The sequence below is a fragment of the Manis javanica genome, chromosome 10 (genome assembly GCF_040802235.1).
Source record: "Manis javanica isolate MJ-LG chromosome 10, MJ_LKY, whole genome shotgun sequence".
Taxonomy (NCBI): Eukaryota; Metazoa; Chordata; class Mammalia; order Pholidota; family Manidae; genus Manis; species Manis javanica.
In genome coordinates, this window is record NC_133165.1 from 33,650,105 (window position 1) to 33,936,486 (window position 286,382).

At 49.3% G+C, this 286,382-nt stretch overlaps 2 protein-coding genes across 7 annotated transcripts; one reads left to right on the forward strand and one right to left on the reverse strand.

Annotated features, from left to right (window-relative positions):
- The first annotated feature begins 315 nt into the window (after nt 1-315).
- COL26A1 (collagen type XXVI alpha 1 chain) lies at nt 316-178,145 on the forward strand. 3 transcript variants are annotated; one of them, XM_036998536.2, is made up of 13 exons: nt 319-1,112; nt 42,772-42,894; nt 67,314-67,417; nt 158,325-158,386; nt 163,853-164,006; nt 166,195-166,293; nt 166,964-167,116; nt 168,246-168,329; nt 170,005-170,057; nt 173,012-173,047; nt 174,396-174,443; nt 176,039-176,123; nt 176,815-178,145. In XM_036998536.2, exons 1-13 carry the CDS (start codon nt 955-957, stop codon nt 176,973-176,975), a joined length of 1,320 nt encoding a protein of 439 aa, XP_036854431.2. In that variant the 5' UTR covers nt 319-954; the 3' UTR covers nt 176,976-178,145. The 3 variants fall into 3 exon arrangements, with proteins under 3 accessions (XP_036854433.2, XP_036854431.2, XP_036854432.2); XM_036998537.2 differs by having other exon boundaries at nt 67,320-67,417; XM_036998538.2 differs by lacking the exon at nt 166,195-166,293 and having other exon boundaries at nt 316-1,112.
- A 41,917-nt stretch (nt 178,146-220,062) lies between these two features.
- On the reverse strand, nt 220,063-236,762 carry MYL10 (myosin light chain 10). Of its 4 annotated transcripts, XM_036998730.2 has the most exons (8): nt 236,610-236,761; nt 235,802-235,888; nt 227,690-227,782; nt 227,124-227,199; nt 226,120-226,224; nt 223,037-223,115; nt 220,637-220,685; nt 220,063-220,310 (listed from the first exon to the last, which is right to left on the reverse strand). In XM_036998730.2, exons 3-8 carry the CDS (start codon nt 227,723-227,725, stop codon nt 220,212-220,214), a joined length of 444 nt encoding a protein of 147 aa, XP_036854625.1. In that variant the 5' UTR covers nt 227,726-227,782; nt 235,802-235,888; nt 236,610-236,761; the 3' UTR covers nt 220,063-220,211. The 4 variants fall into 4 exon arrangements, with proteins under 4 accessions (XP_036854625.1, XP_017527747.2, XP_036854626.1 ...); XM_017672258.3 differs by lacking the exon at nt 235,802-235,888 and having other exon boundaries at nt 236,610-236,762; XM_036998731.2 differs by lacking the exons at nt 235,802-235,888; nt 236,610-236,761 and adding an exon at nt 231,269-231,319.
- Between the last annotated feature and the right edge of the window lie 49,620 nt (nt 236,763-286,382).

Here is a 286,382-nt window from a genome sequence, read left to right on the forward strand (position 1 = left end):
CCAGAGCCAGCCTCAGGACCTCTGCCAGCCCCACTGATGCTTTTGGGAGAATTAGAAAAACACTCCCAACCTGGAGAGTGCAGCCCAGGCGGGGTTTCAGGTCCCACCTGGCCCCTGTGAGGGGTACAGCTCTGGGGAGATCTTGCAGCCCAGGAAAGGCCAATTGGGGCCAGACGGGCAGTGGGCCACATGTGATCTGGGACTCAGCTTTTCCATCCCTAAAAAGTGGGGTTGTATTCCATTTTCCTCCAGCTCCTGTCCAGATCAGATGCTTCATAGATCTGTGATTCTAGAGACAACTAACCCCAAATCCAGTGCTTCTCTCATTCCAGCTACTACTTACCTTGGAGAGACAGCTGGCAAGGTAAGGACTGGATGTGAACAGGAGAAGATTCTGGGGAAGACTGGGTGTGCAACGGTTTGATGCAAAGGGCCCTGGACAGGGAGCTTCACTTTTTTGGGTGCCATTTTCCACTCCTGACGGCGGGGATGGTACCACCGATAGAGAGGGCCCTATTGGGATTAAACAGCTTTGCCCAGGTGAAAATGCAAGGCTCAGAGTGGGTGTTGCATGAGCGTTTGAGGATCCCCAGAGGTTTTGGCTGGGAAGGTTCTAATGGGGGTGTGTGCGGGGACTCAGGCGCAAGGTTTGGCTTTGGGGACACACGGGTCTCGGGACCCCCAGCTCTGAGGCTATTGCCGTCTCCTTGGCCCTGGACCGCTGAGGGTTAATGAAAGAGCCTCACGCCCCCTTTGACGGCGCAGAGCCCACCTCGCTGAATTTGAAAAGGCGGCCTTGGAGAGGCGTGTGCGCCCCCAGGCACTTCCCGCTCGGACCCCGGCTGTGCTAGCTAGCTGGCTCGCTCGCTCTGCTCCCGGCGGGGCGGCGAGTTCGGTCCGGCCGCCTGTGCGCTCCCGCCCGGGACCCCGGATCCCCGCGGGCGGCCGCGCAAGATGAAGCTGGCTCTGCTCCTGCCCTGGGCGTGCTGCTGCCTCTGCGGGTCGGCGCTGGCCACCGGCTTCCTCTACCCCTTCCCGGCCGCAGCGCTGCCGCAGCACGGCTACCCCGAGCCCGGCGCCGGCTCCCCCGGCAGCGGCTACGGAAGCCGCCGGTGAGTACGAAGGGCAGCGGGGCCCGGGGGCGCTGGGAGCTGAGGGCTGCTATCGGGGCGGCGGGGCCTGGAGGCTGGAGGCACGGGGCACAGGGCTGGGGCGCCGGGCGCTCGGGGGCTGGGGGAGAGGGGTCGGAACTGCGGTGGTCTCTGGCTGCGCCCGCCCTCCCTCTTCCTTTCTGTGCTATCCCACCCTCGCCCCTTCGGCTCCCGGCTCCCGGCTCCCAGTGGGGTGGCTGAAACCTGCGGCGGGGGCTCGCGGAGGGGAGCGCCTGGCTCTCTGGGGCTCGGCGGCTCAGTCCCTGGACGTTTACAGGCTTACGTGGCTCCGCCGAGCTCACCTGCGCGGCGGCGGCCTTGTGTTGGGGCGCAGGTTCCCGGGTTGCCGGGCGGTGTGTCCGGGTGCCCCGGCCTCTCCTGCCGGCTGACCAGGGACACCGGAGGGACGATTCCGTCCTGACTTTGGGTTTTGGGCCGCGGGGGAGCCGTGGCTTCCCAGACACCTGGGGACGTGGACCCAGCTCCGAAGGGATGGATCCGCAGTGGCGTCCTGGAAGGAGCGGGACCTCAGGTGCCCGCGGTGCAGGGACGCACAGGTCGCCTCCCTCTCCTCCGGCAGGTGGCGCGCTGGCCGCCCCGGGGAAGGTAAGAGCCGCATCTCCTCACCCCGAGGTTGAATTCCCCAGAAAACGCGGAGCACGCAAGTGAAAGTTGCCAAACGCCTTATTTGCGCAACTTGCTCGAGCGTAGCTTTTCCCTATTTAATAATAACCAAACGCACAGCTCTAAGAACCCTCTAGAACACACAACCTGCACTTGTAACTTGCATCTCTTTTGATCCTAAAGCCACTCCAGGGTTAGTTAGCTCTTAGGACATTGTGTTTCCTCTAACCCAGGACACAGACTCAGAGAGAGGTCCCCAAGTTTGGTGGTCCCTCAGGGACTGACCTTTCTCCAGATCTTTCTGCAGCACCACTCTGCTTAAGACACAGGTACCAGTGCATCTCCTGGATATTTCGCAGTCCTCCCAGGGCTACCGAGGTGAATTCTGGCAGTGTCTTATAGCCAGGACTCAAGGTTGTCTTGTGTTGGGCAGAACATACATTTAATGGCTGGAGCAGGCCAGACCCAGAAAAGCAAAACAGTGCTTCTAGAAAACTTTGCATGCAATTTTGTTGCCCTCATTTTGTCTGGAAATACTTAGCCCAGGCTTCTCTAAGTACTATTCACTGGACACCCATAGTAGTGTGGCCTCTGCACACTTCCATGTGAGAATAGTCTAAAAAATAAGCTTTTCAAGTTGCAGACTGATCTGTATAGCATGATCTCATTTATGAAAAAGAAAATTCTGATCTATATCTAGGTATTTAAATGTCCAGAAAAAAGTCTGTAGGCAGCCATTCTCCATAGTTACCTATGTGGAGACAACTGGCAGAGGGGCAGAGGACTTTCCATTTTCTTCCACTGTCTGCCTGTGCTTTGTTTTTACAAGGAGCGTATAGTCATGTACTATTTGTGTAATTAAAAAGTGTGGGAAGGAAAACAAAGAGCCTCCCGCAGCCTGGAATATGCTTGCAGAGGTGAAGTCCGTGATGGGAGTGAGTGAACAGGGACAGAGGTCCTGGCATTTGGTGGGCTGGGACTCGGGGACCTTTGCAGAAACTTGGAAGGGATCGTTTTAGCATAAATAAAAAGAGGCCCACACAATTGTGGTAATCTTCCACAACTCTTTCCACCAGAATGGGAGCAGGGAGAAGGTATAATTAAGTTCAGGGAGGATCTGGATGAATTTGTGGAAAATGGATTCCCAAAAAGGATACTAGGAGGTATTAAGGAGGCTGGGAGCACGTTCCAGATGCTGGTAACTGATGCTCCGGACAGTAACTGAGCCCATCCTTGCACAGCCCTGAGTGGGCATTGCAGGCTGGAGCTGGCCTGGCGTCTCACATTCCTATGTCTTGTGAGCTATCAGTCACAGGTGGCTCATGTCCTTGAAATTCAAGAGCCCCAGAAGCAGAGGGCTTGGGGACAGCATTTGGCACAGTGCCCCTTCACAGTTTTGACCTCTGCTTTGGTTCCATGTGTGTATTTCGAGTGGCTTGATCTCAGCTGATAGGCAAAGAGACAGAGCTGTTCCTTGACAAATAGTCTTCCTTTATTTCATGGTATTGCTTCTGTTGGTGTCTGATATTTGAATACAGTTTGTGTTCTGTGTGTGTGTGTGTGTGTGTGTGTGTGTGTGTGTGTGTGTGTGCGCGTGTGTGTGCACCAATTCTCCTGGGCTGGGTGTCTGGGTCTGATGTGTGATGGGGGCATCTTGATCAGGGATGCTGTGCTCTGGTCACCTCCATCAGAATCCCAGGGTGAACCCCTCTGTTTAAGCTATTTTGGCAAAAAAAACCCAAAAAAAACCCCCAGTTCCTTAGAGGGCTGTGTCCAGTACAATCTTGCAGCCTTGCCTATAGACCACTAATGGTTTTTGCCAGCCACAGAGCTGTTCAGGTGCCAAATAAAAGCTGGAGGGAAATGCAGCATTGATTGACCTGAAGGGCTGCCCTAAGGATGGAGCCCCCAGCTCACCACCCGAGTCCTTCCATTCACCCGTAGGAAGGGTAATGCATTTGTGAAACTCTTTGTAGTATGCAAATCTCAGGGACTTCTTTCCCTCCTATTCCATCCTCCCTCCTCCCACAGATGTTTATTAGGGGTCACTCTTATGTGTCTTTCTCACCTCTCTATAAAACCCTAAAAGGGCTGAAACAGCAGCACATGTCAGGGCTGAGGAGCGAGAACCAGAAAAGGGGTCCTGCCCCCCAACTGTTTGGTGCATCTCTCAACCAGAGGAGGGAGAAGCTTTAATTTGGATAAAAGATAAAGCTTTTGTATTAACTCTTGGAGCAGCAGTATTTTGACTAAGATGTGGGACCTGCCTGGATTTCAGCAGAGAAGGGAAAGAGTATTTCAAGAGAGTGGGTTTGTGGGGCAGGGGACATCTCTCTCAAGTTGAACATTTTGAGTTGGGGCATATTTAAAAATATTGTGTTTAAAAACTTTTCCATCGACATTGTCTAGCTTGCACACAAGTAGAGTAAGAGTGTGCAGTCTGTGCCCTCTCTGGGCTTTGCCCACTGTTACTTTTTGTCACATTATTTCCCCCGCCCCTGCCCCCACCACACACACATTCTCTTTGTGTGTGTGCTGAGCATTCTACAGCTAATCCCGTATGCATGTTCGTTTCCCTTGTAATATTCCTTATCACCATGCCCTATTGCATCTAACAAACTTACAATCATTCCTTACCTTTATTATTCGTATTAAATATTTATTGGATCTAAAATCCAATCCACATTCAGATGTCTCCAACTGCCCAAAAAGTGTTTCTTTATTGTTAGTTGGTTCAAATCTGTATCAAAATAAAGTCCACTTATTGGTGGTTGTGTCTCTTTAGTCTCTTGTGTTTAAAGAGTCCTCTCCCCTTTACTAGGATACTATTTTCTTCAAGACATTGACTTGTTAAAGAAGGCTAGTTGTCCTGTATGCCTATGTTCTAGATGTGGCTGATCGCTCCCAAGTGGTGTAATTAATTTGATTCTCTACCCCCTGTCTCTCTTCTGCGTTGGAGCTTAGAAGTAAAGGTTTGATTTGATTTAGGGTCCCTTTTTGGGAGGCGGGCAGGAATGGTTTGCAGTTGGCCCCGTTTATCTTATCATATCAGGAGGTGCTATGTTTGTGTCCCCCCTAGATCCATATGTTGAAGCCTTGTCCCCAGTGTGATGGTATTTGGAGCTGGGGCCTTTGGAAGGTAATTAGGCTTAGATGAGGTCATGAGGTTGGGGTCCTCATGATGGGATTACTGTTCTTAGAAGAAGAGGAAGAGACCAGAGTGCTCACTCGCCCACCCCCCTCTGCCTGCCTCTTTGCCTAGTGAAGACGCAGTGAGAAGGCAGCTGTCTGTCTGCAAACCGGAAGGAGGGCTCTCCCCAGACACTGAATCTGCCTGCACCTCAATCTTGGGCTTCCCATCCTCCAGAACCAGGAGAAATAAATGTCTGCTGTTTGAGCCACCCAGACTATGGTATTTTGTTATGACAGCCCCAGCTAACTAATATAGGAGGATGTGATGTTTTTTCTGGTGAGCTGGCTGTTAAACATTCATCAGAACATCACTGCCTACAGGATTCCTCCTATTCCCACCCCCTCTCTCTCTTCCTTGAAATTTATTTGTTGAGGAAACTAGGCCTGATAGAGTTTTCCTTATTCAGGATTTTGTTATAATATCCTCATGGTGCCTGTTAACATGTTCCTCTGTCCTTGGTTTTTCCAGAAAATTGGAAATTGGATACAGGGACTTGACTGGGTTTTGGTTCCTCCCCTCCCCCTGCCTTATTATTATATTAATAGTAGTATTTTGGCAAAATTACCTCTTTCATTGGGTAGAATTCTTCCATCAAAAATCTTACCACGAATCACACAATGTCTGGTGGTCTCTCTTTCTCTTTAGACATTAGCAGGTGTTGGTTCTTGCTTACATTACTGCTTCATTAAGGTTGCAAAATGGTCTTATTTTAATTCTGACATTTCTTTTTCATTTAATTACTGGAATAGTTGTATAAATAATTTCCCCTTATCTACTATTTGTAGATAGTCATAGTTTAAATTAGCTTTTGGTTTACCTTTCCATTACTCCTTTTTTGCAAGTGGAAGCAATTGTGTGTGTGTGTGTGTGTGTGTGTATCTTCTTCCTCCCTTTCTCCTTGAACTATTCTGACCTTGATTTCTATGACTTCACAATATGTTGTGGAGATTGCTCTACATCAGGGAATACTTACCTTCTGAATCCATTGTTTTTTAAAAAAATTATGATACAATACACATAGCATTAAATTTACCATCTTACTCATCTGTAAGTGTACAGTCGAGTGGGATTGAGTAGGGTCACAGTGTTGTGCAGCCGCCAGCACCATCCATCTCCAGGACTTTTCATCTCTCCTGAATTCATGTTTACAGCTCTATAGTTAGTTTTGTGCAGTGAATGACTATAGTTGACTTAGCCATTCTTCTACTGATAGACATCATGTTGTTCTAACCTTCTGTATCACAGACAATGCCCTGCCCTTATCCCTCCCTACCCTCCCATTCTCCCCAGTCTCTTTCCCTTTGGTAAATGTTAGTCCATTCTTGGGTTCTGTGATTCTGCTGCTGTTTTGTTCCTTCAGTTTTTCTTTTGTTCTTATACTCCACAGATGAGTGAAATCATTCGGTATTTGTTTTTCTCCGCTTGGCTTATTTCACTGAGCAATGCCATATTATATGTTATTGTGCTTTGTCCATTTCATAGTTCTGCAAGTGAATCTTTAGGATACATCTTTTTGAAGTGGGTCTTCTGTGTTAAAAGGTAAATGCATGCATAATCCTGCCAGATAGTGTCAAATTTCCTGCTATAGGAATTCACCATTTTGCACCATAAAATGTGCCAGAAAAATCAACAGTTTTTTCTTGGTGTGTGTGCTTTTTGAAGAGCCATTTTAATGATGCCAAGTCAAAATGGCCTTACGGGCAGACTTCCTTGGTCTGGGGGGAGGGTACAGATGGAGGCCCACACACCATGTGTCTAAATATTTAAAAGCTATGAATGAAGCTTACAAACTGTTAAGTAAAATATAATCCGTCATCAACCTTCACAAACATAGCCTCCTAATGACCTGGGGGAAGGAGGCTCGCAGTTAGAATGTTTGGCCTCTGAGTTGTGCAGGAGCTCAGAGGTTCAGGGAGAGACACTCTTTGTTTCCCTTCTTGTCCCACCTGACACCTGGGCTGGGGGAGCCACATGCATGCTTCCTGGACACTGCAGGCCAGCTCAGCACCCCCATCCCCCATTCTAACTATTGCCGCTTGCCTATACCTCACACCCAAGTTTGCCCATCTATTTGGGGAGGGAATTCCAGGACCCTAGTTACTATACATGGTCTACAAGGGGGGTTGTGGGATCTGGTGATCACATTCTTGTGACCTCATTGGCCCCACAGTCTCCTTGCCCTGTGGGAAGGGGTGTGGTGGAGACCAGATTGGTGTGGGAGGCCAGATTGGGGCCTTCCAAAGCACAGAACCCAGGGTGGGGGCCCATCTTGCTCAGGTTGAAGGTAATTCTGTGGACATGTCACCTCTGGGGAGATGTGGAGTGAGTTTTGGGGATGAAGCAAGGACACATGTACCCCAAATCTTGGAAAGTTGTATGACCTTTCTCCAAAAGTTCCCATTAAAAGGCCATAGCTCAAATGTTCCCTTCTAGTACCTTCCCTGCTGAAACTGCTCTTCACCCCCCATTAGAGTGTGAGGATGACAAAGAGGATGAGGCAAAGGGGATGTCACCCACCTTTTTGGGACCCAGCCCAGGGCTCAAAATAGAGAAGGGCTCGCTGTCTGTGTTGAGTGAATAAAATTGCATCCCCCGAGGACCCCCCCGCTGTGAGCCTAGAGCAGATGTGCTGACATGGGTCCTACCAAGGGGCGTTCTGGCTTGGGTCCCACTGGCATGGACACGCGGTTGCTCTGCACGCACAGACCCCTTGCAGAAATGATGATGAGCATCAGGAGGGAGGCTTCAGGGCTGCTCAGGGGGACTTGTTTCTGCTCTTTTAGAAACATGCTTGTATTCTGGCCCGGTGTTCAGGTCTTACCCATTTTCAGCCTATTCTAGGAAGTGACGGGATGGAGCTCAGAATTGGTGGCTGCTTTCTGTTTTACATTTAGACAGTCTCTGGCGAGTCAGCTTTGGAAAGGGTCTGATTGCTGCTATGAGGACACTGCGGGATCTGGATTCTTTCCCGCCTCTTTCTCCACATGGCAGTATGTGATGTGGTCAGCAAGGGACTCAGCAAGGGACAGATCACCACCCCAGATCCTAGTGTATCTGGGGGTAGAGATTGCAGCACTCTTGATGGTTGCCTGCCGACTGTGCAATGGGAGGCCCTTGGGAAGGGGAGATGCCCGGCTTGACTTCCCTTTCCCAGCCGGGGCACCGTGCTTCATCCAGTGGCTGGTGGGAAAGGCTGCACACATGCCCGATTGCACATGTGTGTGCGCTTGCACATCTTGGAGTTGCAGGGAGGGGCCTGAGGGTGCTGTGAGGGTCTATACTTGCCCCATGAATATCCCCATGTCCGAGGGGGTGCACCTGGAATAGTAAACAAATGACGGGTCTTGAGAGAGACCTCAGGAGAAAGGGAAAAAGCTTTGTAGTTTAGTACATTTAACGGCACGTTTTTCCCAGCTTTTTGAATGGGGGCCCTGCTTTTTCGCTTTGTACCGTGCACCACAAATCATGTAGCTGGTTTCGTAGCCCGTCTTGCTCCTATGCTTGAGGTGCAGCAAACTGAACAGCAGGGCTCTGACCGTCTCCTTGGGATGAAGTGGGGAGAATAAAGAATTGGATACCCAGACCCATGCAGCACTCAGGAAGTCTAGGGCCTGGAGAGCTGGGTTTTAATGGCCTCCCCAGGTGTTTTTCTGCGCAGTCAGGTTTAGGAAGCACTGTACACAGGACAGTTTTTTGAGATTCTTTCATCATGACCCACAATAAGAAATACCTTTTATATGGTGATTGAGTACACTGGTGGACACACACACATGCATGCACACACACACACATCTGAAACAAGTTTCACAAAATACTGCTTACTGTTACCATATGGGATACTCTCTTTTTTTATTGTGCTCTATCTAGTTCATAAAAAGGGCTTGTCAAGACTTAGAAAATTGATTTCACAGCTCCTCTGGGTTAAGACCAGCAGTGGGAGACCCCAATATGCCCTGGGGGAGAGCAGGGGCCTCTTCACCTCCCTTGGTGCCCTGTTCCTGCCCTGTCCCTGCAGACTCTTTGACTTTGAAGTCTCTTTCTTGCTTCAGCTGAGTTAAGGTGCTTGGCATGTCCCCTTCTTGCTCCTAGTGCCTCCCCTATACCTTGATTTCATTCTCTTATGGGGCAGCTACAAAGGCCCTTCCTCCAGGAGGTTTTCGCGATGGCCTCTGGTCTCCTCCACCTCTGTGGGCAGCTCTCAGCACCTCCTGTATCTGTGATTGGTTTTATTTTCCTGCACTGAGAACTCACTTTCCATTTTCCTTCCCTGCAGAGGCAACTGTTTCTCTTACTTGTTCACTCTCTAACCTGGCAATGACTTGTCTCAGGGAGTTTGGGCATCTTTGTGCCTCAGTTTTTGCCTACGTAAAATGGGAATGATCACAGTATATACTTTATAAGTTTGTTCTTTGCTTACATGAGTTAATCAAGTGCTTAGAACACTTAAAACCCTATTCCGGCTTTTGACCAGGTAGGGTGCTGATGTAACTTGGAGAGGTGGTGAGGATGGGGTTTTTCACAAACATACCAAACCACAGAATCCTTTCCTGGGGAGCCTTTTGTTAGAGTGGTGTTCCAGACCTCCTGATTGGGAAACACTGACCTGGTGAATCCAGGCTACATGCTGAGGGCTTCCCAGAGGGGTCATGCTTGGGGTGAGTCTTGCAGGATGAGCAAGTGTCCCCAGCAGGGACCGGGAGGACATTTTGGTGGACGGAATAGCCGTGTAAGGTGCCTGACCTGGATGATTGATACGTCTGAAGTTCAGAATGGCTGCAGGCAGGCGACGGGCAGCCAGGCCTTTGGAGCCTGAGTGTGAAGCCCCTTTTCTGCCACCCTAAGGAGCTTGGGATTTGTGTCTAGGCCTGGTCATAGTGGGGCCTCTGTTAGCTTTGCTGGTGGGCATGGTGCTTAGAGTCTGGGGAGCTGGCAGAGTGGATAGCACCTGGCCCTGGGTGGCCAAGGCTAGGCAGGGACAGGATGCACGCTGGAGCTCCTGGCCCTCCCTGGTGCTCAGGGGACACCTCTGGCTGCTTTCTCCCCAGAACATCACAAAGACTCTGCCGTGTTTCCTCAGCTTTGACAAGGTAGCAAAGCATGGTGTTAAGCAGCTTGAATTTTTATAAAATACTGGTATTTTTCCTCCAGGGGTGTTTGTAGCTGAATTTTAGCATGTAGCCTTCAGCTTGCACAAATCAGGTATTCGGGGACTGCTTGTTGAGTGGATGAATGAACAAAAGTCTTGACCTCTGTCCTCTGGGAAACTGAAGCTGTGGCTGATGCCACGCAGGTCTGTGGGTTTATGGAGTGAGGACCTTTCTGCACTTTGTCTCCATGGGGCCAGCTCTGGAAGCCACAATTAGAGGAGCCACAGAGGCCATCTTTGAAGTAGGAATGGGTGGAAAAGAGGGACTTCTCCTGAAAAATCACATAGAATGGCCTCGATGTAGACATCAGGGGAGGCCTTGTCCTCAGGCCCCAGGGTGTTCTGAATCTCCTTCAGCTTGCTCTCCTCCTGTACCACCATTCTTCCAGCCCAAGCTTGTCTGTTGTTTTAAAATCCATTCCCAGAGAAACAATTCCTATGGCAATAAGAGCACGACTCCAGGCTTCTCTTGGCTTGAACCAGTCTGACACTTCATTGCTGCTCAAAGAATGTGTGAGCTGGACCCCGACCAACTTTGCCTCGGGCAGGGGAATAGGGTAACAATAACTAACTGTGGGAGGATTTTCAGGAATCCTGCATCCGATCCTGTGGAAGTAGATACATGGCACCCTGTCCTGTCTGAGAAGTAGGGGGTCCCCAGCCTTTCTTGCCTGGTCTTCCTCTTCTTGCCTCCCAGAAACCAGGGTCTAGATGTTTCTTTGGTGGCTTGAACAAGACCACCTGGAGAGGAGCTGGACCCAGTCCACGCTGATTCTGTGACACTCAAGGCGAGAGATGGGGCTCCCACCTCTTGCGCCTCTGTGTGACCCCCTCCCGGCTGTCTCCACAGGGATCAACAGAAAGGTCAGAGCCGACTGCTGACCCTTGCCAGCTACCGCTGCCCACGGCCATGTTTCCCATTTCCGGAGCTTGTTCTGTCGGGTGTTAATGGGAGTTACCAGAAACAGCTTAGGAAGTGCTTGTGGGCCAAGCTTGGAGTTTCCTGAATACAGAGGGAGGGTGTGAAGAGCAGGCTCTGGAGCCAGGCTGCCCGGTCTAACTCCCTGCTCTAGGTGGCCCTGACTGAGTCACCTGACCTCTTTGTGCCCAGTCTTCCCACCTGTAAAAATGGAGCCGATCATAGTATTTACTTCATCAGGTTGTGCTGGGGCTTTAAAAAGGTAGTATTGTTAAAGAGCTGAAAATGATATCTTGTAAACACTCTCTGCAGCCTCGTTAAACCATAAAGGCTTTCCTAGCCCGGGTAGTGTGCTGATGGGCCCTGCGAAGCTTGGGAAATGGAGAGTTTCACAGACTTCTGAGGCCATTGAATCCTTTTCTGGGGAGCATTTTGTTTGGATGGCGTTCCAAACAGCAAGCTGGCCTAGAGGGTCAAAGTTAAACGCCTGAGTGGTTGACAACGCCCTTTGCCTTTCAGGAGCTGGTCCTGAGCTGTGTCGCCATGATCATTTCCAACCTCACCTTGTGGTTGCCCCCCTGTTACTGTAGAGCAGCTAGAGAAATACAGGGGTGAGGGTCCTGTCATTTTTTTCTAAATCCCTTAGGACTCTGCTCAGGTTTTCAAGGCTGTGCTGAACCTCAGTTACCAGGGGAATGAGCACAGAGGGTTGCCCCTTGGATGCAATTGGGGAGCAGGTTGGAGGGCTTGGGGGCTCTCAGATGCCCATGGGGAAGGCAGAGACTGAGGAGAAATGATGGGCTTTGCACCCCCAGGGAATGTGGCCCTGTGTGGCCCCACTCCTCAGGGTAAGGCCTTCTTCTGGCTGGTCTCACGCAGCAGGCCTGTCAAGACTCGCTGGGGGACCCAGAGTCAAGCCAGCACTTCCCCTCTCTTGACTCGGGGCCTCACAAGTAACATGAAACTAATAGGATTGGGCTGAGATCAAATGAGGAAATGTGTTTGCTAAACATGCAGACTAATTTTTACTCAGTGCCTTCCTGGTCACTGGACGAGGGCCCGCCTTGGAGTGCCGCTGCCCCACCTCCACCACTCTGAACAAGAATTGGGGATGCGGACATTTGTGGGAGACCAGACACTTGCTCTGTGTGTATATGTGTGTGTGTGTGTAAGATTTTGAACCCGGACTGGCTGCAGTTTGTTAGCCCAAACATTTTATGGCTCTATTTCCAAATATCTGGTCCCGACCCCCTCCTTGTTATGGAAGGGCAGGGACTGTGTGGCATTTTCGGAGATGCCCCCCCAGTTCCTAGCCCTCAGGAAGCTTGACTGAGAGCCTTTGCTGCTTGGAGCCTTAGTGAAAGGCTCTGTGACCCTCTTCCCGGCCCTTTTGCCCCTGGAGGCGCCAGGGCCTCTTGCACATCCACACACCCAAGTCTCCCTTGGGAAGATGGCAGTTTCCTTCTGCTTTGGCTCTGGCTGTCTGCAGGCCCTGGCCAGTTGCCTCTGGCATCTGACATTTTTGTCATTCCTGCTCCCCTGGAAGGGCCTATCTAGGGAATCAGCACTTTCCTCTTCCTGCGTCTCTGTGATTGATTTGGCCACAAGGCTGATTCTCAAGTTCTGAGAGGTCTTAGCCTGCCCAGTACCCACCATTTCTGGGGTGATGGGACCCTTGACCTCTGTAGGGTTTGCCAGGCTCTTTCTTTTACCCCATAGCTGATGATGACAATTAGGTCAGGCTTCGAAACGCTTCATGCAAGAGCTCTGATTACGCATTCTTTCCTGGAGAAGCAGCTGAGTAGATGACAGAGACCATTAGGGACCCACAAGGAGCTCCAGCTCCACCTGCATAGCTTGCGTCTGTCACTCTGGGTACTTTACTCAGCACTGGCTGCCTTTAACCTCAAGCTTCTTCCTGCCTCAGGACCTTTGTGCTGCCTTGATCAGTCTTTGCTTTCTCTTGGCCTAGCTAACTCCTGCTCAATGCTCAGAGATCAGCTTAAAGCGTCACATCTTTAGGGAACCTTTGGCTGTCCCTGAAGGGAAGTTCAGGCCCCTTTGTTAAATGCCTTCAAAGCTTGTTCTTGAAGCTCATGATAACTGTAAATCAGTCCTATAATTTATTGATTGATAGTTTATGGTTGTCTACACTGAGACTGTTAAGTTCTCCGAGGGCAGGGATCCCATCTGTCTTGTTCGGGGCTATATCTCTAGGTTCTTGCAGAGGGCCTGGATCATCGAAAGTATCCAGGAAAGGACTAACTGCTTTGCAAGCTGTATTAGTTTCCTATTGCTGCTGTAACAAGTAAACATAAACCTCATGTCTTAAAACAACACAAATTTATTCTCTTACAGTTTTCTAGCTCAGAGGTCTGAAATGGGTCTCGTTGGGTTGAAAGATATTTGCAGGACTGGTCTTTCTAGAGTCTCCAGGGGACAATCCATGTCCTTGCTTTTTCCAGCTTCTAGAGGTTGCTGGCATTCCTTGACTTAGAGCTCCTTCCTCCATCTTTACAGGGCATCCTCCAAACTTCTTTTCCAACATCTTCTCCCTCTCTGACTCTGATCCTCCTGCCCCCGTCTTATAAAGACCCTGTGATTAGGTAGGGCCCACCTGGATAATCCAGGATCATCTCCCCACTTCAAGATCCTTAATTCAATCACACCTGCAGAGTCCCTCTTACCATGTAAGATAACATATTCACAGGTTCCAGGGATTAGGATGAGGACATTTTTGGGGACTATTAGCCGGCCACACCAACAGAAATGAGAAGGAAAGATACACCAGGCTTTCGGGGCCTTGGGATATTGGATTGATTCTAGATTCGAAACAGTATTAGGATGGAAAGCGGCTTTGAGCAGAAAAGCCTGCTAAAACTCAGGTTCATGAAGAGTCATGATGAAAGGTTGGCCTTCCCACCCAAGTTTTTAATGTAGGCTGTGAGGTAGGGATTTCAGTTTAGTTTTTTCCCAAACCTCCCCTCATACTTCTCTTGAATAATCCATCTTTCCCCCCACAAATTTGCAATGCTACATTTATCATATACTAAATTTTTCTGTGTACTGAACTCTTTTTCTGAACTCAGCCCAATCTGGTGCCAAAACCACACTATTTTAATTACTACATCTTTATTGTATATTTTGTTAGTTGATAGAGCAATTTTTCCTTCACTGTTTGTCTTTATCAAAATATTCTTAGCTGTTCTTATACATTTTTGGGGAGAGGTGGATTTTAGAATCATCTTTTTTTCTGGTTCTATAAAACATGCTGTTGAGATTTTGATCTAGGCTGTGTTGACTTAGTGGATTAATAGAATTCAATGTTTATAATATTGTGTGTTTTTAGGAACAAGGTATAATGCTCCATGTATCCAGCTCTTGTTAAATTTAGCCTTAAGCATTTTATAGTTTTTATTGCCATCTTGAATGAGTTCTTTTTGTTCCCTGGCATTTGTAAATGTTTATGCCTGGCAAATAGGGCAACTGTTGATTTGGGGCATGTTGACTTTATAGCCAGCTACCTTTATGCTTTTCAGAAAATATTTTTATGGTGTTTCAGGTGGTTCTCTGGGGTTTTTGTAGTAGAGAATCCTGTAGACTTCCAATGTGGCGTGCGTGTGTGCGTGTGAGTGCGTGCGCGGGTGAGTGTGTTTGTGTGTTAGCATTGTGTAATGCTTCATCTTTCTTGTGATGGATGGCAGAGATAGAGGGCTCTGGGGAGAGAGGAAAGGGGCCTGGAAAGCAGTTAGTGGTTTGGTCCCACCTGGATTTATCCTTTCTGCCCCTTCTCCCCCCTCCTCCTTGTTCACTCTGAAGACAGGCAGACCATGAATGGGTCCAGGACATGGTTAAAAGGTAATGCTATCTTTACCTTGCTTTTTGGTTTATGATTGGATACTTTTTGGAGTCAGAGGACCCAGAATTCACCCAACTTCCCCTTCTTCCCTTCCCTCATTTATTAAATAAAGAGCCTCATAAAGGACTGTGGTTTCAGGACTCCTTGTAGGGCCAGTCATTCTGATTTGAGGCTAAATTGTTCCCTCCCACCCACCATCAGCGACAACTTATTCTTTCTGAGAACAGCTCTGGGCCTAGACCATGAGCTGTCAGCTCCAGTCTGGTCTCTGTCTTTCTCCCCAGCAGAGGCCAGAATCTGTTTGAGCAGGGGTCTGAATCCTGAGCTGAGCTTGGGGAGCTTGTGAGTTTCCTTTCTCCGCCTGCCCAGCTTGTCCTATGCTGGGAAATGCAGTTAAAATGAGAGCCAAGGTCCCTCTTGATTAGCAGAGCTGAGAACACGAATCTATGTCCACCCACACAGGTGTTGCAGGTAGACGGTATTCCTCCAAAACCTCAGGTGGCCCAAAGCATCTGAGGCTGAGAGAACAGATGGGCATGATGCTCTTTTCTACACTGACACTAGCTGTATTTTAGTGCAGGTCTAAGCTGTCCTTATATGGGCTGGAGCTGGCTGTGTGGGCTGCTTGGTGTCTCCTGGGGGAATCACTGCAACAGTAGGACTGAGTTCCAGAGCTGTGTTCCAGAGAATACAGAGGGCCAATGTCGTGAGAGCCTGGGACCTTGGGACACCCTGGCAGGGATGCTTTAGAGAGTCCAGGATTGTCTGCTTGGTTATCCCTCTATCTCTGGCAACTGGCAGTATAGAGCCAAAAATAGGTGATAGAGCCGAGTAGGTTCATGCTGGGAGGGTACTTGCCCACTGTAGGTATGTGGGCAGGTCGGTTTATAAAAGGCTCAGCCAAGCTGGTCTGCAGTGGGTGGATCCAAAAGCACAGATAATACTCAGAAATGTGGAGTCAGGCAAACTTACGTCAGAAACTTGGCTCCTCCTCTGGCTGGGGGTAAGTTACTGTTAACTTGCATCAGTTTACACGTCTGTGAGATGGAACTAATTGTAGCCAGTTCCTGTGGGGTTAGTGAACCAGCTGTTTGGATCAGGACTGTGTGGTGCACTTGGAATCCAGTGTGAACGGTGACCCCTGGAGTTAGTCGTGCTATAATCTGGCCTGGAGGGCACCTAGCTGAGGGGCCACCTGGAGCAGTTTTCTTCTGGTCCTGTCCTGGCTTGCATTCTTCCTGTTTCACAAGCTTGTACTGTAGCTGGGGTAGAAGCCCCTTGGGGTTGGAAGCCCCATTCGAGATGGCTTTGTCTGCCATGGGCCGGTAACCCAGGGCTGAGCATAGAGTGTGGGCTAAAACAATCCCTTATTGATTCAACAGCAACAGGACCATTTGGGACACCGCTGTGTTTACTTTTCAGGCTGAGAAGTCCAAGTCGCTCTGGAGCTCATGAGCCTCGAGCTGCCTTCTAACCTGGAATGAACCAGAGAGTGGACAGGGAGCCTAGTGGACCCCATGCAGTGTGAGAGTACAGACAATTGCATGCGTAAGAGGTCTGGCAGGAAAGCCCAGCTTTTTGCCTGGCTGTTGGCAGGGAGGGGGTAGTGCTGGAAGTCATCTGGCCTGGGGCAGCTGCACGTGGGGACAGCTGTCTCAGCTTCGGACATAGGATCTACCCGAGATTAATCACAGAGCCTGGCCATGCCTGTGGGGAGCGGAGAGGGGCTTGAGTTACTGCACACCAGGAAATTCACCTGCCCTGCTGACAGTGGGTGGGTAGCCTGAAGGATGGATGGGCTCTGGGGGCCGGGGGGCTTCTGGGCAAGACAGCTCACTGCTGGCTGAGCCAAATCCGCCCCCACGGGATGCAAGCTGACCCCCCCAAGGGCCGCTTTCTTTCCGCTGGACCTGAAACCGGCAGGAGCTGATCTCCAAGAATTATGTGAAGAGTTGGGAATGGAAACCAAATGTTGGTGTCAGGTAGAGAAAGCTGAGGGAAACCCTCAGCCCAGCAGGCCTGGGAGTGGTGGGGGCTCAGGATCTGGGGGCCAGCACAGATGTCTAGGTGAAAGGAGCCTGACACATTTTCTCAAAAAACAAGTTTATTTTTTTCCTGGATTATATTTGTTATGGATCATTTAGAAAATGGGGAAAAGTGGAAAGAAATTTGCAATTCCATCTTTTAAGTTTTAAAATTTTAGTTCTTTTTATTGTGGTAAAGTACACATAACATAACATTTACCATCTTAACCACTTTTAAGTGTACGTTGTGTGGAATTAAATACATTCACATTGTTATGCAGCCAGCACCACCATCCATCTCTAGACCCTTTTCATCTTGCAAAATAGAAACTCTAAACCCATTAGACACACTAGCTCAGTTTCCTCCTGCTCCAGCCCCTGATACCCACCATTCCACTTTTTGTCTCTGAATATGACTACACTAAGTACCTCATGTAAGTGCAATCATACAGTATTTGTTCTTTTGTGACTGGCTTGTTTCACTCAGCACAGTGTCTGCAAGGTTCGTTCATGTTGCAGCATGTGTCAGAATTTCCTCCATTTTTAAGGCTGAATAATATTCTATGGTATGTATGTACCACATTTTGTGTATCCATTCATCTGTCAGTGGACACTTGGGTTTCTTTCACCTTCTGGCTGTTGTGAATAATGCTTCCAAGAATATGGGTATGCAAATATTTCTTTGAGTCCCTGCTTTCAATTCTTTCATATAGGGTATATGCCTTAGAAGTGGAATTGTTAGATAGGATGGTAATTCTGGGTTTAGTGTTTTTGACCTGTTTTTCATAGTGGCTGCACCATTTAACATTCCCACCAACAGTATAAAAGTGTTCCAATTTCTCCATAGCTTCACCAACACTCTTTATTTTATAATATTTTAAATAGCAGTCATCTGAATATGTGTGAAGTGGTATCTCACTGTGATTTTGATTTGCATTTCTCCAGTGATTAATGTTGAGCATGTTTTTTTCATGTATTTATTGGCTGTTTGTATATCAATCTCTGGCGAAATGTCTAATTGAGTCCTTTGCCCATTTTTAAAATCAGGTCATATTTTTTTGTTCTTGTTAAGTTGTAAGTGTTCTTTATATATTCTGGATATTAACCCCTCATCTGATGTATGCTTTTCTCCTATTGTGTGGGTTGCCTTTCCCTGTTGATTGTGTCCTTTGTTGTACAGAAGTTCTAAATTTTGATGCAGTCCAGTTTCTCTATATTTTCTTTGTGTGCCTGTGCTTTTGGTGTCAGACCCAAGAAGTCATGGCCGCATCCAATGTCATGAAGCTTTTGTCCTATGTTTTCTTCTATGTTTTGCCCTAAGATATTTATTGTTTTAGGACTTACATTTAGGTCTTTGATCTGTTTTGAATTAATTTTTGTGTATGGTGTAAGGTAAGTGTTCAACTTCATTGTTTTGCATGTGGACATCCAGTTTTCCCAGCACCATGTGTTGAAAAGACTATCCTTTCTCTATAATTCCGTATCTTAGATGCATATTTCCTTTTGGTCTTTGTTCTGTGCTTGCTTGCTTATTTAGTTATCTGATTTGTTTATTATTTGGCAGAGTTAAAATCACAAGAATATATTAAGGAGGAAGGTCAGTACATTTAGTTATGGGTCCTGCCTTTTCTGTGAACACATTTGCCCAGAAGCCTCAATGAAGCTGTCTTCATTCATTCCATAGATATTCCAGGTGCCCATGATTTACCAGGGACTCTGCCAGTTGCGGTGGGTGCAGGAATGATTCAGAAAGAGTCACTGCCTTCAAAGTCTGATAGAGGAGAATAAATGAGAAATTATCACAGGAGGTCTGGACAAAAGGATATGAAGAAACAGAGGCAGGAGCAATGGGGTCTCCAGGAGAGCCAGGAGGCTTCCCCAAGGGGTTGACATTTGAGGTGGCTCTCTCAAGGAAGAAGAGGCAGGCAAAGAGAAGGCTGAGAACAGGGGGTGAGTGACAGCCCAGCAAAGGGATGGGAGGGGGCCTTTGCATGGTCTGGCCCAGGTTCTGGGAACAAGAGGTGGGAAGCAAGGATGGAGGTGAGTGTGGGCTCACCTGACCTGTTGTGGGGAGGAACTGTGGATCATCCTGGGAGCCTAGAGGAGCCTTTGGAGGCTGGAAGGAGCAGAGTGACATGGGCCACAAGATGCAATGCCCCTCAAACCCTTGCAGCCGCATAAAGTCAGGAGGCTTGTGTTGTGTCACCAGCCTGCAGAGAGATGAGAACAGCCTGACAAATGGCAAAATGGCAAATCATAAAAGCTTCCTGAGACTATCTCACTAAGCACAGCTGACTGCCACCCTCTCTCAGGGTCTGTGGAGGCTGAGGCATAATTTAGCACATGGGTAGATCTTGCCTGAGGATTTGCTGAGGGTGGTATTGTCTGGTGACCAAGAGTCTGGCTCATAGTTTAAGTCCTGTCTCTAGTAACTTGCCAGCTGTATGGCCTAGAGAAACCATTTCTTCTCCAAGCCTTCATTTCCTCATCTCTAAAGTGGGGCCAACCATCATTTCTACCTCAGAATTAGGGGTGAAGGTTAAACAAGAAAAACCTTTAAAGCACCTAGCTTTATCCACACAGGGTGATAAACTTAAATTTTTAATTTCGGTGGGAGTTAACACATTTAAAGAGCCAAATAATTCTGTAAGGCTTAAAATGAAAGATAACATTCCTCTAGCATCCACACACCCTTTTCTGCTCTCCAGAGAGAACCATTCTAATTCTTTTAACTTTTCATGTTTTTTTTTTTGTATTTGCCCCTATGTCTCTAAAAAACATAATTATATTGCTACATCTTGATTTTTTTTTGTTTTAGGCATTAGGTATTAACTTTCTGTGATGAAAGATGAGAGTGAAGTGTCTTCCACACACCACTTCCCCTTCACACACATTTCCTGTGCCCTCATTTTCCCCAGACACTTTATTTATATTGCAGTTCTGGTTAGCTCAATACTTAGGACTTACCTTCTATGCCTAGTGATAGCTGGGCCATACAGAGTACTATGTCTTTCCTTTTCTTGCCCACATTTTTGACCCTCCTTGTTTTTGTTCACTTAATTTTCTGAGGGGTTATTAAATTTTCCCCAAATTCTTCTTCCCCCCACCAGCTGCAAAGATTTCCTCCTGATAATGCACTAGATATTTTGTTACTGCCATCTTCTTGGAGCAGTTACTTCCTGAACCTCTGGACCTCTGATCTGCTGAGATCTAGACAGGGAGAGGTGGAAATCTACAATCTCGGAATTGCTCTTCATCAACATCCTGGGGATTTCCTTTGCTCTAACCCTCGATCCCATGTGGGACCCCCCTCTTTCCTGCATTTCATATCCACTCTATTTGGTTTACCCCTGCGTTGTGATGGAACACATCCTACAGTAGCTTTTTGAGAAAAGGTGGAGTGTGCTTGAAGCTTGGGGTTAAGAATTTTACCCAGAACCAAGGCATTTGTTTATTTCCCCTGCCTGCCTCTGGTCTGGGACTCTATATCAGGGTCTCCCACCTGACTTCCCATGCTCCTCAGGCTAGACCGCCAGGGATCCATAAGCCCTGAAATGCAAGCTTACCCATATGAATTCCCACTTTCTATTAGTTTCTGGCCTCTTAGAAATTCCTTGTCTTTCTGTCCAACTTAGGCATGCCTTCAATAATATTTTTGATTTGGTATTTTTTACTAGTGTCATTAGTTGTGCTGAGCCGGAAAGGGTTTTGTGAGCAAAGACAAGGGCCTTGGCTCTTGAGTGGCTGACGAGCGACCACCTGGGAAGATGAAAACCAGAGCCTTTCTCCAAAGACCCCACAGTAGGGACAACTGAGGTTGTGTGTAGGGATTTCAGACTCCTGTGCTCTAGGTGGGCCTGCTGCATGCTAGTTATGGTGGTGGTGGGGTAGACTGAGGCAAATACTGCATGGTCCAGGTGCTCATGCAGGTTAGACACCCATAGGGAGCAAAGACCCAAAGTGTCTGATGCTATAAACCTCAGCCAGTCACAGGTGCAAACAACTGGGGACAAAAGCAAGGGACAAATAAGTGAATGCATGAGTGAGTTCCTGACCCAGTCCCTTCCAGAAACGGAGGCACCCACCTCGCCCCTTCTCCAGAGCAGGCCTATAATTTCAAAGGGTCCTGAAGTGAGGTCTGTGTCTCTGCTTTGTTCCCACCAGACCAGCTTTCTGGAAGCCACTTTAAAGAAGCCACCAGCTTTAGGGGTCTTGGTGTCTCCCTTTGAAGTGGGAGTGGGTAGAGAAGGGGATGTTTTCCAGAAAATGCCCTGAGACAGCCTCAGTGTAAATATCTAGTGAGGTCTCAGGGACTGGAACCACTTCTCTGAAGACAGGAAGCTGAGGGCCCTCTGCAGGGCTGTGCTGCCCACTGGGCTATGTGGGGAGGGGTCCTTGCCCACAGGCCTCCCACAGACCCTCAGAGTTCTGTGCCCATCTGTCCTCCCTGTGTGGTTTCAGGGCTCCCCCAGGCAAGCATTCCCCCTCCTTAGGCCTCCTCTTTGGCCTGTGCCCTTTGCCCTGCCTCTCTGGCCTGACCTGCTAACGAAAGCCTTCTGTGTGGAGGTCAGCAGTGCCTGCTACGGTAACAGAAGGCTCACGGGGGACAGGGCAGCAGAAGGAAAGGGGGAAAGGGGAGGACCTCAATCCTCAGACCCAGAGCAGATGGTGAAGAAAAACAACAGCTTGTTTGCCTCTCTGGGGGTTCCAGTACAAAGTGGGTCTCAGGAGTTTGCTTGCACACAAGTGCATGTGAGGGTGTGGGTCACTCCCTTTTTGCTGGAAGTGCTGAGGCCTGGTGGGGATTCTGGCTGCTGTTTACCTTCCTGAGGGCCTGACTCTGTCTGGGCTGTGAGTTCATCCTGGGCAGGGGCCCTGCGTCTCCTGGGTGTGTGTCTGTGCAGGTTCTGTGGAGTGACAGCTGGAGGGGGAGGTTTTGGGAGGAAAAGAGAGCCTCCACCTTCGTCATCAATCCTTGAGTAGTCTTCTCCATGCCTCTCTGGGGGAGGAAGTGATCTTTGCATTTGGGCCCAGTTTTAGAGGACTTTCAAATTATTTAGGCTTCTGTTTGGAACTAAACATTAACCTTATAATTTTAGGCTGATCTGCTGGCCTGCCTTTGTTCCTCATTTTAAAGGCAGGTCTATTTCTTCCTTCCCCCACATTCTACATGGGGAAATGAACTGAGAGGCAAAGAGGGACTTGTCCCAGGCCACACAGTGAGGAAGCTGCTGAGCCAGGGCTGGAATCTGGGTGTTCTGGCCTCACTTCCCATGTCACCTGTGCCATGCAGCTTCGGGTCTGGGTCTGGAAGGATGAAGTGGTAGTGTAAAATATAGCATAGTAAAGAGAACATGAGGCATAGATGTTTATTACTCACATTTGCCGAGAGTAGAGGGCATCCCAGGACAGGGCCACATGGGGAAGGACCAGGGCTGGTCAGGTGGCAGAGCAGGGGTTGGAATAGGAGTGATTTTTTTCGGGAAGGATCAGGTAGGGGAAGATAAGCAGGTTTATGATTGGCTTGGCTAGTTTGAATAATTTCAATGGCCTGGGGTGCAGGGGCTGTCCCTAGATGCCTGGTACCTGGCTCTGGGTGATAAGTGCAGGGGGATAGTGGTTCCGAGTGTGAGAGCCCCATAAAGGAAGAGGTTGGTATGGGCGGCGATTTGGGGTGTGGACTCTGGCTGTATTGGTAGCATTTGAAAAGCACACCCTGGGGGCCTGAGGGGGCAGCTAGGAGGGAGTAGGTGGCGGATCTTTGGGTCATCCAAAACAAGGTGTGCCAGCAATGTGTTTGCCCGGCAGGTGTTAAAGCATCAAATTTACAGAAGCTAGAAACACGGCTATGTGGAGGGTCCTGGGTATCAGACAAGCAGGGGGCACGTGTTACCGCTATACACCATTTTAATCCAGCAATGAATCACTTAACAGTTTATTTGTTCAATATCTGTTAGACTGTTGAACTCTAAGCTTCCTGAGCATGGACATGAGGTCTAGCTTGCTCACTAGAGTGCCTTGAATGTCCCAGACACCTAATTACAATGGCAAACGCTTAATCTATGCTTATGTGCCAGGTGGCATTCTAAATGTGTTGGGTACAATGACGTATACATTCCTCACAGTGACCCCACGGGTCAGTGCCGTTATTGTCCCCATTTTCTAGGTTGGGAGGTGGAGGCACAGGGAGGTTAAACAGCTTGCCCCCAGTCACACAGCTAATAAAGGTAGAGCCAGGATTTGAGCCCAGGCTGTCCTGGTCCATGCCCTTAACCACTATTCTGCCACCTTTCAGTGCTTGAGGATGGGATGAACTATGAAGGAAATGCAGAAGAGGGTGACATGGTGGGACTGTGGAGGAGGGCCACATGCACGTGTCCACAGCTGTGGGTGGGCTATGGGTATTCTAGGAGCACACATGTGGGTAGGGAGGGGTGGGCCTGAGAGGTGGGGGATGTAAGTAGCTGGGGAAGGAGGTCCTTCTAGGCAGAGGAGGGTGAAGGTGCTGTGGGGCTCACAGCAGAGTTGGGGTGTGGGAGGTGGGTGTAGAGCAAGAGGGGTCCTTCAGGCTGTTGGAAACAGCAGGGCCCAAGTGTCCCCAAATCAGGCTTATGGAGACATCTGTGAACCCCAAAAGTGTTGGTGAAGTTTGTGATGCAGTCCCCACTTGTCTGACCTCTGGCTTCTTCCATGGCCACTTTCTGGAGGTGTGGCCTGGGGCCAGCCACTTGTGGGAGGCAGAATAATGGCCCCCAAAGATGTCCACAGTCTTACCCCCAAAGCCTGTGAATGTGCTATCTTACAGGATGAAAGGGACTTTATAAATGTGATTAAATAAAAACTTTGAGATGGGAGATAATCCTGTATTAGCTGCTGTGCATGACTTAGTCACAAGGATCCTTACAAGAGGGAGACAGGAAGGTCAGAGTGAACAAAGGTGATGACAGAGCAAGAAGTCGGCAGGATGGGAGGAAGAGCCCTCAAGCGGAGGGATGCAGTGGCCTCTGGAAGGTGGAAGGACAAGGAGCAAATTCTCCTCTTGAGCGTCCCAAGGGAACCAGCCCTGCCAACCCCTTGACTCTACCTCTGGGAGACTGATTTTGGACTTATGACCTCTAGACCTGTAAGATAGCAAATATGTGTCATTTTATGTCATGAAGTTGGAGGTGATTTGTTACGGCAGCCATAGCAAGTCATTACACACATCCCTGCTCTGAACCATAATCTTTTATGGTCACAACACCCGAGTCTTAACTCCTGAGCCTCTGAGAATCAGAAGGCAGGAGACTTGCTGGTCTTCTGGGCTGTTGCCAGAACCTTCTGTCACCATAAAGCAGGTTTCTGTCCATTGAAGGATGAGTAGATAAAGAAAAAGTGGTATGTACACACAGTGAAGTATTATTCAGTCTTAAAAAAGAAGGAAATCTTGCCATTTGTGACAACATGGATGAACCTACAGGACACTTATTAGCTAAGTGAAATGAGCCAGACACAGAAGGACAAAAGCTTCCTGATCCCGCTCATAGGAAGGCTCTAAAATAGTCAAACTTGGAGAAACAGAAGGTGGAGTGATGTTTGCCACGGGCTGGGGAGCAGGGAACAGAGAGGGACGAGTCAAAAGGTGCAGAGTTTCAGCTCATTAACTGCACTCTAGCTAGTACTGCACTGTGTACCTGAACATTGGCAAAGAGGGTAGATTCTATGTTAAGTGTTCTAATCACAAAATGGTCATAATAAATTAGAGGGCAGGGGAAACTTTCAGAGGTGCTGGATATGTTTTGGCATAGATTACGGTGATAGTTTCAGGAGTATAGACTTCTCTTAGAGTTCACCAAGTTGTATCCATTAACTATGTACAACTTTTTGTATGTCAACTTCACCTCAATAAAGTGGTTTAGAAAAAAAAAATCAGGTTTCCAGGCTCATGGTCATTGGTTCCATATGTCCTGTGGTGAGGTCTCTCCTGGAGGGGGGAAAACCTTATCCTGAGGAATTTTAACCAAAAAGTCAGCAATCCCACCAAAGAGCTGATTAAAAGGAACCTTCCTAGTGAGAAAACTGCAAGTTGTTAGTTTTCATCTTTTTTTTAACGTGTGACCATTGGGGTGGCCTGGTTCAGAGCATTCTTTCTGCAGCTTGCAATGGATTGAATTTTGTTTTGATCCCATGGGGAAACCCACAGACAGAAGTGAATGAGCAGGCCCTGTCCTGGCTGGGGAGCTCCTGCGACCGAGAGATGTGGAGGCCACCGCCCCCTACTTGCTCTGTGGGAATCGCCTGTCTGCAGGGGTTCCTGGGAGGAAAGCCCTTTAATCAGTGGGGCTGGAAGGAAACCGGCTGTGCAGAAACAAACCGAGAACTTGAAAAGGCGTCTCTCAGCCGGATGCTAGGGGAGACCTGCAGTTCCTCTCTGGTGATTTTGGGCCTTTCTTGTGGCTGACCCTGAGGTGTCCGGAGCAGCTCAATGAGGGGAAAGGTGAGGGGAAGGCTGGGCTGCCTGACCAGAGGGATGTTTGCCTTCAATCATGGCTGTGAACAAAGGGGGCTGAGGAATGGCATCTGACTGGGGTAGCTGGGGGTTCCTCAGGCTGGGACTCAACCCCGGGGTCCTGTACGCAGGCGCTGCTGGGGAAAACCTTTCGTAACTTTGCCATGTTCACATCCTGCCCTCAGGCCAAGGCTGGAACCCCGTGGCGACTCTAGCCCTACAAAACTGCTTCTCTGGCAAGTCCAGAGCTTTTAGGCCCCTGCAAATGCCCTTTCTCCTCATGATCATTCCTCAGCCCCGATTCTGAGTCAGGCTGATGCGAGATGCTGGGGGCACACATTGCTGAGCACGATCTGGTCCTTTCCGTCCCTGCCCTATGAGGGTGGGCCTGGAGGAAGCAGGATTTTGTGTGCCTAGGGAGGGGCCCGTGACCCTGGACTGATGGTGACAGGCGCGAGACAGGGAGGTGGTGGCCAGGTGGGTGCTAAGCCGCAGCGTGGACCAGGGGATCTAGAGGAGGTGCCTGGACACTGGTGCTGTTTGCTGAGAGAAGGGACTGGGAAGGGAAGCTGTCCTGATGTGCGGGCACTGAGTTTGCAGTTGAGCCTGGGGACCGTACTGTGCTGGCGTATTCTGGGGAGGAAATCCGGGGGCCTTGCAGGTAGAAGTCTGGAGTGAGCAAGCTCCCTCAGGCAGGCATAAAGTGGGAGGAGGATGGAACTGTGAGTTGGGGGGCCCAACGTCTAGATGAGGCTTCAGAGAGGGCGGAGGAAAAGTGGGAGTTGGTGGAGCTTAGAGAATCCAAGGCACCGGGAGACCTAGAGGCGGGGTTGAGACATGCCACTTCACCAGCAGGCGGGGAAGAGAGGACAGAGGAGAGAACCTGCGCTGGCCAGCGGAGGTGTGGCTGGGGAAGGGGAGGGGCAGGAGGCCAGCAGGCTGAGGGCGAGTCTGGGCAGAGGGGACTGAGCCTGCAGTGTGGGCTCCTCCTCTGAGAACCGAGGCCATGGAGGAGGAAGAGAGAGAAGGGCTGTAATTCTGGGCGTGGGGACCAGGATTTGATGCCCTGGAGTGCATGGATTCCTGGAGAAAGATCCCGTGGGAAACAGACATGAAAGCAGGGGAGATGTAGGGGTTGGGAGGCGGGGGACTCCTGACCAGGCCTCCTGATCCCAGGTGAGCTGGGAGGTAGAGAGAGAACCTGCTTCCCGGAGGAGGAGGAAGAAGGGGGGTACTCAGCCTGGGGAAGCTCAGAGGGGGCTGGGAAGGAGTCAGGGAATGCTCACTGGTGGGCTTAGCATGCCTGAGGGATTGGGAAGTAGTGTGGCCTGCAGGTGGGGGGAAGGAGGCGGAGCGGCAGGGAAGCTGCATCGCTGCTGGAGGTCCAGGGGGACTGAGCTACCACCAGCACGGGGGAGGGGGATGGGGGGCCCTGCAGGCGGGGCCACAGCTCTCAGGGGCTCCAGGTCGGGGGTTGGGGGTGGGATGGGGGGCGGTGCTCCTTCAGCTGCCTAGACCTGGGGTGTTGCTGGGAGGCCAGGGGTGGGAGGGAGCCTTTGGGGGGGTCACAGTCCCCTGCAGTGGGTAGAATTGACCTTCCCATCTCTTCTGGCAGAACCGGACACCCCCTCAGGGCTCTCCCCAAACCCCAGGTCCTTGCCTGTTATTGTCATCTGTCTCTAGGTTCTGCGGTTCTTTGTGGCGTCCGTGTCCCCTCCCCAGATTGCAGGGCTGTCTGTCAGTGCCCTCATCAGAGTCTGGTGCCTGGAGAGGGCCTAGTAAATGTTAGTTGACCAGATGGCTTAGAATCACCCTATCCTGTTTTTATATTTAAACTTTCTTTTAAAAGCATAACTCAAATACAGTAAAGTACGATCCATAAGATTGTACAGTAAAATAGAATCATAAGCATACTGCTCCAAGTGTCTACATATGTGTGCATGCATGTGACCAGGTCATGTGTACCAGATGCAGATAGACAACATTTCCAGCACCCAAAGGCCCTGTGTGCCCCAGCCCAGGTGGCACCCCAGAGGTGACCACGCTCTGATGCCATCATTGTAGAGTAGCTCTGCCTGCTTTGAGCTTGAAATCAGGACTATACTGTCTAGGCTCTGATTCGTCAGCAACACTATGTCTGGGAGACTCACTCTTGTTGTTGCAGGTGTCAAGTTTGTTCTTTTCTTTGCTGCATAATACTCCACTGTGTTAGATACTTATTAATTCCCCTCCTGATGGACATTTAGGTTGTTTCCTGCTTTATCCATTCTCTAGGCTATTGGTGAATATGAGCTGGGAGTTTCGGCTGGAGCCTGTCATTTGCAAATGAGACTGAGGCCTGGTAAAGTATGTTAGAATTTGAATGTAAGAATCCTAAGGTTGTTTCTTCCAATGACTCCCTGGAAACCATGACCAGGGAGTCACAGGCAGAGCCTGCACAAAACCCCTAGTGGTTTCCTGACTCACACCCTGGTGGTTTTTCCCCAACGAGGGCAGAAATATAGACTCCAGAGCTTCCTCAGGAACCACTTCCAACTGGCTCTTGTTACCGGGTTCAGGGAGGCCAAATCCATTTGTCCGCCAATGCTCCACAGCTCACGGCCCAGTGAAAGTCAGAGTAACAGAGGCCTGAGTGATCCCCAGGGTGTCCAAGTTCTGCCACCTGTCCCCAACAGCAGTGGTTAACAGCGGTGGCAGCTGCCTTTCTCCATGGTTTCCTGTGAGCCAGGCCCTGTGTGAATGCTTCTGAGCATGACTTACTCTTTAATTTCTGCTTCCTTTTCAGTGCCTTGGGAAATAGCTTCCCAACACCCTCCCTGATTTCTGTCACACCCTTACCCCCCAAAGTGGGACTCCGCAAGGAGGGCTGTGCATGTGGCTGACCCGTGATCCTTCATCACTGGATCATAACTGGGGAGGCAGTTTGATTAGATCAGTTGTCTGACTGGGGCAGATGTAGGAGACGGGGCTGATTCAGCCCTGGGGGAGGGGTGTAGCTCCAGGGTTCCAGCGTGCTCCTGGGGTATGGGCAGGGCTCTGTAACGCTTCTGGTGGGTCAGAATCTTCTAGACTAGAGATTACAATGTGTGTATAGCTCTAAAAGAGTACAATGGACATTCAGATGCATTATCCACCCATCGCCTCTTATAATCCTGGGAGGTGGAGAAAACTAGCTGCCATTTCCTAAGAGCTTACCAAGGGCTGCCTGTTCTAGGACTCCACAGTATCTAATCATTCAACCCTCAAAACAACGCTTTGCAGTATAGTTTTATCTTGATTTTTGCACATGGGGAATTTTGTACAAGGTTTTAAATCACCTGTCCCAAATGCTTCAGGTTATATTTGTTTTATAGGTGAGGAGAGTGGAGGGAGAGGGATGTAGATTCCTGATCCATGTTCTGGGGCTGTTGAAGGTGCCAGCCTGCAAAATGACAGCCAGCAAAAGGGCAGCCCTCCTGGTGAGCTGGCCAGTCCAGCCATGGTTCTTTCTCAAGCACTTCTGTGCATTGTGTTTTGTAGCTTCTGTTCCCTTGTATATTATGTATAGCCTTTAAATGTGGGTAAGGCAAAAATTTATATAAGGAATCTTATTGCAAATAGGCTTTCATTCTAATTTCAAAGATGCTTTCCCATGGGAAATAACCTGATGATAAAGTATGTTCGAATTTGAATGTAAGAATCCTAAGGTTGTTTCTTCCAATACACAGTTTATGTCCATTTAATTCCTCCACTGAACTCATTCATTTACAAGCATGCTGCTTATCACCCACTTGGTGCCAGACACTGCCACAGAAATATAAGTTGAATGCATTTCTATTCTCAGGGACCAGAGAGAGAAACAGATGGTGGTGTGAGCCCACCAGTGCTGTGGAGGGTTACGGTGGTTTTGAGTGGGTAGCGGGTCAAGTTTGTTCAAAGGGATCAGCAAAGATTTGAGAGAGGAGGGGACTGATCAGGAGGGAGGAGCCACCCCCCCCACCCCAAGAAGCTGCTGTGGCCTGGGGGCCCAGATAGGGGAGTGGCACAGCTCAACTTGGGAAGGGGGTGGCAGGGACCCATGTTCCAGGGAGAGCTCAGAAAGGGGCCACCTATGGCCAGACAGGGCTCAGGGAGACGCTGGGTGTGGCAGGTGGGCTTTGCCCCTGCCAGACGTCAGTCCCCACCATCTCTGCACCTTTCTTCATTCATTTATTCATTCAGAACAAATTCACTGTTTGTACCCTGTGCTAAGTGTGGGTGGAGGGTCAGGGAGAGGGGAACTCAGGGTGTCTGCTCTCTGGCAGCCGGCAGTTAGATGGGACAGGTGGACAGCTGCACATGTGCACACGACATGCACCACCCCACACACAGGTGGCTCTGTTTTGCTGGAAATTCTCACTGAGCCCCTGGCTTGGGGATGATTTTGCAGCCTTAGGTGTTTGCAGAACTACCCACCTGAAAAGGCGTGCTAGGCTTTTCCTGGCATCTCCAGCCCTGGGGGCAGAAGAAGCCTGGCTCTGGCCAGCTAGACAGCACGAGGAGGCCATGAGCTCAGCCAGTCTGCTTTCCCAACCGCTCTGATGGGCAGGCGAGGGGCGGCATTGCTTTGACCCTTCCGAGGTGAATGTGTGAACGGCCTCTAACCCTCCACTTCCTCCCAGCCCAGCAAATGCTGCTGTCGAGGAGGCGGCTGGGGTTCAGAGTAGGATGGGCCCAGTGCAGAGTCACACAGTGATACCTGCTCTGGACCCCCAACCCAGAGCCCTGGAGGCTCTTGTGAGGAAGACCTCTGAGGCCCACTGGCTTATCTCAGGTGGAAAGTGCAGCATCCAGGGTAGCCCGAGGTTCTGGCTACCTGCTGGGGGATTTAATGAGCTGCAAACTATTGGTGCTGCTAGCAAGTCACCTCTGAGAGAAAATACAGATTTGAAGAGAAGTGGTGACCCCAACATAAAGGCGAACCTCATGAACAGGAGGCTTTAATTCGAATGCCGTCTTCATTCCCTCCCTGAATCAGAGTTGCCTCAAGTTCTCCTGGGACCTGCCCTTTGCAGGGGAATCGAGGAATTTCTTAGAGACTCTAAGACAGCGGTGGGTTGCAAGGGAGCCTCGGGCCACCCAGCTGGGCCAGTGTTTAAACCCAGAATCCCATCCTTTTGGAAATGGATGCGGGTCCAGAAAGCATTCTGCTCACAAGAGACCCCTTGCTTTTAATTGTGTGGGATCCTCCAGCGGGTATCAAATGCCGAATTCCACAGTCTGTCCCAGCAGTCACATTCCTCAGATTCTTATCAGTTTTCTTTTTTTTTTCTCAAGTGAACACTGGGAACCAGTCTTCCAGCTGATTGCAGGAGGATGGGAGAAAATTGAAAACAGGAGTCCTGGCTTTCACCCCAACTCTGCCACCAGCTTGCCGTGCCACCCTGGGTCCTTCCCTCATTGGGGCCACATTTTCTCACATGTAAAAAGGGGGTTTGGACAAGATGAGCTTTGCGAGACCCCTTGCAGTGCAAGCTTCCATAACTCTCCATCCAAGTGCAGAGCCAGATGCTTTCCAGAAAATAACACCTAAACAAAATTCTGTCTGCGTCACAGAGTGGGAGACTGTTCCAGCACACTAATGGTAATGGGGAGCTTAGGAGTGGTGGCCTGGCCCCGTGTCCTCTCATTCCTGGGGAAGTGTTTCTCTTCCTGAAAATGCTGCAGCAGAGACCTGAGACTGGCATTCTGAGTCCCAAGGGACCGGGCTCCTGGGATACTGCACCTCCTGTCCTGCAGTTCCCTGGCAGGTCCTTTGGCTGTACCTAATTGCAACAATAACCATGACTAACTACCACTGACATTCCTTTACAAGTGACAAAGTGCTTCAGGTATTTTGTGGATTTCAGGCAGCATGTTATTATTCCCATTTTAAAGATGAGGCAACTGAGGTTCAGGCACTGTGAGGCCCGTTCAGCTAGGCAGAGCAGAACTGGGCCTGGAGGCTGGCTCTCCTGACCCACCCACATCCTGGGCACTTAGCACCACCCCAGTGCGTGAGGGCACGCTGTTGCCATGCAGCTAGTTTGGGGCCTTGCATGGTGCAGGGGCTCTGTGAACATTCGCAGAGATGCTGTGTGATGCTCATGCCATCCAGGGCTGGCACCTTGGCTGGCTGTCAGTGGTGGGAGTCATGAGGCATGTGCTATACTGCAGTTTATGGAAGTGAAATTAGGAGCCTAAAACCTCAAGTCAAGGGACTGGTCGAGCCAGTTCAGTCTGACCCTCACTGACCCAGGCACAGGCTATGAGACTGTCCCTGAAGATAATCTAGTGGAGAAAAACATGCAGATACCATATGGGCAAAGAGCACAGTGTCCTTTTGTTCTAGAAGAGGAGAGATTGTGCTAGCTAAGGATCATGATTACATTTCCATTATGAAGTGCCATCGTTTATAGTTTACTAAGAGCATCTACTATCTGCCTAGACATTTGCAGCCCACAGTTACATTCATGAAGGTGTTATTGCTTTTGAGGCTTCTGGCAGCCCTGGGATGGTGGGCTTCCATTTAGCAGATGAGGAAACTGAGGCTCTGAAGTTGAGACTTGCCCAAAGCCAGGCAAGTGGTCAGTGGTGCAAGAAGGACACAAACTAGGCCTCCTGGCTTCACATTCTTATGCCTTGATAATACTGTTTGACAGAGGTTGTTTTGATGAGGATGCTTTCAGATGTGAGTTGTAAAAACCTTACTGACATGGGCTTAAACAACAAGTTCATTTAAGGTTTATCACATATTAAGAGAGGGGTGGCCCCGGGGTTGACTTACTTGGCAGCATCAAATGCTCAAGGACCCTTTTTGCTCTGCCTTTCCAGGGTGTCTTCCCTCATGGCTCTGAGATGGCTGCCACAGCTCCTGACATCACATACTCACACAACAATTTACAGAAATATGGGTGATCTTTCTTCTCATCCCACACTCTTCCACTGAGGATAATATTTTCCAGAAGCCCCCTGGGCTGACTTTCTCTTACTTGTCTTTAACCAGTGCTGAGTGAACATGCCTGCACCTTAACCAATGAGATTATGGTTTTGCCCACCTTTCTTGAACTTTACTGACACCCAAAGCCTGAAGAAAGCCAGGGGGCCTATTAGCAAGGGAGGAGGAGGAGATGACTCTTGGGGACACATATGTCACATATGAGAGGTTAGTTATGTATCTGCCTCCCTGGCAGTCTCCCATAGTGCTTGCTGTAGGGGGTCCTAGGCTCTTTGTTTTGCACCGTGGGACTCCCCCACCAGCTGCCTAGACCAGGGGTGAGCATCTGACCCAAAGCAACTAGTTCTGCTGGAGCCTGGTGTGCACGGAGTAGCTGGGCCAGTCAGATCTTTCTCCATTTCAGGAATTAGAACTGGTAGAGAATGGGGCCATTCTCATCAGTGCAATTCAAAGTGTGGTCTGTGAGGAAATAGCATGTTAACCAGCATGTTAACCAACTCCATCACTAAGCACATATTTTTCTTTTGGGGGGAAGTTATTTAGTCTGTCTGGCTTCTTCTGTAACATAGGCATGGTAACAGCGTTTACACTGTAGGTTTTTATAAGGATTACAGGAGGGAATTAAGCCAGGGCTTTGCCACGGTGCCTGGAGCATTGTAAGTGCTCCATACACATTCGTTACTCTAATTCCTGCTTTAGTCTCTGACTTCCATCAAGTGGACAGAGGCACTTTCCTCTCCTTACTCAGCATCGCCAGGGAGCCTGTTTCAATTTATATTCCTGGGCCATCCCCATGGAATCAGAGTCAGCAGGTGGTTTTGAGAAAGAGTCCATTTGAGAAGGACCAGCGAGGACACAACTGCTGGGTCCTGTCTTGACCTTTGACACACAGAAAGCTCCGGTTTCTGCAGATGTCACTCGCTGGCCAAATGTATCATGGGCCACGGTGGAGCACAGCCTCCTTTTGTTCTAGAAGAGAAGAGATTGAGCTAGTGAGCTCTTCCTCCTGAAGACCACTGGTGGGTTCTGAACAAATGCTCAGAGCCTCACTAGGTACAAGTGGTGGTGCCAGTTCTGGCAGTGGGTTCTGTGTAGCCAGAGCGTTTCTCAGCACATGGCCTCCCTAAATGTGTGTGAGAATGCCGATCCCATGGAAGGCCTTTGGCACCATCCTTTGGCAACTTGTTGACCTGGCACTCCTCTTAATGGGTAGCTGTGGATCGCTATTGAAACGCTTAGAACTACACTGTTTGTTCTGCAAATCATGTACTCCCTTAGCTGTCCCCCAGTGAATGGGAAATTCAATCCATAGATGGCTGATGTTCCACGAGGGATTCTTTCCAGCCTCCCAGGTGGGAGAGGCTACATGAACTCCCCACCACCGTGGAAGGTGCTAGAAAATGAAAGCAGACAATAATGAAGCAGGAGGGAGCTGAGAGGCTGCCTGTGGCCCAGCTGTGTTTCCTGGGTACTGCATCGGCTCTCCATCTCCTGGGGACCCGAGTCCAAATCCACACATCTCGTTTGCCCATCAGGCCTCAGTATTGACCCCAGACTCTGCGTCATCTCCCTCCTGTTTTTACAGAAGGATTGGGTCAGTTGCTGTGGGGCTTTCAGATCACTATCTTTTACTTCTGAAAGTCAGTGACTTTGAATTAACTTAAATTCCTCCCTGGTATTGTTTCGAAGTGGACAGTTCCTATAAAAACTGTTGTGAGATCACACAGTCAAATCTGTCGGCTTCTGCAAACACTCCTACTGGTTTTTATGCCCAAAAATCTCATCAGGACTTAGTGTAACATACCCTCAGTTATCCTTCCATAAACAGAACCGTAACTCTGGACAGTGGTTTACTTGGATGAGAGATGGAGAAAAACATCAGTTACAGAGACACTTTCCCGGCAGAGATTGTTTGACAGTCCACAGGTTGGCCCAATTTGCACTCAGTTTGCCCAAATGGGGTGCAGAAAATGGAGAGACTGTCTCAGAGGGACTGCTCTGAGGGCTCCAGCTGTGAGACCCTCTATGCATCGCTCAGCCTCTGGCCTCTGTCCCATTGCTGCCATTAGTGGGTCCTCTTCGAACCCCAATGAGTGGGTTTCCCTCTCGTTAAAACACCTTCCATCTTTTCACTCCTTCATCAGTGGGGTGAGTCCCCAAGCTTCCCATGGGCCGATCCACCCCCTCCTAGGTTGGGGCTCCCACCATAATCATGGGGGCAGCTCACTGTGCCTGTGGCTGGCTCTCCTGGGCACAGGCACTTCTTTAGCCTGCGTGAAGTCTGTCTCCCAGGAAGCTTCATGCTCTGTCCTGACTCCAGGCCCTCTGGGGCCACATGAGCAAGCCCTGTCTGGCTCTCCTGCACTATCTCAGGGTGGAGAGCTGGATTCCCAGAGCTGCCTCCTCCCTCAGCTTATTTCTGCTCACTATGTGTGAAGAACCCACTGCCCACAGCCCTCACCTGCTGGCGAGGGCAGATGTGAATCTGAGGGACATGGCACGGGCCCTCCCTTTCATCTGGCCAAATCTTGGGCTTGTGAACTGTCCTCTTCCATGGATGTTCACTGTGCTGGAGGCCAGCACCCCCTCCTCCTGTGTGACAGCAGCTGCAGCCATCTCTGCTCAGTGCATGAGATGTTGGCTTCTTTTCTTGTTGGGGCTCACAGCAGACACCAGGGTGAGTCCCCAGGAAGCAGATTCTGAGACAGGGTCCACATGGAAGATGTGTCTGGGGCAGCTCCCAGGACTGATGCCTGTGGGAGGGAGGGGAGAGAAACAGGGTTAGAAGTAGAAATTAAGCTGTGGTGCAGCCCTGAGGACAGCTACCTTCAACTCTCCTGGGGACTCTGCAGCCACTGAGGCCCTTCGGAGCTGCCCTGTGGTCGCTTTGGTTGGGCCTTTCAACTCATTCATGCACCAGGCACTAGACAGGGGCTGCCCCAGGAAGAGCCGGAGCTTTGCGGAGGCGGCTCTGGGCAGCTGGGGCAGTACCTGGAGGGGCTGCCACTGACCCATGCCTGCTGACAGTGCTTCTGGCAGCTGGAGCAAAAGGCCCTTCATTGAATGGGATTCAGGGGGCACAGCCCAGAGTCCACCGTGGAGGGAGCAGGGATGCCCTTGACCTTATTCTGCTATTAAGACAGTTTGAGATTGCCTTTGCTGTTTGGAGACCGCAGCACACACCGCTGACTTACACTGAACTTATTGTTGGCGAGAAGCTCTTCGCCCCATCTGCTCATCCGCTGGGTTTTGGGGCTGCAGTGCCGGACTCAGCATTCGTCTGGTCATGTTTCATCTTGTTAGATTTGGCTCCTTGCTCTGTGCTGGGGAGACTTAGCTTGGATCCCGACTCTCTGCTGGGCCCCAGGCCCCCATGTCTGCCAGCTCCTGGTCTTCCACGGTTTCTGGCAGCAGCCCCCGGTCTGCATCATGCTCTGCTGCACAGCGTCCCCCTGGCAGCATGGCTCCAGTGGCAAGGCCGCCGTTCGCCAAGACCCAGGTAGTCTGGGGTGAGCTTCAAGTCAGCCTGGCCATGTAGCCAAGTGGCTGAGAGCTGGGCTTGAATCGTGGGTGCCCGCTCACTGGTCGCGTGTCCTTGGATGTGTTGTGTGCTCTCCCTGTGCCTCAGTTTCCTCATCTGCTCACGCCGCCATTTTGGCTCTGCCCCCAGTTTCCTCATCTGTAAGAGTGGAGCACTAGCACTCCTTTCTGCCTAGAGTTGTGTGAGGGTGGATGGTGAGGAGGGAGTGGGATGACTGGCTGGGGCCCAGCCCATAAGCCCTGCTGTGGCCTGGACTGCCCACAGTGTTGGTTCCACACGCGGGGTGGGGGCTGGCCCTCCTGCTTGCTGATGTGCATGTGAGAGAGATGGTCCCTTGAGGCACTCAGCTAGCGAGGGCCTGTGGGGGATTTTGTATTTGCTCCCCGACTGCCCGCTGTTCTCTCTGGCAAGCTGGATACAGCGTGAGGTTTGGAGTTAGAAGACTGAACTCCGAGACCTACACGAACCACTCATTCACCCTGTGACCTTGAGTCTCCTCTGGAGTCTCAGTTCCCTGCTCCGTAAAATTCCTACCTGAGGATTGGGGAGAAGATTAAATGAGGTCCGGGATGGGGGTTAGTTTCGTAGGGCTGCCCTAACAGGCCCACACCTGGGCAGCGTCACTGCAGAAATTCATTTCCCCACAGCTCTGGAGGCTGCAAGTCTAAGGTCAGGGCGCCAGCAGGGCTGGTTCCACCTGAGGCCTCTCAGAGGGCCACCACCTCCTCCCCATGTCTGCACAGTGTCTTTCCTCTGTATGTGTCACATCCAAATCTCCTCTTTGTATAAGGACACCGGTTACACTGGATTAGAATGCACACTAATGGCCTCATTTTAACTTACCTCCTTGAAGACATGATCTGCAAATACCATCACATTTGGAGGCACTTGGGGTTAAGTCTTCAACATGTGAGTTGAGGGGTGGGGTGGGGTGGGACAAACGTCAGCCCATAACAATGTGATACTGCTTTGCCAGCCACAACACAGGTCTTGGGGTGCTGGGCCCGACTGCCTGCAGGACAGGGACTCTGTGTGGTCAGGAGCCGCTGGGCTGACTGTGCCCAGGGGTATTCTTCCTCTCCCTGGTTGGGGCTGGGTGCTCCTTCTCTGCCTGCATTCTCTGCTTCATGGGTGTGGCCCCAGGGTCATCGGATTGCCTGTCCATTTGGCCATTGCCTTTGGGCCACAAACCCGTTCCCACAGAGCTTCTTGCTCTTGGCTGGCAGGCAGACCCCCTGGAACTGTCCTCTCTGAGGGTTGGGCAGGTATGGCCAGATAATTAGAATAATGAAGAGCAGGTGGAGAGGGGCCTGAAACTGGACCCCCACCTCCCCAACCTTGAGGTGGGTGGCTGCAGCTATGGGAGCAGACCCTGCTGGCGCCCAGGGCCTGGTGCACAGCAGAATCCGAGAAGCGGTTTTTGCTGAGTGAGTGCGTGCAGAAGGCAGAAGGTGCCTCTGGGACTGAGGGGGGGCTTGGGGTCTGATCAGCACACCTTCACAGGCCTGCTCTGAACCCTCTGCGTTGGGAGCCTGTGGTCTTTTAGGGTGATAAAGGCTAAGATAGAGGCATGCGTGGGAGGCTCCTGGAGCATGAGGCAGGCCAAGGGGGTCAGGGAGGGTTTCCGGGAGGGGACGGAGCCTGGTAAGGTAGAGTTGGCTGAATGAAAGAAGATGGGATGGCATGCCTGGGAGGACAACGTGGCGGTGTAAATAGCAAGATGAAGTATGGTGAGTGAGAGCACCAGGGAGGTGGGTGGAGGCTGTAGGGAATGGGGAGCTAAGAAAGGGTTTCCAGAGGGGAGCCAACGGCCGGATTTGTGGTTTAGGGAGTGCCCTCTGGTGGCGTGTAGAGGAAACTGCAGCAATATAGGTGGAGGCTGTTCAGGCGAGAGGAGCAAGCCCTAGTCAGGCAGGGCAGGCGTGGACTTGCCCCATGTGGGATTTAATTGGTCGTGGGGAATGAGGGAGGGAGAATGTGGAGTTTGGGGTTGTTTGCCCCTGGGTGATCTGAGTACAGGGACCGGAAGCATTATGGTGGTGGCTATCAAGATGGACGGAGTTGGGGCTGGCTGGGATGGGCTCAGTACTGGGCAGACTGCAATAGTGTCTTGAGGTGTCCCGTGGCTGTGATGATGTGTGACACTGTCCAGGCAAGTGGAGCACATATGTTGAGGTTCGAGAGGGTGAAATGAGGTGACTCAACATGGGGAGCAGAGCGCAGGACAGGGAAATGGGCTAGGCTGGGTGGTCCTCCTGGAGGGGGAGGCACCATCAGGGGCTTGCTTCTGGCTCAGAGCTTAGGTCCTGGGGATGGAGGGGGAGTTTGAGATCAGGTCCAAAGGCAAAGCTCAAATAGGAGAACAGGGGCTTGGGGTGGGGGTCAAGCGGGGAGGGGCTGCTGCTGTGACATCTCCCTGAGTGGCAGACAGCATTGGAGATGAGTTGGTTTGTTATGTTCAGAGGTGTGCATGGGCAGGGGTGTCCTGAAGGCCCCCATTCCATCATCACATGATTTCCTGAAGCTACTTAGCACTTACTGTCCCCAAAGGACCCTAAGTGAAGCATTTCACAGCCTGGCCAAGTCACTGGAGCCTGACGCTGAGCGGCCCTCTGGCCTGGTGGAGCAGGACCAGTGGGTCACTGGTCCCCATCAGCAAGTGGGCTTCTTCTCAGGAGGAAGGAGACCTGGAGGGGAGCAGGTCCATCCCCGAGGCTGGGAGTGAGTTTCCCATTCAGGACTTCCTATGAGAGCCAGGGAAGGTGAGGGAAGTGAGTTCAAAGGTAATGTCAGTCGCTCCCAGCTGCTGATGGCTGCTGAGGGTGCCCTCAATTCTCAGGCAGTTCAAGGGCAGCCCTGCGACTCTCCGATACTGTGCTCCTGGGCCAGTCCTTCTAGGAGGGTCGTAATAGGGCTGTAAATCTCCTGCCAAGCTGGTTTCTGCATGGCCCATGAGCCTGTTCACATAGACTATGCATCCACCGAGGTCAGGGGTTGGGGGTGGGGGGGCCATGGTGTCATGCTACCCACCAAACAGAAGACACAGACTTAATGCTCAAGACATGGGGGTCCTAAGAGGGACCTCATGTGGGAGCAAAGCGCCTGGCACTGATTCCCCAGAACCACGGGTCCCTGGAGATGAGTGGGGTTTTGAATTCTATCTGAAAAGGCCTGGAGCTCTCTTTCCTTGTCTCTGCCTGCCTTCTTCATTGTATTTGGCCAGGTTTTGGTTTTGGGAAGCCATTTCCAGCCCATTAAAAGATCAGATGTCTGGAGGAGGCATTTGAAAGTGTTTTCCAATTCACAGCTCATTTGCCTATAGAGAGTTCTGAGCTAGTGTGATTCAGAGATGGCTGGACAGTCTGTCTGTCCCAGACCACCAGCGGCAGATGGCCGAGCGGAGCATTGTCCTCAGACTGGACAGTGGTCCATCCCAAGGAGAATCACACCGAATGCCGGAAACAGCACTGACGCTCCCTGGTATAAATGAAGGGAGGGCCCAGGCCAGTGACAGCTTGTACAGAAACTTCCATACAAAACTGGCAAAGGTGGGAGTAAGGTTTGTATTGGGTGGGTGGGACCTTGCTGGTCATTGTCAGGAAGGCTGGATTCCCTTCCTAGCTCAGCCTCCCGTTTGAGTTATGGGCAATGAGGTTTGACCTCCCAGGACTTCTCCCATCTGCAAAATAGGAATGAGAATCCTTAGACATTGTGGGGTTTAAGTAGCCAGCTAATCAATAATGACTCCTTGGATTAGGGAGCACTGCATGATTTATATGCCAATAACCTGGATCTGCTCATGTAGTCCTCAAAATAACCTTGAGAGGCAGACATATTTATTTAATTGGGGTTCAGAAAGGGGACATCACTTTGCCCAAGTCACACAGCCGGTTGGTGGCAGAACCAGGTTTTGAACTCGGTCTTCTGGTGCCTCTGGGTAGAGGAATCAGCTTTTGACTACTTTTTCATTTTCTTCTATGATATTTTTGCCTGTGCCAATATTGGTAATACATATTTTCCTAGAAAATCACCAAGATTTTGAAAGATTTTGATGCAAGATCATATATAATATTTACTTTTAATTTTCAGCCTCTATCTGGACATTTTTTCTGGTTCTTAATGTCTGTATGTCTTTTCTTTGAGTCTCATTAAGAATTGTTTAAGCTTTGTCTACTTGGTTGTTTTTTTTAAACACCTGTGTTTGGTATTGTTGATTCACTTTGTAACCTGTCTTCTTAATTTCTGCTTGCATCTGTAATTCCTTTCTTCTCCTTTCTACTTCCTGTGTCTGCTAGGTACTGTTTTCTGTTGCTGACATCTTGCGTTTCCAGTGTTTTGTTGAGTTAATCGAATTTTTTTTGTTTTACTTTTTTTCTTGTGTGGTTTGTTAGTTTTGTTTTCTCTCCTACCCTTGCTAGTATTTATCTTCAAATTGAAAATTATACTTGATTGTGTATTGCTACTACTCCTAAAGTTGTACACCTTCTCTCTCCTTTCCTTAAACAAGAGAAGTACCTCAACAACTATTATGAGTTTCTTCTGTCTCTCTTATCTATCTTCCATCTTGAGATCGCCTTGGATTCTAGGTTTGGGCTGTTATTAAATCTTATGACTGTTTCTTTGCTCATTAACTGCTTCTGATATTGAATATATTTCTCCTATGTCTTTTATTTTATTTTGCTGCAATACATCCTCTAGTCATTCTTTCAGAAAAGGTGACTGGTAAACTTTCTGAGTTCTTGTGCATCTGAAAATACCTTTAACCTTTGAAGGAGAGTTTGCCTGTGTATATAGAATTCTGGATTCTAAATATGTCCCCTTAGAACTTTGTGCCACTATGTTCTTGAATCTGATGCTGCTGATAAGAAATCTCATTTCAGGTTATTATAGGTAATCTGTTTTCCTTTTCTTTCTACATCATTTAGCATTTGATCCCATGTTGGGATCATGTTCTGAAATTTCACCATAATATGTCTGTTTTTGTTCATCTTGCTTAGTACTCAGTGGGCCCTTTTGAATGAAGAACTCATATCTTCAGCTCTGAAGTTATCTTTATTATTTCTTCAAGTATATACTTTGCTCCCTGTGATCTCCCCTCCCAGAGCGTTATGTTGGGATATGGTCTGTCTTCCAGGTGCCTTGCCTTTTCTCCCATATTTCCACCCCTTTTTTCCATTGTAGGGCATCCTTGGAAAGTTTATGTTCAGATTTCCAGCTCATCAGCTCACTGTTCCGCCGTGTCCATTCTGTTTGTCAGCCCATCTTTTGAGTTTACTTTCACAGTCATATGTTTCATTCCCAAGATATTGAAGTGTTTCATTTCATAATATTTTTTTATGAATGAAAGTTTCTTATCTACGTCAGGATGTTAATTATGCTTTAAAAAATTGCCTCCCTCTATTTGCTTTATTAGTTGTTTTTTTCCTGAGTTGTGATACATCATCCATTGGGTTGGTATCTTTCTTTCGTAGTGTTGGCTTTTTTTCTAAAAAAAAAAAAAAATCGAAATTATTGGTGTTTGGAGTTTGCCGCTAGCTTGTCTCTGTTTCTCTGTTTACTGCTGTCTTTTCTCTTCAAGTGTTGATGGTGTAAGTGAAGGATAGAGAAGGAGTGTGCAAGAATTTAGTGGTCTGACTTTGAGAGGGTCCCAGTTTCTGTAGGAGGTCATCAGCTTGCAAGGCACCTACTCTCACCACACCTGCCTCGAGGCAGGTGAATCCCATGCCTTAGTCTTGATATCCACTGGGATGTGGTCCAGGACTTACCTGTCTGGTTCCTTCTACTGTGCTCCCCTGGCAGTCACCTCTGGGCCCCTCCCCTCTCCCATTAGCCACCCCCTCTGCTTCTGAGTTGCTCCTGCTCCCACCCACGTTAGCCCCAGTCCTCTTCCCTTTGTGTTTGGGGCTGTGCTTCCCTCCTTCAATTTAATCCCATCTACTTTCAGTCTTTCATGGATTCCTCAAAATTTCCGGCCCACTGCTTCTTGTTTTCTGATGCTGTTAGGGACTTGTAAATTTTTATTTATTTATGTTTTCCGCTCCATTCAGCTATGGTTGACAAATTTGAAAAGCATATATTTAGAGTGTTCCATGTAAAAGGTATACAATGTGATGATTTAATATACGTATACATTGTGAAAGGATTAGCATAGATTGTTAACACATTCGTCATTTCACATAGTTACTTTTTTGTGTGTGTGTGGTGAGAATGCTTACGATCTACTCTTAGCAAATTTCCAATATACAATATAGTATTATTACCTATAGTCACCGTGTACAGATCTAATCCGTGCATCAGCTCTTCAGAACTTACTCATCTTGTAACTGGAAGTAATGCCCTCTGACTATCATTTCCCCATCTCTCCCGACCCCCAGTCCCTGGCAGCCACTGTTCTATCCTCTGGTTCTAGGAGTCCAACGCTTTTAGATTCCACGTATGAATGAGATCATACAGTATATGTCTTTCTGTGTCAGGCTTATTCACTTAGATGATGTCCTGCTCTGTCCCCATAGCTGCCTGTGTGCATCATGTGGCTGCACCCACGGCCCTGCGATCCTGTGGGTTGCGGTCGTTTCCTCGTTTGTCTCCCCACTGGGGTGGGATTTCCCAGTGGGCAGGGATTCAGGCTTTTTCACTGATTCCACATGGAGTGTTTGATGACTGAAATGAAGGCAGGGATTGGTGGTGTGGGTGTGGGGACTTCCCCGTCCCTTTAGGCCGGGACAGAGGGTCTCAGTGGGCACCTCACCTGAGAGGACGAGTTACCCCCAGCCTCGTAGAGCGGCTCCTTCTCAGGCAGTGTGGCCTTTTTGACTTGAAGTCAGCGCCTCAGGAACAGGCAGGGCTGATGTGACTGTTGCTCTCCCCACAGGCACTGGTGCCGTCACACGGTGACACGGACGGTGTCCTGCCAGGTGCAGAATGGCTCCGAGACAGTGGTCCAGCGTGTGTACCAGAGCTGCCGGTGGCCCGGGCCCTGTGCCAACCTCGTGAGGTAAAGGCCGCGGGGCTGGCCAGCTCGGCCTTCCTGTCTGTTCCCTGGGATGAATCCACCCCAGCACAGCTGGGGAGGGGGCGGATGCTTGGAAACAGGAGTTGAGCACCCATTTCTGGAGCATCTTTTGCGTCCAGGCCATGGGGGGTTTGTGTGTGCAGAGATGAAAGGGACATGCTCCCCACCCTGAAGAACATCACAATGCGGGGGGTGTTCGGTGAGCAGAAGAGCACGTGCCCACACGTGGGCAGGGGCTGAGGGTGTGGGGAATGGCCAGGTGGGGCCCCTCTCAAGCCCCTTCCCGTCACTGCCCCACCTCTCTCAAGCCCCACCCCTCAGCCTTACCTCTCTCACCAACCACAACCCTCAGCATTCACAGGGAGAGATCTGCCTGTGCAGCCTCCCCATTCAGGGTCCCTGTAACCCTGCCTCGCCCACTCCAGGCCCTGTTCCTGGCCCAGGACAGGCTTCCTTTATCCCCTCTCCCCAACGTCTGTCCAACCTGGTTTCTGCTTCAAGGACCCTTCCCTTTTCGGCTTGGATCCACTAACCTCAAATTCTAAAACCCTTCTTCTCTTTGTGAGGATAGCACTTTATGTCCTCCTCTGACAGTTTACTTGGGGTCTGTATTAGTCAGGGTTCTCCAGAGAAACAGAACAATAGAATGTGTATGTATATGTGAGATGGGTAGATTTTAAGGAACTGGCTCATGTGATTATGGGGGCTGGCATTTAAAATCTGTAGGGTTGGCTGACTGGCTGGAGACTGGAGACCCAGGGAAGAACCGGTGTCGCAGCCTGAGTCAAAAGGCACTAAGCTGGCAGAGGTCCCTCTTCCTTGGGGAAGAAGGCCTTCACCTGATTGGATAAGGCCCACCCACATTCTGGAGGGTAATCTGCTTTACTCAGAGCCTACTGCTTTAAATGTTAATATCATCTGAAAAAACCTTCATAGCAACACCCGAGTGCATGATTGATCAGCTACCTGGGTAATGTGGCCTACCCAAGTTGACACAAAAATTAACCATCAAGGGTCATCTCAGGTTGGGTATGTTTTTATCATCAAAGATGGAGAGTGAGCCTGAGTGTCAGGGCCTGTGCCGGCGTGGTGCTGCCTGCTGCAGGGCTCAGCATGCGGATGTCATCCATGCCCAGGATCAGTCTGTGGCGTGATGGCTGGATCCAGCGAGGGTGGCAGAGATTCTGGTCCTGAGCCACAGGCCACCGGGCCAATCAGGGGGAGAGGTGGCTCATTTGTTGCTAGATTTGCCTTCTACCTGCTACTCTTGTTGCTGATTTTGTTAGAATGAAGAGAGTAATATATACTACCTGTAAAAAAAAAAAAAGAAAATCCAAAGATTAACAGAACTGAATAGGTAAAAATGAGTTCTCAGTCCTCTTCCATAATCGCATTATAATATAACAGTGTGTCATTCCTTTTTTTCTCCACTTGTATATGTAAATATGTTTTCTTTAACAAAGACCAGATGATATTCTTTGGTTCTACAGCTCGCTTTCTTCACAGAAAAATATGTTGCAGTCATTTCCCCCAGAGCCACCTCATTTTTAACATCTGTGAGAAAGGACCCATTTATTGCCCATGTCCTCAACTGTTGCATATTTATGTTGTTTCCTAGTTTTCTCTACTGTAGACTATGCTTCAGTACATCATTCCATATGCTCATATAGGCATCATTATATATATATTTTTAACTCTTTTACAGGTGTTTTTTCAAACTTTTCATTTTGGACTCATTTTAGATTTACAAAAATTGGCACAAAAAAATAGCAAACAGAATTTCTGTATGCCTTTACCTTTTATCCAACATCCCCATATTAGTCTGCTTGGACTGACAAACTGCCATAGACTGGAGGCTTAGACAACAAAAGTTTATTTCTCACAGTTCTAGAGGCTGAAAGTCCAAGATCAAGGCGCTGGCAGATTCAGTGTCTGGTGAGGACCTGTTTCCTGGCTCGTAGATGGGTAACTTCTCAGGGTGTCCTCACATGGCAGAAGGGGTGAGGGAGCTCTCTGGGGTCTCTTTTACGAGGGTGCTAATCCCATTCACGAGTGTTCCCCTCTCGAGCCCTAATCTCCTCCCAAAGCCCCTACCTCCTAATGCCATCACATTGGGGATTAGGTTTCAACATAGACATTTATACACCTTATTCAGATTTTGCCAACTGTCCTGCTAATATCCTTTTTATGTTTTTTTTTACCGAACCCTCCAGTTTGTATTTGAGTTGGCATGTCTCCTTAGTCTCTTCTGGTCTGTGACAGTTTCTCACGTCTTATTTTGTCCCTCATGACCTTGGCCCATTTGAAAGCACTGGCCAGTTATTGTAGATGTTCCTCAGTTTGGGTTTGTCTGATGTTTCCTCCTGATCTGATTGAGGTGATGCATTTTTGGAGAGACTGTCAAAGTGAGGCAGCGCTTCCTCTGGGCCTTGTAGTAAGAGGTACATCAAATCAGTCCATCTCATTACTGGTGATGTTAACTTTGATCACTTGCTTAGGGTGGTGTCTGCCAGGCTTCTCCACTCTTGTGTAAATATTTTTCCCTTTGTCAGTTCTAAGTATTTTGTTGGGGGGCTGTTTTGAGTCTATACACATACCCTGTTTCTTATCCACTAATTTTAGCATCTGTGGATAATCCTTGCTTGCAATAATTATTGCTGCGGTGGTCACCAAATGGTAGTTTTCTTTTTTCTGATCTGTTTTAATAGTTGAGGTTCTTAACTTGGGGTCCACATCATATACCAGTGGTTTTAGATAGCTCATTCTGCAAAGGGAGTGGCTAAGAAAATGGCATATGCTTTTTAAATTTTAGGAGGAAGGACTGCTTTTAAATGTTGTGTTGGGGGAATGGCCAGTGGATTCTAAATGGGGACAAAGTTACCGCCCCTCACTTCCTTTAGAACAGAGGGCACAGCAACCCCTGTCCGTCTCACTCCCCTATGCTCCCAGCTGAATTCCAAGCCCTCCTCCAATCTCCTCATCAGCAGAGAGCTTCAGATGACCAGGTTGCCGCCTCTTGATCATGGGAGCATCTTCTGCGAAGAAGTGTCTTTGGGGTCCGGTGCGCTAAGTGAGTGACCCTGACAGGCAGGCTTTGGCTCTCTGCTCAGTGTGGGGAATGGCTGCCCCACTCTTCAAACAGGGAAGCTGGCTGGCTGGCCCTTCAGAAGGCAGGCCACTGGGAAGGGAGGCAACACTTTGGTCTCATAATTTGGACTTCCACCCCACCTGCCTTGCTTTTCGCATAGGGGAAACCAAGCTTGGAAATAACCTTTGTCAAGACATGGAATCCGACTCCAGCAAATTAACAGTGTCTTTAGATTTGAGGCGTAAATATAAAGGGTTGTGTCTTTCTGTTTTTTTCTACAGATTTTAGCCAAATTGGACTTGTGCCACAATCCCATGTGTTGGGTGTACCCCATAGTCAGCTCCCTGGGTGGAAGAACGTGCACATGCACACACATGCACACACACATAGTGCACGCACGTCATTGTATTGTACTTGGGTTTAGAAAATGAACTGTCAGGATTCTCTTCCCTGAAAATCCTGGAAGGAAGAGCTGGCTTTCTTAATGTCAAAAATACAGGTTGAGGCTGTTATACTTCTAAATATAATAAGGCGCCTTAAAAAAAAGCTAAACAAACTAATTACTGAATTACTGGCCTCAACTGAAAAAATTGCAAGTGATCATTACTTTTCACAGCTGTTCTTTGTGTTATGACTTAAGCAATTATCTGGACACTGTTTCGGAAGCATCAGGGTCTTGTCCTCAGTGTGGGTGTTTACAGGACTTTCAGAGAGTCCTCTTCCTCTCCTTGGCGTTAGGAGCTGAGAACAGAATGTTCAATCAGAGCAGACGTGCGTTGGTCACGAGCCCTCCTCTTGCCTGCAAAATTTAGCTGCAGGAACTTTGTTAAATAGAATTTAATTCCCAGTCTTTAGAGGTGTTCCTTATTTCCATATCATTATCATTCCTACTTTACTATTGTTATTTGTTAAGAACCAGGGGTTAACACACTTCCTTTCTTGCCAGGAGCTTCTATCTGAATTAGGATTGGGGCGCACCGCCTCTGTCTGTGGCCCCAGGGCTGCAGCTGGTCAGCGAGAGGACGGATGGCAGGTTGCAGCACCACTGCCAGCTCCCTGGCGACCTGCGTACCATGCACATTCTTGTCTCAGGTCCCGGTTTTGCTGGTTCACCTGTAAGAGGTGTTGTATTTATAGCAGCCACCTTCTTGGTCTCCCCATGTCCCCCTTGTTCTCCTCCAGTTTCTGCTCTCGGATCATGGCAGTGCCTTGCTCCAAACCTGCCGCCTCACTTAAGAGTCAAGTCTGCACCCCTCTCCACGGCTGACCAAAGGCTCATGTGACACAGTCCCTGTTCCCTTCCTGACCCCATAGACTTCCACCAGCTGCCTTATTCCTTGGGCTCCAGCTGCACAGGCCTTGCTGGCCTGGAGGCTCCCTCCTCCTTGGGCTCCACATTTGCTCATCCTGCCACCCTGGAGCAGCTGAACTGGCTGGATGTCCTCATGATAGAGTTCTCCGCTCCAGCCCCTCACCCTGCTTTTCCTTATTTTGTTCTTAGCACTTGTCACTGTGTGAAATATGGTGTTCATTCTGTGGTCGGCCTGTTCATTGTCTGCCCTGTCCATGAGGCTGGGGGCTGTAGGAAGTCAAGAGGGTGAAATGAGATCAGAGATGTCAGAACACTGAATTCTTGCACAGCGGGTACAGGATGGTGACCTGTGAGCACAGATAGATCATCAAGTCCTCGTCGTGGTAAACTGATGCCCAAACTTGCCCTGAGGAGATCTAGACTCAGAGGGGCAGTGGGACTTGCCAGGGTCACAAGGATGGTCGCAGGGATTGGGTTGGATTTGACTCTGGCCCCTTACACAGGCCTCATTGACATGCTCCTGTGGTTTCAAAGCCCAGCTCCCTTCCTTCCCCAAATAAGTGTGTGATGATTTCACCAGTCTGCAGTTTCTGCAGAGCCCAGGGGGTACAAGATGTAAGAACCCAGACCATCTGTGACTCAGGGAACTGATGGCCCAGTGCTACGGTGGGGGGCGTTAGTCAGACCACCCCAGAAACAGGACCATCTGTCATTGTTGCTGTGCAGGAGCAAGGTGCCTGGAGCATGGGGGCCTGAGCATGTCTGCAGTGCTGCCCTCCCACTGCCTTCTCCCAGTTGGGGTGTCTGAGTCTGGCCTGGATCTCAGTCCATCCCTCTCCCCCATACTCCACTAACTCACTGTGACCCCCAGTGGGGCAGTGGCCTGGCATAATAAACGTTGGTGGGCCAGCCCTGTCACCTGGATGCAGCTGTCCACAGTCATCCCCTTCTTGGAGTCATGGGATATTGGAATCTTCTCTTAGGGCACACAGGCTGTGCCATGTTCCTGCCAGTCAACGTAAGCAGTGGCCTTGTCACACTGCTGCCTCCTAGAGACGAGCTCAGCTTTGCTTAGAAATAGGCCACATGACATTGGGGTGCTAGGAAAACCCTGCTACCAGATATGTCCCCCAGGGTGCCCGAATGTCTTATTTGTTTGACCCCGTGCCACTCATTCATTTATTCATGTCTCCTGAGGCTGGTTGCATGACAAGCCCTGAAGAGAGGCCTCCCACACCACTGGGGCAAGTGAAGGATGGTTTCCAAACAGTGGCCGGGGTCTAGGGAAAGCCAGGCCATTGTGGGAGGGTCACCCCATCCTGCTTCATGAAGTCACTGGGGGGATTCAGTGCCTGGGCTGAGGCGTGTCTAGGCCTGTGTCGGGCTTGTGATAGACCCTTGGTACATTGGCCACAACTCTGAGACGAGGTATAATCAAGCGAGCCGACAGTGGCTGGTGAGACCACAGGGGCTAGTTTGCTACTCACCCCTCTCAGTGCCAAGTCTGGGCTCAGACCACACAGGGAGAAGGGATTTCTGCATTTCTGTGGTGAGATTTGGGGATCAGCAAGCCCACTGGTGGGGCCTCTCTTTGCAGAGGGCTATGAAGCCAGTACATCATCTCATTATATCCTGATGATATTCCTGTGACAGAAATGTGCAGGTGGGGAAAGGGAGGGGGTGGGCATAAAAACGTGAGTGTAACAGGATTTGAGCACATTGAAGCCTATTCAGAATGCACTTGGGGACTGGAGTGTACCCTAAATCCCTCCCTGTGCTCCCCTCCACCCACGGCCCTCATGGAGACCTCTTTCGTTGTGTTTGTTCATTCACTCAGCCTTTTCACAAATGTTTATGGAGGACCTATTAAATGTCGGGGGGAATATGATGGAGAATAAGATCAAATCCTCATTCTCACGGGGTTTATATTCACTTAAATATGACAATTAAAAAAAATCCCCTCCTACTAAGTGCAGGAAATAAAATGGGGTGATGTGACTGGGCTTGAATGAGGGCTACTTTAGATGAGGTGGGAGAGAGACTCTTTGAGGAGATGACTTTGATGCTGAGCAATGAGTGATGAGCAAGAGTGTCTATGTGAAGACTGGGGAAAGATAGTGGGTGCAAAGGCCCTGAAGCAGGGAGGTCCTGGAGGAAGGAATAAAGGGGAGGTCAGCGTCAGGGAGCAGAGCAGGTGGGGAGGAGAATATAGGCAGAGACTCATCTCTCTGGGCTTACATTTGGATTTTATTGTTAAGGGTACTGGGAAACCAATGAGAGATTTAAGTAGAGATGAGAAATGATTTGATTTAGGGTTTCTTTTAAATTAAGCTTTTTATTTTGAATTGTAAATCCATATGAAGTTGTTAGAAATAGCACAGAGAGGTCCCATGTACACGTGTTTTTTTTTTTCAACCCATATGCTCTTCATTCTGTTCCTCCCAATGGTGACATCTTGCAAAACCATAGCACAATGTCACAAGCAGGGAATTGAGATACTGACATTGATGCCATGATGATACAGAATATCCAATTTTCTAATTGGATTGTTTGTTTTTTTACCTCTGAGTTTTAAGATTTCTTTATATATTCTCAATACAAGAGAATATTGTATTGAGGGGGGGGACCCCACATGTTGCCTTTTAAAAGCTACACCCACTTTCCTCCTGCCCCCAGCCCTCCTCAAGCCCTGGTAACCGCTGGTCTGCTCTCTATTTAAAAAATTTTGTCATTTTAGTAATGGAATCACACAGTATGCAATCTTCTGGGGATGGATCTTTTCAATCATCACAATCCTCTGGAGAATCATCTGGGCTGTGGGATGTCACCATAGTTTATTCCTTTTTATGGCTGAGTAGTATTCCATGGCATGGATATACCGCAGTTAGTTTAACCATTCATCTATTGAAAGACATCTGGGTTGTTTCCAGTTGGGGGCTACTATGAGTAAAATTGCTCTAAATGTTGTGTACATTCAGTTATTTTGTGTGAATATAAGCTTACTTTTCTCTGGGCAAATGCCCAAGGGTGCAATTGTTGGATCACATGGTAGTTGCATGTTTAGTTTTTAAAGAAACTGCCAAACTGTTTTCGAAGTGGCTGGACCATTTTACATGCCCATGTCTGAGTGATCCAGTTTCTCTGTGTCCTTGTCAGCATTTGGTGTTGTCACTTTATTTTATGTTAACCATTCTGTGTAGTCTGTTTCATTGTGGTTTCAGTTTGCATCTCCCTAATGGCTCATAAAACTGAACATCTTTTCATGTGCTCATTTGCTGGCCATATCTCCTCTTTGGTGAAATGTCTCTTCATGTCTTTTGCTCATTTTCTAATTGGATTGTTTGTTTTTTTACCTCTGAGTTTTAAGATTTCTTTATATATTCTCAATACGAGTCTATTGTCAGATATGTGGCTTGCAAATATTCCCTTCCACTCTGTGGCTTGTCTTTTCATCCTCTTAGCAGCCTTGCAGAGCAAATGTTTTCTTTTTTAATGAAGTAAATTTCAATGGCATTCAGTTTATCAGTTTTTCCTTTTGTGGATCATGCTTTTGGGGTCAAGTCTAAGAACTTGGATCCTGAAAATTTTCTCCTACATTTTTTTGAAAATTCCATGATTCATTTTGAGTTGATTTTTGCACAAAGGGTGATGTATAGGATGAGGCTTGGTTTTTTTTCTCTGTGAATGTCCTGTTGCTTTTGCATATATGTCAAAAAACATTTGGGAGTATTTCTATTGGTGCATTTCTAAATTCTCTATTCTGTTTCAGTGATACATGGGCCCACAGTTCTGCCAATATCACACCATCTTGATTGCAGTAACTATAATAAGTCTTCATATCAGGTAGACTGATTTTTTTTCTTACTTTATTCTTTTTTGAAATTGTAGCTGCTATAGTTCCTTTATCCTTTTTCATGAACTTTAGAATAATCTTCCCTGTATCTACCAAAATTCTCGATGAAATTTTTGCAGGAATTGCATTAAACCTGTATGTCCACTTGGCAAGAATTGGTATCTTTACTATGTTGCATCTTCCAATCCAGGAATATGGTATGTCTCTCCATTTACTTAGAATTTTGATTCTTTCATCCTCTTCCAGTGATTTCTTTGATTTCTTATAGTTTTCAATGTATGTGTCCTATTCATTTTTTTGAGGGACTGTAAATAGTATTTTTTTTTAAATTGGTAACATTGAATCTTTAATTTCCATGTCCACATTTTCATTGCTACTATAGAGAAGTATCATTAATTTCTTTTTTTGGTCTATCTTATATCTTCTGACCTGGTAGAACTCATGTATTAGTTCTGGGCATTTTTCTGGGGATTCCTTAGGTGTTTTCAGAGAGGATTAAGGCAGTCTTGCCTCCTCATTTCTGATCTGTAAGTCTGCTGTTTCCTTTCCTTGCCTTCTCACTGGCTAGAACTTCCACCACTCACTGAATAAGAGCAGAGAGGGTGGAAAGAAAGCTTTGTTTCCAATAGTAGGGGGAAAGCATTTCACCATTAAGTATAATGTTAACTGTAAGGGTTTTGTAGATGGTCTTTATCAAGTTGAGGAAGCTCTATTACTATTTTTCTGAGGGTTTTTATCATGGATGCTGATTTTTGTCAAGTATATGTATTTTTGCATTGGTTGGTGTGATCATATGATTTTTCTTCTTAATATGGTAAGTACATTGATTTTGAAATATAGAACCAACATTGCATCCCTATGGTATATATATTTTGAAGATAACTTGCTGAATTCTATTTGCTAATATTATGTTAAGGATTTTTTTTTTTGAGAGGGCATCTCTCATATTTATTGATCAAATGGTTGTTAACAGTTAACAACAATAAAATTCTGTACAGGGAACTCAATGCACAGTCATTAATCCACCCCAAGTCTAATTCTCATCAGTCTTGGATCTTCTGAAGCGCAACAAACAAGTTCTTACATGGTGAACAAATTCTTACATAGTGAATAAGTTCTTACATGGTGAACAGTACAAGTCAGTCGCCACAGAAACTTTCGGTTTTGATCACGCATTATGAACTATAAACAATCAGGTCAAATATGAATATTCGTTTGATTTTTATACTTGATTTATATGTGAATCCCACATTTCTCCCTTATTATTATTATTATTATCATTATTTTTAATAAAATGCTGAAATGGTAGGTAGATGCATGATAAAGGTAGAAAACATAGTTTAGTGCTGTAAGAAAGCAAATGTAGATGATCAGGTGTGTGCCTATAAGCTAAGTATTAATCCAAGCTAGACAAGGGCAACAAAACATCCACAGATGCAGAAGATTTCTCTCAGAACAGGGGGGGTGAGGTTCTAAGCCTCACCTCTGTTGATCCCCAATTTCTCACCTGATGGCCCCCCTGCGACTGTGCCTGTCTTAGGTTGTTCCTCCCTTGAGGAATCTTACCCGTCTCTGGCTAACCAGTCATCTTCCGGGGCCATACAGGGAAATGTAAAGTTGGTAAGTGAGAGAGAAGCAATGTTGTTTGAAGAGGTTAGCTTTTTACTTCTTTGCAGATTTATGCCCTGTGGGTTTTATGCCCAGCATTTGTCTTGAGGTATCTTTACCACTTGGAGGAATTATGATACTCGGTAAATTTGATATGAGGCACGAATTCTATTTAAGGGTTGTAATTAGGAAGGAAGAAAAAAAGCTATAGAAGTAGCAGATGGAAGAAAATATGGGAAGATTGGTTATTTCTTTGACATATGTTCTTGTAGAGTAACTTAAGCATGTATAGTATGTTAAGGATTTTTGTGTCTATATTAATGATGGATATTGGTCTGTAGCTTTCTGTTTTGTACTGTCTTTGACTTATGTCAAGGTCTCATAAAATGCATTAGGATGTGCTCCCTTCTTTTCTGTTTTTTGGAAAAGACTATGTAAAATTGGTATTTATTCTTCTTAAATGTTTGGTAGAATTCTCCAGTGAAAACATCTGTGTCTGGAGATTTCTCTTGGGGGAGTTCTTTTTTTTTTTTTTTTTTTTATTAAGGTATCATTGATATACACTCTTATGAAGATTTCACAAGAAAAACAATTTGGTTATTACATTCACCCTTATTATTGACTCCCTCCCCCATACCCCATTGCAGTCACTGTCTTGGGGGGAGTTCTTAAGCTACAAATTCAGTTTCCTTAACAGTTAAGCGCTATTCAAATGGTCTATTTCAAAATGAGTGAGTTGGGGTAATTTGTGTTTCTGATGAATTGGTCCTTTTCCTCTAAGTTGTTAAATTTATATGCATAGTGATATTCCCTGTGACATTCCTGGGACTGATAATTTCTGGTATTGCGTTGTCTCTCCTTTTCCCTTTGCCAGTTTTGATCTTTTTCATTGATCTTTCCAAAGAACCAGCTTTTGGTTTCATTGATTTTTCTCTATTGTTTTTCTGTTTTCAGTTATATCAATTCTGCTCTGACCTCTACTCTATCCTCCTCCTGCTTGATTTGGATTTATTTTTCTTTCCTTTTTGGAGGTCCCTGAGATGGGCTGATTTAGGTTTTGTAAAGATTGCTGCTGCCATGGGGAGAATGCACACAGGCATGAAGTGATGGTGGCACACGTCAGGACAGTAGCGCAGAAGTGGAGAGGAGTGGGTAGATTCAGCAAGTGTTCTGGAAGCTGAGGCGACAGGAGAATCTGATCACTTAAGGGCAGGGAGCAACAGGGATAACCTTGAATTTTTGCTTTGAGTGACTGGTTGGCTGGACATGCCATTCATTGCTCTGGGGACACTGGCAGCAGCTCAGACTGAGGAGGTGGAAACCAGCAGCTTGCTTTGGCCAAATGAAGTTTGGGATGCCTGTGGGGCATTCGGTGTTCAAGGGAGGGGTGCAAGTAGGAGGCTGAGTAAAAATCTCTGGAGTACCAGGAAGACTCCAGGACTGGGACCACGTATTCACGGATTCTAAGATGCCATTGGTAGGAAAAGTATATTCTCTTTTGATTCCTAAGAATGCTGCTAATTAAGCTATAGCAGCCCATCAACTGTAATATGAATCCCAATGTCAGAGATGTTCAGGTGTATCGATACATGCATGTTGGAATTGAGGAAATGTGGTATGACTGAGAATCATGAGTGTGTAGGTTGCATTTAAACTGTAGGGCTGGAGGTTACTTTGGGGATAAATAGATGGAGATGGGGGTGCTGATGGTGGAAGTGTGAGTGCTCAACCTTGGAGGTGGACTAAGGAGAAGGGGCCAGTAAAGACATGAGAAGGAGCATCCTGGGCAGGAGGGACATCAGGAGTACCCAGTGTTCTGGGAGGTGAGTTTCGAGAGGGAGGGCATGAGTCTCCCAAAGGCTTCTGGGAATCTTGGTAGGATGAGGGCTGGAGAGTGGCCACTGGATTTGGCAACATGGGGGCCACTGGGGACCCTGGCAAGTGTGGTGATGGGGAGAGGCAGGGATGGAGGCCATGAAGGCATGGGTGGGGGAGAAAAAGGAGAGATGAGAAGTTTTGCTGTGAAGGAAGCATGAAATGGGGCTCAGAAGCCATGGGCAGCACGGGGTCAGGGAAGTGTTCTGTTTGTTTTTAGGAAGGATATACAGTAGCATGTTTTTAAACTGCAAACTGCCAGGAATCATCCTGGGGAGAGGGCAGGAGGGCAGGGGGAGGGACAGGTCTCGCCAGGGAGCAACAGGAGAGAAGGCCAAGGGTGTGGGCACCCATGTGACACTGGGACTGTCTGATTTGGGGCTGACTCTTTCCACCAACCCACGATCGCCTCAAAGGAAGGACCCCGATACCCTCATCCCCTTATTCCCAGGACTCACTGCAAGCTCTGGTACATGAAGGCACTGTGCTCAACGATGTTCGCCAAAGGCACACATCTACCATCTTGTTAAATAAAAATTAATTGTACTACAGCTGTGTCCCATGTGGACTTTCCATCCTGCGGTATTTTTATATCGGATTTCCGTAGTGTGTGTGTATGTGTGTGGTGTGTTGGGGTACATGTGTTTCTCTAATGTTCAGAGTCACGAGGCCCAAAGGACCAGGGGCCCAGGCAGCTGGCAGCCGGTGTGGAGAGAGTGCAAGGGGGTCCCGCTGGGCCTGGCCTGCCTCAGGGACTGCTTGCCTCAGGTTTCTCCAAGCATGTGTTTGGTCTGTTCAGTTGTTTATTGGGAACTGACCAGGCACCTAAGTGCCAGGAGCTGGTATGCAGACAGAACATGGCCCCCCACCAAAGAGGTTGTGCCGGAGGAACTAGGGGGACTTGTCAATCAAAGACTCACAGCAATGGTGTTCCGATATGAGACCTAGTCCTGGGGTTTCCCTGAGGGAACAGCATTTGAGCAGAGATCTGGGGGAGAAAGGATTTCACTGGGGGAAGGATGTGGGGGGAAGAGGGCCCACCCCTCCCTGCTGACTTCTCCAGCCAGCAACTTGGTGAGGGGGCTGGATGTGGAGACATTCCCGTGAGGAGCCCTCAGAGCCAGCTCAGGACCCCAAGGAAGGCAGAGAGGACGGGCTGTGCTTCCCCTCTCTGTGCCTCCGTTTCCCTGACTGGGAACTGAGGATAACCCCCCTGTCTTGCTCTGGGGTGGACAGCACGCCCCCAGCTGTGTCTTGTTCACTGCAGCGGAAGTCAGGCCTTACTGACACTGCTCTCCTGAGCACCTCGGACTGCTGCTGGAGGGGGCGGGCTGGGCTGCAGGGCCTGACAGATTTGGAAGGACGAGACCCAGGGACTCGGGGGTTAAGTTTTCCTCTGCCTGGCTTCCCTGCCCTCTGGTGTCTCCCTGGCCCCTCAGAGCTCTTTGATGGCATTAGAGCCAACCTTTTACAGATGTGCTGAGCAGAGGGCTTTGCTGGAGCTCTGGGAGCTTCCTCTGCCTCCTTCACTCCCCTCCACCAGATGGCCCCCTGCCGGCCAGCCGCCCACCTCTGCTTGGGTTGTCTGCTGCCTGCAAGGCTGCATGAAGTCTATGACTTGGTACTTTCTTAAAACGTGGCCTTTCTTTCCTGCCCCTCCTCCTCAGCCAACCTGTGTGGGTGCGAAGCTCACCAGGGCTGTCCCCTGCAGTAGTGGGGTTTTGTCTGGGCTGCGTCTACCTCCTCCACCAAGTGGACTGTGGTCCTGGGCTTGAGCAGGAAGGGAGGCCTGGATGGCAGACACAAGCTGCTGGGCCTGTTGTCCCTTCTGTCTGGCACTTAGCAATAAGTAGCTTGGAATCTGGTGGGCGGGAAGAGGCTGGAGACCACACTTCCTGCCTTGGTACTAAGATGGGATGGCCTCTTCCCCGCCCACTGGCCCGTGGCTATTAATCAAGAGATTAATAATCTACTGCCTCCCGTTCTGAAACATCCCTATTTCCTGTCGAGTCTCCAGCCTGTCTCGGTACTGCCCAGTCTGGTCCTCTTTGCGGTGGTCCCTAGTGGGGAATTGGGGCCAGGGCAGGAGCCAGGGCCTGCAAGCATAAGTGCCAGTGAGGGGGGGCACCGTTCTCCCAGATGAGGTCTGTGGGCTGGCCAAGGCACTCCGAGCCAGGGATGCCCGGACAATGGCCCTGTCCTGGCAGCTACCAAGGGACCTCATGATGCTTTGGTACATCACCTTTGGAGGCCAAGGAGCCATGGCTCCCATTTACACACATCTGATGATGGGCATCGCCCTTCTCCTGGGATCTCCTGCTTCAAATGCCCTCTCATGTGACCTCCTGTGTCCAGGGCCACCTCTGGGGAAAGTCAGGATTCATCCACACCCTTTCTAGGACAGTCACTGAGCAGCTGTAGGACCTTGCTGGGCCCTTTGGAGGACCTCATGACCTCAACCCACTGTTGGGGGCAGCTTCTGTGCAATGCTGTGCAATGACAATGCTCTAGCCCCAGCAGTCAAACCTCTGCCACTTCATAACCTGGAGTCTGACCCCATGCTCTTCCTTGGCCTCAACTTCCCCTTCTGTAAAGTGAGGCTATTCGTCCCTGCCCTGCCCCCCTTTCTGATCCAGCAGCCACCTGGCTCCTTTCCCCATTTCCCAGCTCTCCTCGCCCATCTGGCTGCCACACTGGCCACAGGTGGGGTCTTACTTAAGAGCAGATGTGATCAGAATGCTCCTCTTTGCCAGAGTCCTGGGGGGGCTCCATGGAGGGGAGGGGTGGTCTCCCAGTGGATATACAAGGCTGTCTGTTGAAGGGACACATCAAATCTTTATCTACAAAATAAGAGCAAAATAAAGCTATGCTGATTAATATATGCAAAGACAGTAAATAATACATATATATCTGCACATAGAAATTCATATGCATACTTTGCAGGCCCAGGAATATCTGGCTGAGCAGAGGCATGCTCTAGAAGGCCTGGAAGGCACTGGCCACGGCAGGCTCTATGGACCCAGCCCAGGCCTCTTGCCTGCTTTCAAGACTTTCTATGGGTGTTCCCAGACCAAGACCCTAAGCTTCTCCAGCAAGCCACTGTGTCCTTAGTTAGCATGGCAGTGCCAGGCTGGGACTCCACTGACAGACTGTTCATTGATTGTTTTGTTCATTCCACCAACCTTTACTAAGTGCGAATGAGATTCCCCAGACTGAGCTGAGCCAGCGGTTTATTGGAGAATCAGACACCAGACAAATGATTGCACAGGTGGGTGTATAATTAAAGGGGTGATGAGTGTTTGGAAGAGAAGTCAGGATTCTATGGCAGTGTAAATTGAGGGGACCCAGCCTGGTTGGGTATGCAGGTCAAGGAGGGCCTCTCTGAGGAGGTGGCACCTTGGGCGAGCCCTGGTGGCTGTGTTAGAGTTAGTGGGCATCTTGGGACAGAGGCAGCAACTGATGATAAGCCCTGATCCTGGCAGTAGCTCTGTGGGTTCATAAGCTCAAAGGCCAATGAAGCTGAATTCTGAGTTGGCATAGACAGGGGTGAACAGGGAAGCAGCCCATATGGACAGTGGCCGGATCATAGAAGTCTATGTGGCCGTGCTGAGGAGCGAAGAGAGGCTGGGAAGGGTTTGTGGAGAAATCTGTGCTTTGTAAACATCAATGGAGCTTCTGTGTGGGGCCTGCAATACAGGGGGCTGGTGGGTGGAAGCTGGGGCACTGTTTGTGGCCATCACCACCGTCCCAGAGGGCAGTGATGGAGGCTGGACCAGGGTGTGTTGGGGAGAGAACAGTGGGCAGGAAGAAACTACCTGGTGGAGGTGGAACTCCCTGGACTTGGTGATGTGAGGGACGGGAGAGAGGGAAGGCCAAGGTTTCTGTGGATGTTTGAGTGAAAAGCACCCCCCAGGAGACTATGTGTCTTTGGATTTGCCAAGTGACAGTGAAGGAAGCCACAGGATTTGTCTGTCAGAGGGAGCAGATATGGAGAGCTTAGAAGCCTCTGGAAGTGGGCTGTCTTGGAGAAAAACAAACAAACCAGGGCTGGTGAGTTGGGAGACACTAGCTAGGGGCCTCCAAATCACCTTTGGAGAATTTCAGGGTAGGAAGGGACCTTTGAGGTTGTTGCATCTCAGCCCAGACTTTATGGAGGACTCAGAATGGTGGGGAGTTGCTCAATGGCTCACAGATGGGCACGTTGAAATCAACTAGAAACAAAGCAGCTGGAAAGCCCCATGTTTGTCTTGCCCAGCTGCATGTTGGCTCCCCTAGCAAGTTGGCCGGGGCTGTCCTTGCAGGGGGTCACCCAGCACACACTCCCCAGCGTCCCACTCCGTGTGTCCCAATCTTGGCTGGGCCACTGGAACCAGAGAGGCCTCATCTGACCTCGTGGATGCATCCAGGGTAGGAGGTGGATGGTAGCTGATGAAAGGACAGGGCCCTGGTGGAGGGGTATGCGGTTGAGGGTGCGGAAGAGGTCATGGCTGGCTTCTCTGCCTCCTGATGGTAGAGGCCGAATCGGGGCTCTGCTGCCCACCAACCATGCAGCTCAGTGTCCTCATCTGTGAAATGGGACAGTAATACCCACATTATGAGTGGGCTCTGCACCCAGGTGTTAAGCAGATGCAACTCCTTTACATTCCCCTTCTTGTTCTGAGCTGATTTGCCATCTGTAAAAATGGGCACATGTAGCATTTGCCCTGGACAAGCGTGGGGTCTCCCAGCTTCGGCCCTTACCCAGAGTCCATGGCCATGGATTCCTGTTGGCCAGAGGGCTCCCAGAGAACCACCGTGCCACAGGGGTTGGATCCCTGGTCTCTCAGTGGATCCAGTGTTGCCCACCTACTGCATGCCAGGCATAAGAGGGTCCGTGTCCTCCTGGAGCGCATGGTGTGGCAGAGACACAGGCATCAATTAATGGGCACAGGTGGGAATATAGCTTGTGACCTGGAGGAAGTGCTGTGAAGGCAGGGCACTGGGAGCCAGCTGGGAATCTTGGTCTGCTCAGAGACCTCTTGTGGGCTTCCTGGAGGAGAGGGCCTTTGAGGTGACAGTGGAGATGATTGGGCCTTACCTGAATAATGGAAAGAGAGAGCTGAGAGAGAGAGAGTTGCTCTTAACACGGCCTGTGGGTCACGGGGTGGGTTTGCTCTCCAACCCATGTGGACACTGTGGCATCGCAGAATCAGGAGGAAGTCGGGATGGCGGGGCATCTCTGCCTTGGGGAGAATTCAGGCTTCAGAGGCCAATCTTGTTTCTCTCCCTCCAGTATCTGGGAGTAACTAAAGTCTTGGTGGGGAGACGGTCCCAGGTCCATGTGATTCCCACACAGGTCCTCATCCTTGGCCCTCCATGTTGCTGCCAAGGAGCCAGGCTGATACCACCGTGTGGACGGGGCCGAGAGGTCCCAGAATCTTCCATCTGCTAGCCATTTGCAGGCATGACCCAGGAAAGCTGTTGGTGTAGTTCCAGTCCAGACCCAAAGGCCTGAGAATGGTGGGGCCAATCATGTAAGTCCCAGTCCAAGTCCAAAGGCCCAAGAACCAGGAGCTCTGATGTCTGAGGGCAAGAGAAGATGGAAGTCACTGCTCCAGAAGAGCAAATTCACCCTTCCCCCTTCTTCTTATGTTATTTAGGCCCTCAGTGGACTGGATGCGGCCCACCTGAGTTGGTGAGGGTGGTCTTTACTCAGGTCACCAATTCAAATGCTAATCTCTTCTGGAAGCACCCTCACAAACATACCCAGAAATAATGTTTTACCAGCTACCTGGAAAGCTACCTTAGCCCAGGGAAGTTGACACATGAAATTGACCATCCCATTAGCTAACATTTTGTTAGCACTTGCATCTCCCGCCTGGAAATTGTGTAAAGCACTTAATGTAATCTGGACTAGTCTTCTTGGGCTACTTTAACAAAATGCCCTAGACTGGATAACAGACATTTATTTCTCATAGTTTTGAGTCTGGGAAGTCCAAGATCCACATACTGGCAGATTCAGTTCCTGGTGAAGGCCCTCTCTGCGGCTTACAGAGGGCTGCCTCTGTGTGCTCACAAGGAGGAGGGAGAAAGAGCCCAGGTCTTTCTCCATCTCATAAGGACATTAACCTCATACCAGAGGCCCCACCCTCATGACCTCATCTAAACCTGATACTCCACAAAGGCCCCGCCTCATGTTAAGGTCTCAGCATATGAATTCTGGGGGGACACAGGCATTCAGTCCATTAACAGCATCATCTAACATTTTAATTTAGCATTTATATTTTATTCCCTTGTGATTCAAATGGCACAAAACTCAAAATCCAAAAAGTATAAAAGCATATACAGTGAAAATTAAACACCACCCCCCTACCCCCACAAACATGAGGCAATCCCTGTTGTTAGTTCCTTTTTTTTTTTTTTAATGGGATAAAGAATTCTAACTTATGTCCCTTTTGAAGATAGATGCAAAAATTCAAAACAAAAATACTGGAAAATAGAGTCTAGTGAGATATAAAAAGGATAATACATTCTGACCAAGTGGGATATATCCCAGGAATGCTAGGTTGGTTTGATATTTGAACATCAATTAATGTGACTCATCAAATAGCAGAATAAAGGAGAAAAACTGTATGACCATCTTAATAGATGTAGAAAAAGCATATGATATAATTCAGCACCTGTTCATGATAAACTAACCAGACAAACACTCAGCAAACTAGGTATAGAATAGAAATTCTTCAATCTGATATAGAGCTTTTACAATAAAACCTACAACTAACATCATACTTAATTGATGAAATGGTACACATTCCCCTCATTAGGGGAACTAAAAGGATGTCTTTTTATCATCACTTCTGTTCAACACAAGGAGAAGAAACAAAAGACATGCAGATCAAACATCCATGTATAGTAAAATAAAAACAAAATAAAAAGCATTAAATACTGTTATGGACTGAATGTTTGTATCTGCCCCCCTCCCTCAATTCATATATTTAAATCCTACCCCTTGTGTGACTGTATTTGGAGATTGAGCCTCTAAGGAAGTAATTTTAAGGTTAAATTAGGTCATAAGGGTGGGGCCTGGGTCCAATAGGATTAGTGTCTGTATAAAAAGAGACACCAGAGAGTTCTGTCACACACACACACACACACACACACACACACACACACACACACACACACACACACATGCACTGAGGAAGTCCCATGTCAGGACACAGTGAGAAAGTGTCTGAGAAGAGAATCCTCACCAGAAATTGAATTGGCTGGAACCTTGATGTCAAACTTCCCAGCATCCAGAACTGGAAGAAATACGTATCTGTTTAAGCCAACCAGTCTGTGGTATTTTGTTATGGCAGTCTGAGCTGACTAATACAACTACTTAGGAGTAAATTTAGTAAAAGATGTTGCACACTGCTGAGAAAAATTATAGAAGTCCTAAATAAATGGAATGTTATGCCATACTCATAGATAGGAAGACTTAATGTTACTAAGATATCAGTTCTTTACAAATTGATCTACAGATTCTATGTAATCTTTATTAAAAAATCATAGCAAGATTTTTTTTTCTCCAGAAATTGATGAGCCAATTTAAAAAATCTATGGGAATAAAAAGGATCTACATATCAAAGATGGTCTTGGAGGAAAATAAAATTGGAGGGCTTACATTACCAGAATTTGAGACTTATGGTAAAGATACATTAATTAAGACAGTGTGGCTTTGGTGCAAGGAACAGGTCAATGGAACAGAACAGAAATTCTATTCCTACATAAATACTCTATGAAAATGAAAGCACATGTTCACAAAAGCTTGTAGGAGAATGTTCATAGCATCTTTATTCATCAGAATTTAAGACTGAAATTGACCCAGATGTCTATCAACAGGAGAATGGACAAATCATGGTATATATATATATATATATATATATATATATATATATATATATATGCAATGGAATACTATTTAGCAGTAAAAAGGAGCAGAATACACTAAACAACATGGATGAACCTCACATACATAATGGAAAGAAGACACACACACACACACATGCATGCTGTGAGATTCCATTTAGATGAAATTCTAGACATTCAAAACTAATCTGGTGAGAGGTCAGAAGAGCTGTTACATCTGGGGACTGGGTAATTGACTTGGATGGGGCACAGGGATGAGTGATAGAAAAGTTGCTATATGCACAGGTAGAAGTTCACTGAGCAAAACCCTAGATTTCTCTATTTTGCCACATGTAAGTTGTATTTTAATAAAAAAAGAAAAAATTCCATTGTGTTTTGAGGAGTGAATTCAGCACTTCCCTCCATAGCACCTCCTACCATGTGTATATTCATGTGTCTGATTGCACAATCAGGGCAAGTTCTGGTAGAGTGGAGCCCTTACCTGCCTTCTTCATGCATGTATTCCCAGTGCCTGGCATGCAGCAGGGTCTTGTTGTGTATCTGCTGAGAGCATGAATGTGCATTGGGTTCAAAGGGTGCTGAGGAGGGAGCCCATCAACTCTGGCCAGGGGTGGGGGTGCTTCCCAGGGGAGGAGGGGCCATTTGCGTCACACTCTGAAGGCTCTTGGGGATTTTTCTCAGGCAGAGTAAAGGAGGAAGAGCAGGTAGGCAGGGGAGCCTGCATATGCAAAGGACCAGGGGCAGGAAGAGCAGCTTGTACTGGTAGGAGCCTCAGCTGCTGATGGTAGAAGGACAGGGAGGGTGGAAAGGTAGGCAGAGCTTGTTCACTGAGCTGAAGAACTTGGTCTTTATGTGAGCCATAGAAAGTTTTGAGGGAGAGTAGTGACAAAAATGAAATTGCGTTTTAGCAAGGTCACTGGGTTTGCAGACTGGACCCTGGCAGGAGGGCTGGGAGTTCATGGACGTAGGAGGGTGAAGCTTCTTCAGTTTTTGTCCAGCCTAGGGACAGGCCACCAACACAGAAGCCTGCGTTGGATGGTGACGTGAGACTGGAGGGGCCTGCCATGCTGGTGAGCAGCGCCACCTGCTGGTGTGTTCTGCTCCTAGACTTGGCAGGCCATCTGGTTCCTTCTGGTCCAGAGACAGACCCTCCCTCGGCCCTGAGAATGGGGGGCAGAGAGAGACCTTTGGGAGACCAGCTGGTTCGGAGGCCTGAAATAATAACCTTGTACAGATACAGGGAGTGGAATATTCCCCTGTACTGAACAAACACGATTAGTAATTACTAGGTTTTGCCATTCTACCTGGGTTTGGACCCTAGTTCCACCACCTTGTAGCAGTGTGACCTTGAGAAAATTACTTCTCTGTGCCTCAGTTTCCTCATCTATGAACTAGGAATAGTATTAGCATCCACTTGTTAGGGTTGTCATGAGTTAGCAAATGTAGTACACTCAGAACAGCACCTGGTCGGTGCTGACTACTCAAAGCTCTTATTATATCTTGTTATTTCTATCATTACCATCATTCAAAGCATGGACTGAAGAATGCCTGGTGCCTTTGGAGGGCTCATGGGCTGGAGGCCGAGGGGCAGCCTGTGGCCCACGGGGTCTGAAGGTGGCTGTGGGAGCTGGAGGACCATCTCCTGACTATAGCGGGGATCGCCCACTGCTGTGAACCTGGAGGAACGAGGTCAGATGTGTGTTTTGGAAACCCACCACCTGTGCACCCTTTTTTACTCTTGGAGCTTTACACATGCACCCTCCCAGAGAGCTCCATGTCCCGCATCTGGTCTCCATGGTGTCTTCACTATGCAGACCAGAAAGCGGGAATGGGAAGTTAAGTAACGTGCAAGTCTATGTGGTGAATTAGGGTCAGAGCCCGAAGCCTGGGGCTTGGGTCCCCACAGCCCAGGGCTCCATCTACCCCATGGTGTCAGGGTTATGGGCGACCATTCATGACATCTGCTGCTTGGCGGGACGTGAGCCCAAGCGGCTTGACCCTTTCCCTGCCCTGTACACCGGCTCTGGGTGGATTCCATAGCCTTTCTGGTGTCTTTCAGCTGGAGCAACAATCCTTATTCCAGGAATTAATTTAAAAACTGGCATTTTTGATCTAAATTAAAGCTCCTCCCATCTCCCAGCTGGGCCTGCTTCAGGCTGAGGGATCTGCAGCAGGAGGGTGTGTGTGTATAAAGAGTGCTTGTGGGCACCGAGTGTGTGAATATGAGGGAGTGTGTGAGTGTGTGACAGCATTTGAGCATGTGTGTGCACGGGACTGTGCATGTGTGTGTGTGAGAAAGTGGGGAGTGTGTATTTATTGTGCAGACAGCCCATTTGTACCTCCTGGACCCAGGCTCATCACCCCACCTATGTTCCTTCAGGTCACTTGTTATAGGGATCGATAATGTGACACTGCATCTCTGCCACCTCCACCTCCAGTGGCCTTTGCCACCTGCCTCCCGGGGGTCCAGGAGTCCAAAGTCCCAGCACCTCTCCTGGCAGACTGTTGGCTTCTCACTCCAGGGTTCCTGCTCCTGGCTGTACACAGCCCACCTCCCTCAGCTCTCTGGTGGGGGTGGAGAGGGGGAGCCGGTTTGCTGGCATGTTTACAAAACATGAGAGGATTCCTTTGAAAAAGAGAAATGAGTGTAACAGGATTTTTTTTTTCAGATTTAGTGCAGTATTTCTGAAATTCAAGACATGGCTCGTGTGTTTTCTTGTCAACAGTGCATCTCAGAATGTCATGCCTGCTGCTACCAATTAATTCATAGTTCTTCCATTCACCAATTACGGTGCTCGGTGTCAGCAGATTCAGATTTTGTGAGGTTATGTCTTTTGCTTTCAAGTGGAAATCGTGCAAATTTGATCAAGCAATGAAGTTATAATGATGCATGTAAATTGAATAATAAAGCCAAATTTATCCCCCTAGTCAAATGTGGTCATATAATTTGTGTGTTTATTGGTGTATAATTGACATATAGCATTATATTAGTTTCAGGTGTATAACGCAGTGATTCAGTATTTGTACATGTTGCAAAATGATCACAAGTCTAGTTAACATCTGCCACCACACACCGTAACAAAACCTTTTTTCTTGTGACGAGAACTTTAAAGATCTACTCTTTCAGCAACTTCCAAACATGCAATACAGTATTGTTAACTGTAGCCACCATGCCATACCTGACATTTATTTTATAAATGAAGTTCATTCCTTTTGACTTCCTTCATTTTTTGCTGCCTCCCAAACCCCACCTCTGTCAACCACCAATCTGTTCTCTGTATCAATGAGCTTGACTTGCCCTTTGCTGTATGTTTAGGGTTCTACATATAAGTGAGATCCTATGGCATTTGTCTTTCTCTGTCTGACTTAGTTCACTTCGTATAATGCCCTCAAGGTCCATTCATGGTGTTCCAAATGGCAAGATTTCATTACTTTTTTATGGCTGAATACGATTCCATTGTGTGTATACCCTACATTTTCTTCATCCATTCATCCACTGATGAACACTTAGGTTGTTTCCATATCTTGGCAATTGTAAACAGTGCTGCAGTAAACATGGGGGTGCAGATATGTTTATGAGTTAGTGTTTTTGTTTTCTTTGGATAAATCCCCAAAAGTGGAATTGCTGGACCATATGGCAGTTCCATTTTTAATTTTATGATGAACCTCTGTGCTGTTTTCCATAGAGGCTAAGACAATGTACATTCCCACCAACAGTGCAGAAGAGTTCCCTTTTCTCTGCATCCTTGCTAGCACTTGATGACGGCCATCCTAACAGGTGTCAAGTGGTAGCTCATTGTGGTTTGGTTGTATATTTTATACTCACTATTTTTGGAGTTTCACAAAATGGTGCCAAACCTCTTTGTAAGAAAAATTTCAAAACCTTAGATGTGTGCAATTCTACCATGGAATTCACAGCAGCTTGCAGGAGCTCCTTGTTGCTGCAGGGGTCCCATGATGGGTTGCAAGTTTTCACTGATGTATCTCTTCTACTAGATAGTGATTTCCTTGAGGGTGGGGATGCAGTCTTATTAATCTGTGACCACAGTATGGCATGTGCTTGGTGCTCAATAAGTATTCACTGGATGAATCAACCAAATGAAATAATAATTAGAAGATAGGTTAGAGTTCAGGTATTGTGAGTAGTTGGAAGTTGTATAAGTCCTAATCACATTTTTCTTTCCCTTATTCATTCTCTTGGTCAATATCTTAGCTCGGGTTGCCATAACAAAATATCGTAGACTGGGTGGCTTCAACATGGAAATGTACTTTCTCAGATGGCCACCTTCCCACTGTGTCCTCACAGGGCCTTTCCTCAGGACGTGCATGCGCTCACGGAATCTCCCTCTTCCTCCCTTCCTCTTATAAGGCCACCAGTCCTATTGGATTGGGGCTCCACCCTTATGACCTCATTTAACCTTCACTAGCTCCTGAAGACCCTATGGCCAATACAGTCACATTTTAGGGGTTCCCTACAATTTGATCCCAGAATTCAATCAACATGAATTCTGGGGACACACTTCAATCCATAGCAATCATTTCCCCACCATAGTTGGCTTCATGTGGAGACGTGGGAAGGCAGAGCTGGAAAGGACTTGATAATGCATCTGATGCAGAGAGAGAAGGAGCCACACAGCTGGGCACAGAGCTGGGATGGCAGGCTTTACTGCCCAGGCAGCTCCCAGAGGGCCTGGGCTGGGCGCTCTCTGCAGGAGCGGGGCCTGGGGCAGCCGACAGGTGCTCATACTGTCCTGACGCTGCCCTTGTGTTAGTTACAGGACTCTGATCAGGCCCACATACAGAGTGTCCTACCGCACGGTGACGGCGCTGGAGTGGAGATGCTGCCCTGGCTTTACTGGGAGCAACTGTGAGGAGGGTGAGTCCACTGGGACGTGGGGCTGGCGGGTGGGGCCTTGGCTGCACTGGGCTGCAGCCTCTGGGTACCTCTCTCTCCCCTGCCCTCCTCCTGTGAGCAGGTGTCCCTTCCTCCACATTCCCTCCTTCCTTTTCCCCCAAGCACCTTTGAACCGAATGCCCGGGACTGGCCAAATTGGGGTGAGGCTGCCACCCTGTGGGCAAGCACTGAGGTGGGGTCCCTGTGTGCATTGGTTAGGTGGGGGATGGAGGAGAACCTGGAGCCTGGCCTGGGGAGGGGGTTCAGCTTACAGTCTATTTCCTCAGCTCTGGCATCAACTCACCCAGGCACTGGGGCCAGCAGAGCTGGGTATCTGGGCTCTGAGCACATGCAGACGAGGGCCCACAGGCTTGGAGCCAGGTGTGCTGTAGAATGAGGCAGACAGACCTGGTGGGTGGCAGCAGACAGGCCTCGCCACCTGTGAGGGCTTGGACCTGCATTTCCTGTCTGTAAGGGAGGCAGGGGTTTCAGGGAATGATTCATTTACCCTTAATAACTGACTGAGCCCTTTCCAGTGATCAATAAAATGAGCAATGTTGGCCTCTGTCCAGTGAAGCACGGGGTGGGGTCCCTTTGGGTTGACCATCGAGGCCTCATTTCTGGAAGGCTTCCTTCAGCATCGGGCCCTCCTCTCAGCTCCCAGAGCCTCTGAGCTCCCCTGTACCCCATCATTAGCTCAGCCAACCATAATCCTGTGTTTCCACGACTGCCCCCACCACCCTGTGGGACTCTTTCCTCAAGGTATAACTGAGCCCCACCTCAATAGGGCCTCTTCTTCTCCTGTAAACCACTGTGGTGCTTAAGTTCCACCCCTTAGCAATCATTGTCTTGAATTCTATCGTGATAGATCAGTGTTAAATAACTATTCTTAAACTTCATATAAATGGAACCCTATAGTATATACTGACTTGTGTATGATTTCTCTTATTTAACCTAATGTTTTTGAGATTTATTCATGTTGTTACATGTGTATCAGTAGTGTTGTTGTCACTGAATATCATTCCGTTGTATAAATAACCACAATTTTATTCATCCATTCTCCTGTGGGTAGATATTTGGGTTGTGTCTAGTTTTTAGCTTTATGAATAAAGCTTCTGTGAACATTGATGTGTATGTCTTTCTGTAGACATGCTGTTATTTCTCTTGAGTAAATCCCTAGGAGTGGAATAACTAGGTTGACCATGAATTTATAAGGAAGAGTCAAATGTTTCCCAGAGTGGTTTTACCCTGTTACACTACCACCAGCAAAGTATGTTCAAGTTGCTCCACATCCTTGCCAATATTTGGTGTTATCAGTCGTTTTAATTTTAGCCATTCTAGTGGGTGTGAAATGCTTTCTTGTGACCTTAGTTTGTCCTACCTTGTTGATTAATAATGTTGAACATCTTTTTTGTTCACCTGATGTGCTTATCAGCTATTCCTATAACTTTTTTTGTAAAGTGTCTGTTCAAAACTTTTGCCCACTTTTAATTGGGTTGTTTAATTTTATAAGAAACAGCCAAACTGTTTTCTAAAGATAACATTTTATGTTCAAATTGCTCCACATTCTTGCCAGCATGTGGTGCTAGTCTTTAATTTGAGCTGTTCTAGTGGGAATAAAGTGAAATGTAATTGTAAATTCTTCTTGTTTAACACTATTTTGACCACTCTAAATTCTTTTGCATTTCCATGAAAATTTTACAATCAACTGATCAATGTCTACAAAAAAAGTCTGCTTGGGATTGGGATTAGGATTAGGATTGTAGTGAATTTGTAGAACAATTTGGGGGAGAATGGATATCTTAATAATGAGTCTTCCAATTCATGAACATGGTATAGCTCACCATTTACTTAGGTCTTTAATTTTTCTTAGCACTGTTTTGCAGTTTTCAGAGTAGGGGCTTACTTGTCTTTTATTAAATTTATTTCTAAGTATTTTGTGTTTTTGGTGTTTTTTTAAAAAATGGAATTGCTTTTTAAATTTCATTTTATTATTATTTTGCTGCTAGCATATAGAAATACATTTGATTTTTAAATATTGGCTTTGAATCTGAAAATCATACTAAATAAAAACATTTTACTTCTTCCTTTCAAATACTTATGCCTTTTATTTCTTTTTCTTGCCTATTGGACTGGCTAGAACTATTGGCAAAAATGTTTAATAGAAATGGTGAGATATACTTACCTTGTTTCTGATCATAGTGGGGAGGTCTCCATATTTCACTATTAAGTGTGTTGTTGGCAGTATATGTATACCATTTCTCAGATGAGGACAGTCATTTTTATTCTTATTTTGAGGTTTTCATCAAGAACAGGTGCTGAATCTTGACAAAGGCTTTTTCTACATTTATGTTGAGGTGATCGTTTTCTTATCTTTTATTTTGTTAATATTGCAGATTACGCTGACTTGGAATACTAAATCAAACTTTTGTTCTTGGGAATAGCCTTATTATTACTGGGAGAAACCTTAGTTGGACGTATTATTCTTTTTTATATTTCCATATTTGATATTTATCTGTAATTTTTTTCCTTATAATGTCTGTCAGTTTTTGATTATGTAGGTAATACTATTCTCATATAAAGAATTGAGAAATTTTCCCTCTTCCTTTATTTTATGAATGTATATATATTTTTCTTTTTGGTAAAGCTGGTATTACTTGTCCTTTAAATGTTTAATAGAATTTGCAGTGAAACCACCTGGACCTGTAGTTTTCTTTGTGAGGAAGTTTTTGATAATAAATTCATTTTCTTTAACAGATATAGTGCTATATATGTTTCCTATTTCTCAAGTAAATAATTAAGATAATAATTTAATAATGCATTTAACAAATCAACTTTGTAGAGGTGTAATTTACATACAACTTTTTACATACAAATAATTCATGCACACCAGAAATGTACAGTTCATTAAGTTTTGACCCCATGAATAATTTTCTGCATTATTCTCTTTTCTCTGGTATTCTGTCCACCAAATTGGCTTAGCCTCTCTGAACTCTGATTTCTCTCTCTTCAGTTCAGAGAGATTGCCACGTCCTACCCAGTCCTCCCTCCAGGTGCTCAGTCCAGAAGTTGCCTCCAGGAATTAGCTTGTTTGTTTTTCTTCTCTCAGGAAACACTGTTTTGAATTGCCTCCTGCCCAATGTCTGTAAACAGTTGTTTAATAAATTTTGTCCAGTTTTCTGTTGTTTCTGGTGGGAGGGTAAGTTCAGTATGAGTTAGTCTATCATGACTAGAAGCAGAAGTTGCACATTTTCCCTTATTGCATTTTATTTATTTATTTTTATTTTTTATTTTTTTATTTTGGTATCATTAATCTACAGTTACATGAGGAACATTATGTTTACTAGACTCCCCCCATGACCATGTTCCCCCCATATACCCCATTGCAGTCACTGTCCATCAGTGTAGTAAGATGCTGTTGAATCACTACCTGTCCTCTCCGTGCTGTACAGCCCTCCCCGTGCCCCACTCCACATTATGCATGCTAATTGTAATGCCCCTTTTCTCTGCCCCCCACCCTTATCCCTCCCTTCCCACCCAGCCTCCCCAGTTCCCTTCCCTTTGGTAACTGTTACTCCATTCTTGGGTTCTGTGATTCTGCTGCTGTTTTGTTCCTTCAGTTTTTTCTTCTTATACTCCACAGATGAGTGAAATGATTTGATACTTGTCTTTCTCTGCCTGGCTTATTTCATTGAGCATAATACCCTCTAGCTCCATCCATGTTGTTGCAAATGGTAGGATTTGTTTTCTTCATATGGCTGAGTAATATTCCATTGTGTATATGTACCACATCTTCTTTATCCATTCATCTACTGATGGACACTTAGGTTGCTTCCATTTCTTGGCTATTGTACACAGTGCTGCGATAAACATAGGGGTGCATATGTCTTTTTCAAACTGGGCTGCTGTATTCTTTGGGTAAATTCCTCGGAGTGGAATTACTGGGTCAAATGGTATTTCTATTTTGAGTTTTTTGAGGAATCTCCATACTGCTTTGCACAATGGTTGAACCAATTTACATTCCCACCAGCAGTGTAGGAGCGTTCCCCTTTCTCCACATCCTCGCCAACATTTGTTGTTGTTTGTCTTTTGGATGGTGGCAATCCTTACTGGTGTGAGGTGATATCTCACTGTGGTTTTAATTTGCATTTCTCTGATGACTAGCGATGTGGAGCATCTTTTCATGTGTCTGTTGGCCATCTGAATTTCTTCTTTGGAGAACTGTCTATTTAGCTACTCTGTCCATTTTTTAATTGGATTATTTGCTTTTTGTTTGTTGAGGTGTGTGAGCTCTTTATATATTTTGGATGTCAACCCTTTATCAGATCTGTCATTTATGAATATATTCTCCCATACTGTAGGATGCCTTTTTGTTCTGTTGTTGGTGTCCTTTGCTGTACAGAAGCTTTTCAGGTTGATATAGTCCCACTTGTTCATATCTGCTTTTGTTTCCCTTGCCCAGGGAGATATGTTCATGAAGAAGTCACTCATGTTTATGCCCAAGAGATTTTTGCCTATGTTTTTTTTTAAGAGTTTTATGGTTTCATGAGTTACATTCAGGTCTTTGATTCATTTAGAATTTACTTTTGTGTATGGGGTTAGACTAGGATCCAGTTTCATTCTCTTACATGTAGCTGTCCAGTTTTGCCAACACCAGCTGTTGAAGAGGCTGTCGTTTCCCCATTGTATGTCCATGGCTCCTTTATCATATATTAATTGACCGTATATGTTTGGGTTAATGTCTGGAGTCTCTATTCTGTTCCATTGATCTCTGGGTCTGTTCTTGTGCCAGTACCAAATTGTCTTGATTACTGTGGCTTTGAATTAGATCTTGAAGTTGGGAAGCAAGATGCCCCCTGCTTTATTCTTCTTTCTCAGGATTGCTTTGGCTATTTGGGGTCTGTTGTGGTTCCATATGAATTTTAAAACTTTGTTCCAATTCGTTGAGGAATGTTGTTGGTATTTTGATAGGCATTGCATTGAATCTGTAGATTGCTTTAGGTAGGATGGCCATTTTGACAATATTAATTCTTCCTAGCCAAGAGCATGGAATGAGTTTCCATTTGTTAGTGTCCTCTTTAATTTCTCTTAAGAGTGTCTTGTAGTTTCCAGGGTATAGGTCTTTCACTTCCTTGGTTAGGTTTATTCCTAGGTATTTTATTTTTTTTGATGCAATTGTGAATAGAATTGTTTTCCTGATTTCTCTTTCTGTTACTTCATTATTAGTGTATAGGAAGGCAACAGATTTCTGTGCATTAATTTTGTATCCTGCAACTTTGCTGAATTCAGATATTAGTTGGAATGGAGTCTATAGCGTTTTTTATACACAATATCATGTCATCTGCAAATAGTGACAGTTTGACTTCTTCTTTACCAATCTGAATGCCTTGTATTTCTTTGTTTTGCCTGATTTCTGTGGCTAGGACCTCCAGTACTATGTTGAATAACAGTGGGGAGAGTGGGTGAAGGGCCTCCACCCATAAGATGGTGAACTCACCCCTCGCCCCCCCAATCCCAGCACCTAGCCAATAGCCACCAGCCATGTAGAAGTGACACCTCAATCAGCTCATGCTCCTTCCTATATAACCCAGCACCTTTCCCTAATAAAGCGGAATCCTCCAGTGAATTGCTGCTGTGTGTCGCTCCTTTCCTTTCATTGGTGCCAAAACCCGGGAGATGGGACACCCCAACTGGTCCCCGTCTTCCCCCCAACACCAGCAGCAGCTTGCCCTCGTCCTCTTTTTCCGGCGCTGGCTCCTCACACTCACCACTCCTCTCTGGCCTTTGGGTAAGTTTTCCCCCGGAGCGGGCTGCTCTTCCCCGAGCTATCACAGCGCCATTGACCATGATCGTCCAGCAAGGCCCTGATGCTCGGGGACGAGGAGAGAACTCTCCCCACCTTAAGCCTTCACAACTTTGGCGGACCCTCAGGCCCCTCCTCCAATAGCCATATAAGAGGTGACTTCTTTGTTCTCCCCGCCTCAGGCCTTCATGGCTGCGGCGGACCCTCAGGCCCCTCCTCCAACAGCCATAAACAAGGTGACTCCTTTGCGGATGAGAACAATCCCTTTTTCCCCCCTCCTCCTTCTGTTCCGTCTGCCGTAATCTGTTCTGTCTGCCTAAAATTCCTAGTGCTAGGTACCTCGTGACTCCGGCACTCTGCCTTCTTAGAGAAGTCTGGGTGATGACCCACACTTCCTAAGAAATTCCGACTCGTATACGAGTTTCCTCAGACCACCAAGGATCATCGGGGACGCCCTTTGTCTCCTTGCGGTCTGCTTCCAGTCCGAGGATCTCCGTTCGTCTTCCCCTGTTTGTCTCCTTCTCTGTCCTTTAGCCATGGGAGCCTCCTCATCCTTCCCTAAAAATTCACCTCTTGAATGCCTGCTCAAGTATCTAGCCACCCTCTCCCTGATGCCTGATATAAAATCAAAATTTCTCTGTAAATACTGCTCCCAAGATTGGCTGACATACCCCTTAGACAATAACAACCAATGGCCCGCAGGGGGAACTCTTGATCCTAACATCACTCGCAATCTCTTTAACTACTGACAGCGCCTGAAAAAATAGAAGGAGATTCCCTATATCGAAGCTTTCTGCCTCCTCCTCCCACCTCCTTCGCCACCGCCGCCTCCTCCTCCCCCCAAGTTCTCCTAGCCTGCAAGCCTCCCGCCCACTCCCTTCCCCCTCCTCTCCTACAACAGCCCCTCCCCCTTCCTCCACCACCACCACCGCCGCCGTCGCCACCACCTCCAACCCCGCAGAAGCCTCCCGTTCACTCCCTTCCCCTTCTTCTCCTACAACAGCCCTTCTCCCTTCCTCCCCCACCATCTCCTCCCCCATCTCACCTCCTCCACCTTTGTCCCCCTCACCTGCCCCTCCCCCATGTATTGAGCCTGAGCTTTTCAGCCCCCCTTTAACTAGGTCCTGGGAGCCTCCTCCTTCTTTGCCCTCATCACCTGTTTCTCCCCCACAGACTGAGCCAGAACCCTTCAGTCCCCCTCAGACTCGGTCCCGAGAGCCTCCCAAAATTATCGCCCCCCTCCTGGACGTAGCTTAGATAGACTCACTCAAGCCCTATTAAAGTATACCAGCCTAGGCCCAGAAACGCCTGACCGAAGACATGTCCTTATGACATACTTCCTAGCTCAAAACTACCCCGACATTAAAGCTAAACTCAAAAAGTTAGAACAGGGCCCCACTACCCCACAGACTGAGATCCTAACAGTGGCCTTTAAAGTCTTCCATAACTGGGAGGAGGAGAAAGAATGCCGTAAACAAAAGGCTGATCAGGCCAATTTCCAAATGTTGGCCCAGCTGATAAAACCACAACCTGGGCGCCCTTCTACAAACAAGACCCCCCAGGAGCTTGTTTCAAGTGCGGACAAGGGCATGCCTCTCCCCCAGATCTCCTACCACCCCATGCCCCAGATGCCACAAAAAGGGCCACTGGGGGTCTGATTGCCCAACCACCCAAAGGGGAGGCTGGACGAACAACCCCCATCCTAAGCCCGCCATAGTGGGGCTGGCAGAAGAAGATTGACAGGGCCTGGGGGCTTCTCGCCTGACCATTTCCATCACCAAACAGGAGCCCAGGGTTACTTTAATAGTAGATGGTCGCCCCATCTCCTTCCTCCTAGATACAGGAGCCACCTTCTCAGTCTTGAGAGAATACTGGGACCCTACCACGCCTGCCATTACTCCTATAGTCTGGGTAGGAGGTAAACAGATTTTCCCATTAAACCCCCCCCCTTTTATGCACAATCCAAGATAATCCCATACCTTTCTCCCACTCCTTCCTGGTTATGCCCCAGTGTCCCATCCCTTTACTAGGATGGGACATCCTTTTTCTCCTCCATGTTTTCATAACTATATCCACTCCCACAGCCCCCAGTACTCCCTTTCTGATGGCCCTCATAGCCGATGACGCCCCTCTACCCAATGAAAGCTCCGGTTCCGCCCTCATACACCCTGTAAATCCCAAAGTTTGGGATATTACAAGCCCCTCCATGGCTCTATGTCCTCCTGCCTCTATCAAATTACATGACCCCTCTCAGTATATCTGTCAGGCCCAATACCCCCTAACCACTTCAGCCCTCATAGGCCTCCAACCCATCATTCAAGATCTCTTAAACAAAAATTACCTCAGACCCACTCACTCCCCGTTTAATACCCCCCATATTAGCTGTTAAAAAAAACAAACAATGGATCTTTCCACCTTGTCCAAGACCTTCGCCTCATCAACATGGCCGTTGTCCCTATCCATCCCTTAGTTCCAAATCCATACACCCTTTTATCGCAGATCCCTGCCTCGGCCTCCCACTTCTCAGTCCTAGATCTCAAGGATGCATTTTTTCTATCCCTCTGGGCCCCTCCTCCCAAGATTTTTTCGCCTTCACCTGGACGGACCCATACACAAGACATTCTGAACAACTCACTTGGACAGTTTTGCCACAAAGCTTCCGAGATAGTCCCCATATTTTTGAACAAGTCCTAGCTTAGGACCTCAAACAGTTTCATCATGATCACTCCGAGTCCACCTTATTACAATACGTGGATGATCTTCTACTCTGCAGTCCCTCGTGAGAACAGTCTCAACTTGACACTGCCTCCCTACTTAACCTTCTAGCTTCCAGAGGTTACTGGGTATCCCCCGTCAAAGCTCAAATCTCTTCCCCTTCTGTCACTTACCTCAGATTCCTTCTATCTCAACAAAGAAAGTCCATTACCTTAGACAGAAAACGGCTCCTCTCTGACCTGCCCGTTCCCAAAACCAAGACAGAAATCCTTTCCTTTCTAGGCCTGGCTGGGTATTTTAGAGCGTGGATCCCTAACTTCTCCCTGTTGGCAAGACCCCTATACGACCTCAGCAAGGGTTCCCCTGAAGAACCATTATCCTCCTCACCCCGACACTCCTTCATTAAGCTCCGTCAAGCCCTTGTGGAAGCCCCAGATCTACATCTTCCTGATTTGTCGAAGCCCTTCTCATTATACATTCATGAGAGGTCCAGTCAAGCTCTAAGAGTCCTAGGCCAATATTACGGCCCATCCTTTGCCCCAGTAGCTTATCTCTCCAAGCAATTAGACCCCACAGTTCGGGGATGGGCCCCCTGCCTACGGGCATTAGCCACTGGACAGCTCTTGCAGAAGGAAGCTCATAAACTGACATTCAGGGCGCCCCTTACCATTCTGTCCCCACATCACCTAAAAGATCTCTTAACCTACAAAAGTTTACAGACTCTCCCTCCTTCCAGACTCCTGACCTTACTGTCCTCTTTCCTCCAAAATCCAGACATTTCTTTCCTCCCCTGCCTGCCCCTGAATCCGGCCACTCTTCTTCCTCTGCTCTACTCTCCTCATACTCCCTCGCATGATTGCCTGGAAGCCCTTCACAACTTCCTTCCGTGCCACTCCACGATCTCCGAAGGAGCCCTCTCACACTCCGACCTCATCTGGTTTACTGATGGGTCCTTCTTTAAATATGAGGGCACCCACTATGCAGGATACGCAGTAGTCTCCCTCGAAGACGTCATTGAGGCACGAGCCCTACCCCCTGGTACAACCAATCAACAGGCCGAACTCATTGCAGCCACCAGAGCTTGCACTCTGGCCCGGGACACGTCTCTCACACTGTACACTGACTCCAAATACGTATTCCACATTCTTTTGTCTCACGCGGCAGTATGGAAAGAACAGGCCTCCTCACCACAAAAGGAAATTCCATAACTAATTCAGCCTTAATTACTAAACTTCTAGAGGCTTCACAACTCCCACACTGACTAGGCATAGTCCACTGCAAATCACATCAAAAGGATGACTCCCCCATTGCAAGAGGGAACAACAAAGCCGACAGAGTAGCCCGGTCAGTTGCCCTATCAGAAGACACACCAGACAACAATCCTTCTGCCCTTGCGGTTTTAGGCTTATCACAAGACACCCTCTGTTCCCAGGACAAAGAGTCTCTCTTCCGCTTCTTAGACGATCTGTTCCATCCCAGCCCCCAATCCTTGATCCATTTTTTACAATCCTTTTTTTCTCTCTCCTGAAGACAAAACCCTACTTAACCAAATCACCCCTTGAAACTCCACATCTCCCGTTCACCCCCTTTGCCATCCATACCTGAATCATGACTTTTTCTTTCTTTACTGCTCTCTCGCTTTTTTTCCTCATTCCTATTGTCTTCCCCGCCACCCCAGCCTCTTTTGTATAGCGATTCAAAGTCAGACAGACTTACACACAGCATCAAACAAAAGTTACTGCCCTCATTGCCACATCAGACTGCCCTCTGAAAGGCTGCTCTGAGCCTTTATACCCCCACTTTCCTCCCTCCACCAAAGTGTTCACTAGCAGCTACCTTTATTCTCCCTACCTCTGCTTCCTCTATGACCAAAGACAAGCCTATTGCAGGTGATGGCCAGACACCTGTGGGGGATGTCCCTACTGGTCTTGCGCCATTCACTACATGGGTGACTTTCGGTACCCACAGTATTACTCCTCCAACCATTTCAGAAAATATCCCAACGGCTCATTCTCCTTATCAATCCCAGACCCCTTGGACTCTCGATGGGCTGCCGGAGTCACAGCCTCAGTCTACTATGGGTGGTCCTCGACCCCCCACAGTACCCTTCATATCTCTCGAAAGTATGTTCCCTCTCATTCCCAGATCTCTCAAGTTGCATCAGATATCAGACATTCTGAAAAAGTCATTATCCAAACTCTTGATGGCGCCTCTTCATCTTCTTATCCCCACCCCTCTTCCCATTTCTCCTACTCTTGGTTACAGCTCATTCAAGACACCACCATCTTTCTCAACCACACCCTCAACACTGCCAATTGTTTCTTGTGTGCATCCCTACAGCGCCCACTGCTGGCCGCCGTGCCCCTTAATATTTCTAACTACTCCTTCCATGCAGAAGGACAACCCCTCTGACCCCTGGCAGACATACCCCTATGGGAACCAGAATACACAGATAATCTCACCATCCACCACTGTGTAAACCCAATTCCACCCCCCTCCAGCACACTTCACTGCCTCTCTATCTACACCCCTACCTCCGGCTCTAAGACTTTTATGCAACCGGGACACTTCTTTTAGTGTAATGGCAGTCTTTTCAACTCACTGCCTCCCAACTCCAGCACACCCTGCATTCTCATCACCCTAATCCCACAGCTTACACTTTACAGCATGGCAGAATTCCTTGAGCTTCAACCTCCCTTGCCCTTGCACACAAGAAGAGCTGCTTTCCTTCCCATTATGGTCGGTATTTCCCTAGCCACCTCAGCCATTGGGGCAAGATTTTCAAGGGGAGCCTTGGGTCACTCTCTATGGGCAATTAGAGATCTCAATGCCAAACTTGAGAGAGCCCTGACATCCACTGCCAATTCCCTGGCCTCTCTCCAAAGACACGTCACTTCGCTAGCCAAGGTCACCCTTCAAAACTGGCAGGCCTTAGATCTGCTTACAGCCGAAAAGGGTGGCACCTGCGTCTTCCTCCGGGAAGAGTGCTGCTATTACATCAATGAATCCAGCATTGTAGAAATTGACATTACCAAACTCACCGACCTTGCCTCCAGCCTCCACTCTGCTTCCAATTGCAACCCATTCTCTTCAATACTAACAAACCCCCTCCTTACCTGGCTCTGGCCCATTGCAGGCCCCATAATAATCATTCTTCTCGCCTGTCTCTTCTTACCCTGTATAATAAAGTTCATCAAATCCCAAGTCGAAAAAAATCTCTAATCAAACTTTCAACCAGCTTTTACTCAGGAACTACCAGCTTTTAGCCACAGAAGATCCCTCACCCTCACGTAACCTCCTCACCACACGCTGAGATGAGATGGACCCCTCTCTCCGCTGGAAACTGTTCCTAGAAACAATGGCCGCAGACGCCTGGCTTCTGGCACCCATATCCTCTTGGCACCATTAGAATCAACAAGTCCTCGACCTATGGTTACAGGGAACCTTCATTAATTTCCAACCTGAAGAAGTCCACATCTACTTGTCCTTACTGCGGGGAGTCCTATCAACCCTTTCCTTCCAATCCTCAAGCCCTCACTCCCTTCTCTGCCCCCGTTCAGCAGGAAGCAGTCAGAGAGAAAGCAATGTCCACAACCCCATAGAGGAGAAAGGGGGGAATGAAGGGCCCCCACCCATAAGATGGCGAACTCACCCCTCGCCCCCCCAATCCCAGCACCTAGCCAATAGCCACCAGCCCCGTAGAAGTGACACCTCAATCAGCTCATGCCCCTTCCTATATAACCCAGCACCTTTCCCTAATAAAGCAGAATTCTCCAGTGAATTGCTGCTGTGTGTCACTCCTTTCCTTTCAGTGGGCATCCCTGTCTTGTTCCCCATCTTAGAGGAAAAGCTTTCAGCTTCTTGCTGTTAAGTATGATGATGGCTGTGGGTTTATCATATATGGCCTTTATTATATTGAGGTACTTTCCCTGTATACCCATTTTGTTGAGAGTTTTTATCATGAATGGATGTTGAATTTTGTTGAATGCTTTTTCAGCATCTGTGTAAATGATCATGTGGTTTCTGTCCTTTTTATTGATGTGGTGGATGATGTTGATGGATTTTCGAATGTTGTACCATCCTTGCATCCCTGGGATGAATCCCATTTGATCATGGTGTATGATCTTCTTGATGTATTTTTGAATTCGGTTTGCTAATATATTGTTGAGTATTTTTGCATCTGTGTTCAATCGGGGATCTAGTCAATTTCTTTGCTGGTAATTGGTCTGTTTAGATTTTCTGTTTCTTCCTTGGTCAGTCTTGGAAGATTGTATTTTTCTTGGAAGTGTCCATTTCTTCTAGGTTTTCCAGCTTGTTATCATATAAATTTTCATAGTATTCTCTAATAATTTTTTGTATTTCTGTGGGGTCAGTCGTGATTTTTCCTTTCTCATTTCTGATTCTGTTGATGTGTATAGATTCTCTTTTTCTCTTAATAAGTCTGGCTAGGGGCTTATCTATTTTGTTTATTTTTTCAAAGAACCAGCTCTTGGTTTCATTGATTTTTTCTATTGTTTTATTCTTCTCAATTTTGTTTATTTATTCTCTGATTTTTATTATGTCTCTCCTTCTGCTGACTTTGGGCCTCATTTGTTGTTCTTTTTCCAGTTTCAATAATTGTGACTTTAGACTATTCATTTAGGATTGTTCTTCCTTCTTTAAATGGGCCTGGATTGCTATATACTTTCCTCTTAGAACTGCCTTTACTGCATCCCACAGAAGTTAGGGCTTTGCGCTGTCATTGTCATTTGTCTCCATATATTGCTTGATCTCTGTTTTAATTTGGTCATTGATCCACTGATTATTTAAGAGCATGTTGTTAAGCCTCCATGTTTTTGTGAGTCTTTTTGTTTTCTTTGTACAGTTTATTTCTAGTTTTATAGCTTTGTGATCCGAGACCTTGGTTGGTAGAATTTCAGTCTTTTGGAATTTACTGAGGCTCTTTTTGTGGCCTAGTATGTGGTCTATTCTGGAAAATGTTCCATGTGCACTTGAGAAGAATGTGTATTCTGCTGCTTTTGGGTGTAGAGTTCTGTAGATGTCTGTTAAGTCCATGTGTTCAGTGCCTCTGTGTCCTTACTTATTTTCTGTCTGGTGGATCTGTCCTTTGGAGTGAGTGGTGTGTTGAAGTCTCCTAGAATGAATGCATTGCATTCTATTTCCTCCTTTAATTCTGTTAGTATTTGTTTCACATATGTTGGTGCTCCTGTATTGGGTGCATATATATTATAAGGGTTATATCCTCTTGTTGGACTGTCCCCTTTATCATTATATAATGTCCTTCTTTATCTCTTGTTACTTTCTTTGTTTTGAAGTCTATTTTGTCTGATACTAGTACTGCAACACCTGCTTTTTCCTCCCTGTTGTTTTCATGAAATATCTTTTTCCATCCCTTGACTTTTATTCTGTGTATGTCTTTGGGTTTGAGGTGCATCTCTTGTAAGCAGCATATAAACAGGTCTTGCTTTTTTATCCATTCTATTACTCTGTGTCTTTTGACTGGTGCATTCAGTCCATTTACATTTAGAGTGATTATTGAAAGATATGTACTTATTGCCATTGCAGGCTTTAGATTCATGGTTACCAAAGGTTCAAGGTTAGCTTCTTTACTATCTAACTGTGTAACTTATCTTGTGCATTAAGCTATCATAAATACAGTCTGATGATTCTTTATTTCTCTCCCTTCTTATTCCTCCTCCTCCATTCTTTATATGTTAGGTGTTTTATTCTTGCTCTTTTGTGTTTCCTTTGAATGCTTTTGTGAGTTGTTGATTTTTTTTTTGCCTTTAGTTATTACTTGGTTGATCTGCTTTCTTTGCTGTGATTTTATTTTCTCTGGTGACATCTATTTAGCCTTAGGAGTGCTCCCGTCTAGAATAGTACCTCTAAAATACCCTGTATCTTACCCACTTCGTGAGATGCTTAGTCCTCACAGATGTAGATGTAGCCTGGCTTTTGTACTGTATCCAGTGGTCTCTCTTTTAGGAATAGTTGTATTTGTTGTATTTTCAAAAATATATATGGTTTTGGAAGGAGATTTCCACTGCCCTTCTCCTGCCGCCATCTTGGCTCCTCCCCCCTGATTGGTTTTTTAATTATACTTTTCAGTGTTGTTTCTTAGTCATCTTAAAAACATTACAGTTCCATTTATCATCCTCCATCCTTTGTGCTCTTGCTGTCATGTTTAAAATCTAAATATGCTATTAATTTCACAAGTATATATTATAATTTTTGCATTTAACTGATTATCTTTTTAAAAAATGAAAGGTGAAAAAATAGTCTTCTATTTATCCCCTAGTTATCATTTCTAGTAACGTTATTTCTCCATGGAGCACTGAGCCTCCAGCTAGTGTCCTTTCTCCTTAGACCCAAAAGTTCTTTCAGCATTTCTTGTGGAGCAGATCTGTTTGCAGTGAGTTCTCTTAACCTAAAAAAGAATTTTTAGTATGTACTTTACCTTAATTACATTAATTAATTTTTGCTGTAAAATATGCATAATGAAATTTACCATTTAACCATTTTAAAGTGTATAATTCCATGGTATTAAGTACATTTACAACATACTTACAACCATCACTGCTGTCTAGTTCCAGAACTTTTTTATCACCTCAAAGAGAAACCCTGTAACCATTAAGCAGTCATTCCTCCCTTCTCTTAGCCCTTGGCAGCCACAGATATGCTTTCTGTTTCTATTGATTAGCCTATTCTGGATATTTCATATAAAAATAGAATCATACAATATATGGCCCTTTGTGTCTGACATCTTTTATTTAGCATAATACTTCGAAGCTTTATCCAAGTTTTGGGATAGATCTGAATAATGAATAATATTCCATTATGTGGATATACCTTTTGTTCATTCATTCATCAGATGGTAGACATTTGGTTTGCTTCCACCTTTCAGCTATTGTGAATAGTGCTCCTGAGAATATTCACATACAAATTTTTGTTTGAACACCCGTTTTTGATTCTTTTTGATGTGTTCTTAGGATTGGGATTTCTGAGTCACATGGTGATTTTGTTTAACTTGCTGAGGAGCTGCAAAGGTGTTTTCATAGTGGCTGTGCCACTTTCCATTTCCACCAGCAATGTGCAAGGGTTCCAATTTCTCCACATCATCTCCAGTGTTCTAATACTCCAACTTTTGAATAATATTTTCATTGAGTTCATAATTTTGGATTGATGATTTGTTCTTTCTGTACTTTAAACAGATTGGCTGTTCCATTGTCCCTTGGCATCCATTGTTTCAGGGTGAGAAGTCTGCTATTTAATATTGTTATTTCCCCTCTAGAATGCATCTTTCTTCTCCTCTGGTTGTTTTCAAGATTTTTCTTTATCCTTTTGATAGTCATCCAGTTTGACTATGATGTTACCAGGTGGGATTTATTAAAAATCCTGCTTGGGTTTCTTTGGCATCTTGGACCTGTAAATCAAAAAAAAATTTTTTTTGTTTTTACTAAGTTAGAAAAAAATGTGTCCACTATTTTTTCAAATATTTTTTTCTTCCTTATTCTTTCTTCTTCTCTTAAGATTCTGTTTACACACATTAGTTTGCTTGATACTGTCACTGAGGTTCTGCTTTTCTCCTCTGTTCTTCAACTGGATAATTTCTACTCATCTGTCCTTAAGTTCATTGACTCTTCATTTGCAATCAGAAGATCTACAAACAGAATATCTACAATCTTTTATTATGCCCATCTAGTGAAATTTTCATTTCAGATATACTTTTTCATTCTAGAATTTCCATTTGTGTGTATGTGTGTTGGTTTATATTTCCCTGATAAGATTTCTCCATCTATTCATTTAAGACTATATTTTATATCCTAGAACTTATATATAATAGCTACTTTTAAGTCCTTGTCGTCTATTTTCAAAACCTGGGTCATCTTAGGGTTTGTTTGTATTGAAACTATTCTCTTAACTTGTATCACAATTTCTTTCTTTTACCCTCCCTCCCTTCCTCCTTTCTTCCTATTCTTTCTTTCTTTGCCAATAACTTTTGCTTGTATACTGGATGCTTTGAATTATATGTTGTAGAGATTCTGGTTTCCTTGAAGAGTACAAATTTTTTGTTCTAGCTAGCAGTTAAATTACTGTAAATCTGCAAAGGCTTTGGTTTTATACTTTATTGGGTGGGTAAGTAAGTCCCTAAGATTTGGGATATAATTTTTCCTCCAGAGGCTTGGCCTTTCTGTGGTTTCAAGGCAGGCCTAGATGTTAACTACGCTCCCTCATTTGGAGAGAGTCAGTCTCTAAATCATCTTCCTTCGTTTGGACAGCAGCTAATGTCTCTGTTCAGCTTTTATAGCCTTCCCAGTGTTTTTTTCTGCTGAGCTCCTTGGACTCAGCCCTACACATGCACAGTTCAGTGGTCAGCCAAGGATTTCAGAGGAGTTTGTACATAGAGTTTGGGGATGTGTGCTCTATGCAGCTTCTTCCTTATTAGACTTTCCCCCTCAGTTTCCAGGTCTTTGGCAGCCTTAAGCCTAAACAGCTGTAATGTTTTACTTGACTTTTGATCAGTTCTGCCTGAACAAAGGTGTACCCTCAGGGACAAGGCCATGTAAAATGGCACTCACTCAGTCCTATTCCCTTTTTGCAAGGTTGAATTCCCTCCAGCTTATACTGGCCTTTTGTTGCTCTCTGGTGCCTTCAAATTGTTGTTAAAAGAATTTATCTAGAGTTTATAATTTTTATCTAAAGTACATTTAGTCTGCTACAAGTCTGTTCCATCATTACTGGAACTGGAACTTTGTGAACATCTTTTTAGCTAAATCTTTGTTGTCAAATTTTAATTAACCTTAGGATAAATTTCTCTGCAGAGTTATTGGGTCAAGAGGCATACACCACATCAAGGCTTTTGAATCATATTGAAAGGTAGCTGATTGCACTGCTGTGGACAGATTGAGAAATTCTGGAGGGTAGAGGGTGCTGTCATCAGCTCTTTACAGTGTCTGGCACTTAGTTGGGCTTCTGTCAAGGCTGTTGGCTGACTCTGCACCTGGAACATGATTTTTGCCAGTGCTGATCAAAGGAGTCATTATTAAGCATGGGACACAGCACTATTACATCACCAGTAGAGTTCATTTTAAAAGTAGTTCCTTAAGCTGCATTCCTTCAGTAGATGTCCTTCCTGTTAGTTCAGTCAGCTGCTGGCAGAGGTGACATTATCAACATTGTATCAACATGTAGTTTCTTACCTTTGAAATGGTATTTACACTTTAGAAAAGGCTTACAGTCACATTATTCTATATTTCCACAGTATAGAAGCTGCTATGGACTGAATGTTTGTGTCCCCCTACCAATTCATATGCCGAAACCTACTCCCCAGTGTGATGGTGTTAGGACGAGGGGCCTTTGGGAGGTGATTTGGTCATAAGGGTGGGGCCCCCCTGAACGGGATTATAATGCTCTTAGAAAAGGCCCCAGAGAGCTTTCTTTCTCCTTCTGCCCTGTGAGGACACAGTGAAAAGACGGCTGTCTGTGAACCAGGAATTGGGCCCTTACCACACACTGGATCGCTGGTGCCTTGATCATGGATGTCCTAGCCTTTAGAACTGTGAGAAACAAATGCCTGTTGTTTATGGGCCCCCGCATTGTATGGGTATTTTGTTATAGCAGTGTGAATGGACTGAGACAGATCAGAAACTGAGCTCAGAGATGAGAAGAGACTTGGCCAAGGTCATCCAGTGGAGAAATGGCTCATGCAAAACTGGAATCTGAGGGGTTTTTTTGCTCCTGATTCAGTGCTTTTTACTCTAAGTCACCTGGGACCTTTGAAGCCTGAGGAAATTCCACCCAAAGTTGTCCCTGTACAAGGGACAGGTTAGCTGGACTCTAGGCTGGCTTCTTCCTGTAATACCTGAAGTGGCCTGATACCTAGTGTTTCAGAGGCCAGATAGCAGGTTGCCTTGGTGCTGTGGAGATTTGCCACAGAGTTGTTGGACTCAACCATCAGGAAATGATACTTTTAACTCAAGTAGGGGACTTTTTTTTTTCTTCTTTTTTTTTTTGTTCCTGTTAGAGTACTGGCCAGGACAGGAAATGAATCCCCTCAGCCCCCATATGGGCAAAGGCAGGCCTGGGGTGAGATGTCTTAGCTAGTGCATCCAAGCACTGAGTTGATTGATTTGAGTCCAAGATGATGCTGACATTTCACCCTTGGCTCAAGCTCTGTGTATGAGTGTGTTTGTGTTTTGAATGGCTGAGGGTTCAAAGCCAGAAGGAAGTTCTCTTGAGAGAAGGCTGCAGCCTCCTGGCCAATCTGTAGAGCTCAGCATTTTAGGGAAATGATTCCCAGTGAATTTGTTGATGTTTCTGAGATTTGCCTCCTATGGCTGTCATTAAAGGGAGGGACAAGCCAGTGGGACAATCTATTCAAATTAGCTAAGGGAGCTTCTAGGAACTTTGCTAGACTGTTGAAAAGGGCTCCTCATGAGCTCCCAGATGGGCCTGTGTGTGTGTGTGTGTGTGTGTGTGTGTGTGTGTGTGTGTGTGTGTGTAGGGGCTAGAGGGCAGGACTGAACAAATAACCCTAATGCTGTGGGACCCACAGCAGGTATGGATTTGGTGTGTGTGTGGGTCTTTCTCCAGCTCAAGGCCTGGCCTTCTGGATCAACTGGGCTCACTTTTTCAGGACTCTGCTCCACTGGGCACACCCTCTGCCCCCCAGATTTCATCTTTCTCCCCACTGGTTCCTCTGCACATGAGCACATCAAGCACCTCTCATCTTTAAGAAGATCTTATTGAACCTGCATCACCCCATCTTAGCTTCCTTTCTTGGTCAAGCTTTTTGGAAGAACTGCTGGCCTCCCTGATGCAGCTTCCCTGCTTCCACGGTCTCCCTGAACCTGCAGGGTCAGGTCTCTGCCTCACTTACCACTCAGGGAGTCTTCTCACCTCTGTGCAACTCATGTCCTTGTCATATTTATTTCTACTTCCCCAGCCACTGGCAAAGTGCTGGAATGTTTCACGAGTGGATGATGGAAAGGTGTTTTTCTTGTGTGTGAGAGGTAAGCGCCGGCAAGTGCATGCACAACTATCCTCATTGTATAGATGGGTCCCTGAGGCTAAGAGAAATGGTGATATTATTTATGTGAGCTCCTGCTGGAGCCAGTGGGGGAAGTGGAGGCCAAGTGAACAGAAGAGGAAGGTGGCATTGCTGCAGCTGGCTCTCTGGCTAGCCAGGCTGTAGAGGACATTTCACAGCGTGTCACCACTTGGGCACTTCTAACACTGCCTCTTTGCTGGCATCTTTGGTAAACCTCGGGCCCTGCTGGGGAGGACAAGCTGAGGGCCTATTCCATTCAGCATCTGCTCTCGCTCTCAGCTTCAACAGGCAGCGTGGCCTCACTGATGAGATTCTGCGTGTTTTGGTACTCCATCCCAGCCTGGAGGGGCTCCAGCTGTTGGGATGCATTTTGTTGTCAGACAAGCATCTTTCGGCACCTCCCGTCATGCTGTGTGGGGCTGTAAATATTCCCAGATGTCACCTTCCTTTTCTTTTTCTGGAAAGTGCTTGCACAGGGGCTGGCCCAGGTTATGGGCACATTGCTCAGCTGCTGGGCTGTCTGCACATGCAGAGGGCTCTCAGCACTCCCCATGGCAGCTTCTGCTTTGCCCGTGGGCATTTTATAGGGGTGGCAGGAGCCAGAGTGATGCCTTGGGAAGTGGTTGCTAAGCTCGTGAATTTTCTGAGACGCTTCTGGACCAGGGTTAGACCAGCTCGGGGTGAAGCTGGGCACTTCCCTGTTGGACAGAGGGGCAGAGGCTGCAGGTGTAAGACAAGGTTTCTTGGCACTCACTCCAGTGTGCTGAGCACAGGGAGGAAGGTGGGGCCTTTGCTGAGGTCTGGGAAGGGCTGGGCAGCGTCCAGGGAGGTCATTCTCTCTTGTTTTCATCAACCACCTCTCTGAGAGGTGAAGTATAGACTAGTGCGGGGAGCTGGACTGCGTTAGCCCCTGCACAGTGCAAACACTCAGCGGGTGAGACATGGGAGAGCTGTGGATGGGGGGGCGGGGCAGGCTGAGGGCAATTAGGCTCTAGGGAGAACATATGTGTCCTCCCAAGCAACCTGTTCAGTGCCAGTGGGCATTTCTCTAGAACACTCAGGAGTGGAGCAGAAGACTTCCCAGAGCATGGCCTGCATGTTGGGGGGGAGAAGTGTGTGTGTCGGGAGGTTGTACCAGGAAAATAGGAGAAAACAGCAGACAGAAGCAATTATTCAGCAAATCAGAAGTTGGTTTTCTTCCTCCTCCTTCTCCTCATGATCCTCTCTGGGGTCAAGGCCACACACTGCAGCTCAAGGTCACGCACTTTGGCTTCGGGTGGCTTGCCAAGGCCAAGGTGCTGAAGGAAGCCTGGGTGGGTTGGAACACTCAACCTGTCGCACTACCACAGGCAAGAGTTTCCAGAACCTTCTGAGTGGACCCAGGCAGTGGGCACATCACACCCAGGCTGTGGCCGGGAGAGAAAGGTTTGGCCAGTGTCATCAGCCCGAAGCTCATCCATGCTGCACTTTCCCAGGCCAGGCAGAGCAAGTGGTCGGTAAAGGCTGTCAGTCTCCAGCCCCATGGGGAAGTTTGACCTGATTGACCTTTATGAGGTGACAGCACAGTTTGTATTCACATGCCCTCATTGACAGACTGTCTCTCAATCCTCTTGTCTTAGCTGGGGCTGTTGTAGCTACCTGGGATCCCCTCTATGCCCCGTGTGGACATAGATGGTCTTTGGTGCTCCCAGTGATGCCAAGGGAGCCAGGGCCTGGGCTGACCCCTGTAGCCAGGAGCCTCAGGCCACCCATGGTGTCCAGGCCCTGAGCCAGGGGCCAGGCCCCCTGGGTCTCCAGGGAGCCCCAGGTCTCAACAATCCCTCTGGTGAGATTCTGGGTTTCAACAGCTACCTAAAATCCTGCCTCAGACTTGGCCTCAAATTCACCCTTCACATGACTATCTGGGGGGCTCCCTAAGGGGTGGATCTGGCCAAGCCTCTGCCCTGCTGAAAACACTCCATCACTCCTCTTCCTCCACAGGAAACAGCAGATTCCTTAGGCCTGTGCCTCTCTCTGGCCCTAGCTTCACGTTCCCAGCCCTCACAATTCAAGCTCTAGCAAAATTGAGCAATTTTTTTTTTTGAGAGGGCATCTCTCATATTTATTGATCAAATGGTTGTTAACAACAGTAAAATTCTGTATAGGGGACTCAATGCACAATCATTAATCAACCCCAAGCCTAACTCTCAACAGTCTCCAATCTTCTGAAGCATAACAAACAAGTTTTAACATGGTGAACAAGTTCTTACATGGTGAATAAGTTCTTACATGGTGAACAGTGCCAGGGCAGTCATATCGCAGAAACTTTCGGTTTTGATCACACATCATGAACTATAAACAATCAAGTCAGATATGATAATTCATTTGATTTTTATACTTCATTTATATGTGAATCCCACATTTCTTCCTTGTTTTATTTTTTTTTAATAAAATGCTGAAATGGTAGGTGGATGCAAGATAAAGATAGAAAGCATAATTTAGTGCTGTAAGAGGGCAAGTGTAGATGATCAGGTCTGTGCCTATAGACTAAGTATTAATCCAAGCTAGACAAGGGCAACAAAACATCCACGGATGCAGAAGATTTCTCTCAAAACAGGAAGGGTGAGGTTCTAAAATTGAGCAACTTTTAATAGTCTAAACTTATCAGACTGCTTCCTGCCTCTGTGCCTTTGCACTGGCTGTTCTCTGGCTGGCAGTGTCCTTCCGCATGGTGCCTCACTGTGCAGCTCCTTGTCATCCTTTAAACCCTTACGTGGGCATCCCTTCCTCCTGTTAGCCCTTGCCATGCTGTCACCCCTGAGAGAGGCATTGATCACCATCTGTGCTGCCCTGGTACCCCAAGCACACTCAGGGCAGGTAGCACATTAGATGGTGAGTTGTGGGACTCCTTGTAAGACACCCCCCACTCACCTAACTGACTAGTCAGCTCCAGACGGCACGAGTCTGACTACTTGGTGGCCTTGTGCTGGCAGAGGCTCAACACATAGGAGGTGTTCAATGAATGTTCATTAAATTACAGAAGTTTGGCCTCTGGGATGCCCATGCTCCAAAGACCTGGCCCAGGGATTTTGGGCTCTGGGGATTCTGTGTCCTCACAGTTGTGCAGGAGTCCATCTGAATTAGGGTGAGCTCTTGCCCTGTGTCCTCATCTGTAAAATGGGGGCAGGTTAGACTCAGCTCAGTCTAAGGAGCCTCCAGCCTGGGCCTCCTCCACATGGTGGGATTCTGGGCCAGGACTGTCGTGAGGGCCGGAGAAGCTGGATGTTCCAGCTCTAGCAGAGAGTAAATTCCTCCTTCCTCCACCTTTTTTTCAAGCCCTTCTGGGATTGGAGGATGTCCACCTCCACTGGGGAGGGCCAACTTCTTTGCTCATTCTACTGGTTGAAATGCTAATTTCTTCTGGAAACACCCTCGAGGGCACACCCAGAAATTATGTTTTCCATCCCTGAGCCCAGCCAAGATGACAGATAAAATTAACCATCACAGCCTCTGAGGAGAGGCCCTCTGCAGCTTGAGACGTCCAAGTCAGTTCCTGGGGTCAAAGACATGTGAACTGAGGAAGTGAGGGGGCCAGGGAGCTGTCGTGGGGTGGGTTCCCCAGGGTGCAGACTGGGAGGGAGATGTGCGCAGGAAGTTTACTGGGGGCGCTCGGAGGACCAGCACCTTTGTGGGAAGGGAAGTGGGGTAAGATGGAGAATGTGAGAAGCTGGGCTGCAGAGCAGCCTCAGTGAAGGCATCAGCCCACCCGATGGGAGTGCTGAGCTGGGACAGCCCCACTGCCCTGAGTTGGGGGCCAAGATTTGGGCCTTCATACCTTCAAGTTCGTCTGTGATTGGACGTGGCCGCCCAGAAAGGGCCATGACCTTGGGTGAGGTAGTTCCTGTGGGGCCTGACCAAGGTGAGCTGCCCACCCACAGCCTCCCCAGCAGCCAGGGGGTGAACCCTCTATCCTGAAGGGGGATCTGGATGGGGCAGCACCCACAACGAGGGCCTTGGCTGCTGCCCGAGGTCCATCCAAATGTTTCAGTCCCAAGTAGGAGATGTTGAAGCTGTACCTTTAGTCTAGAAGTTGTGGCCCAGCACCTCTGGTTTTCTTTTGGCATCAGGTGACCCTTGGCAAGTTGCTCAAACCTTGAGCTTTAGCTATCACACCTATAAAACAGGTCGAAGCCTGCTGCTGCACAAGGGCTCAGACAGACTGGGCGCACCCTCTCTGCTCAGTAAATGGTGGCTATGTCATCAAATGTGCCAAGGGGGAGAAATGGGACATAAGCCTGGAGATTTCAGCTCATTCTTGCAATCCAAAGCAAGATGGCAAAATGTGAGATAGGGCCTCCTGGAGATAGTGTGAGAGTTGTGGGTCTCCACCCTTCCTCATGTCCCCACCCTGTAAGTTATGAGAGAGGACCCACTGGGAGACACCATATACCTGTGGCCTCCTGCAGCCCTGCCCACTGGCCCGCGTCTGTCTGCCTTCCACTTGCAGGGAGGCCTGGCTGGTAGCTGTTGGGATAGAGGGGCAGGGCTGGATGGCCTGGAGCCTGCACCCGGTTTGGGAGGGCAGAGGGGCCTTGAGGGCCCCTGTGGACCAGAGGTGACTGCAGCAGAGTGAGCCAGAGTGGGACGCTCCTAGCTAGATCCTCTGCAGGCCCTCTGCCCTTATGGTGGGAGCTTAGCTGGGACCGCTTGCACATCGGGGAGGGTTTCTACCTGCAGAGAGCCAGGGCCTGCAGTGCTCCTGCACAGAGATACCTGGGTCCTTGCATCCCAGGTGGGCAGGCTCTTGCTTTCAGAGAGGCAGCTTCTTATTATATCTCATCTGAATCCCACCCCGGGCCACATGTCTGTGTGTAAATTCTGTTGCTTGTCTGCAGCCCTACCCCCACCCCCATCATACCATTTCTTTGCCTCTCTCTTGCTGAACAGACTCAGTTTCCCCAATCCTTTCCAGACCTGACAGGCCACTGTGGCCTTTGTTCTTGCTGCTCTGCCTGCTTCTCCCACCCTGGGGAGAGTGGTGTGTGAACCACACGGGGACTGGTGGCTGGGACTGGTGGCTGGAACTTCAGTTTGGGCCTGATTTACCTTCGGACCTCTGTTTCAACATTTTTCTTCTAATGCCCGTGACTGACCAACAACAGCTTGAGGTCCCTGGGAGCCCAGAATGTTCTCTCTGCATCATTTTAACAGAGTTGCAACCTCTGGGCTGGGGTAGGGAGAGGGGAGATACCCAGCTTTGCTGCTTGGCCAGTATGCTGGCCTCTTAGACCCTGTGCAGAATATTGGGAAGCAGGGCGCTGATATAAGGCATCAGGCCCCTGCCCATGCAACCGGAAACCCACCGACAGAGTGTGGTGGTTTCACAAACAGAAGAAGCAGAATGGAGAACAGAGCCTCACCTCCCCAGCGGCCCACACAAGCCCCATGGAGTGTGAGAATGAGCCAGGCCAGCTGGCATAGGGCAAGGGTGGCCTGCAGCTCCATGGGGACGGTGGCTTTCCCCCCAGCCTGGAGGAAAGAGAGGACTGCCAACCCTCCCCCTTCCTACTGCTGGGCCTTGTCCATGGCGGCTCAGTTGTCCAGCCAGAGAGCTCCCAGAAAGGGGGTCTGGGCTTGGCTGGTGTATCCTTTACGCTCAGCATGGTGGAACAATCCCTACAGAGGGATTTTGTATCCCCCATCCACTTGGGCTTTAACCCAGACCAAGGATTGAAATCCTAGTTCCACAACTTGGTCTGTGAAAACTCACTCTCTTTCTCTGAACTGCAGTTTCCTTATCTGTAAAGTGGGCACAATGATACCTGTTTTGCAGAATTGTAAATTCTATTGTATATCAAATGAAGTGGATACAAAGTACCTGATCTGGCACAGTCTATGGTACACAGTAGGCCCCTTAATAAATGGTTCTTGTCACTTGTATTCTCCCAATGAGCCCAGTGCAAGGCACAATACATGTTGACTAATATTGGTGTTTTCTTCAAAATTTGGAGGCTTAAGACCAAAATGAACCCTAAAACCTTTGTTATATCCTAGTGTGTGTGTTTGTTGTATGTTTAGGTGAGAGACAGACAGACAAAGAGATATTCTGTCTCTGCCTTTTAAAAATTTTAACATGACCAGGGTCTGAGTACAGCATGGGGTTTAGGCACACAGAATCCCTGGACACCAAGGGCCATGGAAATGAGGTTCACTGGGTTGCCAATGACCCTGAGTAGCCCCCGTGGGTAGAGGGCATCGGAGTCTCCGGCCTCACTGCCAGTGCTGGGAGCTCCGGGCTGAGGTCTTTAGTAGCAGAGATTTGCAGCTGGGCTCTGGGGTCCAACCCAAGTCCTCTTCCAGAGAGCCAATCAGCAACAGGAAGGCTGTGAATGGCACCTGGGAGGTGGCGGGTGGTATGGACAGAACTTGGGGTGTGAGGCTAACGGCCATGGCTATTCCCGGCCACGTGGTCTTTGTAAGTGCCTGCCTGTTGGCTTCTCCTCCTGAAGTGGGGTCCCAGCAGTCGTCCCGCTGGGGAGGGGCGCCTTTGAGGTTTGCCAGCCCGAGGCTCTGCGCTCCCCTCAGAGGGGCTTGCGGCTGCCTGGGAGCAGGGCCTTGTACCGACTCTGCTGAGCTCTGGTTATTGTAAACTTCCCCAGAACGGGGCATACCTTACCGTGATGTCATGTCTAGACATCCAGGTCAGGTATAAATTACGGAGACAAAGTAGCATGTTCAGTGGTTAAACTGTAAAACTTTAATGAGAGATTTCTGTGACTTGAACATGTGTGGGGAAGACCATTCTGGGAGGGAGGAGGAGAGGCACTCCCTCCCCTTCACTACCTCTCCCTCTGTCTGTAGGCTGCGCTGCGCATTTGAGGCAAGTCCCTCAGGACTCAGCAGAGACTGGTCTCAGATACTGGCTGCCTCCAGGGCAGAAAGTGCCCAGTGCTGGTAGCTGAGTTCTGCCCTGCTGAGCTGGGTGGTCCCTCAGCAGGGCATAGCTTTGCAGGGCCTCAGTTTCCTTATCTGTAAAATGGGGGCAGGAGATAGAATCTTCCAGTACAAATGTTTCCACCTCCTGAGCCTCTCTGACCCAGCAGGGCAAGTCTGTAGACATGCACATTGAGCAGAAGGAATGCCTCTTTGAGTTTAAGACCTGCCTCCCAGGGCTCTGGTGTTAAGAAATGTGGCAAGACACAGGAGCAGCCTCCCAGGCTGTGATTGCCATGCCGAGGTGAGCATGTTTGTGCTGGAAATTCTGGAAGCTTCTCTGAAAAGGGCTGAAAGCCATGCTGGTAGCACTTTTGGGAATATCTTTGTGGGAAAGGAGATGGACACTGCTGTGTTGTTATTTTCTGACAGTAAATACATTGTTTCAATACCAATTCTCCAATTCTGTGACACCAACTGAGTGTCTACCAACTTAGGTCAGCTCTGACACTGCTTGGAGTCAACGTAACCCCCACAAGTTACAGGCTGCCCCCGAGACTGCCCCCAACTAAAGATGCCAGCTGGATAGGACTTCCAGGCTGTGGGGACTTCTGCGACCCCGGTGACTACAAATTCATGGTTTCCCACAACACCCCTGACAAGGTTGATAATTCACTGGAATGACCCAGAACTCAGGAAAGTGCTATTTTTACGATTGCAGTTTTATTACAAAGGATACAACTCAGGAGCAGCTAAATGAAGCAGATGTCCAGGGTGAGGTATGAGGCAGGGGCATGGAGCTTCCACACTCTCTCCAGACACCCCCACTCTCTAACACCTCCAAGTGGCTCACCTACCTGAAGCTGGGGCTTCCAGTGTTTAGGGTTTTTTTTTTTTTTTTTTTTTTTTTATGACTTATTTGGATTTATTGTATATAATATATATCCATATACAGAGATTTATGAAGATTTATTATGAGGAATTGGTTCATGCAATTACAGAGGCTGAGAAGTCCTATGACATGCAGTCTATAAACTGGAGACCCAGTAAAACTGACAGCGTAATTCTGCTCAATTCTGAAGGCCCGGAAAATGAGCAAGACAGGAAAAAAGGGGCAAATTATTCCCTTCTCTGCCTTTTGTTCTATTCATGTTCTCAACCAATAGGATAAGGCCCACCCACATTGGGGAGGGCAATCTACCTCACTGAGTCCACTGATTCAGATGCTAACTCATCCACAGCATCCTCACAGACACACCCAGAAATAATGTTTTATCAGGGCACCCTATAGCCAGTCAAGTTGATACATAAAATTAAACAAACCAAATAAAACTTTTTTGAGAAGGTCTGCACTGCATTTCAATTTATGTAGGTTCTAGCAAGAGAATATTCTGGAGTGAGCCTTTGACCTTTAGTAAGAACATTTATCTTTAGAAATGGAATTTCTCTGCTTTAGCTATTCAATGAGCGTTGACAAAAGCAGTTGTGGTAAGTACCTTCTTAGGCAAGATCACCCTATCTGGGTTCTTCTTCATCCACAGACTGCCCTGCAGTGATGAGTTACTAGAATTGTACAATGCAGAGTAATTTGGGTGTTGGATCTTAGCTGAGGTTCTGGGCTTTCTCTTTAGACTGTGACTGCCCAAGAACCATCACTGGCTTTGCATCCTCATGGCCAAGGGTGCTGTTTCCCTTACAACAGGAAAGGTGGTTGAAGGAGCTGCCTTAATCAATTTGTGAAAACTTGAATGTGAAAAATATCTGGACTTTTACTGATTGGTCAAAATTATGAGAAAATGCACCCACATTCTCGCAGAGTTTTTTTTTTTTCTTTTTTCATTTTTTTTTTTTTTTTTTTTTTTTTTTTTTTAGAGGGCATCTCTCATATTTATTGATCAAATGGTTGTTAACAACAATAAAATTCAGTATAGGGGGGTCAATGCTCAATGTACAATCATTAATCCATCTCAAGCCTAATTCTCGTCAGTCTCCAATCTTCTGAAGCATAACGAACAAGTTCTTACATGGTGAACGAATTCTTACAGAGTGAATAAATTCTTACATGGTGAACAGTACAAGGGCAGTCATCACAGAAACTTTCGGTTTTGATCATGCAATATGACCTATAAACCATCAGGTCAAATATGAATATTCATTTGATTTTTGTACTTGATTTATATGTTGATCCCACATTTCTCCTATTATTATTATTATTTTTATTTTTAATAAAATGCTGAAGTGGTAGGTAGATGCAAGATAAAGGTAGAAAACATAGTTTAGTGCTGTAAGAAGGCAAATGTAGATGATCAGATGATCAGGTGTGTGCCTATGGACTAAGTATTAATCCAGGCTAGACAAGGGCAGCAAGACATCCACGGATGCAGAAGATTTCTCTCAAAGCAGAGGGGGTGAGGTTCTGAGCCTCACCTCTGTTGATCCCCAAATTCTCACCTGATGGCCCCCCTGCGACTGTGCCTGTCTTAGGTTGTTCCTCCCTTGAGGAATCTTACCCGTCTCTGGCTAACCAGTCATCTTCCGGGGCCATACAGGGAAATGTAAAGTTGGTAAGTGAGAGAGAAGCCATATTGTTTGCAAAGGTTAGCTTTTTACTTCTTTGCAGATTTATGCCCTGTGGCTTCTATGCCCAGCACTTGTCTCGAGGTATCTTTACCACCTGGAGGAATTATGATACTCGGTAAATTCGATATGAGGCACGAATTCTATTTAAAGTTTGTAATTAGGAAGGAAGAAGAAAAGCTATAGATGTAGCATATGAAGGAAACTTGGGAGGATTGATTATTTCTTTGACATATCTTCTTGTATAGTACCTTAAGTATGTATAGGTTTTAAACTACTAACTAATTTGCACACACATATTGACATAATAGGAATACGGTGACATAAACAAAGCAAATCTATAATTACCAGCCATCTCCAGTGAAGCCAAGAAAACCATTTAGGCACCCTAGGCATTTGTGAAAATTTATCTATGATATGATGGATATTTTCCAACTGTACTTGAACCATCAGACAAATTAAAGCAGCCCATTTCTGGGATCTGTTCACATCCCATATGTTCTTTTAACCATAGATAGTCTATAGTCATGAGATTTTGGGGTGCTACAACTTGCACCCCTCCCAACTCCTGGTTGAGTTCCAACAGTACAGATCCAGTCAAATTCGTTGTCTCACTGTATGCACATGCCAGCCTAGACATCTCCCTCCTCCTTCTTATGGCAAGTCCAGGAGATGGTGGGCTGGATGCAGCCACAACCGCAGCATCGTCCGGATCCCTGTGGAGGCTTTTTGATGATCATCCCCCGGCACGAGTCCTCCAGAGAGTGCTGATGCCGGAAGCTCCTCCTCATATCGTATCTTAGTTCATTTTCTGGGTATCCAAGCTAGGCCTTGATCTTCTGCGTAGAAACAAACAGACCCTTTGCCCACACTTTGACATGCCCTCTATACCACTGTGCAGAACTCATTGGAGGTCAGCACACAGTAACTGCTTTTTTTTTTTTTTTTTTTTTTTTAATTAAGAGAAAGGAATATTATCAGAAAAGAGTACCTCCATAGCTGATCATCTGACACCCTTTAAGTGATCAACATTAAGGATATTTAAAGCATGCGTTGATCTTTGATTTACCAATAGTTTTATCCTGTTAAGGAGTAATCCCCCTTTTCTTTCTTTCTTTCTTTTTTTTTTTTTTAAATTTTTAATCTACACTTACCTGAAGAATACTATGTTTACTATGCTCTCCCCTATATCAGGTCCCCCCTAACAACCACATTACGGTTACTGTCCATCAGCTTAGCAAAATGTTGTAGAGTCACTACTTGTCCTCTCTGTGTTGTGCAGCCCACCCTCCCCTTTCTCCCTCCCCCCCATGCATGCTAATCTTAATAACCCCCTTCTTCTTCCCCCCCCTTATCCCTCCCTGCCCTCCCATCCTCCCCAGTTCCTTTCCCTTTGGTACCTGTTAGTCCATTTTTGGGTTCTGTAATTCTGCTGCTGTTTTGTTCCTTCAGTTTTTCCTTTGTTCCTATACTCCTCAGATGAGTGAAATCATTTGGTATTTCTCTTTCTCCGCTTGGCTTATTTCACTGAGCATAATACTCTCCAGCTCCATCCATGTTGCTGCAAATGGTTGGATTTTTCCACTTCTTATGGCTGAGTAGTATTCCATTGTGTATATGTACCACATCTTCTTTATCCATTCATCTACAGATGGACATTTAGGTTGCTTCCAATTCTTGGCTATTGTAAATAGTGCTGCGATAAACATAGGAGTGCATCTGTCTTTCTCAAACTTGATTGCTGCGTTCTTAGGGTAAATTCCTAGGAGTGGAATTCCTGGGTCAAATGGTAGGTCTGTTTTGAGCATTTTGATGCACCTCCATACTGCTTTCCACAATGGTTGAACTAATTTACATTCCCACCAGCAGTGTAGGAGGGTTCCCCTTTCTCCACAGCCTCGCCAACATTTGTTGTTGTTTGTCTTTTGGATGGCAGCTATCCTTACTGGTGTGAGGTGATACCTCATTGTAGTTTTAATTTGCATTTCTCTGATAATTAGCGATGTGGAGCATCTTTTCATGTGTCTCTTGGCCATCTGTATTTCTTTTTTGGAGAACTGTCTGTTCAGTTCCTCTGCCCATTTTTTAATTGGGTTATTTGTTTTTTGTTTGTTGAGGCGTGTGAGCTCTTTATATATTCTGGACGTCAAGCCTTTATCAGATCTGTCATTTTGAAATATATTCTCCCATACTGTAGGGTTCCTTTTTGTTCTATTGATGGTGTCTTTCGCTGTACAGAAGCTTTTCAGCTTAATGTAGTCCCACTTGCTCATTTTTGCTGTTGTTTTCCTTGCCCGGGGAGATATGTTCAAGAAGAGATCACTCATGTTTATGTCTAAGAGGTTTTTGCCTATGTTTTTTTCCAAGAGTTTAATGGTTTCGTGACTTACATTCAGGTCTTTGATCCATTTTGAGTTTACCTTTGTATATGGGGTTAGACAATGGTCCAGTTTCATTCTCCTACATGTAGCTGTCCAGTTTTGCCAGCACCATCTGTTGAAGAGACTGTCATTTTGCCATTGTATGTCCATGGCTCCTTTATCAAATATTAATTGACCATATATGTTTGGGTTAATTTCTGGGGTCTCTAATCTGTTCCACTGGTCTGTGGCTCTGTTCTTGTGCCAGTACCAAATTGTCTTGATTACTATGGCTTTGTAGTAGAGCTTGAAGTTGGGGAGTGAGATCCCCCCTACTTTATTCTTCTTTTTCAGGATTGCTTTGGCTATTCGGGGTCTTTGGTGTTTCCATATGAATTTTTGAATTATTTGTTCCAATTCATTGAAGAATGTTGCTGGTAATTTGAGAGGGATTGCATCAAATTTGTATATTGCTTTCGGCAGGATGGCCATTTTGACGATATTAATTCTTCCTAGCCATGAGCATGGGATGAGTTTCCATTTATTAGTGTCCCCTTTAATTTCTCTTAAGAGTGACTTGTAGTTTTCAGAGTATAAGTCTTTCACTTCCTTGGTTAGGTTTATTCCTAGGTATTTTATTCTTTTTGATGCAATGGTGAATGGAATTGTTTTCCTGATTTCTCTTTCTATTGATTCGTTGTTAGTGTATAGGAAAGCTACAGATTTCTGTGTGTTGATTTTGTATCCTGCAACTTTGCTGTATTCCGATATCAGTTCTAGTAGTTTTGGAGTGGAGTCTTTAGGGTTTTTTATGTACAGTATCATATCATCTGCAAATAGTGACAGTTTAACTTCTTCTTTACCAATCTGGATTCCTTGTATTTCTTTGTTTTGTCTGATTGCCGTGGCTAGGACCTCCAGTACTATGTTAAATAACAGTGGGGAGAGTGGGCATCCCTGTCTGGTTCCCGATCTCAGTGGAAATGCTTTCAGCTTCTCGCTGTTCAGTATAATGCTGGCTGTGGGTTTATCATATATGGCCTTTATTATGTTGAGGTACTTGCCCTCTATTCCCATTTTGCTGAGAGTTTTTATCATGAATGGATGTTGAATTTTGTCAAATGCTTTTTCAGCATCTATGGAGATGATCATGTGGTTTTTGTCTTTCTTTTTGTTGATGTGGTGGATGATGTTGATGGATTTTCGAATGTTGTACCATCCTTGCATCCCTGGGATGAACCCCACTTGGTCATGGTGTATGATCCTTTTGATATACTGTTGAATTCTGTTTGCTAATATTTTATTGAGTATTTTTGCATCTACGTTCATCAGGGATATTGGTCTGTAATTTTCTTTTTTGGTGGGGTCTTTGCCTGGTTTTGGTATTAGGGTGATGTTGGCCTCATAGAATGAGTTTGGGAGTATTCCCTCTTCTTCTATTTTGTGGAACACTTTAAGGAGAATGGGTATTATGTCTTCTCTGTGTGTCTGATAAAATTCCGAGGTAAATCCGTCCGGCCCCGGGGTTTTGTTCTTGGGTAGTTTTTTGATTACTGTTTCAATTTCTTTGCTTGTAATTGGTTTGTTTAACTTTTGTGTTTCTTCCTTGGTCAGTCTTGGGAGGTTGTATTTTTCTAGGAAGTCGTCCATTTCTTCTAGGTTTTCCAGCTTGTTGGCATATAGGTTTTCATAGTAGTCTTTAATAATTCTTTGTATTTCTGTGGAGTCTGTCGTGATTTTTCCATTCTCATTTCTGATTATGTTGATTTGTGTTGACTCTCTTTTTCTCTTAATAAGTTGGGCTAGAGGCTTATCTATTTTGTTTATTTTCTCAAAGAACCAGCTCTTGGTTTCGTTGATTTTTGCTATTGTTTTATTCTTCTCAATTTTGTTTATTTCTTCTCTGATCTTTATTATGTCCCTCCTTCTGCTGACTTTAGGCCTCATTTGTTCTTCTTTTTCCAGTTTTAATAATTGTGATGTTAGACTATTCATTTGGGATTGTTCTTCCTTCTTCAAGTGTGCCTGGATTGCTATATACTTTCCTCTTAAGACTGCTTTCGCTGCATCCCACAGAAGTTGGGGCTTAGTGTTGTTGTTGTCATTTGTTTCTATATATTCCTTGATCTCTATTTTGATTTGTTCATTGATCCATTGATTATTTAGTAGCATGTTGTTAAGCCTCCATGTGTTTGTGAGCCTTTTTGTTTTCTTTGTAGAATTTATTTCTACTTTCATACCTTTGTGGTCTGAAAAATTGGTTGGTAGAATTTCAATATTTTGGAATTTACTGAGGCTCTTTTTGTGAGCTAGTATGTGGTCTATTCTGGAGAATGTTCCATGTGCACTTGAGAAGAATGTATATCCTGTTGCTTTTGGATGTAAAGTTCTATAGATGTCTATTAGGTCCATCTGTTCTAGTGTGTTGTTCAGTGCCTGTGTGTCTTTACTTATTTTCTGCCCGGTGGATCTATCCTTTGGGGTGAGTGGTGTGTTGAAGTCTCCTACAATGAATGCATTGCAGTCTATTTCCCTCTTTAGTTCTGTTAGTATTTGCTTCACATATGCTGGTGCTCCTGTATTGGGTGCATATATATTTAGAATGGTTATATCCTCTTGTTGGACTAAGCCCTTTATCATTATGTAGTGGCCTTCTTTATCTCTTGTTACTTTCTTTGTTTTGAAGTCTATTTTGTCTGATATTAGTACTGCAACCCCTGCTTTCTTCTCACTGTTGTTTGCCTGAAATATGTTTTTCCATCCCTTGACTTTTAGTCTATGCTTATCTTTGGGTTTAAGGTGAGTTTCTTGTAAGCAGCATATAGATGGGTCTTGCTTTTTTATCCATTCTATTACTCTATGTCTTTTGATTGGTGCATTAAGTCCATTTACATTTAGGGTGACTATTGAAAGATATGTACTTATTGCCATTGCAGGCTTTAGATTCGTGGTTACCAAAGGTTCAAGGTTAGCTTCTTTAGTATCTTACTGCCTAACTTAGCTCGCTTATTGAGCTGTTATATACACTGTCTGGAGAGTCTTTTCTTCTCTCCCTTCTTATTCCTCCTCCTCCCTTCTTCATATGTTGTGTGTTTTGTTCTGTGCTCTTTTTAGGGGTGCTCCCATCTAGAGCAGTCCCTGTAGGATGCCCTGTAGAGGTGGTTTGTGGGAAGCAAATTCCCTCAGCTTTTGCTTGTCTGGGAATTGTTTGATCCCACCATCATATTTAAATGATAGTCGTGCTGGATACAGTATCCTTGGTTCAAGGCCCTTCTGTTTCATTGCATTAAGTATATCATGCCATTCTCTTCTGGCCTGTAGGGTTTCTGTTGAGAAGTCTGATGTTAGCCTGATTGGTTTTCCTTTATAGGTGACCTTTTTCTCTCTAGCTGCCTTTAAAACTCTTTCCTTGTCCTTGATCCTTGCCATTTTAATTATTATGTGTCTTGGTGTTGTCCTCCTTGGATCCTTTCTGTTGGGGGTTCTGTATAATTCCATGGTCTGTTCGATTATTTCCTCCCCCAGTTTGGGGAAGTTTTCAGCAATTATTTCTTCAAAGACACTTTCTATCCCTTTTCCTCTTTCTTCCTCTTCTGGTATCCCTATAATACGAATGTTTTTCCTTTTGTATTGGTCACATATTTCTCTTAGTGTTGTTTCATTCCTGGAGATCCTTTTATCTCTCTCTATGTCAGCTTCTATACGTTCCTGTTCTCTGGCTTCTATTCCTTCAATGGCCTCTTGCATCTTATCCATTCTGCTTATAAATCCTTCCAGGGATTGTTTCACTTCTGTGATCTCTTTCCTGACATCTGTGATCTCCTTCCGGACTTCATCCCACTGCTCTTGCATTTTTCTCTGCATCTCATCCCACTGCTCTTGCATTTTTCTCTGCATCTCATCCCATTGCTCTTGCATTTTTTTCTGCATCTCTGTCAGCATGTTCATGATTTTTATTTTGAATTCTTTTTCAGGAGGACTAGTTAGGTCTGTCTCCTTCTCAGGTGTTGTCTCTGTGATCTTTGTCTGCCTGTAGTTTTGCCTTTTCATGGTGATAGAGATAGTCTGCAGAGCTGGTACAAGTGACCGCTGGAAGAGCTTCCCTTCTTGTTGGTTTGTAGCCTTTTCCTGGGATAATAGCGACCTCTAGTGGCTTGTGCTGGGCATCTGTGCGCAGACAGGGCTTCTGCTTCCTGCCCAGTTGCTTTGGGGTTTATCTCCACTGTTGCTGTGGGCTTGGCCTGGCTGGGGCTGTTCCTCCAAAATGGTGGAGCCCCGTTAGAGGGGGAGCAGCCAGGAGACTATTTATCTCCGTAAGGGGCCTCTGTGCTCCCTGCTGCCCAGGGGGTTAGAGTGCCCAGAGATCCCCAGATTCCCTGCTTCTGGTCTAAGTGACCTGTCCTGCCCCTTTAAGATTTCCAAAAAGCACTCTCCAAACCAAAACAACAACAGCAACAATGAGAGAGGGAACAGAAAGGAAAAAAAAAAGAAAAAACACGCGATTTTTTTTTTTTTCCTCAGGTGCCGGTCCCAGGCACCCGCGCACTGGTCCTGCTGCCCTGTCTCCCTAGCACCAGGGTCCCTGTCCTTTCAAGGCTTCCAAAAAGCACCCACCCACCGGTCCCGCAGGGAAGGAACGCTCAATATTCTTGGTCCTCAGGCACTGGTCCCACGCACCCGCTCACCAGTCCCGCCGCCCTGCCTCCCTAGCACCGGGGTCCCTGTCCCTTCAAGGCTTCCAAAAAGCACTTGGCAAAAAGAGAGAAAAAAAAGGGGAAAAACGCGCGATTTCTTCCGTCCTCAGGTGCTGGTCTCAGGCACCCACCCACCGGTCCCACAGGGAAAAATGCGGGATATTCTTTGTCCTCAGGTGCCCGTCCCAGGCACCCGCTCACCAGTCCCGCCGCCCTGCCTCCCTAGCACCGGGGTCCCTGTCCCTTTTAGGCTTCCAAAAAGCACTCGCAGAAAAGAGAAAAAAAAAAGGGGAAAAACGCGCGATTTCCTCTGTCCTCAAGTGCCGGTCTCAGGCACCCGCCCACCGGTCCCGCAGGGAAAAATGGGGGATATTCTTTGTCCTCAGGCGCCGGTCCCAGCCACCCGCTCACCAGTCCCGCCACCGTGCCTCCCTAGCACTGGGGTCCCTGTCCCTTCAAGGCTTCCAAAAAGCGCTTGCCAAAAAGAGAAAAAAAAAAAAGGGGAAAAACGCGCGACCTCCTCCGTCCTCAGGCACCGGTCTCAGGCACCCGCCCCCAGGTCTCGCAGGGAGAAACGCGGGATATTCTTTGTCCTCCGGCGCCGTTCCCAGGCACCTCCTCACCAGTCCCGCCACCCTGCCTCCCCAGCAACGGGGGCCCGTCCCTCTAAGGCTTCCAAAAAGCGCTCGCCAAAAAAAAAAACTGCTCCGGTTTCTCTCCACCCGCCGGGAGCCGGGGGGAGGGGCGCTCGGGTCCCGCCGGGCTGGGGCTTGTATCTTACCCCCTTCACAAGGCGCTGGGTTCTTGCAGGTGTGGATGTGGTCTGGATGTTGTCCTGTGTCCTGTGGTCTCTATTTTAGGAAGATTTTTCTTTGTTATATTTTCATAGCTCTATGTGTTTTTGGGAGGAGATTTCCACTGCTCTACTCACGCCGCCATCTTGGCTCCCGATCCCTGTTTAGGGTTTTTATATGGGGTTCCACTCCATAGGCATGATGGATGGAATCATTGGCCATTATGACAGAACTCCATCTCCAGCCCCTCTTCCTCCCCATGCCCATCCCCAGGAGGTCAGATGGGGAGGGTGGCTGAAATTTCCAGCCCTCTAATCCTCTGGCAACCAGCCCCCAACTTACAGCTATCTAGGGGCCCCACCTGGCATCATTTCAGTAGCATGAACTCAAGTATGGTGGAAAGGGGCTCACTCTGAATTAAAAAAAAAATGCTCCTATCATTCAGGGAATCCCAAGGGTTTTAGGAGCCCAGGAACTGGGGACAGACATCAAGTACATAATTTTCATTGCATCACAGAAGGGAAGGTCTTCTGAACTGGGCTTGGATGCTACTGAATTTGGTGAAGATGCCCATCTTAGGGCCCTAGTTTGAGGCAGGGGAGGCCCTGGTGAATCTCAATGACATCCCATGGTGCCAGTAGGGCCATAACACAGGGCCCCACTCCAGACATCCTAGAGCACAAGGGCTGTGTTCTAGTTGTCCACATGGCTGAGGGATGGCAGAGCACTGGAGCAGGGTGGCTGGGGGCTTTTGACGCTCATGCCTCTACTGTGGTGGGATAGTAAACCACGTGTGCCGAGGACATGGAACTGTGCAATCTGGTCTGTGCGGACTGGGGCTGTGCTCATCACGCCATAGGAAAATGACCTCCAGGAGACCATGGAGCAGCTGGGATGAGGACAGCCCTTCCCTTGGCCAACTGTTCCACCATCAAATTGCCTTTATGAAGTGCCCACATGCTCTAAGGAGCCCATAAATGCTGGAATCTATGGTACAAACCCTCACTCCTTCCAGCTAAAGTGTTGCAGGGCCCCACGGGACCCTCAGGCTCTGTGGAGGTAGTACATTTGGCCCTGGGTCCCCTGTTCCCTCAAGAACTGCCTCAATGTTCTTTATAGACAAGCATTGCCTGGAGTTCCCCTCAGGAGGGGCTGTTTCCGTAGCATGGAGGTGGAATGTTCCAGAACCCCTGTGCCTTTCTCTTTGGTGAACAGTTATTTATTGCCTGGGCCTCTGGTTCAATGCTTCTCGCACCAGATTGGGGTTTTCTTCTCCTTTTTCTCTCAGTTGCCTACATGTTTATTTTCCCAACTAGTTGGTAAGCTTCCAGATCTTTCTCTGCTGCTTCCTGATCTGCGAGGGCTCCCCACCCCAGAGGAGAAAGAAAACTGGGGTTCAGAGCTTCTAAACCTACAGTCAAGTCTGGCCCTGCCACTTCCTAGCTCTGAAGTTCTGGACAAGCCAATCATTTCCCTGAGCCTCACTTGCCCCATCAGTGAAATGGGAACATTAACACCTGCTCTGCTCTGTGTGAGGAGGCTTCTGGAAAGTGTCTAGCGAAGTGCCTAGTCCCCAGTGAGCACTCAAGGCCTTCAGTGATTGGATGAGTGCCACATAGGTGGTAAGTGATCAGGAAGCAGGCGCCAGCTGGTTGGTTCGGCAACAGAATGGGTCTTCAGAGGCCTCATTCAGAGATCAAGGGCTAGGGATTGCAGGGCCATGAAGTCACAGGCTGGCCTCATGGAGCAGGGATGTGTCTGTGAGTGATATGCGTGTATGTTGCGTTCATTGTCAGATCCGTGCTGTGTTAATGACGTGTGTGTGTGCTTTGTGTGTATAGGATGTATGTGGTGCATATTGTCCATTTTTGGATTATGTTGCTGAGTGTGTGCATGCCTGTATGTGTGTATACTGGCTGTGTGTGCTGAGTGTGTGTCCTGTGAGGGGGGTGTGTGTTAGTGTGTAGGTTGTAGGCTATTGTGGTCTGTGTGGTACATCTGTGCAATGCATGTAGGCAGCACGAATTCTGTGCGTTTGTGCAGATGTGCTTGTGGGCACATTAGTGTGCAGTGTGTGAGGTTTACATATGTGTGTGGTGTGTGCCAATGTGCTATGAGTGTATAGGAAGCCCTCAGTGACATTCTCTTGGACTGCTGAGAAAATGTGTCTAATCTTGTACTTGGAGGGTGTACATCTGGCCACTTGCCTTCTGGAAGCTGAGTGGGGGAGGAGTGGTGGGTGGGGAGTGTTTTGACATTCAGTGTGTAAACTTGCACTTAACCCTGTTTTTCAGTATGGTTCTCTCACTCTCAGTCTTTCCGGGTATCCTGCAATCATGAGATCCTCTGCTTTTTTTGCTCCAGAGAATAAGTTTCCAATTTTCTGCCTGACTGAGCAGAAGGACCCCGAGACTCTGCTGATAGACTATGGACCTGTCCTGTTTTGGGCCCCTTTTCTAAGTACCTGATATGCTGCTATTTGCGGGAGGGGTCTGCAGTGTAATGAGCTTTTTTTAAAGCTCACCTCTCTGCTGACTTAAGACTCAACAATCTTGGGTCAGCAAAGTCAGCTACCATTTGACCACAGTTTTCACATTTCTGTTGCTGTTGACTCCTCTCCTGTATTCTTTATCCTTTTCAGATCATATCTTTTAAAAACCAGCTCTTTCTGTCATTTTCAGGAGAGTGTGGGGGTGATTGTGTATCTGCCATCTGTGCCATCTGTGAACTGAGGGAAATGCCATGTCCCTTTGTGGAGGTCATAACACAAGGCGATTTGGCCCAGCAACCCTTAGTACCTCTTATCCTTATGGCCAACTTAGTCTTAGTTTTCAAAATTTACATAAGAAATATTTCAAACTGAACAAAAAGCATATAAAACACTCCACAAGGCACTTATGTGCCCACCACTGAATTAAACCTTTTACATTATGTCATATTTGTTTCAAGACAGTTTTTTTCTTTCTAACTTTTTATTTTAAAATACTTTAGAAAGATGGATTTTAAAGACATAAAATGTTACAGGCATGGCTAAAGTCAGGTTCAGTTAAAGCCCACCCTCCACGCCTTTTCTCTTTTCCCTTCCCATATACAACACGAATCTCAAGTTGGTGTGTGTCATTCTTGGGCAAATTTCTGTATCATCTATACACACACACACACACACATATATAAATAATATATATGACTTTTAAAATTTGTATACATTTTCTGCTGAATTCATACTTTTGCAGTTTGCCCTTTCACTTTAGATATTTGTGACATCTACTTATTGACTTTTTTAACCTTTACTCATCTATTTTAATTGCACTACAGTGTTTCCTTCATGAATATACTACAGTTTATTTATCATTCTCCTACTGAGGGACATATTGTCCATTTTTTCCCACAGTTATAAGCAGGACTACAGAGAATGCCCTTGGGTCCTTCTGCATCTGAGCAAAACCTTGCCCAGACTGAAAATGTTGATCTTTAATCTTCTGGATATTATCAAATTGCTCTCCAAACCCACTCTTCCAATTTCTGCTCCACCAGCAATGTACCAAGCTTCCCCATTGCTTCATATCCTGGTCAGTATTTGGTATTACCAGACATGATTTTTGGTACTCTGATGGATGAGAGATTGTGTATCATTTTAAAGATTTGCTTTCCCCTAATACATCTGAGTTTCAGCTTCTTTTAGTTTGTGTTTGCCACCAAATTATTGCATTTGGTCATTACTCTGAAATGATAGTTTACTTGGGTATACAATTATAGGTTGACAGCTATTTTCTCTCTGCATTTTGGAGATAGTATCTTCTGGCCTCTGTTGTTGCCATTGAGAGGTGTGCTGAAGATGTTTTTGGAGATAATTCAATACTTTTCTTCGGTTGATTGTAAGATTTTTGTTTCTCTTCAGTATTCTGTGCTTTCACTTTGAGTTGTCTAGATATGGATTGGTTTAGTTATCTGTCTGGGACTCTCTGTGATCTTTGAACCCTGGAATCTAGGAAGATCCATGTATTTTTAAGTCAATTTCAGAAAACCCCAAGCCCTTCTTCAGATTTCTGCCTTTTTACCATTTTCCCTATTCTTTGCTTCTGGAACTCTCTTTAGTTGCATGGAATCCCCATTCTAGCTTCCATGTCTCTTAAACCCTCTTTCTATTCCTTTATGTTTCATTTTTGCATTTTGGGCAATTTCCTCACATGGGCTGATAACTTAGTGTCCAGTATGCCTTTTTACCTGTCCACTTAATTTTATTTTTAATTATTATATTTTCAATTTCTATGTATATTTAGTTCTTTTTCATTTCTGTCTTATTTTTGACTCTTTCTTTTAGCCCTTTAATGTTTTAAAACATTACTTTATATAGATTTCATATTTCCTTTTATAATGGGACTCTATTTTCTCATGTCGGTGGGGTTTAATCTTCCTGCTTGTCTTACTTGCTCTCTCACTTGTGGTAACTTGTTTCCTTGTTTGTTTTGCAATTTTTTATGGTGAGCTCATCTTTGTCACAGCTTGTCTTCCTGTGCAAATCCCTCAAAGCTTGGATTGTGGAACCATTTGCCCACAAAGTTTTATAAGGCACACCAGAGTATCACTGGGCAAAAATAGATTTTTATGTTAATTTCTTGGTTTGAGGGTTTCTGGACAAATTCTTGTGGGTTTCTAAGATTAATTCAAACCCCCAGATCCACACAAGGCACAGTTCTAAGGTTTGGATCAGGGGAGGTTTGCTATTTAAACCCAGGCAAAAAGGAGAAGCTTCATTATTCCTTCCCTGTGCTGTCAGGGCGATAGTCTTCTGGCAAACTTTTCATGGAGGTGGCCACCATTCTTCATTTCGTGGACTCTCAGAGCACAAGGGTATGAAAGCCCACACTGAAACGTCCACATTGCTGGGGCGATAACTCATGTGAAGTCAGTTATAGAGCTCTCATAGAGTAGCCACTCTCTTTTCAGTTCCCTCTTTATTCTTGTAAGCACATCCTTTCTCTCTTGAGAACTCAGCTATGCATTGAAAATAATGTTTGTTATATTTTGTGCAGCATTCTTACGTGTTTGTAGCAAGAGGTTGTTCTGATTTCCTTATATGCTATGGTATCTTATTAGAACCAGAGGTTTCTACTTAATCTACTTGAGCCTCAATTTATGTATTTATAAAGTAGGAGTAATGTTGCCTTCTAACAAAGAGTTATCAGGATTAGTTAAGGATTTACGTGAACAATCTAGCCACATAGTAAGCTACATAGACTCAAAAAATAATAACAGTAATGATTACTACGACATTGACATCAGATACGTTTTCTCTTTTTATTGATATTTTGTGTGGCCTGGCTGGATGCCTTTGAAAATAAAATAGCTCATTTCCTCCAGTGCAAGTTGTGACCTTTAATTGTGCCACATTTATCCTGAGAAGGTAGTGGGGAAAATGCAATGAAGCTAGAGGTTAGTATTCACATGTTATGCTCGTTACGTTAATATATATTACCATATCATATTGTAATATCTCATACTATCCCTATAATAATACCATGATTTAGGATGTTGTCAGGATGGAAAAGGTTACTCTTTGGTAACAAACAGCTCCCAGATTTCACAGAGTATAAAGAAATGTAGTTTTCTCAAATGACTTCTAAATGTCCAGCACCGTGCTAGGCACATGTCCCACATTCGCTCTCTATTCTCAGCTGTCATCCAAGGTAGCTTTGCATATGAAGAAACCTAGCTTAGGGAGGTTAAAAAATGCAAGCAAGATGCCACAACCATGGCTGCATCCAGCCCACCATCTCCTGGACTTGCCATAAGAATGAGGAGGGAGATGTCTAGGCTGGCATGTGCATACAGTGAGACAACGAATTTGACCGGATCTGTACTGTTGGAACTCAACCAGGAGTTGGGAGGGGTGCAAGTTGTAGCACTCCAAAATCTCATGACTATAGACTATCTATGGTTAAAAGAACATATGGGGTGTGAACAGATCCCAGAAATGGGCTGCTTTAATTTGTCTGATGGTTCAAGTACAGTTGGACAATATCCATCATATCATAGATAAATTTTCACAAATGCCTAGGGTGCCTAAATGGTTTTCTTGGCTTCACTGGAGATGGATGGTAATTATAGATTTGCTTTGTTTATGTCACCGTATTCCTATTATGTTAATATATGTGTGCAAATTAGTTAGTAGTTTAAAACCTATACATACTTAAGGTACTATACAAGAAGATATGTCAAAGAAATAATCAATCCTCCCAAGTTTCCTTCGTATGCTACATCTATAGCTTTTCTTCTTCCTTCCTAATTACAACCCTTAAATAGAATTCGTGCCTCATATCGAATTTACCGAGTATCATAATTCCTCCAGGTGGTAAAGATACCTCGAGACAAGTGCTGGGCATAGAAGCCACAGGGCATAAATCTGCAAAGAAGTAAAAAGCTAACCTTTGCAAACAATATGGCTTCTCTCTCACTTACCAACTTTACATTTCCCTGTATGGCCCCGGAAGATGACTGGTTAGCCAGAGACGGGTAAGATTCCTCAAGGGAGGAACAACCTAAGACAGGCACAGTCGCAGGGGGGCCATCAGGTGAGAATTTGGGGATCAACAGAGGTGAGGCTCAGAACCTCACCCCCCCTGCTTTGAGAGAAATCTGCATCCGTGGATGTCTTGATGCCCTTGTCTAGCCTGGATTAATACTTAGTCCATAGGCACACACCTGATCATCTGATCATCTACATTTGCCTTCTTACAGCACTAAACTATGTTTTCTACCTTTATCTTGCATCTACCTACCACTTCAGCATTTTATTAAAAATAAAAATAATAATAATAATAGGAGAAATGTGGGATCAACATATAAATCAAGTACAAAAATCAAACGAATATTCATATTTGACCTGATTGTTTATAGGTCATATTGCATGATCAAAACCGAAAGTTTCTGTGATGACTGCCCTTGTACTGTTCACCATGTAAGAATTTATTCACTATGTAAAAATTCGTTCACCATGTAAGAACTTGTTCGTTATGCTTCAGAAGATTGGAGACTGACGAGAATTAGGCTTGAGATGGATTAATGATTGTACATTGAGCGTTGACCCCCCTATACTGAATTTTATTGTTGTTAACAACCATTTGATCAATAAATATGAGAGATGCACTCTCAAAAAAAAAAAAAAAAAAAAAAAAGATGCCACAACCAGTTAGTGACAGAGCCAGCATTTGGATTCTACCATCTGATTCCATATCATATATTTCTACCAGGGGATAAAGAGAGCCAGAGACATGCGGAGGGGTGAGAGGTGTCCAGGAGTCAACTCTGGACATGTTGGTGCCAGAAGGCAATGCTGTTTCTCCACGTGAGCCCCAGGAGCAGGGGTGCCCGATCAGTTTTTCAGCTCACCTGTGTGAGGTGTTCATCCATCAGCTTTGGGGCTAGCCATGACATGCCAGCCACATGTATCGTTGGACATACATTCTAAAGTCAGGCATAAATGCTGGGTGATAAGTGTGACTTTGGCTTTTGTGCTGCAGGGACCACCAAGTCTCCCCTGGGAAAGATGCTTGGGAGCTAATGCCCCACAAAGGACACAGTCCTTGTGGTCACTTCCTTCTATGTGCTCTGTAGCTTGTCCTGGCCTCTGTCCCCTGACCTGTAGGTACCATAGTCTGCATGGCTGCTTTGGCCAAAATGCTGGAGTCCTCGTCTGATTCATCTGTGACCCCAGTGTCCAGGCCTGGCCTGGCCTGAAGAGGCCTCAGGAAAAGCCGACTGTTCTGGCATCCCTGAGAGCAGGTTGCTATAAACCTGTAGGTATGTAGGCTGAAGGTGGACAGAGGAGGCCTGGGGTGGGTCCAGTCCTGGCTGCTACATATGCCTGATTTGGGAAAGGCTACATCTTCTCCCTTTTAGCCTCTGACTCCCATCCCAGGTGGTGGTGCAGAGGGAAAAGTGATCTCAGTAGGTTGGAGATTCTCTGGGATTCTGGGCTCCACCTTCACTCTCTGGGCGTGACTGAACCTTAGGAAAGGGATGGTTGGGAGTCATCAACCCTGCAGAGGAAACAGCTGCATTCTTGGTGCCATCTCCCCTCCGAGGCTGTCTGTGTCCTACTCCACGAGGACTCCTCAAGCTGGGTCTTGGAGTTCACAGGCCAGGCTCAGCAGAGACCTGGAGGAGGGAGGGCGCTGGGGCTCAGACTCCAAGCTGTGGCTCCTCAATAGGCGACTTTGCCGGGGAGGGCTGGAGACAGCCCCCACCAGCCAGCCACTGCCTCTGCCACTGGCAGCTGCGGGAACAGGACCTGGGCTGCATTTATAGAATTCCTGTCTGCAAAGGCCATGCAGTTGTTTTAGATTAGCATACAAATCGACATTAGTGTAGCGCATCTGTTCTTAATCCACATCCCTGTGGGAGAAGGATGCCAACACGTCGTTTATTAGGCACGTCGATCCCATAACGTCCTTTCTTGCCGCCTTTGTCTTCTGTCAGAGTCCATAATGGGTTCCAGGATGTCTTTTATTTTGCTATAGACCACGTTTCCTCCTGCCTAACAGATCAGAACGTAATCGATTCCAGGATGTAATTTATGCTATTTTGGAATCAGACTCTGTACTATTAATTCTGAAGCCTTTGGGCAATCTCCAGGGAGGCCAGAACCCTACGTTTGCCCCCTGGTCATCAGACAGGCACTGGGAACCCAAGCCCAGTCCTGGGGCCAGAGGAGGGGAGGGGAGCCAGGTCAACAGCTCCCTATTAAGTAAATTCCAGGCAGGCATGGGAGAGGTGGCTGGAGGATGGTGGGAGACAAAGGATGCTTGGAGGAGGATGTGGAGCTGGGAGGAGAGGAACAGATGTTTGAAAAACCTCTGGGACTGGGGGCCAATAATGGGCCAAGGCTGGTGAGGCCTTAGAGGTAAGAATCTGGACCCTGAGCATCTGCGGAGTTGATACTCCAAGGAGATGACTCCCCGAGGAGGCCACAGCCATATGAGCGAGAGCACTCCCCCTGGATCCACCAGGCACGGACCAGAGGCTAAGCTAGGTAACCCGAGTCAGTCCCTGTCGCTGTGGCTGGCATACACTGCTCAGAGCTATCACTGAGCCTGAGGTACAGATGAAGTGTTGTGGATGTGTGCAAGCCTTCAGGTTTTGTTCCTGAGAGTGGCATGGTGTCTGATGCACTGTCCAACATGCCCCAGAAGGGTGGGTCCCTGCACCTGTTGTTGAGCAGGGCTGCAGCTAGGCCATACACAGGGTGCCTTTGAGAGAGTTAGAGAAGGGTGCCCAGGCTTCTGGGAGCATGGGTCCCTGGGGGTTTTTGACCAGATCCTGAGAGCTGGGGAGACACAAGTGTCTCTTCTGTGCCTTGTGCCTTGGCCATAGACCTGGCACACACATGTCAGGCTCTGAGCCCATGGGTGCACTGCCCAGGCAGATCTTAGGGGTCTTCCTGCCCCCAGGGCAGATGATATTGGGGAGGCTTAGGAGGAGGTGTGAGCTTCTGGGTGGCTTCTACCCAGCCTGGGTCCCATCTGGCTATGACCATTTACTGCTGTCCTGCCAGGAGCTCCCTCCTTCTCTGGTGAGACCAGACAGCTTGAGCTATGTCCTGAGCTCCCTCACTCCTGTTGGCTCTGAGAGCTCCCCAGCCATGCCTGTCTCCTGTCTGCTGTCAGGCCTTGGGAGCCAGGGGCTGATATGGTCCCTGGGGGAGGATCTTCTCTGTGTTCCCTGAGCCTTCACCCCTCCCTCCAAGGAGATGTCATATTTACATTCACACCTGAGGCCTTCAGCTGCTTCAGCCACTCGTCTGTGGGTTTTTGGTGGGCTTTCAGCCCACATGCCAACCCTTTGCATGGCCACCCTCCATGTGAGGGATGCCCAACACTCTGAAGCTGGGTTTGGAGGGGTTCTGAGCAGAAAGGACCACCTCCTGGGGCAGTCAGAGCACTTTACAGCACTGGCCTTTGAGATCCACATTGCCACTGCTGGGATTATTGTAGTATCTTTTACACTACAGCCTTTTAAATCATGGTAAAATACACATAAGATAAACTTTACCACTCTAGCCAATTTTAAGGACACAGCGCAGTGGTATTAACTGTATTCACATTATTGTGCAGCCAGCACCACCATCATCCATGTCCAGGGCTTTTTTGTCATTCCAATTAAATGACAGATTTTTAAAGGGGAAAAAGTTTACTGTGTGTCCAGTCCAGCACACCCTTCTGGGTTATTTCCATCTTTTGTTTGTCTTTGAACTATTTTACAACTCTGTAAAATTGTACAAAACTAGGAATAATGCAAATGACTCTTGTCCCTATTAATGTAAATTAATTGAGTCCAGCAGGATGCAGCTGGTTATTGCCCTAGGGATGGGTCCGCTTTGCATTTATTTGTAAATCTATTGCAGTGTTCCTTATTCGCCTACATCATCTTGTGGTTCTGTGAGTTTCCCTTTGAACTGCTTGTAGCATCTTATTGGTTAATGAAAGCAATTAATGCGTTAAATAAAACCTTTGACACATGTTCCTGTTATGTTTGTAGGAAAGTATGGTTTTTGCTTTTGTTAGAATCAGTCCTTCAACAACGGGATTTCAGTGTGCGAGTTGGGGGAGCTGTGGTTTACCTCCTAACATTCCTCAGCCAGAGGCATTCCCACATGGGTTGGAATATGTGTATGCTCAGCAGAGCTGGGGATGTCTGCATCTCACCCTCACTTCTCGCAGGATTCATGAGATGCTCATATCTGACAGGTGAGGAAGTCGCAGGAGACCCCTCGGGGAGCGTGGGCCCCAGGCCAGGGCTGGGTCTGGGCCTTTCCCCAGCTGTAGGAAGGGCAAGCCTCGGGTCCTCTCAGCTCTTAGAGACCAGCTGGCTGAAGGAGGTGCCAGATACATTCCATAGCTGGAGCTGAACCAGCAGGCTCTGAGCACTTCTGTGTGCCAGTGCCCACACTGAGCTCGTCACATTCACTGTCCTTGATCTTGGGACTTCCCTGTGAGGCGTGGGGATGGCACTGCCTCCCATTTAGAGATGAACCTACCAAGCCTCAGGAAAGTCAAGTGGCCAGCCCAAGGTCACAGTGGGGCCAGGTGGCAGCAGCTAAGTGTCCCAGGCCTCTTGCCTTGTCCTCCCACTAACTTAGGGAGGTGGGTCAAGAGGCAGAGGGACCCAAGTGGTCCCAGTAGAACAAACACCATTCTAGGGCTCCTGGAACTGCTCAGACAATGGGCTTTTGTTTGGTTCAGAAGAAAAGGAGTAGTTAAAGAAAAAACCAAAACAATAAAAAGCATTTGCAGGGGAAATGTAAATACTGCCTGCTGGGTGGCTGTTCATTTGGTTGGAAGAACCATCTGTCACTGGGGGGTGGCAGCTCGGCTTCCTTCCGCAGCTGTCTCTGAGCAGGCAGGTCACGCTGGGCCCTAGGCTGCACTGAGCCAGGAGGCGGGGCTGGGCCCTTCCTCGGGTCTGGGGACTGCGAGCTCCCCTACGTCTGACTCCTAGCATTCCTAGCTTCCCCCACTGTCTCTCTGCCTGGCCCTCTTGCCAGCTCTCCAGGGCCGTTGTAAAAACAGCACACTTTTATGGAGGCCTTGTGGTAAAGCAGATTCAGCGTCTCCAGGTATATGGACTTAAGCCCTTTGAGCCCCATTTTCTTCATGAGGGACAGTCATGCTTTTCCCTGCTGGGTATGCCAGCCATGTGCACCAACTTCCTGTTTGCTCTCAAGCTGATTTTGTATGTCACCGCTCACCTCCGTGATGCCACATTGGTAGTTTGAAATCAGCCACCTTGGGGTATTTACTCCATGGAAATCAGCCAGCACTACTGCCGAAGGACTGTCTCTGCAGAGAGCCAGTTGTTAACCACTTAACCAGCGTACCACTGGTGGTAGGTGTTTGGGGCCAGGAGCTTGGGATGCTTATCCCTTCTGGGGTGTGAGCACTTTGGTGGATAGGATGCAAGACCGCTGGCTTTGGGTGGGATGACAAGAGCAGGGTCCTTGCCTGGAGGCTGAGACATTTGGCGCCTGAGGGTGGCCCCCATGTCAGCAGAGAGGTTGAATGTAAGAGGGGAAGAACTGAACTTGGTGGCAGTGACATTTCCTACTCTTTCCTCATGCCCAGATGGTGGGATCTTTGTTTTTTTCTTAAGGGAAAAAGTAATAGATAGAAGCAGTGGTAAAAAATAATATGGATAATGATAATGATGATCTGTCACCATAACTTGGGCAGCCGCCAGGTACCAGGTGTGGCCGGACCATGGCGGCCACTGTCGCATTTAATCCTGAGACAAGGCAGGCGTTGCCATCCCCCTTTCGTGGGGGAGAAGAATGAGACATGGAGCGGAGTGACCACTTTGCTCGGAGGCACTCAGTGGGTAGATGTCAAGGAGGCTGGGTTTGGACAGAGTCTTTCTGAGCGGAAGCACATTCTTTCTCTTCCTTGCTGCACTAGGGAGTGAGTCCTCAGGACAGACAGGGCTGCAACCTCGCCCTCACCTAGGCTGCCCAGTACTGCTGCCTCCCCTTCCCTCCTGGGACACCAACTGGCTACTCTTCTCCCTTCTTATTGCCAAGCTTAGGCTGTAGTGCCCCCATCCCACCCTTCCCTGTTTGTTCAGCAGGCTCTGCTTGTCTGCAAAAGTCCAGCTCTGAAGCCACCTCCTCGGGGAAGCCCACCTGACTCCCTGGGGGTCCAGGGGTGGTGGCTTTGCTGGTCAGAGTCCTCCACACTATGTGAAAACTGCTAGTTCTTCTCTTTTGGTGCCATGAACCCCTTTGGCTGTTTGCTGAAGCCTGTAGGTCCTTTCTGAGAACACCGCTTTAACATGCACACAATAACCTATGAGGATTACAAATTACTGCAAAATACAGCAACAAAAAAATCTTTTGAAACATACAAATTATATATAGAATAATGCATGTGCTTTTTTACTATGACACAAATAGCAAGGTCTAACAGTGATCCTCATGACCCCCAGAATTTCAAAGTAGAGATGAGTGTCAATGATATTTCTAGACGGTGGCGACAGTTATAAGGTGGACTCCGTGAACTCTCTGGGGAACAAAGATTTAGGTACTACTGTTTCTGCATTGTTGATGATGTGACTATGTTCATACTGGAAAGACATGCCAAATCTCAGAGGTTGGTGAAAATAAGGATGTAATTCTATTTCCCATCACAGTTTACAAAGTCCTGATTTCTATCCTGGGACCCTGGCTAAGACCCTGGGCTGCAGAGCTAGGGTTCCTTGTAGGCCAGGATTGGGTTTAGCCTATACTTCTGGTACTTCAAGTCATGCCTGGTTTGGACCATGCAGCCAAACTGAATGGAGCAAACAGCAGGTTTGTTGAATGAAGAAGTGAGTGAGTGAGTGTAGTGAAGGAAGGCATCAGAGGTGGGGGAGGCCAGGCCTCACTTCTCCAGGGCTTTGTCCCCCTAGCTGCTCTGGTTTAACAGCCGGAAGGTGACTTGGCTGGGCACTGTGATGAGAGCGCTCAGTGCCCAGAGTGCTGCAGGCTGAAAGCGAGACCCTCTCTCTGCATGGGTGCTTGTCACCTACTGCCCCTAATGGGCTTTGATTCATCTCATCTCTCAGGGAGGAGCTGTACTTAACACACCCAGGCTTCCCTGCTGCTTCCAAATTTCCCTCCTGGCAAACGCAGACTGAAGAAGCTGCTCTGGTTTTAGAAATTAATTGACCTCATACTCATCTGGTTCAGAGAAAAAAGATAGCCAGTGTTGTCTTAAAGAGGCATTACACTCTCCTCTGTCAGGCTATCAGGGAGCCGCCCTGGAAGAGGGGCCATCAGCCCCAGCTGTCATCAGCTCGCAGTGCTATAATGTTATCCACCCAACACAGCCCAACGCCAGTTAGACCTGGAGCTGGAGGGTCTGGCAGAAGGAGCTTTCCAAAGTGCAAGGCCTCAGTTTCCCTTTCTTCCCCAGAGAAGCTGTCTAGCTCTCCAAGTTCCCAGAGTAGCTCTGGTGGTGGGATTTGCTGCAAGGGCACTCCCAGACACTGGGCTGCCTGGGCACTGTGCTCCCATATACAGACACTGTGGGCCCGGGACCTTCAAAAGCCTCACACACAACCAGAAAGATGGCTCAGCTTTACTCAGCGTGGCCTGGCCCCAGCAGCCCGGCGACTCCTGGCAAACCTGACATCACAACTCCCAAGATCATTTGCCACTATCCAGAGTGGGGTGCTCCCAGGCAGGGGCTCAAACCAGCTGACTCTTGGACCAGCATGTTACGGCCAGGGCCATGGGGCTGTTGGCAGGCTGCTTGCAGCAGCAGCCATCAGGTCTCAGGAGCAGACTGACTTGGGCCACTGGCCTCCAACATGGGTGGGGAGGACCACGCACCTACCAGGCACCAGAAGCATCATGGCCTCATCAAGGTGAGACCTAGAGAAAGGGCCCCCTTGAGTGCTTCTGCCCCAAGGGGTGGATGCTTGTGGGTCATGGGTGTGCTCTGTCTAGCAGCCTGAAAACTTTGCATCATTCCTGAGCCTTCACTTCTTTCTTCCTCTGGATCTGCTTTGTTACCAAGCTGGGTCTGCAGCATTTGGGAAGCAAAGCAGGGGTCTGGAGAGGTGGACAATGGCTCTGTACTCCCAGTGGTTGTAGCCGCTATCTGTGGCTCAGGGAGCAGGAGGGTCATCCTATTTTGTATTCATCTCATTTTGGCTAACATGTGCTGAGCACCTCACATACCAGGCACTGGGCCAGGCCCTTGAAAGGCATTTAATCCTTGTTTAATCCTTGCAACAATCATGAGAGACTGGGATCATTTTGTAGAGGAGGAAACTCATCTCTCAAGGCCAAGAGAAGTTGAATAGTTTGCCTGGCTCATCCAGTTAGTAAATGCCAGGCCTGGGACTCCAACCTATAACCTGTGCTGTGTAGCCAAAATTGCTGTGTCAGAGTCTGTACTAAGTCCTAGAAGATTCTAAGGGGAATAAGACCCAGTCCTTGTCCCTGAGATGCTTGTGTCAGTCAACAAGAGGATAGATACAGAGACAGACGAACTGGACTTGGCCCAGCGTGTGCTATAATAGAAGAGGACACAGAGCAGGGCAGCCAGCACCCCCAGGGGCCTGGGAGGGCTCCTCAGAGGAGGCGGACCTGGAAAGATGAGGAGTTGGCTTGAGGAAATGAGTTGGAAGAGTTCCCTTGGAGGTGGGGTTGGGGGAGCTGAGGAGGCAGACAACAAATGCAAAGGCTTAGACGCTGGTTCACGGAGAAGCTAGTGGTTCTTTGCACGCACAGGAGGGGACCTGTGGCCAGACATAGTAATGTCACTGCCTAGGCTGACTTGAACTTGGTCCTTTGGCAATGGGGAGCCCTTCAAGGTTAGTAAGCAGGGAAGTGAGCAGAGCTCAGACCCTGTTTCAGAAAGACCTCCCTGGTGTCTAGAAGAAGGATTCCAGATGGGGGAGGGGATTTAGGGATAGATGGGGTGGGGAGAGGGGTGGTCACTGCTCTGCTGTTTGCCTCACTCACCATGTCATCTGAGAGGAGCCATGTGGACTGTGGAAGAGGGGACCTGCTTCCTGTTGAGGAATTTCCCCAAACTAAGGCCCTTCGTTTCCCTGATTGGCGAGCTAACCCCAAACTGCCTCCTGTGTTGTGTTCTTTGGGGCTTCCCTGGTACCCTGCCTCAGGACCATCAGAATCGCCATAGAGTGACTGAAAGGAGACCAGGTGTGGTATGAGCCCCAGGCGTGGAGTCTGGAGCTGGGGGTGCTCATGTGGGCTCCGAGCAATGTGGAGTAAAGCACCCCATTCCCGTAAGCCTGCTCTCTCTGCAGCATGTGTGGTGGGTGCGCTGGAGATGCTGCACACCCCTGAGTTACTTCATGATGCTGCTTTGAGTTGAGAGTCTCTTGGAAACAAGCTCTCAGCATGTGCTTGTTCCTTCATGTTTCTGTCAACAGCTTTGGTGACATCTGAGTGGACGTGTTCCTAACACAAAGGCTATTGTCTTGTGGAGGAGACACAGGCTGGAGACAGATTCTTTGGGGTTTGCAAATCTGAGGGAGGCAGTGGGGCCGGGTGCTGGGTCCCCATGTGCAGCACCCCCCATAATCTGGTCTCCATTGAGCGCTCGCAGGCACGGTGTAAGCTGATCTCCGCACAGCAACGGCGCATTAATGAAAGTTTTGACAGAGAGATTTCATTTTGGAACTCACATTCCCTGAAGGGTTTGTAATAATTGCACTTGAAATGGAGCCATGCAGCCTCAATGCTTTCCAGACTGGGGGAGCAGAGGTATGCTCCTTCCCAAGAAGGCTGGGCTGGGGAGGGGGAAGCTGCGGGAGGTGCCGCGTGATGGGAGATCCCAGCCCCTCCCTGCATGGACTCAGGGCCACTGCCGACCTGGGACCTTGTGTTCACAGCTGTGATCTCCACGTCTTCCCAACTGTCCCGGGGGGTGGATGTTGGTGCTCTGTTTACAGCAGAGCAGTGGTGGTGATGGGGTTGTCTTTCCAGGGTGAAGCTGGGGTTCAGGGTGGAGACGGGGCCAGAAGAGCAGGAGAGTTGCCACTTATCCTACACTCATTAGGGGCTTCTCCTCCCTCTTTGGAGGCACACCTCCCACTTCCCAGTCACCTGGGCAAATGCACTCCTTCTGGCCTTCTTCAACATCCAGGAATTTGCAGGCCACCTCTGACTTCTGCCAAGGCCTGTCCACCCGTGACAGACAGGTGCTGAGATGGTACCCTGGCCAGCTCACCATGTGCAAGGCCCATATCTGGTCCAGGGGAACCAGCCACACATTCTCTGCTCTGAAAAGCTCTGAGAGTGCAGGTCGATCCTGCAGTTCTTGTTGGTTCCCCACCAAAGCAGCCAGCCAGCCAGCCTCTCTCCTTCTAGATTTCCAGGGCAAGAACCACCTGGCAACCTCCCATGTCCTGTCATTGCAGGGAACTCCCTGTAAGCTCTACATGGTGAGCTCAATGGGTTACCTGACTAGCTGTCCCACTGAAGCCTGCTTTCCAGACTTGAGATGAGAGGCAGGCACCTCTGAGTTCCACAGTGTGCCCCTTCCTCTCCGAATAAATTTTCAAAAAGCTCTCAACCCTCTTATGCCTTTGATGGAGGCAAGTTGTCTAGCAGGTTCTTGGTCACCTGCTTTGACTTTCTGCATGATGGTTTGTTTCTAAATTCACTTTCGACAGCTTGGTGCTTCACTGGAAACCCGCAGCTCCACATCGTGATGCATAATGGAAACAACACCACAGTCAGTGACCATGCTCTGTCTGCCGGAAACTGTGCAAAGCCCTCTACCAGTGTTTCTCACAGAGCCCTTCTAACAGTGCCATGACGCAGGCCTATTATATCATATTACATATGACATTATACTAGATAACATATTGATATATAATATGCAATTATATAAAACATAATAATAATAATATCTATAATATTATTATGATTGGCACCCCCATTTACAAACGACAAAACTGAGTCTCAGAGAGACTGAATAATTTGCCAGAGGCTCCACAGCTAGTAAGTGACCAGCTGAAACCAGATCTTTATTTGCTCACCGGTCTTTTCTGCTGTTATCCTAGTGGAAGGGTGAGTATAAGATCTGCTTCATTCCCAAGCTCATTCTGTAGGAACCGTTCCTGCCCGTGGGGGCAGAGGCACCCTGAACTGCTGTACTTTGCTGGAAGGAGCTGGGGTATTCTGGCAAACCACTGCCTTTGTTGCTTTGAGAGTTGGCGTGTTTGAGGAGGGGTGGATAAAAATGCCCAGTGGGGGTTTCCCTTTCCACGGGTCAACATGCCCAGAGTTTGGGAGCCAAGGGCCCAGGAACCTCCTAAAAAGGTGGACCAGTGGGCATGGAACGGGGCCTGATGGGCTGCTGGCATCTTGTCTGGGTCACGATGAGGCCCCTGTAGCCCGGCCTGATGCAGAGACCCCTGATCTGGGGATGAAACATGTCCTCTGACAGCAAGCCCCATGAGCATAGACTTCTGGGGTGCTCCTGTGGGGGCCAGCCTTTGGTTGCTCTCTGAGTTACGATCGTCTTTAATATCCGTGGTATAAGCCAGCACCTGCACCTGCAGGTGTTGGTCCAGAAACACCAGCTCCCGGTGGGGCCAGGCCTCTGCGTGGGGCCCTCAGTCTCATTAGAATGAGGTTCTTCCTGCAGGGCCCAGGAATTGAGCCTCTTATTGGAGGTGTTTAATCTTTATTCTTATGAAAAAGAAAATTGCCCATATCATCTCAATGAGGCTGTTAAAATATTGCTTAGGAACCTGACAACTGAAAGAAGCCTTGAGGATTAGGGAGGAAATGGGTTGGTGGCCATGAGAGCGGTTGTCCAGGACACCCTCACGCTCCTGGCTTGTCCGGCTCCCACTGCTGCCCTGCTGGGTCTGGAGGGGCACCCAGTCTCCATGGCAGTGGTGGGACAAGGCTGGGAGGGGCTGGGAGCTCACAGGTGATGCCGTTTGGAGATGGCCCATCTCTTCAAGCCCCAAATCTCCCACCCTCTCCTCTGGATTCACCAGGCACCTCCTCCAGGACTTGGCTCAGTCTGTCCGGCTGGAAGCCGGGCTCCCTCTAGGAGCTGCTCCTCTTTTTGGCCCTTGTCACTCTGTCTATTGCTTCTGCCCCAAGCCTGGCTTCCCAGCTCAGACGTGTTTTGTCAGGATGGTCATTGGGTTCATCCCCACAGCGCCCCGCACAAGACCTTGTCCACAGTGGTGCTCAGACTCTTGGTGGTGTATGTTTGTGGTGTGTGTGTGTGTGTGTGTGTGAGAGAGAGAGAGAGAAAGAGAGTGTGTGTGTGTATGCATGGGCTGGGTGTGTGCACAAGCCTTATGTGCAAGTGTGGGCTGTGTGTATGCTTAGGATGTGTGTACACATAGGATGTGTGTGCATGGGCCATGTGTGTGTGGGCTGTGTATATACACAAGATGTGAAAGCACATATGGGCCATGTGTGTGCATGGGCTGTCTGTACCTGCCATGTGTGTGCATGCATGGGCTATGTATGCATGGACTCTGTATATGTAAAGTGTGTGCATGTGCATGAGCCATGTGTGCATGATTTTGTTTAGTTCGAAGGAACACCCTAGAAAAATACACATGGGACATATTATCCCTACCAAAGCTTGAGAGGTCACTTGGCCCAACTGCCTTTGTTCAAATGAGGAAACTGAAGCTCGTTCCATATCAATTGGCTCCTTACTCAGAAACCCTTTCAAGGCTGGAGGCTGAGTCTTCTAAAGGACTGGTGTTGTCAGGGAGGAGACCAGGCTTGGGCAGGAGGCGGGCTGGAGCCCTGCCATCCCCAGGACCCCTGAACAGGGCCTTGTAGCTGCAGCCCAGGAGGGTAGCTTGACCAGGAGCCCCCTTCCCTGGCCTGATGTGGGTGGGAGGCTCGGCCCATGGGACCTCTGCCAATGCTTCTTGGGGAACCAGCCCTCCCCTTGGCATGCGCAGCATGGCTATCCACACACCTCTTGGGAATATCTAAGGATGGTCCCTCTCCCCATCCCTCCCAGGGAAGCCCTGGCCCTCTGCCGAGAGCTCCCTCTCCAAGGGGGCTGGAACCCTGTGTGGTATCTGCCCTCTGACCTCAGTAGGGCCCATCCGGTCACTCTTCCCTGTGGCAGACACAGCCCATGTTGCCTCCTCCTCCCCTGAGCTCCCCAGTACCTCCTGTGGCTCCCCGGGGCTCTGCCTGATCTCTTAGAACTGCCCCAGGTTGTTCACCAGCCCTAAGGACAGGGCCTGGGCTGCATGTATGTGGCCCCTCCGGTTACACACCACTTTAATTATTTCTTCTCATCAGTGATGGGGCTTCATCCCAGGGCACTAGAATTGGGTCTTGGGCACTGAGGCCCTGCAGGGCTCTCCCTGTTCTTGGCTTCTGCAACACTTTCCTTCCTGTGGCCTCCACGATGCAGGGCGCTGGTGGCAGTGTGGCAGTCACCACTCTGTTCATCTCACTGTTCTTGGCTTCGTGTGTCTCAGGAATGATGGCTGGAAAATGATGGGTGAACCATTGCTTCTCAAACTGTGCCATGCACGCGAATCAGCTGGGGTCGGGGTGGGGTCTGAGAGCCTGCATTGCTACAAGCTCCCAGGGGATGTGATTCCCCTGGACTGTGGGCCCGGCATGAAGTAGAAGACGTGCTGATGGAACACAGAGCCAAAATCAGGCTGCCTCAAGCTCAGGCGTGGGGACTCATGTCCTCAGCCCGAAACCAGAGTTGCTAGTTAGGTTTGAGAGCAGGGAGAGTGGCGCCTGTTCAAGGAGCTGGGCCAGGGGCGGGGGTTGGTGGGGGTCTTCTTTTCTTTAGAGTCGTTGCTGCCACCCTCTTGTGGGTTCTTGAATAGAGCTCCAAGGCCATTGTACAAACCTGCTCGGGCAATATTTATGGTGGCTTCCAGAAAGGGAACTGTGGGTAAGGTGCCAGCTGACTCTTTTCTCTCCGCAGTGCACCCAGGATGTGGGGAGGTGGCCCTGAGGCAGGCCGTTGTGGATGTCTATCAGCTGTGGACCCCGGCTTCCCAGTCCCTGGGCTCACTGTCCTGTGTGAGCTGGTGCCCCGTCTTTGCCTCTAGCTGACCTCTCTTCACACTTGGGAATTTAGGGATCAAGGCTCTGCGTCCCCTGCATCTACACCATTCCTGATCCAGCGGGATTCCGCCACAGTCCTCTCTGTGCCAGAGGCCCCAGCATTTTTGTCTGTCTGGGGAGAACTGGCACGCATGCTGGGGTCTGTGATTCACCAAACATCACCCCTCTGCTGTCTCACTGGGCCTTCTCCAGGGCTCCGAATGGCCGGAAGGCAGAGAGGGCTTTTATGATTTTTTAACTTGCTTGTTGTTGCACATGAGGCCCCTGAGCTCAGAGGAATTCGGTCCCCACAGTCCCCATCCTCCAAGCACCAGACCTTGGGTTCTTGATTGTGGCCCAGATTCTCTGACTCCAGCAGGGGCTCGGGCTGCTGTTGGCTCTGCCCATAGTGCATGTGCGTGTGTGTGCATACAGGCCTGTGTGTGCTGTGCGTCCATTCATGTGTGTGGAGGGGCCTGAGTGGGTCTGGATGTGCCTGTGTGTGTGAGCTCCGTGTACGTGTGCAAGAACATTTGTGCACAACATGTGTGTATGTAATTGCCCTGTGCCATTCAGTAGTGGCCCCATGACTGGAACGACTCTGGGAAACTACGAACTGTAATATCCGCTTCTCATTTTTTCTGTGTCCCAGCCTGAAGCCTTTTTGGTATCCATGGCAAGTGAACCTCCCTTGGAACCAGGCCTCAGAAGGGTCCAGTGAGACAGGCTGGGGCATCCCGTAGAACAGAAGGAAGGTGAACGGGAGGAAAGGGCAGGACCTGTGATGGGGGCTCACTCTCTCCCATCTGAGCCCCTCAGGTGGCGTGTGTGAGGCATGGCTGATGGCTTGGAGCAGCAGCGCTGGGGCCTTTGGTCCTTGGGGAAGTCTTCTAGTGTCAGGCAGTGTTTCATCATCTCTCAAAGAAGCAAATGTGACTGTTGGCCCTACCTTCTGAAAGAGTCCTTTGTGAGGCAGCTGCTGGCCCCCCAGCTCTCTGGTAGAGTCTGTTGCTGGGGTCACAGCCTGGCACTGTGACTCTCTGTGTCCTCATTGTGCCAGGTCATTACATGAACTAGACCCTGTGATAGCCCAAGGAAGTGGGTACTGTTATTACCCTATTTTGCATATGAAGAAACTGAGTCTTGAAGTTAAGCAACCTGCCTGGGATCAGACAGCTGAACAGAGGTGAGGCCAGCCTTGGACCCAGGTCCTAACCACTGGACTTCAGTGCCTCCCACTAATTCTGCAGGTTACATGCAAGTCATGTGACTTTAGGCAAGTTACATGACTATAAAACAGGGGTACCCACCAGCAGAGAATGACAGAACATGTGAGAGAAGGTTGTCTGGCACATCATAGGTGGTCAAGAAATGAGATTATTTCCTTCTCTGCCTTTTTTCCTCTGCTTCCCCCTCGTGGGAAGCTAGCAGAACAGGCTCTTGGCCACACAGCCTGCCCAGGATGGCCAGGCCTGGGCACCAGAGCCTCCAGGGGCAGGCCACAGAGTGGGGATGGTGGGCCGAAGACTCAGATTCAGGGGAGACTGGTCTCCCCAGACATCTAAAGCACTGTCATGGGTGGAAAAGGGGCCAGGGTCTCTGCAGTAGGACCAACGGGCACACCTGGGACTGAGGGATGAAGAAGGGGGCCTGGAGGTATATTCCCAGAGAGGCAGTGGAATTCTTACTGGTGGAACATGTTGGAGCAAAGAGTCAAATAGCGCATTGGGGTGAGCTTGATGAGGTGTAAGACACCCTCAGATTCTGCATAATTGCAAGTACCCCTCAAAACCCAGCTGGGGCTTTGGGCCACGCCATCAGTCCTGCTCTACCCACCCAGTGAAACCAGAGGCTGTCAGAGATGGAAGTCACCTTTTGATATCTAGGCTACTTTCTTTTACAGATGGGGAAACCAAGGCCCAGCAGCCCAGAGACCAAAAAGCACTTACTGAACAGTGTTATTGCAGGCTAGATCCTCAATCTCCTGATCACCTGTGGGGAGCATGTCCCTCCCCACCCTGTTCCACTTCTGAGGACCCTAAGACAAGGGAAGTCATATCCTGAGCTCCCCCACCCTCCTCCCTTGCCACGGCCCTTGATTCTCCCACCTTGTCCTTCCCCTTTTCTCTGCCAGGCTCAAGAAAGCTTTATAGAAGGAAAGGACACAGGATAAAAGCTGACCCCTTCAGACCCTTTAGGACAAATATTTGAGAGTCACCAATTACCTGATTCTCAAAGACATGCCTTTAGCTTCCTTCCGGCTTGTCTTGATTGCAGAGGCCGGGCGGCCTCCTGGAATCCCAACTGTGACAGGCATATTGCAAGCACATGTTTTCTGTGAAGGGCTGCTCCCAATAAACCAATGCTGAAAACCACATTAAAATGAGCTGGAGGAGAGGGAATCACTTTGTAACATGCTTTGTTTTATTTTATTTTTGACTTGGAAAGAAGCATGTCTTGGCTGCTAATCAAAGAGCTGGTGGGGGCCTCTTAGCAGAAACCAAACCAGTCCCAGGCCAGACGCACCAACCCAGCCCCCCTCGGACAGCGGCTCTGGCTCGAGGAAACGGAGAAGGGACCCCCAGATCCTGGGTGGGCCGCGTGGCTGGTGTGGAGGCTGGAGGTAGGTCCCTGGTGCAGCCCAGGATCTGCTGCCTCTGGGCTGTGGGATCCTGGATCTCTTCCTTTTTTTTTGCCCAGCTGCAGCTCCTGGGGTGTCAGGACTCGGTTTGTTCCCAGAGACATGAACTCTTATTGGAAAGTGGGCTCTGCAGCCCCCAGGGAGAGTATGTTTAAGAATCTTGGTGCAGGAGGGAGGCAGTGACTCAGGGTTCACCTGTGGGCGGATGGAAGAGCATCCTGGCTTCACCTTGATTTGCTCTGAGACCCCAGGAAGATCCCCCTCCCTCCCAGGTTTCTCAGGATAGCTCTGCAAGATGGCTTGGACCATTATGGGCTTCCCAGGCAGGGTGCTAGCATCTGAAATTGATGAGTCATGTCTTGAGATTCATTCCTTTACATCTAACTACTCTGTAGACGTCCCTCTGAGAGTCCCGTGGTCCCCTCATCTCCTACAGATGTGAAAGCCAGCTCATCAGCACTCCCTAGAACCACTTCTCATTCTCCTTGCTCAGGGATGAGCACCACTCCACTGAACCCAGAAACCCCAAAGCCCCAGTGCTCTCCTCTGCTTTATGGCCCCCATTCCAGGGATGCCCAAGTCCTGTGGCTTCTTGTCTCCACACCCTTGAGCCCATGCCCCATCTTCTACCCCTGCCCACTTCTTAGTTTAGATCTCGCCCACCTATCACCTGGACCACCCCAGCCACCCCTGTACATGATGGAAATTAAACATCCCCTTGCTTGTTTTAGACCCTTCTGGGTGCAAGCCAAATGCACCGCCACTGGTGCAATCTGGCATTTTGTGCAGATGAGAAAAAGGTGCCCCTTCCTTAAAGGCACTTCACTGCCATCTGCTGGAAAATAGTTGTAATAAATGCGCAAATCTGCGATGCCTGGGCAGTGATGGTGTCTCCTAGCGATGTGCATGCACAGTGTCCTGAATCCAAGCTATCATGGCATGGGAGACCCTGAGGGCCCCTTTTACCCACTTACATCTCACCCTCAGTGATATCGAGGTGTTTGAGGCTCCAAACCTGCCTCCCATGGTGGCTTAGAATGTGGACTTGGGAGACAGAATCCCAGCCCTACCATGTACCTGCTGTAAAATCCTTATCCTCTGCATATGATCATTTTCCTTATCTGTATTAATGCAGATAACAGTAAGACCTCCTCACTGAGTTATTGTGAGGATTAAATGAGTTACTATAACATGTTTAAAATAAGACTTGACACATCAAAATTCAACATCTGTGTTTTTCTTTCATTATCATCATTCCCTCTCACCTGGGCCTCGCATCCATTAATTCTGCTGAGAACTGTCTTTCCCCTGCCCTGTTCTGCCTCTTCAGTACTCGGTCAACTCCTCATCATACCTCAAGGCTCACAAAGCCTCTCCTGACCAGGACAGGACAAAAATTGTCCTTGTCCTTTTGATATTCCTGGGCTGTGAGCTCTCTGCCAGCAGGAACGAGGCTGTATTTGGGTCTGAGTCCTCAGGCCCCCGTCTAATGCTGGTTTCAGGGTAGGAACTTACCGAAGTTTGTCTGAAAACCACCTCAACTCATTTTGAGCATTTTGCTGTGTAATACTGATGTTCAGCCAAGGTGCCATTATATCAGTTCAAAATGGTAAAATAAATATTCATTAGTAAATGTCATCTATTTAGCAGATAAGCCCTTTTACAAAAAGGAGCTAAAAGCTAAAGGGGAAGAGTAATTGATCAGTTAATAGTACCTAACCACTGTAGGGTGCTCCTTCTGTGTCTTCCCTGTGAATTGTCATAACAGTAACCTGTTCGCTGGCATTTTACCCACTGAGGCCCTGGGGTCAAGGAACTTGCTCAAGGTCCCTAGGCCGGGAAGGGGTGATTTGTGTTTGGGTTTGACTGCCTTGGCTGCACTGCCTCCTGGAGGAAGAGATGGAGAAGCATGCTGGTCCCAGGGCTATAGCTCGGCCCTGGTCAGAGGACTGGGAAGGTGAGGGGAGGGTGTAGGGCCTGGAGCCCTGAGGGCAGGAAGGGATAGGGGTGGGTGGATGCAGAGGGAAGGGAAGTGCCCGGGGTTCTGCTCAGTGTCCTGGCTGTCTTTTGGGAGCTGGGATTGCACCCTGGGAGGAAGGAAGGAAAAATGGGCATTGGGCATCACACCAGCCTGGGGATCAGAGGTCTCGGCTCACGTCCAGCTCTGCTGCCCACTCCCTGGCTCTGGGAGAGTCGTTCCCCTCTCCAAGCTGAGCGTCCTCATGCTGTTATCACTCTGCCTCCCTGTGCAGGCAGCTGGTGAGAAAGGCCATGAAAATCATCCCCAAATAGGAGCCTGCCGGTCAGGGCTCTCTGGTGAGGTTGGCAATTACCTTTTTGAAAGCAGATGGAGACCTGGGACTGAGGGATTTTCATTTCTAACTGGAAGTGGTGCCATTTCAAACCAAGACCCTTTCCTGTCAGGGCATGACTTTGTCCATTATTCCTGAGAGGGGCCCATGCAGCAGAACCAAAGCCCAAGAAGTCGCACTGGACACATCCTTTTGGGGCTCAGTTTGGGGAGGGGCTGGTGTGGGGTCTCCATGGGATGATTGCAGAAAACTTACTGTTCTGGGACCCACCCAAAAGCATATCCTGTGGTTTGTAATAGATTTTTCTGGTTTGTTTGTTTTTAAAATAATTTATTGAGATAAAATTCACATAACATAAAATTAACCATTTTCAAGTGAACAATTCAGTGGCATTTAGTGTATTGACAATGTAGTGCATGTACAACCTCTGTGATTCCAAAATATTTCCATCACTCTAAGTAAATCCCCATAACCCAGTAAGCAGTTTCTCTCCTTTCTCCCTTTCCCTCACCCTCGGGCAACCACCAGTCTACATTCTGTCCACACGGATTTCTCTGACATGTGATATAAATAGAATCACACAATATGTGACCTTTTGGGTCTGGTTTCTTTCACATAGCATGTTTTGCAGGTTCATCTGCATTGCGGCATGGATGAGTACTTCATTCCTTCTTTCCTTTTCTATGGCTGAGCAATATTCCAGTTTGTTTCTCCATTCTTCTTCTGTTGATGGGCACTGGGTGGTTTCCCGCTTTTGGCTGTTGTAGCTATTGCTGCCCTGAACTTTGAGCACTGTGTGTATACATTGCCGTTTGAGTACCTGTTTTCAATTCTCCAGGGTATAGATTTAAGAGTAGACTTGGTAGGTCACGTGATTACTCTGTTTCACTTTTTGAGTAGCCACCAAACTTTTCCCCAGTGACGGAACCATTTTTCAATTCCCACCAGCAAAGTACAGGGCTTCCTATTTCTCCACATCCTTATTAATATTTTTTATTTTGTGTTAAAAAATTTTTTTTAAATTATTAACCTCTCAGTGGGTATGAAGTGATGGCTCCTTGTTGGTTTTGATTTACATTTCCCTAATAACTAATGATGTTGAGAATCTTCTTATGTGTTTCTTGGCCTTTTGTATCTCTTCTTGGGAGACCTGTCTATTCAGGCCCTGTGCTCTTTTTAAAGTTGGGTTGTTTGTCTTGTTGTTGTTGAGTTGCAAGATGTGTTCTGGATACCAGACCCTCTTCAGATATATGGTTTGCAAATATTTGCTGCTGTTCTGTAAGCTGCCATTTTATTTTCTTTATAATGTCCTTTGATGCACAAAAGTTTTTAATTTTGATGAAGTCCAGTTTATTTTTTCTTTTGTTGCTTATGCTTTTGGTGTCATAGCTAAAAATTAATTACTAAACCCAAGGTCACGAAGACTTACCCTGGGTTTTCTTCTAAGCGTTTTATGGTTTTAGCTCTTATGTTTAGATCCATTTTGAGCTAATTTGTTGAAAATCAGTTGGCCAAGATACATGGTTCTGTTTTTTTTTCTTCCTGTTTAAGCCTGAGTTCTTTCCCTGACTCTGCCACCTCCCAGTATGTGCTATGGGGAGAGCTTTGCTCTCTCTGAACCTTCATTTCCTTGTTTTGAAATGAAAACCTTGGGTTTACTCACCACTGAGGCTGTGCAGCAGACTCTGAGGCTCTGTGTTCTGTTATCATTGCCATTGGCAGGCCAGTTCTGGGTCGGCTTTGCCAGTATGGGGTGGGGACCACCCCTTCCTTGCCCCTAAGGGATTCTGGCTGATCCCTTACTGGCTTCTGCAGAGAGTGCACTTCCCTTTTCCTTTGGTTTAGCTACTGAAAATTGTTAGGATCTGTGCAGCATCCTGCAGTCTATTCTCCCCGTAGCCCTTGTGTGGAGGTCAGACTTTCAACCTGCTATTCTGTGAGGGATGCTGGTCATCCTGTCCACTTTCTTGCTTATTTGTTTTGCAACTCTGAAAAAATTTGCCCAATAAATTAGAAATGAAATCCCCAAATCAGTCCCACCTCTCTGCTCTGTTGCTGGGATTATGATTCTGTAGGGGGGCATATGAGATGACTGTAGTCCCAAAGTTGCCAGAAACTTCAAGCCCTCATGCCTCCCTTCTTCTCCACAGTGCCTGACAGTGACCTGTCCTGTTTCTGTCTTACTGAGAAAGAAACTCACATCTGTTTGGAAGGCCTGCTAAGCAGGCGAGGCTGGGGGTGGGGTTGGGGACAGGGATTCATTCCCTCCCAATCCTGCAATTCTCACCATAGCCATGTGGGGGCAGTAGATGGTCCCCAGGAAGGTAAGGGCACTGCCTTGCCCAGGCTTGCCCTGGGAGGTTCTGGAGAGTGTCCAAGTGCTGACTGGATCTCTGCCAGGGAGATTTGGGGTCATCATTACCTCCACATTCACCCACCTTTCAGGGAGGCCCCTGCAGGAATTCCTCAAGCCTTTGCCAGAAGCACAAGTTCATTCTTCCCTGGTGGCTGTGGTTTCCATCCTAGTGGTGCATTCTATGCTTCCTTTCTAGGAAGTCAAGAGCCCCATTTGGATCAGATGGTTGACAACTGGGGTGGTTCCATTTTTTTATACCCTTACTTGCCCCTGGTTTCGTTTGACTTTTCTGCTCTGATACTTCCTCTCCTCTGTCTTCCCACCTGTGTTTTACCTGTTGCACGGCATGGGTGTGTCAGTGCCTCCAACCAATACTCTTTCAGTTTCTCCTCTGTAAAAGGAGGGACTGAACTGGACAATTGAAGCGATGATCTTAACATTTAGGAGATCATGGATACCCCACTCTGAGAATTGGACAAAGCTTTGGACAGTTTCTCCTAAAATGTGCCCAGGCCCAGAAAGCCTTACTTACAGCTCCCGGAGGGTTCAGAGACTGTGAAAACCTCCAGGGTCTCCCTGACCTCTTATTAGGAAGTCTGCATCTGAGGCCTTTCAGCTCAGGCAGTAGATGAGGAGGGACCCTTAATCGTCACTAGACCCCATTTCACATGTGGTAGGAGTCACTTTTCAAATTCTTAGACATTTGCCCACTCACCAGTCACCCAGATCTTTCTCAGATGGTCCTTGGGGATAAACACATGTAAATCTGATGGCGCAGCAGGCCCTTTGGGACCCTTTACCCCTCATAAGCGGGGAAGAAAACAAATGGTGAGTGGAGCAGTATGCGAGAAAGTGGTCTCACGATGGGGCTCAGCCAGCTTCCAGCTGACCTCGGACAAGTCCTGGCATCTCTCCCATCTGTCGGTGAAATGGGGCTAAACTGGGAACTCTCTTGCTGGAGTGTGCTAGCGCAGGGAGCTTGGATCCCTTTACAGCCAAGAGCTCCTCTATGAAAGAGTCCTCTACCTCTCCCCACAAGTGGAGATCATGCCCATTTTCCCTAGCTGGGACTGAGTCACAAAAATTCTTTTATGATCCATTTTCTGACCCTCACTCCTATTTTTTTTGGAAATCCTAAATGTCCTCTGCCTAATTTTAGTCTCCGGGAACTGCAGCCAGATGATGTCAGACAGAATATTAGATGCCATTGGTCTTCCCAGACCGGCACTGGCACCAGGTCCTTGCAGCTGCCCCACCCCATGGGGTCACGTGTGGGCCTGGGAGATGTCACGGTCATCAGCCAAGCAGTACTGAGGCTAGGAGTGATGGGAACCTTCCTCATACAGGAAATGCCCTCACTGTTCAGTGTCCACCTAAGTGCAGGTCTGGGAAAGGTTTTTCCAGAGGGAAGGGGCAGTTTTCACTGCATTAGCAAGTTTTTTCCAGAATGCTCAGTGCATGTCAAGAACCTACTGTATGTCTAGAAGATGTGGGCAAGGCTCTCCTCTGTGAAAGTGGATCCCTTTTGCCCACCAAACTCAGTCCAGGAGCACCCTCCAGCGGCAACTGTTTTTTTAAGACTTTATTTTTTAGAGTAGTTTTAGGTTTACAAGCAAAATGGAGCAGAAGTTACAGATATTGCCCATATACCCCCAACCCAACACACACGTGGCCTGCCCTGTCATCAACATCTCTCACCTACTGATGACCTACATTGACACATCACAGTCCCCCAAAGTCCATAGTTATACTAGGGTTCACTCTTGGTGGTGTGCATCCAAGCCCAGGAGCATCTTCTAACAATCAAATCTGATCTCATTGTCTGGGGGCAGGTCCAGGTTTGTGGGCCCTGATGCTTGTCCAGCCTGAGGGATTTTTAACTAAAAGGAATACTTGGAAAACTCTTAGTTCAGCAGATTTTATAAAATTATGTGAGCATGTGCACATGTTGGCCGAGTTTCTCTGGGGCCTTGAAGGAACCCTGACGAGTGAAGGTTCCAGAATTGTAAGCTTCTTGGTGAAGACCCCTCTGCTTCTTATTCCATCTGGAAAATTGCTCATCAGCTTCCACCACTCTGAGGACAAATCTCAGGCACCTTAGCAGGCTTATAGGGCCCTGCATGAGGAGACAGGGACCCTGAGTTCTAGCTCCCCTGACCTGGAACACGCTAAGCTCCCTCTGTACTCAGGGCCTTTGCACGCATGGGCTGATAACATTTTCTTTTCTCTGGCTTACTTTATTGTAAGAATATAATACCTAGGACATATAACACACAAAATATGTGTTAATTGACTATTTGTTTTCAGTAAGCCTTCCAGTCAACAGTAGGCTATTAGTAGTGAAATGCAGGGGGAGTCAAAATGTACACAGGTTTTCGACTGGTGGGGGTCTTCAGTGCCCCTATCCCCTGCAATGTTCAAGGCTTGAATGCACATGTGTCTATATGTAGTATATATATATATACTATATATATAAATACTATATATATGTATGCTGTGTAACGAATGTTGGGCCCAAGGGGTTTGGCTGTGGCCAAGGACCAGGAGCCCTCGTTCACACTCAGTAAAGGTCCAGGCACTGTGGCTGTCTCAAGCTCAGGGTGCTTAGGTCACCTATGGAGGTTCTTGCTTCTGATGCTGTGGTCGCCTGTGGCAGGTGGTGGTGGGGTGGGATGTGGGTCAAGGGAACCTGGGGCCAAAGTTTACACCTGAGCCAGAATAGGGGCAGAGAGTTGAGAACTCCTGTGTGGCAGGGAGTTGAGAAAGTCCACCCCTGGCTCATGGAGGCACAGGGATGCTGGTCTGTCTGGGCTCTGGATGGGGAGAAATAAGCCTGAGAAATCAAAGCCTTGGGCATCTGCTTCCCACAGGTTTGGGACAGAAATTTACCCTTCCCCTGTGGCCATAAAGTCAGTTCTAGATTAGAGCTATAAATGATTTAAGTGAAAAATCCAAATAAAAATCAGCTCTTTAAAGCCAGCAGTGCACAAAGAAGTAATAAATCATGACCAGGCAGAGTTTGGGAAAATCTATGCATGTAATTCAGCTCATTAACCATTTAAAAGATATGATTCAACACCTGTTCATGATGAAAACTCCTGGCAAACTAGACAGAGAAAGGAACTTCTGGCCACCCAGAACCCAGGTACTAATCCCACAGTCAACCTTATGGTTAAGAGAGTCGTTAAGAAGTGTCCCTTTAAAGCTGTGAAGGGGATTTGGAGGTAGCTGGCACGACTTCACGCAATACCTTGAGTTTAAGGAATAAAAGGTTAACAGTTTGCCTTTATTATTTATTAATTTTTAAATTTACTTTTATATTCTGTATTACAAAAGGCAGTGTTACTAAAGCAAAACCACAAACCAGGGACTGGGAGAAATTTGCAATATATGAAATTGACAAAGGTTGGTATCAGAATTGCAGAAAGAACTGGGAATCTGTATGAAAAAGACAGAATAATCCGATGGAAAAATGGGTCAAGGACACGAACAGGCATTTCAGAGGGTGTGTGTTCATGAGTGAAGTGTCTCAAAAACCTACGAGGAGATGTTCACCCTTATTAGCACAGTGGAAAAAGCCCATTCAAGCCACGATGATACAGCACTTTACGCCCACCAGATCGGCAGATGTCTGCAGTCTTGGACTTGGAGCTGTCTCTCCCCGGGCTCTGGGTGGTGGAGGAGGCAGGGGATGGGATCTCCCTCTTCCCCAGTTTGGAAGGCTCATTTCTGACTCCTGCCTTCAGGATGAGCTCCTGCTGGGACAGTGAGCAGTCCCAAGTGGTGCTCTTTGGGTCCTACCCCAGGCCCTCCCTGCCCCGCCCGGGGCCTCCACACCAGACCCTTGGGGTCTGCCAAGCCTGCTTCCTTGGGATCTGCTGGTGCCAGGGCCCCCTTCCCAGGCAGCCGGATGTGCCTCTGGCTGCTGTGTCCAGGTCTGGTCTTGCAGAGCTGGGGGGCAGGAGGGGGAAGAGGGGACCAGGGGTAACTGGAGCAGACTGCCTGTCCCTTGTGCTTGCACAGACTCCCTTCCCTGAGAGAATCTGCACCTCCCCCCATATCTCTAAAGCTCAGAGAGGCTGGAGGGAGGAGACCGGGGCCTTCACCCTCACCACACTCCAGCCCAGTTGTGTGCAGGAAGCAGGTATCAGACAGTGAGGTCAGACTTTGCTGTTCCCCCACGTTTGCCACAATGGCTTTGCTTCTGGCCTCAGTTCTCCCAGATGCCATTTGGTGAGTCTACTGGGGCTTCCAGAAGCTGGGGGTAGGACCAGTGTGGACACCAGTCCTGTTCATGGAGCAGAAACTTCTGCTGCTCCAGACCAGCATCTGCCTGCTGCTCCAGATCAGTGTCTGCCTGCTGGAAAATGTGGCCAACAAGAGTTGCAACTCAGTAACCACACTCTGCCTTCCTTGAACCAGCACACAAATGGAGCCAAGGAGGACTAGCAGTTCCAGACCCTGGACCACTTTGCACCTTTCTGGGCTGGGCGAACTCTTGCCCCTCCTTAATTGTGGGGGTACTATTTTCTTCTTAGGTTCTCCTGGCAGGAGAAAGGGATTGGAGAGTGCTTTGTAAAGTGGTGTGCCCCCAGTGGTACTGTGTGGACTCATTCTCACTATAATGTAAATGACTGAGGGGGAGTTATGAGGTGTCCACCCTGGGAAGGTGCAAAGATCATTAGATGCATACCCAGAACTGGGTTTTAGCCCTGGGTTGGCCACCACCTCAAATGTGTGACCATAGTTATGACCCACTTAGCACCCCAGGTCTGTTTGCTAACCTATGAAAAGAAAGGGCCAAATGAGATAGGTCTAAGATCCTTCCGGTCTTTACAATTCTCTGGGAGATATGCATTCTAATAAAAGAGTACACATAATGGCTGCCCTTTCTTGGAAAGGCATTGTAATCCTGCATTTTCCCTAACCAGTTCAGGGCCTTAGGAGGTAGCTTTAATTCCCTTGTCTTCCAGGCAAAGCAACTGAAGTTCAGAGAGTTAAGTAACTCCCCAGGGTCACATAGCTTGTTGGGCACAAGGCCAAGGGAGATGACTAAGCCTTAAGCTACTGGGCAACCACTGAAAATCCTCAAACACACCGTCACGTTGTTCCAGTGTGTTTTAGACTCTTGGGGCAGGGGTAAGGAGGAAAAGCATCCCTAAGAAAAAACCCAACAGTGTCCGAATGAGCCTCCAGGCTGGAAAATACAGGCAAGTAACAGAAAAATCCACCTTGAGTGAAGGTCAGTGCCTGATGAGCAGAGGGACCCCAGCAAGTGGTCCTTTGGCGACCATGGCAATCTTCTCCCGCTGGGAAAGGTGTTGGTTTGACCCTGGGAGTCAGGAGTCTCATCACTGCTCTCTCTTCCTCCTTCCTGGCCTCCTCCCGCTGTGTCCCAATGGGAGGCCAAGTGGGCCTGGGCTCCAGCCAGACCTGTGGGGTGCAGGAGGCAGGTGAACGAGAGGGTGGTGGCCCCAGGGGGTGGTGGCAGGTGGGGGCAGGTCAGGCCCAGGAGTATGTAAGCCCCAGAATGTCTAATGCCACAGTGTGGGTGACTTCTGGGTGGACACTATACCCCCGCCAGATATGGGATGGTGGCCTCATCACATTCTGCTCCCTTGGCTGTCTGAGAACTGCCCACCTCTTGCCCACCTTGAGCCCAGAAGGCAGGGCATAGCTGATCTGGGGACTCTGGACTCCCACCCCTTGTAGTCAGAGCAGCTTCTCTGATTTGTTATCTCTCCAGTTCTTGGAAGCAATTGTGTCTGGAAAAGGACTATTTCCTTTTTAAAAAACCATTAGGACTGTTGCTCTGAGCCCTTGTCCCGCATGTGGTCCGGCATGTAGTCCCTGCAGCCTGGGATTCGGCCTCTCATAGAGAACTGTGGAGGCCCCATGTCAGAGGAAGCACCCTATGCTCACGTCTAGCTCCCCTCACCAACCATCAGGAGGCAGATGACCCCACAAGAAGCCCAAGGCCTTTTCTGGAGCCCTGCTGAACCCCAAATGAAAGCTGAAGCCACCATGGCCTTCAGCTTGCCTTTGGAGGAGGAGGGACCCTGAGAGGGGGAGAGACTGGACTGAGCGCGTGCAGAGAACGTCCTGAGCTGCTCCTCAGGCCTCCTTCTTTGCCAGCCCCACCACCTAGGGACGGGCCAGTGACTTTGTCTTTAGTTCTTAAAACCTCTCCCATTTCCCTCTGAGAGCCCCAATGACCAAACTCTGCCCCCTGCTTACTGCCTTGTTGATCCCTCGGCTGCTCCCTGGGATGGCTCACTGCCCTCCTCCTGAGCCTTGACCAGCCCTCGGGGTCCCAGGCTGCGAGTGCTCCTCACAGTCCCCCGGATTTGGAAGCCCCTGGCAGGATCAGGCAGCCCCCTCCCAAAGCCAGCTTTGCGTTATGGCCCCTGAGCCTGACCTTGGGCCTGGAGCCCTGTTTAAAGAGATTCTTTCCCAGTGACACACGGTGAGGGCAGCCCTGCCTCCACATGTCCAAATGGGTCAGGCATCGCCGAGCTCATCTCCCTCCACTGTGCTCGGTGTCATCTTTCAGGCCCAGGCAGGGCTGCCTGCCAGCTTTATGGGACCCTGGAGATATTTATGATTTCTTTCTGGATAAAGAAAAAAGGCTAACAGTGCTTCAAAAGATAACTTCAGATTAACATGAACCTCAGAAATCCACCCAAGAGAAGCAGATGAGTCACTGAGCCCTAAAAGATAAAACATATGCAGGGATGACCCCCACCCCAGTTTTTTGCTCCCTCAAATGTCTGTAGAAACTGGATTGCTTGCTTTTGTTGTGATGAAATCCCCTTCAGTCCTGAGGGACATTCTTGGAAAACTTGAAATCCCACCACTGACAAATGGTAGCACCGCCGGGTTCATTCAAGCACCCCCAGCTGTGGGGACACCACTCCATCCCCAACCAAGGGCCAAGAAATACTTTCCTACAGGGTCCTGGCCCCTCCAAACTCATGGTATTAATTTCTGGGGACTTCTTTCAGCCACACCTGTCTGAAGGAAATCTACTCCACAGCCCATTTGGAACAGTGCCAATGAGAAATATATTAATTGACTCAAACAAACTTGGCCACAACCTGCCAAAACTCACCTGTTCAGGGGTGACTTATACTTACCTCTGGGCAGCCTGTCCAGCAGGTGATGAAGCAATGACAGGGTTGGGGCAGCCTTAGAGGTCCTCAGGGTCCAGGCATTAAAGTTACCCACCTTTCTTGGGCGCTGGCCAACCGTACGGTTCTAACTCTCTTACTTATGAGGTTTCCAGGGTGACCAAGCAAGGGGAAGCTGGGAATCATGAAGGAAAGAGCACATGGGCTTTGCAGCAACTCTGATCTGCTTCCTGCCCCAGCCTGGGGGGCCCGGGGCAGCTTTATAACCTCTCAAAGTCTTCATCTTTATCATCTGTAGCAGAAGAATCAACACCTGTCATGAAGATGCTCAATGCACAATTGTGACCCACAGGAGAAAGCTAGAGGGGACCAGGGAGTGAGCCTCTTATCATGTCCTTATACACAACCAGTGAGAACCAGGAAGAAATCTGCTGCAGACAATAAATCTCAGCACGGAGGAGGCCTCAGGAAGAGCATGAGTCCGGATGCAAAATCTAGGGCGCTTAGTCGGGGCAGAGAGAAGCGGACGCTGGTGACAGGTGTTTAGTTTAGAGGTGAGCTGCCCTCCATCCTTGGGAGCCCGGGTGGGTGGTCAGCACAGTTACAGCATGGTTCCTGCATGCCTGTGAAGCTCAGCTTGAGAGACCAAGTGGTCAGGGACTGGGACGAGTTTCTCTCCAAAACGGTCTGAGCAGAGAATGCTCTTGCTGCCTGGACGGTCCTGGGGACCCTGTGCTCTCCTGCTGTCTGCCCTCCAGAGGGCTCTGCCCCACCCCACACGGACCCAGGGAAACCTTGTCCCCTCCCTGTGCATCCTCCCTGGGCAAACAGTGGGACCAAAGGTCACTCTCCAAACGTCAGTGGCAAAGGTCTGGATTGGGCCTGACAGCCACACAGGACAGGGGCTATTGCCCCATTTCATCATGGAGGACAGCTGAGGGTGGATGGGGCTGCACCCTCTGGCTCCAGTTTTGGTTACTGACTCAGACCCACGGGCTGACGGCCTCAAGGGAGTGCTGAGTCTGTCCGTGGGAAGCTGAGGCCCAGAGAGGGCTGTGCGCTGCCTGAGGACATACAGTGAACACCCTATTTCCCACTTCAGGTCCATCAGAAGGTGTGTGCTCACAAAGCAGTGGCCCCCATTCCCTGACTTTGGCAGCTGGTGGGGCTGCATCAGGGGACGGCAGTCCCTCTTCCTGTAGACTCTTGTTGCTCATTTGGGTTCCTTTTGCTGAAGGGGGCATGATGGGGGGTAGATGGGGTGGGAGGGCCCCTGGCCTTGCCTGGGTTTGGGGGGCACTGGGTTCTTGGCAGAGTTCTGCACTATAACCTGGGAAAATTCCCTCCCCTCTCTGAGCTGCTCTTTGCACAGCTATAAATTGGAATCATAGATTGTAGGGTCTCACCTGCCCCACAGGTACCAAGTGAGGTCAAAGGTGTGAAAGGGCTTTGTAAACCACAGAACCACAGAGCCCATATAAATGGAGAATGTTTCTGAGCTTCCAACCTGCTTGTCAAGAATAGGAGCAGACAGACAGATGCACACACAAGGTGCACACAGATGGCCGCATGCAGATACCACCTATGGAGTCCCCCACACTTGGATCTGAGTGTACACACACACACACACACACACACACACACACACACACACACACCCATACATGTCCTTGCATGGCTCACTCTGATGGGGGAGGGGTGTGGATCATGTGGGTTGGTCTCCCCATTGCCTCTCCTTAGCCCCCTACCCAGCAGCAGCACTCTGGCCTCTCAGAGCCATTGATGCTGCCCTGAGGCCCCTCCCCAGGTGCCAGCCCTTCTGCCCCACAGCCCCCACCCCATGCCACCTTCAGCTTGGATTTCTTCTTAGTTCGGCCCAGCTGCCCTCTGGGAACAAAGACACAACTCAGTTTTGGGAGGGGCTCATTTCTTAAAGAGATACATTTTGTGATTCCTGCTGTTGTCCCACTGAAGTCAGGGGCCCTCATGTTTTGGGGAGGCAATGCCGTGGTGCATCTGGGTAAAGACCGTGGAGCCCTCTGGGCCAGGTCAGGAATGTCAGAGGAGAGCAGGCTGGGGGCAGCAGTGGGACAAAGTCCCCCTGGGGCCTCAGACCTTTTCTCAAGCCAATTCCTGAGGCTGGACAGGTGCTGGCTCACGTGCCAGGTGCCAACCCCAAGTCTATATTTGAATGCAGGCTCTGCCACTTACTAGCAGTGTGACTTTGGGCAAGTTACCTATCCTCTCTGTACCTCAGTTTCATCATCTGTAAAATGGAGATAATAATGGTTCCTACCTTATCAGTTATGGAAGGAAGTAGATGAATTTACATGGAAAGTGGGTGTAGCCAATTCATTGGTGTCCAGCACATAGTAAGTGAGCCATGAACGTGAGTTGCCCTTTCTTCCAACCAGTATTATGACCTGCATCACTCTGCATAGGCCCGGCCCTCCACTCTTGCGAAATCGAAGAAGGATGTTTCCTTTATTCCTCCCTTTCTGTGGTCACACAGACTAGAGTATAATGATCTTCATCATCAAAATGTCTCCCTTATCTCAGCATTAAACATCTTTCTGCTTTCTCTGGCCTTGGGGGACATGGACACAGCTGCATGGGCCATGCTTCCTGTGCAGTGAGGAAGCCCCTGCCTCACTGCTGGGCTGCGCCTGGGACCACCAGCCACAGAGCTGCACACCTCCCCTGGGTCCCCTGAAGTCCTCCAGGGCAGGCAGCCTGGACTGTGAGCTGGGCATCCCCTTCCAGTTCTTTTCACCCCCAGAGGGAGCACTCTCACATCCGAGATGACAGGGGAACATCTCTGCACCCCATGTGGCTGGGAATATGCCTCCCCCATTTTTTAAGAATACAAGCGTGGATCAGGCATGACTTCTGTCCTCCAGGCATTCACAGCCCACAGGGAAGAGGAGTGCATAAAAAGTTGTCCCCGTCCAAGGGGCCCAGTGCCGCCCGTAAGGTGTGCAGAGGGTTCTCCACTGACGCTGGGGAGAGTTCCTATGGCTCACGTCTTTCCGGATACTCAGCAGTGTTAGTCTTTTTAATTTTAACCATTTCTGGTGGGTGTGTGGGAGTGTCACACTACGGTTCAGTTTGCACTTCCTGATGCAGCTAATGAGTTGAGCCCCTCTCCATATGGTGACTGACCATTTGGCAATCTTATTTTGTGGATATACGTATTCCAAGAATCCTCTTCTACCTGGTGATAGGTCTCTTCATTCTTTTTTTTTTTTTTTGAGAGGGCATCTCTCATATTTATTGATCAAATGGTTGTTAACAACAATAAAATTCTGTATAGGGGACTCAATGCACAATCATTAATCAACCCCAAGCCTAATTCGCAACAGTTTCAATCTTCTGAAGCATAACGAACAAGTTCTTACATGGTGAACAAGTTCTTATGTAGTGAATAAGTTCTTACATGGTGAACAATGCAAGGGCAGTCATATCACAGAAACTTTCAGTTTTGATCATGCATCATGAACTATAAACAATCAAGTCAGATATGATTATTCATTTGATTTTTATACTTGATTTATATGTGAATCCCACATTTCTCCTTTATTATTATTATTATTATTTTTAATAAAATGCTGAAGTGGTAGGTAGATGCAAGATAAAGGTAGAAAACAGGGGGGATGAGGTTCTAAGCCTCACCTCTGTTGATCCCCAATTTCTCACCTGATGGCCCCCCTGTGACTGTGCCTGTCTTAGGTTGTTCCTCCCTTGAGGATTCTTACCCATCTCTGGCTAACCAGTGATCTTCTGGGGCCATACAGGGAAATGTAAACTTGGTAAGTGAGAGAGAAGCAATATTGTTTGAAAAGGTTAGCTTTTTACTTCTTTGTAGATTTATGCCCTGTGGCTTCTATGCCCAGCATTTGTCTTGAGGTATCTTTATCACTTGGAAGAATTATGATACTAGGTAATTTCAATATGAGGCACGAATTCTACTTAAGGGTTGTAATTAGGAAGGAAGAAGAAAAGCTATAGAAGTAGCAGATGGAAGAAAACATGGAAAGATTGATTATTTCTTTGACATATCTTCTTGTAGAGTAACATAAGCATGTATCGGTTTTAACAAACTACTAATTAAATTGTGTACATACATTAACATAATAGGAATACAGCTACATAACAAAAGCAGACCTACAATTACCAGCCATATCCAGTGAAACCAAGAAAACCAGTTAGGTACCCTAGGCATTTGTGAAAACTTATCAATGATATGATGGATATTGTCTAACTGAATTTGAATAGTTTGAGAAAAATCAGACAAATTAAAACAACACATTCCTGAGAACTGTTCACATCCCATATGTTCTTTTAACAGTAAATAGTCTATAGTCGCAAGATTTTGGAGCACTGCACCTTGCACTTCTCCTAACTCTTGGTTGAGTTCCTACAGTATAGATCCAGTCAAATTTGTTGTTTTACTGTATGCACAGGCCAGCTTAGATATCTCCTTCTTCATTCCATTGGCAAGTCCAGGAACCAGTGGGATGAATGCAGCTACACCTGCAACAGTGCCAGGATCTTTGTTGAAGTTTTTTGATGATCATCTTCTGGAATGACTCTTCCAGAGGATGTTGATGTTGGAAGTTCTTCTTCATATCATATCTTAATTCGTTTTCTGGATAGCCAAATTAGGCTTTGATCCTCTGTATAAATACAAACAAACCCTTTGCCCACACTTTGATATGACCTTTATACCATTGTGAAGAACCTATTGGAGATCACCACACAGGAACTGCTTTTTTTTTTTAAGAGAAAGGAATATTATCAGAAAAATGTACTTCCATAGCTGATCATCTGAAACCCTTTAAAAGATCAAAATTAAGGATATGTAAAGCATGCATTAATTGTTGATTTGCAGTTCATTTTATCCTATCAGGGAGTAATCCCCCTTTTCTTTCTCTTTTTTTTAAATCATCAATCTACAATTACATGAAGAATATTATGTTTACTACAACAAGTCCCCCCCCCACAAACCCCATTACAGTCACTGTCCATCAGCATAGCAAAATGTTGTAGAATCACTACTTGTCTTCTCTGTGTTGTACAGCCCTCCCCTTTCTCCCACCCCCCACATTATGCATGCTAATCATAATACCCCCTTTCTTCTTCCCCCCACTTATCCCTCCCTACCCACCCATCCTCCCCAGTCCCTTTCCCTTTGGTACCTGTTAGTCCATTCTTGGGTTCTGTGATTCTGCTGCTGTTCTGTTCCTTCAGTTTTTCCTTTGTTCTTATACTCCACAGATGAGTGAAATCATTTGGTATTTCTCTTTCTCTGCTTGGCTTATTTCACTGAGCATAAAACCCTCTAGCTCCATCCATGTTGTTGCAAATTGTAGGATTTGTTTTCTTCTTATGGCTGAATAATATTCCATTGTGTATATGTACCACATCTTCTTTATCCAGTCATCTACTGATGGACAATTAGGTTGCTTCCAATTCTTGGCTATTGTAAATAGTGCTGTGATAAACATAGGGGTGCATCTGTCTTTTTCAAACTGGAGTGCTGCATTCTTAGGGTAAATTCTTAGGAGTGGAATTCCTGGGTCAAATGGTAAGTCTGTTTTGAGCATTTTGATGAACCTCCATACTGCTTTCCACAATGGCTGAACTAATTTACATTCCCACCAGCAGTGGAGGAGGGTTCCCCTTTCTCCACAACCTCACCAACATTTGTTGTTGTTTGTCTTTTGGATGGTAGCCATCCTTACTGGTGTGAGGTGATATCTCATTGTGGTTTTAATTTGCATTTCTCTGATAACTAGCAATGTGGAGCATCTTTTCATGTGTCTGTTGGCCATCTGAATTTCTTTTTTGGAGAACTGTCTGTTCAGCTACTCTGCCTATTTTTTAATTGGATTATTTGTTTTTTGTTTGTTGAGGTGGGTGAGCTCTTTATATATTTTGGATGTCAACCTTTATCGGATCTGTCATTTACAAATATATTCTCCCATACTGTAGAGTACCTTTTTGTTCTATTGATGGTGTATTTTGCTGTACAGAAGCTTTTCAGCTTAATATAGTACCACTTGTTCATTTTTGCCTTTGTTTTCCTTGCCAGGGGAGATATGTTCAAGAGGTCACTCATGTTTATGTCTAAGAGATTTTTTCCTATGTTTTTTTCTAAGAGCTTTATGGTTTCATGACTTATATTCAGGTCTTTGATCCATTTCAAATTTACTTTTGTGTATGGGGTTAGACAATGGTCCAGTTTCATTCTCTTACATGTAGCTGTCCAGTTTTACCAGCACCATCTGTTGAAGAGACTGTCATTTCCCCATTGTATGTCCATGGCTCCTTTATCAAATATTAATTGACCATATATGTTTGGGTTAATGTCTGGAATCTCTAATCTGTTCCACTGGTCTATGGGTCTGTTCTTGTGCCAGTACCAAATTGTCTTGATTACTATGGCTTTGTAGTAGAGCTTGAAGTTGGGGAGTGAGATCCCCCCACTTTATTCTTCTTTCTCAGGATTGCTTTGGCTATTCTGGGTCTTTGGTGTTTCCATATGAATTTTTGAACTATTTGTTCCAGTTCGTTGAAGAATGTTGCTGGTAATTTGATAGGGATTGCATCAAATCTGTATATTGCTTTGGGCAGGATAGCCATTTTGACAATATTAATTCTTCCTAGCCATGAGCATGGGATGAGTTTCCATTTGTTAGTGTCCGCTTTAATTTCTCTTAAGAGTGACTTGTAGTTTTCAGGGTATAGGTCTTTCACTTCTCTGGTTAGGTTTATTCCTAGGTATTTTATTCTTTTTGATGCAATTATGAATGGAATTATTTTCCTGATTTCTCTTTATATTGGTTCATTGTTAGTATATAGGAAAGCCACAGATTTCTGTGTGTTAATTTTGTATCCTGCAACTTTGCTGTATTCCAATATCAGTTCTAGTAGTTTTGGAGTGGAGTCTTTAGGGTTTTTTATGTACAATATCATGTCATCTGCAAATAGTGACAGTTTAACTTCTTCTTTACCAATCTGGATTCCCTGTATTTCTTTGTTTTGTCTAATTGCCATGGCTAGGATCTCCAGTACTATGTTGAATCACAGTGGGAAGAGTGGGCATCCCTGTCTTGTTCCTGACCTCAGAGGAAAAGCTTTCAGCTTCTCGCTGTTCAGTATGATGTTGGCTGTGGGTTTATCATATATGGCCTTTATTATGCTGAGGTACTTGCCCTCTATACCCATTTTGCTGAGAGTTTTTATCATGAATGGATGCTGAATTCTGTCAAATGCTTTTTCAGTATCTATAGAGATGATCATGTGGTTTTTGTCCTTTTTTGTTGATGTGGTGGATGATGTTGATGGATTTTCAAATGTTGTACCATCCTTGCATCCCTGGGATGAATCCCACTTGGTCATGGTGTATGATCGTTGTGATATTTTTGAATTCGGTTTGCTAATATTTTATTGAATATTTTTGCATCTACATTCATCAGGGATATTGGTCTGTAATTTTCTTTTTTGGTGGGGTCTTTGCCTAGTTTTGGTATTAGGGTGATGTTGGCTTCATAGAATGAGTTTGGGAGTATTCCCTCCTCTTCTATTTTTTGGAAAACTTTAAGGAGAATGGGTATTATGTCTTCTCTGTACGTCTGATAAAATTCTGAGGTAAATCCGTCTGGCCCAGTGGTTTTGTTCTTAGGTAGTTTTTTGATTACCGTTTCAATTTCTTTGCTCTTAATTCGTTTGTTTAACTTTTGTGTTTCTTCCTTGGTCAGTCTTGGAAAGTTGTATTTTTCTAGGAAGTTGTCCATTTCTTCTAGGTTTTCCAGCTTGTTAGCATATAGGTTTTCATAGTATTCTCTAATAACTCTTTGTATTTCTGTGGAAGTCTGTCGTGATTTTTCCATTCTCATTTCTGATTCTGCTGATGTGTGTTGATTCTCTTTTTCTCTTAATAAGTTTGGCTAGAGGCTTATCTATTTTGTTTATTTTCTCAAAGAACAAGCTTTTGGTTTCATTGATTTTTTCTATTGTTTTATTCTTCTCAATTTTGTTTATTTCTTCTCTGATCTTTATTATGTCCCTCCTTCTGCTGACTTTAGGCCTCATTTGTTCTTCTTTTTCCAGTTTTGATAATTATGATGTTAGACTATTCATTTGGGATTGTTCTTCCTTCTTTAAGTGTGCCTGGATTGCTATATACTTTCCTCTTAAGACTGCTTTTGCTGCATCCCACAGAAGTTGGGGCTTTGTGTTGTTGTTGTCATTTGTTTCCATATATTCCTTGATCTCTATTTTAATTTGTTCATTGATCCATTGATTATTTAGGAGCATGTTGTTAAGCGTCCATGTGTTTGTGAGCCTTTTTGTTTTCTTTGTAGAATTTATTTCTAGTTTTATACCTTCATGGTCTGAAAACTTGGTTGGTAGGATTTCAATCTTTTGGAATTTACTGAGGCTCTTTTTGTGACCTAGTATGTGGTCTATTCTGGAGAATGTTCCATGTGCACTTGAGAAGAGTGTGTATCCTGTTGCTTTTGGATGTAGAGTTCTATAGATGTTTATTAGGTCCATATGTTCTAGTGTGTTCAGTGCCTCTGTGTCCTTACTTATTTTCTGTCCAGTGGATCTATCCTTTGGGGTGACTGGCATGTTGAAGTCTCCTAAAATGAATGCATTGCATTCTATTTCCTCCTTTAGTTCTGTTAGTATTTGTTTCACATATGCTGGTGCTCCTGTGTTGGGTGCATATATATTTAGAATGGTTATATCCTCTTGTTGGACTGAGCCCTTTATCATTATGTAATGTCCTTTATCTCTTGTTACTTTCTTTGTTTTGAAGTCTATTTTGTCTGATACTAGTACTGCAACCCCTGCTTTCTTCTCTCTGTTGTTTGCCTGAAATATGTTTTTTCCATCCCTTGACTTTTAGTCTGTGCATGTCTTTGGGTTTGAGGTGAGTTTCTTGTAAGCAGCATATAGATGGGTCTTGCTTTTTTATCCATTCTATTTCTCTGTGTCTTTTGATTGGTGCATTCAGTCCATTTATATTTAGGGTGACTATTGAAAGATATGTACTTATTGCCATTGCAGGCTTTAGATTCATGGTTACCAAAGGTTCAAGGTTAGCTTCTTTAGTATCTTACTGCCTAACTTAGCTTGCTTATTGAGCTGTTATATACACTGCCTGGAGATTCTTTTCTTCTCTCCCTTCTTATTCCTCCTCCTCCATTATTTATATGTTGGTTGTTTTATTCTATGCTCTTTTGTGTTTCCTTTAACTGCTTTTAGTGGGTAGTTGATTTTATATTTTACCTTTAGTTAGTATTTGGTTGGTCTGCTTTCTTTGCTGTGATTTTATTTTCTCTGGTGACATCTTTTTAGTCTTAGGAGTGCTCCTGTCTAGAATAGTCCCTCTAGAATACCCTGTAGAGGTGGTTTGTGGGAGTCAAATTCCCTCAACTTTTGCTTGTCTGGGAATTGTTTAATCCTTCCTTCATATTTAAATGATAATTGTGCTGGATACAGTATCCTTGGTTCAAGACCCTTCTGTTTCACTGCGTTAAGTATATCATGCCATTCTCTTCTGGCCTGTAAGATTTCTGTTGAGAAGTCTGATGATAGCCTGATGAGTTTTCCTTTATAGGTGACCTTTTTCTCTCTAGCTGCCTTTAGAACTCTGTCCTTGTCCTTGATCTTTGCCATTTTAATTATTATGTGTCTTGGTGTTGTCCTCTTTGGGTCCTTTCTGTTGGGAGTTCTGTGTATTTCTGTGATCTGTTCGATTATTTCCTCCCCCAGTTTGGGGAAGTTTTCAGCAATTATTTCTTCAAAAACACTTTCTATCCCTTTTTCTCTTCTTCTTCTGGTACCCCTAGAATACAGATATTGTTCCTTTTGGATTGGTCACACAGTTCTCTTAATATTGTTTCATTCCTGGAGATCCTTTTATCTCTCTCTGTGTCAGCTTCTATGTGTTCCTGTTCTCTGGTTTCCATTCCATCAATGGCCTCTTGCATCTTATCCATTCTGCTTATAAATCCTTCCAAAGTTTGTTTCACTTCTGTAATCTTCTTCCGGACGTCTGTAATCTCCCACCGGATGTCTGTAATCTCCCTCCGGACTTCATTCCTTAGCTCTTGTATATTTCTCTGCATCTCTGTCAGCATGTTTATGATTTTTATTTTGAATTCTTTTTCAGGAAGACTGGTTAGGGCTGTCTCCTTCTCAGGTGTTGCCTCTGTAATCTTTGTCTGCCTCAAATTTTGCCTTTTCATGGCGATAGAGAGTTTGCAGAGCTGGCACCAGTGACGGCTGGAAGAACTTCCCTTCTTGTTGGTTTGTGGCCTTCCTCTCCCCCTTCGCGAGGTGCTGGGTTCTCGCAGGTGTAGATGTGGTCTGGATGTTATCCTGTGTCTTCTGGTCTCTCTTTTAGGAAGAGTTGTCTTTGTTGTGTTTTCAAAAATATATGTGGTTTTGGGAGGAGATTTCCGCTGCTCTACTCATGCCACCATCTTGGCTCTTCCCTCTTCATTCTTTTAATGGTGTTTTTTGATGAAAAAAATTCTTAATTTTAATGTGGCCCACTTTATCAAAGTTTTCTTTAATGTCAGTGCTTTTTCTGTCCTGTTTCAGAAATCTGTCTATTCTGAGGTCACAAAGGTAAGTTGCCTATGTTCTCTTTTGAAAGCTGTATACACGTTTCACATTTGGATTTACAGTTGGACTTAAAATCTATCTAAAATCGACTTCCATGTGTGGTGTGGATTAGGGGTTAGTTTCTTTTATTTTCCTTTTCCATTTGGATATCCAGTTGACTATTTATTGAGAAGTCAATCTTTACTGTACTGCATTTGTACCTTTTTCATAAACTAGGTGACTGTATAAATATAGGTCTATTGTCTTTGCACCAATAACACAGTATCTTAACTACTATAGTTTTAAAACAGGTCTCAGTTCTGGTAGCATAAGTCTTCTACTTTTGTTCAATTTCTTCCAAATTGCCTTGGCTATTCTTGGACCTTTGTATTTTCATATACATCTTAGAATCAACCTGCCAATTTACACACACACATGTACACTCACCAGTGTTTTCCTTGCCCCCATAGGCTGTTACTAAACATCACCAAAAAGTTCTGCAGTCCAGGGGCTGCTGAAGTGGGTGCCCACGGAGGTAGAGTAGGAAGCTCCACTGTGTTCTGGAAGCGTCGGTGCAGTGGGTCCTTCGGGAATTTGTGTTTCTACAGTGAGGACACCTATGCGAGGCTGCCCCTCTCCAAGAAGGAACTCGAGTCACTCTTCAATAAAAGTCTTGGCAGTGTTTCCTGAAAAATCTTGCTTTCTCTGTGATCCCTGATATAGAAAAGGATGGAATTTAATTATTCTGTCCTGTCCAAGAGCCCCACAGCTGGGGCTGGCATACAGCTACAGCTCTCTACAGCAAGCAGGCTCCCCAGCCTCTGATGGGGTTCATTGCTCTTTCACATGTTGGGGAGCATAGGGGAAGCACAGGGCTGGGCCCCACATTTTGCCTGGCCATGCCCTGTCTATCCTTTCTTCTGAGGTATGTGGCCTAGAGAAGTCCATCTTTTGGCAGTACTTGCGCAGGCGGCTGCTGTCTAGAAGTTAACTGGAAAGGTGGCTTCCCAGGCACAGTTCCTACTAAGTCCTCTCTGCTACCCGTGGGGCTGGGCTCCAAGCCTCATGGGGACCCTTGGTATACTCTGGGACTCCAGGCCACAGCTGGCTTACTTCCTCCAGTCTGTGACCCTCATGGCAAATTAGATTCCTATCTGTTACAGGAGCTTAAGCCAGGGACCTGAGTGAGGTCTGCTTGGGCAGGTTGCCAGGGCAAAGGTAGGCAGAATCTTGTAACAGTGAGGAGTGGGGCCAGGACCAGACAGACACTCCAGCACCCATTCCAGCTTGACCCCTTGCTTATTGTGTGCTCACTTCCTCCTCTATAGGTGGGAGGGACAACAGAGTCCCTCATGGGCTGACACAAGGATTTCAAGAGTCGGTACATGCAGAGCCCTGAGCTCTGGGCCCGAGTAGGGCAGATGCCCAGTGGGCACCACCGGTGCCATGCCAGGCCTTTAACAGTTGAGTGCTCAAGCACAAAGAGCATGAGCTTCTGGGTCCATTTCTGGCTAGGAGTCTTTCAACGAATTTGCCTAATTTAACCATGCCTCACTTTTCACAGTGTAAAATAGGGATAACAATCTCATTCCTGAGTCTGTTTAAGACCTGTTAGTGGGTTGGAACTTGTATAGGGTAGAGTTCTCCAGAGAAACTGCACCAATAGGATGAATGTGTGTGTGTGTATCTCTATATCTCTATATGTGTACCTCTATCTATCATCTGTCTGTCTCTACCTATCTGTCTATCTATCTATTATCTATCTATCTATCTATCTGTCTGTCTATCTATCTATATCTATCTATCTCTATATCTCTATATCTATCTCTATCATCTATCTATCTATCTATCTATCTATCTATCTATCTATCATCTATCAACCTATTTCTATCATCTATCATCCATAGATATTAAGGAATTGTCTTATGCAATTGTGGGGTCTAAAAGTCCAAAATCTCTAGGGCAGGCTAGCAGGCTGGAAACTCAGGCAGGTTTTGCTGCTATAGTTTTAAGGTAGAATTCCTTCTCTAGGAAACCTCAGTTTTGTTCTTACGACCTTCAGTTGATTAGCTAAGGTCCACCCACACTGTTCAGAGCAACCTCCTTTACTTAAAGTCAACTGATTCTAGATGTTATCCACATCTACAAATACCCTCTAGACTAGTGCTTGACCAATCGGTGGCACAGGAACCTAGCCATGTTGAACCTCACCTGGCCAGTGAGTCTCAGGGCTGCTAATCCCAGGGGCTCATGGCTGTGCAGGGACAAGTTCCTCCTTACCCAGACCAGAGATATGAGCTGCAGAGTTGTTCCCCTCACACACCTGTGGTGTACATTCATGTCGATCTCTTCTAAGACTCGTCACAGTTCTCAGGGGAGAGGGGCTGGGGAGAGTCTGTCATGCCTATTTTACTGATGAGGAAACAGACTCCAACATTCAGTGACTTTGCAGAGCTGTTGGCTTGACAGTGGAGCCACATTTCTAGATTCTTCTTCACCTTCAGGACAACAGAGTCTTCTCCCAGTGTGGGAAACTCCATCCACGCCCACACACCCCAGGGAACCAAGGATGGGCCTCAAAGCTTGTGGCAGATGGTTGGGCTCTGGATTGAGTGAACCTTGGGGCCAAGTGTGGCTCATTGGCCATGAGGCCACGATTGTGGCCAACTCCCTGCTCCCTGTCCCTTTATGGGCCCTGGTTTTCCTTCTTGTAAGTTATTTTCAAGGGCTGGGATTTTCGCTCCCTGGGAGTCACTGTGAGAAGCTGGCTCTGAACCTCAGGGCCTGGGGCAAATGGTCCAGGGCATGGCAGACACCTCCCCTCCACTCAGCTCTCCCATCCCATACAGAAGTCCTAACAAAGTATGGGTGGTTGGTCCCATGGATGGATGGATATTCCTTTGTCTCTCTTCCATGTTGAACTTATTGCCTTCTATCCCTGTTTTTTCCTCTGTTCTCTACTTTAATCCATCCTGGTGGAGTACATCCTTCTACATCTTTCTGAGAAGGGGTGTGTGGAGTGTAAATGTTTTGAGGCCATGCATGTCTACAAATGCCTTCATTCTACCCTCAGACTTGAGGGTTAATTGAACTGGGTACAGAATCTTAGCCAGGAAACCCTCTTCCTTCCAAAGAACACCACTATCTTCCAGCTTCCATTGTTACTGTTCAAAAGTCTAATGCCATACTGATTGCAGACATTTTCCTGAGGCCTCATTTTATCTTGGGAAGTTTTTAGGGTTTTCTCTTTAACTCTGGGATTCTGAGATTATATGATGATGTGCTTTTTGGTGTCAGTTGTATTGCTATCCTGCACTTTGTGTGCTCTTGCAATTTGAAAATTCATATCCCTTCTGTTTTAGGGATCACTTCTTTGAAACTCTTCTATTTTCTCTGGTCTCTTTTTCTAGAACCTCCAATTAATCAGATGTTGGACCTTCTGGACTGAGCCTCTAATTTTCTTATCTCTTTCCTTCAATTTTCTCAGCCTCCTTTCTGCAACTTTCTAGAAAAATCCAATCCTTTACTGAATGTTTTATATCAGCTATTTTTTTTTCATTTCTAAGAGCATATTTTTGTGTTTTGATGGTTCTTTTTAAATTACTTCCTGGTGCTTTAGGGATGCAGTCATGTCTCATATCTCTCTAAGGGTATCACAGTTTTGTTTTGTTTTTTAAAGTTTCCTTCTGTCCTCTCATTGTCTCTGTTTCCTGTGTTTGCTTGTTTCCTCTTTGTTGTTTTGGTCTTTGTCTTTTGAGTTAGAGGCTATCTCTGCATATTTAATAGTCAGATACTGGGAGCTGAACTCCACAGCCCAGCAGGCTCATCTTCTCAGAGGCTTCACTGCAGGAGTTGGCACTGGATCCAAAGTCACTGTGTCTCCAGGACCTCGCTCTTGAACCTGTCACTTTCCCCAGAGATGAATCTCTGATTTGTGAGGTTGTGGTATAGCCCTTGCTACCAGCTTTCTAGAAACCAGTGGGGCAAGGATGCTGGGCTATCCCTGCTTGACATTTATGGTGTCTTTTAATTCTTAAGTGAAAAAGTGATCAAAACATTCAGGGTCTTTTCTCCTTCCACATCTCTCTTCCCACAGTCCAGCCCCCATGGTCAAGCCTCTGACACTGCCCTACTACTTCTCGCTCCCTGGAATTTTGATAATGGAGGTCCTCTGGGGATTCCAGCCAGTCTTCTCAGAGATAGTCCTGAGAGCTCCGTGCAACTTATCTATTTGCCATTGTATCTTTCTGGTGGACCAGAGTTGTGTTTTCAAAGGTGAGGGTGAATTGTGAGACAAAGGAGGAGGTAGAGAACAGGACTTTCCTGTGGAAGGAACTGTGTGTACAGAGGTTTGGAGACCGGAGGAAGCCTTGGATAACTGCGGAAATCTCAGGTGGTGTGTCCCAGCCAGAGGCATGGCCTGGCTGGCCTCAGGGAGAGCAGGGATGACTTATGTGAGTAAGATAGAAAGGTGCCAGACGTATTTATGCTGCATCCAGTCCCACTCCTGTCACATTTTGGAAACTGAGGCCACCCAGGACTTGTTCCTCTGGCCCCCTGTGAGCACTCATGGCCAACCCACCAGGCTTGCCGCACTCACTGTCCCCACAGCATCTGACCTCTGTGGAGCTTTCTTCTCTTAACAAGGGTTAGGAGTTTGGGCTGGGTCATAGGTCTCCAGAGGGAATTTTAGGGATCTCTTCCAGCTGGGCCCTGCTTGGGATGGGCTGTTGGTGACAGGCATCCACCCTGCACATGGCCCCTGCCTGCAGATTCATTTCCAAGACCTCTCACAGAGGGAGCTGGGTCTCTGGGGACAGAATTGCCCATGCGCCATGTTGGGGTCTCATGATCCAGGCCTCACAGTGGTCGTACCTCCACCTCTAGCTTTCTGTACAGACTTGGGAATCCGGCCTCGTTCAGGAGGTGGGTTCTGAATTCTGGGTGCACAGCCATCACCAGTAGCAGTGCTTGCCAAAGGCAAATGGCAGGTGGACTGGCAACTCCCATCCTTCAGTGGATGAAGGGAGCCCAGCAGTGAGAGCCCAGGGCTGAGGGCACAGCGGGCAGGAGCAGTTCCAACAGAAACCTCTTTCACAGATGGGAAAACTGAGGTGCAAGAAGGTCATATGAGGGCCTCTTGAGTCACACAGTGAGTTAGCAGTTTCTGTCATTCTTTTTCCACTGACTGCACCAAGCAGTCAGTCTCTTATCTTGAAAACACACACACAAACACACACACATACTGGTGTGCCCAGCACATCTACATGTCCGATATATACACAATGACAATACTTCCTGACACTGGTTTATGCATCTATGTCCTAGACACCAGGAAATGTGCTGTGGTCCCCAGTGCTGTGTGTGCGTGCGTGCGTGTGTGCGTGTGTGACACACATACACACACACCTGCTAGGGAAAGGGGCTGGGAATGGGGCATCCTCAGAATCCCCCAAAATGCAGAGATCTCATCTTAGCCAGGGGAAACTGAGTTCCAGAGCTGGGTGGGTGAGGCCCTGTCTAGTCACAGAGCTGGTCAGCCCTGTCAGCTATGTTTCCACTGCTCCAATGAATAGTTAGAGAAAGTTAAACAAACATAATTTAATTGTTTGTTGATGATATAAATGCCAGGGGAATCTTAAAACCCTCCTGTTCACAGCACCTACCCAGGCAGGTGGCACGAGGAGGCCGAGCTGGCAGCCTCACCCCTACCCACTGGCCTGGCCTCCTGGCCTCTCTGTGGCTGGGGAGCTGGACCCCCAGTGCCTGATGACAGCCAGGCTACTCCTCATTTGCCAAGCAGAGTGCCCAGTGCCAGAGCAAACCGGGCCTGGGCCCAGCACACTTTCCAGAGGTAGGTTCCTGCGAGAGCCTGAGGCTCACCCCGCCCCCCGCTGACCTCCCTCCTACAGAGTCCTGTTTGTTGCCTCAGACCCTGGAAACGCTATCTGTGGCCCCCAAGTGCCTCAGAAATGCACCCTGGGTGAAGCTGGGGCTCTAATTTACAACCCACTGGAGTCCATCCTGCCTCCTGCTCTTCCTGTCGAGCCCCCGGGTGGGGTGGGGTGGTGCCCTCCCAGTGGACGAGCGAGCTGGGGTTGCAGCAGGAAAGGCACCTTTTCAAAGTCCTCCATAGTCAGGGCCTGTCCCCCATAGGACAGGCTGCTCAGGAGGGTTCTTGGGCCTTTGCTCCAAGGGCAGACAATGGGAGTGGATGGGAGCGGGGTGGGGTAGAGGATGGATGGAGGTTAGGGTGGGTGGGTAGGTGGGTGGACAAATGGGGCCATTTGTTTTGATCCCTGCCTTTCCTATCGAAGGCATATTTCAAAGGCCCAGGAGTCCTGGGGAGCCACTAAAAGTCCTCTGGTAGTTTGACCTTGTTGACTGGGGACCTTTGGAGACACAGCCATTTCATAAGGGCCACCACAGACATCAGCACCTGTGGGCCTTTTCCCCTCAGGTGTGTCCCTGTCCGCAGAGATGACCCCTCAACCCTCCCGCCTGGGGCCGTCGCAGCCTCAGGGCAGCCTGGAGGCTCTCCTCTCCTCCATTTTTTTGAGGCTGCGGTTCATTTGCTGGCCACGCTTGCCCTTTGAGAATTCGCCTCTGTCCTTCTCTTTGCTTTGTGGTCTATACCTGTTCTTTCTTTACCATCCCTTTTCTGGGAGGAGCTGGGGGAAACGCAGCGTAGTTCAATCCCCTGTGTAACCAGAACCCCTTCCCCCCCCTCCCACCGGTCCTTCGTGAAGCCCTGCCCCGTCCCAGAGTCAGACAACTGTATACATTCTTCTAGTTGTTTTAAAGTTTCAGTGTTTATACTTCAGTCTTTAATCTGTTTTATGTATCAGGGTTACTGACAAGGTTTTATTGAGGGGAAAAAGAGTTCTGTTCCTAAAACATGCTTATAAACCACTGCTTGGGCTCCACAGAGCAGGGGTGAGGGAAGAGGGCAAGTGGGGCCTCTGACAGCCCACAAAAGATGTCTTGTAAACTTCAAGTAGGGCTGGTGAGCAGAAGACCTTTGTCAGCCCCTTGGCCCAAGGCCCTGGGGAGGACACAGCCTGCACCACCTATCCCCAGAGCCTGAAGATCTCCGGCAGCCCCCCTACATCTCTCAAAGAGCAATCGCTACCTTAGGAACAGGGACATTAATGAGGTGATTTGCATCCAGTAACCAAGACTGGGCTTCTCCAAGGATGGGGGAGGTTGGGGGCGGGTTGGGCAATGGGCTCTGCTGAGGAACATTCAGGCCAGGAGGTCTCCAATGGACCCAAGCACACCACATGGGACCCACTGAGTCATCCTTATCCTCTCCCGTGCCTGTGTGTCTGTTTAGCCAGAATGGGGTTTCTGTAAGGCCAGGCTTTGAACTGACTGAGGAATTTAGGTGTCCCTTGACTTCTGGAGCAATAAAAACTGTTTAGAACAGCTTTGAACCATCTATTTCCTCATTAAAGAGCTCTGGTCTCTGGGGCATACAGACATAAATAGATAATTACAACTCAGGGACACGTATGCCTGGGGGGTTGACCGTTATTGTTCTCCTGATGGGCCCTCTGGCTTCCAGGCCCGGCCCACTGTACACTCTGCTGCCAGAGCGCACTTTCTAACATGCAAATGTGACCTTGACTTTCACCCACTCTGACAGCTGCCCATTGGCCTCAGGACACTGCCAAAGCTCCACCTGGCAGGCCTCCTGTGTTAGCACCCAGCCCGTGCCAGGCTGGGTGGCCCCAGGTGTGCTCTAATTCAACCACGCTGCTGGCAGACTCTTTCTGTTCTTGCTTTGTTCCAGGCCTCAGCTCTCTTCCCTCTGCTGAACCTGGCCTCTCCCGTCTTCCTCACCTGGCCAATCCCTCAAGCCTCATCTTAGATACCACTGCCTCCAGGATGTCCTCCCTGATTACCACCTCCTCTACTCCAGACAGGCTTTTGGTGTCCTTACTTCATTTACCATCCATCAGGGACTATCAGATATTTTTGGAGCTCCTCCTTTGTGCTAGGCACTGAGATTTCTGGGCAAACAAAATAGGCAAAGACTCTGCCCTCATGGTCTTCACAGGCTGACAAGCCATCCCCGTGCTGGCCCAGTGCTAGCTCAGGCACTTTGCTGAATAAATGGACAGGACAATGTGCTGTGGGTGCTCAGAGAGGAAGCTAAGAGGTCAAGCAGGCTGCATGGAAGACAGGGCACTGAAAATAAGGCCCTGAAGAATGGATAGGAGTTTTTCAGGCAAACAGATCAGAGATTTCATTGCCTGCCTGCCCAGAGGCTATCCTGGTGGCTTGGCTGCTCTCTCCCCAGGATCTACATTCCACTCCCATCCTTCTCTTTCAGAATGCATGAACTGTACCCGGCTCAGCGACATGAGTGAGAGGCTGACCACGCTGGAGGCCAAGGTCAGATGGCCTAGGGAGCCTGGCCTAGGGAGCTAGTGGAGGTGGGGTGGCGTAAGGGGTTGTGCATCAGGGGTCGGTGGGGAAACCCCAGCCCAGGGAGCCCAGTAGGCCTGAGCAGCCTGGTCCTGGGGGATGACTGCTGCTGGGGCCTTGGTGGCTCTTGGTGGCCTTCTCTGGGCTGGGCCAGCCTCTTGGGTTGGAAAAGGGGAGTGGGGAGAACAAGAGATCTGAAGATCCCAGATAGTGAGCTGGTCTGGGTGTGGGCCTCAGTGGCTGGGAGGCAGGACTCCTGGAGGTTGACCCTTTGGTGGAAAGAGGAAAGGCACTGACCACCCCCAGCCCAGGGTTGCTGCCCCGCCTCTGGCTCCTCCTTCCAAGAGGCAGGGGTCCTCCCTGCAGACACACACACCCGAACACACATGGGCACACACACACAACATACACATACCAGGACACAAACAGACACACAGGCGCACACACACACACACACACACACACACACACACACACACACACAGCCCTCGCCAACCCTGAATCAACCTTGAATCCTGCCTCCAGCCCCGAAAGCCTGGCCATGAGGGCACCTGCCCAGTAGGACAGGAGCTGTTGGTGACTGTCACTTAGAGTCAGATGTAAGTGGGGACTCCGCTGCCCCCTGCATCTGGGTGAATCCTATGGAGCTCCCACCTCCTCACCTGTGGAATGGAATGTACCAACCTTGCAGGGCTGCAACTGGCTTTGGAGATGGTCAAGTGCTGGACAGGAAGAGGGTCTGTTCTCATTGGTACCATGTTGCTGTCCCCATCTTAGAGATGGGGAGACACCTGTGCAGAGTGGAGCTTGAGAAGCCCAGGGCATGAATGGCCTCCCTTGTCCCCAAGCCCTTTTGTGGGTGGGAGGGTCCCCCAGCAGCACAGGCTCCTGAGCACAACCTGGGGGCTGGGGACTCTGTGCCCCCTTGGGGGTCAATGGCTCAGTGGGGGTGGGGGTGGGGTGGAAGGCTTCAGGGAGTAGGTGCCGCCAGGTGGACCGAGCTGGGGCTGGGCAGCCCTGGGAGGGATGGAGTGTGCTGGGCAAGATGATGGGGTGAATTTCTGGTATCCAAGATTTTAGAAAAGACAGGGTACTCAGGCCAGCTGGCCTGACGGACGTTTCTCAGGCACCTGAAGCCTCCGCGTGCTTTGGCAGAGCACCGGCTGAAATCCTGCCCTGGCTCCAGCCCAGCACCTCGGGTGTTAAAAGTTCCAGCCCTCAGGGGAGAATGCTATAATGCCAGCTGTCCTCCGCCCACCTGGCCCTCGCCCATGCCCTCCCACCAGGGACAGCTCCTCCCGGGTCCTCCCACCCTGCCACCTCCATCTGCCCAGGGAGCGGGCTGGGGCAGGGTTTGCTCTCTGGCCCAGAGGGCGAGAGTGGTGACTCCCCTGCAGAGCTGCAGGGACAGGGTGTGGTTAGGGACAGCGGGATGTGCTGGGGGAGCCAAGCCTAGGAGGCCCGTCCCAGCAATCGCTCTGCCTTGGCAGGCCCATCTCGGCTGGGCCTCTGCCTGTGAAACGGAAACTGAAGGACTCATTCCCTGCGCCTCACCGGGTTGTTCTGGGGGGTGAGCTCAGGTGGTTCTTGGGTGGGAGGGTGCAGGTTGCTTGAGTGTGGGGTAAGCAGAGATGTGGCTGCCTCTGCCCTCCTTCTAGACTCCGAGGTAGGGGACATAGGGAATGGGAGACCCAGCTCCTGGGTCTTATCTGGGTCACTTCCCACTATCCACATGCCTGCTTCATGCCCAAGTGTCCTCTGGAGGAACAGGGTCCCTAGGAGTTCTGTCAGCCCAGGTCAGAGGGCCCTGAGGAGCAGCAACCTGGAGAGGTCAGGGAACAAGCTGGGCTAGCTGCCAGGACAACCCTGTAGTCCCAGGGGCAGTGCCAAGGCTAGGTGGGGCTGCAGTGGTCAGAGAAAATATGGCTGGGGTCAGCAGCAAGGGTCAGGCGGGTGAAGGCAGAGCCAGGAAGGCAGACCCCAGGCAGGGAGTCAGAAACCAGACAGCTGGCATAAGCAGCAGCAGTCCAGAGGCCTGGAAACTGGCTTCATTCCACAGCAAGTAATAGAAACCTAGCCAATGATGGCTTATTCCTTAAGGGCATTTATTGTTTGTTCAACAAGAAGTCCAGTGGTTTCAGGATTGGTTTTGGTGGTTCAAGAAACCAGGCTCTTCACAGCCTTCCCACCACCTTCTTAATGTATTGGCTTTGGTCCTCATGGTCAGTGACTCCTGGTTACAAAATGGCTGCTGCTGCTCAGGACATCATCTCCCTATACCTTGTTCAATGGCAGTAAGTAGAAGGTGAGATAAAGCACCCCAACAGACTCATTATGTTTCATTGGCTAGCAGTGGGTTCTGTGTCCACCTCCTGGTTGCAAGGGAGCTGGGAAAATGAGTAACTGGCTAATCAAGATTCCTCCTCTAGGGCATTCCCACAGGTACCCAATTAGGGGGTTCTGGTGCCAGGGATAAGGGGGTGGTCAGGGGCCAGGCAGCCATCAGGGTGTACTTTATCTTCACTCCCTGCGGTTGCCTGAGTTGCCAAAGGATCCAGATCTTGGAGTTGATCTAGGATTCTTGGCACCCCCTTTTCCTGGGACAGGCTGGAATGGCTGTTGGGGAATGGGGGTGCAGAAGGCCATCAGGAAAACCTCTCCTTCCTCCCCTCCCCTCGATTTACACTCTGGGACTTCAGAGACCTCATGGAGTGGGAGGGAGCCAGAGGGAATTTTCCTGCTTGGGGGTCATGGAAGCCCCAGAGTTTGTCTGGCTTCTGGTGCAGGTGGGTGGTGTCCTGGCCACTCATCCTGGCTGCAGTGACATCATCAGGTCCACTGCCCTCAAAGGCTGGTGGTTGTCTGGTTTCCTTGGGCTGAGTCTCCACACCCACTGCTGCCCGCCCTGGTGAGCTCATACCCTGCAGGGATGGGATCAGTTTCTCCTGAGGTTGGCCTTGGCTGAGCCAAGAGGGTTTGGCATCAGGCCGGGGCTGATGCTAACTTGGCTGTGTCCAGGGCGCCTCTGCCTGGGTCCGTGGGCTGGAGGCCTTGGGGTCTGTGGGGGAGGTGCCCCAGGAGGAAGTGAGCCAAGCATTTTAAGCCGGGGCAAGGCTGCAGGTTGCAGGTCCCCAAAGGGGAGCCTGGTGCCCTACCATGAAAGAACACTTGGCCCTGACCCCGGGAGCCCGGGACTGGCGCCCCTCCCCTAATCCCTACAAGCTGCCCCATGCCCCTGTTGCTCCTGACTTCTCCCTGTTTAATATGTCCATCTGGCCGTCTCCCCAGGACTCTGCAACTCAACCTCCTCCTCTGTACTGGTCACCTTTGCCCACAAACTGCCCTCTCTCACCCACAAACAACACCTCGTTGTTCGGGTGGCAATCCCACATTCCCTGAAGCTAGGCCAGGATCAGCTTCACCAAACCCTCCTGCTCCCAAGCCTGGGGCACCAGGACCTGATAGTTCTCCTCATCCCTGTCCTCACACCTACTGCCCCAGGGCCCCTAACCTTGGCCATGGCCAGTGAGATTCCCAGCAGACACTCAGTGGTTATGGAAGGAATCATAACCCTCCCCTCCTCAAGGGGACTCTGGGGGTCAGGAGGTCTGGTTCTACCCCCAGCTGATATGAGATCTGAGCCAGCTGCTGCCCTTCTCTCCACTGGGGCTAAAGGCCGTGGCTGAGCTGTGGGGAGGAGGGCGGGGCATCGCACGGGGTCCTGGCCCCACTGTCTACTTGCTGGGAGACCTTGGGCAAATCACTTGCAGTCTCTGAGCTTCTCTTTCCACCTCACCTGGGATGTGGCTACAGTGGCTCTTCCACCTTATGGGCCCTTTTAAAGACCAGAAAGGGGAGGGGCTTAGAGAAGTGGCTCAGGGGTCACCGGAACCTCACAGGTCTGCAGCCCATCTGCTAAACACAGGTGGAGATCTGAGACTTGGGGCGTGGGTGCAACTTAACCTGTGCTGGGCTTTGGGTACCAAGAGCAAGGAGGTGGCTACTCCCCAGGGCAGGGCTGATGGTTCCCCCACTGGCTGTTGGCACACAGAGCGGATGCAGCAGAAGAGGAGGGAATGGCCCCCTGCTGCCCAGAAGGTCTGGCAGACTGCAGGGGAGAGGGGACAGTTCGCTGGAGTCTCAGGACCTTCCCAGGGCTCAGGAGGGAAGGTGGGGCTGGTGAGGGCCCTGCAAGATCGAGGGCTTCAGTGCTGCACAAGTTCAGAGTGGCTGGAGCAGAGCGGGGAGGAGGAAATGCAGGCGAGGCCCAGGAGGGACAGGGCATCTGTGTATGAAGTGTTGGGACACTGGGGATGCTGCAGCTTGAGGTGGAGGCTCGGCATGTTGGCTTTGCGTAAGGTCCTCGCCCCACTGCTGTAAGGGAGGCTCCAGGAGGGGTGGGGCAGGTGGAGGTGGGGCAGGCGGCCAGCTGCTGCAGGAGACACCTTGGGGGCTGCGCAGGCAGGTCGGGCGGCACTGGGCAAGGCCAAACACACAGGCCCCCACCCTCCTGGGAATGGGGGTGAGGAGAGCCTGTAATTTCACAGGATGCAGGATTCTGACTCTCAAGAGCTGGAAGGACCCTGAGACCCAGGTTCCTCCTTCCCATCGGCAGACTGAGCTCTAAGGCCAGGGGCACAGGAGGCTAGCGCGGGAAGCCGGGCTCCATCTGACCCGGCCCGAGGGCCCCTCCGCCCACGTGGGCCTACTGAGGTTCTCAGCACCTGCTGGCCTGCCCTGAGCAGACCCCTGGTGCACAGCGCCCCCTGCTGGCCTCTCTGGTGGAGGCAGGGACTTGCTGGGGCCTATGGGGCCTGGCTCCTAGTTCACCTAATTAGGGAGACAGCCTCTCCGCCCAGGCCCTGAGTCTTCCTGGTCTTTGACCTCTGCCTCCCTCAAGAGGAGAGAACAGGGCTGCTTTTAAAGCTGGCCCTGAGTAACCATGGCCACCTTACGCTTTTCGGAACTCCTGCTAAAAATCATGCACCAAGCTGAGCCCACTATGCTCTTTCTTCCCTCCTTCTGTCCTTCCTTCCATCCAGTCATCCACAAGCATTCCCAGACCACGTTGTTTGTGCCCTGAACCAGGCAGTGTGGGGCACAAGTGCACCCAGTCCCTCCCTTGGGAGCAGCCCGTGGAGTCGGGGTGACTGTGGTCACTGTTTGAAGAACCACAGAGGTAATCCCAGTGGAGGCTGCTCTCGGAGGGAAGTTCAGGGACTCTGAAAGCGCCTGATGGAGATCTGCCTGAGCCCCAGGTCCAGGAGGGTTCCCACGAAACGGGAAGGAGAGTGGGCAGGGCCGGGAGGACATTCTAGCAAGGGGCACCATGGTCCCTGAGAGACGTGATCGTTTATACCCAGGAGCAGCAGGCAGCTGGCTCACACGCCCCTGGCCTGGCTTGGGTTCTGACCCTCTGCCCCTCTGACCCAGATTCTCCTGTTGGAAGCAGCAGAGCAGTCTTCAGGCCCAGACAATGACCTGCCGACCCCCCAGAGCACCCTGCCACCCTGGAACGAGGACTTCCTTCCTGATGCCATTCCTCTAGCCCACCCGGGTTCCCGAAGGAGGCCCACAGGCCCAGCTGGTGAGTGGGGCCTGGAAGGGAGGGCTCAGGTCAGCCAAGAGGCCGGGCATGGCCTCCCAGGGCCCCAACAAGTAGGTCACACAATAGACCCTCTGGATCAAATACATCCACATGGCACTTTGAAAAATTGAGCTAACATTTAAAAACTTGAAAATTACTTTTTAACTTTGAAAAATTGAGCTAACATTTAAAAACTTGAAAATTACTTTTTAATAATTTAGTAATTTCACATGAAAATCAGGATTTCTATCTTCTCTTAATGGAAGATGTGTCTGTGGGCCTGCAAGTCCCTCCTAGAACAATCAGCCGCAGCCAAGTCACAGCTGGCCCTGCAGACCCTGTCCAGCCTGTGCGGTTTGCTGCAGTCCTCACCATTCCTTACTGTATTACAGTACAGCTACTGTCCCCACTACCCTGCTTCCCCTTAGCATTGACACTTTGGCCCCCAGCCCAGCCTTATCTGGCTCGATTTTACAGGAAGCTTGCTGCCTCCTGCCACCTTCAGCGGGCTCCTCACTGACCTCTCTGACCAGAGCTGGAGGGCATCTGCCATCCAATTGTTTTCTGTCTTCCTGCCACATTTTAAAGTCAGGGCTAAGCATCTTCACTCTGCATCTCTGTCCGTTGGGTTCTGCCCTCTGGGATCGTAGAACAGTAAAAATAATTGTAATAATGGTAGTTGGGATTATTGAATGCCTGCCTTGTGCCAGGCACTGTTCTGGGGCTGTCCCCTGGGCAGACATTTAGCTGGCATGTCAATATGGTTAAACTCGGGTTTAAGGCTGGTGTCCCTTCTGTCTGTGCTATGTGTTATTATATATCTTTCTATCACACCAGCCTGTAAAGATATAATTTCTAATCATTCCAGTAAGCTTGTAAGGTTTGGGGCTACAGAGGAGAAAACTGAGACTCAGAGAAGTGACCCCTGGGGTCCCCTAGTGACTGGGGGCACTTTGTCTCCATGATTCTCAGCCCTTTGCAGGTGACGCCCTGCCTCCCTCTCCACTCTCCCAGTTGAGCTCTCAGCTTCTTGTCGTCCCTGCCCAGACTCAGTGCTGAGTACATACATGCCAGACTCCCTCCCCTGCCTCCTGCCCTGTTTCTGTTATGCGCCTGCCCAGTGGGGAGATGGAGTGGGGACATCTGGTCCCCAAGCAGTAGGATTTGGCCTCCAGTGGCCAGTCTTGGGGCTGGAAGAGGAGCAGATATTCTGTACTCTTCTGAAGAGTCTGGAGGCTGTGGGAAGAGGGGTGAGCTGAGGCTGGCTCTGGAATTGGAGGCCATCTCACCCTGTACCCCCTGGCTCACCCCTCTAGCCACCGTCTCCGAGGTCTCACACCCAGGAGGCTGCCCCGTGCCTCCCTTCTTCACATCGTTCTTCTGGAGCTGGGGAGGAAGGGGACTTCTCATCCCCGGGAAGACGACTATACCAGGCCCCGGGGCTCCTGGGCTCCTGGGCTCCTGGGCGATCCTTCACACCAGTGAAAGTGCAGTTCCAAGAAATGGCCACCAAGTGGGGCACAACCCCTACAAATGATGATAACCAGGCGAGCCCTGGAATTCCTGAGAGCCCGTGGGAACTTTCAGAAACCAGCAGCGTGTCAAGCCCTTCCTCCAGACCACAGTCACAGTCACAGTTAGAGCACAAGGGCCCGCGGAGCCAGGGCAGGTCCCCTCCATCAGCTCAGCAAGCGTTTCTGAGCATCCTCTCCAGACATTCCAGGGGGAGAAGGGACTGTCCCCGGGCCACACAGAGGGCCTCCCCATCTACTCTCACTAACCCCTGAGACCTGGATACCCCAGAGCTGAGCAGGTGTGTCCATCAGGGTTTCCTGAGGTCTCTGAGGAGGCCTTATTGGGGAGGCCAGTCCCCAATCCTGAGCAGGGACACAGCAGGATGTGGAGAGAGGGGCCTGACTCACCGGCAGCCTGGCTCTGCCACCTTGAGAAAGAGACCACACCTTTCTGAGCCTCAGTTTCCTCACCTGTCAGGTGTGAACAAGAGTAAGTCTTGAGACTGTAGAATAGGCACAAAAAGGGTTTGCAAACCATAACGACTGAGGCGAGCTGACAGTGGTCTCTGCTTCTGGGGGCAGGTCTGATCGGACAGCCCAGGTGGCCAGGCCTGGAGCCAGCAGTGGCAGCTCAGCACACAGTGTTCTCAGGCCTAGTGCCGTTCTCTCCCCAGGGCCCCCGGGGCAGACGGGACCACCAGGACCTGCAGGTCCCCCAGGCTCCAAAGGTGACCCGGGCCAGACAGGGGAGAAGGGCCCGGCAGGGCCTCCCGGTAAGGACCACCCCCAACCTGTCTTTGGCCCCTGAGGGAGGGGACTGGGCTTTCTCCCCTGCCTGGGCAGGCAAGGCGTCCCATATACCTCTGATCTTGCTGGGGTGAGTGACTGCCATCATGGGGGGATCCAGGCTCACTTTCCTGCCAGCACCCCCACTAACGCCCCATCCTATGCACTTTAGGGCCTGGGCTCAGCCTGGGTAGAAAGAAGAGAAGGTCCTGGGACCTGTGGGTACAGGCTTGGGGATGGGGCTGAGGGGAATTAGGGGCTGTTCTTAGCCATTTAATGATACCTCCAGAGAGTCCCCCAACTTCTCCTCCATCCTGCAGGGGAGAAACAGGGTTGACTCAGGCTGGCCACCACCCTCGGTGCCCCTACCCAAGAGCTAAGGTCCCTAGAGGAGGCGGGCTGCAGAGCCCCGTCCAGAGCCTTCTCTGACTCTGCTGACCCTGCCTCCCTCACCTCCCAGCAGCAGTCCTGATGTGCCCTCTGCACCAGGCCAGGAAGGGGAAGCCAGTCACTTACATGCCAAGACAGCCTTGCAGGGAGACTGGTTCAGAGGCCACGACTGACCTCACCAACCCTATCCCCTTCTGGCCCGTTTCCCGTCTGTATTGTCAGTCTCAGGGCCCGGCCCTCATGTGGCTCCTCCTCTCCCCACTGCAGGCCTGTTGGGGCCATCAGGGCCCCGCGGACTTCCTGGAGAGATGGGGCGCCCCGGCCCCCCTGGTCCCCCTGGCCCAGCAGGCAACCCGGGCCTTCCTCCAAACAGCCCACAAGGTGCCCTCTACTCCCTGCAGCCACCTACGGACACGGACAGTGAGTGCCGCGCCTGAGGGCCGGGGTGGGTGGGCGGCCTGAGCCTCACTGTCCTCTGGGACCGTCAGCGAGTGGGGCATTGGCTTGGGAGCAGGGCTCTGCCGGGTGGGACAGAGGAAGCCCTTGGGGGGCTGATGCTGGCCCCCAACCTACTCTTGGCCCCAGAGTGGCCTGTCCTTGGTGATGGCAGTACCACCAAGTTCATCCATATGGCATCTCCTCCTCACAAATCCCCTCACTGCAGCTCACTGGACAAGTGCTGGTTGAGCACCTACTATGTGTTGCACACATGGTTTTTGTCACAGGGATTGCAGCAATGAACTAAACAGCTAAACACTCCTGGGGCCACCATCTAGGGCAAGAGGGCACCTCTGAGCACAGAGACATCCCTTCTGCCCTCCCACTTCCCCTCTGAGGGGTGCTGTTTTTGCTAAGCACCCTGGGAAACCAGGGAAGGTGCAGGTGACCAGGCTGACTTTAAAATCTGACAAGAGAGGCACAGTGGGTGACATCCCAGCTGGCAGGGACTGAGTCCCATTGTGAGGCCTCTGGAAGGGTGGTCCAGCTCCCATGTGTCGAGGGAGGGGCAGAGGTAGCCACCCATTTCCTGGGCCTGGCTGCTCTAGGTCTGTGCCTGGGGATGGGGCAGGGTGAAGTCATACAGGGTCATGAAAGCTGGACCATTAGACAGACCCCACCCCACACTGGACAGTGATGGTCCTGATGGAGGCAGACCAGAGCCCAGCAGCTCAGAGGAGTTGGCAGAGAGGGCTTCCTGGAGGAGGCATCACAGGAGTGAGCCAGTCAGGACAGGCACGTGGAATGGAGCAGGGAAGAAAGTGCCAGCCTAGGGCAGTAGGAAGGTGAGTAGGGAAGGGCCGGAGTCTGAAGGGCCTGGAATGTTCAGGAAGGAGTTTATGCTTTATGTGAAGCTCCAGCATTCTCTGCCCTTTTACCTGGCCTCTGTACTCTTCTGAGCAGTGGGAGCAATAGCATCTGTTGCCAGGGTTGTTCTGAGGCCCAGTGGGTCAGGGGGTGCCTGTCCTGGCTCTGGGGACCTGAGGTCCAGCCCCCATTGCTCTGCTGGCCCTGCCCCACCAGGTCACGGGCTGTTCTGCTCTTCCTGCAGCTGGAGATGAGCACCTGGCCTCTGCTGCTGTGGACACAGTGCTGGCAGGTGTCCCAGGGCCCCGAGGCCCCCCTGGCCCTCCAGGTAGGTACAAGGGCATGGCACAGGCTAGCCTGGATTGGGTGCCCCCTCCTGGGCCTGGCCTGTGCCAAGGGACCTCGTGGGGTATGGTGGGGGCCTATGGCCTTGGCAGGGTGCTGGAGGCTGGGACTGCCCTGCCCTGCTGGGTGGCCTGAGGTGAGGCCCCTCACTTCTGGGTGGCAGCTTCCCTGTGGGACTAGACATGGTAACCACAAATGTTTCTGCCAGAACAAGGCCTGCTGCCCACGTGAAGCACCTCAGGGCTGCCCTTGGGTGGGCCGGAGTTGGGGAGGCACCAGAGCAGGGAGAGGCCTGGGCCCGGGGTAGCCACCGGGTTAGCACAGGTGGCTCAGGGAGCAGGAGAGCAGGCCCCTGTGAGAGGCAGGAGGCCCTGGGCAAGGGGATGGTCCAGGGGCTTGACAGGGCTGGATCCCCTGGGCCTGGCCTGACCCCTGCCCTCCAGGGCCCATCACTGGAGGGGAGGGAAGGGGGAGGCCGGGGCCAGCCTGCCGCCTTGCCAGCTCTGTATGGGTGATATTACCTGTCGTTCACTGACTTTCACATGTTCAACAAATACTCATTGAGACTTCCTACACTTTGGCTAGTGTTCCAGGTTCTTGGCCTCATTTAAAAGGTGACATTTGAGCAAATGCCAAGGCGGGGAGAGGGTGAGCTCAGAGGGTATCTGGGCACCTTGGGTGATTTGCTCTGACTGGTGGGAGGGTGCTTTCTAACTGGACAGTCCAGATCTGCACCACCCTGGAGTGTGGCTGCCAGCAGGTCCTCCCCAAGGGTGGGGTGGAGGTACCTCGTGTGGCCCAGCCAGGGGATCCCTGCAGCCTGGGAGGCACAGGCTTGTGCTAGCCTCACTCTTGCAAGCTGTGGGGAATTCAGTCATGGACACGGCTCCCCATGCTGTCCATGTCAAACCCAGCCTGACCTTCTGGGTACTGCCTGGCCCATGGGGGAAACAACCATGTAAACCGAGAGCAACCATGGGTGGCAGCTAGTCCATGTCGGGAATTTACCTAGAGGAGGTGGGTGGTAAAGGCCATGAGGGCTTCCTGGAGGAGGTGATGCTCAGCCTGAGACTAGTAAGAAAGATGGAAAGGAGTTTGCTGGGATATGGAGGGGATGGAGAAGCTCCAGGAGGAAAGAACAGCATTGGCAAAGGCGCAGAAGCAGAGAAACTTTCCAGAAGGGGGTAGGAGGGGGGAAGAGCTGAGGACTTCAGGGGCCCTGAGAGGGACTTAACAGAAGAGTCATTCTGGGTGGCCACATGGAGGGTGGATGGTCAGGAAGCTGTTGTAGGTAAGAAGGATGGCCTTGGAGGGGTAGAGCTCGAGGTCCCTGGGAAGGGCAGACTCAAGAGAGATTTGCCAGGGACTGGCTGGCTGGTGAGGGGGTGCAGGGTGGCCCCATGGGTGAGGCCATGGGAAGAAAAGCAGGCTTCAGTGTTGGGGCTGCAAGGAGAGGTGACGGTGGGGTCTCTGCTCTGAGGGTGGGCTGCTGGGCCAGCGGAGTGCCAGGGCGCTTCCCCCACTGCTCATCCACAAACCTTCATTTCTGCCCAAGGAGACAGACACGGGGTGAGAGGCGGGAAAGTTCCTCTCCAGAGCTGATGGGGACAGTGAGCTTCTCTGGCCCCAGGTAACCACCTCTGTGACTCTGCCAACAGGTCCTCCCGGACCACATGGTCCCCCAGGACCTCCAGGTGTATCTGGATCCCAGGTAAGGACTTTCCCATTTCTGGCAGGGGAGGAGGTGTTGTCTACCTGGGAATGGAAGAGTCAGGTTTCCTATCAGCACTTCCCCAACTAGGCCAGGCAGGACCCAGGGGAAGGTGGGTGTGGGATCCTGGTTTTATCGGCAGCATGAAGGAGGTATCAGCATCATTCCTATTTCACAGATGCACTAACTGAGACCCAGAGAGACTAGTGCTGCCCTGAGTTTGAACAGAGTATGGTGGAGCTGGTCTAGGATCACAGAATGTCCACTCCAGCCTGTCGCTCCTCCTCCCCAAGAGCCACCTGTGTGTGTGAGGGCACCCCAAAACCTGCCTGGGTGGCTCCAAACCCCAGGTTGCTTTGCCACTCCAGCTATGTGAAATTGGGTAGAAAGGCAGCCTCTCTGGGCTCTCTTTTTCTTGGCTGCTGAGATGGGAATCCAGGGCCTCCCTTTGGGGTTGTTAGAGGGAACAAAAGAAAAATAAGGTGCAAGGTGGGAGGTACCTTTAGCTGCAGGACCCAGGGGTCTGGGAGGAAAATTACACCAAAAAGGAGGGGCCCCAGAACACCCTGAAGAGGTAGAAAGGGTAGTGTCTGGGGATGTCTTGTGCATCGGGCTTCCAGCAGCCCCCATCCTGGGTCTGGCCCATACCGAGGGCTCCACTGTCCCTGGAGCTTAGGCTCTAGTGGGGTGGGGTGGCTTAGAGGTGGCCCCCATGCAGTGAGTCATGTATCTGTGGGGGCTGGGACCTCAGGAGTCCCATACTCTCATTCATCCCTTCAGTTACTTGACAAATAGTCCCCAAACCTTGAGAGGGCATCAGCCTCATCAGCTGAGGATCCAGCTGCAACCAGGGACCAGAGGTCAGCCCTCTAGAGCTTACATTTTAGATGTCGAAGAGCCAGTGTCCCATAGCTCCTCACATGCTCCCTGGTGACCCCCTGTGTGTATTCACACCAGCATGGAGGGTGCGGTGCACAGGTGGTGGGGACGGCCAGATGGGAGCTCTGAGCGGGTTGGGCTGCGCACAGCACAGGCAGATCAAGGGTGGGTGTGGTGCAGACCAGGCCAGCGAGCAGGCCTGGGTGGCTGGGGCTGTAAGGCAGGGGGTCCCTCAGCCTGATCAGTTCCTGAGTCAGGTGGAGGGTCCAGGCCTCCCAGAGACAAGCACTTGGGGCACTCTCCTGGCCCCTTGGGCTGCCAGCCACAGCACCAGAGAGGCAGAAACAGAATGACAGTGACCTAGACAGGAGAGTGGTGAGGGATGGAGGGACCCAAGTTAAAGGGACCAAATCAGAGGCTCTTGTCGAGCCCCTTGAGAGGTGTATCTGGGCATCAGTGAGGGGATAAGACCCTAAGCAAGACCCTAGGTATTGAGGCTGCTATCATAGTGGCCCCTGGCCTCCTTGCTGCATTCCTCCTGTAAGGCTGGGGGCCTACGGCCAGGTTTGGGATGCCAGAGGGCACCAGACTTCCCAGTGGACAGGCCCCATTGGAAGAACCCCTTCAGGGACTCACTCTGCCAGGGCCTGCCCAGGCCCCTCCACTGCAGGGATGAGGTTAGGTTCCAAGGTTAGTCCAAATATTGATAATATCAGAACAGCCACCAGCTTCCTCTAAGTGGGACAGACATACCTGAGTTTGAAGCCCAGCTCTGCCAGTTTCCAGCTGGGCGACCCTTAGCAAGTCATTGGCTGCCCTGGGCCTCAGTTTTCCACCTGTGAAGAGGATAAAAATCCCCCCTATGTGGGTTTGTTGTCAAGAATAAAAGGGTTAATAGATGGGAAATGCCAGGCCCTTAGCACTCTTAATAACTGCTGTTCTTTAAAAATGCATCCTGGGGCCTCAGTTGCATCAGATGCATTACTGGGCACCTGCACCAGGACAAAAGGATGCTGCCCTGTGGAAGCTGGTAGTCTAATGGGGGAGGCAGACAATCAATAGTAAGGAAGTGTCCTGGAAGAACCAAATAGGGTGATGTGGCAGATAACAGCACAGGGTCTGAGCAGGAGGGAGTGACAGGCAGGAGGAGACACTTCAGCCGAGACTTGAGGGACCAGAATGAGCAGCTGTGCAAAGAAGCCAAGAAAGAGTGATCCAGGCAGAGGGAAGAGTGAGTGCAAAGGCCCTGAGGCAGGAAGAGGTGGCACATGCTAAGCAGACGGGAGTGTAGTGCAAGGAGGCGGAGAAGGCCTGCAGGACTGAAGCATGAGTTTCTGTCACCTTGGACAGAAACCCTCTGGGTTTCAGAGGGGAGAGGCCATGATCTGATTGACATCTTTGAGGGCCCCTTGGGCCACTGGAGGAGTGGAAGGGGGAGACCAGGGAGAGGCCCCAGCAGTGCACAGGCAACTTGCATTGGAAGGGTGGAGGTGGAAGTGGCAAAGTGGACCTGACAGGTTTGGCTGATGGAATAAATTGGACAGGTGAGGGAAAGGGTTAGCTGCCCAGTGTGCTGGAGCAGCTGCAGGACCATGGAGCCATTTCCCCAGAGCGTGGGGATAAGCAGGCGTTCCATTTGGGGAGGTGCAGTGGGGCACATCCTGGTCAGCTGGGTGAGCTTGGTGAGGACGGCAGGACACATAGATCTGGGGGTCTGGGGAACCCTCCTGCAGGCCCGGTACCAATGGGAGCCCACGCATGGGACCCTCTCCATTGCATTGCTGTCCTGCCCTCTTGGAAGGCCCTTCTCTCTGCAGCAGGGCACGTGTGCTCAGCCCTCCATTCCCTGTGCCCATGAGATAACCACACTCGCACTGCCCCATTGCACAGGTGATGAGACTGAGGCCCAGCTGAGGGTCCTGAGGAGCCAGTGGAGGGTGGTTCCAGGGCTAGGAGACCTTCCCATCCATGCCTCCCCCCCACGACCCTTCTCCATCCTCTTTTTCAGACTGGGAGGGACAATGGGAGAATTGGGTGGGCAGGCAAGGCCTAATCTTCTGTTTGGTTCTCTGCAGGGCCTGGCTGGAGAGCGGAGCATGACAGGGCCATCTGTAAGTGCAGGCTGTGGAGCTGAGCCCACCCAGGGTGCTGGGCTCCAGTGAGGGCCCAGGGTGCCAGGTGGCCGGGCCTGTCCTGGGCAGCTTACCCTGAGCTCAGCCCAAGACCCCTAAACATGGCCTTGTCCTCCCAGCAAGTACAGCGCAGAGGGCAAGGGGTAACCTGAGAGCAGGCTCCTGTCCAGGTGGACAAGGGGTGACCTTGGGGGTCGGGCCCCCTCCCTGGCAGCATGAGCCAGGCCTGAGAGAGCTCCTCTAGGGGAGGGTGTTGGATGAGCTCCTCAGGCCCCTTACAGGAAGCCAGGACCCCTGGGTGAACATGCTGTGTGACCTGCAGAGTCCTTTTTCTGAACCTCCTAAGAGTAGAGGCTTAGATAGATGACCTCTAATTCCCTTCTGGGAAACAAGAATTTATGAGTCTCAGCTCCTCTCTCCAGGGCCAAGGAGGCAGGCACCTCCTCCTTCATGCCCAAGCCTTACTTGGGGAACATGGGCCCAGGAAGGAGGGCTGGATCTTGGTTGAGCACCTACTATGTGCTGGCCATGGTGGAGGCACTCTTCATCCGTAGTATACTGAAACTTCACAGTAACCCAAAGAGACCACAATTTTATTTCCCCATTTGCCAGAATTAGTATCCAAGGTTCAGAGAGGTTAAGTGACTTGCCCAAGGTCACGCAGCTAGGCAATGGTAGAGCCAGCAAGATTTAACCCAGGAGTGTTAGCTACCCCACCCCTAGGACCCCCAGCTTCTGTCTGGTAGCAATAGCAACGTGGGCCCTATGTAGCACTTCCAGCACCAGGCTCCAGTCAGAGTCATCATCGGTATTGATTTGCTTAGTCCTCCTAATAGTCCTGTGAGGTAGGCACTATTATTACAGATGAGAACATTGAGGCATGGAGAGCAAAATAACTTGCTCAAGGTCACACAGAGTGAGTGGCCACATGGGTGTTATCATGGGGCTGATATTAACTAGTCCCATTGTAGTGACAAGGAAGCTAAGCCTTAAGAGGCAGGGGACCTTGATCCCTGGGAGAGCTGAGACATGAGCTCCTGGGGTTCCAAACCTGACACCTCACTGCTCCAGAAGCACAGTGAAGCCAAAAGGCCAATTCCAGACAGCCCTCATGGCAGGCTGCACAGTGGTGCCCGGGGCCTTGGCCCTCCCCTGCTCTGCTCACCCTGGGGCAGGAGTCCTCAAGCTGGAGGCCCCAGCACCCTGTCCCCAGGCCCGGCCTGACCCCGACTCCCTGCAGGCCCCCACGGTCTGTCTGAGAATTGGAGAGGGTGGAGAGGAGCCCCCCCCTCAACACTGGTTATTGACTGCATGGCTCTCTTCCTAGGGCGAGCCTGGTGGGAAGGGGCAGGAAGAGGAGAAAGCTGCCACCGAGGTAACTGATCCTGCCAGCCCAGGCTCCCCTCCTGCCCCCTTGGCTGTGTCTTAGCAGGGGCAGCAGGTGCCCAGCTGATCTGTACTGACACCCATCAGCTCTGAAGCCAGCCCTGCACCACGGGACAAATGGGGGTCCCAGCCTACCAGTGGAGACAGATGAGTTATTATAGGTTCTGCAGCGGGGGAAGTCCCAGGGTGACCCTGTCATGGGAAGACCCTGCCAGAGAGGCCAGGAAGAGCCCAGAGCTGCAGAAGACATGCACTCCTTTACAGAGGGTGCAGGCTGTGGTCTCTCTCCCGGGACAGGATTCTCCCATGAACAGCGCCTGGCATGTGGATGTGCCCATGGGTCATGGATCTATGGGCGGTGGACAGACGGCTGGTGGGTGTGGGGAAGGATGGAAGAAGGACCATGAAGCAGGCAGCCAAGATGTGACAGGAGGGGGTATGGGAATGGCTGTGGGGACCCACTGCCCTTTGGGAGGAGGAGGTGCTGGGGACCAGGGTGATGGATAAAGTGGTGAGGTGTGGAACCAGTGGGGGAGGCCTTGCAAGCTGAGAATAAAAGTCCCCAGAAGTCAGAGCTCAGCGGGCTGACTGGCCATTAAGTGAGTGAGCCTGGAAGAGTCCTTGCAGAACAGGAGAAGGGAGAGGAGGCTGGAACCGAGGCAGCCATGATGGGCACAGGGGCCAGGGGAGGAAGATGTGCATCAGCACAGATTCATAGGCCGTGTGGGGGTCCTCGAGGGCTCTTGTGACTTCCCCTCCCCATTTCACCAGAGTGCATCCTGTGGCCCAGGGACATGGAGCTTAGCTGACAGAGGGGAACCTGGTGCCCCCGCCCCTCGCTGGGGCAGTCCTGCCCCAGACGCCGCCCTCAGCATGGCTCCTCATGGCCTCTGGCTCCCTGGTGGGAGCATGTCTCTCCAGTAACCTGGTAGAATGTTTTAATTTCCTTTTGCTTTGTTTTATGCTGGATTAATCTGCCATGGCAGAGCTGTCATGTTATGCTAGCAAAAGGCTCCAGTCCTGCTGCGACTCCAGGGTGGGCCCTCGTCCCTTCAACATCACTTTTATTTTCAAAGTGGCCCTGACAGCCTGTCTTCTTGGTAAATCGGCTCATTCACGTGTCTCAGCACAGGGGCCCTTTACCTGCGTGTAGGCGGCTCCTCCCTCCCTTCCTCTTGCTGGGGTGGCCGCACCTGGAGAACCCTCAGGCAGGCGGTGCAAAGGCGCAAAGGAGAGAGCCGAGCAGAGCTCCCCACCTGTGGGCCTGTGCTAGGCATCAGGGCGCTTGGAAGCAGCCAGGCAGCTGTGGGTGCAGGAGGGGCCCAGGCACAAGGGGCAGGTCTGGGCGTGAAGCCCCGGTCAGCCACTCCCAGGCTGTGCGGCCACAGGACTCTGGTTGCTACCTCTGTACTTCAGGTTCCTTGTCTGCAAACAAGGATTCTAACCTCAGGCCTGGCGCATGGGTGTCCAACCTGTGATGGCTGTAGTAGTGATGGTGGTGGCAGGAGGGAAGAGGTGGGAGCAGGGAGGGCTGAGAGGATGCCCTGCCACAGGCCCTGACCCTGGCTGCTTCCTCCCTGCCAGGGCGAGGGGGTGCAGCAGCTGCGGGAGGCCCTGAAGATCCTGGCGGAGAGAGTCCTCATTCTGGAGCACATGATTGGGATCCACGGTGAGCAGTGACTGGGGCCTGGGGACAGCAGGGTGGGAGTGTCCCCTGCTCCTGCCTCCCCACTCCCTACTGCCCTCATGGCTGCCACTGTCCCTAGTCTCCCTGCCTCAGTGACCCCTCCACTTGGCTGTCAGATGGCTTCCCCACACTCTAGTCTGACCCTGTCCCTTTCCTGCTCAAGGACCCTCAGTGGCTCCTTGCTGCCCATGACGGACATCCAGGCACATCAATTCTCAGGTCCCTCCCCAGCATAGCCTGGCTCAGGGACACAGTGCCAGCACCTACCATCCCAGGCCCCCACACCATGCCTTTATCAGGCTGGTCTCTCTGCCTGCTAAACACCAGCGCCCACTGCAGGACCTGCTTCAGGAGCAACTCCTCTGTGAAGCTGTCTCCTCTGCTTCCTTAAGGGGTGGGGTTGCCCTGTCTTCTCCTGGCACCGGAGGCTCTTGCAGCAGGGTAGCGACTGGCACCTCTTCAGGGCCTGGGGCAGAGGCCTGGCTGGCACTTGTTGATGAAGGAGTGGCCGGATGAGTGGGCGAGTGCACGTGCCAGCAGTAGACAGCCCACTGCTGCTCTGCCCTGTCTTCACCGGGCACAGGGCTTCCCTCGCTGGCCCGGGACTGGAAGCCAAAGTGCCTGGGGTGTTCCCGAGGCCCCGTGTGAGCCCACCCTCCTGCTCTCCTTTCAGATCCCCTGGCCTCTCCTGAGGGGGGCTCCGGCCAGGACGCTGCCCTGAGAGCCAACCTCAAGATGAAGCGGGGTGGCCCCCCACCTGATGGCTCCCTCGCAGCCCTGCTCAGCCCTGACCCTGGGCAGAGGAGCACTGGCCGGGCCAGTGGCGAGAAGTAAGAGGCCGGCTCTCCAGGACAAGCCAGAGACCCAGGCCTGTGCCAGCACGGGCTCCTGAAGACATCCCAAGTGGGACCGGGCTCCGGGCATGGACAATTGTGAGGGACACTGGCCCCCAGGGAGAGATGGCGATTCTGGAGGGCCCCAGCACCCTTGGCAGAGCCCTCCCCTGATCCCTGCCCTCCGCCACCCCCATTCCCTGCAGGAGACAGGGTCTGGGTGGGCAGGGTGGGGCCCAGAATAACTGTAGCTCGCATCATTTCCTGAGTCCCTGGGATATCTGGGCCTGTCCACGGAGTTTTCCCTACATTGTCTCATTTAATCCTTAGGAGGTAGGCTTGTTACCCCCACTTTATGGGGGAACAGAGGTTTGGTGAGTATAAATAACCTGCCAAAGCCACCAGCCCATGGACGGCTGGGGTAAGATTTGAACCCAGGTCTCTCAGTTCCTAACTCTCAACCCTGCCAGCTCTTCACGGGGAAGCTCAGGGCACGTACAGGGCTGCAGGCAGGCTGGACCAGCCAGCTGGGAAGGAGGGGGGTGCCTGGGCCTCCTTCCTCAACTGCCTCCCCAGGCTCGGGGTCTGCTCCATGGGTTGAGGGTGGCCTGGCCTGTAGCTGCCCTCAGAGGCCAGGGAGACCGTGCTTAAATATGTGACAGTCATGTGGACTTGGGGACCCTGAGAAGAATGCTGGGGTGGAAAGGCCCTTGAACCAAATTGGCATCGCCCCCTGCTCCCCCCAGTCTCTCTGAGGCCAGCCCACTAGGCCCCTCCCACCCCTGAGCCGGGAGGAGGGAGCGGCCATCACTTCAGCCCAGACCACAGCTCTCAAGGCCACTCAAGGCCTCTCAGGACAGTCCCCTGTGACCTGGACCTGGTGCGCCTCTCGCTGGGCCAGGTCCTGGTCTCAGTGACAGCTGCAAGCTCAGAGATTCGCAGGTGCTGGCACCACCCAGGCGCATGTCCCCTCATGGCAGGAGTAACCTGTCCCCAGCGCCCTCGGTGCTCCTGGGTGACCTCTCTATGCTCTGGAGGCCCTGACTGCCCCTTGTGAGGCAGGGCTGGTCTGGAGGCTAAGATGAGGTCTCCCACCGCCTGTCTTCACAGAGCGGCGCTCAGAGGTGGGCGGGGGTCTGTAACGCTCTGACAATAAAGGTGCTCTCCCTACTGTGGGTCTGGTGTCCTGTGGCGGCAGCCTGGTGAGCCCAGCTACGGTGGCCCCTAGGTGCTGAGGGAGGCTGTGGCTGTATGTGAGGACAGGCCACACGTGACAGGGACAGGCCATGGGGCCGCACAGCACAGCGGAGGGCCAGCTGATTTGCCGGGAGCTTGAGGAGGGGCTGTGGAGGAGAAAACGGTCTTCAGGGATTACTCGCTGTCTGGTAAATGGGAAAGGGCACTGTATGAAGGGAAGCGCATCAGCAAAGGCTGGCAGCGTGAAGGAGGGTGGCTCGTGGTAACCCCGGGCAGGGCGGGCACGGAGCATACCTGTGGGTGCTGTGGACAGGGTGTACGTGGAGTGTACACACAAGGAGCAGATAGGCCAGCAGAGGTATGAGTGCTTTTGCTTTCTCCAGGCCACCCTCGCAGCTCTCTGGAGCACTGCCTCGCCCTGAGCAACCCCCTTCATCAGGTGAAGCCTCCCTCAGGGAGCAGTGCACCACCTGGAGCTACCGCGGAACCCAGTGCCGTCGGACAAGCCCTCTCCCCCTTAGTGAGGCTGGCAGGAGGCATTTCCTTCTCCCAGACCCAATGGCAAAGATGAGACCCTAAGACAGCCTGTCCTACCTTACTCAGGACACCAAAATGTGCTGTGGGTCCCAGCCCAGGGTCTGTGTGGCCCTCTCCACTGAATATCTCCAGGGCAGATCACGTCCCTTAGGCCAGAGGGCTGCTGTTTTTGGAGAATGAGAACTGAGCAGAGGCATGTGGGCTGAGCGTCCATACCTGCGTATAAAGCCCCTCAACGCAGGAGAGAAGAAGCAGGGCTGTAGGGGTGCAAAGGGCCAGGGCGTTCCAGCATAGCACTCTGAGAGGTCGCAATTCTGAAGGCAACCTGGCCTTCCAGGTCCTTGTAAAGGATATTGGCTGGCTCAACATACAACTTTTGAATATTTGGACACATGGGATGACTCCATTTGTCTCTGGATCCTGCAACTGTCTGAGTAGGCCGTGAGGGGTTAGCAGAGTCTGGAGCCCCCCAGGAGGGGAGCTGGACTGGATGTCCAGCTACCCCCAGGCCACCCAGAGCCTCTGGGAGAAGAGGTGCTGGAGCGAGCCCCCTTCCGACAGGCATCCCCACTAGCAGGTGGACAGAAAGTCTGCAGCATGTGGGGGTGGCACCAGGGCAGCAGCCGGGTCCCCAGAGGTCCTGCTCTCTCAGGGTGGGGCTGCAGGACAGGGTCTCCCAGGGAGGTGGGCATGAGCTGGTCCTTCTTAAGGATTTTTCCAGGCTCCCTGCTATGCTGCACATGTTTATTCCCTTCTGCTCCCCGTTTTTTGGAAGGTCAAATAAGCCCCAGAGAGGATGAGTGGCTCGCCCAACCTCACATAGTAGGTCAGGGGTGAAGCTGGGTTTCAGAACAGGATTTGGGAGGCTGCTCTCTAAGCTGCTGTGCTTCTTCAAAGAAGAGTGGAATTCACTCAAACCAAGGGACTGGGTGGGAGGGGGGGTGGCACTGTCAGGATGAGCACATGTGAGCAAAGGCCGGAGGCGGAGGATGAGCAGAGCAGATCTGGGTAGGGGACAGAAGGGATTCCCGCAGAGGCTGAAGCAGCTGCGGGGCACCAGATCGTGGAGGACCCTGAACATGGGAGGGCGAGGGACTGACCCACGGGCATGGGCAGCCCTGGCAGGCTCTTGTGGTCAGTCTGGCCCCTCCCCTCCGTCTGGCCCATGGGATGATGGTTCTGAAATGCAAGCCTGCCAACATGGCCGCCTTGCTCTTGAATCTGCGGTGGCTATCTTCTTCCTGGCCCCAAGCCTGGGCTCTGCAACCTGGTGCTGTCCCCTGGGCCCTGGTCCTCTTGGCTGTACACACCGTGGCACCAGCCCAAAGCGCCTTTCGTTGGCTGGCCTCGTCTCTTCCTGCCTGTGGGCGCTGGTCCCCAGCCACATGGTGGCGCCTGGTGCCTGGAGAGAGCCAGTCAGAGGGGGCCTGGGGGCCTTCAGGCACATACAGCCCCAGCGGGAGCACAGATCTTGGCTTTGGGCAAAATCGCCTCATCACCTCCTCTGATCCCTGCAACCAGCATGGGCTGGGCCCCGGTGGCCCTTGGTTCTGCCCTGCGTCATGAATGCCTCTGTGCTCATGTGTGCAAACTCCAGCCTGCCCTTCAGCACCAGCCCCAGGCCCAGCAGGGACTCTGAATGGTGAAGCAAGTCACCCATATCCCCCAGCTAGGATGCCATTACTGGGCATCCAGGGCCCAGCCACCGCCTTCTGCCTGAAACTGTGCCTCTCACCCAAGTAAGTCCCTGAGGAAGGGGTTCACGAGGGTCAGCCGAGCAGAGTGAGGGAAGAGACCTCCCTCTGGCTCTGGCATCCTGAGCTCCCACTCCTGCCCCTACCTGCCTGGCCACCCAGGGGGTTAATGAGGGAGAGTTAGCACAGGCCACCCCCTCACCCCACCCAAGCCATTCCAGCCGGCGCTGGCTCTGTCTCCTCCCTGAGTCTGCAGGCTCCTCATCTGCCCGCCACCTTCGGGGCACACCCCGGCCTCTCTCCAGGCCCAGATTCCTGCACGTGCTTCTCTCCTATGACCCTGTGTCTAGGTCACACCCGACCCTTCTTCTCTAACGCTGATGGGCCCCTGGTACATGTGTGTGTGGGGGGGGAGTATGTGTGCATGCACACACGTGAGCATGTGTACATGTGGGCACATCTATGCATGTACCTGTGTGTGCATGCAAGTGTGCCCACGTACTAGTGGGGTCTCACACACGGGTTGGGACAGGAGCCCACAGCCCTTCACTAACACCACCCTCCCAGGCCCCCTCCCTTAGGATGATGAGCCGCCAAAGTCCTTGTCGCCCCGCGTACTGGCCGGTGGGCATGCTCTGTGGCTAGTGGGACCCTCCCTTCCTCACTCCTCCCCTCAACTGAGCCTCAGGTCTCCTGGGCAGGGGAGGAGTGGGGCCCACAGCCAGGGACCCCTGCCTGACATACCCCAGTCAGCCACCAGTCAAAGCAGAAATTCAGGACCCCCTCTGTCTGACTGACTTCTAACAAGTGTCCCGATGTGGTGGCTGCAGTGTTGAAGGGACTTGGACGGGGCTGACCTTCATTGGTTCCCACCAGGGCAGTCAAACCTGTTGTTAAAACATTGAAACCCACGTACTGACTGCCTCCAGCTCCCTATGAGCCCCCCTTATCCCACCCCCTCCTCTAGACCCCCTAGGATCCAGGATACCTTTCTAGCTCCAGGAGCAGGAACTGTTCTGATGGGTGGGTGCCCATGCTCTACTGGTTGTAAAATATTTTTAATGTTGCTCCCAACACAGGCAAAGAGAAGCTGACGTCAAGCTGGGGCTAAGGGGGTGTTTTGCCTCTACCTGGGGACACATCAGGGCCTTAGGCAGAAATGCACAGCCCATCTGCTGCCTTGGGATAGCCCCAACGGGGGACTGCTCGACTTGAATCAAACACTTGCAAGTGGACCGGAAGCCCTGGGCAGTCCAGGCTGGCTTTCTCTTGGGCATTCCAATAGGCCAGGGGCTAGTCTCCTGCCTGGGGACACAGCCAGAGGTGGGCCAGGTGCCATGGGGTCCCCAGCCCTCATCTCCCCACATCAAAAAGGTGCCCTCACCGTGCAGTCTCCCCCTAGGCCATGATCTTCCTGTGGGCAGGGTCCCATCTGTGTTTCCAGCACCCAGCTCTGATCACTGCTGCGAGTCACCTGACATTCCCAATGGGAGAGTGACTTCTCTCCAGGCCCTTAGAGGCAGTGACTGAGGTGGTGGGCAGTGGGGCACCTAGGTCAGAATAGAATGCACCTCCCCACCCTATTTCATACCTGCAATCCCAGCATCCCCGAGGTTTCTGGAACACCTCTCTTCCAGACCTGTTTTATGGATTATAAAAAAGGAGAATTTCATGAGACTTTCAATTACTCAAAATCCAGGATTATTTCCAATGTTAATAAATTCTAATGCCACCTATAACTTTCAATTGCCAGTTAATTAACTTGCAATTGGTGCAATGTAAAAGGCAAATTAAATACTCTTTCAGGCAGGGGCTGGAAACCTAATGAGCCCGTGTGTGCCCCGAAGGAGACAGCAGTCCCCCGTATGGATGGGTATGTGACAGGGACAAGTGACAACGGAGCACCTTAGTGTCTTTGTCTGTAAAAGGGATCACAGAATCTGCCCCCGGAACCCATGGTATCTGGGGTTGAAGCTGGTTTTTATTTGCATATAAATGCACCCAATGTGGTCCCAAGCAGCCAGTGTCCTGGTCCTGGCGCTGCAGACAGTGTGACTGTGGGTTTCCTGAGGCTACCGTGACAAAGTGCCACAGTTCTGGAGGCCAGAGTTCAAGACCAAGGTGTCGGCAGGGCTGTGCCCCCTCTGCAGTCTCCAGGGGAGAACCTTCCCCACCTCATCCAGCTTCTTGTGGCTCCAGGCGTCCCTCTGGTTTGTGGCTGCTTTGCCCCAACCTCTGCCTCCATCTTCCTATGGCCTTCTCCCCTATGTCTTGTCCTCTGCGCCTCTTATAAGAACACTTGTCATTGGATTTCAGGCCCACCTGGGTAATCTGGGGTGATCCCTTTGTCAAGTCCTCAGCTTACATCCACAAAGACCCTTTTACCACCAAATAAGGTCACAGGCAGAGGTTCTGGGGACTTGGACTCGGACATATATCCTGGAGGCTGTTACTCAGCCTGTGACAGTGACCTTAGGTAAAGTCACTTAAGTTGGGGCTTCCATTTCCCACCACATCAAACAAAGGGCTGCTTCACTGAACTAGTCAGAGCAGCGACCTACCATGTGTCTGGCAATTCCAAGCCTGTCACTCATACTGACTCATTTAATCCCCAGGCAAACCCGATGAAACAGGTGCTTAATTGTCTTCATTTTGTAGGGGAACAAATTCAGGCATGACGAGGTGAGGTGACTTGCCTATGGTTGCCCAGCTAGTAAGTGGTGGGGCCAGGATTTGAACCCAGGCTGCCTGATCCTGCAGCCTACACCCCCTTCACTGAAACTGAGCTTTTTTTAATTGAGCTATAATTCACATACCATTCGACTCACCCCTTTTAAGTACATTAATTCAGTGGTTTTAGTATATTCAGAGTTGTGCAACTATCACCACAATTTTAGAACACTTTCATGAAACCCCATAGCTTTTGGTAAGCCCATTCTCCTGGCCCTGGGTAACAACTAACCTACTTTCTGTCTCTCTGGATTCACCTAATTTGGACATTTCATATGAATGGAATCCTACACTATGTGACCTTTTGCATCATGATTTCAAGGTTCATCCACGTTGTGGCAGGTATCACTGCTTCATTTTTCTTTGTGGTCGAACAGGAGCCCACATTCTTAACCACTATGATGACCTATAAGGTCCCCAATACTTCCAAAAGCTTTTCTGTAGGATCAGCATATTCCAGAAATTTCTGCCAGGGCCTGAGGCTTGATCCTCAAGGATTCTGTAGGACTTGGGGGACACAGTCTCCCACCCTCTTCCCACAGGACTGTTCTCTCTCTTTGCAAGATTCCTGGGACCCAGGGAGGAGCATGAGGCCCACCTAAAGGGGGGCATCCTGTCCAGTAGGTGACATAGCTGAGGTACGTGGGAGAGTAAGTAGCAGCTATCCAGGTTGGGGGTGGGGGCAGGGCAAGCCCAGCATGTGCAAAGGCCCATTGGTGTGAGAATGAGACAGGAAATGTTAGAAGCACAGGAAATGTTCTAGAAAGGAGCTGGGGACAGATCGGGGAGGAGGGAAGACAAGGTCAGATTAGGAAAGGTGAGGATCTGTCCTGATGATGGTGGGCAGCCACAGAAGTTTTCAGCAAGGGAGAGATGCAGTAAGAACCCCAGCAATGCTAGGCACATGTGGGTGAGCTAGAAGACCAGCTGCCAGGCCTGTTCACCCCTGAAATGGGGCTGCCCTGCCTCATGGGGGGCAGAGTTCCCTGACTTTTTTCATGTGGCTTACAGAGAACAGCCTATTTGTGGAGCCCTTGGGATAAATAGCAGGGGCTGCACCCTGTGGAGATGCCCAGCCCGGGTCCTGGCTGTCCCCCCCACTGCTCTGGTAGCCTCCACAGGCCAATGCCTGAGCCCACCTGGAACGCTCCTGCAGCACAGGGGCTGGAAGCTCTGATCTCAGGTGTCAGGGCCTATGTTCAAAGGATGCCCCTTGGTTGGTCTGGAGTCTCTTTCTGTAAGAAACCATTTGGGGAGAGCCTTGCCTGAGCCACTGAGGACCCTGGGGCAGGGCATGATTGCTGACAAGAGGCTCTGTTCACCCAGAGCTTGCCCGTGGGCCCAGAGCAGAAGGAGGGACCCCAGAATCTTGGGTTCTAGTCTTTGCTGCCCTGTGTGATGTTGACCACACCCTTTCTGGCCTCATATGGGGGCGCTATGGGATTTGGGCTTTACACCCCCAAGGGTTTCTCCAAATGCTGCCCCCCTCCATCCCCACTCAGGAGCCACAGCAGGATTGTACCTTCTCCAAGACTATTCCATCCAAGGGGTCAGCTGGGGTCTGTCCACACCACTGTCACTTACTGACTTGCATTTGCAAACATTTCTGGGCACTGCCTGGGCCTGGCTCCCTGTGGGGTGCTGGGGACACTGCAGTCTGCAGCTGGGGAGCAGGCAGCCTATCTTGACCCATCCTAGGATGGACGTGGCCTCATCAGGGCCAAGTAACCAGGAAAGGCCCTGGCTCAGTGCCAGCACTGCTACTCAGCAATGCAGGGGCTGCTGGCCTGGGGAGGAGTGGAGGTTGCCCCCAAGCCCTGCCCGGTTCAGGCCACCAACAGGTCAGTCCACAGGTGGAGCATGTCCGAACTGTCCCCTAGTGAGTGCAAAGCAAGGACAGTGGTGAGGGTGGCAGGGGACCCAGGGAGGAGCATGAGGCCCACCTAAAGGGGGGCATCCTGTCCAGTAGGTAACATAGCTGAGGTACGTGGGAGAGTAAGTAGCAGCTATCCAGGTTGGGGGTGAGGGCAGGGCAAGCCCAGCATGTGCATCGGCCCATTGGTGTGAGAATGAGACAGGAAATGTTAGAAGCACAGGAAATGTTCTAGAAAGGAGCTGGGGACAGATAGGGGAGGAGGGAAGACAAGGTCAGATTAGGAAAGGTGAGGATCTGTCCTGATGATGGTGGGCAGCCACAGAAGTTTCCAGCAAGGGAGAGATGCAGCTGGACAATTTGCTTGGAAGGAGCCCTCCAGTCAAAGAGTATGAAGCTTGAATGATGGGAATGGAGAGTGGGGCCAGGTCGCAAGGAGTTTGGGAGGTGGGTGGGTAGGCCTATGAGGAGGGAGGCGGGTGCTGGTCCTTCACTGACCAGCCCCTCAAGACTGTCTTCTGTCAGCAGCTGGGCAAGAGGAGGGAGGGGAGGAGAGGAGAGATGCCTGTTCCAGGACTCTAGCAGACCTGGGTACCTGAGTCCTCAGGAAGATGGAGGGAGAGGTGGGTGGACCCTTCCTCAGGCTGAAGACCCAGAGCCAACAGCATTCCTACTGATGCAGAATAGAAGGTCGCAGACCGCACCACCAGGTCCCTTGTGCTGATGGGGATGTGGGCTGCTTTGGTTGTAAGCAACAGAAATCTATTCCAGGGATCTCGGGGGCCCTGAGGATAGGGGCTGAAGCAAGGGTAGGTCCCAAGGGAACCATGTGGGATCTGAGTCAGCCCTGGGGCTTCAGAGGTTGGAGGAGGTCACTGAGTCCCCCAGCTCTGTCCCATGTCCATCCTTCCTCCTGCTGCAACCTGTGGTTCTGTCCCTGGTCTCATAGCTTCCGCCATAGCTTGCCATGACCACTTGCTGGCTGTCCCCTTGCAGCAGGTGGATTTGTAGTCACCCAGTATTCAAAATGGTTGCCAGACATCTTCATTGTCACCCCCAGTGCTCAGGTTCCCTGGAACCTCCCCAAAGGTAGGATTCCTCCTCCTTCTTGGGAGATGAGAGCAGGCTGAGGTCTCATTCCCCCAGGCTGGACACAGATACCTGATAAGGAAGGAGGGCTCTTGGGACCTAAGCCCAGAAGCCCCAGAGAACAGGAAATGTGGGCTTTTCTGCTCATTAGTGGCAGAAGCTGCCATCTCAGGAGGGGAAAGGCTGCTTAGGGGCCTAAACTGGGCTCTTGCTGGGCCCACAGAGCAGTCTTCACTTTGTTGTAGAATGTTAGAGCTGCATTCTTGAACATGACCATCCCACCACCCTCCAGCTATTCAAGGACCTTGATGACATCCCTCCAGTTCCTCAGGGTGTAACAGGAGCAATCACTGTCCACTTTCTCACTTTGCTGCCCACCTCCTCCCGTGCTACAACCGCCTGGCAGGTCCAGCTCAGAGCAGATTGGGCATGAAAGATGTTGGCTTTAATTTTCCTTCTGTATTGTGGTTTTAAAGGGAGAAATTTTTTTAAGAGAGAAAACTAAAAGGTACATCTTAATTAGGGAAGACGTGCAGTGAGGCCAGACTGAGCCCTGCTGGACACCAGCCCTCCACTTTGTGAGAATAAATGCTTTTAACACAGTTCCGTTGTCATGGTGATCACCGCGTCTTTCGGCTTACTGAGGTGGCATTGCAAATCTGTGGGGAAAGAACAAATCACTCAATAAATGATGCTGGGACATTTGCTTAGCTATTTGGAAAGAAATAAAATTAGCTCTTTTCTTCACACCACACTCCAATATAAATTCCAGAGGACTTAAAGAATTAAATGTAAAAAAGGAAAAAACTAGAAGAAATTGTGCAACAATAGTTGATCTTGGGATGAGTAAAGACTTTATAAATATAAAAGCAGTGAAAGAAACAACAAAGAACAAGGTTGAATTCAATACTGAAAAATGTTAATCTCTTTACATTAAAAAACAATTAAATTTATTGGGAAACTACAAACAAGGATAGCATACTTACAACAAATATGACCAGTGGCTAACACCTATAATATACAAAAAGCAATTACAAATAAACAAAACCCAATAGAAAACCAGGCAACAAGAAATGTACAAAAGAATAAATTAGAATATATAATAAATATATTTAAAAATATTAAGCTTCACTAGTAATCAAGGAAATGCTCATTAAAACACCATTGAGATTTTCCTCTATTAGATTATCAAAGATTGTTTAAAATTATAATACCCAACTTTTAGGAGTGGAGTATAATTGAGCAGCCTTTACTATGAGGGTACAAATCAGTATAAAATTTCTTGAAAAAATTGGCTTTATGACAGAGAGCTTTTTAAATACTCATACCATTAACCTGGTACCCTCACTTTTAAGATGTCCTAAGAAGATGGTCAAGAGTAAAGCTAAAATGTGAATACAATGATATTCATTGTAAGTATTTAACAGAAATTTATAATCTATTCAAACACTAGGGCATGGCTAAGTAAATTATAGTATATAAATATGATGAAATATGTGGGCATTAAAATCATATTTTGAATAATATTTAATGGCATGGAACTATGTCATGATATAATGTTAAGTGATAAATAGTATATCAGTTGTGTTCTTAGCTACTGGCAATTGAAACCCACTCTGGCTGGCTGGATAAAGCAGAAAAGGAATTCGTTTGGGAGAATATTGAAGGGCCCAGAATCAGTAAGAACATGGAAGAACCATACTGATAAAACAACCAGGCAGCAGGACAGCCACAAACACAGTCAAAATCGGGAACCCTCTGGTGAGGAAACTGCTCAGAGTATTGCTCCACCCAAAATACTGCTTCCTGCAGCTGCCATTACTGTCCATGCAGGTCTCATTAATCAAGTCTAATCATCTACACTGGTCTCATTAATCAAGCCTAACCATGCACCTGAAATAGAGTTGGAGACCAGGATTCAGACGACATCACATATCTGGTCATTTAATCTTTCTAGTGGAAGGTAAGCACAGCTTCCCTCAGAATTGTAGAGTTGGAATTCTGCAAAGAAGGAGAGAGTTCAGTGATTCAAGTGCTGAGCAGATGAGAGAGAAAGGGAAAAAGGGAAAGAGAGTGAGAGAGAGAGAAAGGAAGGGAAGGAGGGAGGGAAGGAAGGATACAATTGTTGATATGATTTCTTAATCCTTTCTATTTCTTCTAACTGCCCTACTTTGATTCCTGATTTTAATAACTTGAGTCTTCTCTCTTTTTCAGTCTCCCTAAAGGTTTATCAAAGTTGTTATCATTTCAAAAAATCAACTTTCATTTTTTTGTTTCTATATTGTGCTTCAATTCTCTATTTTATTTCCACCCTAATCTTTATTATCTCTTTCCTTTATCTTGCATTGGGTTTAGTTTATTCTTTTACAAGTTTCCAAAAGTAGAAATTTAGACTATTGGTTTGAGAGCTTTATTCTTTTTTAATATAGGCAATTTTTACAGCTATGAATTTCCTCCTAACCACAGCTTTAGCTGCATTCCACAAATTGGGGTATGTTATGTTTTTATTAATCTGAAAGTATTTTCTACTTTCCATGTGATTTCCTCTTTGATCCACTGGTTATTTAGGAGTGTGTTTATAATTTCCACATAATTGTGAATATCCCAAGTTTCCATCTGTTACTGAATTCTAATTTCATTCTGCTGAGAACAGAGAGCATACGTTGTATGATTTCAATATTTTTAAATGTTTCGAGTCTTGTTTTATGGCCTAACACATGGCTAATACTGCCTAATGTTCTATGCACACTTGAGAAGAATATGTATTCTGGTGTTGCTGCATGGAGCATTCTATATATATCTGTTAGATTCAGTTGGTTACTAGTGTTGTTTCTTTAATCCTTTAGGCATAGTTTAATTTAGTTTTTTGCATACTTTAATAATTTCAAGGCTTTGTCTAGTAAGTCCAGTGTTTGGACTTCTTTGGGGATAGTTTCCTATGAATGGGCCATACTTTCTTATTTCTTTGCATGGCTCATGAATTTTTGTTGAAAATAGAACACATACAGTGTAGCAGATCTGGAAGTCAGATCCCCACTTTCCAATGTTTGTTGTTATTTTTATATTTGGTGTTGCTATTGCTGTTGGTTTCATTAGTGACTTTCCTGGACTAATTCTGTAAAGTCTGTGTTCTACATTGTTGTTTAGTCATGGAAATTTCTGCTCAGTTAGCTTACTGGTCAGCTAATGATTGGATAGAGATTTTCTTAAATCCCTTAAACCAGTAAGTCTCTTAGCCTCTGTTGAAGACTGTGTATGTGTTGGGGCATGTCTTCAATGCTCTAGCGAGCTGTTTACAGCTCTACACTCATCTTCATTTCCTGTTGTGCAGTGTCACAAGGTCAGTCAGAGGTGAGAGGTTTGGGTCCTCTCTCACAGGTCTTTCCTGAGCACTTGCACAGTTATGCCCATGCATGTGGCCTTCTGGAATCCCAGGAATATGTTGGAGCCTTTCTAAGCCCCCTATGGACATCTCATTCCCAGTTTTTATTTATCCTCCTTTTCGCACCAACTGGTATCATCACTTCAGGCAGCCTCAGTGTTAAACAATTGCACCTGATTGTTTTTGACAAATGCCCTAGAGCTAAGGCTGTTCACACAGAGCAAGTTCTGAGGCAGTGGTCAAATAAAGACAATCCCTGAGAATGGAGCTTTTCACAGAGCTTCAAGACAAAACAAATAGTAGTGACAATTTTCTGGATGGGGCTTTGGAAGCTCCAAACCTGTTTTTTCCCTTCTAGCAGTTGTGGGGCTGCTGGTTTTCACAGCCACCATAGTTGTGAAGCTATCACATTTCAAGCCTACAACAGAGCTATGCAAAGAGAAATGGAAATAAGGCAAGTTAAAACTTCATAAAGCTTGCTGTTCTCACTGTGATTCAGCCATATTAAAAACAAGCAAATACTCCTCAGATTGTTGTAAGCCTTTGGTTAATTTCCCAAATCATGAAAAAGTTGATTCTGACAATTTTTTGCCAGCATTCTCATTGATTTTATTAAGGAGAATATTTTCGGAAGCCCTTACTCTGTCATTTCAGAAGTGCTTCAGCCCAGTTCCTTGTGTACAGAAAATTTTATTGGAACACAGCCAAGCCCATTCATTTATATTGTCTATAGCTTCTTTCACACCATGACTGAAGAGCTGAGTAGTCGCGACAGAAACCATATGGTCTGCAAAGCCTAAAATATGTACTATCTGGACTCTACAGGAGAAGTTTGCCAACCCCTACAGTAAGGCAAGAATATGATATAAAGATTGGAAGAAGTAAATTGCCATTACTCCCAGATGAAATTATTTTGCATTTAGAGAATTTTTAAACTCATAAACAACTGGTTAGAATTAATAAATGCTTATTAAGATGGGTATACAAAACCCAATTGTAGAACTTCTTGATCCAGCTAAAATCATAAAAGCACACTCCCCCCTACCTTTCCCACTGATTACAACTCAAAGCTCGGATGGAACACATACAGCAACTATCTGAGGACTTTGAAATGTAAGTAATTGGAGGTGGATCCGGGAGGGAATGAAACTCAAAGAAAGATTGGAAAAGCAGTGAGTTTCCTGATCTGTTTGTTTGTTTCCCTCCACATATCCAGGTTAAATGCTAGCAGAGCCCAAACCCTGGAACTGTGAAGAGGGTGGAAACAGGATAAGCTCTAAGAAAATCCTGTCTTTCTGACCAGAAAAACAGGAATGGGATATATTGCAGGACAGAGAACATGGAGAGAAAGCCCAACTTATTTTCTTTTGCTTTTATCTGTCCCTGTCCTGAGGCAACCCCCACCCTCAACCCCACCCCATGATTCTACATTCCTGGGGTGGTACCAGCAGTCCCGCATACACCTGCAAGTCAGAAAGAAAAAATTCCTCTCTGATCAGAGAGTGGCTCCTGTAATTGAAGAGGGTGGGGAATCCTCACTTTTTCTTCTTTGTCTTGCTACTTCTCCCAGTGGTAGGAAGCTCATGATAGCACAGCCAGACTAAAACCCTGGCTTTCTAGTGAAAACACCAAAAAAACAAAAAGGGCCTCAGAGAGTTAAGAGAGTGTCAGGAAAGTCAAAGAGAAGAGGCAGCTGGAAAAAAGGTTTCTTTAAAGATGGGAATAAAACCCCAAGGCTTGTGTTGTGCATGCCTGGAAATGACCTGAAACAGCATAGCAAGGGCTCTGAGAATGAGGGCAGGAAACTTTCCCTGTGAAGGGCCAGATAGTAAATATCTTAGGTTTTGTGGGTACCATATGTTCTCTGTCACATATTTTTTCCTTCTTTCTTTTTTTGGTATATATTATAAAAAATATAAGAACCTCCTTTATCTCAGACGCCATTATAAAAACCATCTACAGACTGGACTGGGTTTGTGGGTCGTAGTTTGCCAGCCCTTAGTAGACTGCTAACCAAGGTCCCAGATTGGCCTCTGGGTAGTGCCAATATGGGATGGACCAAAATAGAATCGTAAAGGTTTTCAAAGTGTGACTTGTTTTGGAATTTCAGCTCAAACAAGGAAGATCACGACTTGGGGTCAGAACTTAGCCACAGTGATTTCCTTCTTTTAAAGAAGTCAACATTTATCAGAAGATTTTAATACAGACCAGAATTTCATAACATAATGTGCAAAATTCCAGGATAGAATCCAAAGTGGCTCAACATGCACAGAACCAGGAAAATTTCAATAATTCTTAAGGGAAAGGAGAGTCAATGGATGCTGTATTTGTCAGGGCTCTCCAAGGAAACAGAGGCAATACAGGATATGTAGCTATAGATGTAAAAGGAGAATCGTTATAGAAATTGGCTCATATGGTGCCTAGCAGAAGAAACCATCAACAAAACAAAAAGGCAACCTACAGAATGGGAAAAGGTATTCACAAATGGTATATCCAATAAGGAATTAGCTTGCAAAATAAATAAAAAACCCATAAAACTCAATGACAAAAAAAATAATCCAACTGAAAAATGGGCAGAGGACCCAAATAGACATTTTCCCAGAGAAGACATACAGATGGCCAACAGGCACATGAAAAGATGCTTAACATCCCTAATCATCAGGGAAATGCTAATCAAAACCGCAAGATATCTCACACCTGTCAGAATGACTAGTAGTATCAAAAAGATGAGACAAAAAATGTTAGTGGGGATGTGGACAAAAGAAAAAGGGAACGCTTGTGTTGGTGGGACTGTAAATTGGTGCAGGTGCTATGAAAAACAGCATGGAGGTCCCTCAAAAAATTAAAAAAAGAATGATCATATGATCTGATAATTCCATTTTTAAGTATTTATCCAAAAAAAGTGAAAATACTAATTAAAAAAGATATCTGCTTCCTACATTCATTGTAGCATTACAATAGCCAAGATATGGAAACAACTTAAATGTCCATCAAAAGATGAATGGGTAAAGATATGGTATATATACCCAATGGAATATTGCTCAGACATGAAAAGAATGAAATCTTGCTGTTTGCAACAGCATGGATGGGCCTAGATGGCTTTATGCTAAGTGAAATAAGTCAGACAGAGAAAGACACTGTGTTACTTTACTTTCATGTGGAATCTAAAAAACAAAAATTAACAAAGACAATAAAACAGGAACAGATGCATAGACACAGAGAACAAGCTGATGACAGTAGAATAAGAAATTGGCTCATGTGGCTATGGAGGCTGAGAAGTCCCACAATGTGCCATCTGCAAGCTTGGAGAGTCCGGAAACTGATGGTGTAAGTCAATCCAAGTCTAATGGGTTGAAAAACAGGAGCTCCAGTGTCCAAGGGCAGAATGAGGTGGATGTCCATCTACTCCAGATATGTATGCTGTCTCTACCTGCATGCCTGTGCTGCAGCATGCATAGGCTTGTAAGTGACTGATTTCCTAACCTGGAGCCCTTCACAATCTTGCCTTGGACTAACAGGCCTATTTTACATCAAAGGAAGGACAGTGGATACTTGACAATGGGATCCATTGTTCCTATCAACCACCACATAACCTGGAAACAGCCAGCTTGGTTGACCACTGGAATTGCCTATTTAACGTTCAGAATAAAGTGCCAGTTTGAGGAAAGTGCCCCACGGGGTTAGGAGCTTATATCAAAGTGGACTTGGAATTTATTTGAATCGGGTATGGTGAGACCAACAAATCACGAAAAGACTGCCACAGAGGAAAATGCTTCTACTCAGTGTTACCCAGAAATGAGAGGTGGGGCAGGCCGTGCAGGGACACACAGGGAAGCACCTGGGTCAGTCAGGCAAAAGGCTTTATTGTGCTTTCCGCAAGAAGAAATGGGTGAGGCAGGGGGAATGAATGCACAGAGTAGTTTGGGATTGGCTAGTCTGAGTAATTGTAGCGGGCTCTAGTGTGTAGGGCCTGTCCCTAGTTGTCTGATGGCTGTCCCTGGGATGATTAGGGAAAAGGAATACTACCTTCTGGAGTATGAAAGCCAGAAAGATTGGTGTTTCAGAATATAGTCTCTGGATTGGTTTGTCTGCACATCAAAGATGTGCTCATAGACAAACATTTACTATCTCTAGGAATTAGCTAGCCTGGGAAGGGGCAGTCTCTCTAGGATTAGCAAAATTCCAAGATATCAAATCATCATAAAATACAGAAAATAAAAAACATAATTAATACAGAGCTGTCCTCTGTAATATCGTATATACATTGAACCAGTTGATATGTTATACCTCCGTAGCTAGAATTCGAATGTTCAGGAACCAAGTATTGGCCCCTCTCAAATACCTCCCAGTGATCCTAGTGGGATTTGTGCTGCACCAGACCTGGGGCCATGTTCTCAGGGTCTGGGGAAACATTTCCACCAGAAAAGCCACTAAAGGTTCCAGTGAACCTGAATCTATATTTGTTATTGTCACTTTGGGTTTCTTATGCTGGTGGAATAGAAGAAAAAGGCAGGGATTTCCCGTACTGATTTGGAGGCAGTTATCATTGATTATCTTGAGGAAGCTGGGGTGTGATAGAGTGGGGGCAGGGAGGAGTGTAATCTGGACCTTAAGGTTTCACGGGGGCATCCGTTAATTGCTTAGAGTCTGTTGATATGGTTAACAGGTGACATTATGGCCTGACAAAGGCAACCCAGATCCCTCAGGGACTAGGGCTTGGGTCACCCAGCAGGCAAGCGACTTGGACCAGCTGAAGCGCTGGCCAAGCATGAAGGAAATCTTGCACAGGTTGATATCATCTGTGCATCTTCTTTGGAGGAATGGTGTAGGTAAAATTGTAATATTTCCATAATATCTTGCCTAATATCTGCATATCAGTAGGCATTCCAAGGTGGAAAGAAGTATGGCTTTAGTGCATTTGCATCATTCCTCAGGGGTGGAGAGAAGTTCATCTCCGTATCAGTGAGTAATTATTTGGGCAACAGAGGGTTTATCTGTATCTGAGAGGTGAGGGGAAGGGCTGGTTTTGCTTCTGCTGGAGCAGGAAAGAGAGAAGGGCCTGGACTGCAGTTTGTAAGCAATAAATGGGATTTAAACTTTATTTCTCCTTCTGACTGATTTCGGTTTTTAGAGGAATTTTGCCCCAGGATTTCCTCACCCTGGACTTACATCTGGTGTTAGTTGACAGGATTCCTCTGAACCCGAAATATATCATAATGGGTGCAACCCTAGAAATGATGGGGAGAAGTGGCACTCACACTGAGGGACATATGTCTACACTCGTGTGGTCGTGGAGGCGCCACCACTGCTGTTGGCTGTGCCAACCCCAGCCCATGGCCTGAGACTAAGGCTACTGCTTCTGCCACTGCTGCTGCTCCTGTTGCCAGCCGGAGCCTGGTCACAACTATGGAAAGGAGCAGAGGTCCAGGTCACCTTGATAGAGAAGCAACTGGCTGCTGTGTACCATGCCTTGCTGGCAATGGAGCCCATCACTGGAACAGCTCTGACCAAGGTAATAACCACCTATCCCATTGTGGAGTGGGTCAGAGACTGGACCCAAAGGCCACGGAATGGTGTGGCACAGACACCTACTGTATATCATATGACTGGCCATTTGCCTTTGCCATCCCCAGGGAATGATGAAGCAGATGCATTCATCTGGCTAGAAGGAAAGCCTGCCTTTGATGTGGCCCAGTGGCTACATCAGCGTTTGTTGCATGTGGGGCAAAAGACAATGTGGGTTGTAGCCTATTGGTGGGGCTTGCCATTGACCTTAGAAGAAGTCAGTCAAGCCAAGAAGGAGTGCCCTGCATGTTGTGCAGATCAGCAAACCACCAAGAGGGACTTAGAGCATCTCTTTGTAGCCTATGGCCGGTCACCGGTGATTGAGACTAATCAAGGCACCCACTTTACTGGACATGCATTGCAAAGATGGGTACAGCAATTAGGAATAAAATGGATATGGCCCTGGACATTTCAACACATGGACTGGTGATGGCTGGCTATTCTGGCACCTTGGGGAAAAAGGCCTGGAAGCTGGCCTCCTGTGTATTCCTAGAATAACAGCAAAGCAGCACCCCAAAATCACAGTTATTTGCCTCTATAGTCCTTATGCCCTGGATGCACCCTCTGGCTGCAGCTGCCATGTGATGCCTGGAATGGATGAACTTTGGACTTAATCTGCATCCTTTGGTTTGAGAATTATCATGATTGTGTTGCTGTTGTCAAGAAAAAAATGTTTAAAGAGAGGCTTGACTTTGTCTAATGTTCTGTAAAAGTTTTGTGAGTAATCTAGCATGGTTGTTAGGAATGAGTAAACAAGTGTAGAAACATATTTTGTGCTTAGTGAGAGATTGTGCTGTAAAGTATTTACTTAATCTGCATAGGCTGAAACTTCTGGCTTGAGGATTATCATGATTTTATTGCTGTTGCTGTTGTATGTCATTAGTTTGGTCAGAGAAGGGGAAACCAGTAAATTGTAAGGTGAGGTTTCTGGAGGGGTGGCCTGTAGGTAAAATTGTAATATTTCCAGAATGTCTTGCCTGGCTTTAGTACATCTGCATATCAGTAGGTGTTCTGAGGAGGAAAGAAGTATGGCTTTAGTGCATTTGCATCATTCCTCAGAGGTAGAGAAGTTCATCCCCATATCAATGGGTAATTACCTGGGCAACAGAGGGCTTATCTGTACCTGAGAGGTGAGGGGGAAAGCCAGTTTTGCTTCTTCTGGAGCTTGAAAGAGAGATGGGCCGGACTGCAGTTTGTAAGCAATTAATGGGTTTTAAACTTTATTTCTCCTTTTGACTGATTTCAGTTTCTAGAGATATTTTGCCCCAGATTTCCTCTCCCCAGACTTACAAATAGCTATTCAAATCCTTTGTTCATATCTTAATTGGGTTGTTTGTTTAGGGTTGCATTTTAGGAGTTCTCTCTCTATCTGGCTATTAATGCCTTATCAGATGTATGATTTGCCAATATTTTCTCCCATTTGGTGTGTTGCCTTATTACTCTGTTAATAGTGTCTTTTGATGCCCAAAGGTTTAGAATTTTCATCAAATCCAATTAATGTTTTTCTTTTGTTATCTGCGTCTGTACTGTAATATCCAAGAAGTCATTGCCAAATCCAATGTAGTAACCTTTTGTCCTTTGTTTTCTTCTAAGAATTTTATTGCTTTAGATCTTCCATTTAGACCTTTGATCCATTTTGAGTTAATTTTGTATACACTGGTAGATAAGGGTCAAACTTCATTCTTTTTTATGTAGATATACTTTTTTTCCCAGAACTAATTGTTGAAAACAATTAGTTTTTGAATGACTATGCACTTCAGTTAAAAATCACCTAACCATATTTACAAGGTTGTATTTCTGGCTCTGTATTCTATTTCATTGGTCTATATGTCAGTCTTTATGCCAGTTTCACACTGATTTGATTATTGTAGCTTTGTAGTAAGTTTTGAAATCAGCAAGTGTGAGTCCTCTAATTTGTTCTTCTTTTTCAAGATTGCTTTGGCTATTCAGAGTCCCTTGAGATTCCACATGAATTTTAGGGTGGGCTTTTTTATTTCTGCAAAATCATCATTTGGATTTTGATAGGGATTGCACTGAATTTGTAGAACTCTTTGGGTAGTATTAGCATTTAACAATATTAAGTCTTGCAATCTGTGAACATGGGACATATTTCCATTTATTTATATAATCTTTATTTTCTTTCAGAGATGTTTCATAATTTTCATTGTTTAAGGATTTCACCTCCTTGGTTAAATTAATTCCTAAATATTTTATTCTTTTTGATGCTATTGTAACTGGAATTGTATTTGCAATTTCCTTTTCAGATTGTTCATTGTTTGTGTATAAACAAAAAAACTGATTTTTGTGAGTTGACTTGTATCCTGATACTTTATTGAATTCAGTTCTAACAGTTTTTTTTTGTGGAGTCTTTAGGGTTTTCTACACTTAAAGATCATATCTGCAAGCAGAGATAATTTTACTTTTTGCTTTTGATTTCTGTTTCTTGCCTAATTTCTCTGGCTAAAACTTCTTCTAGTCCTCTGTTGAGTCGAAGTGGTAGAAGTGGGCAACACTTCTACCTAAAGCCAGGGGAGGGAAAAAGATAGAGGTAACACTTTCAGTCTTTCACCATTGAGTATGATGTACACCTGGGTTTTTCATATATGACATTTATTATGTTGAGGTAATTTACTTCTATTCTTTTTGAGTGTTTTTATCATGAAAAGGTCTTGATTTTGTGCATCAATTGTGCATCAATCCTCCTGCATCAACTGAGATGATCATGTGGATTTTTGTCCTTCATACTGTTAATGTTGCATGTTACACTGATTGATTTGGGGATCTTGAGACATCTTTATATTCCAGGAATAAATACCACTTGGTTGTGGAGTATAATTCTTTTAATACACTGTTAAATTTGGTTGGCTAAGATTTTGTTGAGGATTTTTGCATGAATTATCATGAGAGAGATTGGTGTGTAGTTTTCTTGTGGTGTCTTTGGCTTTGTTATGGGGTCATGCTGGCCTCATAAAATAAGTTAGGAAGTATTTCCTCCTCTTCAGTTTTTTTGGAAAAGTTTGAGAAGTATTGGTATTTATTTAAATGTTTGATAGAATTCACCAGTGATGACATCAGTTCTAGATTTTCTCTTCTGGGAAATTTTTGATTACCAATTCAATCTCCTTAGTAGTGTAGGTCTATTCAGATTTTCTATTTCTTCATAATTTAATGTTGGTAGATTTTGTATTTCTAGGGCTTTGTCCAAAATAAATATTTAGTTATTCCATTTGTTTTGTACAATTGTTCATAGTACTCTCATAATTCTTCTTATTTCTGTGGAATCAGTCATGATACCGCAACTTGCATTATGGATTTTAGTAATTTGAGTCTTCCCTTTTTTACTTAGTCTGTGTAGCTAAACATTTGTCAATTAAGTTGATCCTTCAAAGAACAACTTTTGCTTTAATTGATTTTCTCTATTGTTTTTCTATTCTCTACTTCATTATCTTTGCTCTTATCTTGATTATCTTTTTCCCTCTCCTGGCTTTAGGTGTCGTTTGTTCTTTTTCTAGTTCCTTGAATTATAAAATTAGGTTGCTGATTTGAGATCTTTCTTGTTTTTTAATAAGTGTTTAGCACTGCTTTTGCTGTGTGCCGCAAATTTTGGTATGTTGTCTTTTCTTTTCATTCATCTCTAAGTATTTTCTAATTATCCACCCACATGATTTCTTCTTTAATCCACTGGTTGTTTAAAAGTTTGTTGTATAATTTCCACAGCTTTGTGTATTTTCCATTTTTCCTTCTGTATTGATTTCTAACTTCACCTCATTGTGGTCAAGGACGACACTTTGTTTAGCATCCTTTTTAGGTCTATTGAGGCTGACATATTTTTTTTTTGTGGCTGACATATAATCTATCCTGAAAAATGTCCTATGTGCACTTAAGAAGCACAGGTATGCTGTAGTTATTGAGTCGATTGTTCTACATATGTCTGTGGATCTAGTTAGTTTGCTGTGTAGTTTAAATTTCTTATTTTTTATGTAGCTTCTGTCTGATTATTCTATCCATTATTGCATGCTGGATATTGAAGTCTAAAACTATTATTGTAGAACTGTCTATCTCTCCTTCTATGATGTCAGGTTTTGCTTCATATATTTTGATGGTCCGATATTAGGTGCATAATGTTTGTAACTTATAACTTTTTGCTGTAGTGAACCTTTTATTAATATATAATGTCCTCCATTGTCTCTTATAACATTTTAAAGAATTTTAGGATGGCTATAATAAAAAAAACTTCCTTTTTTGTATAAAGACCTTTTTTTGATTGAAGATCTATTTTGTCTATTAGTGTAGCTGCTTCTCAATATTTGGAGGATATGGTCCGTTTTCTCCACGCTGGGTCCCACCATTTAAGAACAAGCTGTTCCAGGAACATGTTGGGGACAGATTGTGGATGGGGGTGGGGGATAGACAGCTGCATTTGATAAGAGCTGAAATGGACTGAAATCAACTGAAATTTACCATCTAAGCCTTCCCCTGAAAGTTGAAAGCCTTCCAAAGTATCCAGAGTTCAAAAAAGTTGTATCAGACAGATTCTGCCAGTGCAATTGTTATCTAGGTAGAGAGGTAGATTGCTGATGCATCTTACTCCACCATCTCCCCAGAATCCTATATTAAATTGTTTATAGTTTATGCCTGTCCACTACCTTGAAGACTCACTGCCATATGGATGTAATGTGTACTAAAATGGATCTGAATGTTGCAAGGGGTGGCCTGTAGCAGATGATTTTGATGCCTTCTGTCACATTCCCTCAGCTTCCCTCTGATTTCATCGGCAGCTGGGTGGACAGCTCCAGGTGAGCTCAGGTACACTGAGAGTGTCCAATGAGAGGCATGTGGCATGTGTCCCTCCCTCCCTGGTTTGGGGTTCTCTCCAAACACAAGGGTTGCTTAGTCTATGAGCAAACACTGAAAGCAGAATTGTGGGAGAGTCAATACTCCCAAGGGAAATTCTCAGCCACTGGGGCACAGGAGGCAATGAACAAATGCTCCATCCTCCCTCTTCCAGAAGGACAATGCTGGAAGACTGTTCTCTGCAGCAGTCCCCACAGAATCAAGCCCCCACTGCTGAGAGCAGTGACTATGATAACACACCCTGACATTGGCTCTTCATCTTTCTTCCTCACATTTCTCTTGCTGTTTCTACTTATTTCCTGAGACATATTCCTCTCAAATAAACTCCCAACTCCCCAGACCTTGTTGTTGGCTCCGCTTTGGGGGCAATCCAAATTAAGACACCCTTTAATCAAAGGGTCCTGGTGGAGGGGCTAGGATGGCCAGGGCAGCAGACAAGGCACTTGCAGCATTTAGAGTGGATGCTGACACATGGAGGAGACCGTCACATTAGGATGTACTGGCAGAATATCAGGTCTTGTTTCTACTTATGAGACAGTTTAAGACTTAGTAAGGAATCTACAGGTGCAAGACCTGAGTAGGGTAAGTCCTTTGCAACCAGTTCTTTCATGTATTCATACAGTTTCAAGATAAAAACCCCTTTCAGGTGGTTATCTGACTGGCTGGGCCTACCTCCCTGGTATCCAGCATTTACAAAGCAGGTAAATGGTCATTCCTTTACTAAATGAAACTTCAATCAGAATTTGTCTTGTTTGTTTGGTTTGATGGTCAGGTTGTACCAAACATTACATATGGTGCTTACAGTAATAATCGCGATGAAAACATTGAAATATTTAAAATATTAAAAATAACATTTATGGGCACTTACTGAATACCAAAAAATGTGCTAAGTGCTTTATAGGTAGCATCTTGTATGCTTCCCAGGGACTGTCTGGGGTAACCATCATTGTTACTTCCATGTTCTTGATGAAGAAACAGATTCAGAGAGGTTAAGTAGCTTGCCTAGGGTTACTCCGCAGTTAAGTAACTGAGTTAGTGTTCTCACCCTCCCTTTGCCTCTTTAATGGAGCCGTGAGCTCTAACACCCAGCTCAGTGCCTGGCACCGTGGGGTGTTGGCAGGGTCCTGTAAGATGGGTTCATCTCTGCACACTGGCTCCAGTGTAGGGTCTGACTCGGAGCATCCATTGGCCTCTGTATCCACCTCTTGAACCTGTGCACACACAGATGAGACCAGCCCCCAGCCTCCCTCGGCGACTCGGAGAAGCTTTGAACTCTCCTCTGGATCAGCCCTTCTCAGTGCAGATGAACTGCTGTTGATGTTCCTTGGACATAATTTTCAGTGAGACAGAATCATTTGCAAAGTCATAAATACACATTCAGATGCACATGATGGATAATAAACTTGGCTCCAACGAGTCACTTGAGCTCCCATAAATCTGGGCTGCGTTTTCTTCCTTGGTGCCTATAAATCAGGCCCTATCTCCTCCTTCTTCTCTGTCATCCTGGCGTCCTCTACCTGCCATCCATTAGGCTGCAGGTGGAGTGTCTGACAGCCAGCCCCACATGCAGCCCTCATGGCCTGCACACATCCTGCCACTGTCCTCAGGGGCTCAAGCATCTGTCCCATTTTAGGTCTCCTTTGTGCTTGTCTGAACAGCAGCTGCCCCACACAACTTGCTGTGCACCAGCCTGGTGGGGTTTTAACAAGATACAATTTTTTAAAGGCAGGTTGAGCTGCTCCTTGCCTCTCCCCTCCCCTGGGCCTGGGCCTCGGAGGGCTGTTTTCAACTAGCAATTCAAGAGGCAGGGAAAACCTCATGGTGTCTGGAGTCAGGCTGAATGGTTCTATAACTAGAGATTTCAGCCAAGTCCCTTCTCTAGGCTTCCCTGTGATCATTTGTAAGATGGAGACAATAATCTCAATTCTCCAGGATTGTATGTATTACTCTGGGTCATAATACTCAGGTAACCAACATCAGAGGAAGCCTCAAACCTCAGCTGTTTAACCCAAAACAAACGTTTAATTTTTTGCTAAGTGTGACCTGGAGGCCTTCCATCTTACAGCTTTATTATCTGGAATGTGCAGTAGGAGAAAATAGAGAGATGGAGAAAACACATGGGTTGTAACTGCTTCAGCTCAGAAATGATGCGGCTCACCTCTGCTCATATTCTACTGGGCAGAACTAGTCACATGGTCCCAGGCTAATCACAAAGGATGCTGGGAAATGCAGAAGCATGTGGCTAATCAGTGAGCATTTACATTCCTGCCAGAATAGTTGTGTTTAAATAAGTGCTACTCACAAAAGAGAGTAAGGCTGGGCTCTAAGGCGAAGCTAGATCAGGGCTGGCTCATTTATATACAGCCCTGTTACAAAATGGCATGTGGTGGTCCCAGCCCCTTAGGACCTCGCTTGGGTGGCACAAGTGCACACACCTGGCATACCTCTTTGGGCCAGTTTAGCACCTTTTCCCCAAATTTGGCCAACAGGGGGAGGCCTGGGGTGCCCCCACTGCTCTAAGTAGCCATTCTTATGGGTTAGGCTGAGGCTCTGGGGTCAGACAGCTGGATCAGAAGTCTCAGACCCACTGTTGACTCACTCTGTCCTCCAGATGGGCAGAGATCCTTCTCAACCTCCTCAATTTTCTTCCATGTGAAATGAGGTCACCGTGGGAATTCCATGACGGTTATAAAGGGCCCAGAGCCAGGTTTCGAACAGGTGCTCAGGAAGTGGAGTTCATTCAAGGCCGCACCATTTTCTGTGATACAATGCATGCTCCCTGAGGGCTGAGCTCTCTCCCTGTCACACTTCCGCCACCCACCCCTTCCTAGGGCTGTCACCTAATAGCACCCATGGCCTTCCAGCCCCTGGCTCCTCCCAGGGCTTCAGGCTCTCATTCATCAAGAGGATGAGAGGAAGTCTCCTGCCACAGTTCGCCCTGCCTGCAGGAAGTCCTCTGTGATTTCCCTGGTTCTCCTGGGTGTGAGGACAAAGTTGGCTGCTGGCGGTGGCCGGAATGGGAAGAGGTAATCTGTTTCATGAGGTTCTCCCTTGTCTCTGGGGTCCACCTGCCCATTGAACAGCCTCCCACACCGTGGCCATGTGGCTGCAGGCCTGGCATGTCTCGCAAATGGCCTGCTCTACTTCAAGCATAAAAGCAGCAGGTCATGGGAAGGCTGGGGAGAAGAAGTCCAGGAGGGCAGGGCTTGGTATGGCTGGAGGAAGGGACTGATATGGTATCCTCTGCTCTCAGGGCAGGAGGCTGGAGATCCCCGGGACTGCCCCAGGGCTAGAATCAACCAGCCTAAATGGTAGGAGCAGATGCCTCAAGATCTCGTCCCTGCTTGGCTGTTAGTTCAGAAAGTGGCCTAAAGCCACCCCTTTCCTGCCTGGGCCTCAGCTTGCTCATCTGTAAAACAGGGACTGTTTTCAACCTACCCACCTTACAGGGTTAGCTACAAAGCACTTATGAAGGGGTTCCGGGTGGGGGTGGGGCTCAGGGTGGGGGCACCAGAGGGACTCTGTTGGGATCTAAACTCCTGCTTGTGACCAGTTCTGGGCTGGGGCAGCAACCCCATCTCCTCTGGAATCCAGGCGGGGCCCAGAGGTCAGCACTGGACTGCAGAGGCTGCCCGCCACCCCTCCTTCCTCCTATCCCAAGACTGAAATCTGCTGCCCGTCCCTGGTAGAACTCTCTTTTTCCATCTCCCATCCTCAAAAGCACCCTATAAAATACCAAAAATAACACTGTGCATGGCTTTCATTTGAGGAGGGCTTGTCTTTCCCCTTTTACTACTTCTTACCACGGCATAGCAGCCTTTCATCTTTGTACACCCAGGTCAGTGACCCTGGCAGACTGGGTCTGTTTAGTCAGATGAGGACTCACTTCTTGGAGTTCTGGGGTGAGCACAAAGGGCTGCCTGGGCGAGGCAGCAAATGCTGAACAGATGAGGAGACACTGGGCTTGGGTTTTGAAGGATGAATAGAAGTTTGTCATGTGGAAAAAGCAGGGGAGAGCATTCACAGTAGAGAGAATAGTACGTGCAAGGTGAAAGAGACAGCAAGGAGTGGACTGTTCCGGGGGCAAGCAGAAGTTCAGTGAGGCTGGATATTAGGGCACCTGAGAGAAGAAAGTCAGCAAGGTGGGGTTGTAGAGTTCTTGAATGTCAGGCTAAGGGAACCAGACTTTATCCTGAGGGATGTGGGGAGCCAGGGGGAATGTAAACGAGGTGGGGACGTTCCAGGACACCTGCCCACTGGGCCAGACTTCGTGATGGCACCACTTCTTGTTGTGTCAACAGGTCGGCGGTGGCAAGGGGACCCTTCTCCTCCCCAAACTCAACTTCCCTGACAAAGGAGGTCTTGAAAGAATCTAAAAGAAGCCTCCTCCACATAAAATGACTCTTCAAAAAAGTCAACATTTCCATGATTTTGAAGAAATTAATCAGGAACACATGTGTTCTATTTTTCATAAATTGCAAGGAATCAAAAGGGAAGGAAAAATCTCTGAGGGGAAAAGACATGTGAGTTCCATCACCAGCTGTGCCACCACGCACAGCTGCCTTGGGGTCCCAGTGGGTATGGGCCCCAGGCTGGGTGTGGGACATGGGGGACACCCAGATGCAGCACACACCTGGATGCTTGCAGGTTGGAGGGAGCACCAGTTGGCAAGGGGCGATGGCAGTGGCTGAGAACTGTTCTTTGAGAGGCAGCCTGGGGCTGGGGTGCCCAGAGGAGGCCTCTAGTCCAGCTTATGGAGGAACAGGACGAGGAACAATTAGAGAGGAGACCAGATGGTCTAGCAGGGTTGGAGTAGGGCTGCCCTGATCATACTGTTAAAGAATCTGAATTTTTTCCCCTGCACTTTCCCCCACAGATCTCAAAGGACCAGGGTTCAGGGACAGAAGCTCCTCAGTCTCCCTCTTACAATGAGGCTTGTCCAGCACCTTGAGCCTCAGTACTCTCCTCTGTGAAGTGGGGGTGATAATGGGAGGCTCTGAGGAGCTGCGGCTGGGCAGGACCAGCTCAGCCATCCCTCACCCTGGCCTCACCCAGGCTGGCCTCGCCTGGCTTGGTCCTCTGTGGGGCCACAGTCAGGGGCAAGAGAGGTGCGGAGGCAGGCCCTCTGGCCTCCTCTGGCCAATGCCCTGCATGTCCAAAGGCCTAGTGGTTCCACAGCCAAGAAGAGGGGCCCAGGCCTCGGTGGGGACTCAGCACTCCCGCGTCTCTCTGGGTGCAGTGAGGTCAGAAGGCCTGCCCGAGACCTGGAGCACTGGAGGCCTCTTGTTTCTCAGCTGCAGCGCACCAGATGAAGGCCCCCCTCCCACCCTGGGCGCCCCCACCCTGAGCTGAGCAGCACCCAGCCCGCCGCCCGGCCTGCCCCCACGGTGAGCACCGAGCCAGCCCCGCGGGCAGCTGTGAAATAATCCGGCTAGACAGGATGCCATCTTGGCACGTCCCAAGGCGCCTGGGGCTGCGGGGAGCTTCAAAAGGAAAATTAATGTCTCTTACCAGCAATTAGAGGAAATTATTTAGATAGAAATCTTGTTTTATATCTCCTCATCCTTGTTTTTCAATCCCCAGCCTTTGATTTCTTTCTTCTTTGGGGATCCTCAGAAAGACCCTGAAAGCCTGGGCTGAGCATCGTAGCCTAATGAGCACCTGGAGTCATGGACTGGCCTGTGCAGACAGCTTCTCGGGGGCTGTGCCTCCCAAACCAGCCCTGGGTCTTCCAGAGCACTGGCAGCCCCTTGCGGGTGAGAGCCGTGCTCCTGGGGTGGGCAGCTGTGGGTGGGCCTCTGCTCTGGCTGGCTTTTTCACTGCCCTTAGGGGTTGGCCCTGCAGCCCAGGCCCAGCCAAGGTCAAGGCATCCAAGGATGGCATAGAGCTGAAGGCAGGCCTGAACAGGGAAGGGGCTGAGAGGCAGCCTGGGTGAGAGCCGACACCCTTCTTCTCTCAGCAGGGACCCCCTCACACCCTGCCCTTCAGCACCCCGCCACTGCCTCAGACAAGGTCCCAGCTCTGCTGCCTGGCACTCAAAGCCCTGTAGGCTGTCCCCACTAGCATCCCTGGCCTTGTCTCCACTCCCTCCACCACTCATCCCCCATGTCACCTACCCAGGATGCCTGGCTTGACCCAGACAGGAGCTGAACTGCTGTAATCCAGGCTCCCATACCGCCTGGGCCTGAAGTCAACAGCTTTCTTTCTTCACCTGGCCAGCCTGGCACCTCCTCCCTGGCCAGCCCCGCCTTGCCTCCCAGAGCAGCTGGTGCTGCAGCACTGAGCCATGCTGCAGCTCTGGGTCCCCAGCACTGGGTACCCCAAAATGGGCTTCAGCAGGTGACAATAACTTCCCAAGTAAATAACTCAATGAGGGATCAAAGGAGCTTATTGGAAAAGGCACCGGGACAAGAGACTTACCTTGATGGGGGCCTCGGTCTCTTCCTCCCTGTGTGATGGAGCAAGTCGCTTTACCTTTCTGAGCTCCGATTCTGTAGAATAAGATTAATTGGTCTAGTCCTGCCTCCAAAACTGAGCTAAGGGGATGAAACAAAATGAAGAAGTTGAAGATATTTTGCAATTGTATCAAAAGGCCATGTACTATCCCTCCTTCCCTCCATCTACCCAGCTATCCACTCACCCATCCAATTATCAGTTCATTCATGCCATCCATCCATCTATCTGTCCATCTGTCCAATCATCCAGTCCATCTACCTATCTATTCCACCATCTACGCATCCATCCATCCCCTCACCTATCCATGTACCCATCCAATTATCCATCCACCCATCATCCATTCCTCTCATTTATTCATTTAACAAAAACTCAGAGTGGCCTCCTATGTGCCAGGCCCACGTTGGCATCTGGGGACAGAGGGATCAGAAGCAGGACCTGCGTCAGGACCTCCTCCCGGGGGAAGGTCAGCAGTGGCAGCAGAGAGGAACAGCAGGAGCTGAGGGCATAAGGCCAAGTGCACCGTCTTACGGACTGTAGCCCCAGAGAGCAGCTTGCTTTGGGAACCATGGGGGCTAGCAGGACCTCTTGCTTTCCCAGTCAGTCAGGAGGGCACCTGGAGGGCACAGACACGGAGGAGGAGGCCAAGAGGCACGGAAACCCATGCACAGAGAGGTCCTGTGACTATGCGACAAGGAAGCCGCTGAACTGGGACATGGGCCCGGAGCCTCACTCTTAACCTCTGCTTTGTACTGACTGTCAACAGCCTGCACTTAGGGGCCCTCAAGTCCAGTGCCCAGGAAGCTGCCATCAGTGGCTCTCCAGCATCTCCTTATACTCTCCCACTACAAGACACTTCCTACCTCCCCAGGCAGCAAAGCTCCCCTGTGAATAGCTGATGGTGAACTGGCCTTCCTCAGATGGAGGCCCAGGTTGGCCCTGATTCTGCCCTCTGGACTGTGTATATTCCTGCTGCCCCAGATCGTTGCTGCAGAAACTTGAAGATGGTATCCTGAGCCATCTCTTCTCCAGCCTGGCCCCCCTGCAGTCTCCCCCAGACCTTCTCACCTCCCAGCTGTTGGTCTGGCACAGAAGGCCAAGTGCATCATTGAGGTTGCAGGGGAGGGGAGGCAGCCCAGGAGATGGGAGGAAGGTATTAATTGTGGTATTAATCTAGGCTCTTACCTGAATCCTGGCCTTGTTCTTCTCCTTCCAAACATTAACTTTTACCAGCCCCCAAATCTGTATGTGATCACTCCATCTTACTACATTGTCTCCATTGCTGTCCACTGCCTTGATTCTATTTTGGGGGAGGGCGGAGATAAACAAATAAAGCAACTAGCTAACCCTCCTGGGTTTCAGGGGATGGCCACAGCTGGGTCCTTTCTCCCTCATGCTCACCAGCCCACTCCTCCCATATGCACACCCACTGGGTGTCCATGTGCACCCACTCTGCTCTAGCCTGCTCCATGGTGTGGACAGATGGGTGTCCAAACTCACCCAGAGGTGCTGGAAGCTGCTCAGCCAGCTCCAAGAGCTGATCGCTAATTTCTTAGTAAGTCTCAGGCCAGTTGATAACATGATGATTATTTTAAAGTCAGCCACAGCCAGAGTATTTACACCATGGGAATTGGCAGGTGCTAGGATTGGGCCTTTGCCCCCAGCATTTTCCAGCACAAAACTGAACTGCTCCTCATCTTTCCTCTTCCCAGGGACTTCTGGCTATCAAGTGGAGAGGCCCTGGTCTGCCTGACCCCAGAGACCTCAGTACTCCCAAGAGGCAGACAGGGGTCCTCAGTGGCAGTCCCTACCCTGTGCACACCTGGAACTCCTCTGTATTGTCCTAGAGCTGCAGGGACACAAGGATGTTTTCCCACAACCACAAATCTGAGAGGCACCAAGTGCTGCTATCTGCCAGCTCTGAGCTGGGGGTCTAGTGGTGGCATGGAGCCGTTGCTGTCCTCTGTCCTCTGCTCAAGGGTGGAGGGGCTGCTCTGTGCATCACACACAGTATCTCACGTACTCCTCACAACATCTGGGCCCACTTAACAGATGAGAAAACTGCAGAGCCTGTGAATAGTTCCCTGTCTGCCCAAAATGATAGTGGTGGTTCCTTTAATCCTGTTTGACTTCACCATAGCTTGGAGAGGAAGCCATTATTTGCTCTATTTGCCAGTGAGGAACCTGAAGCTCAAAGAGGTTGGCTGATTCATCTTTAAAGTTTGAATGAAATGCAATACTCTCTCCCCTGAGACCAGGAAGTGGGGCCAAGTGAGCCCCTAATGGGCAGGAGAATCCGACAGAGCCACCTCTTGTTAACAAACTGAGTGCTGACAACTGGGCTTGGGAGAACAAGAAGCCCATTCAGGGCACAGGGCAGGGCAGGCCCTGCTTCCAGGTGCATGATCTCACCTTGCAGAAACCCAGTGGGCCTGCCAGAGGGCCTCGTAAGCCTTTCATGACCCAATGTGGAGGACACACATCACAGGTCCCCAGGCCTTCCAGCCTGAGTGAAAGCTCAGTCCAAGGACACGTGGTCAAATCCTGAAAGGGGTGCAGATGGGTGGGCCCACATGGTGCACAGGCAGGCAGCTGGATGTCCACCCTGGACAGCAAGCCCAGGCCCAGCTGGGGCCCAGACTCTGCCAAGCACCCTGTGCACCTGGAAAGTCAGAGTCAGCCCAGCCCCTCAGCCCCCGCTTCTTCGGAACCCAGCAGCCAGTTTACTCTGGTCAGTCAGCTTTGGCAAAGCTGGCTGGTGACATCAGGCAGACACACACCACCCCAGACCAGTGGCCCTGACATACTGGAACCAGCTGGAGGCTGGAGCTAAGGAGACCTTGAGTCTGGGCTTGGTGCCCTGGTGTCCACCAGCTCCTTGTGGGGAAGGGACCAGTCAGAGGGAGCAGTTGGCCCCACCTCGGATAGGCTCTGCCAGAATGCCTTGGCTTTCAGCTCATAGCAGGCCCTACTTTTCTGTGAGCTCACAGAACACTGCCTGGGAGCCAAAGGTGTGCTGCCCTCTGCCCTCTCCACAATCTCCTTGGCCCATTCCACGAAGATGGGGCAGCAGCCTCTGGCTTCTCCAAGAACTCGCAAGGCAGGAGTCCAGGCCTGGGCACATTTGCCCTCACTGTCCCCAGCCTCGTGATGCATCCAGCAGTGGCCTCTGTCATCACTCTGTGGATGGCAGCTCAGTCCTTCCACCCATTCCCCATGTGGACCCCCAGGCCCTCAAGTGTGGCTCCCTGTGTCCTCAGGATAACCACCCAGGCCTGGCTGGAGGCCCAAGGCCCTGCTGCCTGCCCTGAGGGCCTCTCTCAGCCACAGGGCCTGCCCTTGACCACCTGCCAAGCTTGACTGTCCACTGCTTCCCAAAGCTCCTTCTGCTGTGGCAAGCCCAGCTCTTCAGGGCCCAGCTTTCTCTCTACTCCTGGCAACAAGGGCATCTCCCTCCTCTGTGCCTCCCAGGTCTCCGCACAGCCCATGCCAGGGCTGATTGTGGATGTGCCCGCTACTCTCGGGACACAGCTACTCGGAAACGGAGGCTGGGCTAAGTCTGCCCTGGTTTCCAGGGCCCAGCACAGGCCAGGCCGAAGGAGGTACCCACGGGTGGTTTGCAAAGTGACCGATAGACTCAGGGAGTTTGGTCAGTGGAAGGCAGCCTGGCCACGCCCTAGAAGCAGAAAGACAGCAGACTCTGAGGACAGACAGCCCAGGGCATCCTTGCATGGACAAGTGTCTTAGCTTCTCTGAGCATCAGTTTCCTCATCTGTGGGATGGGGCTATTAGCACCCACCTTTTTCATTTTAGCCATTCTGGAAGGTGTGTGCCTTACTGAAGCTTTAATATGCTTTTTCCTTAAGAGGAAAGAGTTTGAACATCTTTTCAGGTTTTGATTGGCCATCTGGAGATCCTTTTTGTCACCTGCCTGTTTTTTGGTTGTTGCTATGGTTCCATTATTGACCTACAAGATTTTAAAAAGTATTCGAGATAAGAGATTTTTATCAAGATCTATTGTTGCCAATATCCCAAGACCGAAGAGAGGTTCCAGAGGGATCAACCATGTGAAGACCGAGGCACAGGGCCCAGCACACAGGGGCTCAAAAAGTGTCAGTTCCCTCCCCAGCTCCAGACGCCTCCGGTCACCTGCCTTTCAGCGTCCTCCCCTGTGCTCCTTCCCCAGTTCGTTTAAAGCACCCCTTCCTCCTGGGCCTTTACCTTGTTCCCAGCAGCTGCCCCACTCCTGAACTGCAGCAGCCCCAACCTTTAGGGACCCATGTGTTCCATGTCCTGTCCCGAGGAAACATCCCAGAACCAGTGGCTGGAGCCCCAGGGCAGCCGATGGGGAGTGCGCTGGGCCTGGAGTCCTCAGCCCTGGCTTCTGGGGTCCAAATGCCACTTCCTGACTGTGTGTCCAAAGACAAGCTGCTTTTCCTCCCTGGGCCTCAGCTTTCTCATCTGTAAAATGGGATTTCCTGCCTACTTGGCCTCCCTCCCAGGTGTTGGCAGGCCTAAGCCTCCGAGTGAAGTTCCAAGTGCTGTGGAGACTGTCCAGAGCTATGTACCGGGTGGCCCAGGTGCCCAACACTCAATGACAGGGAGCTCCCCCCGTCACTGGCTGGTTTGTGTAGAGACAGACCCCATCTGGGAGTGCCTCCCTGCACGGTGGCCGGGTGAGGAACCTCAGAGCCCAGCCAGGGCTAGTCTGGGCCCAGCTTGATCTGCAAGTACCATCCCAAAGTCTCCCAGTTTGGACAGTGGGTCTCTGGAGCGCCTGCTTCTGTTTCCATTTAATCTGGGTGTGCTCAAGCCAGCCCAGGCCTCCGGCTCTTACAGCGGACTCCTGTCTGCCAGCAAAGACTTGAAGCCTGGGGGTGGGACAGGAAGGAGAAGAACCAGCAATTACAGGGCTGAGGAGGACATTTCTGGGATGGGGCAGCGCACCAAGAGGGAGGCCCATGTGGAAGGAGGCAGGCTGGGTGGGGACGGCTGCCCCCGACCCTGAGCCTCGAGGCCCCATCCTTGCCCCTTCCACCCCCCAACCCCACACGCCCCCCTGACTGGGAAGCTTGCTGCTCTCACGGGGAGGGAGGTGGGGCTCAAATGACACAGACAAGGCCTCTCCAGCAGAGGTGTTTGGAGGCCTAGAATCCGTGTTCTTTGGCTAATGCAACACCCTGATGGGCATGCTGAAGGAGGAAGGGAAAAGCTGGAGGAGGTTTAGAGCCAGAAGTGGTTGGAGATACAAAGTATCTTGTATCTTGTATTTGCAGACCAGGGAACCAGGGATGACAGAGCAGATTACATGACAGACAGATGGTGGCAGGCATTTCCTCCTACACCCACCATTGTCCTGGGAGGGCCCTAGTTCCCTAGTGGGTGGTAGGGTTAGGCTGTGCAGGAGGCCCCTGGAGGCCCAGGAGGAGAGGAAATTTCCAACGAATTTGGAGGAAAGCATGAATCAGGCTGATGGGCGAGGCCCCTCCATGGCGGTTTCTTTCTATACTCGAGGCTCCAGGGCTCAGGCAGCCTCAGTTCACACCCTAAGACCCAGCACCAGGGCAAATAGCTGAGAATCCAGCCTCCTCCTCAGTTGCTGGCCTTCTGGTGCCCTGGGTCGCGGGACTGCGGGAATATGGACATCAGCTAAAAGGGACCACCCAGGGCCCCCCTGCCTGGAGCCAGGGCACCGCTGATACGTGAGGATGCCGAAGCACTCACTGCTGCCAGGTGTTGGGCGTCCCTCCCCTGCTTCCTCCTGATGCCCCCACTGAAACAGCAGTAAGGACCCTGAGGCACCAAGCAGTGGGTGGCTTGCCCAGGTCCCACGGCTAGTAAGAAAAGGAGCCAGGACGTGAACCCAGAGAAAATGAAAATCCTAGGCTAGAGTTCTCGAAACACACCACCTTGAGCCAAGCATTTCAGCCAAGTTCCTAGGAGTAAGTCTATCTGCCACATGCAAGGTAGCTATACCAGTGTGTCTTTCTTGGCCAAGGAAGGGCTGAGGAGCTGGCTGCCGGGGTTCAAATCCCAGCTCTGCCATATGCAGCCTTGGGTCAGTGTATTACCCTCTCTGGCCCATTTCCCCATCTGTAAGGTAGAGATAGACATAGGCTCTACTTTCCATGGTCGTTGGGAGAGTTATATATGTGAATTCACATGAAGCACAATGGGCATGCTTAAAGTGTTTGCTGCTTTTATAGGAAACTGAGACTCAAAGAGTTTTAAAAGCATGCCCCGCTGTTCAGCCAGAAATCTAGGCAGCCAGGACTCCCCTTCAATCCTGTCTGCCTCCAAATTGTCCTTTTAACCTTGTGCCCATGGCTGCCCAGAAGGTGCCCAGGCCGGGTAGACCTTGGGGTCCCTGGATCTGGGTGAGGCTGCTCAGCTGTCAGTAGATGGCACTGTGGGGCCACAAGGGCCACCCTCGCTTTAAGAATTTATACTCACCAGGTCATGCAGACTGGGGTCCCCCCACCCTGGGCCAGACCCTACACCAAGTGCTGCCCTGGGAGGGAGTCACCACTTACCCTGTTTCTCTGATGAAGAATTCCAGGGTCCAGAGACGTTAAGCCATTGGCCTGAGGTCACACAGTGGTAAGGGATGGACTCCCCTACCCCAGATGCCCACATTGAGATCCCAGCCCTTCCCTCATGACACCCACCCACCCCCTCATGGCCCCCAAGAGGCCACAATTACTCTCTGGAGCTTGATGGGAAACAGGCTTCCCCCCTCCACCCCACCATGACTGGACATTCCAACAGAGCTGAAGCCGCCAGCTTTGAAGCCAGAGCTAAGCCCCAGATTAGGGTGGCTCCAGGCTGGCCTCTCCCTCCCAGCCCCACTGCCAGGCCCACATCCACAGGCACCCCCCATTCCAATGTCCTGGTCCTTGCGACACAGAAAGGTCTGGGGCCCAGAGAAGGAAGGACCTGTTCAGCAAGACACAGCCTCCTGTGTGCCCTGTCTCTGCTAAGGAGCCCCAGGTCCCCTCGACCTGCCTTAGGCATGAAATCCTACCTCACAGCCCACTGTCGGCACACAGGAGGCCGAATGCTAACATGTTACCCCCCACTCTGCATTAGCATCCATTGCCCTAATAACAAGCTTCAGACAGGAATGTGATCCTGAAGATGTTTAGGGGTATGGGCAAACGGAACGGTCTAGAGCAGGGTGGCATGCTCCCTCTGGGTCTCAGTTTCCTTATCTGTTCCTGGGGCCCTTTCCACCCCAGTGACCCTGGAGGGTCCTTCTGGGTCAGCCTGCCGAGGGCTCTGTGACCCTGGTTGGGCCAGGATCAGGTGTAGGAGGAGAAGCCTACAATTGTGGCTGGGAGGTCCCAACTGCACCAATAAAGAAGGCTTGACAATGAAGCCAGGCAGGTGTAGGAGGAGAGGGACATCCCCTGTATGCCAGGCACCAGGCTGGGTGCTTTATGTATCCCTGTCTTTCTTCCCCAAGGAGCAGCCCTGGGTTCTGAAAGCCAGCCTGCCCCTTCCCTGCTATGTAGTCACCAGCACTATCTTGCATACCTCCAGTCATGGGCAATTCCCTCCCTGCCCAGGCACCTGGGATGGCTCAGGCTGACAGAAAGTCCCTCCTCTGAGCAGTGCAAAGACTGGGTCCCTGTTGCTACCGGAAAGTGACTGCTCTACCTTTGGAGATACCTGAGCCAGTCCCACCTTCTGCTCTGGGACAGGGATTTGAAGATAGGGTATCCCCACCCTGCCCCACATGGGCTCACAGGACATTCTCCCAGCCTCCCTCATGTTCCATTCTGATCTTACCTCTGTCTGTCTTTGTGGTCTAGAAGTGGGGGCCCAATCATTCTGGGGTGAACAGGCATCCCCTCCCAAGTCCTGGCTGCATGAATGTAGCCTCGGATGCTGTGAGCTCCTGTGGGTACCACATCCCCCTGCTACGTGACCTCAGTTTCTGGTCAGTGTGACCTACTGACCCCAAGGAGAGGTTGGGGTGACAGCACTGATGGCTCCTGCTAGAGCCAAGCAATTGTGGCTGGGAGGTCCCAACTGCACCAATAAAGAAGGCTTGACATCCCATCTGCCCCACACTCAACACGTAGGCACAGGGCGAGCCTGAGAGCCCTGTGCCACACCAAGCTGGGAGAGGCTGCGGCAGAGGCAGTAGGTGGAGTGGGGGTGGTAGGTGCCACATGGGCAGGCTGTGGGAGAGTGTCATGTGCAAAGTGCCCCATGATGCCATATCACTGGGATGGAGCTGGCACCTGAAGCACCCAGGGAGTTTGCCTTCAAGACGATCAACTCAGCTTATGTGCACAGCCAGCAGCAATATCTCATGTGCCTGGGAGCCTGTCTGTCTTGTCAGCAAGCAGCCACACTCCCTTGGCCCCACCCTACTGGTTTGGGGTCCAGGATGGAGTCTCTTTGTTTAAGGGCATTTAGACTCAAGGCTGAAAGCTAACATCTTCGGCACAGGGGTTCCAGAAAGTTCTGGAACATTTGCTTTCAGAATGGTCTATCATAGCCTATTCTTCTAGAATTCAGCCTTTTCCAAACCTCAGTGATTCACAACCCATATTCATGATTTTTGACCCTAAATATTGTTTACAGTAATCATTTTCCTTAAATCAAATCATGTACACACATTTATTTTAAAGAAAGCTTTTCTAGGAACCTCACTACCAAAACTGAAAAGCTAGTCCCACATGCCAAAAAATTTAAGATGACCATAAGAATATATAGAACAAACCAAAACCATGTTCAGTTCTTGCTGGCTGCTGTGGCTGAAGGAAGGCTCTTGGGTTCTGCTCCCTGTTGTTGAAAACAGCAGTGGGTTGGCCAAAGACCTGCCAGCACCATACCAAGCCTCTTTCTTTGATGTAATCAGGAATGGAATTTTCCTGGAAGAACATTTCCTTTTTCCACCTCTTACCTGGAGGCCTGTCATCATTCCCTTTCTGTTCAAGTTTCTCCTACCCATTCTCTAGATTATCACCTCCTCCAAGAAGCCTTCCAGTCTATCCTGGGCATTTCCTCTCTGCTTCTTCAGTTCCACAGGCCTTTCCTGACTGTACCCATGTCACATGTCACATATTATTAAATTACATTTGTGATGATGTCACTCCCAATGAAATAGACATGTCTATTCTAGGAACAAAACTTGACCATGGCCTACACAGGTGGCCTTCTCCCTCCCCGCCTGTCTCTGGTTATTTGTCTATCTCTCTACCAACCTGAGTCCTTCTGGCATCACAATGTCATTCATTACTGGTCATGGTGTCTGTGTTGCCCTGGATGTAGGCGCGCGGGGGCCTGGATGATGTCTGCCTGTCCACCACCAGATCCCTAGCTGGCCTGCATGGGGCATCCTGGGAGGTTAGTGCTATTATTATCATCATTTTCCAAATAGGGAAACTGAGTCACTGCGGGGTTAGTGACTTGCCAGGGTTACACACCTAGAAGAGGTGCAGCCGAATACACACTCAGGCCTTGGGCGGGGCTGCAGAGCCAGCACAGGCCTCTACTGCCTTCGGCGCGTCCGCTGCAGTACTTTTCTTTGCCTTTGTTCAGTGAGGCTGGAGGGCTTTGTATATGAGATAGACAGGAAGGGACAGCCACAGACACTTGGGGGTCCCCAGAGGCCCAGACTAACCCTCAGCCAGACTGAAATTGTGCCCTAGCCCAGAGCTCAGCTCTCAGCAGGAATGGAGTAGAATTTCCCATCAGACTCGGAGGCTACAGGGCCTTCCCCTCGGACCTCACCACTTGCCCTCCCCACCCCTGAGGCCTGAAATTCCACTGGGATGTTTCATTGCTCTGAGGTCTGGTGTCCCTGGCTGAGGACACCGTTAGCTCCCCGACCCCACTCCCCAGCCACTGCCTGGCTGTGAAAAAGTCACCCCCAGGGTTGCCATGGAGACACAGAGCTTTGGAGGAGCCTAGTCAGGCAGAGTCTCTCCAGCAACCCCGTGGCCCTGGAGGCCTCTGCCCTCCACCACCAGCAGAGGCTCCCCAGAAGGGTCCCCACCTAGCCGGCTCCAAGCCCTTGGGGTCCATCCTGGAAAGACGTTCAAAGGACTTGGCCATTCTTGAATGAGCGCCAGGAGGGAATGTGGTCTCAGCGTCAGTTTAGCCAGCCACATGGGTGGAAGGAATTTGCCGTTTCTCTTAACAGTGATCCCCTCATGATTTACATGGGGACACTGTCCGAAGGCCCGGGCTGACAGATTACAGTGGAAAATGAAATGCCAAGACCCAGGCATCTTGCTGAGCTAATTACCCTCAATGAAACCCAGCTGACTGAGGGTGGGGCCAGGACAAGGCCAGATCATTGGACCCAATCCCCTGGGGATATGAAGGCCTGCCGTGGCCATGACTGGGCTTACTGCCAATCATCTACCAGGCCTGGGGTCAGCCAACAAAAATTCCAGGACAGTCAGTCTGGCCAGCTCTCAAGACAGGTCACCTTCAGTGCAACACAGCCAGGCATCCCCAGGGATGGCCATGGCCTCAGGATTTGCTGCTGCTCAGGGAGCTGGAGATCCCTGAGACCCCAGTTACAGGGTCCCATTCTACTTGTGGGGAGAGGAGGGCCCAGGCGGATAGGGCAGGCCCCTCTGAGCCCTGGGCATGGCTCTGGACTGGCTGCCATCTCTGACCTCCGCCTCTGGCCCATAGTGTCTTCCTGGAGGCCCAGAGCCTGCAGCAGCTGGCCATAGATAGAAGCTGCCTCCAGAGGCGTCCTGCAATTCAGGGTCAGCTCTCTGGGCCTCATGGAATTGGTTAAATGTTACCTGAGAGTCTACTATGTGCCAGGTCCAGGGCAGGGTGTTGGGGTGCAGCCACAGACAAAACCCAACCTGATGGCAGGCTTATAGCCCTGTGGGAAAGACAAACCTCCCTAGCAGCAGTCTTACAAACTTTCCCAGCAAAAGCTCTTGGTGCCATGAAAACACACAGAAGGGGATTTGGCCTATTCCAAGCATCAGGGCCTGGGGCTGTGCTGCAAAGCTGAGAGCAGAAAGCTCAGAAATGGGTAATTGGGCAAAGGAGGAGTTGTTGCCTGGGAGAGAGTTCCAGGCAGAAGGAACAACATACGCAAAGGCCCTGTGGCAAGAGGAAATGCAGGACACTCAAGGAACCAAATGAAGCTGTACAGCTGGAGCCCAGAGCCAAGAACATGGAGGAGGTTATTGTACCTTTAAAAAAGTGATTTCAGATATGCCTCAGGAGACATGATGTGTCCATCAGTAGGCGTGCTCCTCCTAATTTCCCTCTGGCTTTCAGGAACCTCTGCCCCTACCCCTGAAGGGGCAGCTCTGTAGACCACTCCAGCTGCTTGGACCAGAGGAGGACCTCATGGGACCCATTAGGGGTCACCCAGAGCCCAGAGTCCCTCAAGAACTGGATAGAGAGTCATGGTAACTAAAAGCAGCTGATGGTGGGCCCCGGTCAGAGGCAGCCTAGACCACTGATGAGCCATGAGCAAGCGATGCTATGGAGACTCCAGCGAGGCAGCGGCCAGAGCCTCCAGCAGCTTTACACCTGGCCCACCACTCACTGCCTGCCTTCTTTTCCCTTGACCCCTAGGCTGCTGGAGCCAGGTCACTCTGGTGTGTGTGCCTCACCCACTCAGAACCCCTGGAGGACAGTGGTGGGTGTTGGTGGTGTAATTGATCATTTCTGGGCCCTGGAACAGACGATGTAGGTGGATGGAAGTCTAAAGGATGGAGGAATGAATGAGCTAAGGAACGGCCTCTGTCCTGAGACACTGAGAGCCCCTCTGGCCTTTGCCACTGGCTGCCCCTCTGTCCCCGTGAAGCCTGGCCATGGCAGGGCAGGCTGGCCTGGGTGTCACGGAGCAGGAGAGCCTGGAGCTGCCAGGTGGGCAAGCAAGTGCCCCTGGCACCCACTTCCTCCAGCTTGGCTCTGGCCTGGTTCCTTGGGACACAAACAGGTCTGACAAGTTCCTAGGCAGCCGAGTCCTTGATTTCCAGGAAAGCCAACTCTTAGAGAGCAGAGGGAACCAGGCCTGGGTAGAGGGAGGCCCCTTTCAGAATCTCCTCCACCTCGCCCCCTGCCCCCCATCTCACTAGCAGACACTGCCCCTTGTGTCCTGAGCCAGGGAGCTCCAGGCTGGTGGGGGACACCTCTCTCCCTACCTCCTCCACAGGGAACAAGGGACTCAGGAGGGCAAGGGACAAAGAAAGGGATCTTGTGACCCCAAGCTCAGTCCCTGACCCAAATCCCACTGCACAGGTCAATAAGAACGTGATAAGATGCTCAACATCATTAATCGTTAGGGAAAAGCAACTTAGAACCAAAATGAGATGCCACTTCACACCCAGTAGGATGATTGTAATTTAAAAAAAGGGAAAATAACAAGTTTTGGTGAGGATGTGTAGAGAGTGGAACCCTTGAACTTCACTGGTGGGCATGTACTAAAAGCTATTGAATTATATACACTAAAATGAATTTTATGGTATGTATATTATATGTCAAAAAATGTTTAAGTATGCACTTATAAAAGGGCTCTAAAATAAATAAATACACTCTCTTTTGTGTCTGTCTTCCATGCAATGTAATGTATCTGGGTGCCACCATGTTGTAATGCATATCAGTTTATTCTTATTGCTAAGAGTCCAATGCACAAATATATTAGCATTTATTTATCAGTTCTCCTCTTGACAGATAGCTGTCTTGTTTCCAATTTGGGACTCATCAGTCTGTAAATTCTTGCATATGTCTCCTGAAGGATATATGACAGGGACATTGATAAATACCTAGCCTGCTGGGTAAGGATATATATATTTTTTAACTTTATTAGCTACTGCCAAATGATTTTCCAAAGGTTTGACTCACTTTACACCCCTGCTGCCAAAATCTAAGAGTTCTGTTTGTTCCATACCCTCATCAACACTTGGTATTGTCACTCTTCTTAATTTTAGCCATTCTGGTGTGTGCAAACCTTTTGGAAGTTTTCATTTGCATTTTCCTATGAGGAACGAGGTTGAGCATCTTCCCAGGTGTTTATTGGCCATTTGGAGATTCTTTTACGTCACCAACCTGTTTTTTGTTTTTTGTTCCCTGGTTGTTATCTTTCCATAATTGATTGATGTGTAGGATTTCTTATAAGTCTGTTTGGGAGAAGGGGATCTTTGTTAAGACCTGCTGTTGCTAGTATCTTCTCTAGCACTGTGCCTTGCTTTTGCACATTCTTCATGTTGTCTCTTGCTGATTTTGATGAAGTCCAATTTACGCATTTTTCAATTATGGTTGGTGCTATGTAGGTCCTGTTTAAGAACTCCTTGCCTACTCCTTAAGCATCCCGCGAGCCCACCCCTCCTCTCCACCTTCTTTGCCTCTCCTCCCAGCTCCCAGCTGCCAGGTCTCCCCTGGACTGTTCCCGCCTCCAGCCTGCTGTGTTCCCACCCCTGTTCTTGTTCTTCTCATTCTATGATCTTCCAGCCCAGGGACAGTGCAGGTTCATCTCTGTGTCCCCGGGACTGGCACTGGGTCTGGCATGCACTAGATTCTCAATAAAAGCTTCATAAATGAAAGCAATGTCCTGTGGCCCAGCTGGGGATCATTAAGACTGTCAATTAGTTCTAAACATCAGCTCATCAAGAACATTTGAGCAAAGCTGGGATGTAAAAAGTTTTGGAAAAACCAACAACACAGGAATGTTTAGCTTTCTCCCCAACTGGAGCATTAATCACGAAAACTCAGACCTTGTTAGCATTATTTATTCTTGCTTAGCCCCCAACCCATGGGGCAAGGGGAGCCTTTTCTTTGCACACACTGGCTGCAGGGGCTCCCTGGCAGTCACCCCCCCTCCCAAGGTTTGCTGCCTGTGATTGGGGGGAGATCGTTGGTCTCCTAGTCCTTCTCTTCGCCATGCGTGATGACATAGCACAGGTTCCTGTAGTCCAGGTTGCCACACACATCTGGTGGGAAAGCCGCAAACATCTGCTTGATCTGGGGAAGGAGCAGGAGTCAGCCTGGACCGGGTCCGAGCTGGGGCCAGAGCAGGGGGTCATCTGAGAGCATCAGGCAGAATGTTGTTCCCTTTCTCCAGATGGAGGCCTCAGGGGTAGGACACGGAGCCCACGCCAGCAGGCCAGAGTCCCCAGACACCCCCGCTCATCCCTGTTCTCATCCAAGGAATCAAGGGAGGCATCATCTCAGCATCTAAAGGAGACTGATCCTGCGGGGGAAGGGGCTGCTGGAAGGGCCTGTGCTGGGCTGCACCTCCTAGGAGGGCTCTCAGCAGCACTGGGCAGTCTTGAGAAGCCCCCACTTACCTCCTCCTCACTGAACCGGTCTGCCTGAGTCATGAGCTTCTCTTTAATGCTGCCCAAGGGAGAGAAAGGGCCATGTTCAGAGGAAGGGCCACACTGGGCAAATCCCAGGGGTGATGAGGGCAGGTGGGCTGGATCAGGAGGACACCAACCAGGGGCTGGCCCTATGGCCCCCTGATGGCCATGTGGTCTCAAGTGGACACTTCAGCTCTCAGCCTCAGTTTCCTCCCTTGTGACATGGACTCTTCTCCCAGCATTAGGTGGGAACCAAATGAAGTGGTCTTGGGGCCCCAACATGACTTTGGGGTCCTCTCTGACATCCCACTGTGTATTAACAAGGAACCTCCAAGTCACTGAGGGGAGCCTCGTTGCCTTAGTTCTAGATGGAGTGCTTGTTCAGCTGAGATTTTCCCTGACGTCTGCAGAGGGCTTAGAGCATGCCGGTGCTGGCATTCAGCCACAGGGCCAGAAGGCCTGCCCTGTCCCTGTGCATCTGGGCCTACAGGCCATTTGCCCCTCAAAGCCCTGGCAGGTGAGTACCATTACCCCCTTTTACAGAGAGGGAAACGGGCTCAGGAGGGGAGATGATTTGCAGTGGCAGGTGGGCCTGTCCCCCAGGGGGCGTCCAGGAAAGCAGCCAACTGGTCCAAAGGAGAGGCCAAGGGGAGGTATGGAAGCCATGTCTGAAGCCATGTGAGGGGCTGATGCCCCCAGGAGCTCTGAGGGCCCCACGGGGGCCCAGACAGATCAGAGGGCTGAGCTGGGCCCCGAGCACCCATGGTGTCCTATGGTGCCAGCAACAGCAGGCCCTCCTAAGGACCGACACAAATTTTCCATTATTTATGCTACTGCAGGATAGTCACAGTTTCCAAATCTAAGCTGGGGACTTTTCATACTATTTCAACCAGAGCCTCCTCTGTGGCCTGCCTGGCAGGCAGCCATGTCTTCCAAGTCCCATATCCCGGGAGTGGTATCTTCGGTTCCCAAATTGGGTTCCCAAATAGTCCTTTCCAGACCCCGCCTCATGCTGGTGGGAGTGAAGGTGGGTGGAAGTAGAGGGACCAGTCCAGATTGCAACAGGGGGTGCCCCCAGTGCCTCCCCTGGTCCCCAAGATTGGGATGTGAACCCCAGGCCCCGAGGAAGGGGTGAAGGAGGGACCTGAAGCTTGGAGAAACCCTCAACAACCCCTCCCCTCCCCGGGGAGTGCGTGACTCACAACGCTGAGGGTGGGTGACGGAGATAACATGTGGGGCAGACAGATGCTCCCCACCTCCCCCTGCCCTGTCCTGCCCTCTCCCACCCCACCACCGTGATGCCGTGGTTCTAATAGGAGCAAAACTCAGTAACTGGCAAGGAAGCCTGTGCCTGGAGGAGAAATCCTGCCTGCCCATGGCCACCCATAGGCCTGGTAAAGCCTTGGGGGCTCTGAAGGGACTGCCCAGGAACAGCTCAGCAGTGGGCTCAGTGACCCAGCCCACGGACAGGCCACCCCTGCCACAACCATTGGCTCTTCATCCTGTGCTTTCACTGGGTGCAGGCTCCTGGGCATAGCAGGCATCTGGGCCCCCAGCTCTGTGGTGCCAGCCCAGTGGCCCACCAGCTAGCTGCCCACCTCACTCTCTGCCTTCCCAGCCAAGCTGGGTCTTCCTGGGGGCCCCCCCTTCCCTTTCCTCACCCACTCGGGTGGTGGCTGACATTTGGCCCACGCTTCTCTCCAGAACCCTGTAGCCCACTGGCCCTGGCCTCTGGGGATTTCACTTACCTACCCGCTCCCTTCTGTCCTGACAACCAAGGCCCTTGTGGAGGCTGCAACCCTCCCTTCTCCTCCTCCAGGCTGGCCTCCATGTTGGCTAACTTCTTCTCAGGCTCTCCCATGTTCCCAAGGCAGACCTGGGATCCAGGGCCTGGTGCGTGAGCTACCCCAACACAGGCCCTGCCTCATCCCCATGTTCAGTCTCACTGAACCCACATCCACCTACAGCCTCCAGCTATAGCCCGCTCTTCACCAGCCCCCACACGTCAAGCATTGACTCTTCCCTGTGTCCTGTACCTAGAATGTTCAGTGCCCCAGCCTAGGCAACACTTCATCACCCTTCAAGGCCCACCTCTACCCCCGCACTGCCCTTACCACCAGGAGGTCCTCCTTTGGGGAACCCACGCCCCCTGTACACCTCCACAGGGAAATGGGGACACCGAGGCCCAGAGAGGGCAAGGGACAGCAAGTGATGGCTGAGCTTGGCAGGCCAGTGCTCCTGGCTCCTGGCCAGACACTGGTCCAGCTGGCTGAGTCCTGGGCAGGAGAGGAGACTGTGCTGCACCCCCGCCCTTATGTCACCCCAGCTTGCTCATCATCTGAGGCTCTAGAGAGAGCAAAACTGAATCAGAGAGCAGAGGAGACTTACAAATCAGCTTTGATGAAGCCTTTCCCTTCCGTGTCGAACACCTTAAAGGCATGGAGAATAGTCTCCTCCGGGTCCGTACCTAGAAGCAACATGCACGAGACAGGAACAGTGCCGGGGTAAAAAGGACAGGCAGGGGCTGGGAGTGGGGCTGGGTCCCCTGGCGCCTGCCTTGGGCAACAAGGGCTTCCTCCCCAATCTGTACTTCAGTGAGCGCCAAGCCCACTTGAGGCAAGAGGAGGGAGGTTTCAGAGAAACAAGGAATATGAGTAATAGCCAAGGGTGCCACATGGAGTTATGAGCAGCCTGCACAACTGTACATGGATAGCCTGGATAAGCACCTCCTATCTGCTTAACCCTCCTGGCAACTGACCCGATTTTGCAGATGAAAAAAATGGAGACTCAGAGAGGGTAAGTGACTTGTCCAAGCTTTCACAGCTGATGCTCCTGCATGATGAGTGAGGGGGCGGGCAAGTCTGAGCTCTTTTGTTACCCAAGGTGCGCGTGAGGGGTGTGGGTGGAGGAGAAACAGTGCTGAACTTGGTGGTTGAAGGTTGGAGCTTGAGCAGTGGCACTGGATGGGTCTGAAAGATTGCCCAGGCCAGAGCTGGAGTCTGTGTACCACCTGGATGTAGAGGGGAGTTGCGAAGGGGGGAGCAAGGCAGCACCGCCAGAGAAGTTCTGGTTCTATGACTTTTTCATAGTGTAGGCTTTGGGGAAATATGTCATTAGAAGAAATGACTCTAGTGCTATAGTGGGATTGAATACTCAGGTCCCCCATTGTATAGATGGGGAAACTGAGGCCCAGAGAGAGGAGGGGTCTCACCCAAAGCCTCACCGACTGTGTGAATGACAGTAAGTGACCTGGTGACCCCGACCTGGTGCTCTTTCCCCTTTGTCACACAGCTGTGTCATCAGTGACATGGAGTCAATGATGGAGTTTGCTGCCTACCTCCAAGGATCAGAGGAGATAATGTGTCATCAGTGGTAAAGATCTTGACAAACATTAGTCAGTCGTGGCCACAAACACGTCTGAGGGCTCTGGAACCTGCAGCTTCAGAGTTAATCCCATAGAACTCCCAGAATGTCCCCATGTATTGATGTCCCCAGTTTGTCAAAGAAACTGAGGCTCAAACAGGTTCTGTTAGTTGGCTGAAGTCCCCACTAATGAGGGGAGGAAGGGTTTGAAGCCAACAGTTTGGACCTCCAGAGCCCCCTGCATATTCGGCCACTCTACGCCTGCCTATCGGACCAGGTCAGGGCCAGCCGTGTCTCCCCCATCACACTGACGTGCATCCAGGACAGGATGGTATCCGAGTCATCGGCATCTCTGAGGCTGGCCCAGAGGGACCAAGCCTGGCACAGAGCTGGCCCTGCCAGCCCAGGAGCTCCTGGAGGGCAGGACCATGAGCTTCCCATCTCAGAGGCTCAGCTGGGGCAGCTCTAGGCCCTCACAGCCTGGACTTGTAGGGATTATGGTGGGAAGCGAATATGGGGTGTCAGCCTCCCAGAGTCTCACTGCTGGGCAGGCTGCACATGGACCAGGAACCGTGGGCTCAGGCCCAGCATCAGGACATTCACCTGTGCCGTCATTCCCTCCCTCCTCCCAGGGAGGGCCTCTGCTCTGGGAAAAGTGAGCCTCTTCACCTGGGCTGCAGGCTGGCTGCACCCTCTATCACTGTTGGGAGTCTTATGACAAAGGGTCTTTCCTGCAGTTAGAGGGATGAGGCAGTGCCTGTCCCAGCCCCCAGCTCCTGTCCCCAGCACGTCCCTAGGCAGGCTCAGCTAAGTTCACCCACAGGCTCAGATGGGGCCCTGGTCCCAGTGTTCCTGCAGAAGTGAGAAAAAGCTGCAGCTTGTGTTCCTCCTGGCCCTGGGTCATAAACTCTGAGCTCACCCACTGCTGATATGAGCTTTGGGCCTCCCTTTAAAGTCAATGGCTGGAGTCACATGTGTCTTTTCCTGGTTGGGTACCCCTGCCCAGTCCCCTGGACTTCTGAGCTCTTTAAGGACATGACCATGGACCTGGGAATGGCACTCCTAATGGCACTCCTAAGGCAGTTGGGCAGCTGCAGGCTCACAGCCCACCCATCTCCAGCCCTCATTTCCTCATCTCTAACACAGGAGGGTAGGCCACAGGTCAATTATTGGTTTCCGTCTAGCTCTAGGGTCGCCAGGACATTGTGTGTGGAGGCAATTTTCTTCACAGCAGGTCATGCATGACCTATGACAATATTACGATTTTTTTGTCAGATAAAACCTGTGGATCAGATTAGGTAGGATCACCCCTGTGGTGAATTGAATGGTGGCACATGGAAACGGCCCATATCCTCATCCCCGGAACCTTGGAAATGTCCTTTGCAGATATAAGGAAAAGGGCCTTTGTGGATATAAGGAAAACCTCTGAAGATGGGGAGACCATCCGCGTGGGCCCTGAATCCAGTGGCAAGTGTTCTTGTAAGAATGAGGTAGAGGGAGACAGGAGAGGAAGGCAGTGTGACCACAGAGGCAGAGGGGGGCCGTGTGGCCACTAGGAGCTGGAAGAGGCAAAGAATGGGGTCTCCCTGGAGCCTCCGGGGGGGCACGACTTTGCCAGGTTTCAGACCTCTAGCCTCCAGAACTGAGAAAGTCACTCTTTCCTTGAGCCTGTGGTCATTTCTTACAGCTGCCCTGGGGAACTAACACCACCCTCACTTTACAGACAGAAAAGCAGGTGCAGAGCAGACCAGCCTTGCCCAAGGTCACCCTGGGGGTCAGTGAGAGACCACGTCTGGAAGCCAGTTCTAGCCGAGGCCACAGGAGGCATTGGGCAAGGGCAGTCTGGGGGTGGGGTGGCAGCAAGACCAGCCTCCCAGGTCAGCCACGGCCCCACCTGGCCCTTCCCTCTGACCACAGAATCCTCAAACCCAGGAGACCGTCACTGCGGGCAGGGAGGCAGGCTGGGCCCCACCCCAATGGTGGGTGAGGGTAGACACCAAGCTGTCCTGCAAAGCAGAAGTCCAGGGGCTACACCGTGCCCCTGCGGCCTGCATGGAGGGCCCAGCCGCCCGCCCGACCTGCCCTGGGCCACCTGGAACCTCACTCACCTTTCAGCTTCTCCCCAAACATGGTCAGAAAAACAGTGAAGTTGATGGGCCCAGGGGCCTCCTTCACCATGATGTCCAGCTCCTCGTTCTTCACGTTGATTCGGCCTGTGGGGTGGGGGTGGGGCCATTGGGACACCCGGAACACCGCGAGGGTCCGAGGGCACCCCACCTGCAGGCAGCCCCAGAGAGCGGAGCTTGGGACCACGGAATGTCCTGCAGGGTGTCCCGCTGTACTGTCCCACCCATGCCCACTCAGCCCTGAGGCCCTGTGATCCTGCCCGGGGACCTCAGGAGGCAGCACGTTTGGCCATAGTCAGCACCAGGCTGTCTCCAGCCTGACCACCTGCCCCCATCACGTCAGCTTTCCTGGAAAGGAGAGCAAGTTGGTGGCTATCCCCATCTTACAGATGAGGAAACTGAGGCCCAAAGAAGCTGAAACTGGGGTGCATAGGGGCTGGAGAACCTGAGTCTCGGGGTTCATGTCCCTCAGGAGGGGGTCAGCTGGCTCCTGGAGGTGGAGACTGGGATTCTTCTTGATCCCAGTGGATAACCAGATATCCAGGTGCTTACTCAGTCCAGATATGACTTGGTTATGCCCCTTTCTCTGGACCTGAACCCCTTACCTGTCTGTGACTTAGGACTCCTGCTTGGGCCCTTAGGAGTGTAAGACTCCACTGGCAGGGGAAGCCCAGTAGCCTTGAGCCCTGCAGTGCCTCCAGGCTCTTGCCCTGGGTGGCCTTTCTCCCTGCTCTCTGGACCCCTCCTCCCACAGGCCCTCCCATGCCAGGCCGTTGCACTAGCTCTTCCTGTTCCTGAAACGCCCCCCCTCTCTGGATGAGTCTCCTCTAGTGCCCAGGAGCCTCCCCTGACCTTCCAGGTAGCCACCCCCTCTTCACATCCATGGCATCTGCTGCCTAGGCCCAGCCCCCATTCACCCACGCTTTCTGGACGGCCTGGGTTCTGCTCTGCCCCAAGCTCCAGCTTTCCGCCTGCTGGTCACTCACCCAGGGCAGCAAAGGTGTCCCTTAGGTCCTCCTTGTCGATGAAGCCATCCCGGTTCTGGTCCATGATGGTGAAAGCCTGGTAGAGACATGGGCACGGAGCAGCCACACACTGGCTCACCCAAACCCAGCTTCCCTCCCCAGAGGCCCTGCCCCCAGGGGTTGTCCTGCAAAGCTGCCTGGGCAACCTCAGGGCAGACCCGTCTGGCCCTGAGTCGCCCAGCTCAGCACTGCACCAGCATGAGAATGAGGCTAACCTACGCTGAGCTCCTACTGGGTGCTGACATGCTGCCCGGCTTCATGCATTCCCTCATTTCATGCTCAAGCAACCCTGTTCTACAGAGAGGGAAACTGAGGCACATAGAGGGAAGGACTTGCCCAAGGTCACAGAGCAAGCAAAGACTCTGGTAGAGAGAGGTAGGGGCTGGCCAAGGACAGTAAGACACATCTCCAGGTTCTCGGCCACACTGGCAGCCTCTAAGAATAGCGACATCCTCAGCCCCAGGGACCCCATGCCTTCCCAAGCATTACATGAATCCTCCCAAATGGCATCAGGGGCACTGACCAACCTCTTTGAACTCCTGGATCTGGGACTGATCAAACATGGAGAACACATTGGAGCTGGCCCCACCTTCCGCTCTTTTCCGGGCTCTTCTTGGTGCCTGTGAAGGGCCAGGTGAGGTACTGCAGAAACCCTCCCTCCGGAGGTCAGCCCTTCCCGCTGCTCTCCCGTGTCCCCCACCAGGCCTCATGTCAGGCCTATTCTCAGTGGCTGCCCACAGTTCTGAGTGACACTGCCCACTCTCAGGCACACATGGTTCCTAAGGATGCCTGAGGATAAGCAGGGCCTTTCCCCAGCCTGAGAAGCACCTGCCCCAGGGGCCAGACAGCTGCTTCCTGAGGGAAGGGACCCTGCACACTGTGGCAGCCGCTGAGAATAGTGGCATCCTCACCTCCAGGGACTGGGGCTGACCCCATGCCTTGCTCTGGAAGATAGGCAGGTGGTCAGCACCCGGGTTGTGGAGCAGACAGGAGCTTCTTTGCTAGCATCAGACCCTGCATGAGGTCCCCTCCTCTCCTGCCACCCTGCCCCAGGGTGCTCAGGAGACCTGGGCCCCTCAGCCCTGCAAGCTCTGTCCTTTGTGCCTCCCCTGGAGCTTCTGCCCCACTGGCTTAGGACCCCCCGCTCTGGCCCGAGCCTGTTTTGCCTTCCTTCTCTCCCAACATTTTCTCCTGCTGTCCTTGCTACTGGAATGCCTTCCTGGCCTCCCATCTGGAAGAATCCTCATCCTTCAGGCTTGACTCCTCTGCCACTGCCTCTGAGAAGCCTTCCCTGACCCCTGGGCCACCTTAGAGCTCCCCTGATTCTCCCCTCCTCGGCAGTCTTGGGTGTCCGCCCATGGCAGGTACCACGCTGTCCTGCCATGTCCCCTGTGTTTGTGGGGATTGGTTTGGAAACAGCTGTCTGGAGCTGAGGGCCAGATCCCTGCATCAGGTAGAGTAGGCAGCCCCCCGAATGCGGGGGTTCTCAGCTAGGCTTCCTGCCTCCACACGTTTCAGAATGTCATGGTGCCTGAGAGCTCACTACTGGACATTCGCTGGAATCTCTCTGTCCCCAGTACCCACCAAGGGACCTTTCCATCAGCAGTCAGCACCACATCCCCCCACCCCTCGCAGGGAGTCTTGGACTTGGCTCATGGCCAAGTTTGGGGGAAGGACAGCCTGGGCTTCACGACACAGAGGTGGAAAGGGGTGTTCCCCACAGACACAGACTCCTGCTCCCGTCCCTCACCCCAGCTCCTGCCACCATCTCAGCTTGTACCAGCCTCTTTGCCAGACCCCTGTCTACCCCACTGCAGAGCACGGCTTCCTCAGCCCTCTGCAATGCCTGTGTGGCCTCTTCTTCTCAGCTCCCTCCTGTCCCCCGACCCGCACTGGCCCCCACTTCTCTTGGGCTCCTGGCTCTCCTCAGGAGCAGCAGCACCGGGCTGGCTCATAATTAGCTTTTACTGGGTGCTTTGTCTCCAATAATCCTTTGAAAGGGGGCTGGCAGGGCAGCCAGGACATTATGATGCCATAAAACCTCTGTAATATTTATAAATCCCTTCAGACATCATAAAGGAAGGAACCTCCCTGTGGAGTCCATCTCACGTAATTACATATGCATTTTCCTCTGATTAATAAAAAACAATCACTTCTCTCTGTGGGATACCCTGCCCTTTCTCTCAGACCTGCCCTCTCAGCATCCCCCATCCCTGCCTTGCCCCAGCCTCTCAGGTTCACCTTGTGAAACATTGCCCTACTGTGTGCCAGGCCCTGTCCTGGATCTCATGAAGGAGGAAGGGATGGTTTTCTCTGATGTCCCAGCTGGGACTTTTTCCAGACCTATTGTCTTAGAAATTCCCTTTTGTAATGTGCTAGGATATAAAAATCCCCCTAAAGGGACACCTCAGGGCAGAAGGGGGTCATCCAGATTTGAGATCTAATCCTGGTTGTGCAGCTCACAGCCTCTGTGATGTGAAGGCAACTCACAGCCTCCGTTTGCCGCTCTGAGCCTCACTTTCCCTATTTATAAAACCAAGAGAATGCCTACCTCAAAGCATCAGGACATTTATTAGGTAGCTGCTGACCGGTAGCCAGGCCCTATGCCCAGTCTCAGGGACCAAGAGCTGAATCAGGCCCCATTTTTGTCCCCAAGGAGCTCACAGCTGAGCTGGGAGACTGACCAAAAATAGAGGGTTGAGGGAGGGGCAGGTGCTGAGAACAGGGAGAAGGCCCATAGGCTCCTGGGGCGCTCAGGGCAGACCTCCTGGAGGAGGTGGCTTCTGAGCTGAGGGGTGACAGAGTTTTCACAGGAGGGACTGGCCAGGGCCTGTGAGAGAGAGGCCTGAAAGAGCAGTGCCGTTGAGAACCCCCAGGCACACCCGAGGGCCTGGAGCCCAGTGGCACAGGGAGGGCAGCAGGGCAGGTACCCATGGCCCAAGGACCCTACAGCAAGACCAGCAGGACCCAAGTTAGGCGTCACAGGGCCCAGGCTGTTCTGAAATACCGACCCTGACCCCCATACAGCAAAACAACTATGTCGCTCATGAAAGCAGAGCACCACTTCTGCCATGAAACCTCCAAGCCTGGCCCACCCTGTCTTCCTTCCCCTCGTCTTCTTGTTCCCCCCTTCACCTTGGCAGCCCCCGTTGAGTCCAGGAAAGCAGACCCCCAAATTAAGATATACATGTATGGGCTGGCTACCCATTAAGAGCACCCTGGGGGGGGCAGGATGGGGATAACATCAGGGGTGAAGAAAAGGTCTCGGGACTAGGGACGACATAGGTCAAGGTCAAGGATGACAGTGAAAGGAGCAAGGTCAAGTCAGGGTGAGTTCAGGCAATGAGGTGAAGGTCAGAATCACAAATGAAATCAAGATCACAGGATGAGGTCGGAGTTGAGGAATGAGGTCAGGGTCAAGAGGCAGGGCAGCCCAGCCTACCATGGTCTAGAGTGCTCCTCACACCGCAGCAGGGCTGGAGGAGTTCAGGGATGGCTCTTTAAATAGGGTCCCAGGTCTGGACTATGGTTTGGGAGGTGACAAAGGACAGGATGGGGGCCTCCCTGCCAGGCACCTGTTAGGGGCCATTCAGAGTGGGTGGGGTTGTGGGATCCAGGACTGTCCAAGCCACAGGGCTGCCCACCAATACTGGGCCAACTGGATCTCTGGAGCCATGGGACCAAGGCCTAGGAAGGGGGCGCTTGGCCAAGGCACACAGCAAGTTGAGGCCAGGGAACAGCTAGGAAGACTTGGCCTTGGGCCATGCAGGGTCAGGAGAGCTCTGAGGCAGGGCCACCCATGCCAGCTGGGGAAGCTCAGGGCTGCAACGTGGCCTGACCCCTCAAGCTGTGTGACTCTGGGTGGGACACAATCTTCTAGAAGGCTCAGTCCTCTCATCTGACAAGTAGGGAGCCCCTGACCCCCTGCTCAGCTCGTGGAGAGGCTTTCTGCATCAGCCTGGCCCACCGGGCTCCCCAGTCAATAGGACTATTGCCCTGTGGTTATCAGTGCTGCCATTACCCACCCCAGCCAGGACCCTCAGGGAAAAATGGAGACAAGGGAAAATTGAAAAATCAGATCCCCTTCCCACTCTGGCCATACTTACCCCCAGATGCAGCCCATCCCCAGCAGGCCCGGCACAGCCCAAGAACTCTCCAGTAGATGTGCCAAGTGGAGCCTGCACCTGTCCCTGGCAGGCCCCCAGGTGTCCTGTGCGGTCCAGCAGCCCCTGCCTGTCCAGCCAAGCTGGCTCCCATGGGGGCCTAGCATGTCTGATCGGCTGCCAAGGCCGGCAGTGCTGGGCTCAGGCAGGGAGCCCACTTGTCTCCAGGCGCTGGACAGCTTAACTGTCCCTGGAGCAGGCCTCAAGCCTCCAGGCCCGGGTACAGCTGATCCCTGCCTTGGAGGAGGGAATGTGACAGTGATAGAAAGAGTTGCAGCTAACATTTATAAAACACAAGGTCAGGCTGTGCTCTAAAGTACATGTTCTCATGTTCAATTCTCACCTCATTTTCCAGGAAAGGAAACTGAGGCACACACAGGTTAAATCACTCCCCCAAGGCTGATAAGTGATGGTGCCAGGAGGAGCCTTGCTTTGTAATGCATTCAGAAGGAAACTTCCAGAAGGTTCTGCTCATCCCAGTGCTCCCCTCCCTGAGCCATTCCTGCTGAGCTGACTCTGGCAGGGACAGACCACTTGCTCCACAGGTGTTCAGCAGGCTGGGGTGAGAGGGAAACCTGCTGTAGGGGCAGGAGCCCTGGATTCCAGCCCCAGTCCCACCTGACCTGCTTCAGGAGAAGGGCAGTGTGAGAGCAGCAGGTGCCTTCCCCTTTGGGGCCTGTGTGGAGGCACCCACTGTCTGCGCCAGCTGCGGGGATCGGGTTGGTGCATCTGGCCCTGGGGCCTCCCGGTTCTGGCTCACTGAGTGGGGAGAGACATGCCATCCTGGGCTAACACCTGCTGCCTGCTGCCCAGAGGCACCCTCATGAAAGGGCTGGATGCCTCTAAGTGCCTGCCTCTGGGGATCACCAGCCCAGACCACAGAGGGGCTCCTGGGGGCCTAGGACAGTCCTAATGCAGTGGAGTGTCACCGGCCTTCCGGGAGGAGAGCACTATGAGAAGGAGCCACCATGAGGCCCGGGCTCAGCAAACTAGTCGTCAGGGTTTTCTTCCCTGGCCTCCTTCTCATTCACGTTACAAAAGCAGGAAAAGCTACACAGAAACTGATGGAGACCATGGAAATCCTGGGAGAGAGGGCTGGGAAACAGTTGGCCCTGGGGCAAGGGGGACTCAGCGGGGAGGACGCAGTTCTACCTTCTCCTTGGCAGGTAACCCCACTCGGCAGCACAGACCCTCAGTTTTCCCATCTGAGAAATGGGGTCAGCCACCTGGGCCCCAGAAACTGCCATGGGGAAGGAGGTGGCCTCTGGAGTTGCTGGCCTGGATTTTGGAGTGCAGACCTCCCCACGTGCTCAGAGCCCTTTACAAATTGACAGCCTCATCATCAGCCAGGTGGGGCTGGGGCAAGTCTGTTAGCATCGCTGGGTCACATTGTTGGGCTCAACTGACCATGCGGTGATGGCCAGGTCTTGGGGTCAGAGACATCCCTGGGGGTCTGTGCCCCCAGCAAGGGGCCTCCTGTGAGTCAGTAGCCTCAGCCTGGCTGAATTACAGGAGTACTTAGACCCTTATGAAGAGCACCCCCCTTTCCAGAGGGCAACCTGAGACCCTATGAGCAACATAGCCTGAAAGAGATCAATGGCCACCCCCTGCAGGTTGATAGCAGTCACCCAGACCACATGGGATCAAGGTGGGCCAGGCAACCTGACCCCTTTCCCCTAGCCTCTCCCCTCTAACCTCTCATGGTCAGCAGAACTGTCCCCCGTTCCTCAGGTGCACAGCCCTTGGCTCCCCCAGGCCAGCCACCACCTTGACCATCTTCACTGTTTTCCAAATGGGTCCTGCATCTCCTTCCTCCAAGCCTTTGCCCACATCACATGCTCCCTCCCTCCCTGCTGTCCATCCTCCCACCTCCCACCCCCTCTCACCTCCTCCCAGAGGCTCTCCCTGGTCTCCCTCCCTGCCCTCTCCCATTGGGATCTTGCCTCTCTCTGACCTCCTCTCTGAAGACCACGGACTGCCTGCCTATTCCTTGGCCCTCAGGTCTTACCCCCCTTGCCCTCAGCCTCCCCTCACCTGGCCTCTCTGAGCACGGAGGGGCCCCACAGAGGCAAGGTCCCAAGTGTTTGTTCTTACGGGCCTTCTGTGTGGGGAACTGTTGTCACAGACTTTCTGGCCAAAGGGATCTCAGAGGCCTAATGGGGGCCCTGCTAGATGCTACTGGATGCACTACAGCTCTTCTAGAGTCGCAGCCTCCCCTTCAAGTGGTTCTTGCTCATAAACCATCTGTGACAGGGAGCTCACCACTTCTCAAGCAGAGGCAATTCAAATTGGCGAATGCTCACTGATTGTGTACTGTGGCCCTACAGTGGGTATTCTGGGGGGACTGAGAACTTATCTGACAATCCTTGGATTTGGATCATTTTAGTAATGCAGTCAATATACATTGAGTTTATTCATTCATCAAATGTTTATGGAGTACTGATTGAGTGCTAAACACAGCAGGCGCAGCAGTAGCCAAAACAGGTGTGGTTCCAAGACTGAGGGCACCCAGACTGAGTGCCACCACCCATTCATAGGTCCATAAACTGGGCCTTGAAGGATGAGGAGTATACAGTGGGAACTGTCATTGCTCTGGGAGAAGAGCCGGTGAATGTGTGGAACATGCAGGCATGCCCACAGAGCTGCTCAGATATGAAGGTGTGTAACATGAGCGGCCAGGGTCAAACAGGAGGTGGGAGCAGAGGGGACAGAGCTGCTCAGATAGCGGCCAGTCAGGAGGTGATCTTAAAGGCCCAAGCAGGACCCAGTGAAAGACCCAGCTCGGGGGCTCGCTTTTCTGATTTCAAGCCACTCCCAGCCCACTGGGCAGACAAATCCTGCCCCTTCCTCCCCCTTCAGCCATGAAACCCACAGCTATTTTTACAGCAGGATGCTGTGGCCACAGGCCCCTTGAACAGGATGTAGCTGTCGTGCTTCTGCAGCATGAATGCATTTGCCAGCTTTCTTGGCCGCAGCTATAAAACAGGCAGGAGGCATTCCGGGAGACATTCTTCTTAGCTTTAAAGGTTTCCTTGTCTTTTCTAAGTGGCTCCAAATTAGAGGAAGGCTCCAGACAGGGGAGGGCCTGAGGAGGAGGGGACAGTAGGGAGTTTGGGAAAAGACAGACCTCACCCTAACTGTCCTCAAAATATCAGTCGTCCCATCTGGTAATTAAGAGTTGATGATGGGAAGGCAATTTCCTTTGGGGCAAGAGGGAGAAAAAGCTTAATTGGCTCCAAGTCCAGGTTCTGCCTGAAATATGAACTGCAGGGTGGTGGGCTGTCTGGCCTGAGCCAGACTCTGGCCCCTGGTCACTTGGGAGTGGAGGAACCCAAGGAGCTAAGCTACCCTGGACAGGCCAGAAAGGGCATGTCATGCCCCACGCCAGCCAGAAGTGAGCACACGCCTTTTGCCTCTGCAGAGAGCTCAGGGCTGCTCTGCCGACCGTGCGTGTTGGATGTCCCTCGACCTAATGCCAGGGAAAGATTGCGCTCAGGAGACACACATCTCCCTCATTTTGGGGCCCTGCCTCCAAGACCTATTTGGGGAGCCTCTCCAGGCAGGAAACCTTCCCCATTGCCCAATCTCTGATCTCATTCCTGAGAAGGTGATGGGGAGGGAGGTGATGGCGAGAAGCAGGTGTGGAACCCAGACCTCCTGGCCCCTGACTTAGGGGAGAGTCTTCCCACATGCTCACATCTTTTTCCTCAGAGCTGAGTGGTTGCAGAGGCAGATGGGGCTGGCCTGGTGACTGAGCCATGTCCAGGAGGACCCAGGGGTCCAGCAGTGGAAGCAAAGGGTTCTCAGTGAAGATCACCTGCTAGAGAGTGATGATGACATGTCTTCCCAGCCACAGTAGCCACAAGACAGGTTGGATGTAGCACCAATTTGTGCTGAATTGTAGAGACTCAGCAGCACAAGAGCAACTGAGGGATTATAGTTTACAGTCAGTACAACTTAGACACATGGTTGTAAAGTGAAGGTATTCTTAGGTTGCATTAATAGAGGTCTAGGTCCTCAAACTAGGGAGGTGACAATGTTACATTCTACTGTCCTACACAAGCAACAGAAGACTTATGCTTGGTCCTAGCCCTGGGCTTTGGGTGTGGGAGCTTTTTTGCAGGACAGCAGCATTTAGTCACATGAGTTCTGGTTGTTGGGCTGAGACTCTCAGCTTGAGAGAAGCAGCCTTAAGGGGAGCATATCTGTGGCAACCATATTGGTTCATCAGCTGGGCCAGGGCCTATAGACCCACCCACTCAGCTGCCATCTTCCTTCTTCCTGGTTCTGCAGCCAGACTCATAGCCTCTCTCCAAGCTCAGCCCTTTGGGAAGAACTCTCCATCCATTGCCCCATTTAGATCCCACTGTTCTGGTTATTAGCTATTGCTAGGTAAAGAATCCCCCCAAACAGAGTGATATGCTCAGAGGTTTCGTGGGTCAGAAATTCAGGAAAGGCACGGTGAGGACAGCTTACCTCTACTTCCCAATGACTGAGACCTCGGCTGGGAAGACTCTAGGGCTGGGGACCATCCGAAGGCTTGGCCACTGGTGGGTTTGGTGTCTGGGTGGGGAAGACTCAACATCAAGGACTACTGACCAGAGTGCTCACACGTGGGACTTGGGCTTCTGCACAGTATGGCGGCCTCACGGTGGTCAGACTTCCCACATGGTGGCTCAGAGCCCCAGCATAGATGTTCCAGCAAATAATGTGGGTGCTTCATGGCTTCTTGTGACCTCAGCTCAGAAGTTACGCAGCGACACTTCTACCCTACTCTGCTGGTCAAAGCTGCTACCAAAGCCCATCCAGCGGCAAGAAAAGATGACATAGCCCCTGCCTCCCAATGGGATGCATCAAGGAATTTACAGACACATTTTACAACTGCCACTCCCACCCAGCCTGGGCTCAGAAAAGCTCAGAAAGTGGCCTAAGGTCCAGACCTGGTAGGTAAAGGAATCAGAACTCAGATCCGGGCCCAAGGGACTCTGGCCTACTGTCAAGTACGTGGCCTGCTGTCTAGGAAGGCCAGGAAATTCACCTGGGGCTGGACAACATGGTAGGTGGTCACTCTCTCTCTATAGCCAGGAAGGCCCAAGTTTGGAAAGGGGCCAGAGCAGGGGTGAGATACCAGGCTCCTCAGTTCACAAAGTACATCCCTTTCTTTCCCCCAAGAGTCAGGCAAGGCCTCACCCCATTGGACAGCTGAGGGAACTGAGGCCTGAAGTGGGGAAGGGCTGGTTCAAGGTGCCGCTGTAAGACTTACACCCCAGCCCCAAAGGGATACCTGGGAGCTGAGCCTGGATGGGTCCTTCTGGAGATTCAGGGCATCCCGGAAGCAGACGGTTCAGGCAGTGCTGGACTTGGGTCCCTCCCAGGGGCCCGGAGGCTGCCAAACAGGCCCAATTTGCTGTGCTAATGTGTGCCTTCTGCAGCTTGCAGCTTCCTCACACCCTCTCCTGTGAGCTGGGCCAGAGGCAACAGAACAAGCTGTAATTATGTCAAGCCACACCCTGCTGCCCTAGCTTAGCAATTAGCAGGGTTGCCCAGCATCCAGCAGGTTCTACCCCAGCCTGGCTTGGGGTGGGGTCATTCAGAAGCAGGGACAAGGATGGGCTCCTTTTTGAACTCCCACATACCTGCCTGAGAAATGAGCCTGCAGACAGGGCATCCCCCCCAAGCTGATCGGCCATGGTCCCAGACAGACTTCAACCACCAAAGGAGACCACCAAGCCAGGACCCCTACCCACCCCACAGGCGAGGGTACCCGCAGTGGAGGGGACAGTGAAAAGCAAGTGACCCCCTGCAGTGCCCAGGCTGATCTGTAGGGGACTGGCAGCACAGACTGTCCACTCATCTGCATGAGCACTGGAGTCTGGGCTCTTGGCCCTTCTGGACCAAATAGGCTGTTCAGGAGGCAGGGGCCACTCCCTCTGAACTCTCCAAACCATGAGGTCCCTGGAGGAGATCCTCATTCCCTTCAGTTCACAGAGCTCCTGGGTAGGACAGAGCCCTCAGTGCCAGGGGAGCCCCTGAGTAGGTGCCCTGAGTACCTTTCCCCAGAAAGACCCAAGGCCTGCCCCTTACCTGTAAGGCCTCAAAGTTCAAGTACTGCCTTGACATCTTTGAGGAGAGCAGCCTTGACCAACCCACATACCTTCAGTGAGGTCGGGCTTCTACCCAAGGTCAATCTAGATCAACTGAGATCAGCCAAGCCCCAGCCGAGCTGAAGATCTATGAGAATGAATGATTGCTGCTTCCACTGCTGGAGACGTGGAGTGACTGGCTACACAGCCAATAGCAAATCTCTACACCACAATTTTTCATCTACACTGTTATACGAAGCTACAGGTGGTTGGTTCTCAATTGTGTGCCTATAGCACCATGAATATGCCCATCTTCCTAGCAATGGGGACCCTTTTGCTATCATGACCACTGCTTCTTTGGACATTCTTATAAATGTCTCTTGGTGCGTGTGGGCAAGTGTTTCTCTTGGGAATATAATAAGAAGCAGAAATGCCCATGTTCAACCTTATATGGTAGGGTTAAATAGTTTTTGTAACAATTTTCACTCTCACCAGCCGTATACTAGCCCTGGTGATCCCATCCTTTCTAACGCCTGTGGTCAGACTCGTTAATTTTTGCCAATTCAAGGAGTCTAATAGGCATCTCATGATGTATAGGTGGAATTGTGTTCCTTCATATAGATATGGAGTACTAACCCCCTGGATCTCAGACCGTGACCTTACGTGGAGATAGGATCTTTATAGGGGTAACCAAGTTAAAATGAGGCCCTTAGGGTGGGCCTTCATCCAACAGGGCTGTGTCCTTATAAAAAGAGGAAATTGAACAAAGACACAGACAGAGAGGGAGAACATTGCGAAGACACAGGGAGACTGACATCTACAAGCCAAGCGATGCCTGAAGCTGTCACAAGCTAGGAGAGAGGCTGGGGACACATTCTCCCTCAACTGCCCTTGCAAAGAACCAACTCTATCCCAATCTGGATCTTGGATTTCCAGTCTCCAGGCTGTGAGACAATTAATGTCAGGTATTGAAGGCCCCCAGTTTATGGCACTTTGTTACAGCAGACTCTGGAAACGAATACACACAGCAGTCTTGGTTTGCACTTACCTAGTGAGATTGAACATGTCCTCTGATGTTTATTGGTTTTATTTTTTCTTCTTGTATAAAATGCCTGTTGTGGTCTTTGGTTATTTTGCTTTGGATTTGTTTCCTTATTGACTTAACTGGAATTCCTTCTTTATTCTTGATTTCAAGCCTTGGTTGGTATTTTATTCCAGTTTGCAGCTTGTTTTTTTTTTCTTTTTTTAACTTTCTTCAGTATGTCTTTGGATGAGTAAAAGTTCTGTTTTAATGTAGCCAAATTTCTCCATCTTTTCTTTGAGGTTTGGTGTTTCTTGTGCCTTTATTTATAGCAAACAACACTGACCACAAGTGGGTACTAAATATTCTTTAACAGAGATAAGTTAAATTATGTTGAATTCATGCCACGAAATACTATACTGCAGTTAAAAATCATATTTCCGTTGAATATTGTGATGTAAAAGGATGTTCATGTTATAATGAGTAAAAATAGCAAGTAGCAAAATATTACACACAATCTTACTGGATGAATGAGTTTGCTGGATGAATGAGATCTCCTCTGCCTTTCAGTAGGCCCAGACTTGGAATAAAGATCACACAGTTTGAGTTGGGTCCATCCCTGTAGGGAAGAGAAGAGAGCCCTTTATTGCTAGAGCAGGATTACCATGATCGAGGCAGGTTCCCACCAGCAGATCTCATTCAAAAAGGAAGCAAGACCAAAGTCACACCAACAAAAGAACGATATTCACCCTGATGTGAAATTGGCCTGTGTGCTTTTGAAAAAGCATGAAAACCAGGCTCACTTTGTGAGATGCGCATAGCTCTTGTCCATGAGGGAGGTCCCATAGCTCTCTCCAGAAGGGTCCTTTGCTGGGCTGAGGTGACAATCTTCACCCCATGCAAACCACCAGAATGGTGTGGAGTGGGGGGCAGATGGGAAGGGTCAGAATTTCCCCGTCAGAGAAGTTTAGGACCAACAATATTTTGGAGGGAAGGAGCCAGAGATTTGCACTGAAGTTATTTATGTTCGTATAACAAATGTCCTGATTTATTTATATTATCTATTTCAGGGGGCTCGTGAGATGGGGGAGTACCTGTAGAGGTTGGTGAGGGGAACGAAAGACCCCCCAAAGCCATCACTTGTGCTATGTCTGGTCTGAGCTGAAGAAGGTATGGGATTTTTTCTCCAGAGGGAAGGGGAGGAATATCCAAGACAGGGGTGCAGGGCTCAGAGTGCATCAGACAGAGGGATTTGGTGGGGGCTGGGGGGCTGCAGGGGAAAGGAGACTGGAAAGAGAGAGGGCAGGAGGAGGGCCCTCTCCTCACAGAAGACCCTTCCTTACTAACAGTTGAGCTGCTCCCGTTTTCACATGTTTTGTGCTTCCTTCCTCCACACTGTCCTGCCTTCCAGAGGCCCTGACCTTGGAAGCATCTCTGGCTTGCATGTCCCCACCTCACTATCCACCTACCTGGAGGGCTATGATGTTTAATTGTATGTGTCAACTTGGCTAGGCCCTGATATTTGGGGGAACACTATCCTGGATATTTCTGTGAATGTGTGTTTTTGATGAGACTAACCTTTAAATTGTGGACTCTCAGTAAAGCCGACTGCCCTCCATAATGTGGGGGTTGGGGGTTGTGGTGGCTCATCCAATCAGTTGAAGGCCTTAATAGAATGACGATTTACCTCCCCCAAGCAAAAGGAATTCGGCCAGCAGACTGCCTTTGGTATTGGGTGGCCACTTTTCCTTGGGTCTCCAGCTGCCAGCCTACCCTGCAGATTTTGGACCTGTGCCTTCACAGTCTCATGAGCCAGTTCATTAAGAGCAATAACTCTCTTTCATCTTGACCAATCCAGGGGCTGAATGGGGAACTAGTCATGCCTTGCAGGAGGAAGTTTCAAGAATGAGGTGAGCCTAGGCTGGCTTGGGGCAGACAGAGAAAGCAGATTTGCACTCTAGCTGAGAAGGGATATCAGGTGTGTTCCCCATTGCTTCCACAAGAGGCCCCGGGAGGAAATGTTGAAACCAGCATATAGCAAGCACTCAATAAATATCATCAGATGAACGTGAGTGAATGCAGGTTGTTGGTGGGAGTGGGCAGAGGGGAGGGGTGCCCCAGCCCTTGGGGAGGAACAAGGACTAAACTCTCCAAAGAAAAGACAGGAGAAGGGTCCTCTCCCTGCCCACCTCAGCGCCCGGCCCAGGGATGGGCACATTGGGATTCTCAGGGAAGCCTCTCAAGGTCATGCTCCCACCCAGCCCTGGGGCAAAGAGGTGCAGCAGATGCCCCATGCTGACCTCGGGGTGCCCACATTGTGGGGAGCCTGCAAGGCGCCCCAGTGAACCAGGGGCACTGTTTGAAGTCCCAGCACCTTCTAAGGATTCAGTTTAACAAGCCGGGTGCTTTGGACACCTGGATGAAAGACATGAGATAATTACCAATTAAAGCTATTTTCTTAGAAACAGGAAGGTCCCTTTGCCAAGAATAAACAGCAGGGGCAGGTGTTGCTGGGGCACAGGACCTGACAGTTGGGAAAATCATTCTGGGTGGGCTCAGAAGCCAGTGTAAGTCACAACACAGGGTCAAGTGAGGCCAGAGCTTCCCCTACCTGAAGAGGAAGGGTGAGAATTCAGCAGAGATACAGCGGCCTGGCCCATGGGTGGCAGGAGGAGCCCCACCTCACTGCCTTCCATCCTGCCTGGCAAGAATGAAGGAGTTACTTGGCCAGCCCAGATGGTGGGGACTTCTGCATGTAACTCAGGGCATCCTGACATCCTCTTCAGGATGTTAACTTGATGAAGAGACAAACAAGGAGGAATCTGGCCCTGTGCTTCCCTATTCACTAATTTCACAAACACCTATTGAGTGCCTCCTGTGTGATGCTGGATGCTTGGGGTCCGCCAGTGGACAAGAGACAGCATGCCTGCCCACCTAGGGCTCACCTCCTAGTGGCCAAGCCTCACTGGCACTTACAATGGAGCAGATACTGTTGAGTGCTTTACCTGGGCTGGCTCATTTTATCTTCACTCCAACCCTAGAAAGTGGTCTGCTAGGGTCGCCATTTACAGCAGAGGCAAAGTGATGTCCTGCTGTCACCCAGCTAGTAAGTGAGAAGCTTGAGCCTCTGAGCTAATAGCCACTGCACAGCCCATCCCTGAGCTCCAGGGCGTTTGCCCTGCCTACAGCTTGGAGGTTGGCAAACAAGGTCCCAGGTCCTCCCTGGTGTCCATCCCTCAATGAGCAGCCTCATTCTCGCAGACTCCCCCAGGTGGACCCAGCCCACACCTCTCTCCGGGAAGCCCCTCAAAGCCAGGTCAGGGAGCCAGGTTCTCCCTCTCTATGCCTCCCAGACCACATCCCCATCACTGAGAACCCTCCATTCAACCTTCCAAGCCAGTGAGCTGGGCCCAGCCCCAGCTGCTCCTGCTCCGCCCGCCGCCCACCACATTCCATAAGCAGGGAATAGAGGCTGCACATTGCCAAAGGGCCAGCTGGAACCCAGAGCCAGAACTCGCAGCCCAGAGCAGATGCAGGAAGAGACTTGGCTCCATCTTGCCCTGCCCTAGTGACCTGGTTACCTGGTTACCACTAGCCACTGGTTAATTCCTGCTGTCTTGCCCAGTGGGAAAGTTTCTTGTGAACTATCAAGTCCCTAATGATGGAAGCAAGTCTTAAAACAGTCAAATCAAATGTATGGTAATAGCCTAGTTTCCCAAAATCGCATGGCACTTGGAAATGGTTATATTCAATATTTCACAAAGGAAGTGACCTACTGTGGTTGACACCTACTATGTGCCAGCTGCCATGCTGAGTGGATCTCAGATCTTAGCTCCCCCAAGGTAGCTATGATAACACCCTTCTTATAGTTGAGGAACTTGACCCTCAAGGAATGTAAGTACTGCCAATGGTGAGAGACAGTTCTGTCAGGGATCGGTTCTTTGCCTGATGCCTTCTGGATTTAGTGTTCTACTGCTGCATAAAATGTAACCATAGACTTAGGGACTTAAAACAACACACACATTATTATCTCACAATTTCCATGGGAACTGGGGCAAATGAGTCACTTGCTAAGAGTCTCCTGGTCAAGCTGTCAGTTGGGCTGCGCTCTCATTTGGAGGCTTGACTGGGAAGGAATCCCCTCCCATATTGATTCAGGTGGCTGCAGAATGCATCCCATTTCTTTGTCACTGTATGACCAAGGGATTTTTGCTGGCTACCTGTGGGAGGCTGCCTCAGACCTTCTCCACAGTTCCTTGCCACATGACCTTCTCCAACATAACTATTGACTGCATCAAGCCAGCAATGAGAGTCTCTAGCTTGCTAAGACGGAGACTTATGTAATGTAACAATCATGGGAGGGACACCCTATCACTTATGCCATGATTTTTTGGTTAGCAGTAATTCACAGGTCCACCCACACTCCAGGGGAAGGGATTATACAAAAGTATAAACAACGGAAGTCAGAAATCACTGGGTGTGACTTGGGGTCTTCGCCCGCTATGCCCCAGGAAGGATGAGGGGCACTCCCAAGTCCAGTGGAGATGGAACATGTCTGGCTTCCAGAAGCAGACACTGAGGCGGAATTTGTGGTGCAAGAGGCTTTTTAGGGGTCACACCCACAAAGGGAAGGGGGAAAGCAGGGTTGGGCAGAGGGAGAACTCAGATCATGAGGCAGGTCCGACAAATCCTCAGCCAACCTGGCAGGGAGTTCTGCGGCAAGGAGGGCCCTGTGCAGTCTCCCACCTGGGGCCGAAGTGGCTGGGCCTTGGACCCTGGCCTTCCTTGGTCACCAGATGTGGATCACCCCAGGGGAGCAGGACCTCAGGCAGGCAGGTCCTGAAGGCAACATGGCCTTCCTTGACAGATCATGGGGCACAGCTCCGGCATCCCTGGGCTCCTCCAGCAGAGGCTGATAATCCAGTAAAGGCAGAGCACTTTCTCCTTTGGAACTCATCTGCTTCTAAGAAATGCTGCTCTTCCTAGAAACCAGCACTAGGTAGTGCACAGGTCCACACACACACACACACACACATACACACACACGTGTTCCAAGCATTCTTCTGATGGGGGGGTCACATCAAAGGCCCCAGGACAGGCTCTTACTTTCTTGGATTCTCATCTCATGAGCTTCCACTGAGTCAAGGGAGGAGCTGAGTGTCAGGCTGGATTCTGCCTGTAGTGAGACCTCTGAGGGCCTCTGGCCCATCCCCCTGGTCCTATGGTGGGTAACTGAGGCCTGAGGAAGGGAAGGGCTTGTCTGTGGTCCTGAGGAGGGGGAGGGGTGCCTGGAGCTCTGCCATAACTGGGCACAGCCTGGCCTTGTTGCCACCTCTCCTTACCTCATGGCCTCATCTGGGCCTTGCAGGACCAGCCATTCACCAGAACTAACAGCCACAACCTGCTGAGACTTGCTACGATGGGCTGAGGGCTTGCTCTTCACAGGTCTGCATACACATGCGCACATACATGTGCTCCAAGCATCTGTGGATGTTTGGGCTCCTTCGGGTACTACATTTATTAGCCCAGGCTCATAACAAAGTGCCACTGACAGGCCATCTTAAACAACAAGAATTTAGTTCTCATAGTTCTGGAGGTGGCACGTCCAAGTTAAGGTTTCGGCAGGGTTGGCTCTCCTGAAGCCTTTCCCCTTGACTTGAAGATGGCCACCCTCTCCCTGTGTCCTCATGTAGCCTTTCCTCTGTGCACACGCATGTCTGGTGTCTTGTTGTCTTCTTATATGAACACCAGTCCTACCATATTGGGGCCTCACCCTAATGATCTCATTTAACCTCAGTTACCTCTTTAAAGGCTCCATCTCCAAATACAGTAACACTGGGGTCAGGGCTTCAACACATGAATTTGAGAAGGACACATTAAGTCACTGACAGATCACCAACCTGCCATGGGCTCCTCTTGAGGAAGGTCACCCACACTCCTGACCATTCCAGTCTGAGGTCTGGAGACATCTGCTCCACCCTCTCCCTCACATCCTGCATCCAACCTCCATCATACCTTCTGGCCCCTGTGTGTCATCCCAGAAACCTTACTCCAGTCCTGTAGGTGCTCAGACACTCCCATGATCCCCACTGTCTAGAGGATCCCTGCTTTGCAGCCACCCCAGGAAGACAAATTAGTCACATTGCCCCGACATACCTCACCCATTCCTATCTCTGGACACACAAGTGCTTCACTCTCCAAGACCTCCCCATTTTCCAGGGCCCAAACACTCCCCCAGGAAGCCCCCCATCATTGCAGTGGCCTACCCAGACATAATCAGATTAGCCACCACGGACTGAGGGTCTGCTCTGTGTCAGGACTTGGCTATGTTATCATTAAGAACAGAAGTTGAGATAAGGTTAGTTTTGCCATTTTGCAGATGAGCTCACTGAGGTTCAGAGAAGCTAAGTAATTTGTCTGAGTTCAGCACTCAACATAGTAAAGGCCACATATGACAAGCCCACAGCTAACATCATAGTCAATGGTGAAAGGCTGAAAGCTTCTCTAAGCTCAGGAATAAGACAAGGATGTCCACTCTCCCCACTCCTAGTCAGCACAGTACTAGAAGTCCTAGTCATAGCAATCAGACAAGAAAAAGAAATAAAAGGTATCAGAATTAGAAAGGAAGAGGCAAAATCAAATTGCAAGTAAAACTGCAAGTACAATTCTTTACTTGCAGATGACATGATCTGATATATGGAAAATCCTAAAGGCACCACCAAAAAAAATGGTTAGCACATCCTGAAAAAAATTCAGTACATTTTTTTACAGGATACAAAATTAACATACAGGAATCAGTCATACTTATATATATTAATAATAAATTATCTGAAAAAGAAATAAAGAAAGTGATCCCATTATAATAGCATCAAAAACAATTAAATACTTAACCAAGGAGATGAAAGATATCTGCACTGAAAACTACCAGGTGAAAGAAATCAAAGACTTAAAGAAATGGAAAGTTATCCTGTGCTCATGGATAGGAAGACACCATACTGTTAAAATATCCATACTACCCAAAGCCATCTGCAGAGTCAATGTAATCCCTATCAGAATTCTGATGACATTTTTATGTAAGTAGAAAAAACAACCCTTAAATTTATTTGGAACTACAAAAAACCCGGAATAGCCAAAGCAATCCTGAGAAAGATGAACAAAGCAGTAGGCATCATACTTCCTAATCTCAAGGTATATTACAAAGCTATAGTAACCAGAACAGTATGGCACTGGCATAAAAACAGGTGCACGGACCAATGGAACAGAATCAAGAGCCCAGAAATAAACCCACACATATGCAGTCCATTAATATTGGACAAGGAATCCAGAGCCCTGGGAACACCAAAGTCCCCCCTCTGATTAACAGCAGAGCTGGGATTAGAACCCACACAGCCTGGCTCTGAGTCCACACTTTAGGCATTGTACTCCCCTCCTCTCTGCTCCAGTACAACTGAAACTAGGAAACAGGTGGCTCTATACCCACTCATTCCCTCCCTCATCACCTGCTTCCCCTGTGGGAACCAGGTTTTGCACTCAGAGCTGGGGATGCTGAGGGAATCAGACATGGCTCCTGCCCCAGGAAGACCCACTCCAATAGGCAAAAGCCGACCCCTCTCAGCAGCTGTGACAGAGACCAGTCCAGGGGGCCCACTGAGGCCCAGAAGGCCCTTCCCCAATGAAGGTTTAGGGAGGGTGGGCTGGACACTTGCTGGTTGACCACCCAATTTCCATTCTCCTCTCCTTCCTTCTTGATAGAGGTAACGATATGAGTAAATCCTTGTCCATGAAGTGTGAAAGGCATTGAGCGCGATTTCTAGGAAAGGACCTTCAGAGGGATGCACAGACTCAGACAGCTTGCAACCTTTCTCCTTCTCCCTTTGTATCCACAAGAACATGGATGTGATGGCTGGAGCAGTAGCCACTATCTCAAGGCCAGGAAGGGACTCTGAAGTTGAAAGGTGTGCACAAAGGATGGTGAAGAGGAGAAAATGAACCAGAGACATTGAGAACATCATGGAGTTCTAGCACCAGCAATGAACCTCCTGTTCGTTACACACTAAACCCTTAGTTTGTTTAGGCCATCTTAGGGGGTGAGAGTCTGCTACTGGCAGCCAAACGCAACTCCTAACTGGTATAAGATACTTGGAAGAGGCAATGCCTGAGCTTCATCTCAAAGGGCACAGAGTTCAGGTTCAGGGGCACACTGAACAGCAGGTCATACCAGTACCATTCCAACCGCAAAGCAGCTTTGTACCAGTTGCCTCTCGGAGGCCTCACAAGGTCCCCTGAGCCAGAAGCCTCCATGAGCATGAGCCGAGGGTCCCAGTGGGTCCATGACCACCTTGTCCCCAGGCCTCCTGCCACCCGCCAGCCCTCCGGCCACCCCCCACCACTCCAGCCATAGCCCTCCACCCTGCTGAGACTGCGTCCCCCTCCACGCCCTGCAGAGACAGTTCTGCAGCCTCGCGCAGCCTCAGAGCCGCGCCCTGCTTCCCAGCAAGTGTGTTTCCGCAGCCTTGTTTACAGTTGTTGAACTACTTTCGTCAAATTAATTAAATACATGCTAAATCCTCTCCAATTTGTTGTGCAATAAATTAAAGATGCTGAGATTGTGAAATGCACAACAAAACCTGTTTATTCTGATCAAAGCCCGCATGACAGCCTGAGTCAAACATGAGACGGTCTGGAATCTGCTTCTACCTCTGGCTTCATCTGAGCTGGCCCTCCAACAGCCAAGCCCCTCAGTGGCTGGTGTACCAGGGAGCTCTCATGGTCACCTGAAATGGTGACTGAGGCACAGAGGGAGGGGACAAGCCTCAGGTCACCAGACAAGACGGTGCACAGAGACAGGACTGCAGAACACCATCCTCCCCCAGAATCTCTGCAGCCTTCCTGTGGTCCCCCAGGGTCAGCCCTCGTAGGAATAGTAACAGTTAACACAAGTCCAGCAGAGTACCTACAGTAACTCAAGTAATCCTCATGCAGCTCTCTGCAGGAGGAACTGCTATTGCCCCATTGTACAGAGGAGTAAGTAGAGGTGCAGCAAGTAACCAGCCAAATGCACACATCCTAGGATGCAGGGGAGCATGGATGGGGCTTGGGGCCTTGGTGGCAGAGTCTATGCTGGTCACTACTATGCCCACCGGCTCCTTCTCCATCTTTGGCCGCTGGTCCCCAGCACAGCTTATGCAAAACTTTCATCACAGGCCAGGCCACACCCCAGACTCCCTTGGGATACAGGACACACATGGACACCACCTACCCCACAGCTAGAGCCTGCCTCACTCTATTCCTGCTCAGGGCAACATGTGCCCCATGCGCCGACATGAGCAAGGTCATGTCTCAAACACCTGTGAGAATCCCCTGCCAGGAGGAAAAGGGCACGGGCATCCCTGCCAGAAGAACTGACACACTGAGAGCCTTGCATCCATCAATCTGAGGCCCCAACCCCTCTTACTTGAACACGTGGGTACAGCTTCAAAGCAACTCCACAGCCACTGTCCAATGGGCCCCTCAGTGAGCTCTGGAGCTGTGTTTGTTATTCCCAGAGGAGGAAAGGGACTTGCCTGACTCCCCTAGAGATGCACTGGGAGAACTCAGTTTAAAGCCTAGCTCCCCACTGCAGAGCAGCCTGGGCACAGCTCAGTCCACTCAGCCTAATGCAGGTGCTCTGGGTGAGGTCCAGGTGCAGACACTGCAATCTGAGTCCCTGGGAACCTCCAGCCACTGTGGACTGAGAACATCCTGGAAACTCCAAATCCCAGTGGTATTGCTGCAGGGCTGCTGCCATGGTGATGGGGAAGGGGCCGAGGGCAGACTGGGTGAGATCCAGTGTGTCCCCTGCAGGCATCCCCCCACCCCTGACAGACCTCATTCCTGTGTGTCTGCTCAGCTGCACACTCTGTCTAGAGCCTGTCCTGTCCTGGGCTTCCCGGAGAGGGAGGCAGGTGCACAGCGCCCCTGGACTTCCTTCTGCCCCTCAGCTCACTCCCTCCCGCTGCCCTGGCACACAGGAGGTCCCCAGCCTTTCCCAGGTGTCTCCTCTGGGCTGTTCTGGGCCACGCTGAGAAGCGGGGTTGATCAGACCCAGTGCCTTCTGTCTGTTCACCCACAGGCAGAGGAAGACCGAGCAAAAAGGCCACTGCCACCCAGTGGGACAGGGGCCAGGGAGAACCAGAAAGGATGGACTGCAGTGGTGAGGGTGTGGCCAAGGGGACAGAGGTGACACTGAAGCATAAGTTTTGAAGGATGAGTAGAAGTTTTCCAGCCAGAGATGGAAGGGCCGGGGAAGGGTGGGGAGCAGGATTCTGACAGCCAGCCTGCAGGATGCTGCCTTTCCACTCATTTTTCCCAGGAGTCACTGGAAACACCAGTTCAGCAGCAGGGATGTCTGGGGTGGCTGACACAGGGCACTGGACAAGGAAATGGCAGGGACTTGTCTGTGAAGGTGGCAAGTGTCAGGCCTCGAGGGGGTCCCTGAACCCCAGGTGAGGGCCTTGGTTCTTGTGAGGACTGGGAGCCCCAGGGAAGCTGGGAGAAGAGACAAATATGAAGCAATCACAGGCTGCAGACACGGGGCTGACCAGCCCTAGAAAAGCAGGAGACTGTGGCATGGTGCAGGTTGGGGGAGATGGAGGCCTGAGAGGGGTGCTGGGGGCAGGGTGTGGTGAGAGGGACAGTAATGGGGGCCAGCCAGTGGTGTGGCCAGCCAGCTGTGAGCTGAGGCGGAGGCAGGCAAGCAGCCTCCCCGCCTGCTCTGATGAGGGTGATGGGGTGGGTGTCATTCGGGCTCCGCAGGGCGGCAGAACCACACTGCGTTTTATAACTTAGGAATTAGCCTGTATACTCGGGGGAGGGTGTGGGAAGTAAAGGTCCAAAGAAGAGAGCTTTACAGGGCCTTGGGGAAAGTCAGCAGCCAGCCCTCCCAAGGCAGGGGTACAGTGGTGCTGGTGGAGAAATCCAGAAACCAGGCAGGCCCAGAGTGGGAGGCTGGGCCAGCACAGACGTCGCCAGAAGCCTGGCAGGGACTGCTGTCCCTCCGCAGGCTCCCCTGTGTGAGATCACAGCCAAGCATCCGGTGGAAGCACTGGGTCACTATGAGTCAGCAGGGCCAGCAGGCTGGAGGAAGAGCTGGCCGTGGATCAGGAGGAGGACATTCAGGGAAAGAGGGAGGACAAACTGGAGCTTGCTGGCTCCTCTGCCTCTCTCTCCCATCTCTAGCCATAAAGGCCCCCAGAGCACACACTCTCTTTAGGTCATAGAGGGGAGGGGATTCTAGAAACAGCCAGCTTGATCTAGCACAAGCCATCATGACAGAAAGACAGAGCCACTTGCTAAAACCGGGTGCCCTGGGGGGGCAGGTGCATGACCACCTGGTATGGTTATGTATGTTGTTCACTGCTGAAGGGCACCTAGCTAAGGAATCAATCGGGGCCTGAACCCCTGACCCTGGCATGAAGCTTCATCTACCTGGAGGAAGGAGTGTGTCTTTTTCTAATTTATATAAGATACTCTCTGAGCCTGGGTGGAATGGGGGAAATGGGACATGCTCCAGCTGTGATGGGAGGTGTTTTTGTGGAGTTGAACTTCCCCCATCTGTGGCCAACATGGAGGGGTGTCAGACTAACCAATAACAGGCTCAAGGCAGATGGCAATGGTCCTAAAATCCCCAGAGGGCAAAGCTAGGCCCAAGGGAAGGGTGCAAAAGGGGGTAGAGGTGGGCTTACTCTGAGGGAGAATTGTACTATGGGTAGAGCTATTTTAGATAGAATAAGTGGCCTTTGGAGGTGATGAGCTCTGTTTCACCAGAGGTGTGCAAGCAGGGCTGGACAGATGCTTGGCAGGTTTGGTCCAGGGGATGTTATGAAGCATCAGATGGAAGCTCAGCTCCATGCCCTCCTGAGCATGAGTCAAACATGAGAGAGACATAGGGGGACAGGAGGGTGGGGCTCCCCCAGCCCTCCCCAACCCTTCTCCCTGCTCACTTCTTTTTGGAACCAGCTTGGGTATTAAGAAGATTAATTTCATGTTTGTGCAAAGCAAGGGATTAGGAGGGGAGGAGACTGAAGTTCTTTGTAGATTGTTAAGAAAACATCATCTAAAAAAAGACTCTGGCAAAATCGCTCTGGATACCAGTTACAGCTGAATGCGCAGCTTACGGCCAACAACCCATGGCTTTTAGTCGGTAATTTGCTTTCATTCTCTGCAATCTCAGAACCAAAACCCTTAAGCTTGGGATGTTCAAAGACAGAGCATGGTAGAGATGTCTCCATCCCTCTGAGCAGGGTGGAGGGGGGCCACCCAACCACCATGAATCTGGGCTGCAGAGCTTAGACAGAGCTCTGCCAAAGGCACCCTGGCTCCTCTGTCCACTGCTACCTCCATCCTCACTTCTCGGTGCTCTTGGGGAAGCCAGACAGAGGATGAGGCTCAGAGAGGGCACAGGCTCACCCCAGCGCACACAGCAAGTTGCTGATTCCTGTCCAGAACCCCTCCCTGAGTTGCCACTTGCACTTAGGGATGGAGGTGGTAGAAGCTGCTGTACCACAGGCTTTTCCCAGGGCCTTGGGAAACATAGCCCATGCCACCCAGCGTCCCCTCCTTTTTTTTCTCCTTTGTTTTTGATAACAGCTTTATTGAGATATAATTCACATGTCATACACTTTACCCATTTAAAGCATATAACTTAAGGGCTTTCCATATATTCACATAGTCATGTAACAATCACATGATCAACGTTAGAACCTTTCCATCACCCCAGAAAGAAACCCTGTACCATATAGCAGTCACCCTCCGACTCCTCCTTCCTCCAGCCCCTGCCAAGTACTAATTTACTTTCCATTTCTGTGGATTAGCCTATTCTAGACATTTCACATCAATGGAATCCTACAATACGTGGTCCTTTGTGACTGGCTTCTTTCACTTGGCGTAGTGTTCTTGAGGTTCGTCCATGTTGTAGCGTGGGTCAGTACTTCATTCTGGATAGTTGTGAATAATTTTTGTGGCTAAGTACTATCGCACCATGTGGCTAGACCATGTTTTATTTATCCATTCATCCATTGGTGGGCACTGGGGTCGTTGCTACTTTGGGGCTGTGATGTATAATGCTGCTAGGAACGTGTGTAAGTTTTTGTGTGGATGTGTATTTCCATTTATCTTGGGTGCTTCCATCCGTTTGAAGAGAAGAAATGAGCAGATTGGGAGTGTTTGAAACAAACCCGAGGTGGGTGATAAGAAGGGCTGGCAGGAAAGATCAGAAAGTGTAGGGGGGACCTTGGCAGGCTTCCTAGAGGAGGGAGCATGATACTGGGGCTCGAAGTACAAACGTGAATTGGAGAGACGAAGGGGCTAGAAAGGCATTCCTGGTGGGAGAAACAGCCTCAGCAAAGACATGAAGAGGATGTGATGAGAGCCCATTCTGGTACCTCAATGTCTTTTGTAGCCATGACCCAGAGCTGTGGAGGTGTGGGACCCTGCTCTGTAGAGCCTAGGGCCTCAAATTTCAGTCCCTGGATCAGTAGCATCAGCATCATCAGGGCCTTGCTAAAAAGGCAAATTTTTGGGCCCCACCCACCCCGGCCTGTGGAGCCCAGTAGCCTGTGTGTCCGGAGGCCTCCAGCTGACTGGCGTTGTCTCAGGTATGGACCCCCCTGCTTTGGGCTACTTGTGGTTGGGAAGGGAGAGAGGAGGAAGAGAACCAAGGGATTCTGGCCTCTGTCTGCCTGCCCGTCAGCTGCCCCTGCCCACCTCTGTCCCCGAATCACAGTTCCCAAGCCCTACCTTTGCCCGCCTGGCTCCCTCACCTGGGGAATGTCCCACAGTTTAGATCTGGCCTAAGACTTACCTCCTCCTTGTCATGTAGCACCCACCCCATTGCCCCGACACTGGCCCTTTCCCCGTATACTAACTCCACTCCATCCCTCCCTACCCCTGCTTTATATTCTCTTCAGCAGCCAGCATGTGCCAGTGCACACAGCAGGTGCATAATACAGACCGGATAGCAGAAAATAGCCAATGAATCAATGTTTCCTGGAGGCATCGGCGATCTCCCTCTGTCTGGGTGCTGCTGCCTCAGCTGTTGGAGCTGGCTGAGAGCTCCCCATATATCCAGCGGGGCAGTATGACTCAGCAATTCCCACAAACGGGAGGAATCCCTCGGCCATTCCCATTCCCACGGTCATTCCCACGGCTGTAAGGAGCCAGGCCCTAAAGGGTGAACACTGTATGATTCCATTTATCTGAAGCTGAAGGGCAGCAAAAGTCATCCAGGTGAGAGAAGTCAGACCAGTGGTTCCCCTCAGGGGTCTGGGGTCGGTTGGGAGGGAGCGATTGGCTGCTGGGGGCTAGGGGAACTTTCTGAGGGGAAGGAAATATTCTATAGCTCGACCGTAGTGGTCGTGACCCAGGTGTGCATCTGTTAAAACAACTTCACTGGATACTTAAACAGGAGAGCGCTTTATAGTACGTAAATTGTACTTTAACAAATTGATTTTACTTTTTAAAAAGTATTCCCCAAGATGGGATGGCCGTGTCTTGGGAAGGGCAGATATCCTCCATGGTAAGTGCTTCCTGAACACCCTGCCCTATGGGCTGAGCCCTCTCCAGGCCCTGCCAAGCAGCTGTTTCTACCTGAAGCTCTTAACCCCCCCCCCCCAACAATGTGCCTTTTTTTACAATATTGTCCGATCCACAGAACACAGCTACTCAATGGTAAACTGGGTTCTGGGTCAGCCCACCTAGGACCTCCCCTGTCTCCCCAGGCATTGGGCTACCCTCTCCAGACCCTCAGGCCACAGCCAGCAGGTCAGATCTGAGTCTGAGCTAAAGCCCAGCAGAGCAGTGAGGAGGCAGGGAGGCCTTTGGAAGGAAGAGGCTAAATGATCTGGTGATTTACCTACAAGCAGGAACAAGGAACGCTTCAGGCTGCTGTCCCCGTCCCCAGCACCCCCAGCATCCCCGCACCCAGGCAGCCAACCTTCCCCTCTCTCCCTTTGGCTCCTGCACCCCACGCCCCAGCTCTCAGACCCTACAGCTCGGCTCAGGAATTGTGTTCATTCATGCACTTAAACCTTCAATGGGTGCTTGAGAAGTGCTGGGCATAGTGCAGAACAAGCCCAAGCTCCAGTGTGAGCACAGCCCCGGCTCACTGCCCTGCATGAGCACAGCAAGCAGGCCTGCAGAGGGGCAAACACCTGTCCTATGGGGCCCAGGGGGGCTTCCTGCAAGGAGTGGTGCCTTCAGAGGACTGAAGGCCAGGCAGAACTCATACAAACAAAGGAGAAGGAAGAGAATTCTTGGTCCAAGGGTGATAAACTCTGGCACCTTCTGTAGGGGCACATGGCTCAGCATTGCTGGAAGGAGCATGCACAAAGGCAGGGAGGTGGACTGGGTGGTCGGTGGGGCCTGAGGGGCAGAGCCCTGGACACAGGCCATGGTGAAGAGACCCATCCCTGTCCTGAAGGTGGTGAGAAGCCACAGAATCTTTTAATGTGGTTAGATTTGCACTTTTAAAAGATGATGCTTGTGACCACCTGGGAAGTAGTGGAGGGTTAAGGGTGGAGTCAGGAAGAGAGGATGGTGCCTAGATGAGGTGGTAACAGTAAACATTGCAGAGGTTGTTCAGCAAACCCGCTTCTTGTTCTTCCTGGGCACATGGCTACATTGCCCAGCATTCCTTACAATTAGGCTGTGGTGTTGTGACTGAGCTCTGGCCAATAAATGTGACAGGAGGTGATGTGTAAACTTCAAGGCCTAGTCCATAAACATCGCTCGTTTGCAGCTTTCCATGCTCATTTTCTTCTACCAGCTGGAGTTTGCATCCAGGTGACCTAGGAGGCCTCCAGGTGAAGAGGGAGGAGCTGCCACACACCCATGAATGGGGCATAGGTGTGGGGCACATGGCAAGAACGCCAGTTTGGGGCAGACTTGCACACAGACACAACTAGGAAGACTCCCACCGACTGTACATGTCAGTCAAATGTCTACAGAAATGGCCATTCTAGCGGTTGATGTATTCCAGCAGCTATGATTCCCTAACCAGTACAGAAAAGAATGGGAGTAGTCCTCCTCTGATACAATCAAACACAGTGGCTCAGGGCTCCAGTGGCAGGTGGCCAGGAAACAGACTATCAGGTTGGGAGGCTGGGGAGCTCTGGGGAGCCAGATCTTTGAGAAATACTGCAAAGGCAGGCCACCTGCCCACCAAGCCTGTAGCTTTAGGGAAAGGGGTTGGAAAGAGGCAGTGTGATGTGTGTGGGCTACTCAGGGCTGACTTTACAAAGATGTTACCAGAAAGAGATGAGCCCAGGAAAGATGGGGTCAGTTGTGAACACAAGTAGAAAGGAATAGAGAGAGTCCAGAAATGTGGGGCTTTTCAGGGTTTGAGAAATCAACTATTTCTGGATTTTAACTGTATGTGTGTTATATGACAATAAAATTTACCCAGGAAAAAATGCTCTCCAAAGCAACAACCCTAATGCAGGGGTTAGAGGACCATTTTAACAAAAACTCCAATTAACATCCCCAGAGGAACTCAATAAGAAAACAAAAAAGGGCTACATAAAATTAAAAATATGTGTGCTAGAATATTTTTTAATGCAAAAAAACAGTTACTCATTAAAGTGGAAGACTCTTCCAGAAAATAAAAACAGAGAGAGAGATAAGAGATTGCATGAAGCAGGTCAATTAGGAAATCCAATGCCTAATGTTGGGAGTCACAGGAGGAGATGAAAGAATATAGAAGGGAAAACATTAGCAAAGACACACAGAAATTTCTAGAAGAGAAAGAGGCTTCAGGTTGGACCTGACTGGTCCAGCACAACGAATGACACTAAAGAAAAGACCCGTCGAAACATCATAGTGAATCTTCAGTGGGTACGCCAGTGGTAAAGAGATGGTCCTAAATAAACATTTCTGGTGGGCCAAGGGGAAACAAGTCACAAAGAAACTACAGCTGACCCTTGAATAACACGGGGCTTAGCTGTGCAGACCCTCCACGCTGTTGAAAATCTGCATACAATTTTTAACTGCCCCAAAACATGACTGTTAATAGCTTACATTGACCAGAAGCTTTACCAGTAATGTCAACAGTCGATGAACATATATTTTGTATGTTATATGTATAATGTACTGTATTCTTACAATAAAGTAAGCTAAAGAAAAGGAAGTGCTTTTTCAATCTGTTGCAAGTCTCCCAAAAAAGGTCGTAATGTATCTATTGAAAAAATCCACGTATAAGGGGATTTGCACAGTTCAAACATGTGTTGTTCAGGGGTCAGCGTACAAACCAGCTAGCCACAGACTCATCTGCAGCCCTATCTTCCAGAAGAGAATGGAGCAATGCCTGCCAGATTTGCAGGGGAAATTACTTTTAACCTGAAATTTTAGACCAATCAAACTAGCAATCCAAATTGGAGGACCAAGTAAATCTGTAGAGGAGCAAAGTCTCAGCAAGCTAATCACCTATCTACTCCCCTCAACCCACCCCTGCCAGACGGGGAAAAGTAAGTAACCAATGAAAAGGAAGAAATGGACTGCAGGCAACAGTGGTTCCAGCCCAGGGGAAAAATGAAGGCCAGTACTAGGAGGACAGTGTGCTGATTAGCAAAGGGAGTGGGCAAATAGCAACCACCAATTAGAAAGCACTCACGAGCAACAGGAGGCTCACAGACTTGATAGTATCCCCACTGGGGAACATCAAAAGAACTTAAGATGCAAGCAATGTAAGCCAAAGTGTGGCATCAAGAAATTTCCAGAGCAAGAAAAGCTGGACCCCAAAGAAAAGACACTCACAGAACACCTCTAAGGGAGCACTATTTACATAATCGGAACAGTGGAAGCCCTTTATTTTCAACTCTCATAATCAATTTATAGACAAAACAAAGAAGTCTTAATTAAGGTTGAAGAATGCAAATATTTTCAACCGTGACAATGGAAAAGGACAAACGACAGCTGCCAGGGAGGGGAAAGTGAAAAAGGAGCCCACATACGTGAGAGGTGTTGATACTTATCTTGTGTAGCAAGTTGTTAATAGCTGAAGAAACAAGGAAAGTTCTGAAGATAAATCATAGAGCAATTATAAATCCGTGGTAACTATGTAGGGAAGAAAGTTGGGCTGGAGGGAGGATAAATAAGTTAAACCTTCAGGTCTCAGAGCAAGAAATCATCAGATATCTAAAACTGATAAAAGTGATGACATAGAAGACATATGTCACCCTATTGGCCACTCAGCGTCTGAGCCCCTCTCCATTGTTTGAGGAATCCTCTTCCCACCCAGAAAAGGGGAAAATGCCAAACACTCCTTCCTGCCCTCCCTCACAGCCAGGGGCCAGGTTCACGCCCTGGCTCAGCCAATAAGGGCGCTCGCTCAGACTGCGCTCCACAAGCCTAGAGCTGCAGAGGCAGAGGCTGCAGTCTCATTCTGGGGAGGCTGAAGCCTGCTTGAGGCAACTTCCCTCTGTCTGGAAATGGCAGGGACTGCAGAGCAGTGTCTAATATCAGGGGTGCTGGGACTGCAGGCTGGAGCCTCTGGGTCCTGCAGGGTTTTCTCCAGGCCAGTGCTGGGGTGTGAACTGGGGTATTTTCCTGCGGGCTCCCCCCATCCCCTGGATCTCCAGCCTCTTGCTGATTTTGTGAGTCTCCTCATATATTCCTAATAAATGCCCTTTGTACTTCAGTTAGTCAGAGGTGGTTTCTATTGCCTACAACTCAAAATGTTGATGGCTACAAGTGACGTGACCTTGTTCCTAGAGCTAGGAAGGTGATCTTCAGGAAAAAGTGAAAACAAAATAGTTATTAGCACTTGTTTCTGGAGAAGGTGACATGGGGAGGAAGGAATGGGGCAGGGTTGTACTGCTTTTCATTATATAAGCCCCTCCAAGTTATTTTTTTAACCCATGTGCATTTATTAATTTGATTAAAATTTAATTCATGTAATTTTTTAAAATGAGGGCTCAAGTTCTAGTTGATGATAAGGCTGTGGTGTGTCAGTCAGGGGAAGTGGCTGAGTGATGGAGAGGAATTCCGGCCGGAGTGTGGCGTGGGTGTCCCACAGGGATGGAGGCTATCAGGCTAGTGGCATGAGAGGAAGCCTGTGGGTGGAGGCTAACGCCTTCACTGAATGAGGGGCGGTGGGGGCAGATGAATGGGGCCTCCCTGGACTCTCAGAGCAGTTTCTGCTGCCAAGCCAGTCTGGCACTCTGCAGCCCCAGGAGACCAGCTTCTGACTTGGCCCATTGTTCCAAGCTTTCTCCAGGCCAGCAGGCTCGTTTCCTTGCCCAACTAGTGGTCCCTCCTGCCTCATGTCCAAGCCACCCCAAATTTGGGCAAAAGCCTATGAGAAACATCCCCTGAGGCCATTATCATCTGCAGAATATCCAAGGAAGAGGACCCCATTGCTAAGTCATCAGCTCCAGGCAGTTAGAGTTGAGTTTGAGTAAGGAAGTCCACTTGGAGGAATGAGTTCCCTGTCAGGGGAGGTGTGTAAGCAGAGGCCCCACATCTACCCAGCTGGAATGGTGTCCCCAGGACTCATCCATGGAATGAGAATCTCCTCCAGCCCTGAAGCTCTAAGAAAAGCCAATGAAGGACAGCAACATGGGGGAAGGGAGAGCAAAACGGGGCCCAATGCAGGAAAGGAGGAGCAGCTGATGAAACAGCAGCTCAAGATGGAAACGTGCCCTTATTTGTGGAGAATTTGTTTCAGCAAATGAGAGACAGTGATGATGCTCAGGCTGTCTCCTGAAATGAATACCATCTGGGAAAAAATGTCAAATCCAAAAGGACCAATTTTTTTTCCCCACGATTGAACTAAGCCAAGTTTTGTGCCTGTTCTGATTTATCTGCTTAGAAAGAGCTTTTTTATTCCCAGGAGCTGGGCCACTCTTCTGGCCAGATGAGGCTCATGACCACAGAAAAGTTCCCCATCTGAAGCTTTTTGGTATAATGATGTTTATTGGGAAATATATCAGCTACACGCAGAGTGGAATAAATGCATAGACACAATTTATGGGATAGTCATTAACTTAAATCCCCCGTACTCACCTCTCTGCTTCAGAACTAGAAACTAGTGCCTCGGAGAGTAACCACTTTTCCAAATTTCAGGTTAACTTTTCCTTTTTCTTCAAAAGCACCCACATATGTGTCCTTAGATAATATATCATTTTGTTTTGCTTGTCAGTGACCTTAAGATAAATGGACTCATACTACGTATGTTCTTCTACGATTTTCTCCTTTTCCTAAATACTGTTTGGAGGTCCATTTACATAGATGTGTGTAACTATATTTAGTTCATTTTTATTCTCTATGGCATTCCACCCAGTGATTAGGGATGTTTTCTAACTGACTTGTGGATTTAGTTTTTCTTTCTTTTTTTTTTTTTTTTTTTTTTGAGAGGGCGTCTCTCATATTTATTGATCAAATGGTTGTTAACAACAATAAAATTCAGTATAGGGGGGTCAATGCTCAATGTACAATCATTAATCCATCTCAAGCCTAATTCTCGTCAGTCTCCAATCTTCTGAAGCATAACGAACAAGTTCTTACATGGTGAACGAATTCTTACAGAGTGAATAAATTCTTACATGGTGAACAGTACAAGGGCATTCATCACAGAAACGTTCGGTTTTGATCATGCAATATGACCTATAAACCATCAGGTCAAATATGAATATTCATTTGATTTTTGTACTTGATTTATATGTTGATCCCACATTTCTCCTATTATTATTATTATTTTTATTTTTAATAAAATGCTGAAGTGGTAGGTAGATGCAAGATAAAGGTAGAAAACATAGTTTAGTGCTGTAAGAAGGCAAATGTAGATGATCAGATGATCAGGTGTGTGCCTATGGACTAAGTATTAATCCAGGCTAGACAAGGGCAGCAAGACATCCACGGATGCAGAAGATTTCTCTCAAAGCAGGGGGGGTGAGGTTCTGAGCCTCACCTCTGTTGATCCCCAAATTCTCACCTGATGGCCCCCCTGCGACTGTGCCTGTCTTAGGTTGTTCCTCCCTTGAGGAATCTTACCCGTCTCTGGCTAACCAGTCATCTTCCGGGGCCATACAGGGAAATGTAAAGTTGGTAAGTGAGAGAGAAGCCATATTGTTTGAAAAGGTTAGCTTTTTACTTCTTTGCAGATTTATGCCCTGTGGCTTCTATGCCCAGCACTTGTCTCGAGGTATCTTTACCACCTGGAGGAATTATGATACTCGGTAAATTCGATATGAGGCACGAATTCTATTTAAGGTTTGTAATTAGGAAGGAAGAAGAAAAGCTATAGATGTAGCATATGAAGGAACTTGGGAGGATTGATTATTTCTTTGACATATCTTCTTGTATAGTACCTTAAGTATGTATAGGTTTTAAACTACTAACTAATTTGCACACACATATTGACATAATAGGAATACGGTGACATAAACAAAGCAAATCTATAATTACCAGCCATCTCCAGTGAAGCCAAGAAAACCATTTAGGCACCCTAGGCATTTGTGAAAATTTATCTATGATATGATGGATATTTTCCAACTGTACTTGAACCATCAGACAAATTAAAGCAGCCCATTTCTGGGATCTGTTCACATCCCATATGTTCTTTTAACCATAGATAGTCTATAGTCATGAGATTTTGGGGTGCTACAACTTGCACTCCTCCCAACTCCTGGTTGAGTTCCAACAGTACAGATCCGGTCAAATTCGTTGTCTCACTGTATACACATGCCAGCCTAGACATCTCCCTCCTCATTCTTATGGCAAATCCAGGAGACGGTGGGCTGGATGCAGCCACAACCGCAGCATCGTCCGGATCCCTGTGTAGGCTTTTTGATGATCATCCCCCGGCACGAGTCCTCCAGAGAGTGCTGATGCCGGAAGCTCCTCCTCATATCGTATCTTAGTTCATTTTCTGGGTATCCAAGCTAGGCCTTGATCTTCTGCGTAGAAACAAACAGACCCTTTGCCCACACTTTGACATGCCCTCTATACCACTGTGCAGAACTCATTGGAGGTCAGCACACAGTAACTGCTTTTTTTTTTTTTTTTTTTTAATTAAGAGAAAGGAATATTATCAGAAAAGAGTACCTCCATAGCTGATCATCTGACACCCTTTAAGTGATCAACATTAAGGATATTTAAAGCATGCGTTGATCTTTGATTTACCAATAGTTTTATCCTGTTAAGGAGTAATCCCCCTTTTCTTTCTTTCTTTCTTTTTTTTTTTTTAAATTTTTAATCTACACTTACCTGAAGAATACTATGTTTACTATGCTCTCCCCTATATCAGGTCCCCCCTAACAACCACATTACGGTTACTGTCCATCAGCTTAGCAAAATGTGGTAGAGTCACTACTTGTCCTCTCTGTGTTGTGCAGCCCACCCTCCCCTTTCTCCCTCCCCCCCATGCATGCTAATCTTAATACCCCCCTTCTTCTTCCCCCCCCTTATCCCTCCCTGCCCACCGGTCCTCCCCAGTTCCTTTCCCTTTGGTACCTGTTAGTCCATTTTTGGGTTCTGTAATTCTGCTGCTGTTTTGTTCCTTCAGTTTTTCCTTTGTTCCTATACTCCTCAGATGAGTGAAATCATTTGGTATTTCTCTTTCTCCGCTTGGCTTATTTCACTGAGCATAATACTCTCCAGCTCCATCCATGTTGCTGCAAATGGTTGGATTTTTCCACTTCTTATGGCTGAGTAGTATTCCATTGTGTATATGTACCACATCTTCTTTATCCATTCATCTACAGATGGACATTTAGGTTGCTTCCAATTCTTGGCTATTGTAAATAGTGCTGCGATAAACATAGGAGTGCATCTGTCTTTCTCAAACTTGATTGCTGCGTTCTTAGGGTAAATTCCTAGGAGTGGAATTCCTGGGTCAAATGGTAGGTCTGTTTTGAGCATTTTGATGCACCTCCATACTGCTTTCCACAATGGTTGAACTAATTTACATTCCCACCAGCAGTGTAGGAGGGTTCCCTTTTCTCCACAGCCTCGCCAACATTTGTTGTTGTTTGTCTTTTGGATGGCAGCTATCCTTACTGGTGTGAGGTGATACCTCATTGTAGTTTTAATTTGCATTTCTCTGATAATTAGCGATGTGGAGCATCTTTTCATGTGTCTCTTGGCCATCTGTATTTCTTTTTTGGAGAACTGTCTGTTCAGTTCCTCTGCCCATTTTTTAATTGGGTTATTTGTTTTTTGTTTGTTGAGGCGTGTGAGCTCTTTATATATTCTGGACGTCAAGCCTTTATCAGATCTGTCATTTTCAAATATATTCTCCCATACTGTAGGGTTCCTTTTTGTTCTATTGATGGTGTCTTTCGCTGTACAGAAGCTTTTCAGCTTAATGTAGTCCCACTTGCTCATTTTTGCTGTTGTTTTCCTTGCCCGGGGAGATATGTTCAAGAAGAGATCACTCATGTTTATGTCTAAGAGGTTTTTGCCTATGTTTTTTTCCAAGAGTTTAATGGTTTCGTGACTTACATTCAGGTCTTTGATCCATTTTGAGTTTACCTTTGTATATGGGGTTAGACAATGGTCCAGTTTCATTCTCCTACATGTAGCTGTCCAGTTTTGCCAGCACCATCTGTTGAAGAGACTGTCATTTTGCCATTGTATGTCCATGGCTCCTTTATCAAATATTAATTGACCATATATGTTTGGGTTAATTTCTGGGGTCTCTAATCTGTTCCACTGGTCTGTGGCTCTGTTCTTGTGCCAGTACCAAATTGTCTTGATTACTATGGCTTTGTAGTAGAGCTTGAAGTTGGGGAGTGAGATCCCCCCTACTTTATTCTTCTTTTTCAGGATTGCTTTGGCTATTCGGGGTCTTTGGTGTTTCCATATGAATTTTTGTAGTTTTTCTTTTTAAATATACAAATGTATGTGGTTTTTCTAGTTGTCTATTTATCATTGATTTATAAGTTTATTTCACTGTGGTCCTAGAATACGGATTTATGATACACATCCTCTGAAATGTGTTGAAGCTAGCTTTATGAACTGACCTGTGATCATTTTTCATAAACGTTCATGTGTCCTTGAAAAAAATTAGTATTACCCTATTGTTGATAGTTTCTGTATATATCCACTTAATCAAGTTTTTGATGTGTATTATTACATCATTTAAGTACTTCTTATTTGTATCTACTTGATTTATAAGTTATTGTAAACAACAAGTTTAACTGTCCCATTGTAATGGTGGACTTCCATATTTCCTTTCATGCCTGTCAATTCTTGCTTTAAATATTTTAGGCTATGTTATTAATGTATAAGAATGAGAATTTTTGGCCTTCAAGTCTGTTTTTTTGCCATTAAGATAGCCACTTTTCTTTCTGTTTTCATTTGCTTAAAACTCATTTTCCCATCCTTTGATTTTCAATCTTTCTGTGTCCTTATGTTTTTTTCAGTGTCCCTTGTAAACAGCATATGGTGACTTTTACCTGAATGTTGTTTGACAGTCTTCGTCTTTTAACTAGAGAGTTTTGTCCATTTATATTTTAGTGATTGGTGATCAATTTGGCTTTATTTCTACCATCTTATGTTTCTTTCTCAACCTGCATTTTATGTTTTCTTTTCTCCCCCTCTTTTCTTGTCTTCCTTCCATCTGTATATTAATTAGATATTACTGCACTAATACTGCAAAACAGACAACTCCAAAATCTCAGTGGCTTACAGCAACAAAAAATGTATTTCTCCCTCTTGACTCTGAGGTTGGCTACCACTCCACTTGGTCGCCTCACTATTCCATATTGTCTGTCCCAAGAATATTCTCTTAGGGACCAGGCTGAAGCAGCAGAAACTATCTGGGGCAGGTGGCAGTGGTGGAAACAAGAGACAAAGTCGAATCCTGCAAGGACGTTTAAAGCCTCTGTTATTCTACATCTACTCACATTCCATTGGCTAAAGCAAGTTACACGGTCAAGGTCAACATCAATGGAGTGAGGAAATATACTCCTATGGAGAGGTGTGTAGGCAGAGTGAATATTTGGTAAACAATAATACATCCCCCATGAGTGCCTGAGGTTCTTAGGATTTTTTTTTTCCTTTTCATTTCATTTTCCCACCTGGCCCCCATTGTTTGAATTATGTATTATATATCTATTCTTCTAGCCATTATGCAGGTCTTTAACTTGCATACTTAGTAAATTATAACTTTAATCTAGAACTCTTTAGCTTAAATCACTCTCCCTCCAATTTACATGCTATTTTTGACCAGTGTTTTAATACTAAGCTGTTTCCCCACACACATTAGACATTACTATTATTTTGTATAGCCAAAGTATATTTTTACCCTCCTATTTGCCACTATTTTTGTTCCTCATTCCTTTTTGCATTTCAGTCTTTTCCTGGGAGATCATATTCTTTCCTTAAAGACAACCAAATTTTAAAGACAACCAAATTTCATCTCATAAAGGTCTGGCTGAATTTTTGCTTATCTGAAAATGCCTTTATTTCCCACATATATGAAATATAGAATTGATTCATTTATTCAACAAGTATTTATTTGGGGGTCCTGTGTGCTAGGAACCATCCTAGACATTTGGAATGCCTCAGCAAACAAACCCCAAAACTTCCTGCATTTCTGCATCCTACATTCTAGAAGAGAGAGTAGGGAGAATAGACAAATTGAGTATCTGGTATATTACAAAATGAAAACCTATCTCAAACAGGGAAGGAAAGCAAGATAAGGGAGGTCAGAAATGCCTGGAGGAGAGGAGGCACATGACAGCATTAAATATGTTGTTGGTCAGAATAGGCCTCTGAGAAGGTAACATGTAGGCAAACCCTTGTGAATATCTGAAGGTTGAGTGTCTGAAGCAGAGCAAAGAGCTGGTGCAAAGCCCTAAGATGAGTGTGCTTGGAACATTCAAGAAAGAGCAAGGCAGCCAACAAGGATGGAACAGAGTGTGTGAGGGAAAGAGTATGAGAGGTGGTCAGAAATAACAGTAAGCAAATCACATGAGGCTTGTAGCCATCATAAAGACTTTAAGCAAAATGAGAAGCTACTGCAAAATTCTAAGAACAATGACATTTATCTGAGTTTTGATAATGATCATTCTGGTTACCGCATTGGTAGTTGAAAGTTATTTTATGTCACCACATTGAAAACACTGTCTCCTGGCTTCCATCACTGCTGTTGGGAAGTCAGCTGTCAACCACATTGCCATTCTTTTGTTGGTGATCTGTCTTTGCTCTTTTTCTTTGGAGTTCTGCACTTCTAGTGATGTGTCTGATTGTGTATTGCTGGAATTTTTTTGCTTGCAATTCACTGGAGTTGCTGGGTCTGCAGATTAGTCTTTCAATAATTCTAGAAAATTCTTAGCCATTACCATTTGAAATACTGACTTTCCTCATTCTCCCAATCACCTCTTTCTAGACCTCTGATTAGATATATATTAGACCTTCTCACTCTATCCTTTATGCATCTTTGCTTCTCTTTCATATTTTTCATCTATTTTAGGCTCTTTGCATTCTGTTTCAAATAATTTCTTTAGATCTCTTTTCCAGTTCATTAATTTTTTCTCTTCAGCTGTGTCTAGTTTTCTTCTTCACTGCAAACATGGATTTGTTTTATTTTCAATTTTTATAATTTTCATTGGCAGAAATCTTACTTGGTCTTTTGGTTCTTTTTTCAAATATGTTCATTTCATCTTCATATTTTCAAGCTTATATTATACTTCTTAAAACATATAAACATAGTTATTTTACATTCTGTTTAATAACTCCAGTATTAATATCTTTATGAGTCCATTTTTGCTATCTTGTGGGTTCTCATTCATGGTGATTTTATTCTTTATGATTTTTGTGATCTTTGACTATGAGCTGCTTATTTTCCTTGCAAATTTATTTGTGAGGATTATTTGAAGATAAAAATCATTAGTCTGAAAGAATCCAGTGGCACAAGCCAACGATGTTCTACTGGCACCCTAGATCCAAGCTGCACCTGCTCTCTAGCTCTTAGCATCTCTTTCTGAAATTCTTGTGTCCTTTTTCTGGCATAAATGTTAGAATAGTACAATTTTCAGTATTCAAGGTAGTTAAGGTCCATAAAGTTGCTGCAACACTGAATGAATACTGAAACACAGCTCCTAGGAGAAATATGGATGTGCGTGCACACATATGCACACACACACATGCACACACATCTCTCACATAGATTATAATCTTCACTTCTAAAATAAGGCATCCTAGTAGATTCTATTTCTTTTATCTTAAAAAAGGGTAAAATGAAGTTCAGAAGTGTTATGGCTTGCCTGGGGTTGCCCCACCAACAGGTGCCAGAGTCAGGATTCAAACCCCGTCCAACTGACCTGAGAGCCAGAGCTTGCCCCACACTGTACTGCACCTGCCGTCTCCATCCTCTAGGGGTCTCTGGACAGCTGAGACAGGAAGGCAGAGAACATAGCCTTGTCATCTTTAGCTGGGAACATGTGCATTGGGGTAAACAAAATTTTCACCACTGTGCAAATGTCTGTGAAAGTACTGTGAGCATTGACTTTGGGATTACAGATAAATTTTGGTGAGTAGGTGAATTCACAAATACAGAATCCACAAATAATGAGATTGACTGGATATAATCTTTCATCCTCTGCCACAAATATCTATTCGATTATTATTTGTCTGTTCTTTAAGCACATCTCGGGGGGTGGGGGTGCTTAAGAAAAATGGTCAATGTCTTCTGTGCTTCAGAATCTTCATCTATGAAACAGAAAGAATGATACCAGTTCAGATGAACAAGTGGAATGATGCAAAAGTGCTTAGCAAACAATGAAGGTGTTACTGTTGCTTGCATTCTTGTGATAGTCCTGGACCCACAAGTACGATTCTGGCTGCAGACGCCACGTCCAGTTATCCCATGGGACTGAAGTTCATGTGCCCAGGAAATATCCTAGGAGCTATCTGAGCCCATTCTACTTCTCTTATTGGTCATTTGATAAAACCTTTACTGAACCTTGGTTATGAATTCAACCCAGAGAGCTGCCTAATGGCCAGAACATCAGAGCTGAACTCAAGAGATGATCAAGTACTAGGTCCAGGCCACAAAGCTTTGGCCAAAAGAGAGATTCGTCCACAGTTGAGAAACTAAGAGAATAGTCTGTGTACCAGATTACCCAGGAGGAGCTGCAAGAGCAGTCTTTCCGTCCAGACAACACAGGCCTAAGGAAAGCCTGTCCATTCTGCTCCACAGGAGCTGCTGAGGAGCAGCCAGCAGAGGGGAGAAGAGGGCAGGATCTGTCAGGCAGAGAACACACATCCAGGAGGACCGAGGTCAGTTGTGCCAAATGCTGCTGAGAAGCCCAGTGTGATGCAGACTGAGAATGGCCCATGGCGTTCGGCACATGTCATCTCATTTCTCCAGGTGGGTTCAGAGCGGCAGGTGTTTCTCTGAAGGTCACGCAGTGGGGAGGTGCCAGAGGCAGGATTTCAAAGCCAGGTGGTTACCTCCAGCCAAGAGCTCCTCTCCTGGCCCCCTGGCAGCCTCTGAGCAAGAGCCCCCATGTGCTCTGCTAAATGGCTCTGAGCTGCTCTATCCTAGGAGGACAGCCGACCTCCTGGGCAGTCACGGGAGACATTTCCTGACCAATTATAACCCTACAAGCCCAGTTCTCAGGGCTTGGCCCATACAGACTCTTGCTCCTCACAGGAGTTCCAGAACATTCCAGAAAGTGACAGACTGGATGGGGTGTTAACACTGTCTTTTGAGGAGAGTTCTCAGAGTCCTGCCTCACACCCATTTTGCAGCTGAGGAAACTGAGGCACACAACCGTAGAGACTTGCCCGACATCACGCAGCAAATCCACAGCAGAGCTGGGTCTTGGACCAGGTGGTCTGGCTACAGAGTCCGCCCTCATTACTCCAAGTATCATCCAGAAAACTTCTTAGTTTGTCCTTCCTAAGCCAAATGGCAGGAATTTAGTCCCTGCCTTGTCGGCCCAGTCCTGAAGGCCTTGGGCCACCATCCGAACCACCCAGGCTCTGGATGGAGAAGGGGAAGGTGCCAGAGATGGGGAAGGAATTGCAATCACCTGAACTAATCTTGGAGTCTGTTTGCTGCCTTGAGTAGGAGAGTGGGGAGGGGTCCAGACCCCCCAACCCTGGCCTTGACGGAACACTCTGGTGCTGATCTGTTGGCTTCCTTTACCATCCTGGGGAGATTTCATTTGAAGCAAGGGTTGACAAGACAGGAAAAAGAGTTTTGAAAACCAGTGGCTTCAAATTCACGGGATCAGAATCTCCAGATCCTTGTTAACTCGCATGTGGCACAGGATCTGGAAACCTGCTGTGTAACAGGCTTTGGGAGATTCTCGGGGACTGATCGGAGACCCAAGTGGAGAATACAGCTTCCTTCCCAAAAGGTCTTGCTGCAGGGAGTCCCTGGGCTTTGCTGGGCTCCCCCTCATGGCCCTGCCTGCAAACACCCATATCTGAACCCTTCATCTCGGCTACACCCAGGCCTTGCAGCTTTAGGGTAGACGGTGCCCCCAGGAGCATACACACCACCACCACCCCCATTTCTGGCCAGCCCTGCCCTGACCTCCCAGCAAATGCTCCTCCTCAGCAACTGAAAGCTTGCCCCACACCTCCCCAGGCCTATCAGGGGCAAAGAGAGACTGAAATGACAGCGTCCACCAACTGCCCTCCAGCAATCCATCATTAACCCTTCCCTCGCCCAGTAATTCCATTGTTAATTAAAATCCTGCAGCCTTAATAACACAGCTCATAACTGCTGTTTTCACCAGCCCTGGATTAGCTGTGCAGGCCTTGGGGGGACCTGGGTTTTGTTTCCTAAGCTGGGCTTTGATAGAGCTCTGCGGCCATATAGTCACCAGATCACCATCAGCCAAGAGTCCCCCATGGGCTTCAACCGTGATGTGATGGGGACCAGCGTCTCCCCAGAATTCCTTGAGATCTCCAAGGAAGGAAGCAGGCTCTCCAAACTGCCAGAGACAGGGCTCTAAGGTGCAACCCCCAGCAACACAGCCTGGGCAAAGCCTGGCTCCTGCACACCTCCACCAGGCTCCTGAAGGCTCCAGAAACCAGCAGAGATATTCCACTAACTTTGTCTGCTCTTTCACATCCACATATTATCTGATGCTTCCCACTGCCCGAATCCCCACTGTGTAAGTAAGGAAGCTGACGATCAGAAAAGGAGCAGAATTTCCCAAGGCCACACAGCAGGCAGGCAGCAGAGACGGCAGGCCGGAGTCCCGACCCACTGATTCTTCTGGCCATACTCTCCGCTGTTGACTTTCAAGAACTTTTTCATTTTCTTGCTTTCAGCCTCCACATCCCTCCCCTCCTTCTCTAATTCCCCCACACTCACCTCAGCCCCTGCTTTCCTTCCTTGGTCACCTAAAGTCCCCTTAAAGCCTGAAGGTTTATCCCCCACCAGCTGGGAAGGTGATAGCATTACCCTCACTGAAGAGAGCCACCCAGCCCGAAGCCAGCCCTGTCCTTGGGCGGCCTGCACCCCTGAGTGATGGGTGCAGGCTGTACAGGCCCAGCCCCAGCTGGGACATCAGCAGGTCTGGTGGTAACTGCCTGCTCCCCCTCGGCCCCCTGCTGCCGTCCCTCCCTCCAGGCGCTGAGTCCAAGAACATCCCACTAAACTTCCTGCGCACAAGTCTCCATCCAGAATCCGCTTTCTGGAGGCCTGACCTTCTAGAGCTGTCCTTCCCTGTGGGACTCTGGATCCTGCTTCCTCCACTCTGCCCACCCCCTGCTCTCCCCAGGGGTCCCAGGCCCTCTACGCCACTGACCTTTGCTCACGCAGCTCATGCTCCTGGCTCCTCTGCTCCTTCAGAACGGGGAACACAGTCCACTCAAGCTCTAAGTAATCTCAGGTACCCCCGGCTGAAAGTCTCTGGAGGCCAAAGACCCCTTGAATGTTCCTCATGCCTCCAAATTCAGCTGTGTCATCCCCTCTTTGCAGATGAAGGAATTGGAAAACCTGTCACCTGCCCCAGTGTGCATGGCTGGGAGGTATCAGAGATGGAGCTCGGACCACATCTGGTTCTCACGGAATGTTCAGCTCACAGGTCCTAGAAGATGGCTTCACTCACTGCTAACTTTGCAAGAAAATCAATCCTTTAACTATACAGCCCTCACTGATGCCAGGAAGAGGGAGTCATGTTTACAAAGGACTCCTTTCATTCATTCACTCACTTGCTCATTCATTCATTCAACAGATATGTTTTGAGCACCTGCCTTGTACCAGGCACTGTATTTGGTGCTGTGGACACCTTGGTGAAGAAGATGGACAAGGACCCTGTCTTTATGGAGCTTATATTCTATGGAGGCAGACACACAACAAACTTGCAAATAAATATGTAAAATATATATGCAATAGGTTAGATGGTGGCTAAGTGCTAAGGAGAGAAAAAGGACATGAAATGCATGGATGGGCAGAGGGTGAAAGTTAAAGAAGGGTGGCCAGATAAGGCCCCCTGGGAAGGTGCCTTTTGGCTAAAGGGTGGGGGATCCTGCCATGAACGACAGGGCACTGGGAGGGAGCCCTTTTCCTGGGCTTTTGGTTGGGGGGGCGGGGGAGTGGCGTTACCCGCCCACCACCCCTGCTTTCCTTCCTGAGCAATCATGAAATTGTGTACTAAGAGCTCCAAACATAGTAGCTATAATAAATAGATGTTTAATAAATGGTCCCTATGAGTATGTGGCTTTACACTAAATTTTTAAAGTAAAAAACAGTTTAGAATTCAGTCCCCTCATCAAAGGCATCAAAAGCCTTAAAGGAGCCATGGGCAGGCCCTTCTGCAGCCCCCAAGCCCACCCCTGATCAGCTACAGGCCTGACATCGAGGGGAGACCTCCAGCTGAAGCTTTGCCCCCTGGCTATTCAGACATCCTCCTGGGAGGCAGGTGGCCTTAGTTGTGTGCCAGGACCTAATTAACCCAGCACAACCATCCCTCCAAAGCCAAACTCTGGAGCTGCTGAGAATGACCCACCTCAGATCTGGCATTTCCCCAAACAATCCGATGTACAGTGGACTGGGGGGAACCACCTCACAGTTAGCCAAAGCCAGCTGGCTCCCGGCCTCTGTTAAACTTGGGGTCCACTGAGCTTTCTGACTCCTCCTCAGATATTTAAAAAATAAAAACAAAAAACTCTGGCCTAAGACAGTTTGCTACTTGAGAGCTTTGTGCATTTAAGTGAAAATCAAGCCATTGATTCCAGAGTCTAATGTCACCTGTTGTTTTACTAAAAGACATGCAAAGTCCTAGAATCCTTTAGCTCTTGTCCTTAAGAGATTTAAGTAAGTCAGATTTCTCTTGCAGGGCAAATCCTGAGCCTCCAAAGGACTGGTTTTAAGGAAAGACAGATTTAGGTTGCTCAAGTCTTCACTGCAGGATGAGCCTCCACTCCTGGCTACCACGGACAGTTTGTATTCTGTGCACTGCACAAATATAGCCAGTTTGGGTACTGGGGAAGTGAGCATGGGGGCTGAGATGCAGCCCACACCACACTTATCAGTGGCAATGTATGTTCCCAGGGTTGGCGCCTCCCTAAGGGGATGCACAAAGGCACTGTGCAGGCTCAACCTCTGCTTCTCAAACTAGATGTCCATCAGGAGCAACGTGTGATCCCTCTGCACATGACCAGGATGCTGCTCAGGTCAAACGGGACACACTGCACAAGCTGACAACACTCCATTATTTTGTGTCCTATTTCCTACTTCAGGAAACAAGTCCATGAATCAAAGCTTAACTGTGCTCTTCTTGTCTCCACCAGTAAACTGTTTGCACAGCACTGGGCCTTCTCCTTCCCACCGTGGGTCCCCAAGATATTCGGGGGGCCCCTGACCTCACTTTTAGGGAAATAGTCTGAAACCAAGAAGGTCTGAGAGTGACTTGAGGTGAGGGAGGCCATGAAGAAGAAGGGATGGGCAGTGAGGTTGTCCTTCCACACACCCTGGCTTTCCACCAGCATAGGCTCTAGGTTGCTTCCTTGCTGGTGTGCAGAGGCCGTCTTAGGGGAAACACTGACTCTCTGGGCTCCGAGAAGCTGCCTGGCTTGTGCCTGATTTGTGAGAAGACTGATGTTGAAACTTCCACATCACCCCAGGGTTCTGGTCCAGGCCCAGGTGGCATCAGCAATGCAAAGTGTTCTGGTTAGCTATTGCCACATAACCAGCCACCCCCAAACACAATGGCTTTAAAGATTTATTATCCCTCTCATAGTTGTACAGAGTTGATCGGGTTCAGCCAGGTGGATGGTTCTCACCTCTGGTCACTTGTCTCAGGTAAGTGGTGGCAGGAGCTGGAGTCATGTGAAAGCCCAGCTGGAGGTCCAGGATGGTCTCTTTGCTCACAAGCCTGGTGCCTCAGCTGGGAGAGCTAGAAGATCTGTGGCCTGGCTGGATCTCTTGCTTTCCCCACCAGACAGCATGTGGCTAGCTTAGGCTTCCTTACAACATGGTGGTCTCAGAGTGTCAGGCTTCTAATATGGTGACTGGCAAGCCTTATCAGAGATGCAGGTGGGAGCTGCAGAGTCCTTGGGAGTCACATGGCCACATCCACTACATTTTATTGGTGCTCTCAGGGCCAGCCCACAGTCAAAAGGAGAGGGTTATACAAGGACATCAACACCAGGAGGCATGGGCCATTGGGGCAGGCGTGGCATCTTTGAAGACTGTGCACCACGGGGGGTTGCCTGTAGCAGGGGAAGGGTTGGCGGGGGACAAGGCCAAAGGCAGCCAGCACAGGACAGCCCAGCTGTTCCTTCTGGCTTAGGATTGAGCTGAACTTTCTCAGAAATGTTGTCATTCTTTGATTTCACAATCATTCTCTGTCGCCTGCCCCAGTGATGACTCAGCACCAGCCCTACCCTTAGGGGTACCCAGAGGCACCAACTATCAGGAATACAAATGCTTTTTTCCTTCAGGAAATTGTCCTTCCAGGTGAAGAAACAGCATGATATGTTCCTGTCCTCACTGCTCAATTGGAACCACTGATTAAACATCTAAATCTCATTAACTACAGCCCGATATTTGAGAAATGCCCAGGAATTTTTTCCTCAAGCACAGTCCCAAAATTATTTAACTCACTTAGCAGAACTTATAATGAGACCAAGTTAATACATGGCTCTGTATTCATCCCCTGTGATTCTGATCAAGCTCCCCACTTTCCAAGTCTCAGTTTTCTCCTGCAAGAAAAGGTTTATGGGAGGGAAATGAGGTTGACCAGATGACTGGATTCCAAGAGCCACTGGGATCACCAATAGGTTCCAGTTCCTTCTACGGCCTTGAGCAAGTCCCCCACCTGTGTCAGGCTCTTAATCACCCACCTGTAATGTGGAATATTGGACAAGATGACTCTGCGGGTCCTTCCAGCACCATCATTCTTCAATGCAGACTCCCTTCTGGGCCCATGTCAGCATGCGCAAGAAGGCACCCATCACTTAGGACTAGGATTTAAGCCCGGCTGTTCAGCACAGATTGTTATCTCCTGATCCAAGCCCCACAGCCATGTGCAGACCGTGCCATGGAAACTGAGCTGGAATCCATGCACTGGCCCCCAGCTACAGCTGAGTGATAGGCCAGGCTGGGCAGCAGCTTGGTACCCAAGAAAAGGTGGAGATGAGGGGTCAGCCAGGCTGGGTAAAAATCCAGGCTCCTGCTTGGTTACGGTGTGATCTTGAGAAATTCCTCTGAGCCTCAGTTCCCCCATCTCTAAATGGGAGTTAGAATGCACACCTCCCAAGAAAGGCCCAAGGATTTAAGATCATAATCCAAGAAAACCCGATGCTATGGCTGTTATTCACACTGCACACTAGAAAACAACATCTGTATCCAAGACAGTGGTGCAGAGCCTTCCCTGAGGTCATTTAGGAGGCCTGGGCTTGGGAATGCTCCCTGGGCCCAGCTGCCATCTCCCCTGGGGGCCGCAGGATGGATGGGCACCGCCAGCATGGCTGCCACGCAGAAGATGCCCTGGGCTGTCGCGCAACCCAGCTCACCGTGCTAAAAAATGACTCCTAAGAAAAGTAAGCAGACACTCTGGGCCATAAATATTTCAGAGTAGAATGAACGTCCTTTCCCCAGCACTGGCTTGCCATATATATTATTTATAAAACCATAACTTGAGTTGAAAGGTAGTCGTCGGAAGAATAGACAGTCTCACTCAGATTCACTCAGTGATTGGAAAAACAATCAAGAAGGGGAGAAAATAGTGTCTGGGCTGGATGAGGTCACAGGAGGTCATCGGGCCCCACCTCTGGCTCCAGCCCAGCCCAAAGGGAGTCTGGCCAGAGCGACAGGAACGTATGGCTGGGAGGGGCCCTCAACACCAGCAAACTGCTGGGTTCACGCAGCCCAGGGCCTCACTGGCTTTTCAAGAAGTGTCCATTAAATTACAAACCAAAGTCGACAAGTCTGAAAAATCTTACATCCACCTTTATGAAAAGGAATGAGGCTTCTCATGAGAAGGGCTGCCAAGGGCTATTGAGTGAGCAGAAAGAGCTGGACCAGGCATCGCGAGACTGGAGTCTAGTCCCAGTCCTGCTTGTTTGTGGTGTGATGTGCAGTGGGTCACTGTGCCTTCCTGTGCTCAGTTTTCCCATCTGTGAAATGGAAGATTCAGTGGTCATCACTCTACCAGGTACCCAGCCCTTTGCCCTATAACAAATGCTTTGCAACATCTCCTTTTCTCTCCTGAAACAAAGTTAGTCAACAATATAACTTATCCACCTACATAATTTAAAAAATCAATGTAGTAATGCCTTAACCTATAATACACGGGATAAATAAAAGGAAAGTGATTTATAATCAAACAATATTTTAATATTAAATGCTTGGGCATATCTACACCAGAAGATGACATGAAGTAATTGAACTGAGGCAGCTGTTCATAATCTCACCACTCAGGTGGCATTTCCAAACACAGGCTGACCTGGTACTGTTCTATCAGCCACACAAATACCATGAGCAGCCTTGCTTTCAGGGATGTGATTGAAAGAGTGAACATTCTTGGTAAAATCCTGGGACAAAGCACAGGACAATCTCTCCTCAATTTTTACTGTACTTGCATTCCTGGGAGATTTGGTTTATGTTAAAACTGTGCAAAAAAAAATCTGTGTGCTAATATGTAAAACAGAGTTCACTTATAGGCTCAGATCATTTTTAATAGGTTCTTCACCCATAGGAATGTCTGGTGGGACATCTGCAATTTGTGGGAGCTGCAGTAACCATTCCTCATGCAGTGGGGCTGTTGGGCATGTCACTGCCTGCTAAGTGTCAGTCCCCTCCTCCAGCACTGTGATGACAGATAAATGCCCTGACACATGTCCAAAATACCACCCAGCATGGCATAACCCCACAGAAAGCCTCCAGACAAGCTGTTTCCATGGCCCTGGCCCTTCTGCACTGCTGTGACCATTGGACACCACCCACAAGTGGCTTGAAGACAAACGCTAATCTAAAGACCAGACTGGTTCACGGTGTTCACTTCAGTTCCTGCCTTGCTGTCACACTTTGGTGGCAATGGTGGCTGGGCTTTCTAGATGTGCCCAACACGGCTTGCATAGAGCCAGGAACCAGGATATATGGAAGAGATCCCTGATCCTTCCCCTCCCCACTCGGCCCACTTGGGAGTCAGGCATCTGATGGGCACAGAGCGAGCACAGCAACCCTTAAGCCAGGACTCCAAGCCATGCAAACAGCATGCCCACGATTGCCCTAGAGGAGGTGAAAGGGGCAAGCTGGCCCCCTGAGGCTGAGCACACCCACACCACCTGCCTCTCACCCTACGCCAACTTTCAGCATCCAGCCAGTGGAACAGGAGCAGGAAGGCGACAGCTACAGGCAAAGGGTGGCAAAGAGAGCGTGGACTTCACCCAGCATTGACAGTGATGAGAGTTTGATGGAATATATGTGAATCTTCTCTTTTTTGTTCACCCCAGCTGGGGAGCAGCAGGGAGGTAAAAGAGCTGTAGTTAATGGTTAAGAGTCAGGATGTCTTGAAGACAACAGATTTGCTTCAGAAGGTTCAGGAGGTCTCAGGGTCCTTCCTGGGAATAAATGTCTCCCCCACAGCCCCACACCCCACATCCCATCTACACTTTCAGCTGCCCACCCCTCCTCCAGACAGGACCAGACATGCAGAGCCTGGAGTGGGGCAGGAGATGGGGGTGGGAACTGTTGTTCAGGTCCAAGAAAGCTTTCCATTACAACTGCTTCAGACAGTTTGTGAGCTGGTTTTGTTTTTAGTTTTTCTATTATGTGTTCATTTTAGGGAATTTAGAAAATACAGGAAAGCATAGAGGTAGAAGTAAATGTTACCAGTAATTCCACAATCAGTAGCTCCAGTTAACATTTGGTGTGTGTGTGTGTGTGTGTGTGTGTGTGTGTATGTGTGTGTGTGTGTGTACATGCCTATTCATGTTTACATATGTGCATATACACATACCCATATATACCCACTCACATAGATATGCCTTAGGATAGTAAGAATGAACTTGGATTAATTCAGATGGTTCTGTATTTTTATTCCCATCTCAGGAGTGGGATTCCCAGCTCCCTGCCACAGAGAGACAGTCACCCAGGGCAGCCCCAAGGATCCAGTGAGATCCATGAATGGCAGCAGAAATGAGGGCCTCCTGGTGGAAGGAAGAGGGCTCAGGAGACCCAGGAGAAGCCCCCAGTGTCAAGGCTCCACCCAGCTGCTCTAAGGCTGCCTGGCATCTGGGGCCTGCCTGAGGAAGGACAGGACACTGGTGGGCCTTCTTCCTAGTGGCATCCCATTAAAAGTAAGCACAGCACCATTCTCAGCAACCTAGCCAGAGGCCACCCGACATGTCCTGCCCTCTACCAGTAGTCAGCAAGCATTTGTGGACACGGGCACCCCATCAGACAACATCTGGTTCTCTATGAGCCACTTTGCAGCTCCCTGGCCTGTGCCAGGAGCCCAGAGGGTCCCAAAGCTCTGAGGGTCGTGACCAGCCCTGGGCTCCCAGCTTCATTAGGGTGACCCATGCAACCACAGAGTGGCAGCCTGTGCAGGGCCTCAGTGTGTACTTCCTGTCACGTGGCACTACCACTCAGGAGTGCCCTGTAAGCCTCTATTTGTTCAGCTTTAAACTGGGCGTAAAAACTGTACGTATGCTGTAAGTTTATTGGGAAGACCCAAGAAGATAATACACATAACTGCTCAATAAATGGTCACCCTTATAATTCTTACATCCAGAACTTCCCTATGCCTCGCCAGCCAGTTACCTGTACCACTCTCACCCCTGCTAATGTAAGACCTCCCTCCCAAAAAACCTCACCCCACAGCTGAAAGTGCCCTGGGGGCGCCTCGTGGGAGTTCCTGGTCTTCTCTGCTACCCATGGGACCTCCATGCTGCTGTCTCCCTCCTGGCCAGGATCATCTCTCTGTACAATAGCCCCTTAACCAGAAAGAAGGCCCAGCCATCCAGGGCACCGCCATCTGCAGTCCCCAGCCAAGGTGGGGGTGCCTCCCCATTCTGAGCCATGCCCCTCTGTCACCTGGGCTCTGGGCAGAGGGCCTGGTACATTGGGATCCCACAGCTCCTCAGGCTCAAGGCTCCAGCTCTTGCCTACGTTTGCCTCCCAATGGACCAGACCCCAGGGCAGGGGGGCCAGGCTGGGTGCAGCCTTCACCTTTGTCCCCTACTCGGTCTGAGGACTCTGGGTGGTGAGCCATCCCACCCTACACTCCATGCATGCTGGGACATTTTTCCATACTGACACTGGACACAAATCAGGCACTCGAGGTCAGGGTATGGGAGGTCAGAGGAGGGCTGGGGAGGGCACATGGGCTGGGAACCATCTGGAAGGTTTCTCAGAGACGGAGACCTGCACTGGTAAGGTCTGGGCAATGACAGGGCCTGACGCCTGCAAGGGGGTGGACCTCCCGGGAGAGGAAGGGTGTGGACCCAGGCCACAGCCAGAGACAGATGTCACTCAGTCAGCCGGGAGGCCCACTGGGCCACAGAGTCTCCCAGGGAGACTCCCTGGGTCTGACTCATGGGGCACTCTCAGGCCAATTAAATACCTTTTGTATCCCCCACTACTTGAGGGGGAGAGGAGCACATGGTCCTTCTGAGAGGTGAAGGGAACAGGCATCACCATGTCACTTCTCAGGGTGCCAAGAGTCCTCACCTGTGAAGGGGTTTGAGTACCTGCCTCAGGGGAGGTTATGGGAATGAGGGGCAGGAGTGGCCATGATCATTCACACACTGGCCAGTGGTGGCATCTCCCAAACGGATGCCTTGGCAATGGACATTGTGTGCCAGGAGGCCTGCTCAGGCTCCAGGAGCCATCCCTACTTGCTCACAGTGGGGCTATTATGGTTCTTCTGGCTGGTGGGGTGTGCAGGAAAAAGCACCCAGGAAACGTGCTTTGTGGGAGTCAAAGTTCATCCCCAACTGTAAGTTTCTGCCCCCATCAGGACCCCGGCCCAGACAGACCCACTTCTCCCCAAGTCTGTAATCAGCAGCCCTCGGGGTCTCCTCAGAGCAGCTGCCTCCTCTCTGGCTCAGGCCTCCACCAATCTCTTCCCTATCTGTACTCACCTACCCACCAAATTATAAAAAAAAGAAAAAAGAAAAAAAACTGGACGAGTTAATTTGCTAAAATGGAGTGGAGTGCAATAACTGATTACATTTTTCCCCAAAGGAAACGAGTTAATTTGGTGGGTGATTCATATGCCAGGCTGCCAGTTACAACACACAGTCCCAGACAGGACTCCTCATTGGGCCCAACTGGCAGCCGCCCTCCCAGCTCGCTGCTGCCAGCCCCAATTTCCCCCTAGGAGAGGCGGGGGCCTGAGCAGCAGATAGCCCAGTGGATAAAGAGCTGCTTGTGGTGCTTCTGAAAGTACCGGGCACCCGCACTCACACACATGGGTGTGCATACAGAAGCACACGTGCCTACATTCACAGAAGGCACAGACAAGCACACGAGCACACACGCACGCACACACTCAGGACACCACAACAAAACTCCAGCATGGGCCAGCCACTCAGCAAATTGTTCAGTGATGACCTCTGCCTACCAATACAAGGGGAAAGCTAATTAAAATAACTCATCACTAAGTCATTCCTATTTTCCCAGCATCTTAAGGCTCCTGAGGAGAGAAGGGTAGGCAGGGTGCTCGTGTGAACTTTGGTGAGCTTCGGCTTCACAGCTTTCAGAATTCCCGGCCCAGCTTCTCATGGGTGGAGGCCCAGATGGGCTTCCCCGTCTAGATGGAGTAAAGGAAGCATTAATTGGGACCCGCCCCCACCATCCATACTCCTCACATGGCAAAAATCTAAAGAAAGCAGGACTCAGTTCAGGCAGAAGTTCTCAAGGCAGGCCCTAGAGTCAGAAGACCCATGAGGCCCGATCTTGTCATTTACATGTCGTGTGACTTTGAACAAGTCACTTACCCTCTCTGAACCCCCTTGTTTTCTATAAAATATCTTCATCATCTGGCTGTACAACAATATGAATGTACTTCACACCTCTAAACTGTATACTTACAATGGTTAAAGTGGAAAATTTTATAGTATGTGTGTTTTAACATAATTTTTAAAGTTGGAAGAAAAAAAAGGCATAGCTTTCCTCTTCCTCTTTCCCTTTGCCAATGGCTGAGTTTGGAAATGATGGCAAGAGCTGGGGCAGCCTTTTTGCACTCAAAGATGGAAGTCACCTGTTGAACATGCAGAATAGCAAGATAAAAAGGCAATGGTTATTATGACATTGTAAAGCTGCTACATAAGCTCTGGATTGCTTATATTTGGACTATTGTATGTGGGGGAAGTAAAATTCTATGCTGTTTTTAAAAGTATATATGTTCATATATGGAAAAATCTAAAATTGTTTGGAGGGGCTCATTGGGACAATAATAAGAGATATTTCCTGGGACTCCTCACCCTTTATCCCCAGCAAGGAACTATGCCCAGGGTTCTGGGTTCTGGCCCAGCTTACCTGCCAAGTTCTATGTGACCTCAGGTAAATTATTTTCCTCCCTTAGCTTCAGTTTCCCTACCTGTCTTTTGACACTAATACCATCAGCCTCAGTTTTTCGAATCTGGTTAATGAGAGGCCCAGGCAGGGAAATCACTTGGCAAAGAGCAGAGAGGAGCAAGAACAGGGTCCAAGTGGGTCGATGGAGGCCAGAGCAGAGAGGGCAGAGGCAGCCACAGTGCCAGCACCTGGTCCTCTTGCTAAATCCATCTTACAGGAGAGGAAGCTGAGAAAGCAAGGGAGCCTGAGAGGCTGGCCAGGGCCCGAGGGCAGCCAGGAAGAGCAAGAGGCCCAGGAGAGAATCCAGAGTCCCACACCCCTAGCCCATGGCACAGGTACAGGTGGTCAGAAATTTCTGGAGCTCATGCTCTCACTCCCAGATGAGAAAATGGAAGCAAAGTCCACTCCTGAGTTCAGCACCATGTGGCCTATCAGCCCCTGGGGGTCCCTGGCCTGGGGCCCTGTGGGAAAGGCCAGCCAGTCTCTCAGAGGAAGACAGCAAGGACCTTAGTGGCCAGCACAGCACTTGGGGTGGGGCATGGGGAGGAAGTCGAGAGAGAGGATGGCTAGGGAGGAGGAGAGGTAGAGAAAAAGTCTGCTCGCGTCCCAGGAGAGCCTCTTGCCTCCTTGGGAAACCCAGGCATTGTTTTCAGAACGAAGGACAGACATACCAGCTCCAGGATAAGCTCCCAGAAAATCTCTCCCTGTGGGCCAACACCGGGGGCAGTGTTCAGAGAGGCAAGACCCCACCCCAGACTCCTGCCTCAACGTGGGGCCCAAGCACAGAGTAACCGTCCACACCAGACATCTCAGGCCGGGGAGCAGTGGCCAGGCTTCTGGGCAGCAGGCACCAGCTGTGCCCACTCTGAGGCACATCTGGGCCCGACGGTGCCCTTGAGGCCAGTCAGTACTCCTGATTCAGGCATCCACATGGTCTTGGGTCCGTGAGCCAGGCCTACAGACAGGGACCTTGGACACAGAGGTTTCATGACCTCCCTGAGTTTCAGCCTCTGTCTCCACAAGGAGATACCTACATGGGCAGCTAATGAGAGCCGCCTCTCCCTCCGCTGCAGGTGTGCCTCGCCACTCCCGGGAAAGGCTGATCTAAAGAACAGAATGCTACTCAGCTCTGCAGTCAGTGCCCCCCACTTCCCACACCACCGTCGTCTCAAAATATAGAACACATGCCTGTGTGTCCCTTCCCCTCCAGAGCCCAGAGACTCCACATGTGGCCAAAAACTAGCCAGGCACAGCCACTGCCTGGGTCCCAGAGGCCCCACTGAGCCTTGGGGCTTCCATCCCTCCTCACTTGGGGTCTACAAAGGCAGGTTCTGGGCTTTTCCAGGCCCCAGGCACAGCAGAGGAAACAACCAAGTTCTCATGCACCTGGCTTTTTTAAAGCACACTCCAAATGGCTGTGGAATGTCCTCATATTTTCCACCTGAATGTCCTTGCACAGGATTGTGAGACTGAAGGTATAAAGCCGGGTGGCCTCAACGCCCAGCTTTAAGGAGACATTTCTATTGGTGGCTATGGCCTGAGTGAACATCTGCTGAGTGGGACCCTGGTCTGGGACTGAGGCTGAGGCATGGAGAGGGGTGGGCCCCACCTAGGAGGTGTTGGCAGGTCTCTATGAGGACACTGGGGACATAGAGGCACCCAGCTGCCCGAGGAAGGGGTGCAGGGCATGGAGGGCAGGTTGTCCCAGAATCCACAGAGGGACAGCTCTGCTCAGTGTCACACTCACACACAGACACACAGAGGCGTGATGAACCTGTCTTCTTCCCCACCCTTCTCCTGCCTCCTGCTCGGAGCTGGAATTGAAGAGGATGCAAATTATGGGACTGGGGTCAAGCTCAAAGCCCGTGTGCCTTCCTGCCTCCCTCCAGGCTCTACATCCGCCCCTTTAGCCCTTTGGCGATCAGTCCTGCTCCTCTGGGCGTGACTGCGGGCAGCACCTCCTTCCTCAAGTCCCCTAGGGGCTCAGAGGCTGGAGGACCGGCCAGCGGGCAGAGGTCTCGCCGCTGCTTCCCCCCAGCGCCGCTAGGTGGCGCGGCTCTAACGAGGATCGGGATGGACGGGACGCAGCGCTCTGCGAGAGCCGAGAGCCCCAGAGCCAGGCGCCTAGCCCACCCTTCTGTGCAACGGCTCACACCGGGCTTTCCATGCCTCGTGGTACCCATGCCCCGAACCACCAACCCAAACTCTCCTCCAGCCTCGCCCTGGGTCTCAGGGCACCCAACTGGGGGATGTGGGGGGGGGCACTTCTCCCAGGGCTCCTGTGGTCCCATGGGCCTGGCCAGCTGCCCCAGCACAACGCCTGGAACCTGGCCCTTCTCTGGCGCAGCCCCCACGAGGTGACCCTACTTCTGGGGCACCGTGCAAAGGTGGAAAAATAGAAACCTTGGTGAGGAAGAAGAGCCAGAGAGTCCAGGTTGGGGCTGCACCCCCACCTTGCCCCAGTTGAGTGCCATCCTCTCTCTCAGCCTTAGTTTCCTTATAAAATGGGATTGATCCCAGTTCTCAGGGTAGATGAGGTCCATGTGCACAACTCCTGGCACAGGGCATGGCACAGGCTCAGTATTTAGCAAGCAGTACTGCCTCAGTTTCCCATTTACCTCTCCTTAGGTTCACCTCATCTCTGCTTTGGCCTTTCAGTTTTGGGGTGCTCATGCCCTAGGATATCCTCATCGAGTACAGGCAACAGCTCAGAAGCATGTAATGAGCAGCCTCCCCCCACCCCCACACCCCTCTCAGCACCCCTGGAACAGGAAGACTGTGTTTTGCTCCTCTGCAAAATTGGCCCAATCCTCACCCCCCTCCAGAATCTAGAGTCAGAAGGAGGTTTTTAGGATGCCCCATTCACCAAATGCCTCCTGGTTTCAGTCTGCTCTGGAAGTCTACCCCCACCCTGGGACAGATACCCCATCTGATCAGTGTGGTCTGGAGCAGAAAGTGGGACACAGTAAAGGCTCAATAATTGCTTATTAATTCAATTCATGTGAAATAGAGACAGGGCACTACAACACATGGAGCCCACTCTGTGCCAGGCACCATGCATGGGCTTCTTTAATATATTCTCCCCAAACTTCTGAGTGGCTTGCTGATAGGAAACTGGGGCACAGAGAGCCCAAGGTCACACAGGGGTGGGTGAACAGGCAGTGTTGCTGTGCTCCAGGTGCCCTAGACTCTCACTGCAATGTGCCCTTCCTTCCCGGAGGCTAAACCCTCATGCGCAGTGACTGGGCCCCTCTGACTTCCTGACTCTGTGCTCTACCTTTGTCCATCAGAGGCTCCCGCTGTCCTCATAGCTGCCTCCTAGCCTTTGCAGGGGCTGATCATCCTGCCAGGGAAGGTGCCTTCCCAGACTCATCCCGTAGGGACCACTCAGCATCACCTCCTGCAGGAAGCCTTCCACGACTACACCCTGAGTTGAGGCTTCAATGGACACCTCCATTGCAGACGGTCCCCAGCTTAGTCCCTCACTTGATTCCTGGCTCAGGCACATTGTGGACCCAGCCAGCTGTCAGAGCCCCACTGAGAACACACCACCTCCATGATGCTGCTCCGTAGGGGAGCCTGCGTCCCATCCCAAATCCATTTTACAAAGCTTTCAGAAGGGCATTTAGGGTGTGTCATGAACTGAATGTATCCCCCCCAAATTCATATGCTGAAGCTCCAATCCCAGTGTGATGGTATGAGGAGGTAGAGCCTTTGGGAGGTAATTAGGCTTAGATGAGGTCATGAGGGTGGAGCCCCCATAATGGGATTAATGTCCTTAGAAGAAAAGGGAGAGACCAGAGTGCTCATGCCCTCCTCCACCTCCCTGCCTGCCTCCCTCCTTTCTCTCCCTCCCTCTGCCCCCTCCTCCTCCCCCTCTGCCCTGTAAAGATGCAGCAAGAAGACAGCCACCTGCAGCCAGGAAGCAGGCCTCACCAAGAACTGAATCTTGGGCTTCCCAGCCTTCGAAACCAGGAGAAATGAATGTCTATTACTTAAGTCACCCAGACTGTAGTACGCCTGAGCTAAGACAGGGTAGATGATAGACTTGGGCCAAGAGGCCCAGGTAACCAACACAGTCACACAGCAAACCAGAGCCGAGACGAGACACACACTGAGATCTGTCACTATATTTAGTTTAAAACAAGGAAAAACTAAGACCAAAGGGATGAATTCAAAACACACACACACTCCCTTAAGGGGCAGGGCAAAGTGAAGCTGTAAAATACAACTAGGAGGGGTGACTCAGTGCCAGAGATGTTCTGCTAAATGAAAGAGGAGCCTCGTCACCATGCCACACATCATCTGTCATCTTGTAACTGAGACAGCCTGCCTTCCAGTCACTGAGATAGATGTGCCAGGCTGCCTGGGGGTAAGCCGGGCCAGCTCAGGCCAGGTCAGCCCAGGCAGTCCCTGGGACTCCCGAAGCTCGCTAGCATCCATCTTCTCAGGGTTTCAGGCTGAGAGTGCTCGGCATGGTGACTTCCTGGGAAGTGCCCCCAAGATGGCATCGTAGAGCTAGCCCCAGGCTCCGGGGCTGGAAGTCTGGTTTCTGGCCCTGCCCTGCCTCTGGCCCTGTGTAGCTTTGGGCTCTACTTTGAGCTTCAACAATACCAGAGTGGGCTGCGGCTCTGAGTACTGGGGTGCTAGAGGCAGTGCACCTCAGCCTGAAAAGAGACTGTACATCCCAGCATTGGCAGGAGAGTTTACACCATGGCAAGCAGCAGACACCACTGCTTCCTCCTTCCATTCTTCTATTCCTTCTTTCTTTCTCTCTCTCTTTCTCTACCTCTTTTTAGAGACAATTATTAATCATTTACCTGCAGGGTCTAGGGGCCAGCACATACCTCCACCACAGAATGGACAGACTGGCCCAGAAAGCAAGCTGGCACCTCCCAGTAGCCGGCCTGGCCCCTCTAGTGCCCCTGGGCCTGCTGGGCCACACCGAGGAAGGCCTTGACATCTCTTCTACTGGCCTCAGTTTTTCTTTCCCTTGCACAGCATGGGAAACCATGCAGATCCCTCTGTCCTATCAGACATGTTCCTCAAGCACCTCTGGTCCCAGCCTGTCCCTAGAGGAGAAAATACTTTAACAATCACCTGAGGGTATCACCGGGCCCATCAAAAACAAAGGGGATGGTTTCTGAAGTTCCACATGGAGACTCAGCCACAAATCCAAGCGATGGAAACACTGGCCCCAGGCGATTGCAGAGCTGATGGTTCAGTGAGATTAGAAGGCTGGGTCCTCACATATTCAGGCAGCACCAGCATGGAGCTGGCCTAATTTGAACATGGGTTCAGCTGAACTTGGCTTTAGAACACTCAAAAAAAAAAAAAGGTTTTATTGCAACAGAGATGTTTAACTTGCTTAAGGAAAGTGATCACTTATAAATGCTTTTAATGCGTGCATTAGGCACACCCAAAACTGATACCCTGAGTATGATCTGCCTCTTGTTCCTAGAGGCTGATAACCTCCTTAGCACTAACCAGAAGACAGAATTGCTGCCTTTGCTGATCATTAATAAAACTCCCTTTTAAGAACAGCCATCCATTCAAGCAGATGGCTTTCCCCTTTCATTTAGCAACATTTGTTACATGACAGATGTGAGCAAGGCCACACACTCAGACACTTGCTATATTCACATTGGCCTTGCTGCCCCCTTCATGGGGTCCTGCAAAGGCCCTGGACAGGGGACATCACTGGGCTGCACGTACCCCCTAGTTAGCATAGACACTGTGGCTCACTTGCAGCCCACCTTGAAGTTGACTTCACTAGTTGCTGCTCAATCAGTGTTCTCTTGATAAGTTGATGGTCATGCTCACACCACAAGCAAGTGGCTGGCAGGGAGGCCCACAGGGAGAGTGCCTACAACTGCCTGCTCTGGACTCAATCAGTGGCTTTTCATTCTGTTCCATCAGTCGAACTTGCTTTACAAGGGAAATCACAGGCAGAAGGCTGGGATGTACAACAGATGAGGAATGAGCAGCTTGAGCTGAAGTGCATCCTGCCAACTGTTCCCCTCTTCCTGGACCTTCCCTGGGTCTTCAGCTACAATGTCTTTTGTTTCCACTTATGCCTGATCTTTCCTTCATCTGGGAACCCAGGTTTAGAGGTCACTCCAACCTGGGGATGCAAAATATATATGTATATATATATATAATATATATATCTATATATATTATATATATATAAGAAACAGTAAATGGAGGTTACAATGGCAAGCCCAAACACTACTTCCTCGGCTCTTCCCTCTTCTGCATCACGCTTAGTCACTCCATGGATACTCTGGCTTCTGGAACTGCCAGAAGGAAGAATCCTTTTATTTCCCACCTGGTGGCCACCCTCTCCCCTCTACCCCCCTGGGTTGCTGTGGCAATGATGTTTCTGGTTTTAACTTCTACCAAATCGATGACTGGGATGCTGAGGGCTGCAGGTGACCCCACTGCCCCTCCTTGCACCTGGGAAAGCCAAGGAGCCATCTCCGGTGACCACACAAGTGACAATAAATTACTCACTCACTCATTCATTCATCCATTCAACACCACCTATGTGCCAGGTCCCATGTAGGGCACCAGGGATACAGTGGCACTCAGGTGAGACAAAGCTACTGTCCTCATGGAATGTGAAATGGGTGCTGGAAAGGATATAGGCAAGTCCAGCCTGGAGCTGTATATGTATGCCTATAAGAACAGGAGGTGAGCTTTGGAGCACATGGGAGGAGTCTAACTCTATCTGGGGCTGAGAAAAACTTCCTATAGGAAGTAGCCTCTGGGAAGATACCTGGAGAGTCAGCCAGAAGAGGAGGATGCCAGTGAAATGAGTTTTTCCAAAGGCAACAGCATGTGCAAAGGCTCTGGGGCAAGTCAGAGTTGGAGAATCCATGGGAGAACTGTGTGGCTTGGAGTGAGAGAGCAAAACAAAGGGCCAAGCCAGGTAAGGCTAGAGAGGGGCCTGGAGGCAGCATGGGCAAATGG

Excerpts from the sequence above, each read along its gene's own strand:
- MYL10 (XM_036998729.2), bottom strand. Across the intron at positions 227,200-227,689 it reads AGATCCAGGAGTTCAAAGAG|GCTTTCACCATCATGGACCA; the intron begins GTTGGTCAGTGC and ends TGTCTCTACCAG. Across the intron at positions 220,311-220,636 it reads ACCGGTTCAGTGAGGAGGAG|ATCAAGCAGATGTTTGCGGC; the intron begins GTAAGTGGGGGC and ends CTCCTTCCCCAG.
- COL26A1 (XM_036998536.2), top strand. The coding sequence starts at position 955 with ATGAAGCTGGCTCTGCTCCTGCCCTGGGCGTGCTGCTGCCTCTGCGGG. Across the intron at positions 67,418-158,324 it reads TGGGAGCAACTGTGAGGAGG|AATGCATGAACTGTACCCGG; the intron begins GTGAGTCCACTG and ends CTTCTCTTTCAG. Across the intron at positions 176,124-176,814 it reads GCACATGATTGGGATCCACG|ATCCCCTGGCCTCTCCTGAG; the intron begins GTGAGCAGTGAC and ends CTCTCCTTTCAG.